We start from the raw sequence: 265,200 nt of genomic DNA on the forward strand, positions 1-265,200 counted from the left end.
TCAAGGAGGTGCGTCAGTTCTTGGGACTAGTAGGATTCTACCGGAGGTTCGTAAAGGACTACACTAAGAAAGCAGCTCCGCTGCAAGACCTCCTGGTAGGGCAGTCCCCCAAAGGCAAAAACCCTCCATTCCACTGGGGTAAAGAACAGGCTGAATCATTTCAGGAGATGAAGGAGATCCTGACAGGTGATGAGATCCTAGCCTACCCTGACTACAACCAACCGTTCCTGCTGTATACAGATGCCAGCAACGAAGGACTGGGAGCTGTCTTGAGTCAGAAGCAGAATGGGCAAGAGAAAGTCATCGCATACACAAGCAGGAAGCTCCGCCCGACTGAGAGGAACCCAGAGAACTATAGTAGCTTCAAGTTGGAGTTCCTGGCCTTGGTCTGGGCCATCACTGAGCAGTTCAAGCACTATCTAGCCTCCAGCAAGTTCACTGCCTTTACTGATAACAACCCCTTGACCCATCTTGAAACAGCTAAGTTGGGGGCTCTGGAACAACGATGGATGGCTCGGCTGTCAAACTACCAATTTACAATCAAATACCGGGCGGGCCGCAAGAACGCCAACGCCGATGCCTTGTCTAGGATGCCTCACCAGTCAGACAAGGAGGAAGAAGTGGATGACTTGGAAGAGATTGAGCTACCTGCCTTTCACCGGAATGGGATGATCCATGAGCAAAGAGCCTCCAGGAAGCAGCGTGGAAAGACGTTAAACCCCCTGCCTCACCACAGCTGGAAAGAGACCCAGGACACTGACCCGGTTGTCAGCCTTATTAAACAGCTGATAACCCAAGAAGTTGCCTCTCTGGAGAAGGAAGCGTCTCTCCAAGCAAAGCAGCTGTGGAACGAGAGGAGCCGGCTGTTTATCTACCGTGAGAAGTTGTGCCGGTGGTACATCAATCCCAAAACGCACGAGATGGTGTGGCAGATAGCAGTCCCCAAGACAGACATCCAAATGGTATTAGAAGCTTACCACGATCAGGCGGGGCACTTTGGCTGGAAAAATCTAGAGACCCTGCTGAAGTGTCGATTAGAGATGAGCGTTGTTCTACTCGAACTGTTCGCCAATCTCAAATTCGAGCTGTTTTGGGCGGTGTTCGAGCCGTTCGGCGAACACGAACAATTTGAGAAAAATTCGGCTGTTCGAGGTTATGTTCGATAACTGTTCGTGCACCAAAATCATAACTGGATTTTTTCTCAGTAATGATGAAAATTAATGTCAATATGCAGTTTGAGTGTACAGCGGGGTGGGGGGAGGGGCAGGGGATGGATCTCTGCAGGAACAATGAAGATCTCCATTTTTTTTTCTCTTTCCCGCATTTGCAGTGGGGAGGTGCAATCTGTCAGCCTATCAGCAGCGCACACACGGAGCGAAGTGCTTTTTTTCACACAAGCAAGGGCATGTGTCATTGGCAGTGTATGTCACATGTCCTTGCCCTATAAGACCAAGCCATTTTCCCCGTCGCCACCATTTTCTCACTGCTGCAGCTGCGTGTTAGACGGCACCGCTGTTGCTGTGTGCGCTATACCTTGTTAATTTCAAGCCAATTTTCGCACAAATATACAGATAGCTTGGGAGTAGGGAATAGTTGTGATTGCAGTCCTTTTAAGGACTAGGTTACAGCATTTCCTACGACTTTTATCAGGGAGGTCTGTGCTCTTAAATAGATAGGTTGTGGGAGTAAAGACTAATTGTAATTGGAGTCCTTTTCAGGACTAGGTTACATGAGTTCCTATCAGTTTTTCCAGGCAGGTCTGTGCCAGTGCTGTGCAAGTTTTTTTCACAGCATTTGGCTGAATCTAGCAAAGCTAATCCTTTTTGGCCTATTGCAGAGTGTGTTAGTCAGTGGAGTAGCCTATCTGTGTTGCAAGATATAACACCTGTGTATAGAATACCAATTTTTTTACTGCACCTAGTGAAGTAAAATCTTTTGGGCATAGCATCATTCTATTAGTCCATCTATACTGACCTCCATCAGGTTGCAAACTGAATATAATTTTTTTCTGCATCTAGCTCTGAAAAAATATTTGGGCTTCTAGCAGTGTGTGGGACTTGGTCTATTAGTCCATCTATACTGACCTCCATCAGGTTGCAAATTAAAAATAATTTTTTTCTTCATTTAGCTCTGAAAAAATATTTGGGCTTCTAGCAGTGTGTGGGACTTGTTCTATTAGTCCTCCTATACTGACCTCCAGCAGGTTGCAAATTGAATATAATTTTTTTCTGCATCTAGCTCTGAAAAAATAGTTGGGCTTCTAGCGGTGTGTGGGACTTGGTCTATTAGTCCATCTATACTGACCTCCATCAGGTTGCAAATTAAAAATAATTTTTTTCTGCATCTAGCTCTGAAAAAATATTTGGGCTTCTAGCAGTGTGTGGGACTTGGTCTATTAGTCCATCTATACTGACCTCCATCAGGTTGCAAATTAAAAATATTTTTTTTCTGCATCTAGCTCTGAAAAAATATTTGGGCTTCTAGCAGTGTGTGGGACTTGGTCTATTAGTCCATCTATACTGACCTCCATCAGGTTGCAAATTAAAAATAATTTTTTTCTGCATCTAGCTCTGAAAAAATATTTGGGCTTCTAGCAGTGTGTGGGACTTGGTCTATTAGTCCATCTATACTGACCTCCATCAGGTTGCAAATTAAAAATAATTTTTTTCTTCATTTAGCTCTGAAAAAATATTTGGGCTTCTTGCAGTGTGTGGGACTTGTTCTATTAGTCCTTCTATACTGACCTCCAGCAGGTTGCAAATTGAATATAATTTTTTTCTGCATCTAGCTCTGAAAAAATAGTTGGGCTTCTAGCGGTGTGTGGGACTTGGTCTATTAGTCCATCTATACTGACCTCCATCAGGTTGCAAATTAAAAATAATTTTTTTCTGCATCTAGCTCTGAAAAAATATTTGGGCTTCTAGCAGTGTGTGGGACTTGGTCTATTAGTCCATCTATACTGACCTCCATCAGGTTGCAAATTAAAAATAATTTTTTTCTGCATCTAGCTCTGAAAAAATATTTGGGCTTCTAGCGGTGTGTGGGACTTGGTCTATTAGTCCATCTATACTGACCTCCATCAGGTTGCAAATTAAAAATAATTTTTATCTGCATCTACAGTACCTCTGAAAAAATATTTGGGCTTCTAGCAGTGTGTGGGACTATTTGTATTAGTCCATCTATACTGACCTCCATCAGGTTGCAAATTCAAAATAATTTTTTTCTGCATCTAACCCAGCCAATAGTTTTGGCCTAATACCACAGTTTGGCCACTCAGCTCTGCTCGGTTACCATCCATTGTTTTTTTGTGCAAACAACTCCAGAGTTGTGAATTAGTTAACCACCAAAATGAGTGGAAAAAGGCCTGCTGCTGGTGGAAAGGGGAATAGGCGTGTTGGGAAGGGGAAAAAAGGTTGTGTCCGTGGGGTAGGTGTTAAAGCAACAGTAACATCTGCAGAAGAAAGACCATCTTCCAGCCAAACTAAAATGTCTACTTCTTTTAGCGGACAATGTGATAAGATCCCTTTCTTACGGCCACGCCAATTGCTACAAATTCCAGATGAGGCACAAAAACAGCAGGTGCTTCAACGGATATCAAGTGCTCCTTTAAGTGGGCTCTCCTCCACATCAACTTCAACATCACAAATACTCCAGTCCTCAAAGGTGTCACCCAAATCACACTTGCTTCCTCACAGCTCCCAAATCTCCAGCTGCCCGTCTGAGTATGAGGTAGAACAAATGGTTGAGTCTGCAGAGCTGTTTACTCATACTATAGCCTGGGAATCAGAGGACGACTCCAGCGCTTCTGTGAATCCAGACGAGGAAATGATCTGCACTGATGCCCAGAATCTTTATGAGTCGGATCCAGGACCAGACGCAGAAGGTTCTGACCATAATGTAGACCCTCATTCCCAAACTGTAACTCCTGTTGGTGGAGACAATGAGGAAGACGATGATAAGACTCAAATACCTGATTGGAGCGACAACTTTAGTTTTTTGTCAGGGCAGGAACAGGTTGGCTCTGAGGACGACGGGTGTGATAACGCACAGGGTGATGATGATGAGGTCGGAGATCCCACTTACTGTCAACCCACAGTCAGCCAAGAGATGAGGTCAGCAGAGGAGGTGGAGGAAGATGCTAGTGACGACGAGGTCAGGTTGCGCCTTCCTGGACAGAGACGTAGTACTGGAAGCACGTCAACAACTGCATCCTCAAACACAACTCTGCCTCTCACCACAAGTCGTGGTGGCTCTTCAGGTCGCATGGGTGCTAAGCCTTGCATAGCCTGGGCATTTTTTCAGATCGATAAAGATGACCCAACTCGTGTTATCTGTAACATTTGTCAGCAAAAGCTAAGTAGAGGCCAAAAAATACATAGTTTGAGTACTTCATGCATGAACCGGCACATGGACATGAAGCATAAGTTGCAGTGGGAAGCTCAGTGTGCTACAATGCGGCCTAGCCGGCCGGGCCAATCACCGTCTGCCATATCTTGTGCATCCGCGGCCTCTTCATCCTCTGTGACTGGGGGGACAGCAGTCACACCTGTTTTGGGGCGCAGACCTGCCACCTCTTTACCCGCAACAGCCAGCGTGATTGGCAGGTCATCATTTTCTTTGGAGGTGGTAACACCAGCTGGTGTTGAGCGCTGTCCGACATCGATAGCACCACCTTTGGATCAAGGCAACCCATCATGTCCGCCTGCATCTTCCTCACAGACCGGCAGTTTGCCGGGGACACCCTTATCAACCCCGTCTAAGCACAATAGCCAGCCCTCGGTCCCTCAGATGTGGACAAGTAAAAGACCATTTCCTCCTAGCCATGAGAAAGCTAAGAGGTTGAATTTCACCATCTGCAAGCTCTTGGCTACAGAAATGCTGCCTTTCCGCCTGGTGGACACAGAGGATTTTCGAGACCTTATGTCCGTCGCAGTGCCCCAGTACCAGATGCCCAGTCGGCACTACTTCTCAAAGAAAGGTGTGCCTGCGCTCCACCAGCATGTCGCACACAACATCACCGCTTCTTTGAGAAACTCTGTGTGTGACAGGGTGCATTTCACCACAGACACTTGGACGAGTAGGCATGGACAGGGGCGTTACATGTCGCTGACTGGGCACTGGGTAACTATGGTGACAGCAGGACAAGGGGCTGCTGTCCAAGTCTTGCCGTCCCCACGAGTTGTGCGTCAATCCTCTTTATGTCAAAGTTCCTCCACTGCTTCTGCCTCCTCAACCTCCTCTCGGTCTTCCACCTGCACCCAAAGCCTGTCTGGTCATGCCACAAGCTTTCTAACTGCGCAGAAGGGATCCTGCACACCTCCTTACTATGCTGGCAGTAGGGCTCAACGTCATCAGGCGGTTTTTACATTGAAATGTCTGGGAAATGTGAGTCACACAGCTGAGGAGTTGTGGTCAGCTCTGGAGAACCAATTTCATGAATGGTTGTCTCCACTGGACCTGAAACCAGGGAAGGCCGTGTGCGACAATGCTGCAAACCTGGGTGCGGCCCTTCGCCGGGGCAATGTCACACACGTGCCTTGTATGGCTCACGTGTTGAACCTGGTTGTCCAGCAATTTTTAGCCCACTATCCCAGACTAGATGGCCTTCTGCAGAGGGCACGGTCGCTGTGTGCTCACTTCCGCCGTTCGCATCCCGCAGCTCAGCGACTTACATCTCTACAGAAGTCGTTGGGCCTGCCACTTCACCGGCTAAAATGCGATGTGCCTACCCGGTGGAATTCAACTCTGCACATGTTGCAGCGACTGTGGCAGCACCGACAAGCCCTGGTGCAATACGTTCTGACGTATAGCCTGGGCCAACGAGATTCAGAGGTGGGGCAAATCACGCTGGAGGAGTGGTCTCAGATCAGGGACCTATGCACCCTTCTGCACAGTTTTGAAATGGTGACGAAGATGTTTAGTGCTGACGATGCCATTATCAGCATGACTATTCCGGTGATTTACATGCTGGAGCACATGTTAAACAGAATTCGGAGTCAGGTGGTGGCACAAGAGGAGGTGGAGGAAGTAGAGGAGGAGGAGTTGTATGCGGAAGGGCTAACATCTGCAAGGTCCAGACGGTCGGCAGCACCAAGGCGGCAGGCATGTGAGGGTGGGGGAGATGGTTTTACCAGGGCGCATGGTAGCAGCCAAACTAGTGAGGAAGGTGCAGGAGCCCAGGAAGAAGTGGAGGACGAACTGATGGAAGACTCATCAGATGAGGGAGACCTTGATCACATTTCTGTTGTGCGAGGTTGGGGGGAGAGGACAGAGGAAGGAAGCATGATTGTTACCTCGCCACCAACACAACAGGGACTTGGTGCTCCTGGATGCGCAACACACATGAGTGCCTTCTTGCTGCACTACCTGCAACATGACCCTCGAATTGTGAGAATTAGAAATAATCCTGACTACTGGGTTGCCACACTGTTAGATCCCCGGTACAAAAGTAAATTTGCAGAAATTATTCCTGCCATAGAAAGGGATGCACGCATGCAGGAGTATCAGCAGAGACTGTTGCAGAATCTTACATGTGCTTTTCCACAAAATACCAGTGGTGCACGTAGTGAATCTCACAGTTCCAACTTGCCAACCGTGGGACCGTCAAGTGTTCAGCACTCAAACCGTAACAGAATCACAGTATCTGCTGGTAACATCAATTTTGCGGAATCATTTCACCACTTTTTTAGCCCATCCTTTGCAAGGCCACAGGAGACAAGAAGTCTGACACATAGTCAACGCCTAGAGACGATGGTACAGGAGTATCTCCAAGTAAACATTGAAGCCACGACTGTGTCACTGGACCCTTGCTCTTTTTGGGCTTCCAATCTGGATAAATGGCCGGAGCTAGCCACTTACGCCTTGGAGATCTTGTCATGCCCCGCAGCCAGCGTTCTGTCTGAACGTGTGTTCAGCGCTGCTGGTGGTGTGCTGACAGATAAGCGAACGCGGCTCTCCACTGATAATGTAGACAGACTCACGTTCATAAAGATGAACAAATCATGGATCCGAAACGACTTTTCTACCCCTGTGTCATCCTGGGGAGAGTAAAAGCTTGATGATTGGTTAAAATCACCCTACCAACCGTTTTAAGCTTTCAAATTACTAATCATGTTTATCTGTATCTTGACTGGAAAATAATTTGGGCTTTGTAGCAGTGTGCAGCACTGATCCTATTAGGCCATCTATACTAAAGCTTCACCAGATTTAAAATTAAAAATAATTTTTAGCTGCATCTAGCCCGGAAAATAATTTTGGGGCTCCGAGATGCGCAAGGCACATAAGTGCCTTCTTGCTGCACTACCTGCAGCATGACCCTCATATTGTCAGAATTCGAAGTAATCATGACTACTGGGTTGCCACACTCTTAGATCCCCCAATCTTTTCGATCAACCTTTTCATTTTAATAAAGACCAAAAAAATGGTCATTTTTGAAATTATAAGCATTAGCAGGTTGTTAGAAACTGAAATCAAACAGTTTTCAACTCAAAACTTTATTCTAGGTGATGTTACATTTTCACATAGGACCCCTTGTTCGAAAGGAGCTTCTGAACTCTCTCGTCCATTGAATTTGTCAGGTTTTGGATGGTTTCTGCTTCAATTGTTTTGCATGAGGACAGAATACCCTCCCAGAGCTGTTGCTTAGATGTGAACTGCCTCCCGCCATCATAGACACTCCTTTTAATGATGCTCCAAAGGTTCAGAATGGGGTAGAGGTCAGGGGAGCATGGGGGTCACACCATAAGTTTGTCCCCTTTTATGCCCATATCAGCCAGAGATGCAGATGTTTTATGTGCAGCATGAGATGGTGCATTATCATGCAGAAAAATGATCTTGCTGTGAAATACACGGTTCTTCTTCTTGAACCATGGCAGGAAGTGCTGTTTGAGAAAATCCACATACATTATGGAGTTCATCTTTAGCGCCTTCAGGGATCCTAAAGGGGCCAACAATCTCTCTCCCCATGATTCCAGCCCAAAACATTACTCCACCTCCTCCTTGTTGGCGCTGTAGCCGTGTTTGCGTGGGGTGTCCATCAACCAGCCATCCTCCACTCCATCCATCTGGACCATCGAGCGCTGCACGGCACTCATCCGTGAACAAAACAGTTTTGAAATCAGTCTTCATGTAATGTTTGGCCCACTGGAGCCGTTTCTGCTTGTGTGAAGTGGATAGAGGAGGTCGACAGGATGGCGCATGCACAGCTGCAAACCTCTGAAGGACCCTGCATCTTGTTGTTCGGGGGACGTTGGAGGCACAAGCAGCTTCAAAAACTTGTCTGCTGCTATGACAAGGCTTTTTTGCCGCTGCTCTTTCAACCTGACGTAATTGCCTGTAGGAAAGAGTCCTCAATTTGCCCTTATCAGCACGCACACGTGTGTACTGTGAATCAGCTACATACTTCTTGATTGCCAAGACACTTCATCCTGATCATCGCACAATGTTGATTGTAGTCATGCCTTGACCTAAACACTCCACAATTTGTTGCTTCTCAGCAGCCGACACATCCTTTTTCTTTCCCATTTTGGCAGAAAATGTAGGCTGCTTAATAATGTGAGAGAGCCTTCTTAAGTAGTCTTGCCTTTCATTGGACACACCTGCCAAACTAATTAGCACAGGTGTCTGCAATTGCTTACAGTGATATAAAGAGCCCTGACACACATCACCATCAATGAGTTTAACTGACAAACAAACAAATTCTTCCCTTATCACTCCTAAACACTTTTTGTATAATAATTTGGAACGCAGTGTACATGTGCTTTTCCACAAAACACCAGTGGTTCACGTAGTGAATCTTACAGTTCTAACTTGCCAACCGTGGTCTGTATGGAGTTGTTCAATAAAGGGCCCAAAATTAAGATAACATAGATGGGAGAGGTCTCTATGAATAGGAATTCCTAAGTATTTGATACCCTGTGAGGGCCAGGCAAAGGGAAAGTTGGACTGGATGGAATCCTATATGGATTTGGGGAGGGAGACATCGAGGGCCTCAGACTTCGCTGCATTGATTTTAAAATTTTACCATGTAACAAAGTGATCTATTTCAGCCATAACAGCATGGATGGATATATGTGATTGAGTGATATATACTAGGACATCATCAGCAAATAGAGAGCACTTGTACTCGGTGCCTCCCACCTCAATCCACCTAATATTGGGGTTATGGCGAATTGATGAGAGCAGGTGCTCCGTCACTAGGATGTATAAGAGAGGGGACAGAGGACATCACTGCCTTGTCCCATTGGTGATTGTGAAAGGTGATGAAAATGTTCTGACGCACCCCCTGGGCCTTGGGACACCCGGAGCCGGACCCTTTTTGGTGGATGCTGGTGGTTGTAGTCTCCGTGGCGGCGACCCAGTTCCGTGGCTCAGGGCGGTCAAACCAGTGGCGGAACTATTTATGTGGTTTTCATGTTTAAATGTCCGACTACGCCACCCGTGGATTGCGGTCAGAGTGAACCGCCGCTACAGGGCAGACCACTGAGGCTGGTGTTGTGGGTGCAGCAGAGCGTAGCATAACTCCCCACGGGAGGAGTATAGCCTCAGGGCAGTGTATGCGGAGGATGGGGGTGATGGTGCAGGGCAGCAGCAGTAACGACACGGAGTCAGTGATGCAGTTCAGGGCCTTTACTCACAGTTCTTATTATCCAGACCACGTCTGCAGGTAACGGCTGCCCACGTCGTACTGTGCTCACCAGGTGAGGGGCTCAGACAACTCCCAGATAACTTTGGAGCACTTCACAGGACCCCCTTTGTGTGTCCTTTGTCTGGCCTTTCTTACCAACACTTCTGTCCGGCTGCCTCGGGCCTCCTCTTGGTAAACTTGGCGCCAGTTTCCCTGACCCTATGTGGTGCCTTCCTAGCGGGTGTAGCGAGGGGCTGCGCCACATAAAATGTCAGAGCCTCCGGTTTCTAGCTGAGGGTCGTTTCCTGCCTCCACTAGTTCGGGGACCGGTCTCCCCCTTTGGCCTGACCCCTCCACGCAGGTGGATTCGGGCGTGCGGTGGCGACTCGCCCGTCCGCACCCCTGGGATCCCTTCATTCCTCGTTCCTGGAGCCTTCTCCGCTCCTCTTCCTTCCTTCTCCCTCTTCCAGGCCTGGGCCTCTGTTACTAGGCCCGCCTCCGGAGCAGAGCTCATGCAGAGCCCCTGCTCCCTGCCACTTCTGCTCAGACTTCTCTGCACTGAACTAAGATGGTGCCCACCTTTTATACTCCCTTCTCAATGAACCCAGGAACTGCTTCCTCCCTGCTCCTGCACTACAGGGTTCCCCTTCCTCAGTGTTCCCTCCCCCCACTCCAGCCAGGGACAGGAACTGTCGTGCCCATCTCAGGGGCATATTGGTCGCCCTGCCCCACGGCAATGTGGTGTAATGCATGCAGCTGTCGGGTCCTGATCCACACTCCATCCTTACCTGAGAGTGAGATATCACACCTCTGGGTGAGGTGCAATACGTCTGTAGCAACCGAGCCCTCAGGGTGCTACAGTTCCATTTATCTTCAGCCTAGGTGACGTATTGCGATACAGGGCCGTGATTTTGGCTATAAAAGGGTCCCCTAGACCCGTACCCCAAGCTTTTTAAGAGAATCATATATGGCGTGCCAGGAGACTCTATGGAATGCTTTCTCAGCATCCAACGAGAGTATCTAATTACAAATTTTTAACTGCATCTAGCCCAGGAAATACTTTGTGCCTAGTAGCAGTGTCTGCTAGTGAGCGGATTATCCCGGCTGTTAAGCAAGCTGCACCACCTGTAGTTTAGACACTTAATTTTTTCAAAGGAAATGCTTCGGGACCATGGGATACTTAGTGAAGAGCATCAGGAGGCACCCCAAGGCATAGGGGCTGGGACTGGCAGTAGGATGCCTTGCGGTGGACAGCCGAGCTCGATCCTTATAAAAGCTTTTTAACTGCAGCAGCTTTAGTGGACGCTACTGGAGCTGGAATTACCGCGGCTGCTGGCATGAGACTTGCCCTCCAATAGATCCTTGTAAATGGATTTAAAGTGTATTCATTCAAATTAGAGAGACAATTTAAATTAAAAAGCTTAGAGCTGCCTCCACCACAGGGGGGCTCGCTCGACCCACCAGCGGACAGGCACCAGTATTGGGAGAGGGGGGCTGGCCGTCAGGGTTCACCGCGGCTCTGGCACAAACCCGGCGACACGGAGGTGGCACGGGCAGGAGCGGACTGGCCGTGTCGGCTTCTCACTTTTTGGATTTTAGAAGGGCATGACATGCCTATATCTGTGTCTCCCCCTCCTTTTACTCCTCCACCTCTTTTATTTTCGCATGACTATATGTACTTGTCACTTTTCCATGTGTTAGTTATGTCTTCTGAGCAGTTTGTCAGCTTTTGGACACCTTTGAAGGTGTTTTCTATGTGTTTCTATGTGTTTTTGTTTGCCTGCCATTGGTTTTAACGGTGTTCGAAGGTGTTCGACGAACAGTTCGACGAACAGTTCGGCGAACACACGGGTGTTCGACGAACCGAACCGAACTCGAACACTACGGGGGTGGCTCAACACTAGTGTCGATTCTACTGGGTAGGAATGCGCAGCTCCATTGAGAGGTGGTGCTGGGACTGTGGGCCCTGCGACCTAAGAAAAAAGGACTTCAGCAGCCAGAAAGCTCCCCTGCAACCCATCAAGACGACTCGACCTCTGGAGATCGTGGCCCTGGACCATGTCAAGCTCTCCCCCAGCAGGTCAGGGTACACCTATGCTCTGACTATGGTGGATCACTACTCCAGGTTCCTGGTGGTCGCCCCTGTCAAAGACCTGACAGCAGAGACAGCAGCGAAAACGTTCCAAGCATACTTTTGCAGACCCCATGGATACCCTGAGCAGGTACTGACTGACCAAGGCCCGGCCTTTGAGGCTGAATTGTTCAAGGAGTTCTGCCATCTGTACAGGTGTAAAAAGATCAGGACTACACCGTACCACCCACAAACTAACGGTCTCTGTGAAAAGATGAACAACATCATCGACCTACTGAAGACCATACCACTTGAAGAGAGAAATCAGTGGCCAGACCTACTACCAGACTTAGTGGATCTGTACAATCATATACCAGTAAGTTCCACCAATTGCACTCCGGCATATCTCATGCGGGCAAGGCCAGGAAAGCTGCCCATGGATCTGGAGCTTGGTGTTGTTGAACCTGAAGCTGATATGACCACTGAGGACTGGGACAAGACCAGACAAGAGCAGTACAGAAGAGTACAGGCTTGTGTCAAGGACAGTCTTACTCGGGTGAGAGAAAAACAGGAAATTCAATACAACAAAAACGCACCCGCAGAACCTTTCACACCTGGTGAAACAGTACTAAAAAGGAAAAGATGCAACCACAAACTCGATGATCTGTGGGAAAAAGACCCCTACACTGTGTTACCGTCAAAGTTTGATAACAAAAAGACCTGCGTAATTAGTCGTGATGGAGGAAGAACATCTGCTACTGTGTCCAGGGACCATCTAAAATTGTGTCCACATCTACTAAAAACTCAGGAAGAAGTGTATTTCACAACCCAGGAAGAACCTAAAGAAGCAGTGATACACACTGACCTAGGAGACTTCCCAGCGGATTGGCCTCAAATAGGAGGTGCAGTAATCATTCCAGTACTCCAATTCTATGAACAGCCAGAAAACCCTCCACAGCAAGTTGCACCTGTAAGTGCTGCAGAAGAGCCAGCTCAAGAAGTATCCCCGGATGAAGGATCCCCGGCAGGAGCAGAGCAAGAGGGCCCAGCCAATGGTAGACTTGCCAGTCAAAGAGAGAGGTTAAGGCAGTTTTACAACATGGTTACACGTAGAATTGGTAGAGTAACTGAGGATATTGACACTGACACCCCACCACCTATTGCACTGCGCAGATCAGTACGCAGCACAAGAGGTAAACCTCCTGCTAGGTACACATAGTAGATGATCAAAATTGCTTAAAGTGTAGATAGTTACCCCTGGGGTGTTGTGTATTAAATTGTAATGTACTGCATAATTGTGTGTTTTCATGCATACGTTTATTAATTTGTGCTTTTTCCTATTAATTCTATATTTGCATAATGAACTGCGTGGCTGAGGACTGTGTGCAGCCCAAAAACTCTCTATTGTATATAATTGCGCTCCCTGGAGTGCCCCTTTCAGGTGACCTCAGAAGAAAAACCTGTCTGGAGTGGCGCGTTTGGAGGTCCAACTCGGGATCTTCATGCCTTGCAGCCACCCCAGGGCCTACGTAGAGGGTTTAGGACAGGTCCCTCAAAAACACCAAGTACTCTACTTTGTGAGATGGACATCCTTTTTGGGAACCTTACCATAGGAGACTTGGATTCTGAGGACGCTTTGTATTTGTTTTGGTTATGTAACGTTTAAGATCCGTGCCTCCCATAAAGGGAAGAATGTTCTAGTATTGCTTATGTTTCCTATTGTTATTGTTTTATAAAAATGCACTTCAGCCCGGGAGTGCTGAGCTTAACTAGGGGGGAATGTGACGCCCAGCTGTGCTTGGTATCACAAGTCCTAGAAGGGTGTATTGAAGGATTCCTCCACAAGAGGCCCCCATAACCATTCACACATCTTCACCTACCACCTCAGACCACCAGAGGGAGCCCGTTAGGGAGATATATAAGGGAAGGTGGAGCCAGGCAGCAGTTAGTCTAGACTGGAGTTCACAGAAAGCAAACCTGTTGAGAGAGTTCCTGCAGTGTAAAAGCCTGAGAGAGGTCATCCTGCAGTGGAGCTTATCCAGATCCAGACTCAGTGTAGCTCAGAGAGGTGAGCTTTAGGTGTGCCGGCGCCATAAGATTGGTGAAGTGCGGCACGCTGCCGTTAGTGTGAGTAGCCTATTGAGGGTCCGAGTAGGCCGAAGGCAAAAAGAGTAGAGAGTTAGCTCATAGGGGGCAGAGGAGCTTAATTAGCTCACCCCGAAGAAGAAGTAGTTACCAGACACCGGGTCCGAAGCTTGCCGGGATCTCCATGACCCAGTAACATAAACCGGAATCCCTGGAGAACTACAGGTCCCAGGATCGCTAAAGTGCTGATACGTACAAGAGCCAGGAGACACATAGGCCCCGTAGGTCGGGAGCGTGCACTCCAAGAGAAGGCCCTACCACAAGGTCAGCCAGCGCAGGACAGAGACAAAGTTAGGCCTAGCTCCAGGCAGGTCAGAAACTTACTACGCAGAAGCAAGAACCAGGAGGCCCAAAACCTGCTCATTGGGGAGGATCCGGACATACACCCTTCACCCTACAGTGCTCCGGGGAGTGCCTGAAATTCCACCAGTAAAAGGTATTGAAGTGACTATTGTGTCCGTCCCTGTTCTTCCTCTGGCCAGGCGGAGTCTCTTTGTCCTGCATCCACGTTCCTATACTGCCCTGAGGCCCAGCTCCACCTGTGGGGAGCTATACCATCCAGCTGCCTTATCACCAGCCTCAGTGGACTGCACAGCGCTGGTGATCCTCACCAGAAGCCACAGGTGGCATCATGAACTCTTTCTTTTATAAACTTTACAAATATCAACCCCCTTTTTAAAGAGCGGCCCAGGGTACGGGCCTTTGAGCCGACCACCGCAACATCCCTAAAGGCCAGGCTAAAGGCCCGGGTACCGAGTCATCCCCATCCCCCTGGGCTAGTCATATATATACCCAGGCCAGAGGCTAATTAGCAAGAGAGAGGTAGCTGCTCGGTCCTAAAGACAGCCTCTTATCCAAGAAGCTGTCTGCAATGCCAAACGTAGAGATCTCCTGTAACCCACTTCAGGGCGACTGTCCATCACCTCCGACACACCTGTGACAAGTACCAGCCATGGAGGGGATCTTATTCCTATGGCTTTACGTGCACCAACGGACTCTGCAACATTGAACTTGGTTGTTTCTATTTCTGCAGCCATTTATAGTTTAAGCAGTATTAGTTAGGAGTGTGCTTGCTGTGATTTAAAGGGGAAGCATCATCCCTAACATTCAGGTTAACTGCAAAGCCCTATATTGTATTTGTATTTATTTTTATTTATTTATTTATACTTTGGTTTTTACTTTGTAGATTGTGCAATGCTATTTGTTTTATTGTTGCTTGCTATTCCCCTTATCATATTCATTAATCCGCTTTATAAATAAATCTGTTAATTGGTCCAGCCTCATCTCTTGTGAGTTTATACGTAGAGTATACAGGGGTTTCCCGAGTCAACCCCTGGCAGAAGAGGAAGACCCTCCTGCATCCCACTACAGCTCCCAGCAACATTCTGGTGGAAACACTGCGCCATATTGAGGTGAGAGCTACCACACACCCTGCCAATGGAAGCAGCTTAAAGGGATTTTACACATAACAGCACATTTTTCAAGACAGAAAACATGGGCTCTTTTATCTCAATGCTAAATTGAGAATCAGAGGATGTATGAAAAAGCAATGCACATAGTGCAGTAAAGACGTTTTGTTCTCCTCTTACAATTTGATTTTTTTTACATAAATTTAACTGTATAATAATGAAGAAATTGACTAAATTAAGTTATTGGTTAAAAAAACAGGTCAAAACAATATGGAGAACAAGACAGTTTGAACTTAGACTTGGTTAGTGTGTAGGTATATAATTCATTTTTTTGGTTTTGCTGCCATCTGCTGAGAATACTTGAATACAGTGACTACCATATAATATTGCAGATTTTAGACCCATACACTTCTATTTTCCCCAAAGTGCCTAGGTTTTCATTAGTAAGTAGCATTTAACCACCATTTCAGAAAATACTCCATAAAATACTCCAAAAGTCTCCAAATATGGCAAATACTTGCCAGAATGCTCCAATTTCACTATGCAAATTGTCTCTTCAGAAAGGAAGAGAATTTCACTAATGATTTTTGTTTAAGCTTAATGTGCTTTTATTCAGTATTTACTTAAAACATTTGAGACCATCTATCTGGAGTCAATATGCACAAGCGCAGAGGTGTAAATTGTAATTCTTGGGCCTACAGTGGCATATGCCCAACCTTGCAGCTGCAATAGTGCTAGTGACCGGGTTTACCCTAGTGACCTCAACCAATTCCAACCTGGCTGATCTGAAGCTCTTTTCTAAGCTTGGGTCTTAAAGGGAATCTGCCAGTAGGATCAACCCTCCTAAGCCATATGCCAAATGCACACATTTTTTTTCTGGTCAGTATTTTCATCAGTATTTGTAAGCCAAAATCAGGAGTGGAACAATCGGAGGACAAGTATAATAGAAACATGTGCACCACATTTTTCACCCCTCCTGATTTTGTCATACATATACTGATGTAAAATACTGACCATATACTGAACATGTGAACGTTGCCTTAGATTAGGCAGGCTGCCCAGCATTATATAAGTGCACCCCAAGGCCAACATTGATGAATTTGGCTGCATTCTGCATAAAAATATATGCAGGTTGTGTATTATATAAGACTGACAGATGGGTGTGTGGATCACAGGGTGTATTATAGAGAGGGGCGCAGGGTGCGCAAGAGAGAGGGCCACAGGGTATATGGGGTAAAGGTGTGCGAGGGGTGCAGGGTGCGTGACACAGGGGGTACAGGGTGCGGGGGTACAGGGTGCGTGAGAGAGAGGGGCGCGAGGAGGGGCAGGGTGTGTGAGAGAGAGGGGGCGCGAGATAGAGGGATGAAGACTGTGAGAGAGTGGTGCATGGGGTACAGGCTATGTGGGATGGAGGAGTGCATATGGGTGCAGGCTGTGTGTGATAGAGCACCACAAAGGAGGTGAAGACTAGAGAGAAGATAAGTGGTCTATAGTGGAGATGAAGATGTGAGGAACTTTACTGTGAACTGTGGGAGGAGGAATAGGGGTGTTCACTCATTTTACAAAATGAAGACAAAGTATGGGAGCCAGTATACAAAAGTAAGGACTGTGTGAGGTCACAGTATAGGGGAAGCAGTATATGAGAGACAGCATTAAGGCACATTATGGAGGCTGTATAATGTGAAAAGTGGGCACAGAATGGAGAGGGGGCAGCATGGGGAGGGGCACTGAAGATGGGGGCAGGGTGGAGGCTATAGTTCATACCGCAGGTACATTGTGCAGTTTGGACAGCAAATAGACCATAGCTGTTAAGGGGAGATGGTTTGACGGATATTGTTCATAAGGAGAGCCAGTGTGGTGACCTTAGTTAATGCGGGAGGGATTGTGATTATAGTACACTAGATGGTGGCCCGATTATAAAGCATCGGGTATTCTAGCATATGTCTCCCGACCCTCCTTTATAATGCCCCATGCAGGAAGTCACATCCCCCGTATATAATACCCCATGCATATAATACCCCATGCAGGATGTCACATCCCCCGTATATAATACCCCATGCAGGATGTCACATCCTCCCTATATGATGCCCCATGCAGGAAGTCACATCCCACTATAGTGCCCCATGCAGGATGTAACATTCCCTCTATATAATACCCCATGTAGGATGTCACCTCTCCCCCCATATAATGCCCCATGAAGAATGCCTCTCCCCCATATAATGCCCCATGTAGGATGTCACCTCTCCCCCCATATAAAGCCCCATGCAGGATGTCACCTCTCCCCCATATAATGCCCCATGTAGGATGTCACTTCTCCCCCCATATAATGGCCCATGTAGGATGTCACCTCTCCCCCCACATAATGCCCCATGTAGGATGTCACTTCTCCCCCCATATAATGTCCCATGCAGGATGTCACCTCTCCCCCCATATAATGCCCCATGCAGGCTGTCACATCCCCCCTATATAATACCCCATGCAGGATGTCACCTCTCCCCCCATATAATGGCCCATGTAGGATGTCACCTCTCCCCCATATAATGCCCCATGTAGGATGTCACCTCTCCCCCCATATAATGGCCCATGTAGGATGTCACCTCTCGCCCATATAATGCCCCATGTAGGATGTCACCTCTCCCCCCATATAATACCCCATGCAGGATGTCCCATCCCCATACAAAAAAAAAAAAAAATCCAATACTCACCTCCCTTCTCAGCTGCTTCTCTGGACTCCAGCGTAGCCGGCATCTTCACGCTGTGTGCTGTGATCAGTCAGGAGAGAGCATGGTGTAAAGACGTCACCGCGCCCTCTGACCTGAGACGTCACAGAGCTGCAGCGGAAGACACAGGAGCTGCTGCGCAGGCATGGGGAGGGGTAAGTATGACGCCGGGGTCCTGATCGAGTGGGGGGAGGGATGGGAGGAGAGGAGAGGGGAGGGGAGAGGAGGGGAAGGGAGGGGAGAGGAGGGGAGGGGTAAGTATGACACCGGATCGAGCGGGGGGAGGGACGGGAGGAGAGGACAGGGGAGGGGAGAGGAGGGGAAAGAAGGGGAGGAAAGGGGAGGGGAGGGGCGTCACACTTGTCCTCGGGAGATAAGCGGCCGTAGCCGCTGATCTCCCGACGATAGCCGCATGTAGGTCAGCGGCGCCTGCGGTCGGGGGACTTATGCTGCAAGCAGCCAGCTGCATCGCCGCTGACCTCCGTGCCTCACATGAGCCGCTAACGGCCGCCATATTTTTCTGAAATGCCGCGTCGCTGATTGGCTGCGGCCGGACCAATCAGCGACCCGGGATTTCCAGGACAGACAGACAGATAGACAGAAAGACAGACAGACAGACAATTATATAGATAGATAAGGGGAAAAGTATGTAGGCCATGTATCATAAGAGGATCAGTGTGGGGGATCACTTTTTGGGCAGAGAGTACAGTGGAGCAAATAGTGGGGCAAATATTTATTCAGGTGCACAGCATAAGGCTTTTTTAGTACACATCATGTTGGGATATTTTTTAATTTAGGTGCAAGTGGAGAGAAGGCGAGAAGCGGGAAGTCTGCAGAGACAAGCTGTGGATGCCATGACATCATGGCCAGATGAAAAAAAATATTGTGAGGAGCTGGCCATGGACTAAAGACTATTGGACTAATGGACGTAGAGCAGAGTCCACAGCTCTAAGGGAAAGATACTTTTTCCAGCACGGAGCACTGCATATTGTTGTGTTGTATTTGAGATTTGGTTGCTTGTCAGTTTAAGGTGCACAAATCTCTCCTGGAAAGTGTTCAGCCTCAGAAATCAATGCTTCCATTTAGTGACAGAAGCAGAGGAAGATGTTTGGGCTTCATTTTGTGTATATATAAGGCCTACATTAACATTTCTGTCCTGCATCTGATGGGGGCATGTGTGTCTTTGTCTCTCTCTGTAGGGGGCATCCATAATACACAACCTTGCAGACAGGCTGGAGACTGGGCTTCTGGAAGATTCTTCAGCCTTTGAGCTACCTTTAGCATATGTTTAAAGGGGTGGAGTGTTGCTATGTCAGCCCAAATAGAGGGTTGATCTCAGGAGAGGTAGAACAATAAGCCACATATTCAGAGAGGGAGTTGGTGCTTTCATCTAGAGAGCAGACTAGACCCTTAAAATTAACTTTTATTTATCTATTTTAAAAGCAAAAGGACTCAACAGCAGCAAATCCCCACATAAATTACAAACACGGAATATAGGAATTATCTATACGCATATACAGTACCCTACTATAAGAGATGGCACCTCACAATGTAACAATGTGATGCCAATAGGTGTCTACACCACTACATGTCTAAATTAACCAACCAATAATTACAATAAAGTGAATAAAGTGCAAAAAAGTGCATATAGAGACTTGGGTTTTAAAATAAAGATATGTCAACCATCAATGGACATGATGCATGGGTATATAATCGGGGGATAGAAGAGTCTTGTACACGGGGGGCAGAGAGCAGGAGGCTAACCTTACCCTTATATGTCCTACTGTCTTACTCTGCCTTGCTGCGGAGGTTGGCACCCTAATGTTAAACGGTATGGTGCACCGCTCAATGTCAGCAATCCTAAGTACCCCATTGTTCACCCTAAATCAGATAAAAAAGTGATAATGTGTCATATATAACAGTCCGAACGAATGTAAGACAGTAAATACAGGAACGAATGTATTATGTGCTTACAGAAAAAGTCCCTATCCCATATATTCCATCAATGACCAGGTACTCAGAATAAACTCTCAAAAATATATATATATTGGTCCCACAATCTGGACTTCACGTATAGTCAATATAGCAAATTAGACCCGAACATCCTGATTGTCTCAGGTTGACATCCCAAACAGCATTAAAAAGCCAACTTAATAATAAACAGCCAATCTTAGTAATGTGCCTCTTAACATGGACATTGAAATAAACAAAAGTTGACACTTATTATTTAAGTTGTCCCTGTTCCATCGTGTTTCCCCCTGTGTTCTCCAGGTTTCATCAGGGGACTGATCGAAGACATCAGTCTCACTCCATTTGGCCAGACAAATGCGTTGAGGGGCAAGGAATCGGATCTGTTGCTGAGACTAGGTCCTGATGCCCGTGTATGGATGGATTATAGAGATAAGAGGTCAGTTGCTGGCTGGTGCTTGATACACCTGCTACAGTTGGGGTATCTGCCGTCTGGATTTGAGGAACTATCCTAAGGATTGTTGTTTGCTGTAGCTGCATACATGTGCTACGGTCATGGTATCTGCCATCTGGATTTGAGCAACTATCCTAAGGACTGTTGTTGTTGGCTGGAGCTGGATACATGCACTACGGTCATGGTATGCATTGTCTGTAGGAGCATAGGCTGTGACTGCAGCCTATACCGGCTGGAAATAAAAAAGCTGTGAGACAGTGGGTATCGCCTGGTATGGGGGCAGTGGAACTACCAGCTACAGATTGAGATTTTGTGAACTGGGGACATTGTATTGTGTCCATATACCCGGAGTTGCAGTAAGACCATGGACTTTAGGAATAAAAAATAGTTGCAACCACAGATTCTCACAAATAGCATGCGAACATTTCCAATCAGAGAAGATATAAACCAATAAGGTAACTGGATCTAAGGGTATATTTATACTGGACAATCGACGCCATTAAACGACCGATGCCCAGTTATAGGAAGCCGATCAGCAGTCGTTTAATACCCTGTGACTGTAGACCTCTGAATCCTCACAACATGTGCACCGCACGATGTCAGAAATCTCAAGTACGGGTGGTGAGAGTAGGCGATCATGTGACCACAAGTATGCTATATGCATTCTTCTGGCCACATTCTGACTAGACATGCGCTGCCTCACTCACTTGTTTGACATGACAAACCTGGAGAACTCCTTTAATATGCTCCTTCTGTGAACATAGTTAATAACTGATATGTTCTCGGCAGCACACGTTTATGCAGGACTGTTAACTGCTGAGAACAATGATATTTAAAGAGGTTGTCCACTGCTTAAACATTGATGACCTATTTTTAGGATAGGTCATCAGTACCTGATAGGCCGTCAGTACATTCTCCTAAATCCTATTTTGGTTCGGACATAAGCCCTGACAGAACCACTGAACATAGGCTCAAACGCTATGTGAAAATAGCCTTAGGCTATGTGCCCATGATGCAGAAATGCTCTGGATTTTTTCCTGAGCGTTTCTGCATCTCCCTGGCAGAAAAAACGCATGTGGATTGTACATGCGGATTGTACATGCGTTTTTCCTGCCAGGGACATGCGGATGTGAAGCGTTCTTCACATGCATTTCCGCATGCGGGTTGATAAGTGCTTTCCAAGCGATTTTTGCATCACTTGGAAAGTGCGTGACAACTTGGTCACACTATATAAATCCATGCAGCCGGCATGGATTTATATAGTGTGACCGTAAAAGAATGGTAAAAAATAAAAAAATTAAATATATACTTACCTTCTGATGGCCCCCGGAGTCTTGCTTCGCTCCGTCCTGGACCTGCCGTCACATGACTAAATGACGTCAGCGCAGGTCCTTCAGTCCACCGCGATCTGCTGGCAAGCGAAGACAAGTACACTACGGGCCATCAGAAGGTAAATATAATATTTATTTTTTATTTTATTCTTTTTTTTGCAGGTTCTATGGTACCCGGGTCCGGAGAAGAGTCTCCTCTTCTCCACACCCGGGTACCATCCGCACATTCAAACGCTTGGATTCCGCATGTACAGATCCAGTGATGCGGATTGCATGCTTTCTGATGCAAGTCAATGGCAGCGAAAACGCAGCGCTTCCGCAAAATAATTGGTAGTGCTGCGTTTCTTTTTGCAATGATAACCCGTAGCGGAAATTTCCACAGCATGTGCACAGCACATGTGGATTATCATTGGGGAACATGGCAGGCCTTCTACCAAGCATTTTCTAAGCATTTCTGCAGTGGAATGGCCGCTGCGGAAACGCTTAAAAAACGAATCGTGGACACACAGCCTTACTAAACTTTTGGAAGATTTTGTTATTTTTTTAGGCCCTTTCATTCTGAGGAGATCGGTGGATATCCAGGTCCTAAGACATATAAAAAGAAAGCGCAGCAGCACTCCATTATGGCCAAGATACATAAAGACAATAAAACCATTTGATTTAAACTGTGTTATTACTCAATGAGCTTTACTTACAAAAAACGGAGGTTCTTAGCGCATAAATTGGCCAATTCATGTGTGCCCATCAACCGCTGCAAGGTGACCTCCCATCTGATGGGTACTACTCTGCCTACATGCCTCTCTTGGGCTACAAGCCTATAACTCTGGACAGAACATGTCACTTCTGGGCTGAAACACCTACAATTTAAATGGGCTGGTAGAATAGAATATACATCACCTGCTGGTTAAATGGGGGGAGTGCAAGGTCAAGCAGGAGGCAGTTACCACCTCCTATAGTAATATGTAAAAAGAACTGACCAGCACATCCTAAATGTGAACAGGTGCAAGCTGCAGAAACTGCATAAGATATATAAAAAGAAAGCACAGCAGCACTCCATTATGTCCTAAGACACCTACCCACCCGCTCAGAATAAAAGATCCTAAAACATATTAAAAAAATCTACCAAAATGTAATTTACAGGTACTCTTCATTTACAAGGTCTCACTGGGGGCTGCAGGATTATATGATACAAGTGGATGTGTTGGGGGTGACCTGCCATTGCAATTTATCACTGTACTAAGCTAACAAATAGATCATTTTAGTGGCCATGTGCTGTCCATGGTACACGAATAACACATATATTAATATATATATATATATATATATGTATAGTACATATATATATATATATATATATATATATATATATATATATATATATATATATATATATATTACATATACAGTACAGACCAGAGGTTTGGGCATACCTTCTCATTTAAAGATTTTTCTGTATTTTCATGACTTTGAAAATTGTACATTCACACTGAAGGCATCAAAACTATGAATTAACACATGTGGAACTATATACTTAACAAAAAAGTGTGAAACAACTGAAAATATGTCTTATATTCTAAGTGCTTCAAAGTAGCCACCTTTTGCTTTGATGACTGCTTTGCACACTCTTGGCATTCTCTTGATGAGCTTCAAGAGGTAGTCACCGGAAATGGTCTTCCAACAATCTTGAAGGAGTTCCCAGAGATGCTTAGCACTTGTTGGCCCTTTTGCCTTCACTCTGCGGTCCAGCTCACCCCAAACCATCTGGCGTAGCACCCCATCACTCTCTTGCTTGGTCAAATAGCCCTTACACAGCCTGGAGGTGTGTTTGGGGTCATTGTCCTGTTGAAAAATAAATGATGGTCCAACTAAACGCAAACCGGATGGAGTAGCATGCCGCTGCAAGATGCTGTGGTAGCCATGCTGGTTCAGTATGCCTTCAATTTTGAATAAATCCCCAACAGTGTCACCAGCAAAGCACCCCCACACCATCACACCTCCTCCTCCATGCTTCACGGTGAGAACCAGGCATGTAGAGTCCATCCGTTCACCTTTTCTGCGTCGCACAAAGACACGGTGGTTGGAACCAAAGACCTCAAATTTGGACTCATCAGAACAAAGCACAGATTTTCACTGGTCTAATGTCCATTCCTTGTGTTCTTTAGCCCAAACAAGTCTCTTCTGCTTGTTGCCTGTCCTTAGCAGTGGCTTCCTAGCAGCTATTTTACCATGAAGGCCTGCTGCACAAAGTCTCCTCTTAACAGTTGTTGTAGAGATGTGTCTGCTGCTAGAACTTTGTGTGGCATTGACCTGGTCTCTAATCTGAGCTGCTGTTAACCTGCGATTTCTGAGGCTGGTGACTCGGATAAACTTATCCTCAGAAGCAGAGGTGACTCTTGGTCTTCCTTTCCTGGGGCAGTCCTCATGTGAGCCAGTTTCTTTGTAGCGCTTGACGGTTTTTGCAACTGCACTTGGGGACACTTTCAAAGTTTGCCCAATTTTTCGGACTGACTGACCTTCATTTCTTAAAGTAATGATGACAACTCATTTTTCTTTACTTAGCTTTTTTCTTGCCATAATACAAATTCTAACAGTCTATTCAGTAGGACTATCAGCTGTGTATCCACCTGACTTCTGCACAACACAACTGATGATCCCAACCCCATTTATAAGGCAAGAAATCCCACTTATTAAACCTGACAGGGCACACCTGTGAAGTGAAAACCATTTCTGGTGACTACCTCTTGAAGCTCATCAAGAGAATGCCAAGAGTGTGCAAAGCAGTCATCAAGGCAAAAGGTGGTTACTTTGAAGAATCTAGAATATAAGACATATTTTCAGTTGTTTCACACTTTTTGTTAAGTATATAATTCCACATGTGTTAATTCATAGTTTTGATGCCTTCAGTGTGAATGTACAATTTTCAAAGTCATGAAAATACAGAAAAATCTTTAAATGAGAAGGTGTGTCCAAACTTTTGGTCTGTACTGTATATATGTACTACTAAAGAAAAAAAAAAGAAAAAAAAATATGTATATATATATATATATATATATATATATATATATATGTACTACTAAAAAAATAAAGGTAACACAAACATCACAATGTAACTCCAAGTCAATAACACTTCTGTGAAATCTACCTGTTGTCAACTTCTCCTGCTGTTGTGCAAATTGAACAGACAACTGGTAGAAATGATAGGCAATTAACGAGACAACCCCTATAAAGGAGTGGTTCTGCAGGTGGTGACCACTGTGCTCTTACACTTTACACATATACCAGCTAATAGTGCAGCCTAGTTTTTTGGTATTGTAACAATTTTTCCGAGTGGCATACTCGTACTTCCATACCTGTCCATTCTGAAACATTGGCCTCATCCTCACTGTAATTTTTACCAGTATAGTTTGGAAACATTTACAGTATAATGACACTGTAATACCAAGATATGGCCACTATACCCTCATACTGTGCAGTCAGTAAAAATAAAATTATCATTTTCTTTACTAGAACAGTTTACTGAGCACAGATCTCTCTAAATTCAGTAGACTATATTGTTATATATTTATTTTTTTATTTCACAAATAGTTTACAATAAACAATTCTTGTCATACTTTTTGCATCTTGTAATTATGAAAATAGCCATTTGGTGGCACTATCCCATTCTATCTGAAACCATTGCTTTAAAATGCTAAGCCTTCCTTAGCTGAATTTTATAAATATGATGTTATGAATAAGATATTCCGTACGAATTTTCTTATTACATCGTAATTGATACATTTCCAATTCTAAAAGAAATTTTACTATATTTTTGTAATGCAATCCACGGTGTCATTTCTCAATAGATTGCTATAATTGAACACTGGATTATTTCTCAGGTTATGTAGACATAGCATTTAATTGTTTAACCATTATCACTTTTATACAGGTAAAGGTGATTTTATGTATATATATACAGTACAGACCAAAAGTTTGGACACACCTTCTCATTTAAAGATTTTTCTGTATTTTCATGACTATGAAAATTGTACATTCACACTGAAGGCATCAAAACTATGAATTAACACATGTGGAATTATATACTTAACAAAAAAGTGTGAAACAACTGAAAATATGTCTTATATTCTAGGTTCTTCAAAGTAGCCACCTTTTGCTTTGATGACGGCTTTGCATACTCTTGGCATTCTCTTGATGAGCTTCAAGAGGTAGTCACCGGAAATGGTCTTCCAACAATCTTGAAGGAGTTCCCAGAGATGCTTAGCACTTGTTGGCCCTTTTGTCTTCACTCTGCGGTCCAGCTAACCCCAAACCATTTCGATTGGGTTCAGGTCTGGTGACTGTGGAGGCCAGGTCATCTGACGTAGCACCCCATCACTCTCCTTCTTGGTCAAATAGCCCTTACACAGCCTGGAGGTGTGTTTGGGGTGATTGTCCTGTTGAAAAATAAATGATGGTCCAACTAAACGCAAACTAGATGGAATAGCATGCTGCTGCAAGATGCTGTGGTAGCCATGCTGGTTCAGTATGCCTTCAACTTTGAATAAATCCCCAACAGTGTCACCAGCAAAGCACCCCCACACCATCACACCTCCTCCTCCATGCTTCACGGTGGGAACCAGGCATGTAGAGTCCATCCGTTCACCTTTTCTGCGTCGCACAAAGACACGGTGGTGGGAACCAAAGATCTCAAATTTGGACTCATCAGACCAAAGCACAGATTTCCACTGGTCTAATGTCCATTCCTTGTGTTCTTTAGCCCGAACAAGTCTCTTCTGCTTGTTGCCTGTCCTTAGCAGTGGTTTTCTAGCGGCTATTTTACCATGAAGGCCTGCTGCACAAAGTCTCCTCTTAACAGTTGTTGAAGAGATGTGTCTGCTGCTAGAACTCTGTGTGGCATTGACCTGGTCTCTAATCTTAGCTGCTGCTAACCTGCGATTTCTGAGGCTGGTGACTCGGATAAACTTATCCTCAGAAGTAGAGGTGACTCTTGGTCTTCCTTTCCTGGGGCAGTCCTCGTGTGGGCCAGTTTCTTTGTAGCGCTTGACGGTTTTTGCAACTGCACTTGGGGACACTTTCAAAGTTTTCCCAATTTTTCGCACTGACTGACCTTCATTTCTTAAAGTAATGATGGCCACTCATTTTTATTTACTTAGCTGCTTTTTTCTTGCCATAATACAAATTCTAACAGTCTATTCAGTAGGACTATCAGCTGTGTATCCACCTGACTTCTGCACAACACAACTGATGGTCCCAACCCCATTTATAAGGCAAGAAATCCCACTTATTAAACCTGACAGGGCACACCTGTAAAGTGAAAACAATTTCCGGTGACTACCTCTTGAAGCTCATCAAGAGAATACCAAGAGTGTGCAAAGCAGTAATCAAAGCAAAAGGTGGCTACTTTGAAGAACCTCGAATATGAGACATATTTTCAGTTGTTTCACACTTTTTTGTTAAGTATATAATTCCACATGTGTTAATTCATAGTTTTGATGCCTTCAGTGTGAATGTACAATTTTCAAAGTCATGAAAATACAGAAAAATCTTTAAATGAGAAGGTGTGTCCAAACTTTTGGTCTGTACTGAATGTGGCGCCCGCCCCAGAAGAACAGGCGCCATTATGTGCATGCTAGAAGACGACAAGAAACCACCTCCCATCGTGGGCCAGGCCCCAGTATGGCGCCAACAGCGGAGCCCGCCCCAAACAGCAATGGTCATGTATGCCAGTGTGTCCATCAAGGTGGGGGGGCTGACCCTGAAGGTGACCGACAGCAGGCTGCCATGGGACTGCAGCAAATTGCCATGGGACCGCCCCCAGCAGGGGAGGGGAGAGAAGAAAATGGGGCGACAGGGTGTGGTCTGGATCAGTCTAGACGGATCACACCCGGTGGGGAGTGATGGAGGATGGCAGCCCCAGAGCCCCAGCCAGCGACATGCTGCAGTCTGAAGCACCCTACACCCTGGAGGAGCTCGTGGCAAAACTTCCCCAGGAGGACTCGGAGTTCCTCCGCTCCAGGATGGAAGACCTGGGCCGGAGGATGGAGAAGGCCTAGCGCGACGCTATCGCCGGATGGAAGCGGGAGATGGAGCAGAGGCTGGCGGACCATCAGCAGAGAACGCTGCCCAGCACCGGCAGTGTCCCAGCCGTCGCGGATCCCGACCAGCGCCAGGAGGCGACAAGAGATGCAGGAGCGGCCGTGGGAGCAGGTAGGAGGAGTCTCCCTGTCCCGGGCGCTGCCAGCGTCGACCTGCTCCTGGGCCCCCTGGTGGAGCCACTGCTCCGGGGCACTGCCACCGCCAGCCCGCTCCTACCCCCGCAGCTGGGCCCATCACCAAGCCCTCCAGCCCCGGGCGCCACCAGCGGCGGCCCGCTCCCGCAGCCAAATCCTCTGACCCCGGGCGCTACTACCACCAGCCCGCGCCCAGGCCCAAGATGAAGCCCTCCAGCCCCGGGTGCTACTACCACCAGCCCGCGCCCAGGCCAAAAGCTGCGCCCTCTGACCCCGGGCGTCATCAGCAGCGGCCCTCTCCCGGTCCCGCCACAAGCCATGCAAAACCCGGGCGCGCCAACCCTGCACGCCCCGCAGACCTCAACACCGCTACCTCTGGGCACCAGTGATGCTGGACAGTTTCTGGGTTCCCTGCAGGAGACGTCTCCCCCGCCTGGTGAGTGGGTGTACCGACGTCGCCGGTGGGACTGGTCCGCAGAGGTGGAGGACCAGCAGCCCTCACTCCTGCCCGCTCCGGAGCCCGCCGCCGTCGCTTCCCAGGTACCGGAGGAGGAGGCCCAATTCGAGTGGGATCACTTGGGGGAGGATCTAATGGGGTTTTCCCAGGAGACCAGGGCAGCCGCGGCCCGCCGTAGGGAGTTCTGTCCCAGCAGCTGGCTCAATTTGAAAAGGAGTGCAGCTCACGGCGCAAGCGGTGGGAAAGGTTAGAGGCCCAAAACCTGCAGGAGAAGACCCGGGCCCGTTAGTCCAATGAGGCCTCTCACGGCCCCAGAGAAGACGTGATCGTTGTCAAATTTGACTTAAAGGCCGGATGGGGGTTCATCCGGGACCCACACACAGACATTGATTTGTTCGTGAATAGAAGGGACGTTGAGTCTCATCTCAGAGCGGGTCACCCTGATCGGGACCTCTACCCCGGAGACATTGTAACCTATACCAGGCACCGAGGAGTCAGGGGCTGGTACGCCCTTAATGTTCACAGAGTGGAGGAGGAGAGTGAGTTCTACCCCTGTGAAACTGAAGACCAGGCTGGGTCAGCTTCTCGAGGACCAGAGCCTCCCCAGAGGGAGCAGTATAATTAGGAACTTTGAACAGCCACCAGTACCCGTGCAGAATGGACACTGCGAGTTAATGTGTGAGAACAGTTAACCCGTTTATTTAGTTACCCGGAACGGGTCCAAAGACAAACCGGCTGTGGACTGGGAGCAGCTACTGCTTGTAAATAGTTGCACCTCTTGAGGTGCCCTATATTGGTTTTATAAGAACCTACAACAAATAATTACCTCAGAACAAAAACCCGTTGGAGGTGGCCGAAGACGAGGTCCAGCACCTGCTTCATTTAAGCCCTGTAGCCACCCCAGGGCCTCCGTTGAGGGTTTGGGACCAGTCCCTCATGTTCGTCGGTTACCAGTTGCAAGTTGCACTTTAAAGAAAATGGACACCTGGTCGCGAATTGTTCTGTAATCAGTTAATCAAAGATTACTTGAAAATGTTTTATATGCCTTATATATGTGAAAAGTTTTATACAAGTGAAAAAGAATTTTATAATGTTTTATATAATGTAACCGTAACGTTAAAAGTAAATATGCCTCCCATAAAGGGAAGAAGAGTTGTTAATAATCTTATATGTGGACGTGTCCTAAAATTTTGTATGTCCTTAAAAATTGTCTTTTACTCTGTTCCAGCCCGCGGACGTGCTGTGTTTTACCAGGGGGGTGTGTGGTGCCCCTGAGGGTTCAGTCACCACAGAGGTATTGCATCTCACCCAGAGGTGTGGTATCTCACTCTCAGGTAAGGAAGGAGTATGGCTCAGGACCCTAACACTACATCCACTACACCACATTTCCGGGGGACAGGGCGAGATTGCTCCTACGGGAGAGCACAGTCCGTGATCCCTGGCTGGAGTTGGGAGGAACCATTTAGAGAGGGGGAACTATGTAGTGGATGGGTGGAGGACGTAGATTCCCCCAACCAGCAGAGACTACAGGGCTCAACTGGGAACCGGAGGCTGCAGCACTTCAAGTACAGCAGGCCGTCCACACCAGCCACCAGGAAAGTAGCCACATAGGGCCAGGGGACGGAACACACGTCGCCCGCCAAGGCCCAAGGACACTGGACAGAGGTGCCGCTAGATGTGAGGTACAAGGAGAGAGGCCAGAGAGGACACACAGAAGGGGGTCCTGTTAAATGCTCCAGAGCTGCCTGGGAGTTGACTGAGCCCCTCACTCGGTAAACACAGGACGACGGGGGAAGTTATAAACCTGCAGTAATAACTTGGAGTGAAAGAACTGTGAGTAAAGACCCTGAGACTGCATTGCAACGACTCCGCGTTGTCACTACTGATTCCCTGCACCATCACCCCCATCATCCACTCACGCTGCCCTGAAGCTACACTCCACCTGTGGGGAGTTACATCACCCTGCTGCGCACACCACCAGCTTCAGCGGACTGCCCCGCAGCGGCGGTTACCAATAACCGCAATCCACAGGTGGCGTAGTTGGACTATCTATAACTGAGATACATAGACTACCCTGGCTTGACCGCCCTGGGTCACGGACCGGGTCGCCGCCATGGTGACTACAACCCCCAGCATCTACAGGGCCCGGCTCCGGGTATCCCCACGGCCCAGGGGGCGCGTCACTACCACTAAGGACTTAATAAGAGATAGATCTCCATCAGTCTCCTCTATGTCCTCTAGTGGGACTAGTACTGATTCTTCTCGGAGAAGGCAGTATGAAGATTTCAGAAGAAATAAATGAAAAGCTGGAAATTACGATATCTCCAAAAATGAAAAAAGAAGGAATCAAGGTGTGGGGCAAGGTGCGAATAAATTACAGGTAATTAACCTTTCTGATATTGTTTTAACTCCTGTACAGGAAGAGGTATTGTCATTGGGCCTGAATTTTTCCCCTGCCCCCTCCTTTGATGTTTTTACGGCTGTCAAAGACTTGAATTTGTTTGCTAGGAAACTAATTTTCCAAAAAATTTTTCACAGTACCGATCGATATAGTGAAACTTGGACAACCCAGGAGGAGGAAGCTATACAGATATTGGAGGAATTAAAGGAATCACAGCCTACTGTGGAGTCTATAAGTAAGGAGATGAATGTTTTTAAAGCTAAATCACAAAAATTTCCTCCATTAAATATGTATCCAGTGATTGAGATATTTGTGAAACTTGTGTCTGAAGAGTTAAAGAAAATTCCAGTGAAACCAAGAAAGGATAATCTTACGTTTGCACAAAGGAAGGCATTGAGAGATCTGAAAAACTTGAAGGGAGTAGTCTTTAAACAGGCTGACAAAGGAGGGAATGTGGTCATGTGGCCAAATAGCCTTTATGAGAAAGAAGCATTTCGCCAATTATGTAATGGTGAGTGCTATAAGCAACTCACATTTAATCCCACCATGGCCTACCAAAATCAACTGATGAGTATTTTGGACACTGCTCGTTCTACTAATGTAATCACTAAAGAACAATATGATTTTATGTGTGTGGACTTTCCAAGAACTCCATGTTTCTATATGCTGCCGAAAGTGCATAAAAACAGCAAGACTCCCCCAGGCTGTCCAATCATATCCGGCAATGGTAATCTCTGTGAACCTTTGTGTAAATTCTTGGATTTCCACTTGAAACCTTTGGTGGAAACGTTACCGTCTTATTTAAAAGACTCAATGGATGTATTGAATAAGGTCAACAACATTCAAATGGAGTTTATTACCAAGGACGTGGAATTGCTCTATACCTCTATAAAACATTCTGACAGTATAGGGGCAGTAGACGTCTTTCTATCTATGTCTTTATATCCACCTAATCTCAGGCAGTTTCTCCTGACTTCTTTAGAATTTACCTTGACCCACAACTTCTTTCTTTTCAAGGAGACTATATTCCTACAGCTCCAGGGAATGGCTATGGGGGCAGCCTTTGCGCCCTCATATGCCAATTTATTCCTGGGGCTGTGGGAAAGAGAAATTTTCTGTCTCAATCCCATTGAAGGGATAGAAAATGTGTTGTTGTGGGCAAGGGATATAGATGACATCTTAGTCACCTGGCAGGGTTGTGAGTATGACCTGAAGATGTTCATCAATAGACTGAACATTAACAATAAAAATATTAAACTGTCCTACAAACATAGCCAGAATTCAATTGAATTCTTGGATCTTTTGTTGTATAGAGATGATGATGGTTGGATACAGACCAAAACGTATCATAAACAAACAGCAGTAAATGCATTGCTGCATGCAAGTTCAGCGCATCCTAAACCAACAAAGGATGGTATACCAGTAGGACAGTTTCTTAAAGTCAGGAGAAATTGTTCTGATGATACGATTTTTCTTCAACAGGCGGATGAATTATCCTTTAAATTTCAAGAAAGAGGATATAATAAGAAGGTCATCCAGAAAGAATTTCAAAGGGCAAGATTAACCAAAAGAGAGGAATTACTCAAATCCAAGAAAAGACAAAAAGAAAATGATCAGGTGAGATTCATCTCCTCATATAATGATCACTAGGGAGAGATGCGGGGGGCCCTGGATAAATACTGGTCTATTTTGACTAGTGATCCAGTATTAGGTAAGTATGTCCCTGCAACACCATCAATTACTTATAGAAGAGCCGAAAACCTAAAAGATATGCTCGTGAAAAGTCAGTATAAGGGTGCGACTGTACATAATGCCTTTGATACAAAAGGACTCAAATGGTTTTTTTTCCGTGTGGCCAATGTTTGGCTTGTCCAAACATGGAAAGATCTCTCACCTTTGATTCTAGCGATGGAACTAGGACATTCAGAATTACACAACACATTATGCGTGACACTGAGGGGGTGGTATATTATGCCTCCTGCCCCTGTGGACTCGTTTACATGGGACTGACCTCTAGAAAACTTAGGGTCAGAATAAGGGAGCATATACTGAATATTGGGAAAGTCAAGGAAATTGATGATGTAACAACACTTAAACCAATCCCCAAACACTTTAAGCTTAAACATGACTGTAATGCTAGATTATTAAAGGTCAAGGGAATAGACCGGGTCCTGTTAAACAATAGAGGGGGCAATTTGAGAAAGTTGTTAGCCCAGAGGCACGATGGATATGGAAGGTAGACACTATGAGCCCCAAAGGTCTAAATTAAATTTTGAGTTTTTCACCATTCTTATGACTTGGGCGCAAGTCATTTATTGATAAGCTTCTCTGTTTTTTTTTAAATATTTTTCTTATTTTTGTTTTTAGGTTTTTAATAGTTCTTATTATCTTTTGCCCTCATCTATCTACTTTATGGCTTTACTTTGAAGATTGGCATATACTGAAAGTCGACTTTGGGATCCTATTTAGAATAAAGTACATACATTATATTTTTCTCCTCGATCGGTGACTATTATGTATTTGGTGGGCAGATAGTCCGCCTGCACGGTCCTTTATAGCATATATTCAGTGTTCTACCCACATTTACATTCATTTATTTTTTATTACATTAATTATTTTTTTTAGGACTCTGCGACTGTACTATCTGTCCACCATTTTTGGTGGGCCGATGGTCCACTTGCATGGCCTTTTTTAGTATATACATACACTTTTTTATATTTTTCATGTTTATTCACGTTCACATTTTCCCTGAATTTTTCAGGGTCTTTACAACTTTACGCCAGTGTTATAGTTTACACTGTCTGATTCATAGGATGTTTCACTTTTCTAATTACACGCATAAATTTTGTTAAAGTATATATATATATTATGCACTTGGATTTTTAGGTTAGGCATACATATGTGTTTATGGAAGTTTGTAAATACATATAAGTGTTATTGTTCTCAATATGGCATATTAATATTATTTTTTATTACACTTTTTACACTATATGCACTTTTTTATATACAGGGTGGTCCAAAAGTAGGTGGACAGAAAATAATAACATTAATTTTGATTTATATATAAAATTATATTTACTAACACAAGCATAACATTGACAATTAAATTTTATTTTGAACAACAATACAAAAGCCCTTACATTTTATCAACGCCGGTGCTCAAACTGTTTTCCATTACAATTTGCACAGCTTTGAATCTGCCTCTTACGCTTCGACAAACCTTTTTGCACAAGTCTCTTTGGGTATTACTTTCTTGAAATACATCTCTTATGTAATTTTTCAAATCACTGACACTTTTTGGTTTTCGACTATAAACTTTGTCCTTGAGTACTCCCCAAAAGAAAAAATCCATTGGGGTCAAGTCTGGTGAACGTGCCAGCCAACCAAGTGGGCCTCTTCGGCCAATCCATTTATTAGGAAATGTTTCATCAAGATACTCGCGCACTACTCTTGAATAATGTGGAGGGGCCCCATCTTGTTGGAAATAAAGGTCATTTGAATTAGGCTGTTGCTGTAACTGGGGAACAACTTGATTCATTAGAATTTCGAGACACTTATCTCCTGTGACTGTTCCATCAAAAAATATTGGTCCTAAAACACCAAAACTTGAAATACCACCCCAAACATTGACACCAGGCTCATTTAGTTGTTGCTCTAATGTTAAATGCATGTTCTCATTATACCAGTAAATACAATTATGTCTGTTATTATGGCCGGATAATTTGGAAGAAGCTTCATCACTCCACATAATGTTATCTAAAATTACTGGATTTTGTTTGATAAATCTCCCCCTTCATAACCTTATTACACTTTCTGTCCACCTACTTTTGGACCACCCTGTATATACAATTATATACTTGGTTTATTTTTATTATAATGGGCAACAAAGGCTTTTTACTATTTATTTGTATTTTTTTTAATAATTATGTATAGTGACTGTTTGATTTATTTATTAAAAGGTGTAATAATGTTGTTGGTGTATTTAATCATCTATATATATATGCTCTTGTTAAATAATTATTTGTAATGGAGTGGGATTCCAAACTATATAGGGCTTTGTGCAATTATTAAGATGCCTATCTTCTTTGTTAGTCTGGATGTTGCTGTGTATTAAAATTGCCTCTAGATGGCAGTGTGGTGCGCACTCGTCCGCTGATGTGCTATGCAGCCATGACAACCACGAGCGTCTTATTGACGTCGGACTCCCTGCCTTAAGCTCTGACGCGTCGAGCAGAGGATTGTGGGAGCCTGACGTCAGACGCCAAGGTTCGGGCCTGCTTTGTCTATGCTCGCGGGACAGCGCGTGATCACATACTGCACATGAGATAGGGTATATATTGTTTGCGTCCCTGTCTGTATTCACCCCTTCTTGAAGAAGCTCGTGCGAAACGCGCGTTAAGGGGGACATTTTCGTATGGCTGACCACCTTCTATTTGGTAATTATGTTTTGAAAAGAATTTATGAGGATTTGTTTCAAAGTGATGGTGCTCCCTGGACATTGATATATTATGTCATGATGTGTTTGGACTATGTTTAGTGTCTAGTGTCCATGCAGCACCATTAGCATGATAGGTAAACAGGATGATAAAAGTACTTAGCAAGTTGTGGTGAAAAATTGATTTCAAATTATTAAAACAAAGATTTGTTGCCTATTTTTTCTAAGATATCTTTATTAGATGGCGACATTATAATATTTTCCTAGCACTAAGCACTTTAAAAAGTTGTATACTATGTATCCTGTTTATGAATAAAGATTTAATGAACTTTTTGGCCATGCCACTAGATGTCCATTACTGCAATATTTTCATGCCTTTTTTAGTTTTTTGTTGTTTTTAATTGTATATGCAATAAAGAGTTGTTCAATTTTTAAGAAACCTCTGTTTGTGTTTATTGGCTTTCTAGGTTTATGGACTAGTTGATGTGTAGCCCCACAACATGTAAATCTATGGCTTTTTGCAACCTTTGTACATTGCCTACAAGTAGTATTCAACCCCCTGCAGATTTAGCTGGTTGACACATGCGGAATTAACTTGGCATTGTGACATTTGTACTGTAGATCAGCCTGGAAGTGGGAAATGCAATGCAGCAAATTTTGTTTTTGTTTTTTTTTTTTGTTTTTTTTTTAAATGTTAAAAGTTAATTCAGAGTGTCATTTATTATTCAACCCCTCAAACCACAAGAATTCTGTTTGGTCCCCCTAAAGTATTAAGAAGTAGTTCAGGCACCAAGAATAATGAGCTTCACGTGTGTGGATTAAAGATCTCTTTTGCCAGCCTTTTCTGACTATTTAAGACCCTCCCCAAACTTGAGAACAGCACACAGACATGGTCAACATGGGAAAGACAAAGGAGCATTCCAAGGCCATCAGAGACAAGATCGTGGAGGGTCACAAGGCTGGCAAGGGGTACAAAACCCTTTCCAAGGAGTTGGGCCTACCTGTCTCCACTGTTGGGAGCATCATCCGTAAGTGGAAGGCTTATGGAACTACTGTTAGCCTTCCACGGCCTAGACAGCCTTTGAAAGTGTGCTCCCGTGCCGAGGCCAGGCTTGTCCGAAGAGTCAAGGCTAACCCAAGGACAACAAGGAAGGAGCTCCGGGAAGATCTCATGGCAGTGGGGACATTGGTTTCAGTCAATACCATAAGTAACGTACTCCACCGCAATGGTCTCCGTTCCAGACGAGCCCGTAAAGTACCTTTACTTTCAAAGCGTCATGTCAAGGCTCGTCTACAGTTTGCTCATGATCACTTGGAGGACTCTGAGACAGACTGGTTCAAGGTTCTATGGTCTGATGAGACCAAGATCGAGATCTTTGGTGCCAACCACACACGTGACGTTTGGAGACTGGATGGCACTGCATACGACCCCAAGAATACCATCCCTACAGTCAAGCATGGTGGTGGCAGCATCATGCTGTGGGGCTGTTTCTCAGCCAAGGGCCCTGGCCATCTGGTCCGCATCCATGGGAAGATGGAAAGCACGGCTTACCTGGAGATTTTGGCCAAGTACCTCCGCTCCTCCATCAAGGATCTTAAGATGGGTCGTAATTTCATCTTCCAACAAGACAACGACCCAAAGCACACAGCCAAGAAAACCAAGGCCTGGTTCAAGAGGGAAAAAGTCAAGGTGTTGGAGTGGCCTAGTCAGTCTCCTGACCTTAACCCAATTGAAAACTTGTGGAAGGAGCTCAAGAATAAAGTCCACATGAGACACCCAAAGAACCTAGATAACTTGGAGAAGATCTGCATGGAGGAGTGGGCCAAGATAACTCCACAGACCTGTGTCGGCCTGATCAGGTCTTATAAAAGACGATTATTAGCTGTAATTGCAAACAAGGGTTATTCCACAAAATATTAAACTTAGGGGTTGTATAATAATTGACCCACACTTTTATGTTTAAAATTTTATTAAATTCAACTGAGCAACATAACTTTTTGGTTTGTAAGATTTATGCTTCTGTTCATAAAACTTACTCTCGTTTGCAGTTTGAAGGCTCTAACTTATTTGCATCTTATCAAACCAGCTAAATCTGCAGGGGGTTGAATACTACTTGTAGGCACTGTATATAAGGACCCTGCCAAGACTGGTCCCATTTCCATACTTCTCCCATTAATGGTCGGTTATAATAGAGGAAACAGAGATGTGGGTCATCCACATCCTCAGTCTACTGAAATTTTTTTAAAAAGAACCTGACACTTTTCATAAATTTGTACGTTTTTTAACTGGTGTAAATGCCGCTGTTCTGAATCTGGAGTTGCTTTTCTTGTGTCCCTGCCCTTGTGTCCCTCTTCCCAGTATGTAAATCATCTATTTTGGCCAAGTGGGCTAAGAACTGCAGGATATATTGACCCATTTGTCTCCTCCTCCACCATCTGTGAGACAGATGCGTGTACATCTCTGATGGAGGCCGGCTCTGCAGGTAATTATTAGACATAAAAGGGTTGTCCAGTGCCGCTCACATCTGCATAGATGGTGAGTGACACTGATGATATTGCATTTGCTATGGGAGATACCAACAGGATATGTACATGATTAAAGGAAATTTGTAAGCAGTTTTTTTTCTATTTAATCTGAGAGCAGCATGATGTAGAGCAAGAAATATTGATTCCAGGGATGTGTCACTTATTAGGCTGTGTTGTAGTTTCAGTACATTCAGTGTTTTTTATCAGCAGGAGATTATCACTGCCTGACTAGGTTTCAGTAACCCCGCTTTCACTATTGATTTGCAGTTAGTACACAGGAAACTACCAATCAGCAGTGTGGGCCGGGTTACACAGGGCTTAACATTCTGAGCACTGCTACATTTACAACAGAGAAAGCAGGGATTCTATCAAAACTACGCCAAACAGTCCAGTAAGTGATACATTGCTGGAATTAGGCTCTCTGCCCCTACATCATGTGACAAATCTTTAGCCATTTTCCTGTGTCTTCTATATTCTGCATTGCAATAGGCTCTCTGCCCCTACACCATGCTGCTCTTAGATTACATAACAAAAACCTGCTGACAGATTCCCTTTAACAGGAATGGTGTATCTGTGTCACCCAGGGGGATACAGGGGACTCGGTAACCCGGGCCTTTTACCTTGTTTAGGAAGTCACGGCAGTCGGCTCCCGGGCCCGTACTCTGGGTCTCTCTTTAAAAAGGGGTTTTAGTGTACAGTTTGTCTCGTGACGCCACCTGTGGTTTCCGGTAATGGTTACTGGCACTGCTGCAGACCTCCGGGGGTGATGGGATGGCAGCTGGGATGTTCCTGCTCCCCACAGGCGGAGCGGGCCCCCGGGGCAGTGTAGGTGCAGATGGTGGTGATGCTGGGGCTTGTAAAGCAGGAGAGATGGCGCAGCAGGAGTAACTGACAGAGACAGGGGATTCACTTCAGTGCCTTTACTGGTGCGGATGTCAGGTACGGTCCAGGGTACTCGGTAGGAAGAGTGCACTTCAGGACTTCTCCCCAGTGAGCGGGTATAAGGCCTCCTGGTCCGTGTCTCTGTCTCTCTAAGCTCCTGGCCAGCCTGCAACTGGGCCTAGCTTCTGTGTCGTGCTGTTCCTTCACCTGTCGCTTGGTAGTAGGACCTTTTTCTGGCAACCACTATCCCTGGACGCCGGGGCCTTCGTGGTTCCTAGTCCTGTCAAGGGTTTAGCTTCAGGTCAACCAGGGACTTGTAGTCCTCCTGGTATGCCAGTGATCCCTACTGGGTATAAAGGACCCTGTAGGCGTGGACCCGGTGTCCGGTTTGTGTCTTGGGGTGAGCCTATGATGCTCCTCTGCCCCCTCAACTCCTCTCTCCTCTCCTCTTTGCCTCCGGCCACACTCGGGGCCCTCAGAACACAGCAGCAGACGTGCTGCTCCTTCACTGGTCTCAGCGCCAGCACGCTCTCCCACTTTCTGACTGCCTAACTCCACCCTCCATATATATCCCTAACAGGGCTCCCTCTGGTGGTATGAGGTGGAAGGGTGGAGGTGTTTGTTTGTAACGAGGGCCTCTTGTAGAGAAGTCCATCCATGCACCCTTTTGGGTCCTGTGGTACCTGTGAAAAGCAGGGTGCCACATTCCCCCCTAGTACAATTCAGTACTCCTGGACTGAAGCATTTTTTTTAAAACAGGTTACAACAATAACAATAATTATAATAACAATAACAATAATAAATTTACAGTATCTTTAATAAAGTTACAGTATGTCCCGTAACCAGATGTCCATTTCACCGAAGAAAGTGCAAAAATGAGTAACACGAGGGACCTGCCTGAAAACCCTCAACGTAGGCCCTGGGCGTGGCTACAGGGCATAAGTGATCCAGGTGTTGGACCACGTCTTCGGCCACGCAACGGGTTTTTGTTCAGTGGTCAAATAAGGGGGGCACTTTTGATGAGTGCAACTATTTACAAGGACAGTTTTTGGCTGCTCACAGTCCTCAGCCTACAAGTCTCTGTACCCTGATCGGTAACTACAGGCACACATTAATTTCGGTTTACACAATAAACAATAGGCAATACCCAACTGGGAAACTATTTATACTTTAGGCATTTTGTATTTTAAACCCTAAACCTGGCAGGAATTTGGCCTTGTGTGCTGCGTGTGGACCTTCGTAGCACTGGGGTGATACTGGTGTCTGTGCATGCACTCTCTGCTAACCTATCAGGTGTACGTGCTGGTAGATTATAAAACTGCCTCAATCTCTCTATGGGACTGGCAAGTGCACTGATTACTGGGCCTTCAGGCTCTGCTTCAACGAGTGATCCTCCTCTGACTGGGGACTCTTCCTGTTCCTGAGCAGGTTCCTCTAGGGCGCTCACAGGTTCTTCTTGTGGTTGATAGAAGTGTATTACTGGTATAATAACTGCTCCATCAAGTTGAGGCCAGTCCGCAGGGAAATCTCCTAGAACTGTGTGAAGCACATTTTCCTTGGGTTCTTCCGGTGCTATAGGAGGTACTTCTTCCTCCGTTGTCTTCAGTAGACCTGGGCACACCTTCAAGTGGTCTCTTGAGACTGTTGTGGTTGTCTTACCTCCATCCTTACTAATCAGGCAGGTTTTACTGTTGTCAAATCTGGAATTTAGCACAGTGTAGGGCTCTCTTTCCCACTGGTCATCAAGCTTGTGCCCTCTTCTTTTCTGCTTTAGCACTATCTCTCCAGGTGCCAAGGGTTCTGCTGGTGCATTTTTGTTACACTGCTCTTCCTGTCTTTCCCTCACCTTGTTTTTGATGGACAGGAGTGGCGTCAGTTCCAACATGGAGCTGTTGACACCAATCCTCCAGCTGAGCTTTGGAGTCATTGTCCTCCATTGTATCTGGTGGGGTCAAGGATTGCACTGTGTGTATGGCATCATTATTCACAGTATACAATCTGGCAACAGTGGCGTATCTTGGCAATTTGACTTCCTCCTCCCCACAATTTAGGAGACGTACAGGTACCCTCCCATTGCGTACATCAACTACCCCTCTAGCAGTTAGGAGTGTAGGTCTGTGCTCTGAGCTAATGGGCTCCACTACCGCCTGGTAGTTCTGTCCCTTGAGACCTATTGCTGCCCTATACCAAATCAGCATTTCACTCATTGGGGGAATCACAATGGGTATCGGGCCTGTCATCCGTACATTGCCAATCTCACCACCTGTTAGATTTACCTGTTGCTGGTACATGAGGGCTCGAATTTCTTTCTGGAGCACCTTCCTCTCCCCTGGCTTGGCAGTGTCAGCCATCTGTTGGAGTAAGAACAACACTTCCCCCAAACAGTTACCAACCACATTTGTACCAAGTATCATATACAAGTCTGTATCACCAGGGTTAGACTCCACAACAATCAGCCCTTGGTCCTTTAGTTCCGCTCTCCCCACCTTCACTGTCACTTCCTTAACCCCTACTAGGTTAAGAGGAAGGCCATTGGATACATACACAGAGAGATTTGGGGCTGGCGGATGGAGTTCATCTAAGGACCAGTACCTTTGGTAGAGGATGTCAGGTATGATGGTTACCTGTGACCCGGTGTCCAGTAATGCTGGTGTTGCTATGCCGTCCAGCACGATGGACAGGAAAGGCCTTCTTCCTACAAACCGGTCATACCAGCTTGATGGGCCTGATCGATCTACTCCTGGGTGTCGGCCCTCGGCCCCATGGTTTGCCCGTTTAAAGGACAGTTCCGCGCGGTGTGGCCTGCCTTGTGGCAACGGTAGCAGATGAAGTCTCCTGGAGGGCGACGTTGGCCGTTGGTCCTCCCACGGGGTGGCATTGTCCTCCTACGGGGTGGCGTTGTCCTCCTTCTTCTCCTCATCCAGGGGACATCCTCAGGGCTGTCGGCGAGTAGGATCCTTCCCTCCGGCTCGGGCTCTGCCTGTAGCTGCAGGGCGCTCAGGACAGTGGTCAGGGTTTTACTTAGCTGACGCACTTCAGAGCGCAGGCTGTCCAGCTCGCTAGGGGGCACTGTTTGCATCTTTGTTTCAGCCGTTAATGAAGGAGCAGTGGGTGCTGCGGGCACTGCGGTGGCCCCACTCTGGTAACGCTGGATAGCAGTATCTGATGGTTCCAGGGGCTGCAGACCCTTAATAGCCATGTCCTTCAGGGTGTCAAATGTGGCATTTGGATGATCTAAGGCCCTCCACCGTATGGTTCTGCTCTCCTCCTGGGACCTCAACCCCCGGATGAACTGTTCTGTCAGCATTTTGTCCTCACCATGTATGCTGGCTGGACTAACCTGTTTCAGGGCCCGCAGGGCTTCCTGTTAGCGCCAGGCATAGTCCCGGATATTGTCCTTAGGTTTCTGGGTACAGTGGTAGAACCTCATCCGAAGATCTGTCTCAGTGCGGTTTTCAAAGACAGTTTGCAGTCTCTTAAAGATAACGGATACTGATTCCTGATCTGCGGCTGGCCAGGTTTCAACTTCCCGCTCTGCGGCACCAGTCAATTGTCCAAGCACAACAGCGGCTCTCTGCTTACCAGTCATTGAATACATGTCCAATACACCGCATATCTTTCTCTTGAATCCAGACAGGGTGTCTGGCTTGCCATCATACTGGGGAAGCTATATTGCTCCAAGGATGTACGGCAGGGCCATGGGCATGACTGGAATCGCAACCCCTGCTGGTGGGGTAGCTGCTCCGGCCTGAGCAGCGCCGGGCGCGAGTTGAGCATCAGGAGTGTTAACAGGTGCTCCGGCGTTTTGCTGGTCGTCGGCCATGGTTGCGCCTCGCTAGTGAACCATAGCCTAACTCCTGTTTATTTTTCGGGTAGGCCGCAGCTCCGCAGACGACGGTCTCCTTCCAGGACCTGACGCTTCCTGGTGCTGCGTCAGAGTGCGAGGTGGGGCTTGAGCTTCGCGCGATTCCAGCAGTCATGCCTCTCCGATTCCGGCGGTTACGCCCCTCTTCTTCCGGCGCGGCGACGTGGTAATGGCGGCGATGTTCACCACAGTAAAAACACAGTTCAAATACGGCACACAGTACCCGGTGGCAACGGGCACAAAATCCTGTTCGTGACGCTAGGAAAGAGAGCTGTGTCACCCAGGGGGATATAGGGGACTCGGTACCCGGGCCTTTTACCTTGTTTAGGAGGTCACGGCACTTGGCTCCCGGGCCCGTACTCTGCGTCTCTCTTTAAAAAGGGGTTTTAGTGTACAGTTTGTCTCGTGACGCCACCTGTGGTTTCTGGTAATGGTTACCGGTGCTGCTGCAGACCTCCGGGGGTGATGGGATGGCAGCTGGGATGTTCCTGCTCCCCACAGGCGGAGCGGGCCCCCGGGGCAGTGTAGGTGCAGATGGTGGTGATGCTGGGGCTTGCAGTGTAGGAAAGATGGCGCAGCAGGAGTAACTGACAGAGACAGGGGATTCACTTCAGTACCTTTACTGGTGCAGATGTCAGGTACGGTCCAGGCTACTCGGTAGGAAGGGTGCACTTCAGGACTTCTCCCCAGTGAGCGGGTATAAGGCCACCTGGTCAGTGTCACCCTCTCTCTAAGCTCCTGGCCAGCCTGCAACTGGGCCTAGCTTCTGTGTCGTGCTGTTCCTTCACCTGTCGCTTGGTAGTAGGACCTTTTTCTGGCAACCACTATCCCTGGATGCCGGGGCCTTCGTGGTTCCTAGTCCTGTCAAAGGTTTAGCTTCAGGTCGACCAGGGACTTGTAGTCCTCCTGGCATGCCGGTGATCCCTACTGGGTATAAAGAACCCTGTAGGCGCGGACCCGGTGTCCGGTTTGTGTCTTGGGGTGAGCCTATGATGCTCCTCTGCCCCCTCAACTCCTCTCTCCTCTCCTCTTTGCCTCCGGCCACACTCGGGGCCCTCAGAACACAGCAGCAAACGTGCTGCTCCTTCACTGGTCTCAGCACCAGCACGCTCTCCCACTTTCTGACTGCCTAACTCCACCCTCCATATATACAGTACAGACCAAAAGTTTGGACACACCTTCTCATTTAAAGATTTTTCTGTATTTTCATGACTATGAAAATTGTACATTCACGCTGAAGGCATCAAAACTATGAATTAACACATGTGGAATTATATAGTTAACAAAAACGTGTGAAACAACTGAAAATATGTCTTATATTCTAAGCTCTTCATAGTAGCCACCTTTTGTTTGATGACTGCTCTGCACACTCTTGGCATTCTCTTGATGAGCTTCAAGAAGTAGTCACCGGAAATGGTCTTCCAACAATCTTGAAGGAGTTCCCAGAGATGCTTAGCACTTGCTGGCCCTTTTGCCTTCACTCTGCGGTCCAGCTCACCCCAAACCATCTCGATTGGGTTCAGGTCTGGTGACTGTGGAGGCCAGGTCATTTGGCGTAGCACCCCATCACTCTCCCTCTTGGTCAAATAGCCCTTACACAGCCTGGAGGTGTGTTTGGGGTCATTGTCCTGTTGAAAAATAAATGATGGTCCAACTAAATGCAAACCGGATGGAATAGCATGCCGCTGCAAGATGCTGTGGTAGCCATGCTGGTTCAGTATGCCTTCAATTTTGAATAAATCCCCAACAGTGTCACCAGCAAAGCACCCCCACACCTTTTCTGCGTCGCACAAAGACACGGTGGTTGGAACCAAAGATTTCAAATTTTGGATTCATCAGACCAAAGCACAGATTTCCACTGGTCTAATGTACATTCCTTGTGTTCTTTAGCCCAAACAAGTCTCTTCTGCTTGTTGCCTGTCCTTAGCAGTGGTTTGCTAGCAGCTATTTTACCATGAAGGCCTGCTGCACAAATCTCCGCTTAACAGTTGTTGAAGAGATATGTCTGCTGCTAGAACTCTGTGTGGCATTGACCTGGTCTCTAATCTGAGCTGCTGTTAACCTGCGATTTCTGAGGCTGGTGACTCGGATAAACTTATCCTCAGAAGCAGAGGTGACTTTTGGTCTTCCTTTCCTGGGGCGGTCCTCATGTGAGCCAGTTTCTTTGCAGCGCTTGACGGTTTTTCAACTGCAATTGGGGACAGTTTCAAAAGTTTCCCAATTTTTCGCACTGACTGACCTTCATTTCTTAAAGTAATGATGGCCACTCGTTTTTCTTTACTTAGCTGCTTTTTTCTTGCCATAATACAAATTCTAACAGTCTATTCAGTAGGACTATCAGCTGTGTATCCACCAGACTTCTGCACAACACAACTGATGGTCCCAACCCCATTTATAAGGCAAGAAATCCCACTTATTAAACCTGACAGGGCAGACCTGTGAAGTGAAAACCATTTCCAGTGACTACCTCTTGAAGCTCATCAAGAGAATGCCAAGAGTGTGCAAAGCAGTCATCAAAGCAAAAGGTGGCTACTTTGAAAAACCTAGAATATAAGACATATTTTCAGCTGTTTCACACTTTTTTGTTAACTATATAATTCCAGATGTGTTAGTTCATAGTTTTGATGCCTTCAGTGTGAATGTACAATTTTCATAGTCATGAAAACACAGAAAAATCATTAAATGAGAAGGTGTGTCCAAACTTTTGGTCTGTACTGTATATATCCCTAACAGGGCTCCCTTTGGTGGTATGAGGTGGAAGGGTGGAGGTGTTTGTAACGAGGGCCTCTTGTGGAGAAGTCCATCCATGCACCATTTTGGGTCCTGTGGTACCTGTGAACAGCAGGGTGCCACATATCTATCCTATTCTAATAAATAGATGCACAATTTAAATTAACACAAAGCCCTCCAAGTATCTGTTTTACTTCCTATAGTTGGTCTTGGTAAATGGGCCATTGTGTTCATTTTTGAGTGAGGCCCTAGTTTTTGTCCCAGGCCCCATGGGTACTTACTGCACCCTGTGACACCGCTTTAGCCATTTTTCGGTGTCTCCTATATTCTGCATTGCTGTGATTTGGTTTTCAGTCTTTCAGGTAGTGTGTTATATAGGACCGATACAATATGAGTGCCCCCATAACTGGGGACTAGAAAACGGACCATGGTCCTAAATAGGGGTAAGAAGATTTTCTACCATTTCACATCCTGTGTCTTCCTTTGCACACATGCACATGGCACTTTAGTCTCCAATGCTGTACACGTATTATAAATTGAAAATTCAGACAAGTGGTAGTGACACAAGGGTTTTTCCCTTAGTCCCCTTAACAAGTGTACAGCTGGCTGCTTTGAGCCTATGGCACTGCTATTTGAGGCAATTTGTTTGCCCTCTTACATTGATGTTTGGTGGTGAAATCTCCTCTTTCAGTCTTCCCATCCCTTCATTTTTGGGTTAACCTTATAATAATAATAATACTACATTTTTTAATTTGAAAATATAACCTTTTTTTACCGTGTACACAATGCCTAAGTGATTGCCTCATGGTTGTATTGTTGCCTGCCTGTCCACCCTATACATTATCATGATTTATTGCTTTTGACACTTGTTTTTATGCCTTCCTAATAAAGTTTTTATTTTCTAATATAAAATGTGATGTGCATGTGATTTATTCTATGATACTTTAGTTGGGTCTTTATGCTCCTTTTGCTCTTGATTGTTGGGTTTGAAGTTATATGTGACCTGCTCATACAGCGTCCCCTATAGTCCTTGGTTCTGCAGCAGCTGACGCCATGCATATAGCAGATGAGACACTTTATTATATACCGCATCAGCAGCCAAGTCTGGTTCTAGTTCTGGAATATTGAGCGTCAGCGATCACTCTCATCATTGTCTCCATGTAGGGTGAAGTGCACACAAATAAAACACACAATGCATTATATTATTTGTAATTTTTTTTATTGGAATAGCAATAAGCAACATTGTAATGAAAATATTGCTGGCCCTTTAATAAATTAAAAGTCACAATGACTCTCAGGTCAGGCACTCGATGGAGACCACAGAATTTGCTGCGGAAATTGTGGACCTGATGAGAGAAACTGGACCTTAGATCTAGAAGAAGGCGAAGAAACCCCCCCCCCCAGGGGGAAAAAAATTCCTTCCTGATCCCAGTTCTGGCGATCGGATATCTACCTGGATCTCTTCTGTCCTGCTGCATATTGCTGTATAGCTGTACATCAGAGGCAGACACAACCAGAAGAGGCTCCCTGTGCCAGAACAGTATACAGTGGGCACGGAAAGTATTCAGACCCCTTTAAATTTTTCACTCTTTGTTTCATTGCAGCCATTTGGTAAATTCTTAAAAGTTCATTTTTTTTTCTCCTTAAAGTACACTCTGCACCACATCTTGTCTGAAAAAAACCCAGAAATGTAGAAATCTTTGCAAATGTATTAAAAAAGAAAAATTGAAATATCACATAGTCATAAGTATTCAGACCCTTTGCGCAGTATTGAGTGGAAGCACCCTTTTCAGCTAGTACAGCCATGAGTCTTCTTGGGAATGATGCAACAAGTTTTCACACCTGGATTTGGGGATCCTCTGCCATTCTTCCTTGCATATCCTCTCCAGTTCCGTCAGGTTGGATGGTGAACATTGGTGGACAGACATTTTCAGGTCTCTCCAGAGATGCTCAATTGGGTTTAGGTCAGGGCTCTGGCTGGGCCAGTCAAGAATGGTCACAGAGTTGTTCTGAAGCCACTCCTTTGTTATTTTAGCTGTGTGCTTATGGTCATTGTCTTGTTGGAAGGTGAACCTTCAGCCAAGTCTGAGGTCCAGAACACTCTGGAAAAGGTTTTCATCCAGGATATCTCTGTATTTGGTCGCATTCATGTTTCCTTCAATTGCAACCAGTCGTCCTGTCCCTGCAGCTGAAAAACACCCCCATAGCATGATGCTGCCACCACTATGTTTCACTGTTGGGATTGTATTGGGCAGGTGATGCGCAGTGCCTGGTTTTCTCCACACATACCACTTAGAATTATCACCTAAAAGTTCTATCTTCGTCTTATCAGACCAGAGAATCGTATTTCTCATAGTCTGGGAGTCCTTCATGTGTTTTTGAGCAAACTCTATGCGGGCTTTCATATGTCTTGCACTGAGGAGAGGCTTCCATCGGGGTACTCCACCATAAAGGCCTGACTGGTGGAGGGCTGCAGTGATAGTTGACTTTGTGGAACTTTCTCCCATCTCTCTATTGCATCTCAGGAGCTCAGCCACCGTGATCTTGGGCTTCTTCTTTACCTCTCTCACCAAGGCTCTTCTCCCACGATTGCTCAGTTTGGCTGAACGGCCAGGTCTAGGAAGACTTCTGGTGGTCCCAAACTTCTTCTATTTAAGGATTATGAAGGTCACTGTGCTCTTAGGAACCTTGAGTAATGCTGAAATTCTTTTATAACCTTGGCCAGATCTGTGCCTTGCCACAATTCTGTCTCTGAGCTCCTTGTGCAGTTCCTTTGAGCTCATTCTCATTTGGTCTGACACGTACTGTGAGCTGTGAGGTCTTACAGTTATATGAAAAAGTTTGGGCACCCCTATTAATCTTAAGCTTAATGTTTTTTAAAAATTGGTGTTTTTGCAACAGCTATTTCAGCTTGATATATGTATCAAGCTGATATATGACTTACTAAAGCACTTTTTTTGGTTTTGCAACCTCATTGAGTGCTTAGAAAGTCAGTAAAAAGTAGGTAGAAGTATTTAAAACAAGAAAATGATAAGGGTGCCCATACTTATGCACCTGTCAAATTTTGTTTGAATGCAGATTGCACATTTTCTGTTAGTACAATAAACTTCATTTCAAGGCAGAAACATTACTGTGTCCAACAGTTATTACATATATCAAACTGAAATAGCTGTTGCAAAAACACCAATTTTTAAAAAACATTAAGCTTAAGATTAATAGGGGTGCCCAAACTTTTTCATATAACTGTATATACAGGTGTGTGCCTTTCCAAATCAATTCCTTTCACTTTCATTAAAAACAGCTGGACTCCAATGAAGGAGTAGAACCATCTCAAGGAGGATCACAAGAAAATGGACAACGTGTGACTTAAATATGAGTGTCTGAGCAAAGAGTCTGAATACTTATGACCATGTGATATTTCAGTTTTATTTTTTAATAAATTTGCAAAAATTTCTACATTTCTGTTTTTTTTCAGGCAAGATGGGGTGCAGAGTGTACTTTAATGAGAAAAAAAGGAACTTTTTAGAATTTACCAAATGGCTGCAATGAAACAAAGAGTGAAAAATCGAAAGGGGTCTGAATACTTTCCGTACCCACTGTATGGGCCTTTTGCAGTCCAATAGCTCATCATAATGCACTATTCACCTGATTTGGAGGTGGTAGTGACCCCTTTACTTATTGGGTTCCTGTGCAACTTCACAGGTTGCATCAATGGTATGTCCACCCCTGCTATACATAATTATAAGTGTGACATGCTGAAGTAGTGCTGTTGCTTTAAAAGCATTCAGCAACTATTAGAAGTAACACAAGCACAGGAGACAGGAAGTGTTGTGCTCCAGAAGCATCCAGCAACTAGAGGGGTTAACACAGTCACAGGAGAAGGGGAGTGTTTTTAGCAGAGCCCCAGGGGGATTGTGGGGAAGTTGTATACTGTCTGGCCAGAGCCAAAGAGAAAGGTGGCTTATGATCTGTATCTCACATAAGGCAAGGGAACAGAATTCAGGTCAGGAGGGAAGCTAAACAAAGGTCAGTTAGACTTCGTGAGCTAACAGTATGGAGTATTATCGGCCAAGGAGATAAGGACTGGAAGGAAGCCTGTCATAGAGATTATCTACCTCATCACACCCTTTCCCCCCTCCATCACCATGTAGGATAAAGAATTCTGTGTATTATTGAGTCCTTGTGAGGGAAAAGCCTGTGGTTGTGTACGCATTAAAACTGTGCTGTACTGTGCTACCGGATAATAGACTGTGTACTTGACGTGCCCCCTGGGCCGTGGGGTACTCGGTAGCCGGGCCGGTCGGTGCTGGGGGATGTCACGGTGGCAGTGACCCGGTCCGTGACCCAGGGCGGTCAATAAAAGGGAAAAGTAAAAGGGGAATAAAGTTTTTATAGTTAATGTTCGTGATGCCACCTGTGGTATGCGGCAATATGGGGCCGCCGCTGCGGTGCACATCCTCTGGAGCTGATGGTGACGCAGCAGAGTTGGTTTAGCTCTCCACAGGCAGAGCTTAGCTCCAGGGCAGTAGATGGTGATTTTATGAGGTAAATGTTTTTGGTGTGGTGTAATGCAGGTGATGGCGCAGATAATGACCAGTCCACTACTTAATGGCGGTTTCCTCTCATCTTTATTTGCGGTTGTTAAGCAGACCGGGGCACGGGTACTAGCTGGTAGTAGAGGTCCGGGCGGCCTGGGAACAAGTTGGGGATCCACCTCGTCAGGTGAAGTTGTAGACCTTCCCTCTGCACTAATCTCTTTTGGCCCTGCTGCTTGTAGCTATGCTGCGGCCCTCGTCCCTGAGTAAAACGTCTGTTCTTCACCCGTATGACAGGCAGCTCGGGCCTTCCTTATGTGACCTGGCAGTGCTGGGCCCTATGGTGCTGCTGTGTCGCCGGGTGTTTGATGGGGCCAGGAGACCTGCAGTCTCCTGCACTCCGTTTTCTTCTGCTGGGCCTTCAGTGTCCCACAACCTCGGACTCCGGTTTCCGGTTCTCTTGCGCTTCTCTCCTCTGGGGTGAGCTGGCTTACAGCTCCACTCCCCAGGTCCTTCCTGGTCGCTCTTACTAACCCCGCCTCCAGATTCCAGTTGCTAAGGGGAGGAGCTCCCCTTGCTGGTCTGGAGCCAGGAAAGTGTTGTATGCTGCAATACCTGATTAGGAGACCCCTCCTTGCTTCCAGGCATGGCATCACCCCTTGTGAGGGAGGCAATGTCACTGTGGCAACCGGACCCGTCAGGTGCCACATACTGCTGTGCTGCAAAGGAGACTGTACTGTTATTACTGGATCCTGTTGCTCAAAGAGACATTTGCTTTGCACTGGCTTTGCCTCATTAAATGTTACTGTTCTACCGTTTATGAAGACTCTTGTCATTCAGCGACCATTATCTCCAACCTTTGGTCCAAACACTGCTCTCTTATGTCAGGGACTCCTCGGACGTCATGAGGAGGATTGATGGCATCACATTGTACTCGGATATGTGGTTGGTGACCGCGGACGTTGAGTCCCTTTATACATGTATTAGACATTACAATGGGCTTAAGGCAGCGCGGTTCTTTCTAGAGATGGGCAGTCTGGGTGGACCTTATAATGGAGAAGTTAGAATTTATTCTTACACATAATTTTTTTACCTTTAAGGATAGATTTTACTTGGAAGAGCGTGGCACTGCCATGGGTGCGGCATGTGCCCTGTCGTACGCTAATCTCTTTCTCAGACTCTGGGAGAGGGAGATTTTCCGTTGTGACGGGGCATATGCCGCAGACCATGTACAGTGCTGGTTCCGATATATTGACGATCTTCTAATAATCTAGCAAGGAACAGAGGTTGAACTCAATGACTTTATGAGTGAATTAAATAAAAATTCATATAACATCAAACTCACTCACAAATGGAATAAAAGTGAAATCAACTTTCTGGATATTGCCTTGTCAGTCGACCATACTGGCCTGATACAGACTGACATCTACCGTAAGGACACTTCGGTTAATTCGGTGCTGCATGCATCCTCGGCCCACATGCATTCTACTATTAGAGCCATACCATTTGGCCAGTTTTTGAGGGCGAAGCGCACTTGCTCTACCGACATTAGTTTTGAATGCCAAGCCAGAGACCTGAAAGACAGGTTTTTGGAGAGGGGATAAAGCAAAAGAGCCTTAAAGAATGGCTATTGCAGAGCCAGATCAGCCCCACCGGAAGAGACTACTCACCTCTGTTAAGAAAAATGAGGAGGTAAACCCAAAAACTAGTTTTATCTCCACATTCAACTGTAAATGGTACACAATAAAAAATATTTTGAATAAACATTGGTTGTTGTTAATAACGGATCCAATCTTGAATAAGGAGATCTCTGCAGTACCATTGATGACAGCTAGGCGCAACAGAAATCTTAAAGATCATTTGGTTAAAAGCCATTACGTGGCCAAGACAAAAAAATTTTTTGGCCACAGTAAACAGAGGTGGGATTGCTTCCCCTGTGGTGGTTGTCTGGTGTGCAAGAAAAACAACATTGTGAGGGCCAATTCCTTCACATCATCCGATGGCACTCGTCGGTTCGCGGTCACAAGCTACATATCCTGCAGCACGTCCTTTGTGGTGTATTATGGGGTATGTCCATGTAACAAGATCTACGACGGGTTAACATCTAGGGAACTACGTGTCAGGACCAGAGAACACGTGAGGGATATTTTGGTGGCAGAGGAGGTGGAGGACTTGACAACATTGAAAACTATACCTAAACATTTTAGGCTCCACCATAACTGTGATCCACAGGGATTCAAAATTAGGGGAATTGACAGAATCCACTGTGGGATCAGGGGTGGAGACATGAAAAAATCCTGAGCGCAACCTAAGTTGAGATGGATTGTGGATTTGGGAACGATGTCCCCAAATGGACTTAATGAGAAGCTGAGCTTCTGAGCTTCGCCATTCTTGTGAGCTCTTCTGTTTTCATATTTTAATTGTATATAGTGTGTTTTTTAATTTCCTGATCTGTTTGGATTACAGTAAGAAAATATTCTTATGACTGTTCCCGTGTTGCGATAAGTGACCTATATAAATACCTGTGTGGATGAATGCGGATTGGAGAAATGTGGTCTGATGTACTTTGCTGGTCTCTGTGCCTGGGAGGAGAAGAGGATCTGGAACAGAAGAATTAATATGATCTATAATGGAATTTTTTCTGAATACATTACAGCCGCAAGAGAGAAGTTATTTTTGTAACACATGTATATCCGTCTTCCCATTTTTGATATTTTTATTTGGAATTTTAGTTTAAAAAAGGTTTCGTGCTTTTTGTTGTTGGAGATTTATTAATGATTCCAATAGATTTGAGACATGGTTATTCTGTCACTAATATACCCTGTGATGAGCAGTTGCTCTTCCTTGAATGATGGGTATTTTTTGGCCCATTAATTGACGAGCATTCTTGGCACAGGAAAGCTATCCTATATGATATCCCCTCTCAGGAGAATGATGATCTTTTATTGTATATCCTGTGACCTGGAATGTGTTTGGCATATTTTACCATGATTCTATAATTATTAAGGGAAGGTTTATGGTGGAGTATGTGAGCCTTTCGATAATTACATATTGCCATATAGGTTGTAAACCCCTTTATATAATATGGCTCTGAATGACGGAATTGGTATCCACTGTAATAGGATTAAATATAATCCCTATTCACGGTAACATAGAAAAATGATAACACTTGCGCTATTCATGCGGGTGATATCTATACGGGCCTTGGATGTCTGTCTGCAAGTATGTGTCATTTTGCTTGATTAGAATAGGTGTGACCTATGTGTGGTTTGATGGGAGACTGCTTGCGAGGTGCACCTCTCTTGTGCGATCGGATTCAGTGCCATGTATTGTGCGGCTGGATGTGATACAATTTGCACTAGGCAAAATGGCGATGTACACTGGACTTCATGGAGATGGTGACAATATGCGCAGGCGCGCCAAACCTGGGATCCTTGCAGTGATGAGGGCCTCTAATACTTCCGTTACGTGTTGATGACGTCTATAGGGGATTTCCCCTGACACGTTCCGGAAATGAGTGCCGGAATCACATGCAGCTGGAGACGGGCGGCAGCCCGCACATGCGCATTTGCTATTGGACCACATGTGACTAAGGGGCATTTATTAGCGGCACGGGCATAGTCTACTAACACACTCCCCTTGAAAAAGCTATATGTGTGCAAAACATGCATCGGGGTGAATGGCGGTGGCCCGCAATAGTTCACGCTGACATGGGTAAGTGCAATTCTAAAGTTGGTGCGTGGTTCTGATTGCAGGACTAGGATGCTGGGGTAGCACTGAGCTATATATATTATTTTAATCACTGGGGCATCCTGAGAACCTGATCCGCATATTGATTCACTGTTACACTTTGATCCTGAATCTGATATATTGCCAGAGGCTAGAGGATATACTAATGTCTCTGACTAGGCTTTATAGATAAGATTGGGATAAGAATACCTTACCCAGCACTGGGCTTACTGCCATGTTTTGCTTGTTAATCCTTTTTGTCATATATCTCTGTGCAGGTTTTTCTCTATTGCTGCATTTTATTGTATTTTTGTCTACATTGTTTAATAAAGATTATTAGTTTTTTTATTGTAATTGTGCCATTTTTTAGATGCTTTGGCATTAAAATATAGGTTTATAACTCTTGTCAGATGTGTCTGTTCAGCAAGTGAATTTATTGTGTGCCTGAGAGAAGCTGCAGCCTATGGTCGCCCTGAGTAACGGTTCCCCCAGGATTCCAATGAATTCATGTAACGGATCTCGCCCCTATCTGAATTTAGGCAGCGTGCGTGTAGTATAAGATCAGGAGAGCCGACCCTGGGAAGAAAGACATGCAACCTGCTCATAGGAGCTCACAATCTAGTACAATGGATACTCTGCTCTTACAATCTTAATGGAGTTGTCTGGTCTAAAATTATAAGTCTGCAGTCACTCTGTGTAACTGAGGACTTATGAATCCCCCCAGCACACGCAGTGTGCGCTGCGAGGATTGCCAATTTTTGAGCCGGGAACGGCAGTGATGTATGCAATATGCATACTCCCGGGCAGAGCCCGACTGGTGGTTTCTGCCTCCCTTCATACATTTATATTGAGTGAGGCCACACCCAATTGACAGCCACGTTCATAGATGGGGCGCGGCCTCTTTCTACATAGGTGTATGGAGCAAGGTCATGCACACTAGTCAGGTTCTGCCCGGGAGTATGCATATTGCATACATCACTGCCGTTCCCGACTCAGAAATGGTAATCCTCGCAGCCCACACTGCGTGTGCTGGGGGGGATTCATAAGTCTGCTGTCACACAGAGTGACTGCAGAGTACCATTTTAGACCAGACAACCCCTTTAAAGACTAATATACAATATACACTCTGCAAGCTAAAGACCCCCTTACATATTAGATAAGTCGGCAGAACCCACTGATTTTGGAGTGAACATCCGACTAATTCATTTGTATGGGGAGCCTCCCGACTTTCTCCCGCTAGATGATGTCAGGGGAGAGATGGATCCGGCGTGTTGAATTTTGACATTTTTGATGCAGAGATAAGCTGCCGTTAACTCTTATTAGGGTCTATTGGCTAATGCCATGGTATCCATTGCATTGCATGTACCGTCATTTTTATTTTTGGCAAATATAATGAAGTCCATAATAGAGGCTCCTAATGGCCTCCAAAGAAGAAGTGAATTTTGTCTGAGGACTTTAAAGAGAGTTGTTCTGTCACTTGATAATGATGAACTCTCCTTTTGAATAGGGCTGATCTGCAGTACCCAGCAGCGGCCACTACACTGTGATTGGAGCTGTGTAATGCAGCTCCTATTACTGTTTACCTCTGACCGCACTAATAACAGGTGATCTGTGGGAATGGCGAGGAGTCTGACCACACACTGATCTTACTTTGATGACTAATCACAAGGACAGGTCATTAATATCTTGTGACCGGACAACCTCTTTAAGACTAAGTGGTAAAGGACAGGATGATTAGTAGGTAATAAATCATTACCCATCTTCCAATGTCTAGCAAGTCCGTACAAGAGACTTTTCCTTTAGTACATATTACCTACTACTTTATGTACTAAAGCTGGGGTGGGAAATCTCCTTTCTGCCATGGGCCATTTTGATATTTATAACATCCTTCGGGGGCTGAACAAATAGCGTTAAGTCCGCCCACAAAGTACATGCTGATGCTGGCATTGGTGTCAGGACGTAATCTTTTATTGCAAGCACCTCAATGTTCAGCAGTCAACACAGCATGCCCGTGCTCACAAAGGAAGAAGAAATGAATGGGCCAGCGGCCAAAAAAGTACAGCTGCCGGCCCAATCACTGCGATCCCTGGGAATCTGCCCGGGGGCCAGAAAAAAGATCATCATGGGCCGTAAACAGCCCGTGAGCCTGAGGTTGCCCACCCCTGTACTAAAGGAAGACACAGTACTCCATACTGGAATTCCTGACCGCACCAAAACTGCTGACAACAGAGAATATTAGCATTTTGCAAATAGATTTGTTACAAAATGTTATGGTTTGTGAACATTAATGGCAAGAATATCCTACAATGGACATTCAAGAATGGAGTTCCAATTGGATCATCCTTGTCTGTATTAAAACATATAAATGTAATAGAGGGTGAGATCTAACTAAGACCTCCCTCTATTAGCCACAGTGATGAGCCAATGCAAACAGCAGCTCAAGTTTTGGCAAACCCAGAACATCTATGTATTACATAGTCACCCATCCTATCACTGGGGGCCATGTAATACTGAATGAGTCCTGGAGAGTCTGCTACTTCCCCCAGCAGAAATAGCTGATTGCTGGGTGTTTTAGCTGCTGATTGCCAGAGAGTCCACATTTAAGAAAGAGGTTGTCCAAATAGTGCAACCCCTGTAAGGCCATGTTCACACATTATTGTCCCGATTCATCAGGACTGGTGTTTTGTATTTCTGTCTCAATGAAGATTGAGCTAGAGTAAGATGCGCCAAATTCTAGTGAATTCCACTACCATGCACCACCACTCAAAAAGTTAGGGCTCGAGCACATTTTTTACATAACTTATGCTACTTTTGTGGCGTAAATTATGGTGAATTTGTCAGTCTCAACACCTTCTCTCAATTAAGCTCTGTCTACTTTTCAAAAAGCTGGAGGAGCTGGTATAGAAAAAAGTCACAATTTTAATGCAATTGTGTGTTGTGAGTACTTTTTTGTGACATTTCAAGCTATTTTTTGACACTTTTTTTTGTGGACACAGTCCGTTCACAAAATAGTAAACAAAGAGATTTTGACTCAATTTGTGGATCAAAATCACCCATATGTTAATGGGCCTGTCAAAAAAAAATTGACAGAGCAGAGGTGTCATTCACGTGTCAACCTAGTGCTGTTCTTTTTTTTCTTTTCTTTTTACTGTTAAATGGTAGGAAAAGCTTGTTTTTTTACACTTTTCCCATGACCGCACCTGAGAGAGTGGGATCTGCCCCTATCATTGAACAGGTAGCAAAGAGCACAAAATAAAAAGCAACTAGCACTCCCTCCTTCAATGTAGTTTCCTGTCCTTTGGACGTAGAAGCCATGAGCACACAAATGGAGCAGACATGGATCACAGAACACCATAGCATGTTCTATAGCAACCTCTAGTAAGAATGGCAGTGAGTACAGGGGTCCAGTTGGGTGCTGAATTTTAAGATTTAATGCTTCAGTATCTACTGCCTCATATTTGATGACATCTGGTTTGGGGCATTGAGCTTCAGTGGGCCTGCAGCTTTGTGAGTCCTGTGGCCCTGTGATTATTGCATGTCCTGTGGACTTCTGATTCTTACATGTCCTACGGCCTGGTGTTTCTCGTTTGGGGCCACCCACCCCATGTCTGGGGCATGTGGCCTTGCATGCCTCTTTTGACCTTGCATGCCTCGTTTGGCCTAGTGTGCTTCATTTGGTCTGACGTGCCTGGTTTGGCCTTGCAGCCTTGTATGCCTCATTTGGTTTGCGCTGGCTTGGTTGAGGCGCCTATCTTGTGAGCGGAGACCCTGAGTTCAGTGTTCATCTTCTCAGTATGAAGCTTAAAGCTTGTGTCTTGGTTGGCCACTAACTTTGTGTCTGGTGTGGCCCATGTGTCCGGTGTGTTGGGCCGCCCGCCTCGGGTCTAGCACATCTGTCCGGTGTGTTGGGCCACCTGCCACAGGTCTGGCAAATCTGTCCTGTGTGTTAGGCTGCTCCCCATTAATCTGGCCCATCTGTCCGATGTGTTATGCCGCCCCCCTCGGGTCTGGCCCATCTGTCCGGTGTGTTGGGCCAACCACCTCGGGTATGGTCCATCAGTCCAGTGTGCTGGGCCGCAAGCCTCGGGTCTGGTGCATATGCCCGGTGTGCTGGGCCGCCTGCCTCGGGTCTGGCCCATCTGTTTGGTGTGTTGGGCCGCCCACCTCGGGTATGGTCCATCAGTCCGGTGTACTGGGCCGCCCGCCTCAGGTCTGGCCCATCAGTCCAGTGTGTTGGGCCACCCGCTCCAGGTCTGGCCCATCTGTCCGGTGTGCTGGGCCGCCCACCTCAGGTGTGGCCCATGTGTCTGGTGTGTTGGGCCTGCCCGCCCCGGGTCTGGCCCATCTGTTCGGTGTGCTGGGCCGCCCGCCTCGGGTCTGGCCCATGTGTCCGGTGTGCTGTACTGCACACCTCGGGTCTGGCCCATGTGTCCGGTGTGTTGAGCCGCCCGCCTTGGGTCAGGCCCATCTGTCTCATGTGTTGGGCCGCCCGCCTTACGTCTGGCATATCTGTCTGGTTTGTTGGGCCGCCTGCCTCAGGTCTGGCCCATGAGTCCGGTGTGCTGGGCAGTTTCCTTGGGTCTGGTCCACCTGTCCAGTGTGTTGGGCCACCTGCCGCGGATCTGGCCGATCTGTCTGGTGTGTTGGGCTGCCCGCCTCGGGTCTGGCCCATCTGTCCGGTGTGTTGGGCCACACACATTGGGTCTGGCCCATCTGTCCGGTGTGTTGTGCCACCTGCCTCGGGTCTGGCCCATCTGTCTGGTGTGTTGGACCGCCTGCCTTGGATCTGCTATATCTGTCCTGTGTGTTGAGCAACCCGTCTTGGGTCTGGCCCATCTGTCCGGTGTGGTGGGCTGTCCGCCTCAGGTCTGGCCCATGTGTCCGGTGTGCTGGGCCGCGTGCTTCGGGTCTGGCACATCTGTTTGGTGTGCCGGAACGCCCGCCTCGGGTCTGGCCCATCTGTTTGGTGTGTTGGGCTGCCCGCCTCGATTATGGCCCATCTGTCCGGTGTGTTGGGCTGCCCGCCTCTGGTCTGGTCCATCTGTCCGGTGTGTTAGGCCGCCAGCCTCGGGTCTGGCCCATCTGACCGGTGTTTCTATAGAACGCCCGCCTCGGGTCTGGCCCATTTGTACGGTGTGCTGGGCAGCCTGCCTTGGGTCTGGCCCATTTGTTTGGTGTGCTGAGTCGCCCACCTCAGGCCTGGCCCATTTGTCCGGTGAGTGAAGCCGCCCACCTCGGGTCTGGCTCATGTATCCATTGTGGTGGGCCGCCCAAATCGAGTCTGGCCCATCTGTCCAGTGTGGTGGGTCACCCACCTCGGGTCTGGCCCATGTATCCAGAGTTCATGGCCACCTGCCTCGTGTCTGGCCCACCTGTTCGATGTGTTGGGCCGCCCGCCTCGGGTCTGGCCCATGTGTCCGGTGTGCTGGGCTACCAGTCTTGGTCTGGCCCATCTGTCCGGTGTTTTTTTAGGACACCCGCTTCAGGTCTGGCCCATCTATCCAGTGTACTGGGAAGCCCACCTTGGGTCTGGCCCATCTGTCCAATGTGCTGGGCCAACCGCCTCGGGTCTGACCCATTTGCCCGGTGTTCTGGGCCGCCGCCTGGGGTCTGCCCCATGTGTCCGGTGTGTTGCGCCACCCATCTTGTGTCTGGCCCATGTGTCCAGTGTGGTGGGCCTCCTGCCTCGGGTCTGACCCATGTGTCCGGTGTTTTTTTAGGATGCCTGCTTCAGGTCTGGCCCATTTGCCTGGTGTGCTGGGACGCCCACCTCGGCTCTGACCCATCTGTCCGGTGTGTTGGGCCGGCCGCCTCGGGTCTGGCCCATGTGTCCAGTGTGCTGTGCCACCAGTCTTGGTCTGGCCATCTGTCCGGTGTTTTTTTAGGACGCCCGCTTCAGGTCTGGCCCATCTGTCCAGTGTACTGGGAAGCCCACCTTGGGTCTGGTCCATCAGTCCGGTGTATTGGGCCGCCTGCCTCAGGTCTGGCCCATGCGTCCCGTGTGCTGGGCAGTCCTCCTTGGGTCTGGTCCACCTGTCCAGTGTGTTGGGCCACCTGCCGCGGGTCTGGCCAATCTGTCCAGTGTGTTGGGTCGCCCGCCTCGGGTCTGGCCCATCTGTCCGGTGTTTTGGGCCACACGCATTGGGTCTGGCCCATCTGTCCGGTGTGTTGTGCCGCCTGCCTCAGGTCGGGCCCATCTGTCTGATGTGTTGGGCCGCCCGCCTCGGATCTGCTCCATCTGTCGTGTGTGTTGTGCAACCGGTCTCGGGTCTGCCCCATCTGTCCGGTGTGGTGGGCTGTCCGCCTCTGGTCTGGCCCATGTGTCCGGAGTGCATGGCCATCCGCCTCAGGTCTGGCCCATGTGTCCGGGGTGCTGGGCCGCCCGCATCGAGTCTGGCACATCTGTTTGGTGTGCCGGACCGCCTGCCTCGGGTCTGGCCCATCTGTCTGGTGTGCTGGGCCAACCGCCTCGGGTCTGACCCATTTGCCCGGTGTGCTGGGCCGCCGGCCTGGGGTCTGCCCCATGTGTCCGGTGTGTTGCGCCACCCACCTTGTGTCTGGCCCATGTGTCCAGTGTGGTGGGCCTCCTGACTCGGGTCTGACACATGCGTCCGGTGTTTTTTTACGATGCCCGCTTCAGGTCTGGCCCATTAGCCTGGTGTGCTTGGCCGCCCACCTCGGCTCTGGCCCATCTGTCTGGTGTGGTGGGCTGTCCGCCTCTGGTCTGGCCCATGTGTCCGGAGTGCATGGCCATCCGCCTCAGGTCTGGCCCATGTGTCTGGTGTGCTGGGCCGCCCGCTTCGGGTCTGGCCCATCTGTCCGGTTTGTTGGGCTGCTCGCCTCGATTATGGCCCATCAGTCCGGTGTGTTGGTCTGCCCGCCTCTGGTCTGGCCCATCTGTCCGGTGTGCTGGGCTGCCCGCCTCGGGTCTGGCCCATGTGTCTAGGGTGCACGGCCACCCGCCTCGAGTCTGGCCCATCTGTACGGTGTGTTAGTCCTACTGCCTCGGGTCTGGCCCATGTGTCCGGTGTGCTGGGCAGTTCCGCCTCAGGTCTGGCCCATCTGTCCGGTGTGTTGGGTCTCCTTCCTCGGGTACGGCCCATCTGTCCAGTGTGTTGGGCCCCCCACCTTGGGCCTGGCCCATGTGTCTGATGTGCTGAGCCGTCTCTACCTCAAGTCTGGCCCATCTGTCCAGTGTGTTGGGCCACCCGCTTCGGGTGTGGCCCATCTGTCCGGTGTGTTGGTCTGCCCGCCTCAGCCTGGCCCATCTGTCCGGTGTGTTGGGCTGCTCGCCTCGATTATGGCCCATCAGTCCGGTGTGTTGGTCTGCCCGCCTCTGGTCTGGCCCATCTGTCCGGTGTGCTGGGCTGCCCGCCTCGGGTCTGGCCCATGTGTCTAGGGTGCACGGCCACCCGCCTCGAGTCTGGCCCATCTGTACGGTGTGTTAGTCCTACTGCCTCGGGTCTGGCCCATGTGTCCGGTGTGCTGGGCAGTTCCGCCTCAGGTCTGGCCCATCTGTCCAGTGTGTTGGGTCTCCTTCCTCGGGTACGGCCCATCTGTCCAGTGTGTTGGGCCCCCCACCTTGGGCCTGGCCCATGTGTCTGATGTGCTGAGCCGTCTCTACCTCAAGTCTGGCCCATCTGTCCAGTGTGTTGGGCCACCCGCTTCGGGTGTGGCCCATCTGTCCGGTGTGTTGGTCTGCCCGCCTCAGCCTGGCCCATCTGTCCGGTGTGTTGGTCTGCCCGCCTCCGCCTGGCCCATCTGTCCGGTGTGATGGGACGCCCGCCTCGGGTCTGGCCCATCTGTCCGGTGTGCTGGGCCGTTCGCCTCATGCCTGGCCCATCTGTCTGGTGTGCACGGCCGCCCGCCTCAAGTCTGGCTCATCTGTAGGGTGTGTTAGGCCGCCTGCCTTGGGTCTGGCCCATGTGTCCAGTGTGCTGGGCAGTTCCGCCTCAGGTCTGGCCCATCTGTCCGGAGTGTTGGGCCGCCCGCCTCGGGTCTGGGTAGCTGTCCGGTGTGTTGGGTCTCCCGCCTCGGGTCTGGCCCATCTGTCCGGTGTGCTGGGCCGCCTGGTCGGGTCTGACCCATCTGTCCGTCGTGCTAGGCCGCCCGCCTTGGGTCTGGTCCATCTGTTCGGTATGATGGGCAGCTCAATTCTCGTCTGGCCCATGTGTCTGGAGTACTAGGCCCTCCCATTCGAGTCTGGCCCATCTGTCTGGTGTGCTGGGCCACCTGTCTTGGGTCTGGCCCATGTGTCCGGTGTGCTGGGTCAACCGCCTCGGGTCTGACCCATTTGTTCAGTGTGCTTGGCCAACCGCCCCGGGTCTGACCCATTTGTTCGGTGTGCTGGGCCACCCTCCTGGAGTCTGGCCCATGTGTCCGGTGAGGTGGGCCACCCGCCTCGGGTCTGGCCCATCTGTCTGGTGTGGTGGGCCGCCCGCCTCGGGTCTCGCCCATGTGTCTGGTGAACATGGATGCCCGCCTGTCTCAGTCTGGTCCATTTGTCCAGTGGTTTTTCAGGAAGCCCGCTTCAGGTTTGGCCCATCTGTCCGGTGTGCTGGGCCAACCGCCTCATGTCTGACCCATTTGTTCGGTGTGCTGGGCCGCCTGCCTGGGGTCTGGCCCATGTTTCTGGTGAGTTGGGCCGCCCACCTTTAGTTTGGCACATCTGTCCAGAGTGTTGGACCGCCCGCCTAGTGTCTGGCACATATGTCTTGTGTGGTGGGCCGCCCGCCTCTGGTCTGACCTATGTGTCTGGTGAACACGGCCATCCACTTCGGGTCTAGCCCATCTGTCCGGTGTGGTGGGCTGTCCGCCTCAGGTCTGGCCCATGTGTCCGGTGTGCTGGGCCGCGCGCTTCGGGTCTGGCACATCTGTTTGGTGTGCCGGAACGCCCGCCTCGGGTCTGGCCCATCTGTTTGGTGTGTTGGGCTGCCCGCCTCGATTATGGCCCATCTGTCCGGTGTGTTGGGCTGCCCGCCTCTGGTCTGGTCCATCTGTCCGGTGTGTTAGGCCGCCAGCCTCGGGTCTGGCCCATCTGACCGGTGTTTCTATAGAACGCCCGCCTCGGGTCTGGCCCATTTGTACGGTGTGCTGTGCAGCCTGCCTTGGGTCTGGCCCATTTGTTTGGTGTGCTGAGTCGACCACCTCAGGCCTGGCCCATTTGTCCGGTGAGTGAAGCCGCCCACCTCGGGTCTGGCTCATGTATCCATTGTGGTGGGCCGCCCAACTCGAGTCTGGCCCATCTGTCCAGTGTGGTGGGTCACCCACCTCGGGTCTGGCCCATGTATCCAGAGTTCATGGCCGCCTGCCTCGGGTCTGGCCCACCTGTTCGATGTGTTGGGCCGCCCACCTCGGGTCTGGCCCATGTGTCCGGTGTGCTGGGCTACCAGTCTTGGTCTGGCCCATCTGTCCGGTGTTTTTTTAGGACACCCGCTTCAGGTCTGGCCCATCTATCCAGTGTACTGGGAAGCCCACCTTGGGTCTGGCCCATCTGTCCAATGTGCTGGGCCAACCGCCTCGGGTCTGACCCATTTGCCCGGTGTTCTGGGCCGCCGCCTGGGGTCTGCCCCATGTGTCCGGTGTGTTGCGCCACCCATCTTGTGTCTGGCCCATGTGTCCAGTGTGGTGGGCCTCCTGCCTCGGGTCTGACCCATGTGTCCGGTGTTTTTTTAGGATGCCCGCTTCAGGTCTGGCCCATTTGCCTGGTGTGCTGGGCCGCCCACCTTGGCTCTGACCCATCTGTCTGGTGTGTTGGTCCGGCCACCTCGGGTCTGGCCCATGTGTCCAGTGTGCTGTGCCACCAGTCTTGGTCTGGCCCATCTGTCCGGTGTTTTTTTAGGATGCCCGCTTCAGGTCTGGCCCATCTGTCCAGTGTACTGGGAAGCCCACCTTGGGTCTGGTCCATCAGTCTGGTGTATTGGGCCGCCTGCCTCAGGTCTGGCCCATGCGTCCGGTGTGCTGGGCAGTCCTCCTTGGGTCTGGTCCACCTGTCCAGTGTGTTGGGCCACCTGCCGCGGGTCTGGCCAATCTGTCCAGTGTGTTGGGTCGCCCGCCTCGGGTCTGGCCCATCTGTCCGGTGTTTTGGGCCGCACGCATTGGGTCTGGCCCATCTGTCCGGTGTGTTGTGCCGCCTGCCTCAGGTCGGGCCCATCTGTCTGATGTGTTGGGCCGCCTGCCTCGGATCTGCTCCATCTGTCGTGTGTGTTGTGCAACCGGTCTCGGGTCTGCCCCATCTGTCCGGTGTGGTGGGCTGTCCGCCTCTGGTCTGGCCCATGTGTCCGGAGTGCATGGCCATCCGCCTCAGGTCTGGCTCATGTGTCCGGGGTGCTGGGCCGTCCGCATCGGGTCTGGCACATCTGTTTGGTGTGCCGGACCGCCTGCCTCGGGTCTGGCCCATCTGTCCGATGTGCTGGGCCAACCGCCTCGGGTCTGACCCATTTGCCCGGTGTGCTGGGCCGCCGGCCTGGGGTCTGCCCCATGTGTCCGGTGTGTTGCGCCACCCACCTTGTGTCTGGCCCATGTGTCCAGTGTGGTGGGCCTCCTGACTCGGGTCTGACACATGCGTCCGGTGTTTTTTTACGATGCCCGCTTCAGGTCTGGCCCATTAGCCTGGTGTGCTTGGCCGCCCACCTCGGCTCTGGCCCATCTGTCTGGTGTGGTAGGCTGTCCGCCTCTGGTCTGGCCCATGTGTCCGGAGTGCATGGCCATCCACCTCAGGTCTGGCCCATGTGTCTGGTGTGCTGGGCCGCCCGCTTCGGGTCTGGCCCATCTGTCCGGTGTGTTGGGCTGCTCGCCTCGATTATGGCCCATCAGTCCGGTGTGTTGGTCTGCCCGCCTCTGGTCTGGCCCATCTGTCCGGTGTGCTGGGCTGCCCACCTCGGGTCTGGCCCATGTGTCTAGGGTGCACGGCCACCCGCCTCGAGTCTGGCCCATCTGTACGGTGTGTTAGTCCTACTGCCTCGGGTCTGGCCCATGTGTCCGGTGTGCTGGGCAGTTCCGCCTCAGGTCTGGCCCATCTGTCCAGTGTGTTGGGTCTCCTTCCTCGGGTACGGCCCATCTGTCCAGTGTGTTGGGCCCCCCACCTTGGGTCTGGCCCATGTGTCTGATGTGCTGAGCCGTCTCTACCTCAAGTCTGGCCCATCTGTCCAGTGTGTTGGGCCACCCGCTTCGGGTGTGGCCCATCTGTCCGGTGTGTTGGTCTGCCCGCCTCAGCCTGGCCCATCTGTCCGGTGTGTTGATCTGCCCGCCTCGGCCTGGCCCATCTGTCCGGTGTGATGGGACGCCCGCCTCGGGTCTGGCCCATCTGTCCGGTGTGCTGGGCCGTTCGCCTCATGCCTGGCCCATCTGTCTGGTGTGCACGGCCGCCCGCCTCAAGTCTGGCTCATCTGTAGGGTGTGTTAGGCCGCCTGCCTTGGGTCTGGCCCATGTGTCCAGTGTGCTGGGCAGTTCCGCCTCAGGTGTGGCCCATCTGTCCGGAGTGTTGGGCCGCCCGCCTCGGGTCTGGGTAGCTGTCCGGTGTGTTGGGTCTCCCGCCTCGGGTCTGGCCCATCTGTCCGGTGTGCTGGGCCGCCTGGTCGGGTCTGACCCATCTGTCCGTCGTGCTAGGCCGCCCGCCTTGGGTCTGGTCCATCTGTTCGGTATGATGGGCAGCTCAATTCTCGTCTGGCCCATGTGTCTGGAGTACTAGGCCCTCCCATTCGAGTCTGGCCCATCTGTCTGGTGTGCTGGGCCACCTGTCTTGGGTCTGGCCCATGTGTCCGGTGTGCTGGGTCAACCGCCTCGGGTCTGACCCATTTGTTCAGTGTGCTTGGCCAACCGCCCCGGGTCTGACCCATTTGTTCGGTGTGCTGGGCCACCCTCCTGGAGTCTGGCCCATGTGTCCGGTGAGGTGGGCCGCCCGCCTCGGGTCTGGCCCATCTGTCTGGTGTGGTGGGCCGCCCGCCTCGGGTCTCGCCCATGTGTCTGGTGAACATGGATGCCCGCCTGTCTCAGTCTGGTCCATTTGTCCAGTGGTTTTTCAGGAAGCCCGCTTCAGGTTTGGCCCATCTGTCCGGTGTGCTGGGCCAACCGCCTCATGTCTGACCCATTTGTTCGGTGTGCTGGGCCGCCCGCCTGGGGTCTGGCCCATGTTTCCGGTGAGTTGGGCCGCCCACCTTTAGTTTGGCACATCTGTCCAGAGTGTTGGACCGCCCGCCTAGGGTCTGGCACATATGTCTTGTGTGGTGGGCCGCCCGCCTCTGGTCTGACCTATGTGTCTGGTGAACACGGCCATCCACTTCGGGTCTAGCCCATCTGTTCGGTGTGTTGGGCCGCCCGCCTCAGATCTGGTACATGTGTCTGGTGTGCTGTGCCACCCCCGCCTCAGGTCTGACCCATCTGTCTGGTGAGGTGGGCCGCCTGCCTCGGATCTGGCCCATCTGTCCGGTGTCGTGGGCCTCCCACCTCTGATCTGGTCCTTGTGTACGGTGAACATGGCGGCCCGCTTTGGGTGTGGCTCATCTGTCTGGTATGTTGGCCGCCCGCCTCGGATCTGGCACATATGTCTGGTGTGCTGAGCTGCCCCCGCCTTGGGTCTGGCCCATCTGTCCGGTGTGTTGGGCCACCGGCCTCGGGTCTGGCCCATCTGTCCGGTGTGCTAGGCCGTCCGTTTCAGCTCTGACCCATCTGTCTGATGTGTTGGGCCGCCCGACTCGGGTCTGGAACATCTGTCCGGTGTGTTGTGTCACCCGTCTCGGTTCTGGCCCATCTGTCCAGTGTGTTGGGCCGCCCGACTCGGGTCTTGTCCATCTGTCCGGTGTGTTGGGCCACCGACCTCGGGTCTTGCCCATCTGTCCGATGTGTTGGGCCGTCTGCCTCGGGTCTTGCCCATCTGTCCGGTGTGCTGGGCCGCCTGCCTCGGTTCTGGTCCATCTGTCTGATGTGTTGGGCCACCCGCCTCGGGTCTGGAACATCTGTCCGGTGTGTTGTGCCACATGTCTCAGTTCTGGCCCATCTGTCGGGTGTGTTGGGCCGCCCGCCTCGGTTCTGGCCCATCTGTCTGGTGTTCTTTTAAGATGCTCGCTTCGGGTCTGGCCCATTTGTCCGATGTGCACGGCCGCCCGCCTCAGGTCTGGCCCATCTGTCAGGTGTCTTGGGCTGCCCGCCTTTGGCCTGGCCCATCTGTCTGGTGTTCTTTTAAGACACCTGCTTCGTATCTGGCCAATCTGTATGGTGTGCTGGGCCGCCTGCCTCGGGTTTGCCCCATCTGTCCGGTGTTTTGGGCCGCCCACCTCGGGACTGACCCATGTATCTGCTGTGCAGGGCCGCCCACCTCGGGTCTGGCTCATCTGTGCGGTGTGTTGGGCCGCCCACCTTGGGTCTGGTACATGTGTCTGGTGTGCTGAGCTGCCCCCGCCTCGGATCTGGCCCATCTGTCCAGTGTCGTGGACCTCCAACCTCTGACCTGGCTCATGTGTCCGGTGAACACGGCCGCCCGCTTCGGGTTTGGCTCATCTGTCTGGTGTGTTGACCGCCCATCTCGGATCTGGCACATATGTCTGGTGTGCTGAGCTGCCCCCGCCTCGGGTCTGGCCCATCTGTCCGGTGTGTTGGGCCACCGGTCTCAGGTCTGGCCCATCTGTCCGGTGTGCTGGACCATCCGCCTCGGTTCTGACCCATCTGTCTGATGTGTTGGGCCGCCCGCCTCGGGTCTGGAACATCTCTCCAGTCTGTTGTGTCACCCGTCTCGGTTCTGGCCCATCTGTCCAGTGTGTTGGGCCACTGGCCTCGGGTCTTGCCCATCTGTCCGGTGTGTTGGGCTGTCCGCCTCGGGTCTGCCCCGTCTGTCCGGTGTGCTGGGCCGCCTGCCTTGTTCTGGTCAATCTGTCTGATGTGTTGGGCCACCCGCCTCGGGTCTGGAACATCTGTCCGGTGTGTTGTGCCACCCGTTTCAGTTCTGGCCCATCTTTCCGGTGTTTTGGGCCACCCGCCTCAGGTCTGGCCCATCTGTCAGGTGTGTTGGGCTGCCCGCCTCGGGTCTGGCCCATCTGTAAAGTTTGTTGGGCCGCCCACCTTGGGCCTGGCCCATCTGTCTGGTGTTCTTTAAAGACGCCTGCTTCGGATCTGCCAATCTGTCCGGTGTGCAGGGCAGCCTGCCTTGGGTCTGCCCCATCTGTCCGGTGTGTTTGGCCGCCCACCTCGGGTCTGACCCATGTGTTCAGTGTGCTGAGATGCCCACCTCGGGTCTGGCCCATGTGTCTGGTGTGCACGGCCGCCCACCTCGGGTCTGGCTCATCTGTCCGGTGTGCTGGGCCAACCGCCTCAGGTCTGACCCATTTGTTCAGTGTGCTGGGCCACCCACCTCGTGTCTGGCCCATGTGTCCAGTGTGGTGGGCCACCCGTCTCGGGTCTGACCCATATGTCTGGTGTGGTGGGTCGCCCGCCTCGGGTTTGGCCCATCTGTCCGGTGAACATGGCCGCCCGCCTCAGGTCTTGCCCATCTGTCTGGTGTGTTGGGCCGCCCGTCTCAGATCTGGCACATATGTCTGGTGTGCTGAGCTGCCCCTGCCTCGGGTCTGGCCCATCTGGCCGGTGTGTTCGGCCACTGGCCTCGGGTCTTGCTCATCTGTCCGGTGTGTTGGGCAGCCCAACTCGGGTCTGGCCTATCTGTCCGTTGTGCTGGGCCGCCCGCCTCGGTTCTGGCCCATCTGTCTGATGTGTTGGGACGCCCACCTCGGTTCTGAAACATCTGTCCAGTGTGTTGTGTGGCCCGCCTTGGTTCTGGAACATCTGTCCGGTGTGTTGTGCCACCCATCTCGGTTCTGGCCCATCTGTCCGGTGTGTTGGGCTGCCCGCCTCGGGTCTGGCCCATCTGTCAAATGTGTTGGGCCGCCCGTCTCGGGCCTGGCTCATCTGTCTGGTATACTTTTAAGACGCTCGCTTCGGGTCTGGCCCATTTGTCCGGTGTGCATGGCCGCCCGACTCGGGTCTGGCCCATCTGTACGGTGTGTTGGGCTGCCCGCCTCGGGTCTGGCCCATCTGTCAAGTTTGTTGGGCCGCCCGCCTCGGGCCTGGCCCATCTATCTGGTGTTCTTTTAAGATGCCTTCTTCGGGTCTGGCCCATCTGTACGGTGTGCTGGGCCGCCCGCCTTGGGTCTGGCCCATCTGTCCGGTGTGTTGGGCCTCCCACCTCGGATCTGACCCATGTGTTCAGTGTGCTGAGATGCCCACCTCGCGTCTGGCCCATGTGTCTGGTGTGCACGGCCACCCACCTCGGGTCTGGCTCATCTGTGTGGTGTGTTGGACCGCCCGCTTCAGGTCTGGCCCATGTGTCCGGTGTGCTGTGCCGCCCACCTCAGACCCGAGGCGGGCGGCACAGCACACCAGACACATGGGCATTATCCCGTTGCATTATCACTGTGGTTGTCCCCAGTGATAATGCAACGGGGAAGTCAACAGCTCCGTTCCTGCGAAGGACCACTCGGGTCACCGTGGGTGTACCTCCGCAACGCTATGCGTAGGACAACTTCATCTGGGAAGGTGGGGTGGCATGTGAGATGGTTGTAAATAGACTTCCAGTATCGGACTCCAGCCACAAGAGGTCACCATTTCCTCTTGGTTAAACTCCTTTGCAGACCTCATTGTGTTTTTCAGTTGTGGGAAAGAGCTGATAGGAGGAGGACGAGTGAGGAAGAGATCCACTGCCATCCTGGGAGCCCGGAGTTTGTTGTATCCCAGAAACTGAGCAGAGTACTGGAGAAATGTTTACCTGTTCCTATGACACCTGTACCGAGTACTAGAGAACCGTTTACCTGTTCCCTTTATGCCTATTAGAGGGAAATAATTACTACGGTTGGAGGCAGGGTCAGATTCTCGCCAAGCCACCTGCTGTGATGTGGAGGGCCTCCTGCTAGCCTATCAGGCTAACATCATGCTTCAAGTGACAAGTCCAGCATCCACTCCTCGGCCTCCCAGCTAACGGACGATCAGCCACCTTCCTCTGCGACCAGGTTACGGTCGGTAAGTTCTGAGCTCGGACCACACATGTATCTAGAGAGAGTTTGGCGCCAAACATAAATTCTCAGGCAGAGACAATGTTTGCAAGCAGAACTCTGAACTGGAGCTTATTGCTTATTGCCTTAGGGAGGCTTATATACATATACTCTTATCAAAACCCTCCCCGCGGAGAATCATCTGTGAGTGGGAAGAAAGGGTGGATTAGAGAATTGTTAAGTTTGTTATCTGCTGTGCTGCACCACTGTTGGGTCGACCCCTTGCATCCATCGAATTGCTCCTTTGTCCGTGGTTAACCTGTCGGCTACCGCATTAGGCAGAGACATAGGTCAGGCAAATTATAGCGCATTTTATAGAACATTCTAGGCCTATAGGTTGTGCAGCACAAGGATCCTAGTTGATTCTAACTAGGTGTGTGTTAACCTTTACTGTCTTTTCCTTTGTGTTGTTTCAGGAACCCAGCTTCCGTTTGCAGTAAAAAATAGTTCCTTCACAAATTATCTGGTTGTGTTCTTTGTCCATGGCCCGCTGTATCCTGGAGAGACCACCCCAGTACACGGTCTACATGCTGGTCCACCCGCCTCGGGTCTGGCCCCATGTCTGGTGTGCTGGGCAGAACGCCTCGGGTCTGGTCCTTTGTCAGGTGTGCTGGGTCGACCGCCTCTGGTCTGGCCTCTTTTCTGGTGTGCTGGGCTGACCACCTCGGTTCTGGCCCCTTGTCTGGTGAGCTGGGCCAAATGCCTTGGGTCTGGATCAGTGTCTTGTGTTTGGCTGGCCTGAGGCTTTTCCAGCTGCCTTGTAATTGTTGATTAGTCTGCCACTTCAGGTCTAAGATTTTGGGGCTGCCTCTGCCTCACAGCATGACTTGATGAGGCCTTCAGTGGAGTATGACTTTCAGTGGCATGTACAACTTTGAGGGTCGTGGCTGGTTAGATGGCTTGTAGGTCTGTTTTCCCTACTGTCTCAAAGCTTCACTACCCTTTACTAGCAATATTGCTGATATTGGTAAGGATGGCTTCCAGATGATACTGGCGGTCTTTGGTGATTCTATCAAACAACAGTGAGTCCAACAAATTTCCAGTCCATTCCTCATTCTCTGATCTTAAATGTGGACCAGTTCAATATGCTATCCTTGTCCCAGTTTGTCCTCTTGGTAGGAGGTGTAAACGGTTGCTCTAATTAGAATGAAACCATTGTAAGTCCAATGTCAGGAGTCTCAGAATGGACTGGTCAACTTTTTACCTAGTAAAATATCTACGTCCCAGTTATCCTTCTAGTTGAAGTTGGTCATGGTTGTGATAAGCCAAGTGAAATCATTGTACGTCCAGTTAATGTTCGGGGTGAAGTCATAAATTGAACTGATTGGCATTAAAGTTGGTGAGATATTTAGTTTCCAGGTTATCCTTTTAGTGGAATTTGTATGTTGGGCATGGCTGAGCTGAAAAAAAACAGTGCAAGTCCAGTTGATCCTCCTGGTCTGCTGTCATAAGTTGGACTGCTCAGCATTTAAGTTCAAAAACAGCTATATTTCAGCTTACCCTCCTAGTTGGAGGTGCAAGATGGATATGGCTGCACTAAGCTGAATAAAACCACCTTAAGTTAAGGCTCCTAATTGGAGTCACAAGATGGCCTTGTGGACTCTAAGTGATTAATCTCTCAATGCGCCAATCCACACTCCAGGTATAGAGTGGTAAGATGAACTTGATTGTGCCAAGTCGGATGTCACTATACCGATTAGCCTTCCTAATGGAGGTGAGAGTTGGACTCACTAGTGTGGGGCTGATAAACCATCAGTATCCCAGTCTATCTTCCTAATTGGAGTTTCATGACAGACATGGTTATACCGGATCTGGTGAAAATATTCCAAGACCAGCGTATCCTGTTGGTTGAAGTCAGAAAACAGACAGATTTGAAATTAAGTCAGTGGAGCCATTATACCCAATAAGTATTTCAGGATTGAAGTCCTAAAACTATTAAATTGAACTAATTGGTGAGTTGGTTAAATAATATCCAGTCAATGCACTTTTGGAGTGGCAAAAAAGCAACTCTGCAATAATGGGTGTGCATGATATTGTGTGGGGGTGCATTATATTGCTTGAGGGACCATGGGGAGTGCATTATATTATATGGAGGACCATAGGGAGTGCATTATATTCTATGGAGGATCATGGTGAGTGCATTATATTATATGGAGGACCATGGGGGTGCATTATATTGTATGGAGGACCATGGGGAGTGCATTTTATTATATGGAGGACCATGGGGAGTGCATTATATTGTATGGAAGACCATGGGGGTGCATTATATTGTATGGAGGATGATGGCAAGTGCATTATATTGTATAGAGGACCATGGCAAGTGCAAGAGGTGCATTATGTTGTATAAAGGACAATGGGAGTGCATTATATTGTATGGAGAACCACGGGGGTGCATTATATTATATGGAGGGCCATAGGGGTACATTATATTGTATGGAGGACCATGGAGGTGCATTATATTGTATGGAGGACCATAGGGGTGCATTATATTGTATGGAGGACCATGGGGGTGCATTATATTATATGGAGGACCATGGGGAGTGCATTATATTATATGTAGGACTATGGGGAGTGAATTATATTGTATGTAGGACCATGGGGATGCATTATATTGTATGGAGGACCATGTCAAGTGCATTATATTGTATGGAGGACCATGTCAAGTGCATTATATTGTATGGAGGACCATGGGGATGCTTTATATTGTATGTAGGACCATGAGGGTGCATTATGTTGTATGCAGGACCATGGAGTGTGCATTAATTTGTATGGAGGACCAGGGAGTGCTTTATATTGTATAAAGGACCATGGAGAATGCATTATATTATATGTAGGACCATGAGGAGTGCATTATATTGTATGGAGGACCATGGGGAGTGCATTATATTATATGGAGGACCATGGGGAGTGCATTATATTGTATGGAGGACCATGGGGAGTGCATTTTATTATATGGAGGACCATGGGGAGTGCATTATATTGTATGGAAGACCATGGGGGTGCATTATATTGTATGGAGGATGATGGCAAGTGCATTATATTGTATAGAGGACCATGGCAAGTGCAAGAGGTGCATTATGTTGTATAAAGGACAATGGGAGTGCATTATATTGTATGGAGAACCACGGGGGTGCATTATATTATATGGAGGGCCATAGGGGTACATTATATTGTATGGAGGACCATGGAGGTGCATTATATTGTATGGAGGACTATAGGGGTGCATTATATTGTATGGAGGACCATGGGGGTGCATTATATTATATGGAGGACCATGGGGAGTGCATTATATTATATGTAGGACTATGGGGAGTGAATTATATTGTATGTAGGACCATGGGGATGCATTATATTGTATGGAGGACCATGTCAAGTGCATTATATTGTATGGAGGACCATGTCAAGTGCATTTTATTGTGGGGATGCTTTATATTGTATGGAGGACCATGAGGGTGCATTATGTTGTATGCAGGACCATGGAGTGTGCATTAATTTGTATGGAGGACCAGGGAGTGCTTTATATTGTATAAAGGACCATGGAGAATGCATTATATTATATGTAGGACCATGAGGAGTGCATTATATTGTATGGAGGACCATGGGGAGTGCATTATATTATATGGAGGACCATGGGGAGTGCATTATATTGTATGGAGAACCATGGGGGTGCATTATACTGTATGGAGGACCATGGCAAGTGCATTATATTGTATAGAGGACCATGGCAAGTGCATTATATTGTATAGAGGACCATGGCAAGTGCATTATATTGTATGGAGGACCATGGGGGTGCATTATATTGTATGGAGGACCATGGGGTATGCATTATATTGTACGGAGGACCAGGGGGGTGCTTTATATTGTGTGGAGGACCATGAAGAATGCATTATATTATATCGAGGACCATGAGGAGTGCATTATATTCTATGGAGGACCATGGGGAGGGCATTATATTCTATGGAGGATCATGGGGAGTGCATTACATTGTATGGAGGACCATGGGGAATGCATTGCATTGTATGGAGGACCATGGGGGTGAATTACCTTGCATGGAGGACCATGGGGGGCGCATTACATTGTATGGAGGCCCATGAAGAGTGCATTATATTATATGGGTGTGCATTATATTGCATGGAGGATCACGCGGGTGCATTATATTGTATGGAGGACCATGGGGGTGCATTATATTATATGAAGACCATGGGGAGTGCATTATATTATATTGAGGACCATGAAGGTGCATTATGGAGGACCATGGGGTTGCATTATATTGTATGGGGTGCATTATATCGTATGGGAGATCATGGGGAGTGCATTATATTGTATGCAGGACCATGAGGGGTGCATTATATTGTATGGAGGACCATGGGGATTACATTGTATGGAGGTCCATGGAGAGTGCATTATATTGTATGGAGGACAATGGGGAGTGCATTATATTGTATGCAAGACCATAGGTGGTGCATTATATTGTATGGAGGACCATGTCAAGTGCATTATATTGTATGGAGGACCATGGGGATGCTTTATATTGTATGGAGGACCATAAGAGGTGCATTATATTGTATAAAGGTCAATGAGGGTGCATTATATTGTATGGAGAATCACGGGGATGCATTATATTGTATGGAGGACCATAAGGGTGCGTTATATTGTATGGAGGACCATGGAGGTGCATATATTGTATGGAGGACCATGGGGGTGCATTATATTGTATGGAGGACCATGGGGGTGCATAATATTTTATGGAGGACCATGAGGAGTGCATTATATTATATAGAGGACTATGGGGAGTGAATTATATTGTATGGAGGACCATGGGGGTGCATTATATTGTATGCAGGACCATGAGGGGTGTATTATATTGTATGGAGGATCATGGGGATTACATTGTATGGAGGTCCATGGAGAGTGCATTATATTGTATGGAGGACCATGGGGAGTGCATTATATTGTATGCAGGACCATAGGGGGTGCATTATATTGTATGAAGGACCATGTCAAGTGCATTATATTGTATGGAGGACCATGGGGATGCTTTATATTGTATGGAGGACCATAAGAGGTGCATTATATTGTATAAAGGACAAATGGGGGTGCATTATATTGTATGGAGAATCACGGGGATGCATTATATTGTATGGAGGACCATGGGGGTGCATTATATTGTATGGAGGACCATGGGGGTGCATTATATTTTATGGAGGACCATGAGGAGTGCATTATATTATATGGAGGACTATGGGGAGTGAATTATATTGTATGGAGGACCATGGGGATGCATTATATTGTATGCAGAACCATAGGGGGTGCATTATATTGTATGGAGGACCATGTCAAGTGCATTATATTGTATGGAGGATGGACCATGGGGATGCTTTATATTGTATGGAGGACCGTGAGGGTGCATTATTTTGTATACAGGACCATGGAGTGTGCATTAATTTGTATGGAGGACCAGGGGGTGCTTTCTATTGTGTAGAAGACCATGGAGAATGCATTATATTATATGTAGGACCATGAAGAGTGAATTACATTGTATGGAGGACCATGGGGAGTGCATTATATTGTATGGAGGACCATGGGGAGTGCATTATCCTATATGGAGGATTATGGGGAGTGCATTATACTATATGCAGGATTATGTAGGGTGCATTATACTAAATGGAGGACTATATGGGGCCCATTATACTATATGGAAGGCTATGTGGGACCATTGTATTATTTGGAGGGCTATGAGGGAGCCATTCTACTGTATGCAAGCAGTAATACAGTGTGAAGATTTGTGTGGGTTCCATCATACTGTGTGGGGGGTTGTGTGGGGGCCATTATACTATTTTTTAGGTCTAGTAGGGGCCATTATATAGTGTGGAGAGGTGTGGGGCCATTATACTGTATGGGGGGCTGTGTGGGGGTCACAGTTGGGGGATCATTCTGTGTTGGGGGTCAACATACTTTGCCTTGAGAGTTGAGGTGGGATGCAGTAGGGTCATTATACTGTGCATGTGGAAGCTAATGTGGAGGAATTTACCATGAGGGTATCATACTGTTTTTGGGGGCCATTTTTGTTGGCATCATACTTTATGGGGGCAATGAAAGAGAAATCTAGGACTTCAGCAGGAGAAAAAATTACTAAAAGCTGCAAAGTTGTGAAATATGCTCCTCTGTGACCCCGATAATTATTTTATTTTTATTTATTTTTTTACTTTATATACTGTTTATTATAATAATGGACAATTCACAAGACCTGCATGTGGAATATATCATTAATAGCCTCTGTTGAATGACTAGATGCCCCTTAGAGAGATAAGATATACTTTAGTAACACAATCTCTATCACTGGAATCACTTAGTTGAGCCTAAGGGTTTGCTCACATCAGGGTATTAAAATCGCTCCTATGTTCAATCCGAAAAGTTGGACTAGTGGAATCCGTATGGTTTACCTTTCGTCATGCGAGTACTATGCGAGTGTGCGATTATTTTCTCACCTAGCATCCGTATGTTATTCGTATGCAATGCGTTTTTAACATAATATTTTATATATTATAATGCTCTATGTAAATTAAAGCTAGTTGGCAAAAATAATAAAGCACTCTTACATAAATATATAGTGTGGCAAGACGACTCGCTCGGCTCTCCCGGAGGCATACTCAGGACACACGTTCTCAGGTTACCTTTCTGCTGGTTTATTATCTGGCATAAACTCATGCAGGGTTCCGCAGGAAAATAAACAAGACCCCCCGGGGTTAAACGGGAAAAAACAAGACAAAGAATAGCTCAGTCCATAGGTGAGCGGGTTCCGCCCGCTCTCGGTAGCATAAACTGCACAAGTAAAGTCCAGGTAACAAGCTCTGCAGCTTCCACAATACTGTCTGGAGACTTCCCTCTCCAGACCACACTCCAGAGAAAAAAAAAAAGGACTGAGCTTTTAGACATTGCTCAGCCACACCCTGAGGGGAGGTAGGGGGAATAGCGTCCCGCCCTCTTTGCCATTCCCATAAAAAAGCACACCCTTTAACAGAGTAAACCTACCAGCATATAGCACGCTGGCAGAAAAATAAAGTAGGTTTTAGTTCACACAGGAGAGCATCCTGAGTGACACATACCTCCCCTCACATATAAAACCAGTTACACTGTCACATATTCCCCCCCTCTGCCCAAAGCCGGGGGTTTGGGCACCTTCTGACACCAGGCAGGGAATCCTAGAGAGGGCATCTGCATTCCCATGTAACTTCCTGGGCCTATGTTCCACGTGTAAGTTAAAATCTTGAAGCTCTAGGAACCATCTAGTTACCCTGGCATTTTTACCTCAACCATCTCAACGGGGCATGGTCTGATACTAATTTAAACTTCCGGCCTAGTAGGTAATATTTCAGTGTATCCACGGCCCATTTTATGGCTAAACACTCTTTCTCTACTATGGCGTAGTTCTTCTCGCAGGAGGACAGCTTTCGGCTTAGATAGAGAATGGGATGTTCTTCCCCATTTATGTCTTGGGAGAGTACAGCCCCTAGACCAACCTCTGAAGCTTCCGTCTGGACCACAAATTCTTTCTTGAAGTCTGGCGCGACCAGGACCGGCTACTTGCACAGTGTTAGCTTCAACTGTTGAAACACGGTCTCCGTTTCTTCCGTCCATTTCACCATGGTTGATTTGGTGCCTTTTAGAAGATCCGTTAGTGGCGCGGCAATCATGGCGAAATTCGGGATAAACCGCTGGTAGTATCCCACCATTCCCAGGAATGCTCTCATCTGCTTCTTCGAGAGCGGTTTGGGCCAGGTTTGAATTGCCTGCACTTGATTTGCGGCTTTATTTCGCCTCTCCCAACAACATAGCCCAGGTACTTGGCCTCCTCTTTTCCGATGGCACACTTTCTCAGGTTTATGGTAAATCCTGCTATCCTTAGCGCCTCCAGAACGGCCTGTAGTTTAGGTAGGTGACTAGCCCAGCCTAGGCTAAAGACCACAATGTCGTCGAGGTAGGCTGCGGCATACTTCTTATGTGGGGCTAGGATCCGAACCATAGCCCTCTGGAACGTGGCTGGGGCCCCCTGTAGTCTGAACGGCATCCGCGTGTATTGAAAACACCCATCAGGTGTTGAGAAAGCTGTCTTCTCCTTATCCATCTGGGACATCAAGAGTGGTGATGTACCTCGCTGGTCCAAGCCTCTTGATGAGTTCGTCGACACGGGGCATCAGGTACGCGTCACACTTGGATGCCTCATTCAGCCGGCGGTAGTCATTACAAAACCTCCACTCTCCATTGGGTTTTGGCACGAGGACGATTGGGCTCGACCACCCACTCTTTGACTCCTCTATTACCCCGAGGTCTAACATCCTCTTTACCTCAGCTGAGATCACCTCCCGGCGTGCTTCCGGAATCTGATACGGCTTCAAATTCACTCGTACGTGCGGCTCTGTCAGCACGTCATGCTTTACCACTTGAGTATGCCCCGGCAACTCTGAGAACAGCTCCCGATTCCGCTGTAGTAATTCTCGACACTGTTGCTTCTGGGCCGGTGATAGAGTCTCTGCAATAGTGACCTCCTCCACCTTGCCTTCTGGTGCGGCTCCCAGGCAAAGAGTTTCCACAGGTTCACGGTCCCGCCACGGCTTGAGCAAATTTACATGATATATTTGATGCGGCTTTCTTCGGCCAGGCTGGTGGACTTTATAATTAACCTCGCTGACTTTCTCCACCACCTCGTATGGACCTTGCCATTTGGCGAGGAACTTGCTCTCAACGGTAGGGATCAGCACCCAAACACGGTCCCCGGGCTGGAGCTGTCTTAGTCTCGCCGACCGGTTATGGACCCTCGCCTGGGCTTCCTGCGCCTGGAGGAGATGTTCCTTCACAATGGGCATCACCTTTGACATTCTCTCCTGTAACTGGGCGACATGTTTGATGATACTCCGGTGTGGCGTGACTTCAGCCTCGCAAGTTTCATTGGCGATGTCTAGGAGACCTCTTGGATGCCGCCCATATAGGAGCTCAAATGGAGAGAAGCCAGTGGAGGCTTGAGGAACTTCTCTGACCGAGAAAAGCAGAAATGGGAGCAGGTAGTCCCAGTCTCGCTCATCCTTTTAAATGACCTTCTTGAGCATCGCCTTTAAGGTCTTGTTGAAGCGTTCCACTAGGCTGTCCGTCTGTGGATGATAAACCGAGGTCCGAAGCTGAGTTATCTGAAGGACTCTGCAAAGCTCCTTCATCACCTTGCTCATGAAGGGGGTTCCTTGGTCTGTCAGAATCTCTTTTGGCAGACCTGTCCGAGCAAAAATATGGACCAGCTCTCGGGCTATACTTTTACTGGACAAGTTCCTTAGGGGAACCGCTTCAGGGTAACGGGTCGCATAGTCCATGATGACCAGGATATATTGGTGGCCCCGAGCTGATTTAACTAAGGGGCCCACGAGGTCCATGACAATCCTCTCAAAGGGAACCTCTATCACAGGTAGTGGGACTAAGGGGCTACGGAAGAGGGAGGAGCGAGCGGTTATTTGGCAGGTGGGGCAGGACCTACAATAGTTTTGAACTTCTCGATAACACCCTGGCCAATAAAACCTTCTCAGTATCCTCTCCTGAGTTTTCTCGACCCCTAGGTGTCCCCCCAGAACTTGTGAATGGGCCATATCTAGCACCCGCAGTCTGTATGGCCCCGGCACTAACAGCTGTTACACTATCTCACCGCCCCTCAGTTTGGCCACCCGATATAGCAACTCCCCCTGCACTGCAAAGTGGGGGAATCTGGTGTCAGCCCTCGGCTCTTGGGCAACCCAATTACATACAGTAACCTGGTCGAACGGCCCTTTTAAGGTCAGGTCTCGAACTTGAGCCGTCCCAAAGTTCTGTCCAGACATATCTAACGCAGGGAGGTCAGCCTCCTTGGTCACCGTCTCACCCTCGTCACCGACAAGGACACACAGTGGGAACTCCTCCATCTGAGACTTCGTCTTGGGTTCTTCTTCAAGGACCTGGCTTTTCCCCATGCTACTTAGTCCAGTTCCCTTCCCCCACAAGTCGCAAAATAAGGAAAAATCATGGCCCAATATGACGGGGTGTATCAGGTCCTTCACTACCCTGACTTAATGGGACTGGGCACCACAGTCTGTCCCCACTGTCACTGGGGCCACGGGATAGTCCTTGACATCACCATGGATGCACTGAACGTCCACGGCGTTGGAAGGGATCAACAGGTGGGGAAGGGTTGCTCTGAACAAGGTCACCAGACTCCCGGAGTCCATCAGCCAAAGCACTTTTACTCCATTTATGGACACTGCACATGCCTGCGGCCCCTCGCCGGGTCGACACTGCACGCTACAGGCTGGATAGGCATAATAGGAGACCCGTCTGCCTAGGCTGTAGTCCATGGGCTCGGGATATTTGACACCTGGCGGCTACATGTCCAGGGTTGTGACACTGCCAACAAGCTATATCTTTACCAACCGTTCTAACGGCACCTTCAGTGGGAGTGGGACGTCCCCCAGTGGTGGCTCTAGACCCCTTCCGTGCTGAACCCGCCCCCTTTTGGGTATCCCAGTAGGGAGAAGTGACTGCATCCGGTTTCCCAAGGGATCTCTCAACTACCTGGTACCTCTCTACCAGGCCGATGAAGTCATCTGCGTTCTGGGGATCACCCTGGGCAACCCAGGTCTGTACTGGCTTGGGAAGGGAATGCATGAATCTGTCAATCACCACCCGCTTAACCATCTGGGCTGGAGTGGAGGACTCCGGTTGTAGCCACTTCTGAACAAGATGCAGGAGGTCAAACATCTGCAAGCGAGGGGGTTTGTCGCTAGCATACGCCCAGTGATGAACTCGTTGGGCTCTCACCACCATATTTACTTCCAGACGTGCTAAGATCTCTGTCTTTAGTTTGGGATACTCCTTAGCATCTTGCAGCGCCAAGTCAAAATACGCCTTTTGGGGTTCACCCGATAAATATGGCGCCAGAACCTCTGCCCACTGTGCTGGTGGAAGTCTCTCCCGATCAGCCACCCTCTCAAAAACAGTCAGAAATGCTTTTACATCATCCCCAGGGGTCATCTTCTGCATGGCCCGCCTTACCGCCTACCTGACGTGAGAATCATCAGTCGGCCCTGGGGGTGGGGCGGCCGCCCTGCTCTGGATGGCATCCGCCAAAATCTGTATCTGCTGTTGCGCCTCCTGCTGGTGCTGCTGCTGCGACTTTTGCTGCAACTGGATTTGCTGAAGCAACAGTTTGGTCGTCTCCTGGTGCTGCTGCTGCATGCTCTGCTGGGCCTGCTGCATACTCTGCTGGCTCTGTAGGTTTTGCTGCTGCATGCTCTGTTGGCTCTGGACCAGGTGCTTAATGAGCTCCTCCATGCTGCTGGACTTCTCTGGCTGGCAGCCTTCACCCAGGACATCCACCGGTCTTTGTGGCAGGTACACGTGTTCCTGGAATCCTGCACGCACTCTCACACCAACTGTGGCAAGACGACTTGCTCGGCTCTCCCGGAGGCAGACTCAGGACACACGTTCTCAGGTCACCTTTCTGCTGGTTTATTATCTGGCATAAACTCGTGCAGGGTTCCGCAGGAAAATAAACAAGACCCCCCTGGGTTAAACGGGAAAAAACAAGACAAAGTATAGCTCAGTCAATAGGTGAGCGGGTTCTGCCCGCTCTCGGTAGCATAAACTGCACAGGTAAAGTCCAGGTAACAAGCTCTGCAGCTTCCACAATACTGTCTGGAGACTTCCCTCTCCAGACCACACTCCAGAGGAAAAAAAAAGGACTGAGCTTTTACACATTGCTCAGCCACACCCTGAGGGGAGGTAGGGGGAATGGCGTCCCGCCCTCTTTGCCATTCCCATAAAACCGCACACCCTTTAACAGAGTAAATCTACCAGCATATAGCACGCTGGCAGAAAAATAAAGTAGGTCTTAGTTCACACAGGAGAGCATCCTGAGTGACACATACCTCCCCTCACATATAAAACCAGTGACACTGTCACAATAGATAGATTATATAAAGATATTAGATATATAATAGATAGATGGATAGATAGGTAGATGATATATAGATAGATATCATGCAAATATATAATTTCTCAACCCCCTGCATATTATATAATTGCACCATTTACTGCCTTTCATGTGGAGTTTATTGTACAGTTTGTTTAACTTAATATATAAATATATCGGAGATATAGCAGTGAGAATGCTCACTATTGTATAGAGATAAAGCTGCCTGGGCAGTACATAGATTGTGCCAGTAGATGGAGCACTAAACCAGCTTCTGCTTTATAAAACCTATAGTCCAATTGCAATTGCTTTGCAAACAGGATTAACCCCTTTACCCCCGAGGGTGGTTTGCACGTTAATGACCGGACCAATTTTTACAATTCTGACCACTGTCACTTTATGAGGTAATTACTCTGGAACACTTCAATGGATCCCCCTGATTCTTTGATTGTTTTTTCGTGACATATTGTACTTCATGATTGTGGTAAAATTTCTTTTAGAACCCTTGCGTTTATTTGTGAAAAAAATGGAAATTTGTCGAAAATGTTGAAAATTTTGCAATTTTCAAAAGTTAAATTTTTATGCCCTTAAATCAGAGAGATATGTCACACAAAATTGTTAAGAAATAATCTTTTTCCCACTTGTCTGCTTTACATCAGCACAATTTTGGAACCAAAATTTTTTTTTGACAGGGAGCTATAAGGGTTAAAAGTTGACCAGTGATTTCTCATTTTTCCAACAAAATTTACAAAACCATTTTTTTAGGGACCACATCACATTTGAAGTGACTTTGAGGGGCTTTTATGACAGAAAATACCCAAAAGTGACACCATTCTAAAAACTGCACCCCTCAAGGTGCTCAAAACCACATTCAAGAACTTTATTAACCCTTCAGGTGCTTCACAGGAATTTTTGGAATGTGGAAGAAAAAATGTTAATCTAGACCCCAATTATTTTATTTTTGCAGGTGTAACAGGAAAAAATGGACCCCAAAATTTGTTGTGCAATTTCTCCTTAGCACGCCAATACCCCATATGTGGGGGCAAACCACTGTTTGGGAGCACGTCCGGGTTCAGAAGGGAAGGAGCGCCATTTGACTTTTTGAATGTAAAATTTTCTTGAATAATTAGCGGACGCTATGTTGCGTTTGGAGAGCTCCTGATGTGCCTAAACAGTGGAAACGCCCCACAAGTGACACCATTTTTAAACTAGACCCCTCAGGGAACTTATCTAGATGTGTGGTGAGCACCTTGAACCCCCAGGTGCTTCACAGAAGTTTATAACATTGAGCCGTAAAAATAATTTGTTCACATTTTTGCAACAAAAATGTTTTTCAGCCTCCAATTTTGCATTTTCATAAGGATGCGCCTAAACAATGGAAACCCCCCACAAGTGACCCCATTTTGGAAACTAACCCCCTCAAGGATTTTATCAAGGGGTATAATGAACATTTTGAACCCGGAGGTACGACACAGAAATTGATAACATTAGGTCATCATATTGAATATGTTGTCATTAGTCTTGAGCGCAAGTGCTCGCTACTTGAGTTTGCATCAGTTACTCAGGTATGCACCATGTATCACGGGTGCTCGAGTGACCTGCTCGAGTCCCCGCCCTGCATGTTTCACAGTTATTAGACACCCAAAAAAAAACAATATGCAAGGATCGCTTGTGCATGGCAGGCAATCCCCGCAAGGTTTTTTTGGCTGTATAACAGCTGCAAAACATATGGGGCAGAGACTCGAGCATGTCACTCCAGCACCCGCGATATTCGGTGCATACCCAAGCACCTGATGCAAACTCAAGTAGCGAGTACTTGCGCTCAACACTAGTCGCCATATCGTCGTCATTTCTTTTCTTTACTTTTGAAAAAATCCCAATCCTAACCCTAGCACAACCCTAATCCTAGAGTTTATTTTTACGTCGTTCCTCGTGCGGTATAAGTGATAAGACGACTTTATTCTTCGAGTTGGTGCGATTACAGAGATACCAGTTTCATATCGGGTTTTTATGATTGACAGCTGTCACACACTAAAAGACGCATTTTTTTTGCAAAGACTACGTTTTCGCATCGCCATATTTTGAGAGCTATAATTTTTCCGTATTTTGGCTGACAGAGTCATGTGATGGCTTGTTTTTTGCGGGATGAGTTGACTTTTTTTTGGTACTATTTTTGGGCACATGACATTTTTTGATCGCTTTCTATTCCAATAGCTATTTTTGATCGCTTTCTATTTTTTGATCGCTTTCTATTCTATTGGGAAGGAGAATAAACAAAAACCAACAATTCCAGAATTGTTTTTTTTTATTTTTTTTATACCATTCCACGTGTGGTAAAATTGATAAGGCAGCGTTATTCTTCAGGTCAGTATGATTACAGCGGTACCACATTTATATATTTTTTATGTTTTGGCGCTTTTACACAATAAAAACTTTTATAGAAAAAATATTTTTTTGCATCGCTTTATTCTGAGAGCTATTACTTTTTTATTTTTCGGCCGATGAAGCTGTATGGTGGCTTGTTTTTTGCGGGACAAGATGACGTTTTCAGCGGTGCCATTTTTATTTGCATTCCTCCATTCCTCTTTTTGATCGTGTTTTATTCCATTTTTTGTTTGGCGATATGATGATAAAGCATGTTTTTTTGCTTTGTTGTTTTCTTGGTTTTTTTACCGTGTTCACTAAAGGGGTTAACTAGTGGGACAGTTTTATAGCACAGTTCGTTCCGGACGTGGCGATACCATATATGGGTACTTTTATTGTTTTTTTCCACAATAATATTTATTTATGGGTACAATATATTTTTATTGTTTTTGATTATTTTTTTTTCATTTTTTTTTATATTTTTATAAATTTTGTTCTATTTTTTTTTTCACATTCTGATTCTTTTTTTACTTTTACACCTTGTCCCACTATGGGACTTTCACATTTTATTTTCAGATCGCCTGTATGGCATAGAGAGCAGCAGCAGCTCCTTGTGCTATACAGGCTGTCACTGCTGCAGAGGGAGAAGATACTTTGGTCATGCACTGTGCATGACCAAAGTATCTTCCTGCTGTCTGGTGACCCAGATGTTGTCATGATGACATCAGGTCGTCATGGCAACATCCGGGAGCCACAGCAGACAGTGTTGGACGCTGGCAGGAGAGGTGAGTATCTGCGATCACCTCCCCTTGCCCCCGCAATGCTGCGATTGTGCAGGCACAATCGCCATATGACCTAATAGTACGTCATTGGTCCAATTGGCCCAGGTCACAATGACGTACTATTAGGTCACACGTCAGAAAGGGGTTAAAGAGATTTCCAGGAATCTTTTTTCTTTTTTTTTTACTATTGCCCTAAGAACTAACAGGTAGGTAGTTGCTAACTACCTGCCTGTTCCACCCAGCGCCACTGACTGACCTGGTAGCAATTCTGCTGATTCACATCAAAAGAGCAGCTCTTCTTCTTCGGGGCTGCTCTGTTTATGGGGCATGACTGCTGACGTCATGCTCATTGACAGCCGGCTCCCCACAGTTAGGCAGTTAGCAACTACCATTTTGATAGTTGTTAAGGCCATAGTAAAAAAAAATAACAATAAAAAGGTCCCTGACAATTTCTATAAAGGAAATATCCGGGCATATAATAGAGCTGTACTGTTCAGCTCTTTTCAGTGTTTATATTTGGCATATATCATTGGGTGTACTGGGTGTCACAGACCCAGCAATCTGATATCGATGACTTATGATAAGGATAGGTCATTAATATTATATCCCCAATATTAGTGAAAACTTTCTAGAATGCATGTAAACAATATGAAGCTAAGAATACTTTTACGCATACAGATATTTGACCAATTTCTGTTCAATCAGAAGAATATTAATCTTAGGCCTCATGACGACGTTCTTTTTTCACTTATGCGTTCTATTCAAACACATACCCATTTTCATTTATGGTGTTATTCACATGCCCATGTTTTTTCATGGACTGTGTATCTGCAGAAACATCACGGAGATATGTCCGATTTTGATACGAGCCTCATCAAAATCATCCTTACAAATCACGAACTGCGCACAGATTTCATGCATGTGTTATCTGTGTCCTGTCCATTTTTTACACTGTTAGGGTTCATTCAGATGTCAGTGATTTTCTAATGCGAGAAAATCGTTCTGAGTTTCATTAGTGTTTTTTTTTATCAAGGTTTCATCAGTTTTCCTTGAGAAATAAAAAATGTTTTTTTTTCATCTTTGGCATCAGAGTGCTGTCTGACTTTTTCACGGACCCATAGACTTTCATTGCCGAATTTGATCTGAGACTCAGTCCCCACAGCTCCCCTCTACTCAGTATGATGTCCCCACATCCCCACAGCTCCCCTATACACAGTACGATGGGCTCCCTTCTATATAGTATATTGTCCCCACAGTTCCCTTTTACAAAGTATGATGCCTCTACAGCTCCCCACTACACAGTAGGATGTCCCCACAGCTTCCCATTATACATTATGATGCCCCTCATCTCCTTTCTACACAGCATGATAGCCTAACAGCTCTCCTATACACAGTATAATGCACCACAAACTGTATGATGGGCCCCAAAAGTAGCTCCGACACTGTATAATGGTTCCCTTAGTAGCCCCCACACTGTGTCATGGCCCACTTAGTAGCCTCCACGATGAATGAGGTCCCCCTTATTAGCTTCTACTCTGTATGAGGACCTCCTTGGTAGCCCCCTAACTATGTATAAGGGCCCATTTAGTAGTCCCCATTATGTATGAGATTCCACTTAGTAGCCCCCACACATAATGGCCCTTACACAATATTAATATTAAAAATAAACATCATATACTCACCTAACCCCCACAAGTCCAGTGGTAGGTTCTGGGCAGATCGATGCAGTGACATCATAGCTCTGGGACTCTGACGTCCTGTGCAATGACATCATCACGTCACTCCTCCCATGACCTGCCGTGCTGCAGGCTGCTGGTCTAAAGAGACCATGTCTCCCTGCTCTACGGCAGAATTTAACTCTGTCAGCATGCTGTGCCCCTTCTGCTCCTCTGGTAACTAAACTACTTTTTATGTATATTAAACTTGTAGCATTTTATTTACAATATAATGAGTTGAAAATACATAAAAATTCATCTTAGTTTAATAGAAGTGTCATAAATTAGCTCAATAGACTTGTACATACGGTTGAGTCCAAAAAATCTTTGAGAGATAAGGCTTGTTCGATAGTTTTCACTTCATATTGATAGGTGAGCTCCTGCATATTAGTAATGGAGTTCATTCATTCTAAGTAAACTTATTGTTCTTCTTCTTCAGACCACCTACTTGACCAAAACGTATTGTTTGGCTTCTGCAGACCACCTACCTGACTAGTATATTACAGCTGCTTATGCTGGTCTAAATAAAGTCAAGTAGCTACTTAATAGTTAAGTAATTGTTGTTGACTAAGTTAGTTGTGAGACAGTTGGCATTGCATTTAAAGAATAACATGTACGTGTGGTAACATGGATATACTCTTTCACACTGAGGTCACAAGGTTGTGCCAGCATGCGGATGCCAAACAGCTCATAAGCTGATCATATTTCAAGCACATATTTTCATCAAATATGCACTACGTGCAGTACTGGAACAATTTTCCAATAAAATTACAATTTTCCTGATGGTGACATTCACTAAGCATTAAAGAAGCACTCCCATTAACTTTTTAAAACAGTAACACTATACAACACTAAATTTTTCACAGGTTTAGGAAAAAAAAGTTAATCAGACTGCTTCTTTAAAGAGGACATTTCATCTGTTTTAGCATGTTAAACTGGCTACTTCATGGAATAGTGGCCGTAGAGCTGAATAAAACATCTTTTTTATTTTTTCATTTCTGTTGCAGAGATATTAGTTTGTAAAGTTTAGGATATAATTTATGATAAGTGCTTGAGAGATTTACCAGAAATTGTTCTCTGGGGGCATGTATTTTTTCCCTGCATGAAACTGACCAATCATAAGCATGAGGCCTCATGCAGGGGAAAAAAAGAACACCACCAAAAGATCATAAGAACATGCCTTTTACTGTGAGACATGTAAAAGATAGCTCTGGTCTTAGCCCTGATTTATACAGCTACTGTGTAGTAAAGAACAGAGTAAAATGTGACTATGAACACCTTCTTCATTAGTCATTGTGGAGGTAGTTGGACTACAGAGCTGAGTGGGATTACAAACACTTCCAGCAGTCAGTGTGGGGGAGGGAGAGTAGAGCAGATCTATGTTGTTACAAACATCTATGTAGCACTCCTCTCACAATGCTGTCAGATCTGCTGTACTCCTCTCCCCCCACACTAACTGCTGTGAAATGTAAGCTGGAGATGTTTATAATATTCCTCCTACCCCCACACTAACTGCCCTGAGATGAAAAAGGTGTCACACTCAACTGTTACATTTTATACAGTAATTAGGGACATGTTCATCTTTCCCCTTTACGAGACCTCATGCTTTTGATTGGTCAAAGTCATGCAGGTGAAACAGTACACACCCCCAGAGAAAAATCTCTGGTCATGTCCCTTTGGGCTTATAAATTATATCCTAAGCTGTATAAGCAAATATCTCTGCAACAAAGAGGCAAAATTAAAATATAAAAACTACATAGGCTTTACTCAGCTTTGTAGCCACTACACCATGATATGGCCAGCTAAAACTAGTGAAAGGTTATCTTTAAATAACCACCAATATGCCTTTTTAGGTTAGTCACAGAGGAACCTTAGGCTATAGCAGGGGTGGACAATCGGTGGCCTGGAGACATCATGTGGCATTAGAAGAAAGAAGAGTAACAAAACTGCTCAGGAGCAAGGATGGGCAAGCATGGACAGAGCATTGATTAAGCTTACCTGGGTCCCCCATACTTCAAGAGACAAAGTTTCCTTGACCTCTGTTTAGCCCTACTCACAAATAGTTACAGTGGTGGCTGCCTATGCAAGCAGCAATGACTATTATATTTTAAGGGATTGTGAATTGTAGCTAGCTACTAAAACACCCATAATCTTCAGTGAAGAGAGTTACATGTGAGAGAGTTAGGAGGAATTCTCCTCTATAGAATACTGATAGGAGGAAAAGAGCATCCCCATTCTCTAAATATGCTGGAGTCCTGGTAGTGTAACCTGCATCTCTTAGACATTTATGACAATCACTTTTGATATACCATAAACCTCTCAAATGGTAATACACCTATAGGTTTTACTACGGCCCTTGGAATTCATTTAAAATGATAATGTGGTCCTCAGACCAGAAAAGGTTGTGTAACCCTGGGCTAAAGAGGTTTATTTCTACGGCACATTGGTTTAAGTGCTGTGTAGGTGTCCTGTACTTCTTAGGGTTATAGGAATTTTCGCCCCCAGCAATTTGCCCCCAGCAGTTCGCCCCCAGGTACATTTCGCCCCAGGTACATTTCGCCCCCGCACATTTCGCCCCTATCATTTCGCCCCCGCACGTTTCGCCCCCGCACGTTTTGCCCCCGGACCGGGGCGAACTGGGGGCGATATGTGCAGGGGTGAAATGTGCGGGGGCAAAACATCCTGGGGGCCAAATGTTGGGGACGAAATGTGCGGGGGCGAAATGTACCCAGGGGCGAATTGCTGGGGGCGAACTGCTGGGGGCGAAACATCCAATCCCCACTTCTTAGAGCAGATTCTCTCCTATCTGATAACAGTTGAACTCCTGCTTCAACTGCTGGGATTAGAACAATTTCCCAACTCAGACATTTAATCCACTAGATGCTGCTGTCACAAAAAAATAGTCATGCTTTAGGAAAGCGATAATTAAAACAGAAAAACAGAGTTGCTTCTTGTAAGGCTCAAAATAACCTGGTCATTAAGGGGTTAACCAGCGTTATTGTCATTGCCTTTGACAGAAACAAATCTATAATGGTGATGATGAGTGCTGCTTTGTAAAGATTTGTGTGCAGGTTCCTACACCTGGCTTTTCGTAGCGCATAGTAAGTGATCCAGAAAGCATATGATGTAAACAAATTATGTCGGAGCCTTGTGTATACAGTATATGAAGGGATACTTACCAAAAGAGGTCATTATGTATCTACAAACAAATGAAAGTAAAAAGTTTTCCGGTATTATGTAAATTAGTCTAAGGCTGGGTTTAGACTAGTGTATTGCACGATTTATATATGGAACACAAAGGCTAGACTGACGGGTCTGCTGACCCAACCTTCCAGCCTCATTTTACAACCAGTTCTATAAAATTATCACATGATGGATTCGATATATAGAAAGAAAAAATTAGAAAGGCAATGCAAGAATAGCTATTTTTTGTTTATCCCAGCAAAGAAGACAAATGATATATCAGGTGAAATAAGTATTGAACACATTATCAATTTTCTGTGTAAATATATTTGTATTTGTGCTATTAACATGAAATTCTCACCAAATGTCAGTAATAACCCATCTAATCCACTCTAAGTTGTGTAAAAGCGAGAAATGACACAGGGGAAAAGTATTGAGGAAAGAGAGGTGCAAAAAGTCATGGAAAGTCATGAGACCAGCTGAAATCTATCAGTAACTAGAAAGCAATCCTGCCACTTACTGAAAAATAATATCAGCTTGTTCAACTGATGGCCTATAAGGCTATGTGCCCATGATGCAGAAATGCTCCGGATTTTTCCTGAGCGTTTCTGCATCTCCCTGGCAGAAAAAACGCATGCGGATTGTACATGCGGATTGTACATGCGGATTGTACATGCATTTTTCCTGCCAGAGACATGCTGAAGTGAAGCATTCTTCACATGCATTTGACAAGCGCTTTCTAAGCGATTTTAGCATCACTTGGAAAGTGCTTGACAACTTGGTCACACTATATAAATCCATGCAACCGGCATGGATTTATATAGTGTGACCGTAAAAGAATGGTAAAAAAATAAAAAATAAATATTATACTTACCTTCTGAAAGCCCCCGGTGTCCTTATCCAATCCGTCCGGTGTCCCCGGTGTCTCGCGGTGGTCTAACTAAATTACGTCATGGCAGGTCCTTTTAGACCATTGCGAGCTGCCGGGAAGCCAGGACGGATCGCTATGAAGACCGCGGGCCATCAGAAGGTAAGTATAATGTATTTTTTTATTTTATTCTTTTTTTTTACAGGTTCTATGGTACCCGGGTCTGGAGGAGAGTCTCCTCTTCTCCAAACCCGAGTACCATCTGCACATTGAACAGCATGATATCCGCATGTGCACATGTAGTCATGCAGATATTAAGCGATTCAATACAAGTCAATTGCGGCGAAAACGCCACGATTCTGCAAAATAATTGGTAGTGCTGCGTATTTTTCCGCAATGATGATCCGCATTAGAAATTTCCACAGCATGTGCACAGCACATGCGGATTATCATTGGGGAACATGGCAGACCTTCTACCAAGCATTTTTTAAGCATTTCTGCAGTGGAATTGCCGCTGCGGAAATGCTTAAAAAACGTATAGTGGGCACACAGCCTAAAAACTTGTCTCATTACCAAGGTGCTACACAAGAAGCCTCTCAGGATAGGTCAAACCAGTGAGCTGTCTCAACTGCTGGGGCCATAATCTGGAAGTGGAAAGAGCATCATTTCACTATAAACCGGCCGTGACCAGGTGCTTCCCGCAAGACTTCAGACAAAGAAGTGAAAAGAATTATCAGAAGAGTTGTCCAAGAGTTAAGGACCACCTGTGGAGAGCTGCAGAAAGACCCAGTCAGCAGTTACAATTGTTTCAAAGAAAACTATAAGTAATGCACTAAACCTCCATGACCTGTATGTACACTCACCAGGCAAGACTCCACTGCTAAACAAAAAGCAGGTTCAAGTGAGTTTAAAGTTTTTTCAACAACATTTAGACAAGCCTGTGAAAAAAGGTGGGAACATCATGGTGTGTATTTGTTTTTCAGCATACAGCACTGGCAAACGTCATGTAATTGAATGATGGATGAATGGACAAATGTACAGGGACATTCTTGATACAAATCTGCTGCCATCTACCAGGATGGTGAAGATGAAACAAGGGTGGATATTTCAGCAAGACAATGTTCCCAAACAAATAGCAAGTAAACTCTCAATTGGTACAGAGAAAGAAAATAAATCTGCGAGAATAACCCCACCATTCATCTGAATGGGAGGAACTAAATTTATGGGAGGAACTAAAGCTCAAATTACATAGAAGGAGCCCACAGAACCTTCAGGATTTGAAGAGTGTTTGTGTGGAAGAATGGGCCAAAATCACACCTGAGAAATGCATGCGATTAGTTTCTCCATACAGGAGGCATCTTGAGGCTGTCATGATCAACAAAGATTTTGTATGAAGAATTAATTAAATTTCAGTAAGCGTGTTCAACACCTCTTACTTGTGTCATTGCTCATTATTTCAGATAATTAAATTTATGGACATTTATGGTTTGTTTCTTTGCCTGTGTGACTTAGAAGGGTTGTAACCGAGAATTTCATATCAATAGCACCTTTAGAAATATATTTACCTAGAGAACTGGTGACGTGTTCAATATCTCCAAAATGAGGGGTAGTATAGTCAAAATAGTGGAAAAGTAAGGATCCTTTATTCACCAATACCAGCTACGTTATCAAACTTGCTGCCTTGCTCTTTTGGATTTTTATATTGTTGATAGGAAGTGTTTCAGGTTTCCTATTCTATCCTGTTATTCTGGAGATATATATATATATATATATATATATATATATATATATATATATACAACCCCTGGTAAAATGGTAAAAATTATGGAATCACCGGGCTCGGAGGATGTTCATTCAGTTGAAAAAAGCAGATCACAGACATGGCACAAAACTAAAGTCATTTCAAACGGCAACTTTAGGGCTTTAAGAAACACTAAAAGAAATCAAGATTAAAAATGTGGTACTCAGCAAGGGTAATTTTTTTCAGACCAAGCAGAGGGAAAAAATTATGGAATCACTCAATTCTGAGGAATCACCCTGTAAATTATCATTTCCAAAACTAACACCTGCATCAAATTAGATTTGTTCGTTAGTCTGTATCTAAAAAGGAGTGAACACACCTTGGAGAGCTGTTGCACCAAGTGGACTGACATGAATCATGGCTCCAACACGAGACGAGAGATGTCAATTGAAACAAAAGAGGATTATCAAACTCTTAAAAGAAGATAAATCATCACGCAATGTTGCAAAAGATGTTGGTTGTTCACAGTCAGCTGTGTCTAAAATCTGGACCAAATACAAACAACATGGGAAGGTTGTTAAAGGCAAACATGCCGGTAGTCCAAGGAAGACATCAAAGCGTCAAGACCAGAAACTTAAAGCAATATGTCTCTGACGCGCCCCCTGGGCCATATTCAGGGGATTCCCGGAGCCGGATCTGGATAGGGGTAGTAGTCCTTGTGGCGGTGACCCGGTCCGTGCCCAGGGTGTCAAACTAAGTGGCAGTCTATGGCAGTAGATGTTAACTTGATCGACTACGCCACCCGTTGAGTGCGGCTTTGAAGCCGCCGCTGCAGAACAGTCCACTGAGGCCAGGTGTATAAGGATGTGCAGCGTGGTGGTATAACCCCCAACGGGAGGGGTATGGCCTCAGGGCAGCAGGGATAGATGATGGGGGTGATGGTGGTACACGAGCGCAACAAAGACAACTCGGAGTCTTGGTGGTACAGTTCAGGGTCTTTACTCACGGTTACTTGGTTACTGCTCCAGGCCACCGCTGCAGAGGTGGCCGCCTGCGTCGCGCTGTGCTCACCAGGTGAGGGGCTCGGTTAACTCCCAGGTCTTTCTGGAGTGCTTTGCAGGACCCCCTTTATGTCCCCTGTTTCTGGTCTTCAACCCCACTAGTGACCACGCTTATGTCCAGCTGCCTCGGACCTTCTTGATGGGCAAACGTTGGCCTGCGTTTCCCAGGTCCTATGTGGTGCCTTTCTAGCGGGTGTGGCGAGGGGCTGCTCCACATGTAATGTCGCAGCCTCCGGTTCTTAGTTGAGGGTAGTTTCTCTCCTCCACTAATTTGGGATCCGGTTCCCATCTTCTTGACCTGACCCCCCTACTCAGGTAGCGGCGGGCGTGTGGTGGCTACCAGCCAGTCCACACCCCTGGGGTCCCCTCTGTCCTTCCTGGAGCCCAGTCTGCTCCTCTTCCTCCTTCTTCCCTCCTCCAGGCTCAAGCCTCCTGACAGGGCCTGCCTGTGGAGCAGAGCCCATAAAGCAGCTCTGCTCCCTGTCTTCTCCTCTCTCAACTCACTCCCTTTCCAAGATGGTGCCTCCCTTTATACTCCTGTACAGAGTGCACCCAGGATCTACTTCCCCCACGCACACACTACCGGGTTCCCTTCTCTAGGTGTTCCCTCCCCCCACTCCAGCCAGGGACATGCTCACTCGTGCCTGCATAACTAATGGGAGCACCGTCGAGCTGTCCCCCGGAAATGTGGTGTAGTGCATGTGGGTGTTAGGGTCCTGAGCCACACTCCATCCTTACCTGGAAGTGAGATATCGCACATCTGGGTGAGATGCAATACCTCTGTAGCAACCGAACCCTCGGGGTGCTACATCTCCAAAACAGGAAATGCACAACAAAACAAATGAGGAACGAATGGGAGGAAACTGGAGTCAATGTCTGTGACCGAACTGTAAGAAACCGCCTAAAGGAAATGGGATTTACATACAGAAAAGCTAAACATAACCCATCATTAACACCTAAACAGGAAAAAACAAGGTTACAATGGGCTAAGGAAAAGCAATCGTGGACTGTGGATGACTGGATGAAAGTCATATTCAGTGATGAATCGTGAATCTGCATTGGGCAAGTTGATAATGCTGGAACTTTTGTTTGGTGCCGTTCCAATGAGATTTATAAAGATGACTGCATGAAGAGAACATGCAAATTTCCATATTGATGATATGGGGCTGCATGTCAGGTAAAGGCACTGGGGAGATGGCTGTCATTACATCTTCAATAAATGCCCAAGTTTACATTGATATTTTGGACAGTTTTCTTATCCCATCAATTGAAAGGATGTTTGGGGATGATGACATCATTTTTCAAGATGATAATGCACCCTGCCATAGAGCAAAAACTGTGAAAACATTCCTTGAAAGAAGACACATAAGGTCAATGTCATGGCCTGCAAATAGTCCGGATCTCAATCCAATTGAAAATCTTTGGTGGAAGTTGAAGAAAATGGTCCATGACAAGGCTCCAATCTGCAAAGCTGATCTGGCAACAGCAATCAGAGAAAGTTGGAGCCAGATTGATGAATAGTACTGTTTGTCACTCATTAAGTCCATGCCTCAGAGACTGCAAGCTGTTATTAAAGCCAGAGGTGGTGCAACAAAATACTAGTGATGTATTGGAGTGTTCTTTTGTGTGTTTGTTTTTCATGATTCCATAATTTTTTCCTCAGAATTGAGTGATTCCATAATTTTTTCCATCTGCTTGGTCTGAAAAAAATTACCCTTACTGAGTACCACATTTTTAATGTTCATTTCTTTTAGTGTTTCTAAAAGCCCTAAAGTTGCCATTTGAACTGGCTTTAGTTTTGTGCCATGTTTGTGATCTGCTTTTTTTCAACAACATTAAACAACTGAATGAACATCCTCCGAGCCCAGTTATTCCTTAATTTTTGGCAGGGGTTGTATATATATAGTGTAGTTTTCTTTTGCTTTTCCAGTTTTGCAGTTTTTAAATATTATTTTGCATAAAATGTGTGTGTGCGTGTGGTAATGCTATGGTCGCATATGTAATTTTGTACAAAATGAAAAAGTAGAAAGAAGAAAAAAAAAGCCTATCAATCTAGAGCTGAGAAAATGATTCTCTGACTCCATAAAGTGTGCCTGTCTTCTTACACAAAACTTGTAGAGAGGAATGGTCTTGCTGCCATCATGTCCCACAAGTGTAAGCGGTTTTAGTGCAGTCTAATATGTCTTCCAACTGCACTATTTATCCTACTCTGTAATTTGCCATCCACTCTTTTTGAGAGGTCATTACATCTTTCTTTCCTTCACTTCTGAGCACGCATTTACTACTGCTCTATGCCTTTCCTGCCACAAACTGGTTTCCCAATGCTCTATTATGCCAGTATGCAGTTTAAAAGACAGGAAAGGTAACTAAAAGGATGTTTAAAGCTTATATTAAGAAGCATGCCTGCGCTTCTCAGTGTCTGCGGCATGGCAAGCTGGATGGCAGCTTTCAGCTGCGATCCAGCCTGTCATGTGAATGTAGCAGAGCTGGAGCCATCGTGGGAACCATGGAAAGGTAAGGATGATGCTGGTTTATTATTTTACTTTTATTGCAGGAGATCGTTGGCTTCAGCTGGAATGGGCGTGATGGTAAGTATGGTTTAATTTAGAACAATAAAGAATTGTGTGTTTATTTCAATTAAAGGACTTTATTCTGGGTGTTTGTGGGTTTTTTTTACTTTGACTATGGGGTTAGTAATGGGGGTGTCTTATAGACGCCTCTCCATTACTAACCTGGGCTTGATGTCAGCTGGCATTATAAGCTGACATCAACCCCAGCCCTATTACCCCACTGCCACCGCTACAGGGCAGTGGGAAGAGCGAGGTTAAGTGCCAGAATTGGCGCATCCTATGGATGCACCATTTCTGGGGCGGCTGACGGCTGGTGTTTCTAGCCTGGGTGGGGGCAAATATTCATGGCACCCTTTCTGGGCTATTAATATCAGCCCCCAGCTGTCTGCCTAGCCTTTGCTAGCTATTAAAATAGGGGGGACCCCACGTCATTTTTTGGGGGGTCCCCATTTTAATAGCTAGTAAAGGCTAGGTATTCAGCTGGGGGCTGATATTAGTAGCCTGGGAAGCTCCGTGGGTATTACCCCCTTCCCAGGCTTCAAACATCTGCCCCAGCCGTCTGCTTAACCTCCGCTAGAGACTAAAATTATGGGGAACCCCACGCCAATTTTTTTTTTTAATAAATCCTTTATTTTATCACTAAATGACAAGTACAGTAATCAACACTATCACTGTACTTCTTATATATGTGACCGACATGTTTCTATGTATCTAATCTATGTGTGATTCTCTATTCTTTCTATTCTAAATTGTCGGGTACCGATGCTGAATTGACGGCCGGCTTTTTTAAAGAGACGGTGCATGAAAACACTTATTTTTTTTAATAAATCCTTTAACACTAAATGACAAGTACAGTAAGCTGAGCGCTGCCATCCAGCTTGTCATCCTTCAGAGACACTGCAGGGCGCAGGCATTATGGCAACTTCCGATTCCGGTATTTGATATTCTAAAAGTATCGGAACTCCGATACCGCGAATATCGGTCGATACCCGATATTTCAGTATCGGAATGCTCAACACTAATAATAACTTGAAATATATTTAAATATAAAAAAGAGTAAGAAAATTACATAAGTAAAGATATTCCATATCTTATTTTAGACAGATATCAACTTTCACTGAAAATGTACCCAACCAAACAAATGTAGTTACAAGTTAATATGTAGTTGTTAAACACCCAGCTTTATATGTGTCATGTAAAAACTTTACAAAGTCAACATTGGAATTTCCTATTCAAATTTCTGAAAACCTACATGTAAAATAATATCTCTTCATTTATTCAGTTCGACAGAAAAAAAAGAGCAAAAATAATTGTCTTTTTGCAATTGCCCAATAACTCGCTTACTATATTATTTATAGTTTTTATGGAAAAAAGTTGCTGACGATAGCTCTCGCTTTTATTCCCCTATCGATGCATTATTTACAATCCAGGTTACCTTAGCAGGTTTTGTTTCATTCATGGACTGAGTGATGCTTTTATTTTATTGGTTGTGCTGGCAGTATGTATATTTTTTGACCCATAATTTATATTTATGTTGTTTTCTCATATGCACTATTAGGATATTATTGGTCTGGTTATTATTACTATTGGGGTTAGGTGATTTTTCCATGTATTCACCTCAAGTGATATTTATGTGCATACTGTACATTATGTCTATCAGATTTAGTTGATTTTTATACACATTCACCTTATGACATATATTGTCCATCTCCACATTATATTAATCTGCTGTATGTACTTTCTTTTTGACTAATCTTTATTGTTAGTTTAATATTATCAATGAACACAGTTTGTTTTTATTCCTATTGTTTTGCATATGCAGCACTAAGCACTTTATTTTATTATTTTATCAATTTTTTGCTCTTGGTTAACCATGTGATTGTTTGATAGAGCAGAATTAAACTCTAATATGGATTTATGTAATCAACAGCAATTTGGGTTTTTAACTGCTTTTAAGGTAGTCTTTGGTTTCATGTACAATAAACATTAATTAGGTAATCCCTAATTAATGTTTATTGGAACTTATGTGGAATTGTCCTTCTGTATTGTGAGCAGTTTTTGTGAGCAGTAGTTTTTCTTGTAACCCTTTTGTTATTTTTTGCAGTCCACTGTTTAGTGTACAGGGTGGCTCCCTTTCTCCAGTATAAAGCAGTGATAGCCTGCAGCAGTGCAGCATATATCATTGCTTCCAGCCTTCACAATACAACAAGAATCAAGCACCTCTTATTTTTTCCAGGCTTTTAACTAGTTAATGAAAACAGTGAAAGAGGCACCAATTTTATGTCACACGGTGCCAACCTACATTGGGGGTGGTAGAGGTGACCGAAAGGATACATTGTGGGTAGTTGAGGATGGAGTGAGAAAGGGGACTGCATAAGATGGAGTTTGGGAGAGACTGACCATTATTTTACAGACAGGAAGGAATAACGAGATACACTGAATCCAGTATCATAACAATAGGAAGAACAGCACACACTGCACAGTTGACAGGGGAGATGCACATATTCCATTGGATTAACATCTGAACTACCCAAAAAAGAAAAAGAAAAGAATCCATGCTTGAAAATAACCTATACCATCTACTGTCAAGCTATTTCCAAATCACAGTGCACATTCAGCATTCAGAAAGACATGGTTAACAGCAGTGTGAGCAGCATCTTCTCACATCAGCAATCCTGAGATCTCCAGTAGATCAGATAAAAGGGTGGACAGCAGTGTGAGCTGCCTCTTTTTTAATTCATGACTCTTGGTTTCCTCAGTATTAGGTCAGAGATGGTGTCAGCAGTGTAAGCAGCCTCTTCTTACCTCAGCACTCTTAGTATCTACAATATTATATCAGATAGACAGGGTGAACAGCAATGTGAGCAGCCTCTTCTTAGTTCAGCACCCCTGGTTTCACTAGTATTAGATCAAATAAACAGTGTAGACAGCAGTGTGAACATATTCTCCTTACCTCAGCACCCCTGAAATCTCCAGTATTAGATCACATAAAAAGAGTAAACAGCAGTGTGAGTAACCTCTTCTTAAATTTGCACCCTTGACATCCCCAATAGTAGATCAGACATGGTGGACAACTGTGTAAGCAACGTCTTCTTACCTCAGCACCCCTGATATCTTCAATATTAGATCTGATAGACAAGTTGGACAGCAGTGTGACCAGCCGCCTTTTACCTCAGCACTCTTGGTATTTCCAGTATTAGATCAGAAAGAAATGGTGTACAGTCATGTGACCAGCCTCTTTTTACCTCAGCACCAGTGGTATCTCCACTATTTGATCAGATACACATGGTGGACAGCAGTGTGAGCAGCCTCTTCTTCCCTCAGCACAACAGTATGAGATCAGAAAGACAGGGGTTAAAGCACTGCAAGTGGCCACTTCTTACCTCAGCACCCCAGGTATGTTTATTTACATCAAAATACAGGGTGGACAGCAGCATCCCTGGAATCTCCATGTCTGGATCAGAATATCCAATGCTAGCACATCTTCTTACACATGAAAGGAGGGCATAAAGTTTCCTTCTGCATATGCTTACAGGCCCCATCCTATTAACATTTTAGAACATGTTTCTGTCAGTGTAACAAAGCGGTGGCTATTTTAATTCTACAGTGATTACCTCTCTAGAGAAAAACAAATGTGATCTGCTAAATAAAGTTATCAACGATTGTATTTATAATGACATTTCCTTTTAGGCTGGTTTTACACATTCGTAAAACACTGACTGTTTTCACAGCGGAAGACCTAGCCCGATCACCGGGTCTCCCCACCCAAGCTAACTGCTTCCTAGGCATATATGAAGCAATCACCTCGGGACAGGAGACCCAGCAGTCGAGTTAAGTTTTCCGATGTGAGCATGGTCCATGTATACCAACTGTAGGAAACTTATTTTTTCTTTTTTTTTTTCTGCAGAAACCCATTGAAGGGATTCTGTCTCCAGGATTTATCTACCACACCTGAGAGACAGAGACCCTGATTCCAGCAATGTATCAATTACTCTATGCTGTTATTTTGATAAAACTACTATTTTACCTGCAGCAGATCAACCAGTTCTCTGAGTACTGAGCTAATAACCCCGATTGATCGCTAACCGTGTATACTGTGCAGGGAAGGACTGGGACTGAAATTCAGCCCTGGCATATAAAAGCACACAGGCCCATGCTGTCCCAGCCCCCGAGCCCCAGATGGAGATATCTATTACTTATATTACCCTCCCTGAAGGAAATCAAGATTTTCAATATGTCTAGTAATACCGCTATATAAAATTGAATAATAACAACAATATTGCAATATAACAGACAAATACCAACAAACCATAACCAAATATTACCTGTATATACAGTACTGATAATACCACCATCCTGTTTGTTAAAGGGGTTGTCCAGGCTTGGTGTTAAAGTCTATATGACTTCAGACTTCTGAATCCTCACAGCACGCACTGTCAGGATTCTCCGGTGCCAGCGTTGGGAGAGGCCGTCATGTGACCACAAGTATGGGATCTCCACACCTCCGGCCACATTCCAACTAAACGTACTCTGCTTTGCTAAATTCACTTGTATTGAGAGAGGCCGTGCACGTCTAGTCAGCACGTGATCGCATGAATTCAAATCATACTTGTGGTCACATGACCGGCCACTCCCGACACCGGAGAATCCGCACAGCACGCGATGCACACACTATGAGGATTCAGAAATCTGCAGTCATACAGAGTCACTGCAGACTTTAACATTAAACCTGGACAACCACTTTAATTAAAACCACTGCACTAGGACTGATATCACGACCATACAGTGACTATATAATGGTAATATTAGGTCTACACCAGTGCTCTACAGACCATATATGTGTGTACTGTGCAGATTCTCACCAGTGCCATTTTCGCTGGTTGTTGTCATTCGTTTTCCCTCTTCTTTTTAATTTGGCCCAGACCGCCATGACCTCTTTTTCCGATCATAATTCGTCCTTGTAAAATATAACAGAGGCATCTTTACTTTACTGCTTTTTCATTCTACCACCTCTACACAGACCACAACTTGTGCTGCCTTATAATAATTCCCCTGTGACCCCTTATAATAGTGACCATGCACCTAGTTATAATAATACAAACAGCCCCTGTGCTTTCTTATAATAATAATAATGCCTCCTTGCTTCCCCATAATGACAACGACCCCACATTGGGCCTCCCAAGGGGAGTACATAGAAATAACAGGTCCCATAGAAAAAGTCCTACCACGTCAAAGAATGGCATATCCCCCAACTTTCTAAGAAACGGAGGCTATGTATTGCAGCACTTACATTTATTTTCCCTCTACTAAAGCCCCTAAGTGGTCTCACCCACTATGATTCCCCTTTCGTGACCCTCATAGAGTATTATGCCCCACATGGTATGATGACCCCACAAACCCTATACAATGGAAGATGCAGCACAGCACCCACATATTAAGATGGTCACCACAGCCCCCCAAACAGTATGGTATGCGGCACAGCCCCTAATATACAGTATGAGGTGCACAACAGACCCCTATATAAAGCGTGATGCCCTCATAACCACCCCATTAAATTTGATGTCCCCCTTAATCACCCCATACAGTATGAAGGTCACCACAGCCCACCACATAGTATAATGTACCCCATAGACCTCCACACAGTATAATGTCCACCACAGCCCCCACACAAGATGAAGATGCCCCACAGACCACTATATAGTATGATGGTTGCTCCAAACAGCCCCCCATATACTATGATGGTCCCCCACAAACTGCCCTCATATAGTATGATGGTCCCCCAGAAACAACCCCCATATAGTATGATGGTCCCCCACAAACAGCCTCCATATAGTATGATGGTCCCCCAAAAACAGCCTCCATATAATATGATGGTCCCCCACAAACAGCCTCCAAATAGTATGATGGTCCCCCACAAACAGTCCTCTATATAGAATGATGGTCCTCCACAAACTGCTCCCATATAATATGATGATCCCCCACAAACAACCCCCATATAGTATGATGGTCCCCCCCCAAACATACCCCATATAGTATTATTGTTCGTCACAAACGGCCCCCATGTAGTATTATGGTCCCCCACAAACAGCTCCCATATAGTATTATGGTCCCCCACAAACAACCCCCATATAGTATTATGGCTCCCCACAAACAGTCCCCATATAGCAGGATGATCCCCCACAAACAGTCCCCATATAGCAGGATGATCCCCCGCAAACAGTCCCCATGTAGTATGATGATCCCCCACAAACATCCCCCATACAGTATGATGGTTCCCCACAAACAGCCCCCATGTAGTATGATGGTCCCTCACAAATAGCACCCCATATAGCAGGATGATCCCCCACAAACAGCCCCCATGTAGTATGATGGTCCCTCACAAATAGCACCCCATATAGCAGGATGATCCCCCACAAACAGCCCCCATGTAGTATGATGGTCCCCCACAAACAGCCCCCCCCATGTAGCATGATGGTCCCCCACAAACAGCTCCCCATATAGCAGGATGATCCCCTACAAACAGCCCCCATAAATCATGATGGTCCCCCACAAACAGCCCCCATATAGCAGGATGATCCCCCACAAACAGCCCCCATATAGTATTATGGTCCCCCACAAACAGCCCCCATATAGCAGGATAATCCCCCACAAACAGCCTCCATATAGCAGGATGATCCCCCACAAACAGCCTCCATATAGCAGGATGATCCCCCACAAACAGCCCCTATATAGCAGAATCATCCCCCACAAACAGCCCCCATATAGCAGAATCATCCCCCACAAACAGCCCCCATATAGCAGAATCATCCCCCACAAACAGCCCCCATATAGCAGAATCATTCCCCACAAACAGCCCCTATATAGTATTATGGTCCCTCACAAACAGCTCCTATATAGCAGAATCATCCCCCACAAACAGTCCCTATATAGTATTATGGTTCCTCACAGCAACCAAAAAATCTTTATACTCACCTAATCCTGTCTCCTCATCCTCCTCAGCGCCCATCACCTCGTCTGTCCCGTCTCTCAGTGGATGCTAGCGATGCGATGCAGTGACGTCATCGACCGCCTACGTCACTTGCATGCAACGGCCTCCAGCAAGTCCTCGGCTGAAGGGATGTCCGCGGCCTGTCTGCGCAAGGAACCTGCGCTGCGTGTGAAGGGATGCCCGCGGCCTGCCTGAGTAAGTGACGGAGCCTTCGGCTCTGTGCTCAGTCACAATTGCTAATAGCAGGTAATGCTTCCCACGGCCGGACTGGCCCATCTAGCATTTGCCAGAACTGCCAGATGGCCAGTCCGGCCCTGATACTGTGCATAGGCAGAAATCTGACAATCAGTGGTGGGGGCGCGATTATGCAGAGCTTATGAATATGCTTGACTACCTGTCAGCAGGTTTACTAGTTCTCTTGTGATAATCTCCTGCTGAGAAAACAATGATTTTATCAAAACTACAGGAAGAAGCTCAGTAAATTACACATTGCTGGAATCAGGGTCTCTGCCCCCACAATATGCTGCTCTCAGATTAGATGGCAAAAACCTGGTGACAGATTCCTTTAAGATATTCAGCCAGTTTTTGTGTCCTCCCAGCTGGGATTGTTCTCTGTTTCTCTGACCTGGCTTTGTTCGCTTCTTTTCTGCATTAACCCCTGCTGTTCTGAGTTAGATTTGACCTTGCTGGACCAGATTTTATTCCCTGCTCATACATTTTCTCTGAGTGACTACTTGCTACTGACCTGTGATTCTCAGCAGCAAAGACCAGATTTCTGTGTATAAGGTTAAAGCGTGAAAACCTTTATTACCTAAGGGTTTGTGCACACAATGGCTTAAGACGCCGACATATCCACTGAGTTTTTTCTGCTAAAGAGGCTCCAGGAAAACCCCTATTTTAATATATACAATTTAAAACAAAATTTAAAAAAAAAACTGGCTTCCAAGCGAAAGCTGATGTAGATTGGTCAGATCACTTCTTATAACCGCTTCATGGCTTTGAAAGCTTGAAGGGGTTGAAAAAAGATCAAAAAGACTGGACGTGTGCACAGTAAGTCGTTTTTACTTTGCTATGCATATGTTCATTATTTTGAGTGTTTTTTAGTGCTTTTTTTAGATAAGTTTCTGGTGGAATCTGGCTGAAAAAGATGTTGTGTGCACATGCCAAAGATGCAGTGTACCCTTAGATTATGCTTACCAGAGTAGCCACAGCCAAGCCTGAATGTGGTGCTACAATTACTAAATGGACAATCACTATTGCACATAGCTGTTATGCCTTAAAGGGTTTGTCCAGTACTTTTACAATGATGACCTATCCTTAGGATACGTCATCAATACCAGATTGTTGGGATGGGAGTCCCAACACCCACACCAGTCAGTTATTCCCATTACCAACGGTGACCGATTGTGCTTAGTTGCAAAATTGAACAACACAGCTCTACTTAGTGGCCTCAGCGGGGTACTGCAGATCAACCTCCATTCATTGACAGCTGATTGGTAGATATGCCAGCTGTCACACCACCACTGATCTTTTATTGATAACCTATTCTAAGGGCAGGTGCAGACAAAACATTGGATCGCACTTGGACCAATGTTAGTCTGTAGGACCGTGCATATGTTTGATTTTTACCTTGTGCAAGGACAAAAATCGCTGCATGCCTGAGTTTAATCTGATATTGAGATTGCACTTAGCCATGCAAGTCAATTAGTTCATGGAAAACATTGGACTACACTCAGATGTCACCTGAATGCAGTCTGATTTCCAAGGACTGATAGAATGCAGAAGATGGAGAAATGTTGCTCTCCATTTTTTGCACATCTGAGAGAATTGGATCACACTATACTCACACTCTGATTAAACTCTGATCAGAGTTTGGTCAAAGTGTCATATGCGTAATGGACCCGATAGCTCAAGAATATTGGGTCTGAGCTTTGCACTGTGCCTCAAAAGTAGTTTTCAGCCACATATGGGGTATTGGTGTACTCAGGAGAAATTGCACAGCAAATTTTAAAGTCCTTTTCCTTCTGCTGTCCTTGTGAAAATGAAAATATATATTTTTTTCATTTTCAAAGGGCAACGTTGTAAAATTATGTGAAGAACCTGTTGGTTCAATGTGCTCACCACATGTCTGGATAAATTCCTAAAGGGGGCTACTTTCCAAAATTTATTATAATTTACTGTATATATATTTATTAATACTCCATCAATTAATATTCCAATATTTTATTGCACCTATCCCCATATCAAAAAGGTGCAAAGTGCAAATGCCAGGTTCTCAGTAATTCTTTTATACCCCTCTTATGGAGTATTAATAAATATATATAAATTATAATAAATTCAGTTTGTGGTTGGTGGTGATTGTAATGAAAGTACCTGGAATTTTAAATATTGATTTAAAATTATTTTGAAATAAAAATATGTAATTTTTAATTATGTTGGTCATTCTGTTCTTGAAATTGGTGCGATAGCACGTTAGTTTCTGATTGTGGTTATTCTATAATACATGTTAGCAAAATACTAAATTATCACGATAACAAGAAATAAGGTAGTCAAAGGGGCCTTTCTGCTTCAGCTTGAAATCAGAATGTGATGGAAGGCAATTTTCTGATTATCTATTTCGCTTGTTGTAAAACGGAACAGACAAACTAGAAAGGTAAGCGAACATGTGAACAGAGACTAAATCAAGTTTCTGTATTGTTCTAGGTACAGTAGCAGAGAAGACAAACATGTTTCCACTTGTCTCTTTTTTTGCATCACAATCAACAAGCTTTGGTACTGACAACCAGTAGCATTCATAATATCAGCTCTGTTTAGATCCACCCTTGTCATATTTACAGAAGAAAACATAATAGAACAGTAGGATTATCTATTATTATAAATCCTTGATTTTTACAGGTCCAGGTACTTCTTAAAGGGAACCTGTCACCAGAAAAAACGCTATTAACCTGCCACCAGAAAAAAACGCTATTAACCTGTACATGGAAATTATGGGACCCCATAGCAGAAGTTCTAGTTGCCCTCCCTAATAAAAAATAATAATATTCGGTCACAAAAGAGCATATCTCATAACTTTGCAGCCTTTACAAAGTAATTTTCCTCCTACTGAAGCCCTAGATTCCCCCTTTCATTGCACCCATAATGTATGATGCCAACAAAAGTGGCCCACAAACACTATGATACCCACACAGTGAATTCCTCCACAGTACCCTCCACATGCACAGTATGATGACCCTACTGTACGCTACCTCAACTCCACCGGCAAAGTAAGGTGACCCCACCATAATATGATCCCCCAACTGTGACCCCCTGCACAATCCTCCATGCAGTATAATAGCCCCCACACCTCACCACACTGTATAATGGCCCCCACTAACCCTCCAAACAGTATAATGCCTCCCACACAGCCCTCAACACAGTATGTTGGACCCCACACAAACCTTCACACGGTATAATTACTTGCATACAGTATAATGGCCCCCATATAGCCATCCATCAAGTCTAAAGGCTCCTCCTTAGCCCTCCAAATATTAGAATGGCCCCCACATAGCCCTCTATATAATACAGTGGGCCCCATCGTCCTATAGTACACTGTACCCCATAATCCTCCATATAGTATACTGCAACCCATAGTCCTCCATATAGTATACTGCACTCCCCATAGTCCTCCATATAGTATAATGCACTCCCCATAGTCCGCCATACAGTATAATGTGCTCCCAATGGTCCTCCATATAGTATAATGCATTCCCCATAGTCCTTCATACAGTATAATGCACTCCTCATAGTCCTCTATACAGTATAATGCACTCCCCACAGTCCATACAGAATAATGCACTCCCCATAGTCCATATAGTACTGTATCCATTCCCCATAGTCCATATGGTATAATGCACTCCCCGTAATCCATATAGTACAATGCACTCCCCATAGTTCATACACTATAATGCACTCCCCATAGTCCATACAGTATAATGCACTCCTCATAGTCCATACAGTCCATACAGTATAATGCATTCCCCATAGTCCTCTATACAGTATTATGGCAACTACAATGTATTCGCTAATTTAAAAAAAAGATACAATGCTCATCTCTCCTCCTCATTCCCCTACTGCTCTGGTCTCTGCAGAGAGCGTTCCAAAGTGCCCGCACATCTCAGCGTTACCATGTAGTGACATCGTTGCTCCCCCTGCACTGAGACGTCAGACGCCGAGGAAGAATGATGGAGGAGGAAGCGTCAGCTGACGCTCCTTCTTTCATCATTGCTTTTAACTGGATCAGCATCCAGGATGCCGATACAGTTTAACTTGTGATAATGGGCGGGGGCGCAAATGCTCATTGCTGGCACTGGCACCAGGCCCCCCCCGGCTCACAGGCCCCATTGCAGCCCTGTGGCCTGCCACCATTGGCAGTGCACCACTGTAATCTGCAGATATGTGGTTAATCATCAAGTTAGTAGCGTTACTAACCAGCCCGGAGCCCACACTTAGCTGAACACTGTGGGGAGAAAATTAACTTGTTCGGGTTTCAGTCACGGGGGTGGCGCTGGCGCTGGTTCAGTCACCACTCGGAGTATACAGAGTGGCGGCTGTAACAGCGACACCGTCACTTACTGACACTTAATCGTCCCTTCTGCTCCAGGTCTCCAACCTCAGCTGCAGTCAAACTTCAATGTTTCAACCAACAACTACATCACTGACTGACTGACTGACCAACTGACAAAACCGTTACTCTACTCTGGCCTAAACTCCTCCCCCCTTTGACTGGACCAATCACCAACTCTTCCTCAGTTGCTGGGCAAAACTTCCCCATTACTACCCTACTGCAGTCACTAAACCTTCCATATCTAAGGTACCCCCAACTAAATGTTTTACCTTTCTAACTTAATCCCTAAGTCCTATGCTATGCCTTATGTCTTACACACTAATAGGCCCACCACTGCCTATTTACCCTAATATTCCTATCACTAACTAAAAACTAAACTATATCCCATTCTTTTCCTATACATTATACATGAATAACATTATGCATTGATCCCAATACATTACATTTTAGTACAAACACTGTTTAAAGAGGGAGAGGCATATGACAGCCCAGTCACACCCTTATACACCCGACATACAGAGTGGTGACAGATCCCGCGCTGGCGCCGCCCCCGTGACTGAAATCAAAATGCTGACTGGGGGAATAAAGTTAATTTTCTCCCCACAGCGTTTGGCTTAGTGCGGGTGCTGGGCAGGTTAATAACCTACAGATTGACCCCATATCTGCAGGTTAAGCACTGGGCAGAGAGATATATACTTTGTGAATTGTATTTATTGAATACAACCAGCCCTCACATTTTTATCTATAATATTATGAAACTAATAGTTTCCATCCTAAATCACATTTTCATGTCATCACATTGAATTGTACAGGTTATGGGAAATATTAAAAGTGGAAAAGTTCTGAAAGTATTCTTCTTGTTATGATTGATATTTTTTACATGACAAAAACCTGGCATTTTAACAGTGTGTAGACTTTGTGTGTATTAATGTCAGCGTTTCTCTGCCAATACTCTTTTATTGGTGAGAATGAAATGTTTTGTGGAAATATTACATCAGAATATCATGGTTAGTAATTCTACTATGATTCATCATTGGCTTCATTCCTGGGTATATTGCAGCATTGGAAACTGTCTGAATGTTTCTTTTGAATTTCCTGTGTAGTATCTGATGCATAAAGGAAAGTCTGTACTTTTTGGAGATAGTGAGAAAGGATGTTTTTAAGTGAATTGAGTTTTGTCATTAATGGAATGATGGCTTTTAAATCACATGTACTGCACCACAGTATACCGTATTTTTCGGACTATAAGATGCACTTTTTCCTCCAAAATTTTGGAGGAAAATGGGGGGTGCGTCTTATAGTCCGAATGTTAGGGGGTATATATATATATATATATATATATATATATATATATATATATATATATATATATATATATATATATATGGTGTGGGGGTAGCGGTGGAGGAGCGGGGCACAGGAGGCAGCACCCGCCCGCTGCAGCCTACACTGTCCCCGCTGCTAAAGAAAATGAATATTCACTACTCCCCACGCCCATGGGGCGTGGGGAGCAGTGAATATTCATGCACCTTAATAGCAGCACACAGTGTAGCCGTGCTGCGGCTCCTGCTGCTGCCGGAATCACCTGTGCCCTCTGTTAAAGGGTATGAATATTCAACCTCTCTCCCCACCCATGGGCGTGGGGAGGGGGTGACTATTCATGCCCTTTAATAAGCGGGCACACGCTATAACCGGCAGCAGCAGGAGCCGCAGTGTGACTACGCTGTGTGCCGGCTATGAAGGAGAGTGAAGTCACTGCTCCCTGCGCACACAGTCCCGGCATGGGGAGCAGTGACTTCCGGCAGCTGATCTCTCCTTGTGAGCCGCGCATGGCAGTGATGTAATTCGTGGCTCACATGAAGAGATCAGTGTAGGCAGACAGGATGCAGTGCTGGAGGAGAGAAGAGAGGTGAGTAGGAGTGTTTATTTTTTTTTTTGTGCAGCATGATGGGGATTAGGGGGACCATGCATACTAGGATAGGGATTAGGGGTGCCATGCATACCAGGATAGGGATTAGGGGTGCCATGCATACCAGGATAGCGATGAGGGGTGTCATGCATACCAGGATAGGGATGAGGGGTGCCATGCATACCAGGACAGGGATGAGGGGTGCCATGCATATCAGGATAGGGAGGAGGGGTGCCATTCATACCAGGATAGGGATTAGGGGTGCCATGCATACCAGGATAGGGATTAGGGGTGCCATGCATACCAGGATAGGGATTAGGGGTGCCATGCATACCAGGATAGGGATGAGGGGTGCCATGCATACCAGGACAGGGATGAGGGGTGCCATGCATACCAGGACAGGGATGAAGGGTGCCATGCATACCAGGACAGGGATAAGGGGTGCCATGCATACCAGGACAGGGATGAGGGGTGCTATGCATACCAGGATAGGGATGAGGGGTGCCATGCATACCAGGATAGGGATGACGGGTGCCATGCATACCAGGATGGAGGGGTGCCATGCATACCAGGATGGAGAGGTTCCATGCATACCAGAATGGAGGGATGCCAGGCATACCAGGATGGGGATGGGGACCACGTATAAAAGGAAGGTAGGGGGCATATATACCAGGATGGGGGATATTGTCAGAATTGGGGGACATTACCCCTTTACCAGTGTCAGCAGAAGACCCCCTCCCCCTTAAAAGTGCATCATGACCACATTTTTTGCTTACATTTTTTTTTATTTTCCTCCTCTAAAACCTAGGTGCCTCTTATGGTCCGGTGCCTCTTATAGTCCGAAAAATACGGTAAATAGTTATTACTGACGACTTTTAGATAGCTGAGATTATAAACATATACAGTATATACATATATACACATGTTCACCACAAAAAGGAGGGCAAATATAGTAACATAGTAAAGGGATTTTTAGCTTTACGCAAATAAAATGTAATCATTGTAAATAATAAAATCGATATATCTTTCTAATATACTTTGTTTCCTCATAAGCCTCAAGATGTTGTTGCTACAATGCATCGATCTGGAATCCAGGCGACTTTGCTGACATTGGTCACTTACTGTACAGTACATTGGATACAGCTGTATACACTTCTAGCTGAGAACAAGGCTAGCTACTGTATGTAAACGGACTTCTGCCCTGACATGCAAACATAACCCTACAGTACTTATTCACAGGCAGCAGACTAATATCTTTAAAATTATGAAAAATAGTAATCTCTTGTTTCTATGATATCAAAGAGTTTTCCTTTTACTGCTATAATTAATGCATAAAAGTTTCAGTATTTTGAAACATTTTTATTTTTGCAAATATAAAGATGCAGAATATTTTGTTTTGTCAATTTTCTGATATTTATTTAGAAGAAACTTAGCAACAATTCAAATAACTAAAATATGCCTAAACACTATTGTGAATTATAAACAGTTACAGAAATTGCACTACAAAATTTGGTCCTCACTCAGTGACAACTCTTTTTCGCTTGTCTCTTGTACTCCTGCATCAGATCATCTCTTACAATTGTCCAACAGTAATTGATGGATTCTATTTTCTTTGATATCTTTTCTTCATAGCCGCAATATCTTGGTGAAATCTCTCACCATGAATGTAAGAAATAAATCTTTATGACATATTAGAGCCAAGATCCATATATGTTTTGAGGAAATTTTCCACCAACTCTTCATGGATGTCTGTTCTTGAGTTTCCCGAAAAAAATTGTCACCACTAATGCGAATGCTACCCATGCAGCCTTTTCTTTACCCTGCAACTCAACCATGGAAATTTATCAATGATAAACTTGAAAACTTGAATGGTTTTGCATTTTTAGCCATTGCTTTGCAAAGTTTTTCATTAGGCCCAACTTGATATGCAATGGTGGTACCAAAATCTTATGTGGGTCAACAAGTTCTGGATGCAGGATATTTTTACTCCCTGGCTGAAGTGAATGTCGAAGAGGCCAGTCTCTTTTATTGTAATGATATTGTCTTGCACGACTATCCCACTCATTCAGGAAGCAGCAGTACTTTGTGTATCCACCCTGTAGACCAAGCAAGAGGGCAATCACCTTTATGACACCACAGAGGGGTCACAAATGTTGGTCACAGTTCAGGCACCTAAACAACTGTTTCATATTGTCATAGATTTCTTGTGGCCTGCATAACCAACTAGAATTGAAGGTAGAGCATTGCCATTATTCAGCAAGACGGCTTTTAGGCTTGTTTTGGACGAATAGATGAAGAGCCTCCATTCCTCTGGATTATGACTTTTCTTCAGAGCTTCCATTAAACTGTTGATGTTTTTTCATGCTACAAGATCACTCTCCATGAAGAAGTATTCGACAAGATCTTTATCATGGTTGCGGAACAAAGAAATCCGAACATCGCCTACTAGTAAATTCCACTGCTGCAGCCTGGAACCTAAGAGCTCAGCCTTACTCTTGGCTTGTCTTCGTTGTGTTCACTTTGTGTTATAAGGTATGGTTCAGTTGAGGTTGCTGACAGAAAGTCTAGGTCGTGAGGGAAAGATGTTTCATTACACTAAGTGCCCTCTTCTTTCTCACTTGACTTGACTGAAAATGTTTCTGGTGCTTTTGGAACTGGCAGTTTTTCTGTAGATGGTGCTGGGCGTATTGCAGATGGAATGTTTGGATACTATAAAGTCCAGTTTTTCTTCCTTGAAACTCCTTTCATAATGAGGGGGTCCAATGCAGACATAGCAATTGGTAGAGTGATTGTTTGGCTCTCTCTAAATCATTTGAACCGCAAAAGGCATAGATTGCCTCTTCCCATGCAACCACTGGGTAAGATGTGACACACATTTATTGCAGCATATGTGTGGAGCCCAGCCAAAATACAGGTTGTAGGCTTTACTTATCATGATAGTCAAGATTCGCCTTTGTGACTCAAAAGTGACTTCTCCGCATACGTAGCAAAAACTATCTGCTTTGTTAATGCAAGAATGAGGCATATCTGAAAAAACATATAGAAACATGTCAATATGCTAAGAAATTAAGCTAAGTAATCCTAAAACTGTTTACCTAACACAGAGAGCATTTATAAAAGTAGGTGATGCAACTGTAATTAGAATTGCGTCATTGGAGCTGAGTTAGCGTTTTTTGATTGGTCACCCTAAGATGATGGCATACTGAAGGCTCAATGACTAAATAGATGATGTAATAGACTAGCTACTAACTATGCAATAATGATGATGAAATAAAGTCACAATTTTTCTATAAGCCTTCATGGAAGGTGTCAAAAGTAATTTCAACCTCCTCTGGATCTTGAAAATCAGAGCCAATCAGTAAATTTAAGCATCATATTCGTTTTCAGCACACAAAAATTAGTTAGGTTCAATTGTTTTAGTCTCTGGAAGAATTTGGCTGTACAACGGTAAAAGTACTGTAGTCAACCACTTTTATATTAGTAAGTCATCAATGTATGCTGTTCTTTAAGTATTGAAAAACTATAACTCCTTTAACCCTAGAACGCATACCTGGGGCCTCGCAGGCCCGCCCTGTTAATTGTTTTCTATTTTCTGCAAGATTACTTTAGTTAGAATTTTGAAACTCTAGGTATTCCTCAGGTATATAGTTGTTTGTCATTTTTGTTTGAGTTATTCCATGTTATTTGCACACGGGCCTAAAAGGCCCCAGGTATGTGAAAAAGTAGATTTTTATGGTCATGCGTTCTAGGGTTAGACATTTTATATATACCATTTAAATACAGATGTTCTTTTTAAACTCATTTTATTGAACTTACAATTCAAGAGTATAATTCAATAAAACTTTGGAAGAACATAGAAGTGTATACGTGTGATTTGTAATGCAAACAAAGTATTAAGTAATTATTTAAAAGAAAATTGTCATGGGGATCAACACTTTTAAGCCGTCTATATGAGAATATAGGTCATAGGAAACTAAACAAGATTATACCTTGATATCTGCAATCTGATGCCTTATTCCAGAGAAATCCACGTTTTTCTTACATGTTAATGAGCTGTTAAGATCTATTGACAGGACACTGTTCTGCATAAAAATCTGTTACTGAGCTTATTTTTATTAAAAGGGGGAGTTACCAGTGTGAGACATGTAACTAACACAGTACAGTAGAACTAAACTTTGTCTCATTACAAGCATACTGTATTTGCCGCAGATCTCACAGCTCTGCTGTATTGCAACAATATTGCAACATTTTTGCAACACTGGCTGCCTGTGAGCAGGAAGCTGAGAGGAACCTGCAGACGTGTCAGGTGTAGTCACACACAGCTCTGCAGTGAGATCAGAAGAGCAGAGAAAAGACATTACACATCGCACTGCTAATACCCCTTTCATGTAAAACAAGCTCTGTAGGCAGATTCAAGAGAACATCTATGTTCTATCCCCATAGATCTGATAAACTCATTTACATATAAGAAAAACATGTATTTCTCTGGAATAAGGCACTGGATCACAGATGTTAAGGTATCATTTTATTCAACTTCCTATGACCTAAATGCCCATATTGAAGGCTTAGGAGGGTTGATCCTAGTGATAGATGCAGTTTAAGCATGCACAAAACCATATAGCAACAATGAAACAAATGATTATGTACCCCATATAGAGACCAACCTGCACCAAAGTGAGTAGCAAAGTGCACAATTGTAATCTCGTCTCGACATCAAGAAAGACCAAAGGACACAAGGAGGGTAACCAGTCAATTGGTGAGGCACACCAAGCCCCTCAAACCTTAGAGGATATCTAAAGTCAACCCCTGTTTTTAAACACAATGGCTCTGATTCATTATTTGCATTTTTGTTTTAATTACTTTTCTTTTTTTCTAGTGGTATTCTCTGACATTTATTCCATCATATAAACTACAGCGATATCGTTTATTCATCAAAATGGCGCAAGCGGTTCATGAGTTTGGTGCAAAGTCGGGAATGGGCCTTTTTCCTGTCGCTTATCATTTTTGTGCCTTTTTGAGAAAAAAATTGCATTATTTTCAAATTGTTGCAAAAAGATGTGACTTTTGATTTAGGTGCATTAAATCACTCCAAAAGTGAACCGGAGTAGAGTTGCACCAAATTTTGAGACTTTTTAAAAATTATCAATTGATGAAGCAGACGAAAACATCTGGAATTACTAGACTCCACCCACAAAATAGAAAAAAATTAAAAAAACAGGCAAGCACATATGAAATAGACTTGAAAAAAGGTGCAAATAGAATAATGAATTGGGTGCAAACAAAAACAATGCAAAAGAGACAAAACTAAGGCTAAGTGCCCACGAAGCAGAAATGCTCCGGATTTTTTCTGCATCTCCCTGGCAGGAAAAACGCATGTGGATTTTACAAGTGTTTTTGCATGCATTTCTGCATGCGGGTTAACAAGCGCTTTTCCAAGAGATTTTAGCATCACTTGGAAAAGTGCTTGACAACTTGGTCACACTATATAAATCCATGCAACCGGCATGGATTAATATATTGTGACCAAGTTAATAGTTAAAAAAGAATAAAAATGGTTAAAAATCAAAAAATAAACATTATACTCACCTTCTGATGGCCCGCGGTCTTCTCTCGGATGCGTCCTGGCTCCCCGGTGGCTCGCGGTGGTGTAAAAGGACCTTCCATGATGCCGACGTCAGCGGTCCCATGACCTGTCACATGACTAAATGACGTCATGGAAGGTCCTTTTACACCATCGCGAGCCACCGGGGAGCCAGGACGCACCGGAAATAATACCGCGGGTGAGTATAATGTTTATTTTTTATTTTAAATTCTTTTTTTTAACAGGTACTATGGTACCCGGGTCTGGAGGAGAGCCTCCTCTTCTCCAGACCCGGGTACCATCCGCACATTGAATCGCTAAATATCTGCATGTGTACATGTAGTCATGTGGATATTATGCGATTCAATGCAAGTGAATGGCGGCAATTACGCCGTGTTTCCGCAAAAATAATGGACATGCTGCAGATTTTTCCACAATGATAATCTGCAGCGGAAATTTCAGCAGCATGTGCACAGCACATACGGAATATCATTGGGGACCATGGGGCACGAATTACCAAGCGTTTTTTAAGCGTTTTCGCTGCGGAAATTCCGCGGCAAAAACGCTTGAAAAATGCATAGTGGCCACGCAGCCTAAAACAAAAAAGAAGGTGCAAAGGGAATGAATAGGGGCCTATATAGTCATATGGTATATCTTTGTTCACTAATTTTTCCACTTGGGTTAGAGACACATGTTTTGCCTCATCCACCTTGTTTTTAAAAAAAAAAAATCTTTATTTAATGAATTTTTAAAAGGTAATACAATCACAAGACACAAACTGTGCCGAGATAGAAAGGCAACAACAAAAAGTAAAATAGTATCAATACAGACTGTCAAGACAATACTTCTTATTCTTTATAACATTGGGATCCTGAAGGCAATCCAAGGCAATATCAAAAGTTGTACATTAAGGAACAGGATATAAAATTTCATAACCATAACCACACAAACTGAGTAAAATAACACAGCCATAAGAGAAATCAAAGAAAAAAAAATGAAAAGAGTAGAGAAGAAGAAGCACAAATGAAAGAGGGAAGGGGGAGGGATGGAGGAAAGGAGGTGGGTAAGGTGTTCGAAGGTGGGATCCTATGATTCCACGAGGCTCATTTAACATTGTTATGTCACACGATCCTTGCGGCCAATCAACCCTGGCTTTACTCTCATCTTCTACAGAGATAATTAACATCTGGAGGAAGTAAAAGGGCAGCCGCAGCTCTCACTTCTTCTGGATGTCTTGATTTGTACGAAGGAGGGAAAAAGGAAGCCACCACTGATTGGCGGCAGGGATCGTGTGACATTACAATGTCAAGTGAACCACGAGAGAGCCAGTGTCATCACCGCTGGAGCGGCGCTGGCATTGGATTTGATTATAGATGTTATGTTTTTTAGTTGGGATGAAACATAGGGATACAGAAAAGGTTGTCTGAATAGTGGACAACTCCTTAAGTGCCATATTTGTGCTTTCCACCTTCATGACACAGCTAATTTTATGGAAGTGATTTTTGCACCCAATAGGTGAATATGATGTGCAGATATAAGACTACACCAGTGATACCTATACATACGAGGGAAAGTAAACTATGCTTTGGTTGTGAATGATTATGGTTGTGCTTGATAATGGTTCATTTTATGCTGAGATCCAAGAAAAACTAATATAGTGCAGGATACATTCTTCAAATGCAGGAAACAGTCAGACGATGAACAACAGCTATTATCAGCTGTTTGTGCTAACTATTACAGAAACAGGCAACTAAGGAGCCAGGAAAAGTCTAATCCAAATCTTTACAATTTACATACAGTATTTTGACAAGTAAGAATTTAACTTAAGCATTTAGAATATTGTTATAATATACTGTATGAATATAGAAAAATGGAATGAGACTATAATAAAAAGTTATAGTGCCATCTGCACATAGGTTGTCTATGAACTTAGAAATACCGCATAAGTCATAGAAGATTTTTAGACACCGCAGCGTGAATGCTAGCTAAAGCAAGTTCTATTATAGTAGACTAACCTTGTTAGACTTCCTGCCAGGGGCATCACTAGTATCAAAGATCCAGGGCTCCGGCCCCAAACTTCTTGGCTGGAACCCTGGATCTCTGAATGTCTATGGTTGCCAGACACCTTCCTCCAGCTGCAGACAGTCAGCGGAGCGACGGCCGGGGCGCAGGCACGGAGGTGAGCAATGTCAGTCACTGACACCACTCACCCCTCTCTCTGTCCTGGGCTCCGGTCGTCGCTCCCTCCCTGCACTCACCGCCTGGACAGGAGCAGAGGAGCACTCACCTGCAAGACCCTGGCCTGTGCACACAGGGAACGCCGGATGGAGTGACGTCATTGCGCCGTCCAGCGTCCACTGCTGCACTTCACAGAAGAGACAGTGGACGGGAGCCTGGATCATGTGAGTATGATCTTTTTTTTAATGGGGGGGGGGGGGGATACGCTGAGGGCCTGTGCTGATGGGGGGGGGGGATATGCTGAGGGCCTGTGCTGATGGGGGGGGGGGGGACACTGATGGGGCTGTGCTGATGGGGGGGATATGCTGAGGGCTTGTGCTGATGAGTAGGGGAATACGCTGAGGGCCTGTGCTGATGGGGGGGTACGCTGATAGGGCTGTGCTGATGGGTGAGATATGCTGATGGGGTTGTGCTGATGGGGGGATACACTGATGGGGCTGTGCTGATTGGGGGCTACGCTGATGGGGGGGATACGCTGATGGGGCTGTGATGATGGGGGGGAATACGCTGATGGGGCTGTGATGATGGGGGGATACGCTGATGGGGCTGTGATGATGGGGGGGAATACGCTGATGGGGCTGTGATGATGGGGGGGAAATACGTTCATGCAGGGGATACGCTGATGGGGCTGTGATGATGGGGGGGAATACGCTGATGGGGCTGTGATGATGGGGGGGAAATACGTTCATGCAGGGGATACGCTGATGGGGCTGTGCTGATGGGGCTATGCTAATGGGTGGGATACACTGATAGGGCTGTGCTGATAGAGGGTTAATAAACTGAGGGACTGCGCAGATTGGAGAAATAAAATGATGGGCTGTGCAGAGTGTAGGGATAAACTGAGGGGCTGTGCAGGGGGGCATGAAATAAGGGGCTCTGTGTTTGGGCCATGAAATGAGGGGCTGTGCAGGGGGACAGTAAAGTATATGAGGAGCTGTGGTGGACATACTATATATGGGGTCTGTGTTGGTGACAATACCATATATTGGCGGCTTGTTGTGAATATGATACCATATGGGCGGCTGTGGTGACCATCATACTGTGTAGGGGGACAGATTGAGGAGTGATTACAGTTTTAAGAGGACAGCGTGGTGGGTAATATGGGGGCATAGTGTGGAGAGGTTGCACAGAATGGATATGGAGAGGAGACAGTGGGAAATGAAGGAACAATATGGAGAGGGGTTAGCATGATGGGGGGACAGTGTGGAGATATAGAAAGTGTAATGGAAAATTAGAGAGGGGACAGCCATGGTATAGGCTGTGCTTCATAAAAGCGGGTGGTTATAGCTGATAATGGTGGACAGTGTGGAGGTCATATACCATAGGAGGATTTTTAGGTCATAATATGAACAGATATTATTATGCAGAGGGAATTTTAATAACACTCCTATTTTTAAGGGTACCGTATGGGGATGTGCTGCAAAAGACCGGAGAAGAGGGAGGTCTGCAGAGACATAATACTGGCTGTAGGGAGATATGGGGGCCATAATACAGCATATAGGGAGCTGTGGGGCCATCATACTATATATTAAGAGCTGTGGGGGGCATCATACAGAATAGAGGGAGCTGTGAGGGTCATTATACATATTTGTAGCTGAGGAGACCATCATACTACATGTAAGGAGCTGTTGGTGTATAATTCAGTGTATAAGGAGCTCTGGGGCCATAATATAGCATATATATGGCTGTGGAGGCTATCATACTATACTACTTTCTATGGGACACTATTATTTTTAGAGGCACTCTGTCTTTGTAGGGTTAATTTATGGATGGGTAATCATAGTAATGACATAATTTTTGAAGTATTGGGGTCACTGTTCCAGGCTTGAAGAGCAGGCAGGATGAGGCATTTGTGCAGGTTGGAAATAGATGGAGACAGTGCCTGAAATATGAGGTCAAATGTGTCTTTGTTGTAATCTCTGCAGACGAGTCCTGGCTGGAGAAGTTGTTATAACGGTCTGGGCCAGATGAAAAAGACAAGAAAAGTAAATGACTCCATCAGAAAGAACGTTATCTGTAAGTCCCTATAATGCATATATCTGTTCTGTAATCTCTAATATGGTTGGTAGGACTGCTATATACCACTATATTGTCAATGTATGGTGGTAATATCAGTCTCTTTAAGAGTTTTTTTTTTTTATTTAGTAACAGTTTAATGCATTTTAGTCATTATGTAATGGTAGGTGTATGGCGGTATTAAGGTGTTTGTATAGTGTGTTTTGTTATGCAGAGGTAATGTTCTTATTATAATACTATGTAGTCACTGTGTAGTGGTAATGGTAAAGGATGTTGTGTTGCAGTATTATTTTGGCCTTGTATAGTAGTAATTTTGATAATATTGTTCTTTGTATAGTGTTTTTAAGGTTAGCAACAGTGGTATACTGTAATTATATATGCATAAATGTTCTTTTAAGTGGCGGGGAGGTTGTATGGGGATACATGTACTTTGGGGCTTGGTCCCCAGATGTTTTAGGACCCTAGCAACACCCCTGCTACCTGCAATTAGTAATACTTTTATATTACCAGTTCATATAGTGTCTTCCAAATGCTCAGTATGGATGTATTGCTTGGCAGCTTTCTCCTTTTTTCTAGCATATCTCTTGAACATTAAAGGGATATTCCCAACATTGGGTGAGGTTCAGAGAGGGGAGTGTGCAGGGCAGGCGTCAGCACCCGAGCAAGCGCCAGGGCCCTGAGCAAGCAGGGGGGCCACTCGCTGTCAGGGACACTGGCACGCTATGGGGCCCGTGAGTCGGCGGGGCCTGGTGCCAGCACTTGGGCTATCACCGCACCCCCCCCCCCCCCCGTGCTTTAAATTGCTCAAAATACTTACCTCTCCTTGTTCCTCTGCAGCTCCGGTGTCTTCTGCGTCTTCTGACTCTGTGATGTCTAAGGATAGAGGGTGCGATGTCATCACTACAGCACACCCTCTGTGCTGAGCAGTCACAGTGCAGAGAGCTGGAAGACGCTGAAGAGACAGCGTCAGCGGCCAGCGAGGAGAGGTGAGTATTTGATGTTTTTTTTATGAATGGAGTATTATATGGGGCCCATTATGTATTGAGCATTATATGTGGCCCATTCAGTATGGAGCATTATATGGGGCCCATTATGTGTGGAGAATTATATGGGGCCCATTATGTATGGAGCAATATATGGGGCCCAAACTGTAAGGAGCAATATATGGGGCCCATTCTGTAGAGAGCATTATATGGGGCCCATATCTATGGGGCCCATTATGTATGGAGCATTATATGGGGCCCATTTTGTATGAAACATCATATGGGGCCCATTATGTATGGAGCATTATATGGGGCCCATTATGTATGGAACAATATATGGAGCCCATTATGTATGGAGCAATACATGGGGCTCATTATGTATGGCGCATTGTATGGGGCCCATACTGTAAGGAACAATATATGGGGCCCATTCTGTAGAGAGCATTATATGGGGCCCATTCTGTTTGGAGCATTATAGTGGGCCCACTATTCTGTATGGAGCAATATGTGGGGATCATTATACTGTATGGAGCAATATATGGGGCTCATTATATTGTATAAAGCATATGTGGTCCATTATTCTGTATGAAGCAATATATGGGGCTCATTATTCTGTATGGAGAACTTTGTGGTGCCCATAATACTGTATGGAAGACAATGTGGTGCCCATAATACTGTATGGAGGACTATACGGTCAGGTCTAAAATGAAAACTTTTGAATCTCCTCAGGGCACGCACTGTGCAGTGCGAGGACTCCCCTGTTTCTAAGCTATTGTAGCATTTACAATAGATATCACTCATGTAATATAAGAAGTAAGTGAAATCTTTGGCCTTGTACTATGCCTATATTTCTTTGTCATATCTGTGCATCATGAATCGTGATATGTGTGAAAGGGGCCTACTGAGACTTTTTCACCCGGGGCCCACAAAAACCTGAAGCCGGCCCTGGCAGTGTGTATTTTAATTTTACTGTTTGCTGTTCATTTCCTAGGTGACTGAATATGCATTGTCCTTACAAGCTTTTTCCAATAGAGCTTGTAAGTGCTGATAAAAGCTGGACAGATCGGTGGAGCACACTGCTAGCTCTTGATCCGGCCAGCCTCAGTGCAACTGCACTCTTCTGATACCGCCAAGGCAAAGCTGTAACCCTTTGTCTATTTCCTGTAAATCTTTGTCTATTTCTATAGCAACATTCACAGAAAAGCATAATGAAAAAAACATGGTGCAAAAGCAAGTAGTAAAAGAAAGAACCACTATAAATTATATTCTAAAATATCTGTAAAGTACTTCATAATATTAAGGAAGAATTGCTTACAATTACATGAAATATTCATAGAGAGACTCCACAAAGTATTTCACAAAAAAAACCCTCACATCAGAAAAACAAACACTAATTTTTAAAAACAAGTCTTCATTAAAAAGGTATTTTCAAGTTATTAAATTACGAAGATAAGTTAGAAAGCATGAAAATAAGCAATTTTGCAATTGACTTGCTTTTTCTATCTGCTGCCATTCTTCTGCAATAAGAGCTTTTATCTTTCATATTGTACAGCTTGTTTCCATGGCGTTCGGACACTAGTGCATGCCCAGACGCTGCTCAAGAGTGCACAATAGTTATATTCCAGGAGGAAGGTTAACTCCTAATATCTTAAAATTACAGCCAACTCTCTCCACCCAATTGATTTCTAAACAATATCTAAACATCTGCTCAGCTCCCTTCCACTCCCTCTCAAATTTTGAAGAGCTGCATCAATAAATCCTTTAAAATCATCAGCCCCCACCAGTCTCCTAATCAGAGATTTCAGCTTTCATTGTCTGGAGCTGTGTGCTTGTTCAAATGCCCTGTTATTTCTTTATGTAAATATGCTGATAGAGTGTATAATCCAAAACAAACCACTGAGAGCTGAATGTGTTACAGCAGAACTTGTGCTGAGCTTTATAGTTCTACTAATGCTACAGTTCTGCTACTCACCAGAACTGTCACTCAGGGTGGAGAGCCTGCCCTCTCAGAAATCAGGAAGTAAGGGGACTGTAAGGAGACCGCAGAGCTCTGAGCTGCTCAAGAGACAACTTCAGAATACACCTTTAATGCTGGTTAAAATTCATATACACAAATACCCCACAGTAAAAACATCTATACTTGATACAGAGAGGCTATTGGGAATCCCTCCATTACTTCTCTAAAGAGAAGGGTCAAAGAAAGGGGAGGAGAAGTACTAATGTGATAACAATATAAACACTAGAAGAAATAGAAGTAAGTTTCTCTCAGTTAAGTTTTTCTTTTAGCAATCCCTACATTCTTATTCTCTACCTAATCACGAAGGTTGGCACCCTAAATCACAGGGTGGCAACTCCATTCCTTCGCAGTTCCTCCTGGGATTTGTGACGCGCCCCCAGGGCAATGGGCTACTCGGCAGCCGGGCCTATGGATGCTGGGGGGGGATATGTCACAGTGGCTGGCCCGGTCCGTGGCCCAGGGCAGTCAACAAAAAGGGGATAGTTTATATGGGATTTGTAGTTTGATCGTGACGCCACCTGTGGTTTCTGGTAATTTGTACCCGCGCTGCTGCAGACCTCTGAGGCAGTTGATAGGGCAGCTAGGATGGAACAGCTCCCTACAGGTGGAGCGGGCCTCAGGGCAGTGTAGAGTTTGATGGTGGGAGGTGATGCTGGGACTTGTGGTGCAGAAGAGATGGCGCAGCTGAAATAACTGACGGAGGCAGTGGAGTGCAGTCATCCGAGTTTCACTCACAGTTCTTATTCAAGGTTCTCAGGTACACTGTACGGGTGTCCGCCTCCGCGTCGCACTGTGTCTACCAGACCTGGGGTTCAGCTCTTCCTCAGATGTGTCAGGAGCGCTTAATGGAACCCCGCTTTCTTTATGTTCCTAACTAGACCAACTTCCCGTGCTGGGTCTTCTCCCTCCTGCCCTGCGCTTCCCACACACAGTCCCGCTCGGGTGCTCTGAAGTCCCTTTGGGCAACCTGGAGTTCCCGGACCTGCTTGACCCTCACGGTGACTAGAATGAGACTGTGGCGACTGCACCATGGAAGTGCAGAAGCCTCCGGTTTTTCCAGCCGAGACCTGGACTAACACGGCTGGTCCAGGGGCCGGTCCCCTTTTTGTGGCCTGATCCCTCTGACACCGTGCAGATTTGGGGCGTACGGGTGCCGTCCTGCACTCACCGTACCCCCTGGGATCCCTTCTATAGAATGGAGCCTTTCTCCTCTGCTCCCCTCCTGGGCCTCTGTCACTAGGCCCCACTTGTGGAGCAGAGCTCCTGATGAGACTCTGCTCCTAGACTGCTCACTGACTGTTCTCCACTGACTGCTCTGCCACCCTAAGATGACTTCCCTTTAAATATATCTCCTGTAAAAGTGCTCCCCTAAACTGCTTCCTCCACCCACACCCACTACTGGTTCCCCCTACCTTTGGTTCCCCCTACCTTTGGTTCCCCCCACTCCAGCCAGGGACAGGGCTCAGCACGAACATAATGCATCTTGCCCTTCTAGCCGGCCTGGAGTAGTGTAGTGTTGAATGCGGGTGTTGGGGTTCCGGGCAGAACTCCCTCCTTACCTGAGAGAAGGAGGCACCACACCTCTGGGTGAGGTGCAGTACCTCTGTGGTGACTGAATCCTCAGGGGCGCCTCATTTGCGGTTTAGCTGTTTTCATAAACAAGAATAATTATATACCAAATAGTCATAGAACAATATCTAAGGCTATACACAAAAGAAACTTGGAAACATAAAACGTATTCATTCAAAGAAATGTCCTTCTGTGTCTTTCAGTTTTCATATTGTTGACATAAAAGTTATTTTTTCCCTTTTTTCAGCTCCTCTAAGGCCATGTGCACACTTTGGGTATTTGAGTTTTTTACCTTAGTATTTGTAAGCCAAAACCAGGAGTGCGTGATAAATACAGAAGTGGTGACGTTTCTATTATACTTTTCTTCTGACTGTTCCACTCCTGGTTTTGGCTTACAAATACAGACCAAATACTGAACTTGTGCGCATGGCCTAAGGGAAGCAGGGCAACATCCTCTAGTTTAATAGTATCTATCCAACTATCTTTCAAGAAGCAATGGAGAAATTGCCTGTGTTTTTCCCATGTTTTAGATTTTTGGCTATTTGTGTATGTGAATTTTATGAGAAATAATAAAGTCTTGATTTTAATCGTTTTGGTTTGGTTTTTTTGGTGTAAGGTTGTAAGGAAGCCATCTACCCACAGATTTATTGAAAAGTATAGTCACCTATCCTTTTTACCGTCCCTCCGCTCTTCAGCACCAGCACTGCCTGCCTGGACAGAATGATGGGAGTGTAAGAGTCTGCTGATGCTCCTTCCTCCATCATGATTGCTCCTGCTGACAACTGGAGGAGTGTACCGGCCGTCAGTGCCCGCCATCATTCTTCCTCGGCGTCTGACATGTGAGAGCAGTGGGCACGATAACATCATAACAGCGCGCTCGCTGTTCTGACATGTGCTTTGCTTCCCACCAAAGGCCCAGGGGGCCGGACAATTGGGTGGAACGAGGAGAGGTGAGTATTGTATTTATTTTTTTAAATCAGTGACTGGTTGCCATAATAGCGTATGTAGCACCATAGGGATGCATTATATTGTATAGAGGACCATGGGGGGTACATTATATTGTATAGAGGACCATGGGGGGTGCATTATATTGTATAGAGCACCATGGGGGTGCATTATATTGTATGGAGTACCATGGGGGGTGCATTATATTGAATAGAGGATGTTGGGGAGTGCATTATATTGTATAGAGGACCATGAGGATTGCATTATATTGTATGGAGGATCATGGGGGGTGCATCATATTGTATGGAGCACCCTGGGGGTGCATTATATTGCATGGAGGACCATGGAGGGTGCATTATATTCTATGGAGGACCATGGTGAGGGCAGTATATTGTATGTGGACCATGCCGAGTGCATTATATTTTATGGAGAACCATGGCAAGTGCATTATATTGTATGGAGGACCATTGCAAGTGCATTATATTGCAAGGAGGAGCATGGCGAATGCATTATATTGTATGGAGGACCATGGCGAGTGCATTATATTGAATGGAGGACCATGGTGAGTGCATTATATCGCATGGAGGACCATGGCGAGTGCATTATATTGTATGGAGGACCATGGCGAGTGCATTATATTGTATGAAGGACCATGGTGAGTGCATTATACCATATGGAGGACCATGGCAAGTGCATTACATTCTACGGATTACCATGGTGAGTGCATTATATTCTATGGTGGACCATGGGGAGTGCAATATATTCTATGGTGGACCATGGGGAGTGTATTATATTATATGGAGGACCATGGGGAGAGCATTTTATTATATGGAGGACCCTGGGGAGAGCATTTTATTATATTGAGGACCATGGGGAGTGCATGATATTGTATGGAGGACAATGGGGAGAGCATTTGATTATATGGAGGACCATGGGGAGTGCATTATAGTACTGTATGGAGGACTATATGGAGGATTATGGGGGAGTATTATACTATGTGGAATGTTATGTTGGGCCATTAAAATATTTGCTATGTTGGGGGTCATTATACTGTATGCAAGCAATTATACAGTGTGAAGATTTGTGTGGAGTCCATCATACTGTGTGGAGAGCTGTGTGGGGGCCATTATATTGTTTACAGGGCTAGAGCGTGCTATTATACAGTACACTGTAGGGCCATTATACTGTATGTAATGAGGAATAAATCACGGCACTCCTGGTTGGTGCACAAGTAGGGTCCAAAACCAATAAAATATATGAAAAAGCTTGGAATTCAAAATGAACGTATTGCTTGATTTTAATTGCATATAACAAGTACAAGAATAGAAGTTTCAGTCTCAAATCGACCTTCCTCAGTGTACCGATTGCATAAGTTTACTGTGTCCTCTCCTCTTTCCCTTCTCTACTTATGCAGTCAGTACACTGAGGAAGGTCGATTTGAGACTGAAACTTCTATTCTTGTACTTGTTATATGGACTACAATTAAAATCAAGAAATACGTTCATTTTGAGTGCCAATTTTTTTCATATATTATACTGTATGTAGGCCTATTATACTGCATGAAGGGCTGTGTGGGGGTCACAGTTGGGGATCATACGGTGTTGGCGTCACCATACTTTGCCTTCGGAGTTGAGGTGGGGTACAGTAGGGCCATTATACTGTGTATGTGGAGGCTAATGTGGAGGAATTCAGCATCGGGGTATCATATGGCATTTGGGGGGCACTTTTGTTGGCATCATACTTTATGGGGGCAATGAAGAGGAATCTAGGAGTTCAGGAGGTGGAAAATTACTATGTAAAGGCTGGAAAGTTATGAGATATGCTCTTCTGCGACCCCTACAATTATTAAATTTTTTAATTATTTTTATTTTTTTGGGGGGGGGCAATTAGGACTTCTGCTATGGGGCCCCATGATTTCTATGTATGCCCCTGTCCCAGGGTACATAACATTGCCAACAGTAATCCAGAAAAGTCCTGTGGACTAGGTGGAATTTTTAAACACAGTCTCTAAGCAGATAGACCAGTTCTGTACAAGTAAAGTAATATAAAAATAAGAAACACAAAAGAAGCAAATAAATGCCTCAGCTAAACTGCTGACAATGTCAAGGGTGTGGTGATAACAATCAACACATACATAGAATTTAGCAATCATTGGTTTTATAGGCGCCTATAGAGATGATTGACAGCCAGCTCACTCTATGGATGAATGGGCAGATATATTAATAACAATCTCATGAAAATGTGACACCAGTGCTAGAAGAACACCCTGTGAACACATAGTCCAGGCTTGAAATTTAAATTTTGCAACCAATGAAAAATGTTGGGCAATTGTAAGGTGACAGTCATAGGTAAGAAATATGTGTGGTAAAATGTCTTCTATTATCTGGCCGAGACAGTCAAAATAATCAACTTTTCTTTAGTCTAGAATTAGATCTGTAATACATTTGGTCAGAAAAAAGCTGATAACATCAACCCTTTCCACCTATTACGGTAGAAGATGGGGGTTGGCCCCTAGTCTACACAATGTTCTTTGATGTTGCAGCATAAACTCTCCTGCTCCTGCAATGTAACAATAGGTTGGGTCCTCTGCTGTCAGAGACAGACAGGGGCCATAAGGAGGAAATAGACTGGTTTCTAACCTCTTCTGTCTTCTCTATTCCAGGCTGCATAGCGTTCAGTGAGAGCTATGGGGTGAATAGAATAGAAGCATCAGAACAGTAGAGTTACCAAGTCCTATCCCACTCGCTCTGCCAGCCACCTATCCCAAGGAACGTGCCCAAATTACAGTGATAATCTGAATTATTAAAAATGGCTGGTCAATAAAGGGTTACAAGGTGACATTTGTTGTGCAACACTTAAATCACAGTGTCACATTGCGACAACGCATCTAATGATTTCCTGTGATGTTGCCCAAGCTTTCTGCCCCCCCCCCGCTGCGAATTGCAGTCCGCAGCCACCCCAGAAAATGGCGCGTTCATAGAAGCGTCATCTTCTGGTGCTGTACCCAACTCATCCAGGGCCCTGGTGCGGTGGCTCACTGGTTAACAAAGGGGTTAGGGCCAGCTTTGTATTATCAGCTGGCTCTAAGCCCGGAATTCATGGGGTCACGCCAATATTAGGCATGACCGCCATGAATTTCTAGTGAAGTATTAAAAAAAAACACAACACAGAAAAAAAAATTTTTTATTCGAAAAAACAAACAAACAACACTTAGAATCTCCATCTTTATTAAAAAAGTAATCTTCTGTCCGACGTAGTCCAATAGAGTCTTCTTCTTTAGCTCAGCTACATCTCTGGTTTTGTGTAATTCCGCTTGTAACCTCTGCCCAATTTTTGTGTGCAGTTGCGTTGCTGTTTGTTAAACACCAAGCATTAGTAGCCTGTAGTGTTATCCTTCCACAAAACAGTAACTGCTACTTGTTCGTCAATATCTGCATCTAAACATCTGCAACCATGTCACAAAAACCACAAAATCCGAAAAAGACTGTTGCGAAGGGACATGGGCGTGGGCTTGTCAGTCGTGCTCAACAAGGCTCTGAGTATGGGAGACAGAGGAAGATTGATGCATCTACTGTATGTTCCTGTCAAAATTTCCTGGTCTGGAACGTAAACGTGTCTTGAAGCCGGAAGAGCAAGACCAGATAATGTCTTGGATGGCTGATAAGACCTCAACGAATTGTTCTAGCAGCACCCAATCTTCATTGAACACACAGTCTCCTGTCGATAGAAAGAACTCTGAGTCATCCAATCTTCATCCTCTTCCTATTTCCTCACCCCGTCAGCAGTCACAGGAAACATTTGACCCCAAGCTTGGCCACTCTGAGGATTTGTTTGGTACATATGATCCTTTGGTTGGTTCTGGCCTCTCAGCCTGCAACATTGACGAGGAAAGTGAGGATGTATTCTCGGCTCATGGCCAAATATTTGAAAAACCACGGCCCGAAGAAAGCCACTTTCAGCCACGTCATATACCACCTGAGGAGGTGGAGACTGATGATGATGAGACACAGTTGTCATCTGGCCAGCCGACTATATCAAACGCACCAAGGGCTACTGGTTTGAGCAGAGTGCTAAGTGTGTCAACTCTTGCCAAGAGCAATCCCTCTGTGCCCCAAATCAAGGCAAGAGTGCGTTCAGCCGCTGTCTGGAAAAATTTTTCGGATACTCCTTCTGAACCAAATGTTGAAATCTGTAGCATCTGCCATACAAAGCCAAGCATAGGCCAGGGCAAAGGCAACCAGAGCACCACGAGTATGCGGAAACACATAGCAGCTAAGCACCCTACTCAGTGGGCAGAACAATAGGGTACAAAATCTGTGCCTTCGGGTCAAAACACTGCCATGTTACCTGTGATGCGTCCTTCCCAATCTGCTGGCCAGGAAGTAGGTGCTGCTCATACTTACTGCTCACAAGCTGCGGTTGTAGAGAGACAGGACACAAGTCCATCCACTTGTTTGTCACAGCCAACCGTCCAGTTCTCCGTGCCCCAGATCTATGAAAGGAAGCGGAAATACCAAGCTTCATACCCACAAGCACAAATACTTAATGCTTACATTGCCAAGTTGCTAGCCGTGGAGATGTTGCCGTTTAGGCTTGTGGGGACACAGTCTTTCCGCGATCTGTTGGCTGTGGCTGCCCCATGATACTCTGTTCCCAGCCGGCACTATTTTTCACGGTGTGCCGTCCCCGCATTACACCAGCACATCTTAAGCAATCTAAAGCGTGCTCTCACCAATGCCATAACCGGGAAAGTCCACCTAACAATGAACACCTGGACAAGTAGCTGTGGACAGGGACGATACATCTCTGTCACGGCACACTGGCTCAACCTGGTGGAGAGTGGGACAACTTCTCAAAGTGGACCATCACATATACTACCCACGCCACGAATAGCGGGCCCAACATCATTCAGGGTGTCCGTCTCATCATATACATCCTGTCCACACTCTTCCTCCTCCGTTTCCTCATCCAATGCTGAAGTTGTGGACATCACGCCCAAGTTGGGAGCTTTGCAGCAGCGCATCAGCCAGGTGACAACACGCTCTGCTCAAGCTGATCTGTTTAGGTCAAACACCGCACACTGAAGCAGAGCTCTGGAAAGGTATAAAGTAACAGACCGATCATTGGCTCTCCCCACTGCAACTCCACCCCGGTTGGTCGTCAGCGATAATGGGCGTAACCTCGTGGCGACTTTAAATCTCAGGAAGCTGGTACACGTGCTATGCATGGCTCACGTGCTGAACCTAGTGGTGCAGAAATTTCTCAAAACCTACCCGGACAATGACGTACCTACTTGACAAGGTGCGCCGGATTTGCGCCCATTTCAGACATTCATCAACAGCTGTTGCCAGTCTTGCAGCGCTTCAAATGCAATTAAATTTGCCCAACCACAGACTCATTTGTGAACTGCCCACATGCTGGAACTCAACATATCATACGTTAGGAAGGATTAGTGAGCAGCAGAGGGCACTTGCAGAATAGCAGCTTAAACATGCCCGTCAGACTGAGACTCAGCCAAGACACATAACAACTGTCGAGTGGGTGTGGATCGCTGACATTTGTGAGGTGCTTGATAACTTTGAGTACTGCACCAAGCTTGTGAGCAGTGATCAGTCTATTATCAGTGTAACGATCCCTATGCTATGTCTGCTGAAAGAATCACTGCAGAATCTAAAAATGGAATCTTTGAGTGCTCAGCAGCTGGGGATGGAGCAAGATTTCACAGTCGCTGATCCTAGCCAGCCCAGCCTATGTCATCAGCCAACATTGGGGGATGAAGATGATGAGGAACACGAGGAGGGAGATGACTTCTTTTTCTGTGGTACCGAAGGAAACCCTCATGCTACCGAGGGTACTCCCAACCCCAGCTTTATGTCTGTCCAGCATGGGTAGGCTGGAGAGGAGGAGGAGGAGAGTCAGTGTGAGGCCACTATGGGTATTGTTCCTCATTCTGGGGACACAGAACATTTGAGTCTTTGCAGCTTGGCACACATTGCAGAATTCATGTGTAACTGTCTGTCCCAAGACCCTCGCGTGATCAACATTTTGAACAGCAACCTGTACTGGTTGGCCACCTTTCTGGACCCATGGTACTAGGACAAATTTCCTTTGCTACTGTTGCAGTCACCAAGGGGCTTTACAATTGAATACTTCAAGAGGGCTGTTGTCGACAATTTGATGACAAGATCACCCTCAGACACTGCTGTTAGCAGAGGTACCAGCTCTTTGCAACAGCAGTCATTCATGGGGAGAGACACGCCCAGCATGTCCAAAAGAGGTGGGGGGAAGATGTCCACAAACTGGGCCATCTTCAATAAACCTTCTCATCAGCAAAGGCTTGGTGGTCCTGTAACCATGTCAAGGAGAGAGAAATTGAACAACATGGTCAACGAGTATGTAAGTGACCATACCTGCTTCCTTACTGACGCTTCTGTTCCGTTTAATTACTGGATATCCAAGCTTCATAGTTGGACAGAGCTCTCCTTATATGCCTTGGAAGTGCTGGCCTACCCTGCTGCTAGTGTGATGTCAGAGCGTGTTTTCAGTGCCGCTGGGGCAATCATCATCGATACACAAACACGGCTGACTACAGAGAATGCAGACAGGCTGACTCTGATAAAATTCAACAAGGGCTGGATTTCACCACAGTTCTTAAGCCCTCCAGAAGACATGATCCAAAGCTAAAGTCACGCAAAATGTTATTTTATGCTACAGTTGTAGACGTCCATCCCAGGGCCGGCTCCAGGTTTTTCTGGGCCCCGGGCGAAAGAGTCTCAGTGGGCCCCTTTAAACATACCACGATTCATGATGCAGAGATACGGCGGAGAAATATATATATATATATATATATATATATATATATATATATATATATATATATATATATATAGTACAATGCAAAGATTTCACTTACATTACATGAGTGATATCTATTGTAAATTCCACAATAGCTCAGAAACCGGTGAATCGCTCCACACAGAATACTGGCCCCCATATAAGGCTCCATACGGAATACTGGCCCCCATATAACGCTTCATACGGAATACTAGCCCCCATATAAGGCTCCATACGGAATACTGGCCCCCATATAAGGCTCCATACGGAATACTGGCCCCCATATAAGGCTCCATACGGAATACTGGCCCCCATATAAGGCTCCATACGGAATACTGGCCCCCATATAAGGCTCCATACGGAATACTGGCCCCATATAAGGCTCCATACGGAATACTGGCCCCCATATAAGGCCCCATACGGAATACTGGCCCCCATATAAGGCTCCATACGGAATACTGGCCCCCATATAAGGCCCCATACGGAATACTGGCCCCCATATAAGGCTCCATACGGAATACTGGCCTCCATATAAGGCTCCATACGGAATACTGGCCCCCATATAAGGCTCCATATGGTATACTGGCCCCCATATAACGCTCCATACAGGATACTGGTCCCCTTATAAAGCTCCATACAGGATACTGGCCCCCATAAAACGCTCCATACAGGATACTGGTCCCCTTATAAAACTCCATACAGGATACTGGCACCCATATAACGCTCCATACAGGATACCGGTCCCCTTATAACGCTCCACACAGGATACCGGTCCCCTTATAACGCTCCATACAGGATACTGGCCCCCATATAATGCTGCATGCAGGCTGTTACCCCCCACATAATGCCCCATACAGGCTGCCCCCCCCCTTATAATGCTCCATGCAGGCTGTTACCCCCCACATAATGCCCCATACAGGCTGCCCCCCCCTTATAATACTCCATGCAGGCTGTTCCCCCCCACATAATGCACTATGCAGGCTGCCTCCCCCCCTTTATAATGCCCCATGCAGGCTGTTCCCCACCTTATAATGCCCCATGCAGGCTGTTCCCCACCTTATAATGCCCCATGCCTCCATACATTAAAAAAAAAAAATCAAATACTCACCTCCCTTCTCCTCACCTGCTACCTGCTGCCCGTTGCTCGGGTCCGAACTCCAGCGTTGTCGGTGTCTTCCCGCTCAGCACTCCCTGTGACGGCTCAGGGGAGGGCGCGGTGTAAAGACGTCACTGCGCCCTCTGACCTGAGACGTCACAGGGAGCGCAGAGCAGGAAGACAGCTGATCTGCGGAGGCACGGGGAGAGGTAAGTATCCGGCTGCCGGGGCCCTGAGCAAGCGGCGGAGAAGGGCGGGCGCTGACACCGCTCTCCTCTGCCCATAGCCCAGCGGGGTGCGCGACCGCCAGTGGGCCCCTCTGCCTGCTCAGGGCCCCGGCATTTGCCCGGGTGCGCCGGGTGCTGACGCCGGCCCTGGTCCATCCCTTTCCATACAAAAACAATTTCCTTAATCTTACACGAGTACCCTACTCCTGCTTCTGCCACATGTTCCTCATGGTCAAAACCCTAGAAACACTGTTCCATTAATTTATATTTCCCATTGGAGGCACTTGTGATGGGACCTCCTTACTTCATCAACCATGATATAGCACCTTGGGCTAATTTTTTGAGGCACCATGCCTATGCCTGCACATTGAGCAGTGGAAGTACTGTGCTAGAAGTCCTAGCTTCATGATTGTCTGGCCCATGAGGCCTGCTTTCTTCATGAACCATCAGACAGCCCCTTGGGCTAATGTTTTGAGGCACCATGCCTATGCCTGCACATTGGGCAGTGGAAGTACTGTACTAGAAGTCCTAGCTTCATGATTGTCTGGCCCATGAGGCCTGCTTCCTTCATCAACCATCAGACAGCCCCTTGGGCTAATGTTTTGAGGCACCATGCCCATGCCTGCACATTGGGCAATGGAAGTACTGTGCTAGAAGTCCTAGCTTCATGATTGTCTGGCCCATGAGGCCTGCTTCCTTCATCAACCATCAGACAGCCCCTTGGGCTAATGTTTTGAGGCACCATGCCTATGCCTGCACATTGGGCAGTGGAAGTACTGTGCTAGAATTCCTAGCTTCATGATTGTCTGGCCAATGAGGCCTGCTTCCTTCATCAAACATCAGACAACCCCTTGGGCTAATTTTTTGAAGCAACATGACTATGCCTGCACATTAGGCTGTTGAAGTACTATGCTAGAAGTCCTAGCTTCATGATTGTCTGGCCCATGAGGCCTGCTTCCTTCATCAACCATCAGACAGCCCTATTTTTTTTACATTTTCACAAACATTTGACGTGGGCTTCGCCATATTTTTGTATGACAGCCAGGTACAGCAGGCAGGTACAGGCTGCCCCCAACTCCCAGCTGCTTAAATGTACATGGCTGATAACAAAAATATTGGGAAGCCCTTTTTTTAATTATGAATTTCATGAAATAATTAAAAAAAATTTGACGTGGGGCTTCGCCCTATTTTTGTATCCAGCCAGGTACAACTAGACAGCTGGGGGCTGGAATCCGCAGGACAGGGTGGCCCAAGCTTTCTGCCCCCCCCGCTGTGAATTGCAGTCCGCAGCCACCCCAGAAAATGGCGTGTTCATAGAAGCGCCATCTTCTGGCACTGTATCCAGCTCATCCAGGGCCCTGGTGCGGTGGCTCACTGGGTAATAAAGGGGTTAGGGCCAGCTTTGTATTATCCGCTGGCCCTAAGCCCGAAATTCATGGGGTCATGCCAATATTAGACATGACCGCCATTAATTTCTAGTAAAGTATTTAAAAAAAACACAATACATAGAAAAAATTTTTTTATTAGAAATAAAACAAAAAAACACTTAGAGACTCCATCTTTATTAAAAAAAATTATCTTCCGTCCGACTTAGTCCAATGGAGTCTTCTTCTTTAGCTCAGCTACATCTCTGGTAGAGATTCTCTACCAGAAATGTAGCTGAGCTGTGCGGCAGTGGGAAAGTTGATGTGAGTTCATGCAGTCAAGCATGAACTCACATGAATCCTCTGAGGGCACCGCGGCTACTTAAAATGAACAGCTGATCAGCATCAGCTGATACCTCAGCTGTTCATTTGAAATAACCGACGGGAAAGCCGGCAGTGAAAAGACTTCACTGCCGGCTTTCCCATTCGGTGCTGCGCTCCCCGCCCCTGATGTATGCTCCCCGCTCCCCCCGCCGCCTCCCATCCCGATCCTAAGTTAGGACCGGGCGGGGAGCGAAGCACCAGGGAGCGGGGAGCGTACATCAGGGAGCGGGGAGCACAGCACCGAACGGGAAAGCCATCGGTGAAGTCTTTTCATTGACGGCTTCCCAGCCCGGGTCCTTCGCACGCCGCTCCCTGGTGCTGCGCTCCCCACCCGGTCCTAACTTAGGATCGGGATGGGAGGCGGCGGGGGAACGGAGAATCGGGATGGGAGGCTGCAGGGAAGCGAGTATGGGGCTGAGTGATTGTTTAAAAGCCGGCGGCTTTTTACCGCCGGCTTTTAAACAATTATGCACCCATTTCAGCCTCTTCCTCAGCCCCAAGACCGCTTTATAGGTTCCAGCAGACAATTACTCGGCTTACTCGCTTTTCCCATTGTCTTACATTGGACTCGCTACTCGTAACGAGTACCCAAGTATTGGGACCTACTCGTTACGAGTATAGCGAGTCTGATTATTTCACTACTCGCTCATCTCTAATGAATAACAATTCACTTCAAATTTACTCAAATAAAAAAATCACAGAAAGCAGGTAATGCTTACCAATAACTGTTCATAATAGGAATGTACTGCCGAATGGACACAATGATAAAAGGTGGAAGCAGCACAGGTGTATAATACTGATGAACAAACACTCACACACACACATGCACACACACACCTATCTATGGGGGTGTTGAGAACTTAGTATTGTAGATGCACATTGATAAGGCTTAAGGTGTCTCTAAAAAAATAGTGCGCAGTGTCTGGCTTACAGCCTATTTGTCATGCCCATGCTATTAGATAAACAGGTTGCCCAGGACTATGTAGGTGCACCCCACAAGTACAGACACCCCAATTGCACCCCCCAAAAAAAAAACTATAGGGTCTGGCTGCATCCTACAAAGATGAGAAAATACTAGAGGAGGTATTACCGGTAGTTTATATTTTGGCCAAAATCGATGTGACTGGCTCCTTGTACAAGTCTTATCCCTGTGCATCTATAATACTAATCAGCCATCCCCCTCATGGATGGTCGGTGTATGAGTGGTTGTTCATCAGTATTTTGCCCCTGTGTTACTTCCCACTTTTCTCTTTTCATCCTGTCGTACTTTAGTATTGCGATCTGGTATTGGTAAGTATAGCGGTTTAGTCTGTGATGGATTTTTTCCCCCATATGATTACCATATGATACATTTATCAGAAATCACATTAAAAAAGGGTCACCGTCTCTTATAATAAAAAAAGAAATTTAGTACTAACAAATGGGATTTCCACAAGCTAAAGGAAGTCTCAGAATTGTTCTAGGAACACGGGATAATACAAACAACACATCTCTCTGATGAGACAGGATGAGATAATTAGGGTGGAGGTCCTTGAACTGCTGACTGAGATAATTAAGAGATGTTGTGAATTCACATTACTTCACTTTTGATATTGGTTTCCTCCATTACTAATTACTAAGGATTTGTGTCTAGAAAAATGCCTTGCATACCATTTTGCTTATCCATGTGATAGGAGTATATTAAGCAGAGTATTTATGATAGTTTTCCAAATATTCCTCTTGTCATAAGTAGCAGCAATAATAATTTCTGGCTCCCACCAATGCACAATAAAACATCTAATAACCAAACTGCATTAGTTGTAAAAAATCTGTCTAAGCTGTTGCTACTGGTGATCACTCATTCACCTCGAATGTAATTGCCACTATGTTGTTAAAAAGGTTGTCTAATGAAAACAAGTTATCACCTATTCACAGGTGAATTGATAACTTGTTGATCAATGAGGTCTGACTTCTGAGACCCGCACAGATTGGGAAAATTTTATCATCGCTAGAATAAATCAGCAGTGTGCACTTTCGACCAGTGCTCCATTATCGGACTGCAGAGAGTGAATGTATGGTGGTTGGGTATCCGACCTGCTGCTCTATTTTGTAATGGGGATATATGTGTTCCATCTGGAACAAAAATTCAATGTTCTGTTGATCGGTACAGGTCAAAGCATACAGTCCCCCACCTCATCAATAAGTTATAACCTATCCTGTGTGTGAACTTGTGTTCAACCACTTTAAGGAGCCTCAGTACAAGTTGTGAGATTAAAAGTTCCTTTTTGCATGTGGGGAAACTGCATCCCTTTCCTTAGACAACAACAATTTACACACCCCCCTTCCTCAGCCATAAAATAAAACTAAAGGCATCAAAAATAAAAGGTGTCGCAGAGTACATCTTCTTACAGTCACCACTGTACTTACGAGAGCTTCAATCAGCAAGATATCTTGAGTAAACAGTATTTACTTCATACTGGTTAAACATGAGATACAATTCAGTGTCACACAGTCCGTGTGCTGCTGACATAACACATTCAGGAAAAAAAGAAAACAAACACAGGAAGTAAAAACAACCAACAATTGAGAGCTTTCCTCCCACCATACAGCAAGCATATAACTTTACACACTATCGTCATCTGCTGTCTGGTTAGTATCAAGTCCTCCTTTCACTTATAATAAGTCCTAATCTGTTGCATATGCCAACACCCTTTCTCAACAGTAAGGACTTATTCAATCAAACCCAACTTTTTTATTAGTCTCTGGTGTTTATCAGCATTCAACGCCTTCGTGAAGATGTCTGCTGTCATTTCTTCAGTAGGACAATACTCTAACTTCAAGACTCCTTGTTCCTGATGATCTCTCAAGAAATGATATTTCACATCAATATGCTTGGTTCTTGGATTGACTCTTTCCATCTGAGCAAGAACAAGACATCCTTGATTGTCCTCTTTCAGTTTTGTTGGTTCCAACTGTGGTTGTCCTAATTCTGTCAACTATTGTCTTAACCACAGTACTTCTTGACTCGCATGTGCTGCGGCAACATATTCTGCTTCTGTTGAAGACAGTGTCACAATTGACTGTTTCTTACTTGTCCAACTTATTGGTCCACCTGAGAGAAAAAAAAATATGTCCACTGGTAGATCTTCTGTCAGTTGGATCTCCAGCCCAATATGCATCAACATATCCTGTTAAAATGCAAATATCACTTGTGGGTAATTTCAGCTTAACATTGCTAGTTCCTTTCAAATAACGCATTACTCTCTTCACGGCATTCCAATCAGCTTTATTTGGTTTTGATACCTTTCTACTCAGGATTCCTACTGCTGCTGCAATGTCTGGTCTTGTAACGGTCGCTAGATACAGTAGTTTTCCTATTGCTATTCTTCATTATTTGGTAGAATATTTTTTTCACTGTTCATCTCTTTGAGATAATTAGTTTCCATTGGAGACTTTACTGTTTTTGCATCCTTTAATCCAAATTTTTCTGTTATGTCTTGAATCATGTGATTTTGATTCAGTAGGAAACTTCCGTCTTCTTCTCTTTCTACCTGTATCCCTAGGTACTGTTTCACATTTCCCAAGTCTTTGATTTTGAAATGTTGCTTCAGGATTTTTATAATGTTTTCTTTATCCCTTTCTTGTTTAAAAAAATCAAAATGTCGTCTACATATATGAGTACATAAATCCATCTATTAATCAGCCTTTTTGTGTACAAGCATGGATCAGCTTTGCTTCTTTGAAATTTTTCATTTGTAAGTACTTCCGTGATTTTGTCATTCCACGCTTTAGCTGCTTGCTTTAAACCATATATGCTTTTCAGTAGTTTGCAAACTTTGTTTGGATTTCTTTCATCTTTGAATCCTGGAGGTTGTTCCATGTAAATGTCTTCTGTTAAATCTCCATTCAGAAAAGCTGTCTTTACATCCAGATCTCTCAGTTCCAGCTGTTTCTTTGCTGCAACTGTAAGTAAAGTTCTTATTGTAGTGTGTTAGACAACTGGAGCAAATGTCTCATCATAGTCTTCTCCATATTTTTGAGAATACCCTTTAGCTACGAGTCTTGCTCGGAATCTTTCAGCTGTGCCATTTGTTTGGTATTTTACTTTAAAAATCCATTTACATCCTATGGCTTTTCTTACTTCTGGCAAATCTGTTAGCGTCCATGTATTTGAATCATGCATGGATTTAATTTCTGTTTCTGTTGCTTCTATCCATTTATTAGCTTCTTCTTCAGGAAGTTTAGATATGTCTTCCCAAGAGGTAGGCTCATAGATTTTTCTTATGCTTGTCTTGTATGAGAGACGTTTTGGTGGTTTTCCTTTGTTCTCTCTCATTGAACGTCTTGGTTCTGTGTCTCTTTGTAGTTGTGATTCTTCACTTTCAGTATTTTGTTCTTCATTGATTTCTACTTCTTTCTCATCAGATATTTCTTCACTTATGTCACTATTGTTTTTCTCATTTTTTGTTTCAACTGAAATCATAATGTCTTCATTTAAATCTTCAATGAATGTCACACTGTTACTCACCGTAACTCTGTCTGTTTTGGGATCTAGGATTCTATATCCTTTGCAATTTTCACTATATCCAACGAATATTCCTTCCATGGATCTGTTTTGAAGTTTGGAACGTTTCTCTGTTGGAATGAATATAAAAACTTTACATCCAAAAACTTTTAAATGATTGACACTTGGTTTCATACCTTGCCACAGTTCATACGGAGTTTTCATCAGTTTTCCAGAAAAAAGTCGGTTCTGTAGATATGTAGCTGTCATTGCTGCCTCACCCCAATATTTCTCTGGTAGTTTGGAATCTGTCAGCATACATCTTATCATTTCTGTTAGAGTTCTGTTTTTCCTTTCTGCTATTCCATTTTGTTCAGGTGTGTATGGAACAGTTTTTTGGTGTTCTATTCCATTTTGTCTTAAGTAGTCTTCTATTCTGTGACCTGTAAATTCACCTCCATTATCACTTCTGATGACAATTGGCTTCCTTTGAAATTTGTTACTTGATCTTGTTACATAGTCTACAGTCATAGCCAAAAGTTTTGAGAATGACACCAAAATTATATTTTCACATGATCTGCTGGCCTCTGGTTTTTATTAGTGTTTGTCTGATGTTTATATCACATACAGAAATATAATTGCAATCATATTATGAGTACCAATAGGTTATATTGACAGTTAGAATGAGTTAATGCAGCAAGTCAATATTTGCAGTGTTGCCCCTTCTTCTTCAAGACCTCTGTAATTCTCCCTGGCATGCTCTCAGTCAACTTTTGGACCAAATCCTGACTGATAGCAGTCCATTCTTGCATAATCAATGCTTGCATTTTGCCAGAATTTGTTGGTTTTTGTTTGTCCACCCGTCTCTTGATGATTGACCACAAGTTCTCAATGGGATTAAGATCTAGGGAGTTTCCAGGCCATGGACCCAAAATCTCTATGTTTTGTTCCATGAGCCATTTAGTTATCACCTTTGCTTTATGGCAAGGTGCTCCATCATGCTGGAAAAGGCATTGTTGGGCGCCAAACTGCTCTTGGACAGTTGGGAGAAGTTGCTCTTGGAGGACATTCTGGTACCATTCTTTATTCATGGCTGTGTTTTTAGGCAAGACAGTGAGTGAGCCGATTCACTTGGCTGAGAAGCAACCCCACACATGAATGGTTTCAGAATGCTTTACAGTTGGCATGAGACAAGACTGGTGGTAGCGCTCACCTCTTCTTCTCCGAATAAGCTGTTTTCCAGATGTCCCAAACAATCGAAAAGGGGATTCATCAGATAAAATGACTTTGCCCCAGTCCTCAGCAGTCCACTCCCTGTACCTTTTGCAGAATATCAGTCGGTCCCTGATGTTTTTTCTGGAGAGAAGTGGCTTCTTTGCTGCCCTCCTTGAAACCAGCCCTTGCTCAAAGAGTCTCTACCTCACAGTGCGTGCAGAAGCACTCACACCAGCCTGCTGCCATTCCTGAGCAAGCTCGGCACTGCTGGTAGTCCGATTGCGCAGCTGAAACAGTTTTAAGATACGGTCCTGGCGCTTGCTTGTCTTTCTTGGGCTCCCTGGAGCCTTTTTGACAACAATGGAAGCTCTCTCCTTGAAGTTCTTGATGATGCGATAGATTGTTGACTAAGGTGCAATGTTTGTAGCTGCGATACTCTTCCCTGTTAGGCCATTTTTGTGCAGTGCAATGATGGCTGCACGTGTTTCTTTAGAGATAACCATGGTTGACTGAAGAGAAACAATGATACCAAGAACCAGCCTCCTTTTAAAGTGTCCAGTGATGTCATTCTTACTTAATCTTGACTGATTGATCGCCAGCCCTGTCCTCATCAACACCCACACCTGTGTTAATGGATCATTCACTAAAACAATGTTAGCTGCTCCTTTTAAGGCAGGACTGCAATGATGTTGAAATGTGTTTTGGGGGTTAAAGTTCATTTTCTGGGCAAATATTGACTTTGCAAGTACAATAATTGCTGTTAAGCTGATCACTCTTTGACATTCAGGAGTATATGCAAATTGCCATTACAAAAAATGAAGCAGTAAACTTTGGAAAAATTACTATTTGTCTCATTCTCAATACTTTTGGCCATGACTGTACAAGTTTATCAAAAACTTCACTTTTGTTCTTAATTAAGTATGTGACTGTGTATCTTGAGTCATCGTATATAGAAGTCAACATGTATCTATTGCCTCCTGATGTAGTCACTTTCATGGGTCTACATACGTTAGTATGCACCAAATCAAGTGGTCTTTCGCTTTTCATTTCACTTTCTTTTGGAATAGATATCCTTGTGGCTTTGGATTTTATACAACATTCACATCTTACAGTAATTGAGCAATCTGATATCTTTAAATCTTGTGTCAATTCTTTTCTCTGTAGTTCCCTTATACTGTCAGGGTGTCTATGTCCTAGATGTCTATGCCACATGTGAATACAGTTTTTGTGATCATGTGTACATACCTTCATCTGTTCCTTTGGTGTGTCAAAATGATATAATTGTTCATCTGCATTGACTTTGGTTATCACCTTGTTTCCTGCAATAATTGCACACTCATTGTCTTTGAATTTTACTGTAAGTCCTTTTGCTGTTAAACGTTTCACAGATAATAATCCGCCTTCCAATTTTGGAACATACAACACATCCTGTACAAGTATCTTTGAATCTTGTCCAAACTTGTTTGAACAATTTAGCATACCTTGTCCGATACCTTCTGCGGTTATTTTGCTTCCATCTGCAATATAAATGGCTTCTTTCTTATCTAAATCAAGATCAGTAAAGAAATTCTTGTCACTTGTCATATGACTCGTTGCTCCTGAATCAATAAACCAACCAAGTGATGATTTCTTGTCTGCTACTTTAAATGTGCCATTCCAATTATTCTCACATGAATCAGAAATTGTGTTTTTTACTTTCTGTGTATGCTTTTCATGTTGTAATTTTTGTTATTCTGCTTTCCATATGGTACAGTCTTTCTTTAAATGACCTTTTTTCTTACATCTGAAGCATTCTCTTGTCTCTTTATTATAGGGTTTTTTAAATTCTGTAGCTTTAAGAGCGTTTTCACTGTCCTTTTCAGTAGAAGAATCATTTCTTTGTTCTTTTCTTCTCTGATATTCATCTATTAGTCTTGTTTTCACAAAATCTAATGTAATGTCAGTTTCTGGTCTCGTCTCAAGGGCATTTATCAAGGCTGTATACGAATCTGGTAAACTGCACAATAATATAGCTGCTACATGACTATCTTTAATGTCTTCACCAATAGATCTTAGCTGTGATATCACTTCCATCATTGAGAATATGTGCTTCTGCATGTCGTCATTTGCACTCAATCTCATACTGTAAAGCTTTCCTATTAAAAAATAACTTGTGATTCAAGCTAGGTCTTTCATACAGTTTTCTTAATTCTTCCCACATTCCTTTAGCTATTTCTTCATTTCTTATATGTATTAATTGAGAATCATCCACTAATAAGCTAATGGTGGCTCTCGCTTGTCTATTCTTCTTATCCCATGTCTGATTATCTTGATCTGGTCTTTCTGTAACAATTACTTCCCATAAATCATCCTTAGATAACAACATCTCTACTTTGAATTTCCATAACTGATAATTTTCACTATGCAGTTTAGCTACTGTGAATTTCAGTTCTATGTTACTCATCATCTTTATATAGTCTTACTTGTTTAGAGAGTTATACTGAAGATATTCTCCTGTTTTTTTCTTCTTGCTGATAGTTCCTGTATGTCCTGCTTGTGTTGAATTCTCTGTAATTATATCCAGCTCCTGGGATCATGAATTTCTCTGTCACTCTGTATCTGGATTTATTTCCTTCTGTTTACAGAGCTTATCTGTGTTCTCCGTTATCTGGGGTTATAAACCAGGATCCTCTTGTAGTGCAGGCCTGTAGTGTCTGGGTTTTAGTGTCTGGGTTCCGGCCTGGGCCCATAACCTGTCGCAGAGTGCATCTTCTTACAGTCACCACTGTACTTACGAGAGCTTCAGTCAGCAAGGTATCTTGAGTAAACAGTATTTACTTCATACTGGTTAAACATGAGATACAATTCAGTGTCACACAGTTCGTGTGCTGCTGACATAACACATTCAGGAAAAAAAAGAAAACAAACACAGGAAGTAAAAACAACCAACAATTGAGAGCTTTCCTCCCACCATACAGCAAGCATATAACTTTACACACTATCGCCATCTGCTGTCTGGTTAGTATAAAGTCCTCCTTTCACTTATAATAAGTCCTGATCTGTTGCATATGCCAACAAAAGGCACATTTTCCTTTCTTCAAATATTGTAGATGTTACATGCAGTCCTATGTAACACTACAGATAACACTCCAGGGGCAGACATATCATTGGTGCAGCCTGTGCAACCGCACAGGGACCCATGAGGTAAGGAGACACATTTCCACCTCTAAAGCAGGTAAAATTTTGTATTATGATGAGCTATTGGACTGCAAAGAGCCTGTACATTGTTCTTTCACAGGGGCCCTTTTCGGTCTGTGTCCACCAGTGTAACACAGTGATAATTCTCTGAGTACAGATGTTATCTGCAGTCCTATGTAACACTACAGATAATAGAGTAATAATTCTGAGTGCAGATGTTGCCTGCAGTCCCATGTAACACCACAGATAACACACAATGATAATTCTCTGAGTAGAGATTTTACCTGCAGTTCTATGTAACACCACAGAGGAGTTTTGAACATTACTACAGGGAATTATCAGAGAATGCATAACGCAAGGAGTTTTGGACATTTCTATAGTGGATCCTCAGGTTGCTACCCCAGGAATAGTCCCACTTATCAATAGCTGGTGTGTAGAATCATAGAATCATAGAATGGTAGAGTTGGAAGGGACCTCCTGGGTCATCTGGTCCAACCCCCTGCTCAAAGCAGGATTCACTAGATCATCTCAGACAGATGTCTGTCCAGCCTCTGTTTGAAGACGTCCATTGAAGGGGAACTCACCACCTCTCGTGGCAGCCTGTTCCACTCATTAATCACCCTAACTGTCAAAAAGTTTTTTCTAATATCTAATCTGTGTCTCCTCCCATTTAGTTTCATCCCATTACTTCTAGTCTTTCCTTGTGCAAATGAGAATAAAGATGATCCTTCTACAATGTGACAGCCCTTGACATATTTGTAGACAGTTATTAAGTCTCCTCTCAGTCTTCTTTTTTGCAAGCTAAACATTCCCAAATCCTGCAACCGTTCCTCATAGGACATGGTTTTCAGACCAGTCACCATTCTGGTCGCTCTTCTCTGAACTTGCTCCAGTTTGTCTATGTCTTTTTTAAAATGTGGTGCCCAAAACTGTACACAGTATTCCAGATGAGGTCTGACCAAAGAGGAGAAAAGACCGATAATGACTTCACGTGATCTAGACTGTATGCTTCTGTTAGATCACGTGAAGTCATTATCGGTCTTGTAGATAAATAGAAAACCCCAATATGCAGTACCAAGCAGTGAGCAAAAATTGTAGTCAGATGGGCATAGGTAGAGTTCAGTCCTGCGGACAAGACGCGCAGAGGTCAAGATAGGCAGCAAACAATATGATATAGTTGATACAATCCAAGTCAAAGCCAATCAATACAAACAGATTACATCTGTAGAGTACAGGAACCAAAATGGCCTTATTTCTTTGGCACTGGGTGAAGAGAGAAGCATCCCGTCAAGCCAATACTACTCCTTTATTGGTGTAGCTGGTGTTACATGCACGCTGCTAGGTTCAGATAGGGGCAAGACAGGTTACATGAATTCTTTGGAATCCTGGGGGAACCGTTACTCAGGGCGACAATAGACTGTTATGATCTGCAACATGTACTAAGGAAAGATAGGGGAATGCTGTCCCTACAATAAGACTAAGCTGAATCCCTACGATGTAGCGGGCTGACTGTTCCTAGTAAACAGACCCGCCTTAGTCCTCGGCTAGTCTGAACGAAGACCTATAGAATTAAGGGAGGGGTCCCTAAAAGAACTAAGGACTGGGACAAAAAATGGGACACCTCCTAAACAGAGAAGTTGTTGCAGAACACAAAAAGACAAACTGACAAAAATGTACTAGAGGTCCCAGAGGACCAAGCGAACTAGACAGAGAAAGGCACCGAAGCACCAGGCTAGAGAAACAGTCAAACACTGAAGTCCAGCACAGCCAGAAGGGCGGAGCTGGAATATAAAGGCAGATGGTCACGTGACCGCAAAACACAAGATAGAAAAAACAAACAGGAGGGTTCTAACAGTACCCACTCTTTTATGAGGATCCTCCGGATCCTCCAGGCCCAGGCCTATCCGGAAACCTCCTGTGGAAAGCTTTAACAAGCCTAGGAGCAGAGACATCATCCGTCCTTACCCAGGAGTTGTCTTCGGGACCGAAACCCTTCCAGGAGACAAGATACTGTAATCTCCCTCAATGCCATCTAGAATTCAAGATACGAGAAATTTCATATTCGCCGTCTTCCACCACAGGAGGAACTGTGACAGTGGCGTCCATATCAGATACATCAGCCTTTTTCAACAAGGAAACATGAAACACAGGATTAATCTTCCAGGAAGTAGGGACATCCAACCTAACAGCAGACGGGTTAACAACCTGAAGCACTTTAAATGGACCCACAAACTTAGGACCCAGTTTTTTAGAGGGAATCCTCAACAGCAGGCTCTTCGAGGACAACCAAACCATGTCACCCACAGTAAACAAAACCTCTTTACGTTTCCTGTCAAAATACTTCTTGGACTTCTTCTTAGCCTCTTGAAGGTTGCAACGTACATTAGTCCAAACTCTCTCCAAATCACCGGAAAAATTCTCCTCCTCCGGCACCGCCGACCCCAATTTGGAGAACGAACCAAAAGACGGATGTCTCCCAGTACAACAAAAAAAAGGAGAACACCCAGCAAAGGAGGATGTATGATTGTTAAGAGCAAATTCTGCGAGAGGCAGAAACTCAGACCACACCTCTTGATTGCCCGCCACAAAACAACGCAAAAACTGTTCAACATCCTGGTTCTTTCTTTAGGTCTGTCCATTAGACTCAGGATGATAACCAGACGAAAATGACAAATGGACTCCCAACCTGTCTCAAAAAGCACGCCAAAAGCGAGCCACAAACTGAGGTCCTCTATCAGAAACAATATCCGTGGGAATGCCATGGAGCAATCTCCTTAACAAATGCCTTAGCGAGTGTCTTGACACAGGGCAACTTAATGAATGGAACCAAATGACACATCTTACTAAAACAGTCCACGACCACCCAGATGACAGTAAAACCCTCGGATACAGGAATATCAGCAATAAAATCCATTGTGAGATGCGTCCAAGGCACACCAGGAACCTCCAGAGGGCAAAGCAACACCGCAGCAGGAGTATGTGAAGCCTTTGACCTAGCATACACAGTACACTGACGCACCCACTTGATGACTTCCTTCTGCCATCCAGGCCACCAAAAACTGCGACTGAAAAGTCTCTTAGTCTCCAAAATTCCTGGATGACCTGCCAACCGAGACTCATGACACTCCACAAACAAATCTCTCCTAAAGGCTCTAGGCACGAACAACCTCCCATGGGGAGTGTTAGATGGAGCATCATCTTGAGCTTTCAGAATCCCATTCTCCAAAACTGAGTTCAAAGCCGCCACCACAACTCCTTTCTGTAAAATGCTCTTCTCCTCCTCGGCACCGACCGTAGGAGAGAAGCTGCGAGATAAAGCATCGGCTTTAACATTCTTAGTACCAGGGATATAGGTAACAGAAAAATGAATCCGAGAAAAAAAAAGTGCCCACCTAGCTTGACGAGCATTCAAGCGCTTGGCAGCATCCAGATAGATCAAATTCTTATGATCTGTGAAAACCTGAATAGGAAATCTAGCACCTTCCAAAAAATGACGCCAATGTTCAAACACAAGTTTAATAGCGAGCAACTCCCGATTTCCAACATTATAATTCAGTTCGGTTTATGGAATTTTTTTTTAAAAGAAGGCACAAGCCTTTTTTGGTCGAGGTCGATGCTTCATTGGTGGGGGTCGGAGCAGTTTTGTCTCAGGAGAATGAGGGTGGAGTACCCTCATTCTCCTGAGACAAAACTGCTCCGACCCCCACCAATGAAGCATCGACCTCGACCAAAAAAGGCTTGGTCTCATCAGGCTGCATAAGGATAGGGGTAGAACTGAACCTCTCTTTGAGATACTCAAACGCTTCAATGGCCTCAGTAGTCCACTGGGCCGTATTCGCACCTTTTCTGGTGAGATCGGTTAGAGGTTTAACAATTACAGAAAAATTCTTAATGAATTTCCTGTAATAATTGGCAAAACCCAAAAATCTCTGTATAGATTTCAAAACAATAGGCCTAGGCCATTCCTGCACAGCCTGAACCTTCACAGGGTCCATCTCAAAGCCCTTGCTGAAAACAATGTAGCCCAAAAAACTAATTTTATGCACAGCGAACTCACATTTCCCTTGCTTAGCAAAGAGTGAATTATCACTCAATAACTGCAAAACTTCACGTACACTCTGCCAGTGGGACTCTAGATCTGGTGAATAAATCAAAATGTCATCCAAATACACAACCACATTCTTACCAATCAAAGGTTTCAGGATGTCATTAATAAGGTTCTGAAAAAATGCAGGTGCATTGGTAAGATCAAAAGGCATCACCAGATTCTCAAAATGACCTACCGGAATGTTAAAAGCTGTTTTCCATTCATCACCCTCTTTCACTCGTAACAAATTGTATGCCCCCCGGAGATCAATTTTGGAGAACCACTTGGCTCCCACTAACTGGTTAAACAAGTCAGGAATTAACGGCAATGGGTAGGAATTGTGTACTGTAATCTTATTTCACGAAAATCCAGACATGGACGTAAACCGCCGTCCTTTTTTTTAACAAAGAAGAATCCAACTGCCACAGGCGACTTAGAAGGTCTAATGTGACCAGCAGCCAGGCTAGTCTCTATGTACTCCTCCAAGGCCTTTCTTTCAGGGATAGTCAGATTAAACAAGCGACTTTTGGGAAGAGTAGCTCCCGGAACAAACTCAATGGCGCAATCATAATCCCTATGAGGAGGTAAAACTTGCGACTCCTCCTCCGAAAAAAACCTCCAAAAATCTTGAATAGGTACCGGTAATTCCCCTTTTTCCACAGCCGCAATGCGACCATTACAACATTTATCATAGCACTTCGGACTCCAAGACTTAATCACATTAGTAGACCAGTCCAATAAAGGATTGTGCAGTTTTAGTCAAGGTAATCCTAGAACAACTGGACAAGGCAAATTATCCAAAACAACCAAGTCCAAAATTTCTTGGTGAACTCCATTGATTGTGAGGGGAAATGCAGCAACCTTGTGAGTAATACATTTCAGTGTTATCAATTGCAACAAGCATGCCTGCGCTCTGCAGTGTCTATGAAGGATGGCATGCTGGATGGCAGCGCTCAGCTGTGATCCAGCCTGTCATCTCAATGCCATCCCAGCGTGGGAGAATTCTCCTGCTCAAGCGCTGAGCGCTGAGAATTTTCCCACCCTGTCAGTGACGTGCATGAGGTGAGCTGAGTTCATTGGACATGAGCTCACCTCAAGCATGTCACTGACAGCGTGGGAAAATTCTCCTGCACTCACCGTATGCGCAGGAGAATTTTCCCACGCTGTCAGTGACGTGCATGAGGTGAGCTGAGTTCATTGGACATGACCTCGGCTCATCTTTATGCCGTCACAGCGAGACACTGAGGAGCAAAAGCATGCCTGCGCTTCTCAGTCTCTGCGGCATGGCAAGCTGGATGGCAGCGTTCTGCTGTGGTCCAGCCTGTCATGTGAATGTAGCAGAGCTGAAGCTGTCGTGGGAACCATGGAAAGGTAAGGATGATGTTGGTTTATTATTTTACGTTTATTGCAGGAGATCGTTGGCTTCAGCTGCAATGGGCGTGATGGTAAGTATGGTTTAATTTAGAACAATAAAGAGTTGTGTCTTTATTTCAATTAAAGGACTTTATTCTTAGTGTTTGTGTTTTTTTTTTTACTTTGACTATGGGGTTAGTAATGGGGGTGTCTTATAGATGCCTCTCCATTACTAACCTGGGCTTGATGTCAGCTGGCATTATAAGCTGACATCAACCCCAGCCCTATTACCCCACTGCCACCGCTACAGGGTAGTGGGAAGAGCAAGGCTAAGTGCCAGAATTGGCGCATCCAATGGATGCGCCATTTCTGGGGTGGCTGACGGCTGGTGTTTCTAGCCTGGGAGGGGGCTAATATTCATGGCACCCTTCCTGGGCTATTAATATCAGCCCCCAGCTGTCTGCCTAGCCTTTGCTAGCTATTGAAATAGGGGGTACCCCACGTCATTTTTTGGGGGGTCCCTCATTTTAATAGCTAGTAAAGGCTAGGTATTCAGCTGGGGGCTGATATTAGTAGCCTGGGAAGCTCCGTGGCTACTACCCCCTTCCCAGGCTTCAAACATCTGCCCCAGTCGTCTGCTTAACCTCCGCTAGAGACTAAAATTACTGGGAACCCCACGCCAATTTTTTTTTTAATAAATCCTTTATTTTAACCCTAAATGACAAGTACAGCAATCAACACTATCACTGTACTTATTATATATGTGGCTGACATGTTTCTATCTATCTATTCTATTTGTGATGCTCTACTCTTTCTGTTATAAATTGTCGGGTACCGATGCTGAATTGCCGGCCGGCTTTTTTAAAGAGATGGTGCATGAAAACACTAATATTTTTTTTAATAAATCCTTTAACACTAAATGACAAGTACAGTAACCAACACTGTCACTGTACTTCTTATATATGTGACTGACATGTTTCTATCTATCTAATCTATGTGTGATACTCTATTCTTTCGGTTCTAAATTGTCGGGTACCGGTGTATGCCGCTGCTGAATTGCCGGCTTTTCATGTTTCACTGTGAGCACTGTTCCCATCAATTTGGGCAACCACTGTAATGCCACAACCACTATGGCTGTGGCATTACAGTGAGTGTCAGACAATCCCTGCATGATTGGTGCTCTAAATAGCGCCAGACATGCAGGACACGCTTTTGGTGCACGAACAGTTATCGAACATAACCTCGAACAGCCGAATTTTTTGCAAATCGTTCGCGTTCGTCGAACGACTCGAACACCGTCCAAAACAGCTCGAATTTGAGATTGGCGAACAGTTCTAGTCGAACACCGCTCATCTCTATTAATGAATACAGCATTCTTTACAGAGATGGAGGAGGGGGGGAGGGTTTGCTGAGGGAGATGATCCCTGTGACACCATTTCTCTGCTCTGCTAAAACACTCCCCTTCTCCTGTGACTGTGATAACCCCTCTAATTAATTAACACAATTAAAACAATCAGCATCTCTTCAGCTGGAGCTTTTTGTATGTCTTCAACCATCTCTCTCTCTCTCTCTCTCTCTCTCTCTCTATGCTTTAACAGTTCTTTGTTTCTACAAAGTCTTTTAAGGAAAATCAAAGCATGAAAACAAGTCTTTCCAGTAGGCAACATCTTCCATACTGAATCTCAGTGGTGAATACCACTTAAGTAGGCTTACCTAGTCCACAGGCAGAGATACCAGTTTCCAGTCGATAGTCCTTGGCACTTGACTCGGTTCACCAAGTGTCTCATACGTCAGCATCACGGGTCTCCTCACTTCTCGAGTCAACATTCTCCTGGTGGGTTGTTCCTCAGAGACCACGGGTTCTTCGGTCACAAAAGTTTCTTCCGCCGCACTCATTTCCCATGCTTCCTCAGATGCTCTTGGAGCTGCCTCTGTTAGTTCCTGTACTTCTCCTGAGTCGCTTGTTTCCGCACGGTCTGCTAATTCCATTCCTTCTGAGTGTCAATCGGTCTCTTCAGAGGCCGGTGTTTCATCATCAGATCTGAATTGGACTTCATCTGTACTCCTTGGTAGAACTCTGGAGCCTCAAGACTTAGTTCATTCTCCTGAGGATGGTACATCCCTTTCCTTGCTGGTCTGAGAAATACAACGGTGTGTTCTTCTCCATAGGAACTTTCAAGGTCACTATCCACCTCCAGAGCTTCAGTCTGTGGTGGTCCCTTAAGTCGATCTCAGACGATGTCGGTCTACTTTTGGGAAGTCTTGTTGTGGTTGGAGATAATCACAGTGTAGCAGTAAATTCCGATGGACTATTCTGGTTTTCTTGTCTCCTGTTTCCAATCGGATTTCATACACTGGGCTGTCATCAGCTTTCCTCCTTATGACCACATACAACTTGTCTTCCCAGTACGAATAAAGTTTTCCTGGACTGCCTTTCTCACATACGTTCTTGACTAGCACCCGGCTTCCTGGTGCCAATTCTGCTCCATAACATTTTCGATCATAATACTCCTTACTCTTGCTCTGTCCTTGCGTAACCACTTTGGACGCTATGTTGTATGCCTCTGCCATCCATTCCTTCCATTTCCTAACGTACTCCGGATACGTTCTGTAAGCCTCTGACACCGGAGTATCGAACATGATGTCAATTGCCAGTCTTAGCGATCGTCCATCAAATAGGAAAAAAGGTGAGTAACCCATTGCATCGCTGTTTGTACAGTTATAGGCATGTACCACTTTTGACAGAGAACTCTTCCAGTCTTTCTTCTCATCAGCTGTAAAGTGCACAACATTGACAATAATGTCCGGTTAAAACGTTCCACTTGTCCATTACCCTCTGGGTGAAAGGGCATTGTGTGGAATCTCTGAATTCTACAGTACTTTCCTAGCTTGGCAAAGAGCTGGTTCTCAAATTCTCTTCCTTGGTCATGGTGTAACCTCGTAGGGAGCCCAAACCTCAAATCAAAATCATTGAAGATCTTTTCTGCTGCTGTTCGATCCAATTTATTGGTGGTGGCATATGCTTGAGCAAATCGAGTGAAATGGTGCATCACCACCAAGATGTATTCATAACCACCCTTGCACATCTCGAGATGTAGAAAGTCTACTGAGACCATCTCAAACGGATACGTAGTTTGGCTGTTGCTCATAGGTGCCAGGGTTGATGTGTTGGGATGTTTATCTTTCAGACACCCACACTCCCTGGTCACATACCTCTCAATATCTCTCTGATTGTCCGGCCAGAAGAAACATTCACGGATCAAATTGGTTGTCCTTTCCACTCCCTAGTGTCCCATGTTTTCGTGGAGATCATTGAAGACCAACCTACGGAATACTCTGGATAGTACCAACTGCCGGTTTTGTCCTCCTTTACAATACAGGATACCGTCTTCACTGAGGTAAAGCCTCGTCCGTTATTTAATTAAAACAGATACTGCTGGTGACTCATTTTCTCTCTCCCATTTACTCAGAAACCGATTTTGGTCCACATAAAGTAGTATTATACCAATTATCTGATCTTCCCATTGTGCTCTACGGATTTTACCTTTTGGTAGTTGTTGAACAGACCAGGGGTGATCTTGTTCTATCACTTTTATGGTGGTTTCCACCGTCAATGGACACCACAAAAGTGTGTCTTCCTCCTGATAAGCTTGTACTGCTTGGGTAGTGCTCTCAATTCCAGGCTGACTTCCTCTGAGCATTCTTGCATGAACTCCTCAGGCTCTAGTGGCATTCTTGACAATCCATCAGCATCCGCATTGTATTTTCTTGGCCTGTACTTGATGCTGAAATTGAAGTCAGCTTGTTCAGCGACCCATCTCTGACCCATTGCAATCAGTTTGGCTGTAGTAAGGACATAGGTCAAAGAGTTGTTGTCAGTGTATACCTCAAACTCTTTGCTGTAGTAGAGATAGTCTTTAAATCATTCACAGATAGCCCATTTCAATGCCAGGAACTCCAATTTTCCGGAATGTAGATGGTAATTCTTCTCAGCGTCTGTCAACGTTCTAGAACTGTAACCGATGACTCTCATTTTTCCATCTTGATGCTGATTCAGGGCAGCTCCCAGTCCAACTTGAGAAGCGTCACAATGAAGAACAAATGGTAAATTGAAATCAGGATATCCCAAGATGAGTGGTTTTACCAGGTAGTCTACTAGTTCTTCCAATACTTCCTGGTGGTCTGCTGTCCAGAAAATGAGCTGTTGGGACGAAACGGTGTTGTTTCTTTTAAGCCCAGTCCTACCCGCGTTCTTTTTTTTCTCCATTGTTGTTGTATTCTCTGTCGTCCCCCCAAGAGGAGCTATAGTGGGGCGGCAATCCTGGAGAAGTTCCAAACGTAAGTTTGATAGTAGAAGAGGAATCCTAATAGCCTCAACTTTCCGACGGTAGAGGACCGCTTGTCTTTTAAGGCCAGTACCGGAGCAATTTCCGCTGGGTCCATGGTATATCCTTCTCCGGACACAATTTTCCATAGAAATCAGACTTGTCTTTTGAACAGTTCACACTTCTTTGGGGTCAACTTAACTCTGTGTTGTTGATACCGTTGTAATACGGTCCTCACGGGTTCAACATGCTCCTGGAAGGTTTTGCTGTGTACCACATTGTCATCCAAGTACGGCTGACAGATATCGTCCCTCAATCCTTCTAAACATGTCTCCATGTTCCTCTGGAATTCTGCTGGAGCTGAACTGAGCCCAAACAGTATACGGATCCACTCATATAATCCCCACGGTGTGATAAATGCTGTCAAAGGTCTGCTGGACTCTTCGGCAAACCCTTGGTGGTATGCCTTACCTGATCGAGGACAGAGAATCAGGTGCTTCCTGATAGGCTAGTCAGCTTATCTTGGATTTGTGGTATCGGGTGTCGATCAGGTACTGACTTTCGGTTTAGTTCCCGGTAATCACAACAGAGTCTCAACGTTCTTCTTCCTAACACAGACAATAGGAGAGGAATAAGACGACAACTCGATTTTTGAACCCAGCCTTTTTTGAAGAGATCTTGTAAATATTCTTTCATTTCACGGTGTGATGGTTTTGGCACACACATGTAACTTCTGGTTACTGGGGTCGTGTCTTTCAAATTGATTTTCAAATGCAACGATGGGATACAGCCTATGTCAGAGTCATATTTGGAGAATGCATGACACTCTTCTCTCAGCATCTGTTTTGCTACCTCTAGATCTTCGGCACTCAAGTGTTCCAGGGCTACTGGGGGATCCCAGGACCCCTAGGCAACTCCTGTTCCTTGGTGGGGAGACTGAATTCACCTTAGACCCCTGGGCTGCTCTCACACTGGCTGGATATACCGTTTTAACTGTTTCGATGTGACCTAACACAGTCTTTGGATCCAGTCTAATTTCGTGCATCGTAGTATTCATCACCGGTACTGTCACTCGAACAAACTCACCAGTAGGAATCGTAAGCACAGTCTCACCTTGAACTAGGCCTTCCGGAAGTTCTGAGGAGTCTTTTGGCATGAACAGTCTTTTCTGGACTTTTTTCCCGGTTCTACCCAGACTCCACACCTCAGCCCCACCATTTGGTTTACAGGGATGATGGTTGGGTGCAGGCCTACCTTGACTTCTTTTAGGCCCATTGTATTCTGTGCTTTATTTACTCTATGAATCATGTTTTCCGCAATGGCGTTGGGTATAGCGAGCGATGTGGTGATTGCATCCACCACCAATGCCCCTGTCTTGTGTTTCGTGATGACCTCACAGATTACATTATAACCCAGGATAGGATCCTCTGCCACGTTCTGATCACTGGTCATGAGAAAAGGTACCAAAAGCTACATGGTGTTGCTGTTCTTCGTGGCCCTGAGTTGGAAAGTCACTTCCACCCAGCCTATGAAAGGCATTTCGGTCTGGTTGACGGCTTTGCCGTGGAGTTCCACTGGTCCCAAGATTTCTTTTAGTGACCGAAGGCAGGTATGTGGCAGGTAGCGCCTTCTCCATTCTTCATTTAAAAGGCTCGCTTGGGCTCCTGTGTCCCACAGTGCTTTTACTAGGAGTCCATCTAGCTGGCACTGTATAAAGCACCTTTCACCGATTAGGCTGATGAGGCTATATTTACTGACTGAGGAATGCTCCTCCCAGGAGTACATTGTTTCACCTCTGCACTGGGCATTAAGTAACTGATGCCCCTGTCTCCCTTGCAGCTGTTGTAGACGGGAACACACTTTTGAGGATAGTACTGATGCAGCCGTTTTACCTCAAGCGCCGTTCTGGTGTCTGGTCAGATTTGGATTTGCTTCTGGGGCCTCCTCCGTGTAGTGGTTACCAGTCGCCCCACACTGATAACCTCCTGTCTTTTAACCCAAACGGCCGTGACCATTGGCATTCCTTGGCATAATGTCCTTACTCACCACATCTTAGACAGTGGACACACACCGTACTATGATTTTATGAACGCCACTCTTCACAAGCCTCTTCTGTTTTGGAACCCACTCCTGGGTCTGAGGGATACCGGTTCTGGCCTGGAATGAACCAACTTTTTCACCTCAATCAAATCAGCTCACAGTTCTCCTATTACTTTCTCCCAGTCAGCGCGGGCAGTTCTCTCTTTTGTTGGTGATTTAAGGTTCCCTCTCGGAGGTGGCACTGTAGGGTCTTTATAGAATCATAGAATCATAGAATGGTAGAGTTGGAGGGGACCTCATGGGTCATCTGGTCCAACCCCCTGCTCAAAGCAGGATTCACTAAATCATCTCAGACAGATTTCTGTCCAGCCTCTGTTTGAAGACGTCCATTGAAGGGGAACTCACCACCTCTCTTGGCAGCCTGTTCCACTCATTAATCACCCTAACTGTCAAAAAGTTTTTTCTAATATCTAATCTGTGTCTCCTCCCATTTAGTTTCATCCCATTGCTTCTAGTCTTTCCTTGTGCAAATGAGAATAAAGATGATCCTTCTACAATGTGACAGCCCTTGACATATTTGTAGACAGCTATTAAGTCTCCTCTCAGTCTTCTTTTTTGCAAGCTAAACATTCCCAAATCCTGCAACCGTTCCTCATAGGACATGGTTTGCAGACCAGTCACCATTCTGGTCGCTCTTCTCTGAACTTGCTCCAGTTTGTCTATGTCTTTTTTAAAATGTGGTGCCCAAAACTGTACACAGTATTCCAGATGAGGTCTGACCAAAGAGGAGTAAAGACCGATAATGACTTCACGTGATCTAGACTGTATGCTTCTGTTAATACATCCCAGAATTGTATTTGCCTTTTTTGCTGCTTCATCACACTGTTGACTCATGTTCAGTCTATGATCTATTAGTATACCTAAGTCTTTTTCACATGTACTGTTGCTTAGCTCTATTCCTCCCATTCTGTATATGCTTTTTTCATTTTTATTGCCCAGATGTAGTACTTTGCATTTTTCCCTGTTAAAAACCATTCTGTTGGTTGCTGCCCACTGCTCCAGTTTATTTAGGTCTTTTTGAATCTTCCCTCTCTCTTCTCTAGTATTAGCTATCCCTCCTAGCTTTGTGTCATCAGCAAATTTAATCAGTTTACCCTCAATTCCTTCATCTAAATCATTGATAAAGATGTTGAACAATACAGGTCCCAGGATGGAGCCCTGTGGTACCCCACTTGAGACATTCATCCAGATGGATGTGAAGCCATTTACAACCACCCTTTGAGTCCGATCACTAAGCCAGTTATGAATCCACCTAACAGTTGCCTGGTCCATTGCATACTTGGTCATTTTTTCAATAAGGATGGTGTGAGATACTTTGTCAAATGCTTTGCTGAAGTCAAGATATACTATATCTACAGCATTTCCCTGATCCACCCAGTCAGTGATTCTGTCATAGAAGGAAATTAAGTTAGTCTGACATGACTTGTTAGTTACAAACCCATGCTGACTCTGGTTAATCACTTCATTCTTATCCAGGTACTTACATACATGTTGTTTAATAATTTGTTCAAAGATCTTTCCTGGTATAGAAGTCAGACTCACCGGCCTATAGTTCCCTGGGTCCACCTTCTTCCCCTTTTTGAAGATAGGAACAACATTTGCTCTTCTCCAGTCTTCTGGGACTTCTCCTGTTCTCCAAGAATTTTCAAAGATTATGGAGAGTGGTTCTAAAATTTCTTCTACGATCTCCTTCAGTACTCTGGGGTGTAATTCATCTGGACCTGGAGACTTGAACTCATTTATGTTAGCTAAATATTCCCTCACAATCTTTCTGTTTAAAGATAACTTGGATTCCTCTATTCCTTTAAAAGGACAGTGAAGATTAGTTGATGTTACATTTTCTTTCTGAGAGAAAACAGATGCAAAATAGGAGTTAAAAAGTTCGGCCTTCTCAACATCCTCTCTTACCATTTCTCCATTTTCATCCTGTAAAAATCCTATAGCATCTTTGAATTTTCTATTACTTTTGACATACCCCCAAAATCCTTTTTTATTGCTTTTGACATCTCTTGCAAGCCTTAATTCATTGTCAGCTTTAGCTAACCTGATACGTGCCCTGCAGGATCTGCAGACTGCATTATAATCTTCTTTAGATATGCCTCCCTCTTTCCATTTAATAAACATTTCTTTCTTTCTTTTTAGCATGTGTTTAAGTTCTGTGTTCATCCATCCTGGTTTCCTTAAATGCTTCCCATTCTTCCTACTTTTCGGGATTGTTAACGATTGTGCTTTGAGAATCTCATTTTTAAAAATTTCCCATCCTTCCTGGACATTTTTGTCCTTAAGGACATCCAGCCATTGGATCCCTCCTATTCTCTTTCTGAGTCTCTTAAAATCTGCCTTTCTAAAATCTAACCTTGAAGTTTGAGTCTTCACATGTCTTCCTCCTCTAGTTATCCAAAATTCTATAATAGCATGATCGCTGCCTCCTAGGGTCCCAGCCACCTTTACCTCCTCAACCATTTCCTCCCTGTTTATAAGGATTAGATCCAAAGTAGCAGATCCCCTTGTTTTCTCCCCTACCTTTTGGAAGATAAAGTTGTCAGCAAGAGAGGATAAGAATTTGCTTGACCTGTTAGTTTTACTTGAGAGAGATTCCCAACAAATGTCTGGATAGTTGAAATCTCCCATGACCACTACGTCATATTTTTTGGAGAACTTGGTCATTTGATACATAAAGAGTTCATCCATATCTTCAGCTTGCCCAGGTGGCCTGTAGTAAATGCCTACAATGGTGTCCTTTCCGTTGTTCTCTCCTTGTATTCTTACCCAAACAGTTTCCACAGAACTCCCAGTCTCTGAAGCTTCAATCTCTGTGCAGATATACGCTTTTCTAACATACAATGCGACACCTCCTCCTCGTTTATCAAGTCTGTTTCTTGCAAATAAGTTGTATCCTTTTAGCCTTGTATTCCAATCATGTGTATCGTCCCACCAAGTTTCAGTGATTCCAATGACATCATATTCCTTTTCCTGCATTAGTAGTTCTAATTCTCCTTGTTTGTTGCCCATGCTTTGTGCATTTGTATAAAAACATTTTAGTTTGTGATTGGTTTCTCTTCCTCCCATATTTTTATTATTTAAATTGTTTTGTCTTTGTTCTTCCTTTCCACTTCCAGTAGCAGAGATCTCAATAGTATTTGTCAGCTGTATGGCTTTTTCTGGCCTTTTGCTTCCCTTCCCACATTGTTCTAGTTTAAAGCTCTCCTGATGAGTGTAGCAAGGCGACTTCCAAATACACGTTTTCCAGTCTTCGTAAGGTGCACCCCATCTCTAGCAAGTAGTCCATCGTATAGGTAATTCATTCCGTGATCCAGAAATCCAAATCCTTGTTGACGGCATCATCGACGTAGCCAGTTGTTCACCTGTAGAATCTTATTCCACCTCATTGTTCCATGGCCATCCACTGGGAGGATGGATGAGAAGACCACCTGCGCTCCCAATTCTTTCACTTTCTTGCCTAAGTCTTATGATGATCTTCGGACTGGCCACCGGGGGTCTCCAACTTCAGCTGACTCATTTTGGTGATTTTAGGAGCAGAGCCTTTCTTTAACTTCTGACTCCAAACTAGTGGCCTCATTCATTTTTTCAATTAGGACTTCGTCCAAAATGCCAGGATCTTCTAGGTACTGTTTCAGCTGCAACTTGATGTCTTTGCTGATTAATCCTGTTCCCAATGATCTCAAGAACAACTTCTGGACTAGTCCAACATCAAACTTCTCTTCCGCTTCTACATCTCTGGATGCAAACAACAGTCTATCATTCAGTTCAATTGCTCTGAACAAGAAATTTTGGGGTGATTCATTATTTTTCTGTGAGAGTCGGTGGAACAATTCTGAAGTACTCTCTTCTTTATAGTGCCCTTTTAAATTCATCTTCACTTCCTGTCTCATGTGCTTATGTTACTTCTAATAGTTGCTGAATGCTTTTAAAGCAACAGCACTACTTCTGCATGTCACACTCTGCAACAACACTACTTCTGCATGTCACACTGGCCAGGACTTTCATGTAAATGCCAAAAGTCCGACTTGCAAAAACATATTGCGACTTAAGGTGTTTACCCCAGATTTACATTAATGTATTGACCCTTAAAGGGGTTTTCCCACAAACAGAAGTTAATTTTAAAAATTGCTTGTGTCTGACCGTGTATGTAACATGATCTGATCATACCACATCTCCTGGGTAGGGGAGGAAGCAAAAGAGTACACAAATATTACAGCAGAGGATTCATTTTGTGATGTAAAATATTGTTTAAAAAGAGGTAGTGAAATATTTTACCTCACAAAATGAATCCTCTGCTGTGGTATGTTCAGTACACTGTCAGACACAGCCAGTTTTTAAAATTAAGTTTTGTTCGTGGGAAAACCCCTTTAAGTGTTTTGGCCTTTAAGAATTCAAGAGTCAGGTTAAGCTTCATCAACTGGTAACTCAGAAGGACAATAGTTTCAAGCAGACATTGCGTAAAGGATACACTGGATGGTGTGTCATTGCTCTTTAAGATCTTATAGGGTCTAACCCTTGCAGTTGGGATTCATTTCTTGGGGTGGCATGGAATCATGACACAACATAGTCCTTTAACCCCTTAATAACATCTGACGTACTAATACGCGTCTGTGCCCTGGGACTTAAGAGCCAGACCCGTATTAGTACGTCATCGCGATCGCGCGCGCACACAGGCTGTGCGGGCGCGATCGCCGCCGGGTGTCAGCTGATTGTCACAGCTGACACCCGGTACTATGTGCAGGGAGCGGTCCTGCACCGCTCCCAGCACATTAACCCCCGCGATGCTGCAATCGAAGTCGATCGCGGCATTGCGGGGGCAAGGGGAGGTGATCGGCGATACTCGCCTCCTCTTCCGGCTTCCAGCGCAGTCTGCAAAGGCTTCCCGGGTGATGCCATGACGACCCGATGTCGTCATGACAACATCCGGGTCACCAGAGAGCAGGAAGATTGCTTGGACATGCGCAGTGCATCTCCAAGCAATCTTCACACTGTGCACTTCTGACAGCCTTCATGGCATAGGGATGGTGCTCCATTCCTGTGCCATGCAGGCGATCAGAAAAAAAAAAGTGAAAGTCCCAGAGTGGGACAAAGTAATAAAGTGTATAAACTGTGTGAAAGTGGAAAAAAAAAAAAAAAAAATGTGCAAAAATATTATAAAAAAATAAAAAAAATAATACACCAAAAATAAAAATATAATGTACCCATCAATAAATATTATTATAAAAAAAATAAAAAAAAAACAATAAAAGTACACATATTTGGTATCGCCGCGTCCGGAAAAACCCCTGACCTATAAAACTGTCCCACTAGTTAACCCCTTCAGTGAACACGGTAAAAAAAAAAAAAAAAAAAACGAAGCAAAAAACAATGCTTTATCACCATACCGCCAAATAAAAAGTGGAATAACACGCGATCTAAAAGACGCATATAAATAAAAATGATACCGCTGAAAACGTCATCTCGTCCCGCAAAAAACAAGCTGCCATACAGCTCCATCAGCCGAAAAATAAAAAAGTTATAGCTCTCATAATAAAGCGATACTAAAAAATATTTTTTTCTATAAAATAGCTTTTATTGTGTATAAGCGCCAAAACATAGAAAAATGATACAAATGTGGTACCGCTGTAAACGTACTGACCCGAAGAATAAAGCTACCTCATCAATTTTACCACACGCGGAACAGAATAAAAAAAAAAAAAAAAACAATTCCTGAATTGTTGGTTTTTGTTTATTCTGCCTCCCAAAAATCGGAATAGAAAGCGATCAAAAAATGTCACGTGCCTGAAAATGGCACCAATAACAACGTCAAGTCATCCCGCAAAAACGAGCCGTCACATGACTGTCTGCCAAAATCTGGAAAAATTATAGCTCTCAAAATATGGCGATGCAAAAACTAGATTTTACAAAAAATGCGTCTTTTAGTGTGTGACAGCTGTCAGTCATAAAAACCCCATATGATTCTGGCATTGCTGTAATCACACCGACCCGAAGAATAAAGTCGTCTAATCACTTATACCGCACAAGGAACGGCGTCAAAAATAAACTCTTGGGTTAGGATTGGGCTAGGGTTAGGGCTGGGTTTGGGGCTAGGGTTGTGCTGGGGCTAGGGTTGTGCTGGAGCTAGGGTTGTGCTGGGGCTAGGGTTGTGCTAGGGTTAGGGCTGGGGTTGGGATTTTTTTCAAAAGTAAGAAAAAAAGATGACGATATGGCGACTAGTGTTGAGAGCAAGTGCTCGCTACTTGAGTTTGCATCGGGTGCTCTGGTATGCATTGAGTATCGTGGGTATTTGAGTGACATGCTCGAGTCTCTGCCCCATATGCTTCGCGGCCAAAAAACTTTACGGGGATTGCCTGCCATGCACGAGCGATCCCCGCATGTTTTTTTTTGGGTGTCTAATAACCGTGAAACATGCGGAGCAGGGACTCGAGCATGTCACTCGAGCACACGCTGTACATGGTGCATACCTGAGTACCCGATGCAAACTCAAGTAGCGAGCACTTACGCTCAAGAATAATGACAACTTATTCAATATGATGACCTAATGTAAACAAATTCTGTGCCGTACCTCTGGGTTCAAAATGTTCACTATACACCTTAATAAAATCCTTGAGGGGTATAGTTTCCAAAATGGGGACACTTGTGGGGGAGCTCCACTGTTTAGGCACATCACGGGCTCTCCAAACGCGACATGGTGTCCGCTAACAAATTGAATGGAAAATCGGCTCAAATTGTTAGCGGACGCCATGTTGCGTTTGGAGAGCCCCTGTGTGCCCAAACATTGGAGCTCCCCCACAAGTGACCCCATTTTGGAAACTAGACCCCCCAAGGCACCTATCTAGATGCATAGTGAGCACTTGGAATCCCCAGGTGCTTCACAAATTGATTCGTAAAATTGAAAAAGTGAAAAAAAAAACACTTTTTCATTTTTATGAATCAATTTGTGAAGCACCTGGGGTTCCAAGTGCTCACTATGAATCTAGATAGGTGCCTTGGGGGGTCTAGTTTCCAAAATGGGGTCACTTGTGGGGGAGCTCCAATGTGGACTCTCTAAATGCAACATGATATCCGCTAACAAATTGAATGGAAAATCGGCTCAAATTGTTAGCGGACACCACATTGCGTTTGGAGAGCCCCTCTGTGCCCAAACTTTGGAGCTCCACACAAGTGACCCCATTTTGGAAACTAGACCCCCCAAGGCACCTTTCTAGATGCATAGTGAGCACTTGGAACCCCCAGGTGCTTCACAAATTGATTCGTAAAAATGAACTTTTAACCCTTATAGCTCCCTAACAAAAAAAAATTTTGGTTCCAAAATTGTGCTGATGTAAAGTAGACATGTGGGAAATGTTATTTATTAACTCTTTTGTGTGACATATCGCTCTGATTTCAGGGCTTAAAAATTCAAATTTTGAAAATTGCAAAATTTTCAAAATTTTCACCAAATTTCCATTTTTTTCACAAATAAATGCAAGTGATATCGAAGAAATTTTTCCACAATCATGAAGTACAATATGTCACGAAAAAACAATCTCAGAATCAGGGGGATCCGTTGAAGCGTTCCAGAGTAATTACCTCATAAAGTGACAGTGGTCAGAATTGTAAAAATTGGCCCGGTCATTAACGTGCAAACCACCCGCGGGGCTTAAGGGGTTAAAGAGTATCAAACATTACTCGCTCTCAAGACAAGAGACAATCACTTGAATGTTGCATAAACCTATTTACACCCTTTTTGCAGGACAGTTTTTTCTTACATGTGTACAAGTCTTGGCTGGCCTAAATCTATGCACAGGAACTCTCCACTCTAGTTCACATTTCAGATGGCCTTTTTTTGTGCTTACTCAGAACTCACATCAATCACACCTCACTTCACCTCATTTCACCTCACACCCTCATTTCCTGCAGTCATACATTCTTCACTCGCAGTACAGTCTCTCCTTGATCTCGATTGGCCTGGCCTTTTAAATCATCAGCATTTCAGGAAGCAGTCCATCATCACCATACTCGGGGGGACAACTCACTCACTCAAAAGTTTGTTTCACCTCACCCTCCCTCATGGCTCAGTCTCTCACTGTAACACTACTGCCGGCCTCTTTTCTTTCCCCTTTCACTTGTGATGGGGATGGCACTTTTAATAGGGTGGTCTTTCTCCTCCACTTATTATAGGATGATCCAGATTCCTCTGTCAGTGATGTAAGCTGGGGTGGCACACCATATCTAACAGATTTGCCTATCAACAACTCACAAGCTACAGGCTCTTCAGGGTACAGAACTGTAACACAGGTGTCAAAATGCAATGCACAGAGACCACGAGGCGGGAACAGTCAGGGATTGATATAACCACTTTATATGTATAACAATTATTTTAAAGGGGTTAGTAACAATAGGAATCAACAATAACTTGGAATAACAATAAGAAGTCTTTTCAGTAAGTAACAGTAAAGTTCATTGAAAAAATGTGATGCACTCAGTCGTGGGAGTCACCACGCAAGTTCTCTTTCTATATATATGGCCCTAGCGGGGGTCACCGGTTCTTCCCGCTAGGCTGCAAGTCTCTTCCGGATATAGTCAATAGAGATGAGCGGTGTTTGGCTAGAACTGTTTGCCAATCTCAAATTCGAGCTGTTTTGGGCGGTGTCCGAGTCGTTCGACGAACGCGAACGATTTGCAAAAAAATTGGCTGTTCGAGGTTATGTTCGATAACTGTTCGTGCACCAAAAGCGTAACTGGATTTTTTTCACATCATGCAGGGATTTTCTGCCACTCACTGTAATGCCACAGCCATGGTGGTTGTGGCATTACAGTGGTTGCCCAAATCGATGGGAACAGTGCTCACAGTGAAACATGAAAAGCCGGCAATTCAGCAGCGGCATACACCGGTACCCGACAATTTAGAACAGAAAGAATAGAGCATCACACATAGATTAGATAGATAGAAACATGTCAGTCACATATATAAGAAGTACAGTGACAGTGTTGGTTACTGTACTTGTCATTTAGTGTTAAAGGATTTATTAAAAAAAATAATAGTGTTTTCATGCACTGTCTCTTAAAAAAAGCAATTCAGCATCGGTACCCGACAATTTAGAACAGAAAGAATAGAGCATCACACATAGATTAGATAGAGAGAAACATGTCAGTCACATATATAATAAGTACAGTGATAGTGTTGATTACTGTACTTGTCATTTAGTGTTAAAATAAAGGATTTATTAAAAAAAAAACTGGCGTTGGGTTCCCCGTAATTTTAGTCTCTAGCGTAGGTTAAGCAGACAGCTGGGGCAGATGTTTGAAGCCTGGGAAAGGGGTAATACCCACGGAGCTTCCCAGGCTATAAATATCAGCCCCCAGCTGAATACCTAGCCTTTACTAGCTATTAAAATGGGGGACCCAAAAAAAAAATGACGTGGGGTCCCCCCTATTTTAATAGCTAGCAAAGGCTAGGCAGACAGCTTGGGGCTGATATTAATAGCCCAGGAAGGGTGCCATGAATATTGGCACCCTCCCAGGCTAGAAACACCACCTGTCAGCTCACGGCAAGCACAGGAGAATTCTCCCACGCGGTCAGTGACGTGCATGAGGTGAGCTGAGTTCATTGGACATGAACTCGGCTCATCTGGATGCCGTCACAGCGAGACACTGAGGAGCGCAAGCATGCCTGTGCTTCTCAGTGTCTGCGGCATGGCAAGCTGGATGGCAGCTTTCTGCTGCGATCCAGCCTGTCATGTCAATGTAGCAGAGGTGAAGCTGTCCTGGGAACCATGGAAAGGTAAGGATGAGGTTGGTTTATTATTTTACTTTTATTGCAGGAGATCATTGGCTTCAGCTGGCATGGGCGTGATGGTAAGTATGGTTTAATTTAGAACATTAAAGAATTGTGTGTTTATTTCAATTAAAGGACTTTATTCTGGGTGTTTGTGTTTTTTTTAACTTTGACTATGGGGTTAGTAATGGGGGTGTCTTATAGACGCCCCTCCATTACTAACCTGGGCTTGATGTCAGCTGGCATTATAAGCTGACATCAACCCCAGCCCTATTACCCCACTGCCACCACTACAGGGCAGTGGGAAGAGCGAGGCTAAGTGCCAGAATTGGCGCATCCTATGGATGCGCCATTTCTGGGGCGACTGATGGCTGGTGTTTCTAGCCTGGGAGGGGGCCAATATTCATGGCACCATTCCTGGGCTATTAATATCAGCCCCCAGCTGTCTGCCTAGCCTTTGCTAGCTATTAAAATAGAGGGGACCCCACATCATTTTTTTTTGGGGTCCCCCATTTTAATAGCTAGTAAAGGCTAAGTATTCAGCTGGGGGCTAATATTAGTAGCCTAGGAAGCTCCGTGGGTATTACCCCTTTCCCAGGCTTCAAACATCTGCCCCAGCCATCTGCTTAACCACCGCTAGAGACTAAAATTACGGGGAACCCCACGCCAATTTTTTTTTAATAAATCCTTTATTTTAACACTAAATGACAAGTACAGTAATCAACACTATCATTGTACTTATTATATATGTGACTGACATGTTTCTATCTATCTAATCTATGTGTGATGCTCTATTCTTTCTGTTCTAAATTGTCCGGTACCGATGCTGAATTGCCGGCCGGCTTTTTTAAAGAGAGTGTCTTCTGAGCAGTTTGTCAGCTTTTGGACACCTTTGAAAGTGTTTTCTGTGTGTTTTTGTTTGCCTGCCATTGGTTTTAACGGTGTTCGACAGTGTTCTAAGGTGTTCGACGAACAGTTCCACGAACATCCCGATGTTCGACGAACTGAACTGAACCCGAACACTACTGGGGTGGCTCAACACTAATAGTCAATCAGATCACGTTTAGCCTCCCATGCACCAACTGGCGTCCTCCCAACCTGAAGTTCTAATCCCAACTGTCCCCGTTACCGTAGGTGAAAGTTGTAATTGACGGCCCTGTTCACTTGCGCTGTTCCTCCACTACTGCTGGCGCGCCTCTTCTGTCGCAGTCTTCTCTTCTTGGCTTAACCGTCAGCAGTAGTCTCTCAGGCTTATGGCAAGGGGTCCGGAACTTGGCTCTTGACAGGTGATGTCCGATCCCAGGAACTTAATCAGTGCAGAGCGTGGGTTCTGGCTCTGGCCAACATGCGCAGAACTCGGGGCACTTCTGTGATGGGTCCGGACCTTATTAGATGGGGTCCAGCACTTGGGTGATGCAAGCCTCTGGCTGAGGCCTGTCACGCTGGGCTCTGCGACACCTCTAGAGCATGTCTGCTCTTCTCTGCAGCTTGACGCTAAATCTGCCTGCCGTTTGGCATGCAGAGTTTTTATATCCAGAAAATCTTTTCTGGAGGTCCTTTGATCAGGTCCGGCATCTGAATTTACTCCCCCTTCAAATCTTCCAGCTCAACTTGGTTCCGCTTGATTTCACCTGGCCAGCAGATGGCAGTCCTTTCTCACTAATGGTACATCCTGCAAGAGTTTCATTGCCTTCTACTACAGAACTACAACCAGCTAGTCATGCTCTCTGCAACAAACCTCAAGTGACAGGAACCTGTCTCCTAATTAACCTATCTCCTCCGACAAACAATCCACAATTAATTTTTACCAACTAAACACCCAATTTTAACCCAATATAGCCCAATAAAGATAGGGCCTGCCACTCCCTTCCTACTTTACTGCTCTCACCAGCCCCCATGCCGCTTGTTGTACCAGACACACAACACACAGTCAATTTCACTGAAAATAACATATTAGATACAACATAGACAATGGCTAACCACCCAATAGATGGTTACATCAAACAAAATAGTATAAGTGCAATAAAGGTAACGGAAGAGAGGCGTCAAATAGGGCAACTGAAAGGGACCTATCCATTTGTAACTGAGAGAAGGTCTAAATAATTTTTCAACCATTTTACAGCATGGCATGAAAGGCCCAAATCAAAGAACAGCAGTGGTGAGTGAGCCAGCAACCACGGGAAACTGGATAGGAGGACAGTGGAGAAAAGTGGGGTACCAGGCAGCGGTATTAACAGGATGATGGGCTATGAGATGAAAAGTCAGTTCTTGAAGTTGTTGTGCTGGAAACAGAAAAAATAGGCACGTGTAAGAATTTGAGTGACGCTGACAAGGGCCATATTGTAATGCCTAGACAGATGAGACAGCTGTTCTTTATCTTTTTCCTAGAACAGTAGATACATGTAAATCAGAACTGGACCATGGAGAAATTGAAGTGGATGGATGGGTCTGCTTAATGACATTTTCTTTTAAATCATGTGAACAGTTGGGTGCTTGTTTTTCATACCTGGGGTATAGATTATGCACTATAGGGAGAAGGCAAACTGATCTGAAGCAGTGCATTGTTCTGGGAAATGTACTGCTAGGCCCTTGTATTCATATGGATGTAATTAAAATAATGGCCCCTGCCACATTGCAAAAATTGATCAGAAATGGTTGAAGAACATGAAAAAGAGTCCAGGTGCTAACTTTGTCTCCAAATTCCCAGATCACAATTTCAATATGCATCTATGGATTCATTTAAGCCTCTCCTGGCTATTTTAAAAACTTACAGAATCTTCTACTAATGTCTTTATAGATGTCATCTTCAGATGTCTTGTTAAATCCATGCCTCCATCGATCAGAGATGTGTGGGGGGTTGGCAATATAGGAACCTATACAAATTAGGCAGGTGGCTGTAATATTATATCTGATTGGTACATGCTTGTCATGAAACAGGTGTCAGTAAAAATTAAACCAATTTCATGTAATGCATATAATGAAATGTTTGGTTTCTGCAGAATTTCATTAAGGGTCCAATACTTCAGAGGATCATTTAACACTGTGAAAACAATATCAGGCATGCAGTGGTAATTACCTGAAGCAACAGCGGATGGCTACTTTGTATGGAATTTGCACATTAGACTTTGACAAACCTGCTGTTCGGGCTAAATGTCATTTGTCTAAGATAGCTGTTGTTTCCAGCCTAAATTCATCACTAGGAAGTGTGTTCTGATGAGTTCACACAGTGCTTGGGAAACAGATTTATTAATCTAACCCATTTGCACATTTGCAAAACACTGAGTTTTGTGCTGTAGTAGATAGTTCTTACTTATGTTTTTGCTGTATTATTAGACTTACCGAGAACAATGTTTACTTTGCCCCAACACACAAATAATTTTAAGAAATCTATTAATTTGGTCTGTCATCCCTTTTAATTGACAACAAAATAAATACAAACTCCAATCCGAGGGTCGGAATGATGTCATGTGCTCCTGCTTTCGGGCAGATTCTTGGTGGGCCACAGTGCTTGGACCGCTGGCTCCATTTTTCCAGTATCCTGTTCTTTAATTCTTCCCTAGATTTCAAGCACACACATGCAGCATTCCCTAATGAAAGCCAGTGCCAGCATCAACACATTATTTGTGAGCGGAGTTAGGGCTCTCTACGCTCATGTCCTGCTCATGGCATTACAATGCACAATAACCTCCTAAAATATCTTACCCTTAATCTAATTTAAGAAATACATGGACACCCCTTCACTTGTTGGAAAATTAATTTGGCCACGGCCTTTATTAACCAATAGTTTAAACATGTAAAACCAAACTTCATGTAATAAAAAATTTAACCACAACCAACTGCAGCTTAGCCAAAGCTCAAGCCCGTTTACCTTTTATATACCTTAGTGTCCGTTCGGTTCCCTGAACGACTAACCCCAAGGCCGTGACTTACCCAACATCCCAAAATAAGTGAAATGGGGAGGAAGGGCAGGGCAGCCCTTATCTTACAGCAGTTCCCAGGACTGACAATCTCCTCCGAGCTGCTATCATACAGTACAGACCAAAAGTTTGGACACACCTTCTCATTTAAACATTTTTCTGTATTTTCATGACTATGAAAATTGTACATTCATACTGAAGGCATCAAAACTATGAATTAACACATGTGGAATTATATACTTAACAAAAAAGTGTGAAACAACTGAAAATATGTCTTAACTTCTAGGTTCTTCAAAGTAGCCACCTTTTGCTTTGATGACTGCTTTGCACACTCTTGGCATTCTCTTGATGAGCTTCAAGAGGTAGTCACCGGAAATGGTTTTCACTTCACAGGTGTGCCCTGTCAGGTTTAATAAGTGGGATTTCTTGCCTTATAAATGGGGCTGGGACCATCAGTTGTGTTGTGCAGAAGTCTGGTGGATACACAGCTGATAGTCCTACTGAATAGACTGTTAGAATTTGTATTATGGCAAGAAAAAAGCAGCTAAGTAAAGAAAAACGAGTGGCCATCATTACTTTAAGAAATGAAGGTCAGTTAGTCTGAAAAATTGGGAAAACTTTGAAAGTGTCCCCAAGTGCAGTTGCAAAAACCATCAAGCGCTACAAAGAAACTGGCTCACATGAGGACTGCCCCTGGAAAGAAAGACCAAGAGTCACCTCTGCTTCTGAGGATAAGTTTATCCGAGTCACCAGTAGAGATGTGCGTTGTTCTACTCTAACTGTTCGCCAATCTCAAATTCGAGCTGTTTTGGGCGGTGTTCGAGCCGTTCGGCGAACACGAACAATTTGAGAAAAATTCGGCTGTTCGAGGTTATGTTCGATAACTGTTCGTGCACCAAAATCATAACTGGATTTTTTCTCAGTAATGATGAAAATTAATGTTAATACGCAGTTTGAGTGTACAGCGGGGTGGGGGGAGGGGCAGGGGATGGATCTCTGCAGGAACAATGAAGATCTCCATTTTTTTTTCTCTTTCCCGCATTTACAGTGGGGAGGTGCAATCTGTCAGCCTATCAGCAGCGCACACACGGAGCGAAGTGCTTTTTTTCACACAAGCAAGGGCATGTGTCATTGGCAGTGTATGTCACATGTCCTTGCCCTATAAGACCAAGCCATTTTCCCCGTCGCCACCATTTTCTCACTGCTGCAGCTGCGTGTTAGACGGCACCGCTGTTGCTGTGTGCGCTATACCTTGTTAATTTCAAGCCAATTTTCGCACAAATATACAGATAGCTTGGGAGTAGGGAATAGTTGTGATTGCAGTCCCTTTAAGGACTAGGTTACAGCATTTCCTACGACTTTTATCAGGCAGGTCTGTGCTCTTAAATAGATAGGTTGTGGGAGTAAAGACTAATTGTAATTGGAGTCCTTTTCAGGACTAGGTTACATCAGTTCCTATCAGTTTTTGCCAGGCAGGTCTGTGCCAGTGCTGTGCAAGTTTTTTTCACAGCATTTGGCTGAATCTAGCAAAGCTAATCCTTTTTGGCCTATTGCAGAGTGTGTTAGTCAGTGGAGTAGCCTATCTGTGTTGCAAGATATACCACCTGTGTATAGAATACCAATTTTTTTACTGCACCTAGTGAAGTAAAATCTTTTGGGCATAGCATCATTCTATTAGTCCATCTATACTGACCTCCATCAGGTTGCAAACTGAATCTAATTTTTTTCTGCATCTAGCTCTGAAAAAATATTTGGCCTTCTAGCAGTGTGTGGGACTTGTTCTATTAGTCCACCTATACTGACCTCCATCAGGTTGCAAACTGAATATATTTTTTTCTGCATCTACCTCTGAAAAAATATTGGGCTTCTAGCTGTGTGTGGGACTTGTTGTATTAGTCCATCTATACTGACCTCCATCAGGTTGCAAACTGAATATATTTTTTTCTGCATCTACCTCTGAAAAAATATTGGGCTTCTAGCTGTGTGTGGGTCTTGTTCTATTAATCCATCTATACAGACCTCCATCAGGTTGCAAACTGAATATAATTTTTTTCTGCATCTAGCTCTGAAAAAATATTTGGCCTTCTAGTAGTGTGTGGGACTTTCTCTGTTAGTCCATCTATACTGACCTCCATCAGGTTGCAAACTGAATATATTTTTTTCTGCATCTACCTCTGAAAAAATATTGGGCTTCTAGCTGTGTGTGGGACTTGTTCTATTAATCCATCTATACAGACCTCCATCAGGTTGCAAACTGAATATATTTTTTTCTGCATCTACCTCTGAAAAAATATTGGGCTTCTAGCTGTGTGTGGGACTTGTTGTATTAGTCCATCTATACTGACCTCCATCAGGTTGCAAACTGAATATATTTTTTTCTGCATCTACCTCTGAAAAAATATTGGTCTTCTAGCTGTGTGTGGGACTTGTTGTATTAGTCCATCTATACTGACCTCCATCAGGTTGCAAATTGAATATAATTTTTTTCTGCATCTAACCCAGCCAATAGTTTTGGCCTAATACCACAGTTTGGCCACTCAGCTCTGCTCGGTTACCATCCATTGTTTTTTTGTGCAAACAACTCCAGAGTTGTGAATTAGTTAACCACCAAAATGAGTGGAAAAAGGCCTGCTGCTGGTGGAAAGGGGAATAGGCGTGTTGGGAAGGGGAAAAAAGGTTGTGTCCGTGGGGTAGGTGTTAAAGCAACAGTAACATCTGCAGAAGAAAGACCATCTTCCAGCCAAACTAAAATGTCTACTTCTTTTAGCGGACAATGTGATAAGATCCCTTTCTTACGGCCACGCCAATCGCTACAAATTCCAGATGAGGCACAAAAACAGCAGGTGCTTCAACGGACATCAAGTGCTCCTTTAAGTGGGCTCTCCTCCACATCAACTTCAACATCACAAATACTCCAGTCCTCAAAGGTGTCACCCAAATCGCACTTGCTTCCTCACAGCTCCCAAATCTCCAGCTGCCCGTCTGAGTATGAGGTAGAACAGATGGTTGAGTCTGCAGAGCTGTTTACTCATACTATAGCCTGGGAATCAGAGGTCGACTCCAGCGCTTCTGTGAATCCAGACGAGGAAATGATCTGCACTGATGCCCAGAATCTTTATGAGTCGGATCCAGGACCAGACGAAGAAGGTTCTGACCATACTGTAGACCCTCATTCCCAAACTGTAACTCCTGTTGGTGGAGACAATGAGGAAGATGATGATAAGACTCAAATACCTGATTTGAGCGACAACTTTAGTTTTTTGTCAGGGCAGGAACAGGTTGGCTCTGAGGACGACGGGTGTGATAACACACAGGGTGATGATGATGAGGTTGGAGATCCCACTTACTGTCAACCCACAGTCAGCCAAGAGATGAGGTCAGCAGAGGAGGTGGAGGAAGATGCTAGTGACGACGAGGTCAGGTTGCGCCTTCCTGGACAGAGACGTAGTACTGGAAGCACGTCAACAACTGCATCCTCAAACACAACTCTGCCTCTCACCACAAGTCATGGTGGCTCTTCAGGTTGCATGGGTGCTAAGCCTTGCATAGCCTGGGCATTTTTTCAGATCAATAAAGATGACCCAACTCGTGTTATCTGTAACATTTGTCAGCAAAAGCTAAGTAGAGGCCAAAAAATACATAGTTTGAGTACTTCATGCATGAACCGGCACATGGACATGAAGCATAAGTTGCAGTGGGAAGCTCAGTGTGCTACAATGCGGCCTAGCCGGCCGGGCCAACCACCGTCTGCCATATCTTGTGCATCCGCGGCCTCTTCATCCTCTGTGACTGGGGGGACAGCAGTCACACCTGTTCTTGGGCGCAGACCTGCCACCTCTTTACCCGCAACAGCCAGCGTGATTGGCAGGTCATCATTTTCTTTGGAGGTGGTAACACCAGCTGGTGTTGAGCGCTGTCCGACATCGATAGCACCACCTTTGGATCAAGGCAACCTAACATGTCCGCCTGCATCTTCCTCACAGACCGGCAGTTTGCCGGGGACACCCTTATCAACCCCGTCTAAGCACAATAGCCAGCCCTCGGTCCCTCAGATGTGGACAAGTAAAAGACCATTTCCTCCTAGCCATGAGAAAGCTAAGAGGTTGAATTTCACCATCTGCAAGCTCTTGGCTACAGAAATGCTGCCTTTCCGCCCGGTGGACACAGAGGATTTTCGAGACCTTATGTCCGTCGCAGTGCCCCAGTACCAGATGCCCAGTCGGCACTACTTCTCAAAGAAAGGTGTGCCTGCGCTCCACCAGCATGTCGCACACAACATCACCGCTTCTTTGAGAAACTCTGTGTGTGACAGGGTGCATTTCACCACAGACACTTGGACGAGTAGGCATGGACAGGGGCGTTACATGTCGCTGACTGGGCACTGGGTAACTATGGTGACAGCAGGACAAGGGGCTGCTGTCCAAGTCTTGCCGTCCCCACGAGTTGTGCGTCAATCCTCTTTATGTCAAAGTTCCTCCACTGCTTCTGCCTCCTCAACCTCCTCTCGGTCTTCCACCTGCACCCAAAGCCTGTCTGGTCATGCCACAAGCTTTCTAACTGCGCAGAAGGGATCCTGCACACCTCCTTACTATGCTGGCAGTAGGGCTCAACGTCATCAGGCGGTTTTTACTTTGAAATGTCTGGAAAATGTGAGTCACACAGCTGAGGAGTTGTGGTCAGCTCTGGAGAACCAATTTCATGAATGGCTGTCTCCACTGGACCTGAAACCAGGGAAGGCCGTGTGCGACAATGCTGCAAACCTGGGTGCGGCCCTTCGCCGGGGCAATGTCACACACGTGCCTTCTATGGCTCACGTGTTGAACCTGGTTGTCCAGCAATTTTTAGCCCACTATCCCAGACTAGATGGCCTTCTGCAGAGGGCACGGTCGCTGTGTGCTCACTTCCGCTGTTCGCATCCCGCAGCTCAGCGACTTACATCTCTACAGAAGTCGTTGGGCCTGCCACTTCACCGGCTAAAATGCGATGTGCCTACCCGGTGGAATTCAACTCTGCACATGTTGCAGCGACTGTGGCAGCACCGACAAGCCCTGGTGCAATACGTTCTGACGTATAGCCTGGGCCAACGAGATCCAGAGGTGGGGCAAATCACGCTGGAGGAGTGGTCTCAGATCAGGGACCTATGCACCCTTCTGCACAGTTTTGAAATGGCGACGAAGATGTTTAGTGCTGATGATGCCATTATCAGCATGACTATTCCGGTGATTTACATGCTGGAGCACATGTTAAACAGAATTCGGAGTCAGGTGGTGGCACAAGAGGAGGTGGAGGAAGTAGAGGAGGAGGAGTTGTATGCGGAAGGGCTAACATCTGCAAGGTCCAGACGGTCGGCAGCACCAAGGCGGCAGGCATGTGAGGGTGGGGGAGATGGTTTTACCAGGGCGCATGGTAGCAGCCAAACTAGTGAGGAAGGTGCAGGAGCCCAGGAAGAAGCGGAGGACGAACTGATGGAAGACTCATCAGATGAGGGAGACCTTGATCACATTTCTGTTGTGCGAGATTGGGGGGAGAGGACAGAGGAAGGAAGCATGATTGTTACCTCGCCACCAACACAACAGGGACTTGGTGCTCCTGGATGCGCAACACACATGAGTGCCTTCTTGCTGCACTACCTGCAACATGACCCTCGAATTGTGAGAATTAGAAATAATCCTGACTACTGGGTTGCCACACTGTTAGATCCCCGGTACAAAAGTAAATTTGCCGAAATTATTCCTGCCATAGAAAGGGATGCACGCATGCAGGAGTATCAGCAGAGACTGTTGCAGAATCTTACATGTGCTTTTCCACAAAACACCAGTGGTGCACGTAGTGAATCTCACAGTTCCAACTTGCCAACCGTGGGACCGTCAAGTGTTCAGCACTCAAACCGTAACAGAACCACAGTATCTGCTGGTAACATCAATTTTGCGGAATCATTTCACCACTTTTTTAGCCCATCCTTTGCAAGGCCACAGGAGACAAGAAGTCTGACACATAGTCAACGCCTAGAGACGATGGTACAGGAGTATCTCCAAGTAAACATTGAAGCCACGACTGTGTCACTGGACCCTTGCTCTTTTTGGGCTTCCAATCTGGATAAATGGCCGGAGCTAGCCACTTACGCCTTGGAGATCTTGTCATGCCCCGCAGCCAGCGTTCTGTCTGAACGTGTGTTCAGCGCTGCTGGTGGTGTGCTGACAGATAAGCGCACGCGGCTCTCCACTGATAATGTAGACAGACTCACGTTCATAAAGATGAACAAATCATGGATCCGAAACGACTTTTCTACCCCTGTGTCATCCTGGGGAGAGTAAAAGCTTGATGATTGGTTAAAATCACCCTACCAACCGTTTTAAGCTTTCAAATTACTAATCATGTTTATCTGTATCTTGACTGGAAAATAATTTGGGCTTTGTAGCAGTGTGCAGCACTGATCCTATTAGGCCATCTATAATAAGCTCCACCAGATTTAAAATTAAAAATAATTTTTAGCTGCATCTAGCCCGGAAAATAATTTTGGGGCTCCGAGATGCGCAAGACACATAAGTGCCTTCTTGCTGCACTACCTGCAGCATGACCCTCATATTGTCAGAATTCGAAGTAATCATGACTACTGGGTTGCCACACTCTTAGATCCCCCAAACTTTTCAATCAACCTTTTCATTTTAATAAAGACCAAAAAAATGGTCATTTTTGAAATTATAAGCATTAGCAGGTTGTTAGAAACTGAAATCAAACAGTTTTCAACTCAAAACTTTATTCTAGGTGATGTTACATTTTCACATAGGACCCTTTGTTCGAAAGGAGCTTCTGAACTCTCTCGTCCATTGAATTTGTCAGGTTTTGGATGGTTTCTGCTTCAATTGTTTTGCATGAGGAAAGAATACCCTCCCAGAGCTGTTGCTTAGATGTGAACTGCCTCCCGCCATCATAGACACTCCTTTTAATGATGCTCCAAAGGTTCTGAATGGGGTAGAGGTCAGGGGAGCATGGGGGTCACACCATAAGTTTGTCCCCTTTTATGCCCATATCAGCTAGAGATGCAGATGTTTTATGTGCAGCATGAGATGGTGCATTATCATGCAGAAAAATGATCTTGCTGTGAAATACACGGTTCTTCTTCTTGAACCATGGCAGGAAGTGCTGTTTGAGAAAATCCACATACATTATGGAGTTCATCTTTAGCGCCTTCAGGGATCCTAAAGGGGCCGACAATCTCTCTCCCCATGATTCCAGCCCAAAACATTACTCCACCTCCTCCTTGTTGGCGCTGTAGCCGTGTTTGCGTGGGGTGTCCATCAACCAGCCATCCTCCACTCCATCCATCTAGACCATCGAGCGCTGCACGGCACTCATCCGTGAACAAAACAGTTTTGAAATCAGTCTTCATGTAATGTTTGGCCCACTGGAGCCGTTTCTGCTTGTGTGAAGTGGATAGATTAGGTCGACAGGATGGCGTATGCACAGCTGCAAACCTCTGAAGGACCCTGCATCTTGTTGTTCGGGGGACGTTGGAGGCGCAAGCAGCTTCAAAAACTTGTCTGCTGCTATGACAAGGCTTTTTTGCCGCTGCTCTTTCAACCTGACGTAATTGCCTGTAGGAAAGAGTCCTCAATTTGCCCTTATCAGCACGCACACGTGTGTACTGTGAATCAGCTACATACTTCTTGATTGCCAAGACACTTCATCCTGATCATCGCACAATGTTGATTGTAGTCATGCCTTGACCTAAACACTCCACAATTTGTTGCTTCTCAGCAGCCGACACATCCTTTTTCTTTCCCATTTTAGCAGAAAATGTAGGCTGCTTAATAATGTGAGACAGCCTTCTTAAGTAGTCTTGCCTTTCATTGGACACACCTGCCAAACTAATTAGCACAGGTGTCTGCAATTGCTTACAGTGATATAAAGAGCCCTGACACACATCACCATCAATGAGTTTAACTGACAAACAAACAAATTCTTCCCTTATCACTCCTAAACACTTTTTGCATAATAATTTGGAACGCAGTGTACATGTGCTTTTCCACAAAACACCAGTGGTTCACGTAGTGAATCTTACAGTTCTAACTTGCCAACCGTGGTCTGTATGGAATTGTTCAATAAAGGGCCCAAAATTAAGATAACATAGATGGGAGAGGTCTCTATGAATAGGAATTCCTAAGTATTTGATACCCTGTGAGGGCCAGGCAAAGGGAAAGTTGGACTGGATGGAATCCTATATGGATTTGGGAAGGGAGACATCGAGGGCCTCAGACTTCGCTGCATTGATTTTAAAATTTTACCATGTAACAAAGTGATCTATTTCAGCCATAACAGCAGGGATGGATATATGTGATTGAGTGATATATACTAGGACATCATCAGCAAATAGAGAGCACTTGTACTCGGTGCCTCCCACCTCAATCCACCTAATATTGGGGTTATGGCGAATTGATGAGAGCAGGTGCTCCGTCACTAGGATGTATAAGAGAGGGGACAGAGGACATCCCTGCCTTGTCCCATTGGTGATTGTGAAAGGTGATGAAAATGTTCTGACGCACCCCCTGGGCCTTGGGACACCCGGAGCCGGACCCTTTTTGGTGGATGCTGGTGGTTGTAGTCTTCGTGGCGGCGACCCGGTTCCGTGGCTCAGGGCGGTCAAACCAGTGGCGGAACTATTTATGTGGTTTTGATGTTTAAATGTCCGACTACGCCACCCGTGGATTGCGGTCAGAGTGAACCGCCGCTGCAGGGCAGACCGCTGAGGCTGGTGTTGTGGGTGCAGCAGAGCGTAGCATAACTCCCCACGGGAGGAGTATAGCCTCAGGGCAGTGTATGCGGAGGATGGGGGTGATGGTGCAGGGCAGCAGCAGTAACGACACGGAGTCAGTGATGCAGTCCAGGGCCTTTACTCACAGTTCTTATTATCCAGACCACGTCTGCAGGTAACGGCTGCCCACGTCGTACTGTGCTCACCAGGTGAGGGGCTCAGACAACTCCCAGATAACTTTGGAGCACTTCACAGGACCCCCTTTGTGTGTCCTTTGTCTGGCCTTTCTTACCAACACTTCTGTCCGGCTGCCTCGGGCCTCCTCTTGGTAAACTTGGCGCCAGTTTCCCTGACCCTATGTGGTGCCTTCCTAGCGGGTGTAGCGAGGGGCTGCGCCACATAAAATGTCAGAGCCTCCGGTTTCTAGCTGAGGGTCGTTTCCTGCCTCCACTAGTTCGGGGACCGGTCTCCCCCTTTGGCCTGACCCCTCCACGCAGGAGGATTCGGGCGTGCGGTGGCGACTCGCCCGTCCGCACCCCTGGGATCCCTTCATTCCTCGTTCCTGGAGCCTTCTCCGCTCCTCTTCCTTCCTTCTCCCTCTTCCAGGCCTGGGCCTCTGTTACTAGGCCCGCCTCCGGAGCAGAGCTCATGCAGAGCCCCTGCTCCCTGCCACTTCTGCTCAGACTTCTCTGCACTGAACTAAGATGGTGCCCACCTTTTATACTCCCTTCTCAATGCACCCAGGAACTGCTTCCTCCCTGCACTACAGGGTTCCCCTTCCTCAGTGTTCCCTCCCCCCACTCCAGCCAGGGACAGGGACTGTCGTTCCCATCTCAGGGGCATATTGGTCGCCCTGCCCCACGGCAATGTGGTGTAATGCATGCAGGTGTCGGGTCCTGATCCACACTCCATCCTTACCTGAGAGTGAGATATCACACCTCTGGGTGAGGTGCAATACGTCTGTAGCAACCGAGCCCTCAGGGTGCTACAGTTCCATTTATCTTCAGCCTAGGTGACGTATTGCGATACAGGGCCGTGATTTTGGCTATAAAAGGGTCCCCTAGACCCCTACCCCAAGCTTTTTAAGAGAATCATATATGGCGTGCCAGGAGACTCTATGGAATGCTTTCTCAGCATCCAACGAGAGTATCTAATTACAAATTTTTAACTGCATCTAGCCCAGGAAATACTTTGTGCCTAGTAGCAGTGTCTGCTAGTCAGCGGATTATCCCGGCTGTTAAGCAAGCTACACCACCTGTAGTTTAGACACTTAATTTTTTCAAAGGAAATGCTTCGGGACCATGGGATACTTAGTGAAGAGCATCAGGAGGCACCCCAAGGCATAGGGGCTGGGACTGGCAGTAGGATGCCTTGCGGTGGACAGCCGAGCTCGATCCTTATAAAAGCTTTTTAACTGCAGCAGCTTTAGTGGACGCTACTGGAGCTGGAATTACCGCGGCTGCTTGCATGAGACTTGCCCTCCAATAGATCCTTGTAAATGGATTTAAAGTGTATTCATTCAAATTAGAGAGACAATTTAAATTAAAAAGCTTAGAGCTGCCTCCACCGCAGGGGGGCTCGCTCGACCCACCAGCGGACAGGCACCAGTATTGGGAGAGGGGGGCTGGCCGTCAGGGTTCACCGCGGCTCTGGCACAAACCCGGCGACACGGAGGTGGCACGGGCAGGAGCGGACTGGCCGTGTCGGCTTCTCACTTTTTGGATTTTAGAAGGGCATGACATGCCTATATCTGTGTCTCCACCTCCTTTTACTCCTCCACCTCTTTTATTTTCGCATGACTATATGTACTTGTCACTTTTCCATCTGTTAGTTATGTCTTCTGAGCAGTTTGTCAGCTTTTGGACACCTTTGAAGGTGTTTTCTATGTGTTTCTATGTGAAGAAGGACCTGGGGAAGGGAACTGTGTACAAGCTAGCGCCACATAGGAAAGAAGCGCAAAGGAACCGGACACCGGAGTCCGTGTTTGTGGGGCACTGAAGGCCCAGCAGCAGAATCTGGAAGGCAGGAGACTGCAGGTCTCCTGGCCCCACCAGACGCCCGGAGGCTCAGCAGCACATAGGACCCAGCACCGCCACGTGGGAGCAACACTCCAGGAAGGCCCAAGCTGCCTGTCATACGGATGAGGAAAAATACGTTTTACTCAGGGACGAGGGCCGCAGCATAGCTTCAAGCAGCAGGGCCAAAGAGATTAGCACAGAGGGAAGGCCTACAACTTGACCTACAACTCGACCTGGCGAGGTGGATCCCCAACTTGCTTCCAGGCCGCCCGGACCTCTACTACCAGCTAGTACCCGTGCCCCGGGCTGCTTAACAAACCGCAAGTAAAGATAAGAGGAAACCGCCATTAAGTCGTGGACTGGTCATTATCTGCGCCATCACCTGCATTACACCGCACCAACAACATCTACCTCATAAAATAACCATCTACTGCCCTGGAGCTAAGCTCTGCCTGTGGAGAGCTGAACCAACTCTGCTGCGTCACCATCAGCTCCAGAGGATCTGCACCGCAGCGGTGGCCCCATATAGCCACATACCATTATTACCCTTTTACTTTCCCCCATAATTGACCGACCTGGGTCACGGACCGGGTCACTGCTACCGTGACATCCCCCAGCATCGACCGGCCCGGCTACTGAGTACCCCACGGCCCAGGGGGCGCGTCATATACAGCAGCCTCAGTACATCCTTTCTGATGTATAGACAGCAGTCTCAGTGTATCCTATGTAATGTATGCAGCAGGCTCATTGTATTTTATGTCATTTATACAGCAAAGCTTCTGTGTATGCTATGTGATGTATAAATCAGTCTGAGTGTATGTTATGTGATGTATATGCCGCACTATCAGTGTGTTGTAGCTCTTTTGCCCTGATTCAAAGTCAGATCATGGGATTACCAATGAGGCCAAATTGAGAGACTGGGCCCTCCAAATAATGAGCGTTCAAAAAAAAAATGAACACTTGTGCGCAAAATAATTCTGTTTATATTTCAGTGAATACTTCTTATATCATTTGCAGATAATGTGATTCCCATTTCGAAATCTTCATCTGCCGCCCCTTCTGTAAACATGCTATGATAACTTTTATTTATCATGTACCCATAAAACAGTTTTCACAGAACCTCAGAACATAGCATATGAGATAAGAAAGTATTAGACCAAGTATGAAACTTTGAATACGAGACTATAAGACTGGTTACTAGTAAACAATGTGTAGCAAACCGATATGAAGAAAGGACCCTTAAACAGCGTATATAATAAAAGTATTAAAACTTTATTAAACAACCATTACATAGAATAAAATTGGGAAATAATCATGATACAAGGACATGAGATAGTCTGACAAGCAATGTGAGAGGCAAATCATTCATGGTAGACAGTATGGTAACACCCCTATAACTATTAACGCAAGTATAATCAAAACAATTGAAAGAATAAATTTAATTTTTTGAAAAAAAATATTTGACAGAATGTGAAAAATCCTCCTCTATGTGCCAAGCTGCATTAGATAAAAATAAGGTTTGTAAACAGTAAATCGTAGATTGAACAGTTGAGTATTGACCAAAATTATAGCAATATGTTCAAAATCACATTACATGAATGTAATCAAAATGTACTATGCATTATCCAACACCCTATGTAAGCAAAAACACATCATAAATCCACCACATGGTAAGTATATTAAATCTCCTTACATGTATTCAGTAAACTAGACTGTGTTATTTTGGGAGGTTAACAAGCACCTATGTCACATTATAGCTGCATGAAAAATCATCACTCTCCATAGGTAAATAAAGTGCCTAGTGCAACAAGAAGTATTCACATGGATGGATAAAAAATAATAATCCCAGTGTGCCTGCACATAATGCAATAGATAGTGGCATAGGTGTAGAGATACGATTATGGAGAAAGAGGGTTTAAAACTAGTGTTGAGCGAGCACTAAAATGCTCGGGTGCTCGAAGCTTGGGTGCTCGAAGCTCGGGCCGAGCTCGCCGTGATACTCGGGTGCTCGACCCGAGCAACAAGCCCAATGTTAGTCTATGGGAGACCCGAGCATTTTTGCGGCGGCATCCCCGGCAGTCTGTAGAAAGCCTAAAAAGTGCCCAAAATGATAGCGACAGTACTCAAATGACATGGGGACAGCATGGGGATCGTCCCATGAAGCATTTGTGACCCCCAGGTCACTGCTGTCAACAATGTGGTCAGAGGTATTAAGCCACTTTTACGGGCTCAAAATAAAACGTTCAAAAACAAAACTGAAACTGCTTTCCTGTGAAATATGTTAAGGAACATCCTTTCCAGGGTAAAGACTTGTGTATAAGGTAAAAAAAATAACCAAAAACAAAAATACTCCTCCACACCTTGGGCTATGTTCACAAGTAGCATTTTTTATGCGTTTTTGCACTTTTGTATTGCTTTCAACCGTGACAAATGCATTCACCGGGAAATGTAATTTTAACATTTTACAATCTTATCTGGCCATGTGCTGTGTGACACATGCATACAGTGCTGAAAACACCTAGGAAGAGCATGGGGAAGACCCCTGGAAGCATCTCTGACACCCAGGTCATTGCCTAAAAGTGTGCCCATCAGAAGTGATCCTTGCCACATCAGAAGATACAGACTTGCAACTATCCCCGTGCAAGTCCTTGTCCCAGGGCAGTGTTCAATTGTACCTCCCCCATTCCATGCAACGCAAGCGCAAGTATGCAGCCTGCCACCCACCCATCCCCAGGCTGCAATACCATACTGCTTGCTTGCTTGCACTTGAAATTTGGCCTTTTAGGCTTGTGGAGGCAGAATCTGGCCACCACGTCATGGCTGCGTCGGCGGCCTGGTATCCATACTCAGCAGTCCCCAGCCAGCAGGGGGCAGCCGGGTGTCCATACTCGGTCCCCAGCAGCCCCTATTTGTCCCGGTAACCTTCCGCACACTTTTGTTAGTCTGGCCTGCTTTAGGGCAGCATTGGCCGAGCCCATCAGACAACCGGACTCCTCCGGTGGGCCCTGACTTCTCCGTCAGGGGAGTTGAGAGTGCCAAGGTGAGGAGCATGATGATGATGATAGAAGTTAGCATCTGCTTTGTTTTCTTGGAATGCAAGCGTAAGTATGCAGCCAGCCACCCACCCACCCCTAGGCTGCAATACCATACTGCTAGCTTGCTTGCACTTGAAATGAGGCCTTTTAGGCTTGTGGAGGCAGACACCGGCCACCATGTAATGGCTGTGTCGGCGGCCTGGTATCCATACTCAGTCCCCAGCCACCCAGCGGCTGGGTGTCCACACTCGGTCCCCAGCCGCCCCTATTTGTCCCGGTGCGCCTTATACACAAACGCGCATACCAAAACATTACCTGTGCCCTCCCCAGAGCATTTAGTGGGAAGGACAACCTAACCACAAACACATGGACAAGTGAATGTGGCCAGGGATGGTCCATCTCACTGACGCCTTCACACTGGGTTAATATTGTGGAAGCCGGGACACAGTTGGACACTGGGATGCAACACGTCCTCCAGACATAGAGGATTGCGGGTCCTGGGTCAATCATGCTTCAACACAAAGTTCAGAAGGTAGACAGCAGCAGTGGTCGGCCTCCTACACAATGAGTAAATTATTCATGATCATGAGGCCATCCATCGCCTTAGCTTTCTGTTCCTTGGAATGCAAGCGCATGTATGTAGTAGTGGCTAGGCCTGAGGTGGTCATCGTTTTGGCGCATATCCTACCTCCTCCGAGGATTGCTGGATGTTTTCCTGCTACTATCCCAGTTCTATGACTCCCGTTAAAACAAAGCTTCAGGTGATGAATGATGGATGAGGTGGTGGCAAAGGAGAAAGAGCAGGAGGAACAGGGACCATTCACATCAATATCAGGCCACTCAACCACACATGCCTTGTAGGATATGTTTCTGTACCAAAAGGAGCGGTTCGGCTACACAATTATAGGGCATACAGTGAGTGCAATGCCTACCAAAAATTTTGAAGCACTCCAATGCCCCTTGGAAGTGACATGGAGGTCAGAGGGCCTTAACTAAACTGTTTTTTTCCATTTATAGCAACTGGGTCTCCTGTACACTGTTGGCCTAAGCAGTGAATGGAAGGCTTTCCAAAAATTATGAGGAACTGCAATGCCCCTTGAAACAGACGTGGATTACAGCATACTAAAAACCTTCTACCCATTATTGGGGAGTGGGTCTCCCTTAGTGTTCGCCTATGCATTGAAAAGAAAAAGCTGACTAAAATTAGGAGGAAATGCAATGCCCGTTGGAAGAGTCGTGGAGTTTAGAGGTAATTAAAAACAACATTTCAATGCCCCTAGGAAGAGCTGTGGAGTTCAGAGTGGTTTAACAAGACGGTTTTAATGCCCCTTGGAAGAGATTGGAGGTCACAGTAGCTTAACAAGACCATTTTAATGCCCCTTGGAAGAGTGGTGGAGGTCGCAGTGGAATAAAAAGACAATATCAATGCCCCTTGGAAGAGTGGTGGAGGTCGCAGTGGAATATAAAGACAATATCAATGCTTCGTGGAAGAGACGAGGAGGTCACAGTAGCTTAACAAGATGGTTTTAATGCCCCTTGGAAGAGTAGTGGAGATCGCAGTGGAATAAAAAGACAATATCAATGCCCTTTGGAAGTGTGGTGGAGGTCGCAGTGGAATAAAAAGACAATATCAATGCCCTGTGGAAGAGACGTGGAGGTCACAGTAGCTTAACAAGATGATTTTAATGCGCCTTACAAGAGCCATGCAGTGCAGCATATTAAAAACATTATTTCCATTATTGGGGAGTAGGTCTCCCATAGTCTTTGCCTATGCCTTCCAAGCAAAAGCTGCCAAAAATTAGGACGGAGGAACTTGCAATTAGTGTTGAGCCACCCCCGTAGTGTTCGAGTTCGGTTCGGTTCGTCGAACACCCGTATGGCAGGCAAACCAATGGCAGGCAAACAAAAACACATAGAAACACATAGAAAACACCTTCAAAGGTGTCCAAAAGCTGACAAACTGCTCAGAAGACACAATTAACACATGGAAAAGTGACAAGTACATATAGTCATGCGAAAAGAAAAGAGGTGGAGGAGTAAAAGGAGGTGGAGACACAGATATAGGCATGTCATGCCCTTCTAAAACCAAAAAAGTGCGAAGCCGACACGGCCAGTCCGTGTCACCGGCTTTGTGCCAGAGCCGCGGTGGACCCTGACGGCCAGCCCCCCTCTCCCAATACTGGTGCCTGTCCGCTGGTGGGTCGAGCGAGCCCCCCTGCGGTGGAGGCAGGTCTAATCTTTTTAATTTAAATTGTCTCTCTAATTTGAATGAGTACACTTTAAATCCTTTTACAAGGATCTATTGGAGGGCAAGTCTCATACCAGCAGCCGCGTAATTCCAGCTCCAGTAGCGTCCACTAAAGCTGCTGCAGTTAAAAAGCTTTTATAAGGATCTAGCTCGGCGGTCCACCGCAAGGCGTCCTACCACCAGTCCCAGCCCCTATGCCTTGGGGTGCCTCCCCGATGCTCTTCACTGAGTGTCCCGGGGGGCCGAACCATTTCCTTTGAAAAAATTAAGTGTCCAAACTACAGGTGGTGTAGCTTGCTTAACAGCTGGGATAATCCGCTGACTAGCAGACACTGCTACTAGGCACAAAGTATTTCCTGGGCTAGATGCAGTTAAAAATTTGTAATTAGATACTCTCGTTGGATGCTGAGAAAGCATTCCATAGAGTCTCCTGGCACGCCATATATTATTCTCTTAAAAAGCTTGGGGTAGGGGTCTAGGGGACCCTTTTATAGCCAAAATCACGGCCCTGTATCGCAATACGTCACCTAGGCTGAAGATAAATGGAACATTTTCATCACCTTTCATAATCACCAATGGGACAAGGCATTGATGTCCTCTGTCCCCTCTCTTATATATCCTAGTGACGGAGCACCTGCTCTCATCAATACGCCATAACCCCAATATTAGGTGGATTGAGGTGGGAGGCATCAAGTACAAGTGCTCTGCATTTGCTGATGATGTCCTAGTATATATCACTCAATCACATATATCCATCCCTGCTGTTATGGCTGAAATAGATCACTTTGTTACATGGTCAAATTTTAAAATCAATGCAGCGAAGTCTGAGGCCCTCGATGTCTCCCTCCCCAAATCCATACAGGATTCCATCCAGTCCAACTTTCCATATGCCTTGCCCTCACAGGGTATCAAATACTTAGGGATTCGTATTCATAGAGACCTCTCCCGTCTATGTTATCTTAATTTTGGGCCCTTTATTGAACAACTCCATACAGACCACGGTTGGCAAGTTAGAACTGTAAGATTCACTACGTGAACCACTGGTGTTTTGTGGAAAAGCACATGTACACTGTGTTTCAAATTATTATGCAAAAAGTGTTTAGGAGTGATAAGGTAAGAATTTTTTTGTTTGTCAGTTAAACTCATTGATGGTGATGTGTGTCAGGGCTCTTTATATCACTGTAAGCAATTGCAGACACCTGTGCTAATTAGTTTGGCAGGTATGTCCAATGAAAGGCAAGACTACTTAAGAAGGCTGTCCCACATTAATAAGCAGCCTACATTTTCTGCCAAAATGGGAAAGAAAAAGGATGTGTCGGCTGCTGAGAAGCAACAAATTGTGGAGTGTTTAGGTCAAGGCATGACTACAATCAACATTGCCAAGACACTTCATCCTGATCATCGCACAATCAAGAAGTATGTAGCTGATTCACAGTACACACGTGTGCGTGCTGATAAGGGCAAACTGAGGACTCTTTCCTACAGGCAATTACGTCAGGTTAAAAGAGCAGCGGCAAAAAAGCCTTGTCATAGCAGCAGACAAGTTTTTGAAGCTGCTGGTGCCTCCAACGTCCCCCGAACAACAAGATGCAGGGTCCTTCAGAGGTTTGCAGCTGTGCATACGCCATCCTGTCGACCTCCTCTATCCACTGCACACAAGCAGAAACGGCTCCAGTGGGCCAAACAATACATGAAGACTGACTTCAAAACTGTTTTGTTCACCGATGAGTGCCGTGCAACGCTCGATGGTCCAGATGGATGGAGTGGAGGATGGCTGGTTGATCGACACCCCATGCAAACACGGCTACGGCGCCAACAAGGAGGAGGTGGAGTCATGTTTTGGGCTGGAATCATGGGGAGAGAGATTGTCGGCCCCTTTAGGATCCCTGAAGGAGTAAAGATGAACTCCATAATGTATGTGGAGTTTCTCAAACAGCAGTTCCTGCCATGGTTCAAGAAGAAGAACCGTGTATTCCTCAGCAAGATCATTTTCATGCATGATAATGCACCGTCTCATGCTGCACATAACACATCTGCATCTCTGGCTGATATGGGCATAAAAGGGGACAAACTTATGGTGTGACCCCCATGCTCCCCTGACCTCAACCCCATTCAGAACCTCTGGAGCATCATCAAAAGGAGTGTCTATTATGGTGGGAGGCAGTTCACATCTAAGCAACAGCTCTGGGAGGGTATTCTGTCCTCATGCAAAACAATTGAAGCAGAAACCATCCAAAACCTGACAAATTCAATGGACGAGAGAGTTCAGAAGCTCCTTTCGAACAAGGGGTCCTATGTGCAAATGTAACATCACCTAGAATAAACTTTTGAGTTGAAAACTGTTTTATTTCAGTTTCTAATAACCTGCTAATGCTTATAATTTCAAAAATGACCATTTTTTTGTTCTTTGTTAAAATGAAAAGGTTGATCGAAGAGTGTGGGGGATCTAAGAGTGTGGCAACCCAGTAGCCAGGATTACTTCGAATTCTGACAATCTGAGGGTCATGTTGCAGGTAGTGCAGCAAGAAGGCACTCATGTGTCTTGCGCATCTAGGAGCCCCAAAATAATTTTCCGGGCTAGATGCAGCTGAAAATTATTATTAATTTGAAAGCTGGTGGAGCTTAGTATAGATGGCCTAATACAATCAGTACTGCAAACTGCTACAAAGCCCAAATTATTTTCCAGCCAAGATACAGATAAACATGATTAGTAATTTTACATCTGGTGGAGTTTAGTATAGATGGCCTAATAGAATCAGTACTGCACACTGCTACAAGGCCCAAATTAATTTCCAGCCAAGATACAGATAAACATGATTAGTAATTTGAAAGCTTAAAATGGTTGGTGAGGTGATTTTAACAAATCATCAAGCTTTTACTCTCCCCAGGATGACACAGGGGTAGAAAAGTCATTTCGGATCCATGATTTGTTCATCTTTATGAACGTGAATCTGTCTACATTATCAGTGGAGAGCCGCGTGTGCTTATCTGTCAGCACACCACCAGCAGCGCTGAACACACGTTCAGACAGAACGCTGGCTGCGGGGCATGACAAGATCTCCAAGGCGTAAGTGTCGAGCTCCGGCCATTTATCCAGATTGGAAGCCCAAAAGGAGCAAGGGTCCAGTGACACAGTCATGGCTTCAATGTTTACTTGGAGATACTCCTGTACCATCGTCTCTAGGCGTTGACTATGTGTCAGACTTCTTGTCTCCTGTGGCCTTGCAAAGGATGGGCTAAAAAAGTGGTGAAATGATTCCGCAAAATTGATGTTACCAGCAGATACTGTGTTTCTGTTACGTTTTGAGTGCTGAACACTCGACGGTCCCACAGTTGGCAAGTTGGAACTGTGAGATTCACTACGTGCACCACTAGTGTTTTGGGGAAAAGCACATGTAAGATTCTGCAACAGTCTCTGCTAATACTCCTGCATGCGTGCATCTCTTTCTATGGCAGGAATAATTTCTGCACATTTACTTTTGTACCGGGGATCTAACAGTGTGGCAACCCAGTAGTCAGGATTATTTCTAATTCTCACAATTCGAGGGTCATGTTGCAGGTAGTACAGCAAGAAGGCACTCATGTGTCTTGCGCATCCAGGAGCACCAAGTCCCTGTTGTGTTGGTAACAATCATGCTTCCTTCCTCTGCCCTCTCCCCCCAACCTCGCACAACAGAAATGTGATCAAGGTCTCCCTCATCTGATGAGTCTTCCATCAGTTCGTCCTCCACTTCTTCCTGGGCTCCTGCACCTTCCTCACTAGTTTGGCTGCTACCATGCGCCCTGGTAAAACCATCTCCCCCACCCTCACATGCCTGCCGCCTTGGTGCTGCCGACCATCTGGACCTTGCAGATGTTAGCCCTTCCGCATACAACTCCTCCTCCTTTACTTCCTCCACCTCCTCTTGTGCCACCACCTGACTCTGAATTCTGTTTAACATGTGCTCCAGCATGTAAATCACCGGAATAGTCATGCTGATAATGGCATCGTCAGCACTAAACATCTGCGTCGCCATTTCAAAACTGTGCAGAAGGGTGCATAGGTCCCTGATCTGAGACCACTCCTCCAGCGTGATTTGCCCCACCTCTGGATCTCGTTGGCCCAGGCTATACGTCAGAACGTATTGCACCAGGGCTTGTCGGTGCTGCCACAGTCGCTGCAAAATGTGCAGAGTTAAATTCCACCGGGTAGGCACATCGCATTTTAGCCGGTGAAGTGGCAGGCCCAACGACTTCTGTAGAGATGTAAGTCGCTGAGCTGCGGGATGCGAACGGCGGAAGTGAGCACACAGCGACCGTGCCCTCTGCAGAAGGCCATCTAGTCCGAGATAGTGGGCTAAAAATTGCTGGACAACCAGGTTCAACACGTGAGCCATACAAGGCACGTGTGTGACATTGCTCCGGCGAAGGGCCGCACCGAGGTTTGCAGCATTGTTGCACACGGCCTTCCCTGGTTTCAGGTCCAGTGGAGACAACCATTCATGAAACTGGTTCTCCAGAGCTGACCACAACTCCTCAGCTGTGTGACTCACATTTCCCAGACATTTCAAAGTAAAAACCACCTGATGACGTTGAGCCCTGCTGCCAGCATAGTAAGGAGGTGTGCAGGATCCCTTCTGCGCAGTTAGAAAGCTTGTGGCATGACCAGACAGGCTATGGGTGCAGGTGGAGGACCGAAAGGAGGTTGAGGAGGCCGAAGCAGTGGAAGAACTTTGAGATAAAGAGGATTGACGCACAACTCGTGGGGACGGCAAGACTTGGACAGCAGCCCCTTGTCCTGCTGTCACCATAGTTACCCAGTGCCCAGTCAGCGACATGTAACGCCCCTGTCCATGCCTACTCGTCCAAGTGTCTGTGGTGAAATGCACCCTGTCACACACAGAGTTTCTCAAAGAAGCGGTGATGTTGTGTGCGACATGCTGGTGGAGCGCAGTCACACCTTTCTTTGAGAAGTAGTGCCGACTGGGCATCTGGTACTGGGGCACTGCGACGGACATAAGGTCTCGAAAATCCTCTGTGTCCACCAGGCGGAAAGGAAGCATTTCTGTAGCCAAGAGCTTGCAGATGGTGAAATTCAACCTCTTAGCTTTCTCATGGCTAGGAGGAAATGGTGTTTTACTTGTCCACATCTGAGGGACCGAGGGCTCGCTGTTGTGCTTAGACGGGGTTGAGAAGGGTGTCCCCAGCAAACTGCCGGTCTGTGAGGAAGATGCAGGCGGACATGTTAGGTTGCCTTGATCCAAAGGTGGTGCTATCGATGTCGGACAGCGCTGAACACCAGCTCGTGTTTCCACCTCCAAAGAAAATGATGACCTGCCAATCACGCTGGCTGTTGCGGGTGAAGAGGTGGCAGGTCTGCATCCCAAAACAGGTGTGACTGCTGTCCCCCCAGTCACAGAGGATGAAGAGGCCGCGGATGCACAAGATGTGGCAGATGGTGGTTGGCCCGGCCTGCTAGGCCGCATTGTAGCACAGTGAGCTTCCCACTGCAATTTATGCTTCATATCCATGTGCCGGTTCATGCATGAAGTACTCAAACTATGTATTTTTTGGCCTCTACTTAGCTTTTGCTGACAAATGTTACAGATAACACGAGTTGGGTCATCTTTATCGATCTGAAAAAATGCCCAGGCTATGCAAGGCTTAGCACCCATGCGACCTGAAGAGCCACCACAACTTGTGGTCAGAGGCAGAGTTGTGTTTGAGGATGCAGTTGTTGACATGCTTCCAGTACTATGTCTCTGTCCAGGAAGGCGCAACCTGACCTCGTCGTCACTAGCATCTTCCTCCACCTCCTCTGCTGACCTCATCTCTTGGCTGACTGTGGGTTGACAGTAAGTGGGATCTCCAACCTCGTCATCATCACCCTGCATGTTATCACACCCGTCGTCCTCAGAGCCAACCTCTTCCTGCCCTGACAAAAAACTAAAGTTGTCGCTCCAATCAGGTATTTGAGTCTCATCATCATCTTCCTCATTGTCTCCACCAACAGGAGTTACAGTTTGGGAACGAGGGTCTACATTATGGTCAGAACCTTCTGCGCCTGGTCCTGGATCCGACTCATAAAGATTCTGGGCATCAGTGCAGATCATTTCCTCGTCTGGATTCACAGAAGCTCTGGAGCCGACCTCTGATTCCCAGGCTATAGTATGAGTAAACAGCTCTGCAGACTCAACCATCTGTTCTACCCCATACTCAGACGGGCAGCTGGAGACTTGGGAGTTGTGAGAAAGCAAGTGCGATTGGGGTGACACCTCTGAGGACTGGAGTATTTGTGATGTTGAGGTGGAGGAGAGCCCACTTAAAGGAGCATTTGATATCAGTTGAAGCACCTGCTGTTTTTGTGCCTCATCTGGAATTTGTAGCGATTGGCGTGGCCATAAGAAAGGTATCTTATCACATTGTCCGCTAAAAGAAGTAGACATCTTAGTTTGGCTGGAAGATGGTCTTTCTTCTGCAGATGTTACTGTTGCTTTAACAACTACCCCACGGACAGAACCTTTTTTTCCCTTTCCACCAGCAGCAGGACTTTTTCCACTCATTTTGCTGGTTAACTAATTCACAACTCTGGAGTTGTTTGCACAAAAAACAATGGATGGGAACCGAGCAGAGCTGAGTGGCCAAACTGTGGTATTAGCCCAAAAGTATTGGCTGGGTTAGATGCAGATAAAAATTATATTGAATTTGCAACCTGGTGGAGGTTAGAATAGATGGACTAATAGAACAAGTCCCACACACTGCTATAAGCCGAAATATTTTTTCAGAGCTAGATGCAGAAAAAAATTATATTGAATTTGCAACCTGGTGGAGGTTAGTATAGATGGACTAATAGAACAAGTCCCACACACTGCTACAAGCCGAAGCCCAAATATTTTTCAGAGCTAGATGCAGATAAAAATTATTTTGAATTTCCAACCTGCTGGAGGTTAGTATAGATGGACTAATAGAACAAGTCCCACACACTGCTACAAGCCGAAATATTTTTTCAGAGCTAGATGCAGAAAAAAATTAGATTGAATTTGCAACCTGGTGGAGGTTAGTATAGATGGACTAATAGATCAAGTCCCACACACTGCTACAAGCCGAAATATTTTTTCAGAGCTAGATGCAGAAAAAAATTATATTGAATTTGCAAGCTGATGGAGGTTAGTATAGATGGACAAATAGAACAAGTCCCACACACTGCTACAAGCCGAAATATTTTTTCAGAGCTAGATGCAGATAAAAATTATTTTGAATTTGCAACCTGCTGAAGGTTAGTATAGATGGACTAATAGAACAAGTCCCACACATTGCTACAAGCCAAAGCCCAAATATTTTTTCAGAGCTAGATGCAGATAAAATTTATATTGAATTTGCAACGTGCTGGAGGTTAGTATAGATGGACTAATAGAACAAGTCCCACACTCTGCTACAAGCCGAAATATTTTTTAAGAGCTAGATGCAGAAAAAAATTATATTGAATTTGCAACCTGGTGGAGGTTAGTATAGATGGACTAATAGAACATGTCCCACACACTGCTACAAGCCGAAATATTTTTTCAGAGCTAGATGCAGAAAAAAATTATATTGAATTTGAAACCTTCCGGAGGTTAGTATAGATGGACTAATAGAACAAGTCCCACACACTGCTACAAGCCAAAGCCCAAATATTTTTTCAGAGCTAGATGCAGATAAAAATTATTTTGAATTTGCAACCTGCTGGAGGTTAGTATAGATGGACTCATAGAACAAGTCCCACACACTGCTACAAGCCGAAATATTTTTCCAGAGCTAGATGCAGAAAAAAATTAGATTGAATTTGCAATCTGGTGGAGGTTAGTATAGATGGACTAATAGAACAAGGCCCACACACTGCTACAAGCCAAAATATTTTTTCAGAGTTAGATGCAGAAAAAAATTATATTGAATTTGCAACCTGATGGAGGTTAGTATAGATGGACTAATAGAACAAGTCCCATACACTGCTACAAGCCAAAGCCCAAATATTTTTTCAGAGCTAGATGCAGATAAAAATTATTTTGAATTTGCAACCTGCTGGAGGTTAGTATAGATGGACTAATAGAACAAGTCCCACACACTGCTACAAGCCGAAATATTTTTTCAGAGTTAGATGCAGAAAAAAAATTATATTGAATTTGCAACCTGATGGAGGTTAGTATAGATGGACTAATAGAACAAGTCCCACACACTGGTACAAGCCGAAGCACAAATATTTTTTCAGAGACAGATGCAGATAAAAATTATTTTGAATTTTCAACCTGCTGGAGGTTAGTATAGATGGACTAATAGAACAAGTCCCACACAATGCTTCAAGTCGTAATATTTTTCAGAGCTAGATGCATAAAAAAATTAGATTGAATTTGCAACCTGCTGGAGGTTAGTATATATAGACTAATAGAACAAGTCCCACACACTGCTACAAGCCAAAATATTTTGTCAGAGCTAGATGCAGAAAAACATTATACTGAATTTGCAACCTGATGGAGGTTAGTAAAGATGGACTAATAGAACAAGTCCCACACACTGCTACAAGCCAAAGCCCAAATATTTTTTCAGAGCTAGATGCAGATAAAAATTATTTTGAATTTGCAACCTGCTGGAGGTTAGTATAGATGGACTAATAGAACAAGTCCCACACACTGCTACAAGCCGAAATATTTTTTCCGAGCTAGATGCTGAAAAAAATTAGATTAAATTTGCAACCTGGTGGAGGTTAGTATAGATGGAATAATAGAACAAGTCCCACACACTGCTACAAGCCAAAATATTTTTTCAGAGCCAGATGCAGAAAAAAATTATATTGAATTTGCAATCTGATGGAGGTTAGTATAGATGGACTAATAGAACAAGTCCCACAAACTGCTACAAGCCGAAGCCCAAATATTTTTTCAGAGCTAGATGCAGATAAAAATTATTTTGAATTTGCAACGTGCTGGAGGTTAGTATAGATGGACTAATAGAACAAGTCCCACACACTGCTACAAGCCAAAATATTTTTTAAGAGCTAGATGCAGAAAAAAATTATGTTGAATTTGCAACCTGCTGGAGGTTAGTATATATGGACTAATAGAACAAGTCCCACACACTGCTACAAGCCAAAGCCCAAATATTTTTTCAGAGCTAGATGCAGATAAAAATTATTTTGAATTTGCAACCTGCTGGAGGTTAGTATAGATGGACTAATAGAACAAGTCCCACACACTGCTACAAGCCGAAATATTTTTTCAGAGTTAGATGCAGAAAAAAAATTATATTGAATTTGCAACCTGATGGAGGTTAGTATAGATGGACTAATAGAACAAGTCCCACACACTGGTACAAGCCGAAGCCCAAATATTTTTTCAGAGCCAGATGTAGATAAAAATTATTTTGAATTTTCAACCTGCTGGAGGTTAGTATAGATGGACTAATAGAACAAGTCCCACACAATGCTTCAAGTCGTAATATTTTTTCAGAGCTAGATGCATAAAAAAATTAGATTGAATGTGCAACCTGCTGGAGGTTAGTATAGATGGACTAATAGAACAAGTCCCACACACTGCTACAAGCCAAAATATTTTGTCAGAGCTAGATGCAGAAAAAAATTATATTGAATTTGCAACCTGATGGAGGTTAGTAAAGATGGACTAATAGAACAAGTCCCACACACTGCTCCTAGCCGAAGCCCAAATATTTTTTCAGTGCTAGATGCAGATAAAAATTATTTTCAATTTGCAACCTGCTGGAGGTTAGTATAGATGGACTAATAGAAAAAGTCACACACACTGCTACAAGCCAAAATATTTTTTCAGAGCAAGATGCAGAAAAAAATTAGATTGAATTTGCAACCTGGTGGAGGTTAGTATAGATGGACTAATAGAACAAGTCCCACACACTGCTACAAGCCGAAATATTTTTTCAGAGTTAGATGCAGAAAAAAATTATATTGAATTTGCAACCTGATGGAGGTTAGTATAGATGGACTAATAGAACAAGTCCCGCACACTGCTACAAGCCAAAGCCCAAATATTTTTTCGGAGCTAGATGCAGAAAAAAATTATATTGAATTTGCAACCTGCTGGAGGTTAGTATAGATGGACTAATAGAACAAGTCCCACACACTGCTACAAGCCAAAGCCCAAATATTTTTTCCGAGCTAGATGCAGATAAAAATTATTTTGAATTTGCAACCTGCTGGAGGTTAGTATAGATGGACTAATAGAACAAGTCCCACACACTGCTACAAGCCGAAATATTTTTTCAGAGCTAGATGCAGAAAAAAATTAGATTGAATTTGCAACCTGGTGGAGGTTAGTATAGAAGGACTAATAGAACAAGTCCCACACACTGCTACAAGCCGAAATATTTTTTCAGAGCTAGATGCAGAAAAAAATTATATTGAATTTGCAACCTGGTGGAGGTTAGTATAGAAGGACTAATAGAACAAGTCCCACACACTGCTACAAGCCGAAATATTTTTTCAGAGCTAGATGCAGAAAAAAATTAGATTGAATTTGCAACCTAATGGAGGTTATTATAGATGGACTAATAGAACAAGTCCCACACACTGGTGCAAGCCGAAGCCCAAATATTTTTTCAGAGCCAGATGCAGATAAAAATTATTTTGAATTTTCAACCTGCTGGAGGTTAGTATAGATGGACTAATAGAACAAGTCCCATACAATGCTTCAAGTCGTAATATTTTTTCAGAGCTAGATGCAGAAAAAATTAGATTGAATTTGCAACCTGCTGGAGGTTAGTATAGATGGACTAATAGAACAAGTCCCACACACTGCTACAAGCCAAAATATTTTGTCAGAGCTAGGTGCAGAAAAAAATTATATTGAATTTGCAACCTGATGGAGGTTAGTAAAGATGGACTAATAGAACAAGTCCCACACACTGCTCCAAGCCGAAGCCCAAATATTTTTTCAGAGCTAGATGCAGATAAAAATTATTTTCAATTTGCAACCTGCTGGAGGTTAGTATAGATGGACTAATAGAACAAGTCCCACACACTGCTGCAAGCCAAAATATTTTTTCAGAGCTAGATGCAGAAAAAAATTATATTGAATTTGCAACCTGCTGGAGGTTAGTATAGATGGACTAATAGAACAAGTCCCACACACTGCTACAAGCCGAATCCCAAATATTTTTTCAGAGCTAGATGCAGATAAAAATTATTTTGAATTTGAAACTTGCTGGAGGTTAGTATAGATGGACTAATAGAACAAGTCCCACACATTGCTACAAGCCAAAGCCCAAATATTTTTTCAGAGCTAGATGCAGATAAAAATTATTTTGAATTTGCAACCTGCTGGAGGTTAGTATAGATGGACTAATAGAAAAAGTCCCACACACTGCTACAAGCCGAAATATTTTTTCAGAGCAAGATGCAGAAAAAAATTAGATTGAGTTTGCAACCTGGTGGAGGTTAGTATAGATGGACTAATAGAACAAGTCCCACACACTGCTACAAGCCGAAATATTTTTTCAGAGTTAGATGCAGAAAAAAATTATATTGAATTTGCAACCTGATGGAGGTTAGTATAGATGGACTAATAGAACAAGTCCCACACACTGCTACAAGCCAAAGCCCAAATATTTTTTCAGAGCTAGATGCAGATAAAAATTATTTTGAATTTGCAACCTGCTGGAGGTTAGTATAGATGGACTAATAGAACAAGTCCCACACACTGCTACAAGCCGAAATATTTTTTCAGAGTTAGATGCAGAAAAAAAATTATATTGAATTTGCAACCTGATGGAGGTTAGTATAGATGGACTAATAGAACAAGTCCCACACACTGGTACAAGCCGAAGCCCAAATATTTTTTCAGAGCCAGATGTAGATAAAAATTATTTTGAATTTTCAACCTGCTGGACGTTAGTATAGATGGACTAATAGAACAAGTCCCACACAATGCTTCAAGTCGTAATATTTTTTCAGAGCTAGATGCATAAAAAAATTAGATTGAATTTGCAACCTGCTGGAGGTTAGTATAGATGGACTAATAGAACAAGTCCCACACACTGCTACAAGCCAAAATATTTTGTCAGAGCTAGATGCAGAAAAAAATTATATTGAATTTGCAACCTGATGGAGGTTAGTAAAGATTGACTAATAGAACAAGTCCCACACACTGCTCCTAGCCGAAGCCCAAATATTTTTTCAGAGCTAGATGCAGATAAAAATTATTTTCAATTTGCAACCTGCTGGAGGTTAGTATAGATGGACTAATAGAACAAGTCCCACACACTGCTGCAAGCCAAAATATTTTTTCAGAGCTAGATGCAGAAAAAAATTATATTGAATTTGCAAACTGCTGGAGGTTAGTATAGATGGACTAATAGAAAAAGTCCCACACACTGCTACAAGCCGAAGCCCAAATATTTTTTCAGAGCTAGATGCAGATAAAAATTATTTTGAATTTGCAACCTGCTGGAGGTTAGTATAGATGGACTAATAGAACAAGTCCCACACACTGCTACAAGCCGAAATATTTTTTCCGAGCTAGATGCTGAAAAAAATTAGATTAAATTTGCAACCTGGTGGAGGTTAGTATAGATGGATTAATAGAACAAGTCCCACACACTGCTACAAGCCAAAATATTTTTTCAGAGCTAGATGAAGAAAAAAATTATATTGAATTTGCAACCTGATGGAGGTTAGTATAGATGGACTAATAGAACAAGTCCCACACACTGCTACAAGCCGAATCCCAAATATTTTTTCAGAGCTAGATGCAGATAAAAATTATTTTGAATTTGAAACCTGCTGGAGGTTAGTATAGATGGACTAATAGAACAAGTTCCACACATTGCTACAAGCCGAAATATTTTTTCAGAGCTAGATGCAGATAAAAATTATTTTGAATTTGCAACCGGCTGGAGGTTAGTATAGATGGACTAATAGAACAAGTCCCACACATTGCTACAAGCCGAAATATTTTTTCAGAGCTAGATGCAGAAAAAAATTAGATTGAATTTGCAACCTGCTGGAGGTTAGTATAGATGAACTAATAGAACAAGTCACACACACTGCTACAAGCCGAAGCGCAAGTATTTTTTCAGAGCTATATGCAGATAAAAATTATTTTGAATTTGCAACCTGGTGGAGGTTAGTATAGATGGACTAATAGAATGATGCTATGCCCAAAAGGTGCTTCACTAGGTGCAGTAAAAAAAATTGTATTCTATACACAGGTGGTGTAGCTTGCAACACAGATAGGCTTCTCCACTGACTAACACACACTGCAAGGGGACCAAAAGGATTTGCTTTGCTAGATTTAGCCAAATGCTGTGAAAAAAACTTGCACAGCACTGGCACAGACCTGCCTGGCAAAAAGTGATAGGAACTGATGTAACCTAGCCCTGAAAAGGACTGCAATTACAATTAGTCTTTACTCCCAGCCTATATATTTAAGAGCACAGACCTTCCTGATAAAAGTGATAGGAACTGATGTAACCTAGCCCTGAAAAGGACTGCAATTACAATTAGTCTTTACTCCCAACCTATCTATTTAAGAGCACAGACCTGCCTGATAAAAGTCGTAGGAAATGATGTAACCTAGTCCTTAAAAGGACTGCAATCACAACTATTCCCTACTTCCAAGCTATCTGTAGATTTGTGCGAAAATTGGCTTCAAATTAACAAAGTGTAACGCACACAGCAACAGCGATGCCGTCTAACATGCAACTGCAGCAGTGAGAAAACGGTGGCGACGGGGAAAATGGCTGGGTCTTATAGGGCAAGGACATGTGACATACACTGCCAATGACACATGCCCTTGCTTGTGTGAAAAAAAGCAGTTCGCTCCGTGTGTGCGCTGCTGATAGGCTGACAGATTGTACCTCCCCACTGTAAATGCGGGAAGGAGAAAAAAAAATGGAGATCTTCATTATTTCTGCAGAGATCCATCCCCTGCCCCTCCCCCCGCCCCGCTGTACATTCAAACTGCGTATTAACATTAATTTTCAGCATTACTGAGAAAAAATCCAGTTATGATTTTGGTGCACGAACAGTTATCGAACATAACCTCGAACAGCCGAATTTTTTTCAAATCGTTCGGGTTTGCCGAACGGCTCGAACACCGCCCAAAACAGCTCGAATTTGAGATTGGAGAACAGTTCGAGTCGAACACCGCTCATCTCTACTTGCAATGCCCCATACAAGAGCCATGCAGTACAGCATATTAAAAACATTATTCCCATTATGGGGGAGTGGGTCTCCCATAGTCTTTGCCTATGCCTTCCAAGCAAAATCTGTCAAAAATTAGGACGGAGGAACTTGCAATGCCCCGTACAAGAGCCATGCAGTACAGCATATTAAAAACATTATTCCCATTATGGGGGAGTGGGTCTCCCATAGTCTTTGCGTATGCCTTCCAAGCAAAAGCTGCAAAAAATTAGGACGGAGGAACTTGCAATGCCCCGTACAAGAGCTATGCAGTACAGCATATTAAAAACATTATTCCCATTATAGGGGAGTGGGTCTCCCATAGACTTTGCCTATGCCTTCCAAGCAAAAGCTGCCAAAAATTAGGACGGAGGAACTTGCAATGCCCCGTACAAGAGCTATGCAGTACAGCATATTAAAAACATTATTCCCATTATAGGGGAGTGGGTCTCCCATAGACTTTGCCTATGCCTTCCAAGCAAAAGCTGCCAAAAATTAGGACGGAGGAACTTGCAATGCTGGCAAAACGGACCACGGTCACCCTGGTGGTATAGTGGTGGTGGAGGCCGAGGATAAAGAAAAGAGCAAAAAACAGCCGAAATGAGGAAACGTATACCCATGTGTGGGTGTGAAGCGGTGCATGTGAATACACCTCCTGAAACAACACAGTGGATTTGACTTTATGTTGCTCTGCTGTCATTTGGTGGTGATGAGAAGTCTGGCCCAATCCAGCCCTTGTTCATTTTGATAAGGGTCAGCTTGTCAGCATTGTCAGTTGACAGGCGAGTGTGCTCCGATAGCACGCTAGCAGGAGGGCAGGCCAGGACCTCCAAGGCGTACAGAGCGAGTTCATTCCAAGTGTCCAGCTTAGATACCCAATAATTAAAAGGCACAGAGAAATCACGGAGGATGCTGGTACGGTCGGCAAGGTACTCCCTCACCATCTTTTGAAACTTTCCACTCCTTGTGAGAGTACCCAGCACCTCAGGGCCTGTAAGCTGGGCGGGTCTCAGAAAACTGTCCGAGAACGTTGATAGTGTTCCCCTCTCTCTGCTGGATTGGAGTTGCGTCTCTCTCACCTGTACGCCTTGGTTGGGCAACAAACTGTGACCTCTGCCGCTAGCGTGTTCAGATTGGAATTTTTTTAACAGTTCTGCAGCAAGGGCCTTCTGTTACTGCCCCATTTTTGTAGACCTATCCACCTTAGGAATAAGAGAGTGAAAGTTCTCCTTGTAGTGGGGGTCTAAAAGTGTCACCAACCAGTAATGACTGTCATCCAACATTTTGACAACGCGAGGGTCACGGTTAAGGCAGCGTAACATAAAAGTCAGCCATGCGTGTCAGACTGGTAACGGGCAAGACTTCCGTGTCCTCACCAACATGACAACTAACCATGCTCTCCTCCTCCTCCTCCCCCCCTGTCCTCAGGCCACCCACGCTGAACCGACAGTATGACAGTTGTACAGGTACTACCGTCTACAGCGCATGATACCAGCTCCTGTTCTTCCTCCTCTTCCTCCTCCTCCTCTCCCTTATTGTCCCCCAATGCACATTGGGATGAGATGAGGCTGGGCTGTGTGTAATCGCCCGCTACGGCTTCTTGATCCATCTCATCATACTCTGGCTGCAATGCCTCCTCTTTAATTCTCTGCAGAGAGCGTTGCAAAAGACAGAAAAGTGGGATGCTGATGCTAATGATGGCATCATTGCCACTCACCATCTTGGTGGACTCCTCAAAGTTTGTCAGGATGGTACATATGTCAGACAGCCAGGTCCACTCCTGAGGTCTTATGTGTGGAGTCTGACCTGAATATCGACGGCCTTGTTGCAGCTGGTACTCCACAACTGCTCTCTTCTGCTCACAAATCCTTTGCAACATGTGGAGGGTAGAGTTCCAACATGTGGGGACATCACACACTAGTCAGTGTACCGGAAGCTGCAAACGCTGCTGCAACACAGCAAGGGCGGCGGAAGCTGTAGCCGACTTCCGAAAATGAGTTGACAGGCGGCGTACTTTGACGAACAGATCTGGCAACTCGGGGTACGATTTAAGAAACCGCTGACCCACGAGGTTAAGCACATGAGCCAGGCATGGTACGTGTGTGATCTCGCTTCGCCTCAGAGCCGCCAACAGGTTACGGCCATTGTCATACACGACCATGCCTGGATGTAGATTCAGCGGTCTCAGCCACAGATCTTCCTGCTCTTTCACAGCTGTCCACAACTCACAAGCAGTGTGAGGTTTATCACCTAAGCTTATGAGTTTCAGCACAGCCTGTTGCCGCTTGACTGCGGCAGTACTGCAGTGCTTCCAGCTTGTAACTGATGTGGTGATATCTGAGATGGAGGCTGAACATGAGGAGGAGGAGGAGGATGATGCGCAGGAGCTGTACACTGTGGGGGCAACTCTGACTGACATAGGGCCCGCAATCCTCGGTGAGGGGAGGATGTGTTCTGTCCAAAGGTCCGACTGGGTCCCGGCTTCCACTATGTTTATCCAGTGTGCCGTCAGGGAGATGTACAGTCCCTGGCCACAAGCACTTGTCCACGTGTCCGTTGTCAGGTGGACTCTCCCAGTAACTGTGTTGTTGAGGGCATGGCAGATGTTTTGGGACACGTGCTTGTGTAGTGCTGGGATGGCACAACGGGCAAAATAGTGTCGGCTGGGGACCGAGTACCAAGGGACGGCCACCGCCATAAGGTTGCGGATTGATTCCTCCTCCACCAGCCTAAAAGGCAGCATTTCCAACGCAAGTAGTCGTGAAATGTGCGAATTTAGGACTGTGGCCTGTGGGGCGTTGGCTGAGAATTTGCGCTTTCGTTCAAAGCTCTGGGATATGGACAATTGAACGATGCGGTGGGACGTGGACGTTGATGCTGTTTCTTGAGAAACTGCCATAGCAAGTGAAGACTGAGCGGAGGGAGCATCTTTGCATGCAGTATGGACAGGGGATTGCCTTGTACGCACAACAGGGGGTTCTCTTACAGGCACAACAGCGGAAGAAGCAGTGGTGACACCCACTGACACTGGTCGTGGACTCTGGGGTTCGCCCCACAAAGTCGGGTGCTTTGCTGACATGTGCCTGATCATGCTGGTGGTGGTCAGGCTGCTAGTTTTGTCACCCCTGCTGATGCTGGCCTGGCAGGTGGTACAAATGGCCTTTTTGGGGTTTTCAGCAGAGTCTTTAAAAAAATTCCAGACTCTGGAAGATCTACCTGTTGTACAGGCAACGTACCTCGTGTTGGTGTTACGGGGAACGGTTGCCCGCCTTCTGTCTGCGGCCACCATACTGCTTCTTCCTGCCTGTTGGGGTACTCTGCCTCCCTCCCCCTGTGTGCTGCTGGCCTCGCTCTGTGTGTCCTCCTGCCACGTTGGGTCAGTTACTAGATCATCCACCACCTCCTCCTCTTCCACTTCCACACCACGATCCTCCTCCTCACTTCGTGGCAATTGTGTCTCGTCATCGTCCACCTCTTGTGACAAATTGTCAGCATCGCCTTCCTGTGGCCGTGGCTGTTCAAATATTTGGCCATCGCTACATGGGATCTCCTCTTGCACCACTTTAAGCGGAGCAGGTGAGGGGCCCAAATATGGAAATGGACCAGTGAACAGCTCTTCAGAGTGTCCAACTGTGGGATCAGTTGCTGTCTGACGACACTCGGCATGGTGGGAAGAAGGAGCATCAGGGTGAGGAGGAGTATGCAGTCGAGATTCACGGCTACTAACACTTGACCGTGTGGAAGATAGACTGGAGGTGGTGGTGCCCAGGTGACTGGAAGTATTATCTGCTATCCAATTAATAACCTGTTCACACTGATCAGTTCGCAATAGTGGTGCTGTTGTGTGCTTCTGATGCGCCCCCTGGGCCCGTGCTGTGCAGGGGGATACCCGGAGCCGGATCGCTGGGGGTTGTAGTCCTCCATGCCAGTGACCCGGTCCGTGCCCAGGGCGGTCAAACCAGTGGCTATTTTAGTATAGTGATAATTTTCCGACTACGCCACCCGTGGATTGCGGTCAGTGGGGACCGCCGCTGCGCTGCAGACCGCTGAAGCTGATGTAGTTTGCGCAGCCAAGTATGGAATAACTCCCCACGGGAGAAGTATTGCCTCAGGGCAGCTAGCGTGGATGATGGGAGTGATGGTGTGAGCGTCCCAGTACTAATGGTGCTGGTGCGGCGATGAAACACAGAGACGTGTGGTGCAGTTCAGGGTCTTTGCTGATGGTATAAAGCAGACCCTCCCGGGAGTACTGGTTAGCAGTAGGGGCCTGGTCAGTCTGTGAGCAAGCAGGATCTCCCCCTGGCCAGGTGGAGTTGTAGGCCTCCCCGTCTATCTGCACTCTTTCCTGGCTACCTTGCTGTATGCGGGTAGAAATAGCCCACGTCCCTGAGTATACCGTGTGGTGCTCACCCGTATGGCCGGTGACTTGGGGCCTTCTGTTAGCCTCCGCTTCACAATGGCGGTGTTGGTCCCTTGCTTGTGACCGCGCCTCTGGGCTTCTATGGCCAGAGGACATGGAATCCCCTGCCGGTTGGATTCTGCTGCTGGACCTGGATGTCCCCACAGCCTCGGACTCCGTGTCCGGTATTAGTGTCTTCAACCAGGGCGAACTCTGCTCAGCTCCAGCCCCTGGTATTCAGCTACTGTTCCTACAGAGCTCCTGGTTCTTACTTTCCCTGTGTCTGCTGTCCTCCAGACCAGACTGCGTCTCTGTCTGGGACTTCACTCTAGGCTCTCACTGCTCTTCTTGTTCTGCAGGCTTTGTCTCTCCTAATCCCACCCCAGACCCAGTTTATAAGGGCAGATTCCTTCCCTCCCAGGTCTGGGTGGGCCGTGTTGCATGCTTAGGGCTCCTGACCAGAAAAACCTCCCACTTGATCTCAGACATAATATTTCTATTACTGTGGCAACCAGACTCCTGGGGTGCCACATTCCCCCCTAGTAAATTTTAGTACTCCGGGACCAAACACATTTTTAAAGAAACATAAATGCAGGGTATAACAATAATACAATAACATATTTACAAGAAGCTTTAGTTCTTTAAAGGTCACGGCGTGTCCGTAACCGGGTGTCCATATCACCCAAGGTGAAGTTTGTGAAACTAGAGGGTGTCCATGTCACCCAAGGTGAAGCTTTAAGCGAAGTAGGGGACCTGTCCAAAGCAAACCCCTTGCTTTGGCCTTGGGCGTGGCTGCAAGGCTGAAGCTAGCTACTTTGGGCCGCAAGGAGGCCACGCCAGACAGGTTTTCTCTTCCGTGGCCGTCTTCGCAAGAGGCACCAAGGTGCAACTATCTACAAGCACTGTTCCGGTTATCCAGTGTCCATAACCTGTTAGTCCATAGAAATCTGCAGGGTAACTGAGAAACATAATTAATAACAGGCAACAAACATAAACCATAAACAGTTAAACAGATAAATTCACAGTGCATTAGTTTAGATTCTCCAGCGAGCGGGCATCTGACCTCTAGTGACTCTAGTGGACCTACGGAGCTCACTAACTAGTCCTGCACTACAGGGTGTAGGAGGTGTTATGGGCAAGCTGGGCAGCTGTCTGCGCACTCTTTGGCTCACTAGGGGCACGGCAGGCTCACTACTAGCAGAGGGTTGATCCTCCTGTGCTGCTGGTGTGGACTCTTCTGCCTCCTGAGCCGGCTGCTCTTCCAGCTCTACCTGGTCTTCTGTAGGCACTTGAGGGGCTGGCTGGAGAAAGGTGAGGACGGGCACCACGATAGCGTTGTTTACTTGTGTCCAGGACCAGGGAAAGTCTCCTAGTACGGTGGTGATCATTTCCTCCTTTTCCTTTACGGGTTGAGGGTCTTCCTGATCTTCATCCGTGCTTTGCAACTTCTCGGGGCACTTTTTCAGGTGGTCTCTGGAGACAATGGCTGTGGTCTCTCCTCCATCCTTGCTAATGACGTACACCTTTGGATTATTGTGGCTTGAGGGCAGTACGGTGTACGGGTCCTTTTCCCACTGGTCGTCCAACTTATGGAGCCACCTTTTTCTTTTCAAGAGCTGCTCTCCAGGTACCAGGGGAACAGCGGGAGCATGTTGGTTATAAGTCCTCTCCTGCCTTTCTCTTGATTGACAGAGACTTCGCTCGACGCTCTCCTGTACTTTCCGGTACTGCTGCTGCCGTTCTGTATCCGAGTCTGTCTCTGGCGAGGTGTCCTCGGGTATCAGGACTCCCATATCCAGGTCAACAGGCAGCTTACCAGGTCTTGCTCGCATTAGGTAAGCCGGGGTACAGTTGGTGGAACCTACCGGGATGTGGTTATACAGGTCCACCAGATCGGACAGTTTCTCAGGCCACAGACTGCGTTCTTCCAGGGGCAATGTTTTTAGCAGATCTATCACCACCTGGTTCATCATCTCGCAGAGTCCATTGGTTTGGGGGTGATAGGGCGTTGTTCTTATCTTCTTGCAGCCATACAGGTTGCAGAACTCCTGGAAGACCTCCGCTTCGAAGGCTGGTCCTTGGTCCGTCAGCACTTGATCCGGGTACCCGTGTGGGCGGCAGAAGTGCAGCTGGAAGGCTCTGGCTGCTGTCTGAGCCGTCAAGTCTTTGACAGGGACCACCACCAGGAACCAGGAGTAGTGATCCACGATGGTTAGGGCGTAGACATACCCGCTTCTGCTTGGAGCCAGTTTAACATGGTCCAGAGTGACCAGTTCCAGCGGCTGCCTGGTGATGATGGGCTGCAGGGGAGTCCTCTGGCTGGCACGGTCCCTTCTTCTTAGATTGCACGGGCCACAGTCTCTACACCACCTCTCAATGGCTCCTCTCATGCCTATCCAGTAGAACCGTTCACGCAGCAGGAACTCCAGCTTCTTCCATCCGAAGTGCCCTGCCCCATTGTGGTAGGCCTCCAGCACCATAGCTGTGTCCCGTCTCGGTACCACAACCTGCCAGATCAGCTCATGTGTCCGGGAATTGACCATTCTGCGGCACAACTTCTCCTTGTAGAGAAACAGTCTGCTCTTTTCCGTCCACAGTTGCTTGGTCTCTTCCGGAGCGTCTGGGTCCAGGCGGGCGTAAGCCTGGGTCAGCATCTCCTTCACCAGACGGACTGCGGGGTCACTGTCTTGTGTCTCCGCCCAGTTGTAGTGGGGTAAGGGGTTGAACGTAGCGGATCGCTGGCCCCTCACACGGTGGGAATACTGGGTGATCCCATGACGGTGGAACGCAGGGAGTTCGACCTCTTCCAGTTCTTCTGGATCTTCCCCTCCGTCTGGTAGGTTTGGCATACTGGACAGGGCGTCCGGTACTTGATCGTGAACTCAAAATTGGACAGGCGGGCCATCCATCTCTGCTCCAGGGCACCCAGTCTTGCAGTGTCCAGGTGTGTCAACGGGTTGTTGTCCGTGTACACGGTGAACCTGGAAGAGGCCAGGTAATGCTTGAAACGTTCGGTTACTGCCCACACCACTGCCAGGAACTCTAGCTTGAACGAGCTGTAATTCTCAGGGTTTCTTTCCGTGGGTCGCAGTTTTCGGCTGGCATAAGCAATAACCCGTTCTCTCCCCTGCTGGATCTGGGACAGCACGGCTCCTAGCCCGATGTTGCTTGCGTCCGTATGGAGGATAAAGGGCTGGCTGTAATCAGGGTACGCCAGGATTTCATCCCCCGTGAGGGCCATCTTCAGCTGGCGGAAGGACTCCTCTTCCAGCTTTCCCCATTTGAAGGGTGGCTTCTGGTTTTTGGCCTTCCTGGACTGGCCTATCAGGAGGTCCTGCATAGGAGCTGCCTTCTTGGTAAAACCGGGAATGAATCTTCGGTAGTAGCCTACCAACCCGAGGAACTGCCGCACTTCCTTTATGCTGGATGGGCTTGGCCAGTCCTTAATCACGGTGATCTTGTCAGGGTCGGGAGCCACTCCGTCAGCACTCACCACGTGTCCAAGGTACTGTACCTTTGGCTTCAGTAGGTGACACTTTGAGGGTTTTACCTTTAGGCCATAGTTTGCCAGGGCTTCAAACACTTCGGCCAGGTGTTCCAGATGGTCCTCATAGGTCTTGGAATAGACGATCACATCGTCCAGGTATAATAGGATAATAGGACCGTCTCGAAGTTCTGGTGTCCCAGACAGCATTCCATCAACCTTTGGAAGGTTCCTGGCGCGTTGCAGAGCCCTAACGGCATACAGTTAAATTCGCTGAGTTCCATCGGGGTGGTGAATGCGGTCTTCTCCCGGTCTGCCTCTGCTACAGGAACCTGCCAGTACCCGCTAGTGAGATCCAAAGTAGAGAAGAAGTTAGCAGATTTTAATGCAGCTAAGGACTCTTCTATCCTTGGTAACGGGTACGCATCTTTGTGTGTGATACGGTTGACCTTCCTGTAGTCTACACACATCCTCATGGTGTTGTCTTTCTTTTTCACTAAGACTAGTGGAGCTGCCCAGGGGCTACAGCTGTCCCTAATTACCCCAGCCTCCTTCATGTCTTTTAGCATCCCCTTGGCGTGTTGATAGTGTGCAGGGGGTACGGGTCGGTATCTCTCCTTTATGGGAGGATGGTCTCCCGTTGGGATGTGATATTCTACCCCCTTTACTCGCCCGAAGTCCAGCGGGTGTTTACTAAACACTCCCTGTTTTTGGTGTGAGGGAGTGGAGTCAGTACCCAAATACAGTTGCTGACACCAGTCCTCCAGTGGTTTCTTCGAGCCGTTACCTTCCTCTGGTTGAGATGGAGGCAAGGGTTCCACGGCCTGTACAGAGTTCTGGTTGATGGTGAACAATTTGGCTAGCGTGGCATACCGGGGCAGGTATACTTCTCTCTCCCCGATATTTATGATGCGGGCGGGCACCCTCCCATGACGTACATCGACCACCCCCCGTGCTGTCAAAATGGTGGGCCTACTGTCTGAGTAGACGGGTTCTACCATTGCTTGGTAGTCTCTACCTCTTAGACCAATAACCGCCCGGCACCAAATCATCATCTCACTTTTTGGGGGCATGGCAATAGGGAACGGGTCACACATTCTCACGCTACCTATCTCACCACCAGATAGTTCCACTTGTTGCCGCTTCATCAGTGCCCGGATCTCTTTTTGGAGCACACGCTGCTGGCTGGAACTGGCATTCTTGGCAACCTGTTGCAAAATAAGAATCACCTCTGCAAGACAGTTTTCAATTACGTTAGTACCTAGGGTTATCTTTGGGTGACTCTCGCGAAGGTCAATGTCCACAATGATCAGTCCTTGTGCTGGCAGTTCAACTCTACCGACCTTGATGGTCACTTCCTTAAATCCTATCTGTGGCACGGGCTGACCATTGCTGGCGATAATGCTCAGGTCGTCATCTGGGTAGCGGGTTATGTCCGAGTCATTCCAGTACCGCTTAAAGAGCACGTACGGGATGGTGGTGACCTGTGACCCGGTGTCCAGTAGGGCACTCATAGGAATGCCGTCCAGTACCACAGGCAAGACCGGACGTCCCCCTACGTATTTGTCACGCCAGTTCGATGGGCCTGATGATCTTATGCCTGGGGGTGGGCCCTCTACCCCAGGTTGTGCCCTTTTAAATGACAGTACCTTGCCATATGTCCGGGTTGATTGCAGCGGCGGCAGATGGGTCATCCGTCCTCGTTGTATCGGTCGCTGGGTCTTCCTCTGGCCGGTGGGGTCCTCTTCAGTCGGCGCCACGGGACATCCTCCGGTCCGGATGCCAGCTGGATCTTTCCTGGAGAAGAGACCTGTAAAGACTGCACAGTTCTGGTTAGCGCGGCAACGCTCTTAGTCAGCTCTTGGACCTGATGGTGCAGGTCTGTAGCCGGGTTATAATTCAAAGCCTGCGCATCAGCTCCCACAGGCCTTGCAGACAAGGGCGCCGCGTCCTGGTGATAAGTGATAGCAGGGCACCTGTGGGTCACTGCGCCACCTGGTGCTGGTTCCCGGAGCACCCGGATGGCTCTGTCCTTGAACTGTGCAAAGTCCAGGTCAGGGTCCTGTAAGGCCATTGCCTGCAACTGGGTTCAGTGGGCATTGCACAGTAGACCCTCAATAAATTGTTCGGTGAACAGCTTGTCTTCATTTCCCACGCTGTCAGGGTCTGCCTGCTTAATGGCTCTCAGGGCCTCTTGTAGGTTTAGAGCATAGTCTCTTATACTTTCATGTGCCCATTGTTTGTACCCGTAAAATCTGAGCTTTATTTCGGCTGAGGTTCGGGTATCAAATGTGTCTTTCAGCCGGGCTAGTATTTCTCTGACAGTCCTCTTCTTCCCAGGTGACCAGGACTTTACCTCCCTTTGGGCTGCCCCGATTAACTGGGCCTCCAGGATGCTCACTTTTTGCTCTTCCGTGAGGGGGTATACCTGGAAGAGGCTGCACTGGCGGTGGCAGTGGAGCTCCCCTCGGTGTCCGACATCCTCCTTCCCCCCTAGTGGACCGTGGCCTACCTTGCGATGCTCTTCTTCCGTAGGCCGCGGCTCCGCTGTCAATCGTCGGGGTCAAGGACCTGGCGTCGCGCTCCTATGACGTCAGCGTCGCTCTTTCTCCCTTCCAGGACCTTGCGCAGCGTCGGTGCGTGGGGCGGAGCTTCGGATCTCGCGCGCTTTCGGCGTCCACGCCCCTCTTCTTCCCGCACGGCGTCCTGAAGATGGCGTCCGATGGCGGGAAGCAGCCGCGGATGGCGGGAAGACGGCAAAAGACGGCGGGAAACGGTCCACGATGGCGTCCGATGGCGGGAAACGACTCCGGACGGCGGGAAACTTCACCTTAGGTAAGTACAAAAGTCTTTTTTCAGGCACGCAGTACCCGGTGGTTGCGGGCACGAAATCCTGCTGACTATGCCAAAGTTGACGTGCCCCCTGGGCCTGTGCTGTGCAGGGGGATACCCGAAGCCGGATCGCTGGGGGTTGTAGTCCTCCGTGGCGGTGACCCGGTCCGTGCCCAGGGCGGTCAAACCAGTGGCTATTTTAGTATAGTGATAATTGTCCGACTACGCCACCCGTGGATTGCGGTCAGTGGGGACCGCCGTTGCGCTGCAGACCGCTGAGGCTGATGTAGTTTGCGCAGCCGAGTATGGAATAACTCCCCACGGGAGAAGTATTGCCTCAGGGCAGCTAGCGTGGATGATGGAAGTGATGGTGTGAGCGTCCCAGTACTAATGGTGCTGGTGCGGCGATGAAACACAGAGACGTGTGGTGCAGTTCAGGGTCTTTACTGATGGTATAAAGCAGACCCTCCCGGGAGTACTGGTTAGCAGTAGGGGCCTGGTCAGTCTGTGAGCAAGCAGGATCTTCCCCTGGCCAGGTGGAGTTGTAGGCCTCCCCGTCTATCTGCACTCTTTCCTGGCTACCTAGCTGTATGCGGGTAGAAGTAGCCCACGTCCCTGAGTATACCGTGTGGTGCTCACCCATATGGCCGGTGACTTGGGGCCTTCTGTTAGCCTCCGCTTCACAATGGCGGTGCTGGTCCCTTGCTTGTGACCATGCCTCCGGGCTTCTATGGCCAGAGGACATGGAATCCCCTGCCGGTTGGATTCTGCTGCTGGACCTGGATGTCCCCACAGCCTCGGACTCCGTGTCCGGTATTAGTGTCTTCAACCAGGGCAAACTCTGCTCAGCTCCAGCCCCTGGTATTCAGCTACTGTTCCTACTGAGCTCCTGGTTCTTACTTTCCCTGTGTCTGCTGTCCTCCAGACCAGACTGCGTCTCTGTCTGGGACTTCACTCTAAGCTCTCACTGCTCTGCTTGTTCTGCAGGCTCTGTCTCTCCTAATCCCGCCCCAGACCCAGTTTATAAGGGCAGATTCCTCCCCTCCCAGGTCTGGGTGGGCCGTGTTGCATGCTTAGGGCTCCTGACCAGAGAAACCTCCCACTTGCTCTCAGACATAATATTTCTATTACTGTGGCAACCAGACCCCTGGGGTGCCACACTTCCCTAGTAATTCGGTCAAGAACTGGGAGCGAGAAGATGTGGCTGTTGGTTGTGGCACATTTTCACCTTGGCCACGGCCCCGTCCTCTGCACGCACCATCACCAGGTCATCCAGTTCCACGTCCCTTGCCACGCACCTTGCCCATTGTAAAGGAAGTAAAATAGCTTACACTCGCACTATCAATGGCAAAAGGGTAATAAAAAGGAGATTAGAACCGTGGAAGAGGAAAACCACAGTTCTATTTCTCCTGCCTACACCAGAATCTTTTAAACAGATATATTGGTGTCTGAACAGTCAGCGAGACACAGAAAATGTTTTTTTTTTATGGAAAAAGATGAAAAAGTGGATAATGCAGAGATTTGAACCGTGGAACTGCAAAACCACAGTTATAATTCCCTGGTGTATACCAGACTTGTTAAAATAGATATATTTGTGTCTGAACAGTCAGCGACACACTCAAACTGTTTTTTTTTTATGGAAAAAAGGCAAGCAGGTTGATAACACCCAGATTTGAACCGTGGAAGAGGAAAACCTCAGTTCTATTTCTCTGGCCTACACCAGAATCTTTTAAACAGATATATTGGTGTCTGAACAGTCAGCGAGACACGGAAAATGTTTTTTTTTTATGGAAAAAAGACAAAAAAGTGGATAATACAGAGATTTGAACCATGGAACTGCAAAACCACAGTTATAATTTCCTGGTGTATACCAGACTTGTTAAAATAGATATACAGTATGTGTGTCTGAACAGTCAGTGACACACTCAAACTGTTTTTTTTAATGGAAAAAAGGCAAGCAGGTTGATAACACCCAGATTTAAACCGTGGAAGAGGAAAACCACAGTTCCAGTTATCTGGCCTACACCAGACTCTTTTAAACATATATTTGTGTCTGAACACTCACAGACACACTCAATTTTTTTTTTGGGGGGGGGAGGGGGATACCAAAAGGTTAATAAGACGCGTATTTGTACAGTCTGACTGAGATAAAAAAAACAAAACAACAGGATTCAGATGAAACAAAAAGGATTTTTCCTGGCCCCTGAAACCTGGGGATAAGTCTAGCAATTTGACCAGCAGGAGAACACAGGACTGTGTTTGTTGGTATAACCACTGCGTCTCCTATACAGCCTGCCTGCCTGATATCTGGGATGGATATTAGTCCTGAGAAGGACTGTTTGTTTGATTTGGCAGGCTTTAGAGACCCTACACTAACTATTTTGCAGTATAAATCTCTCCCTAGCTCAGCAGCACTCTCCCTACACTGTCTGATCCGGAGCGTCTGTGTCCAAGATGGCAGTGCCCGGTTTTAAATACTCGAGGTGACGCTGTGCGGCCAGCCAATCACTGTAATGCCAACAAACAACATGGCTGCTGCATTACAGTGACTGGCTGGCAATCCCTGCATGTTCATTGGCTCTGTAAAGAGCGCCAAACGTGCAGGGCAGAGACCTGAGCTCCCGCCGGAAATGCTCGGTGCTCGCCGAACATCCCTAATAGTGAGATGCTCGGGCGAGCACCGAGCAGTGTCGAGCATGCTCGCTCAACACTATTTAAAACACAAAAATGGTCTGATGCTGCAGAGGTGAGTGCAGACAGGAATCAAATGAGTATTGAATGCTAAGAGCTGAGACTCATGCCTAGTAAACACTCATACCAGTGCAACAGAATGTGTGAATAATAAGTGCAAATACCTATCCAAAAAATGTTACCAATTGCTCAGATGGCATCAGAAGACCCCTTGACACGTGATTAGTCAAGTCTTCCTTAGAAGGGGTGCATGCAAACAAAACTGCATATCAGGAGGTATTTATTGGAGGCCAATGGTTAATCAACCAAGCACCACATTCTATCACACCTATTTATCATCAGAAACGTTGCTCAGTCTCTGAAAGAAGCCATAACTTGATAGCCACCCCCTAATTGCTTCTTCTGTTGGGCGTGTCTATCCATGACAAAACCTCCCCCTCACTAACAAAGTGCCACACTAACAAATCAAAGGATGAGGTGGGTGGATGGTTCAGCGTTAGGTTACTCGTCCCCGATTTGCATCACCTGAGGATCGCGTCTAGACACCAGCAGAGGGATAACCTCCCTGGATACCATACTGCCATATTTGGGATCTGTCACACAGACGAGTAAAGAGGAGGCATCCAGTGACACACAGTCACGCCCCCCCAGGGGGAGAGGAGGCGCATCCGCACGTCACCGCAGGGACTCCACACAATGAAGACATGGGCATTAGTGATGGGCGAGCACTAAGATACTCGGGTGCTCGTTGCTCGGGTCAAGCAAATTGGAATGCTCGGGTGCTCGACCCGAGCAACGAGCCCAATGTAAGTCTATGGGAAACTCGAGCATTTTTCCGGCACCCCCTCCCCCAAGCTGTCTGCAGAGGGCCTAGAAATTGTGGAAATCAATGGTAATAGTGCTCAAATGACATTGGAACAGCATGGGGAAGACCCCTGGAAGCATTTCTGACTCCCAGGTCACTGCTGTGAACAATATTGTCAGAGTTATTATGCCACTTTTACGGACTCCCAATAAAACACGCAAAAACGAAACCAAAATGGATTTTCCTGGGAAATATGTAAAAGAACATCCTGACTAGGGTAATGACTTGTATATAAGGCAAAATAAATAACCAAAAACAAAAATGCTCCTCCACACCTTGGGCTATGTTCACATGTAGCGTTTTTGATGCGTTTTTGCACTTTTGCATTGCTTTCAACCAAAACAAATGCATTCACTGGGAAATGTCATTTTAACATTTTACAACCTTATCTGGCCATGTGGTGTGTGACACATCATCAGACACATGCATACAGTGCTGAAAAGACATGGGAACAGTATGGGGAGGATCTCTGGAAGCATCTCTGACTCCCAGGTCACTGCCTAAAAGTGTGCCCATCATAAGTGATCCTTGGCGCATGCAAAGATGCCTCCCGCCATGCACCTGTTGTTGCAGACTTGCAACAATCACCGTCCACGTCCTTGTCCCACCACAGCGTTCAGTTATCCCTACCCCATTCCTTGGAATGCAAGTGCAAGTATGCAGAGAGCCACCCACCCCCCGCAGGCTGCAATACTGTACTGCCACATTTTTGGACAGCTGCTTACACTTGAAATGTGGCCTTTTAGGCTCGTGGAGGCGGAAGCTGTCCACAGCCTCATGGCGGCGGCGCCCGGGTGTTCATACTCGGTCCCCAGCTCCACTATTTCTCCTAGTGTCGTCTCCGCCTTCCACAAGCACGGGTCCCACAACATTACCCGTGCCCTCCCCAGTGGACTTATTGGGATGGACCGCATAACCACAAACACGTGGTCAAGTGAATGTGGCCAGGGACGGTATGGAGGCAGTCCACAGCTTATTTTGCTGAGAGTTGTATTTCACCACAGCGATATTCTTTAGCTTGGTGAAAGGACTTGGGAAACTGTATCTACTCCAGCTGTCATTTCTCCCAGGAAATCCTCTAAAGCTGCTTACACTTGAAATGTGGCCTTTTAGGCTCGTGGAGGCGGAAGCTGTCCACAACCTCATGGAGGCGGCGGCCCGGTGTCCATACTCGGTCCCCAGCCGCCACTATCTCTCCCGGTGTCATCTCTGCCTTCCACAAGCACGGGTCCCACAGCATTACCCGTGCCCTCCCCAGTGTACTTACTGGGAAGGATTGCCTAACATCAAGCACATGGTCAAGTGAATGTGGCCAGGGACAGTGTGGAGCCAGTCCACAGCTTTCTTTGATGAACATTACTGCTGGTATTTTTCTGTGGGAATCTGCTCACCTCCTACCAGCCTGGAATGTTTCTAGTAAACTATGGTACGGCGCCATGGTATTAGCACTGCCCACAGTATCAGTAGCGAAGCCATCCTCAATTTCCTTCTCAGGAATTTTATTTGGTAAACTGAGTCGCTGCACAAATACATTAGTTTCTCACAAAGGAGCTGAATATAGAGTGGCAGTAGGTGCAAGTTTCTCCAGCCTGTTAGATGTCAGAGGGTAAACGGCAGCACATTGGCTCAGTGGTTAGCACTGAAGCCTTGCAGTGCTGGGATCCTGGGTTCAAATCACAGCAATGACAACATCTGGATTTCTTATGTTCTCCCCGTTTTTACGTGGGTTTCCACCTCAGTAAAAAAGCAGCTATAGAGTGTCCGAGAACCTTCCCACACACTTTTCTTAGCTAGGACTGCTTCTCGGCAGGGTTGGACAGTCCCACCAGAGAATCCTCGGGTGGGCCCTGGCTTCTCCATCAAGAGAGTTCATGATGATAGCGCAAACTTTGCAGCTGCTATGGGGCTCTTGAGCGGGGGAGAAAGGTGGGCCCTCAGAATCAAATCCTCTGGTGGACCCAATGTTTTTCAGTCTGAAACTCCTTCAAGATTGTTGGAAGACCATTTCCGGTGACTACCTCTTGAAGCTCATCAAGAGAATGCCAAGAGTGTGCAAAGCAGTCAAAGCAAAAGGTGGCTACTTTGAGGAACCTAGAATATAAGACATATTTTCAGTTGTTTCACACTTTTTTGTTAAGTATATAATTCCACATGTGTTAACTCATAGTTTTGATGCCTACAGTGTGAATGTACAATTTTCAAAGTAATGAAAATACAGAAAAATCTTTAAATGAGAAGGTGTGTCCAAACTTTTGGTCTGTACTGTATGTTGATATGGTACCTACGGTGGTGATATGGTGATGGAGGATGAGGATGCAGAGAAGGAGGAGGACAAGAGCAAATAGATAAAATCAGGAAGCGCATACCCATGTCTGGGTGTGAAGACATAGGTGCATTGGAATAGACACTGTATTTAAGTTTATGTTACACTACTATCATTCGGTGGTGTTGAGAAGTCTGGCCCAATCCAGCCCTTGTTCATTTTTATAAGAGTCAGCCTGTCCGCATTTTCAGTTGACAGGCGGATGCGCCTATCTATTATAATTCAACCGGTGGCACTAAAAACCCGCTCTGACAAAATGCTAGCAGCTGGGCAGGCCAGGACCTCCAAGGCATAGAGACCCAGTTCATGCCACGTGTCCAGCTTTGATACCCAATAATTATAAAGCACAGAAGAATCACGGAGGATGTTGGTACGGTCGGCAAATTACTCCCTCACCATCTTACGAAACTTTGCACTCATTGTGGGAGTACCCCCCGCCTCAGCACCTGTGCGATGGGAGGGTTTGAGAAAACTGTCCCAGAACTTTGACAGTGTTCCCCTGCCTTTGCTGGATTGCATTTGTGGCTCTCTCTCGCCTGTACTCCTTGGTTGTCCAACGAACTGTGACCTCTGTCCCCAGCGTTTTCAGATAGGAATTTTTTCACTAATTCCACAACAAGAACCTTCTCGTACTGCCCCATTTTATTAGGCCTGTCCTGCAAAGGAATAAGAGACATAAAGTTCTCCCTGTAGCGTGGGTCTAGAAGCGTCACCAACCAGTAATGACTGTCACCCAAAAATTGGACAACGCGAGGGTGACGGGAAAGGTAGTGTAGCATAAACTTAGATATGTGTGCCAGACTGTAAAGAGTGGAGTCTGACCTGAATACCGACGGCCTTTTTGATGCAGGTAGTCAACAACTCCCCTTTTCTGCTCACAAATCCTTCCCAACATCTGCAATGTAGAGTTCCAATGCGTGGGGACATCACACACCAGTCTGTGAGCCGGAAGCTGCAAACACTGCTGAAGCACGGCAAGAGCGGAGGAAGCTGTAGCTGACTTTTTAAAATGGGCACACAGGTGGCGTACTTTGACAATCAGATCCGACAGATCCGGGTAGGTTTTGAGAAACTACTGAACCACGAGGTTAAGCACATGGGCCAGGCATGGTACGTGTGTGAGCTTGCCCCTTCTCAGAGCCGCCACCAGATTCCGGCCATTGTCACACATGACCATGCCTGGCTGTAGGTTCAGCGCTTTCAGCCACAGATCTGCCTGCTCTTTCAGAGCTGTTCACTACTCTTCAGCGTTGTGTGGTTTGTCACCTAAGCATATTAGCTTCAACACAGCCTGCTGCTGCTTGGCTGAGACAGTCCTGCAGTGCTTCCAGCTTGTGACTGATGAGAAACACAAGAGAAAGCTGAGTGTGCAGCATATGGAAAAGAACTTTATTAATAGAAGTATAAATATAGATACATCATATTACATCTATAAAAAGTAGATACAAATAGGGAGACCATACAAGACCAAAAAAATGCAACACGGTTACCCATAGTTAACCATAATGGCAGAACCATGTGAGGAAGGGAAGGGAGGAAGGGAAAGAGCGACCCATGAAAGTGTGTACTAAAACATATCAAATGGCAAAATGGGAGAGGTATATGCACAAGGATACCAATGCTAAGGATAATGATAAAAACACATGGTTCTGCCATTATGGTTAACTATGGGTAACCGTGTTGCATTTTTTTGGTCTTGTATGGTCTCCCTATTTGTATCTACTTTTTATAGATGTAATATGATGTATCTATATTTATACTTCTATTAATAAAGTTCTTTTCTATATGCTGCACACTCAGCTTTCTCTTGTGTTTCTCATATTGATCGTGAGTTAGCAATTTTTTATGTGATTATGGGGTGCGAGCTGTGAGTCTTCCACACTCCATATTCGTTATTCGTATTATGTTGGCCGAAGTGTTTATCACAGCTTGTGACTGATGTAGTCATTTCAGAGATGGAGGCTTAAGTGAAGGAGGAGGATGAGGTGCAGGAGCGATAGAATTTGGGGGCAACCCTGATTGACCCAGGGTCCGCAATCCTCGGCGTCGGGAGGACGTGTTCCGTCCCAAGGTCCAACTGGGTCCCGGCTTCCTCTATGTCAACCCAGTGTGCCGTCAGCGAGATGTACCGTCCCTGCCCACAAGCACTTATCCACATGTCCGTGGTTAGGTGGGCTTTCCCAGTAATTGCACGGCTAATGTTGTGGGACACGTGCTTCTGTAATGCTGGGGCGGCACACCGGGAGAAATAATGGCGGCTGGGGACCGAGTACCAAGGGATGGCCGCCGCCATCAGGTTGTGGAAAGCTTTCGTCTCCACAAGCCTAAAAGGCAACATTTCGAGCGCAAGCATTCGCAAAATGTGTGAATTTGATAGTGTGGCCTGTGGGGCGTTAGCTGCGTATTTGCGCTTGCATTCCAAAGACTGAGGTAGGGACAACTGAGCGCTGCGCTGGGACAAGGACGTGGATGTGCTTGCTGATGGTGCTAGTTGAGAGTGTTCAACGACAGGTGAAGGGCGGGAGGCATCTTGGCATGCGCCATGGACAGGGTATTGGCGTGCATGCACAACAGCGGAACAAGCAGTGGTGTCACCCGCAGACACTGTTGCTGGACTCTGGAGTTCGGCCCACTTAGTCGGGTGCTTTGCTGCCATGTGCCTGATCATGCTGGTGGTGGTCAGGCTGCTAGTTTTGCAACCCCTGCTGATGCTGTCCTGGCAGTTATTGCAAATGGCCTTTTTGGGGTTATCGGCAGAGTCTTTGAAAAACAACCAGACTCAGGAAGACCTAACAGTTGTACTGGCAATTTTCATCTTGTTGGCATTACGAGGAGTGCTTTCCTGCCTTGAGCCTGTGACCACCACACTGCTTCTTCCTGCCTCTTGTGGTGCTACGCCTCCCTCCCCCTGTGTGCTGCTGTCCTCACTCTGTGTGTCCCCCTGCCAGGTTGGGTCAGTTACTATATCATCCACCACCTCGTCTTCCACTTCCGCACCCTGGTCCTCCTCCTGACTTTCTGGCAATTGTGTCTCATCATCATCCATCTCTTGTGACAGTTTTCCACCATCGCCTTCATGTGACCGTGGCTGCTCAAATATTTGGGCATCGCTACATGCAAACTCCTCTTGCCCCACTTCAAGTGGACCGGGTGAGAGGCCCGAATCTATAAATGGAAAAGTGAACAGCTCTTCGGAGTGTCCAAGTGTGGGATGAGTTTTCTCCGGGCACTCGGCATTGTGGGAGGAAGGAGGATCAGGGTGAGGAATATGCAGTCCAGACTCACGGCTACTGAGACTTGACCGTGTGGAAGACAGGGTGGTGGTGGCTAAGTGACTGAAAGCATTATCTGCTATCCAACCAATAACCTTTTCACACTGCTCTGTGTTCAATAGTGGTGTTGTGCGTTCCCCTATCAATTGGGACAGGAAGGTCGAGCGACAAGATGTGGGTGTTTGTTGTGGCACAATTTCAGCTTGCCCACGGCCTTGGTCTCTGCATGCACCATCACCATCACGTCCAGTTCCCCTTCCCTTGCCACGCGCTTTACCCATTTTAAATGGAGGACAATATTTTCCATGTTCACTACAAATGGCTGGATTTGAACCACAGTGATATGTCATATGACTCGCCCCCTGGGCCGCGTGGGGAACCCGGAACCGGGCCTCTTGCGGGATGCTGGGGGTTGTAGTCTCCGTGTGGCGGCGACCCGGTCCGTGGCTAAGGGTGGTCAAACCAGTGGCAGTCTATTTGTGTTGTAATTGTCCGACTACGCCACCCATGGATTGCGGTCAGTGGGGACCGCCGCTGCGCTGCAGACCGCTGAGGCTGATGTTATATGCGCAGCCAAGAATGGGATAACTCCCCACGGGAGAAGTATTGCCTCAGGGCAGCTAGTGTGGAAGATGGTGGGAGTGATGGTGTGAGCGTCCCAGTACTAATGGTGCTGGTGCGGCGATGAAACACAGAGACGTGCGGTTGCAGTTTCCGATGCTTTACTCACAGTTGTTATTCGTGTCAATCCTGCAGGCGATGACTGCCCAAGCCGTGCTGCGTCCACCAGGCAAGGGACTCGACCAACTCCCAGGCAATTCCAGAGCGTGGCACAGGGCTCCCTTCCTTTCCTTTCTCTGGCCGTCCCCACCAGTGACCCACCTTTGTCCAGCTCCCTCGGGCCTTCTATTGGCAAAACCTATCTCCGGTTTCCCTGACCCTATGCGGTATGCTTTCCTGGTGGATTTAGTGAGGGGTCGCACCAAGATGTGGTAACAACCTCCGGTCTTTGGCTGAGGAATTTGTTGCCTCCACCAATTTGGGTTCCGGTACCCTGCTCTGCCAACCCTTCACCCTGTATCTCCTGGGCATATGGGGTTCCTTCTTTACTCGCGTCTCTGGGCCTTTCTCTGTGTTCCTTGCTTCCTTTCTCCTCTGTTCCAGTTCCTTCCTTACTTTCCTTTCTGTTCCTTCTCCTCTCTCTTTCTGCTGTTTCTGGCCTCCACTCCAGGCCTGCCTCTGTAGCTGGGCCCAGACTGAGCCACAGCTCCCTGTCAGCCCTCTCTGGCTGAACTCCTGACTGAACTGAACACTGTCCTAAGATGGTACCCACCTTATATACCTCCCTCTATGTGTGAGCCCAGGTGACTAGCAACCAATGGGCTCCTACCTATGCCCAGAGACCCACCCCTATCTGCTCCTACACCACTGCGTGTACTTTCCCCTCCACACTCCAGCCAGGGACAGATGCTGTCGTGCCTGCACTTCTGTCTAGTGGGAGCACCGTTGAGCTGTCACTCGGAAATGGGGTGTGTGTGGTGCATGCAGCCTACCGAGTCCTGGTCCACACTCCCTCCTTACCCGGGAGTGGAATATCACACCTCTGGTTTGAGGTGCAATACCCCTGTAGCAGCCGAGCCCTCGGGGTGCTACACATACGTGTGACGGAAAACCACAGTTTTAAATAACTGGCCTGTAGGTTACTATTTTTCACAGCGAACTTGTGTCAATAACTTCACTGACACACTGCAACAAAATTTTAATGGAGGCCAGAAATGGCTGAATTTAAAGCAAACTTATATGTGATAGGTGTGACGGAAAACCACAGTTTTAAATAGCTGACCTGTAGGTTACTATTTTTCACAGCGACCTCGTGTCAATAACTTCACTGACACACTGCAACAAAATTTAAATGGAGGCCAGAAACGGCTGAATTTGGAGTGAACTTACATGTGATACATGTGATGGAAAACCACAGTTTTAAATAGCTGGCCTGTAGGTTACTATTTTTCACAGCGACCTGGTGTCAATAATTTTACTGACACACTGCAGCAAAATTTAAATGGAGGCCAGAAATGGCTGAATTTGGAGCAAACTTATATGTGATATGTGTGATGGAAAACCACAGTTTTAAATAGCTGGCCTGTAGGTTACTATTTTTCACAGCGACCTGGTGTCAATAACTTCGCTGACACACTGCAACAAAATTTAAATGGATGCAAATATTTTCCACGTTCACTACAAATTTCTGGATTTTTATCGCTATAATATGGAAAGAATCTGGCTGTATTCTGCTGGGGCAACAACAAATGGAGCAGAAAAACAGTGCTCTCTGGATTGCTTTTTAAGCAAATAATCAGGATTAAGATAAAAAAAATAATTATCCCTGGCCCCTGATACCTTTGACTATTTGAAGAAATATCTGTAACAGCAGCAGCAGACAGAACTGGAATGGAGCTTCTTGTGCTGTATTATACACTGCAGCTGCCTGCCTAACTCCTGCTATCACCTTTCATCACTGAAAATATGCAGCTGGATTAGTCCTCAGAAGGACTGTTAGTTCATTTGAATATATATAGATGTTGTGGTACACCTACACTAACTAATAAACAACCAAATATCTCCCTAGCTCAGCAGCATCTCTCCCTACACTGCCTGTTTCCGGGCTAGACTGTGATGAGCATGGTGGTGCCAGGTCTTATATAGACCCGATGACGCTGTGCGGCCAGCCAATGACTTTAATGCCACAACCAACATAACATGGCATTACAGTGTGTGGCAGGCGATCCCTGCATGTTCATTGGCTCTCTAAGGAGCGCCAAACAGGCAGGGAGGCGAGTACCGAGCATTGGTGAGCACGCTCGCTCATCACTAATGGGCATACCAAGTGCCTCACACCCCTGAATAAAAATCAGAGGGGCACGTCCAGAGGGATGTTTTAATGCTGTGCTGGGGATCTATCAAAAATGCAGGTAAGGCGTCCAGTGATGCACAGTCACACCCTCCCAAGGAAGGAGGGGGCGCACATGCACATCCCCACGGGGACACCACACCATGGAAATGTGGGCATTCCCAGTATATTGCTGCACATTCAAGACGTAGTAGGCTTAGGGACAGCATGTATATGAAGCGTCATCAGATAGCCAATGAGACGTTGCACCACATAATGCAAGCAAAATTGCATGCCATGTTCTCATATCGTCAAAAATAATTACCGCATTTTTCGAACCATAAGACACACTTTTTTCCCCCCAAATTTGGGAGGAAAATGGGGGGATGTGTCTTATGATCCAAAAGTAACTTACCAGTGGTGGTGGAGTGGGATCGCAAGGCCATCAGGAAGGTGGTGGCGGCGGCATCGGCAGCAGCAGGCGGCAGCAGAAGAGGAGGTGAGGTGGTTCGATATCTGCCGGGGGGCCGGGGCCATTTTCCTGTAGATCACAGCTTCAGAAAGATGGGCGCGCGCACCGGAAGCTGCTCACACCCTCCGCTGCACCGCTCACAGCAAAACACTGGTCCCAGTACCAGGTCCCCAGCGCCAGCCACCAGTGCAAGGCACCCAGGCCCCAAGCACCCAGCAACCAGGACCCCAGCCTCAGGTCACCAGTGCCAGGCACTCAGGCCCCCAGCACCAGTTACAAGGTCACCAGGCCCCCAGCCCACCAGTGCCAGGCCGCCAGGCCACCAGTGCCAGGCACCCAGGCCACCAGTGCCAGGCACCCAGGCCCCAAGCCCCCAGTGCCAGCCACCAGCACCAGGCCCACAGCACCAGCCACCAGGCCCCCAGCCCCAGTCTACCAGCGTCAGGGCCGGCTTCCTGAAGGACCCTGTCTCCTGTGATCCCCGCTCCACCACCCTCCAGGTAAGCTACCTATTCAGACTATAAGACGGACCCCCATCTTATAAAAAATATTTTTTTTCCTATTTTCCACCCCAAAATTTGGGATGCAACTTATGGTCCGGTGCGTCTTATAGTCCGAAAAATACGGTAAATGGCTAAAAGAGCTACTGCACCTGGAATGGAAATTAACACAGAAGTCTATGCATAAAAGAACATAAAAAGGCTTTTTCTAACCCTGCGTCCTATCCCTGCACCCCCTTTTGCAGGTCTGGGGTCTCTCTCTATCCGGGTGAGTCTGGTGCAAGATGATTTTTGGGACTTTTGGGAGTATACAACCCACATGGGAGTGATTCCTAATTATTTCAACTACATGTCCCTCTCCCTGTCTTAATTTTAGCACCATGTTCTGACCCTCGGGGTGAACCTTCTGTTTAGACCTATTTATATGCAATATGAGGGATTATATGTCCGCTTGTCCTATCTATATGTCATTGTTACTAAAGTGATGTACTGTCTTTTAATATTTATACAATAAAGTTTTTCTATGCTATTCTACTCAACTGTTCTCCCAATTTCTATGTATTGTTTTGAGTAGGCTATGTGGTAACGGGGTCCAATCTTTTGTGGAGACCCCTTACCCACATGATTTATTATGCGGGTCGCAATCTGTTTAATAATTTTATAAACAGGCTAAATGAAGTGCAATTTCTAAACAAATCTATATAAGATCTAAACAAAATTATGGGGCACTATTCGTGCCAGCAATTACAGTAAAACGGATCCCATCTCAAAGAATAATGTCTGAACACTGCCTCGAAGATAAGTAATACGTATGTACACCTTAATAGATGGAGCATTCACTTGATCAAGTTAATGACTCCTGCATCCAGGTGAAAAATGATGGTGAACATTAGAAGGTAGATATCCATCCAATCCATGGCCTACAATTAAAAATATATAATGATGAATCCAAACAAAAAAACATATATAGCTAAAAAGAAGAATACCTCCTTATCATAAAAAAGGGACAACCCAGGACTTTGTTTAGGCCCTTAGGACTTACCGTATCAAGTTTCCAGATCCATTTCGCCTCTAATTGGGATAAACTTTTCTTCCAGTCTTCCCCTTTTTGATCAGTGATCACTCGATCAATTCCTATCACTTGCAACAGTTTCAGTTTAGAGTTGTGTACTACAGTATCTTAAAGTGTTGTGGGATTGGTTTAAGTTGTGTGATCTCAACTTGTTTTGAAGCATTCTGTATATGAAGAGAATATCATCAATGAATCTCGACCTGCACAACACCTTTTCCACGTTTCACAGGGTATGTCAAAAAACATTCCCTCTCCCACAGCCACAGGAACAGGTTGGCACAGGTTGGCGCGAAAGCTGCCCCTATGGCTGTACCCTGGAACTGTAAGTAGAGGGTCTCCTTAGATAGGAAGAAATTGTTAAGAGTGAAGTTCAGGGCGAAAATCAAAAAATCTCTCAACCACGGTTCAATAGTTGTCATTGATAGAAAATATTTGACAGCCAGTATCCCATCAGAGTGTTTTATGGATATATAAAGGGCTTTTGTCAGTTTGAATTAGCCATGGTGGGACGTGGGCGTGGCTATGCCTGCCCATCAAAATAATCAAAAATGCTGGTGTTTTGTTTACCAGAAATTCTACTCTAGTCCCTTACTGGAATAGCATTTCTGTCATAGCACACGGAGGCACACGCCACTCAGAAGAGGTGCCAAATTCATTAAGTGGTTTGTGCCTCTTAAAGTATTTTGCTTTTTCTAGTACAGCAAGACTGGCGTAGCGCAAACATGTGTTATGCCAGACTTGATTAAATTAGCCCCAATAAGTTCAAACAGGGGTGAACACAGAGGAGGGCTATCTGCAGGAGGGCTTTGTGCAGGTCCTTTGCTGTCCAATAATGTGTCTTTAAGGTGGAAGTGGGCCCCCTTACCTCTTGGGCACCTGTGTGACTACACAGGTAGCACCAATGGTATGTCCGCCCTTTACTTCAATAATTAACATGCAGCTATTTTATTACTATCATTTTGGTTGCAATTTTAGTCAAACTATTGCTTGTGAAATAAGTCAATGATTATTCAATATACAGTCATGGCGAAAAGTTTTGAGACTCACACAGATTTTATTTTTCACAAAGTTTTTCTACTTCAGAGCTTGTAGTGGCAATTTGCATAATCTCTGGATTGTTATGAACAGTGATCAGAAGAATTGCAGATGTAAACCAACCATTTATTGGATTATCATGAGTTACAATTGCTGTGAAGAAGGCTTCTGAGTGGGACTCAAAAAAGTCCAGCAGAAGCCAGGACTGTTTTCTTGAGAAGATTCAGCTACAACAGTATTGGTTTAATACCAGTGCAGAGCTTGCACAGGAAGGCGGGTGTCAGTGTATTTGCACACAAAATTAGGCATAAGGTTTTGGAGGCTGACCTTGTGTCAAAAAGGGCAATAAAATAGCCTCTTTTTTCCAAGCAAAACATCAAAGACAGACTGACATTCTGCAGGTAGTACAAGGATTGGACTGCAGAGGACTGTGCTAAAGTTATTCTCTCTGACATCTGGAAGGATGATTGCCCAGAGAAGAAAAGTTAAGCTCTACCATGAATCCTGTGTCATGCCAATCAATCCTCAAAAAGCAGGTAAACAAACAAATAGTAAAACTGGTGGAGAAAGGTTGAACTTGATGGACCTAACTTGTGATGAGCGAACCCGTGGATGTTCGGGTTCGCTGGATTTGGATGAACTAGAGTTAAAAGTTTGGTTTGAACTTGACATCAAACCCGAACCCAATAGAAGTCAATGGGGAACCGAACTTTGGTGCTTAAAAAAAGGCTGTAAAATGGGGGAAAAAGGGCTACGGGGCTGAAAAAGGAAGCTAAACAGGGGTAAGAGCAGGACAAATGCCCTGTAAACAAATGTGGATAGGGAAATGACTTAAAATAACAGAGACTAATAATGCTCGCCACTCTCTCTCTCTTTATACAGGACTTGTAATACTCTGTAATTTTTGGGGTTGAAAACAATGAGGAGATATGACCATGTTGCTGGTGGTGGTGATGTAGCTGCTGCAGGGAGAGAGAGGGCGTGATCGATTTGTGCCCGCTACACTCACCAAAATGAAACACCTTTGTCACGCTAGATGAGGGGAGGACCAAGTGTACAATGATAGGAAAAGATGGGAAGCACAACAACTAGGGAAATGGAGAGTGGAGACCCTTAGGCAGATCTTACAACACAGTACCGTCTCTAAATAGGTTCCGCACCTATCGCCGAGCAGGATACCTTATCCCTAACTGTCCGTGGAGCTAGGCCCTAGATAGGGAGGGGAAAGGGTGAGCACTAGTCAGCCCCCACTGCAACTAAAGACAAACAATGAAAACAGACAAGGGGAAATACTTAGTTTGAGAAGATACCAGAGAGAAGAAGACAATAATCCACCAAGAAAATCCAAGAAGAAACTAGCCAACTGCTAGTACCCCAGGCTTAAGCAGTGGAAAATAGTACTATCACCAGCAACTCTCTATAGACACTGAGTGTTTTTATATATCAAGAAAGGGTGTGTCAATTAGCAGCAGAAGGTGGATACCACTGCTGGGTCCTAGCGAGAGAAAGATACCACTACACTACAGAGATGAAAGAATCAAGAAGGTGTCTGCAAAGCCAAGCGCAGCGACCTTCTAGGATCTAGGACAGCCAAATCCAGAATGACTGTCAGTCAAACCTGACACACCCGGGACAGTGCCCTCCCTTCTACGAGTGGCCTCCAAACACTCAGGACCAGGTTTCTCTGAATGAGAGACATGGAAAGAACGAACCAGTCTAGGGGCATTCACCTCCGATGCTGAAACACACATCCTTTCCTCTGGACCATAACCCCTGCAGTGCACCAAGTACTGAAGGGAACGTTGCTGAAGATGAGAATTCACAATCCTCGAAATTTGGAACTCCAAATTGCCATCAACCATGATTGGGGGTGCAACAGGGGGAGGACTCATGTGGTACCACATATATCTTGGGCAGAGACCTGTGAAACACATTGTGGATTTTAAGAGCCTGCAGAAACTCAAGACGAAACGATGCTGGGTTAATGACGGCGGTTATTTTATAGGGACCAATAAATCTAGGTCCCAGCTTCCAGGATGGAAACTTCAACTTGATATGCCTGATACACAACCACACAAAGTCATTCACACTTAAGTCCGGAGCTGAAGAGCGTTTCCTGTCAGCCATACGTTTGTACTTGTCTTCCATGATCTTCAAATTATTCTGGACATCCCCCCGCTACACAGAAGAGAGCGACAAAGAAAAACGTTCTTCCTCAGGAACTCCCGAATCCCCTCCCCCACTAAAGGTACCAAACTGTGGATGAAAACAGTATGCACCAAAGAAAGGTGACCTGCCAGTGGACTCTTGGCGATAATTATTAATAGCAAATTCCGCCAACGGTAAATAAGATGCCCAATCTTATCTCATCATCACTGATGATGCTAATAATGAAACACAGATGCAAACTGCTGCAGCTTTCTGCTGTGTGTACACCGGTAAGGAGGGCAGTGGTGAAGACTGGGTGGAACATCATGATTTTTTTTATGATTATTATTATTATTATTATTATTTCTTTTTAGAGCACCATTGATTCCATGGTGTTTTACATGAGGAGGGGTTACATACAAAACACAAATAGAAATTACAATGAATAAGCACCCTGCTCCCTCTTTTGCTGTGCAGCTGGGGCAGCGTGACCACCACCTCTTCCTCTGAATTGCCCACATCACTCATATGGCCTTGGCTCCATGTGGGGTCTAGGAATTTATCGTCCCCCCATCGCATCATCACACCTCTCCAGTCTGTCCGCAAGACTTCTCTAGAGTATCTCTCATCCTGTAGAATTCTGTGGCCCAACAAATCTGATTATCCCCTACATTCAGAACTTTCAATCGGAACTTGAAAACCCATGTCTTCAGAACAGCTAACAGCCTGCAATGACCCCGCTGCCACCTCAACAACACCAGAGCAGCTTCAACCCCTGAACCTACTATCTCCTTCCCCATTATGCTGTAGAATGTAAGCCCGCAAGGGTAGGGTACTCTTTCCTCTTAACCAGTCTATCATTGTTAATTTGTTTACTGTAAATGATATCTGTATTTTGTATGTAACCCCTTCCCATGTACAGCACCATGGAATCAATGGTGGTATATAGTGTTGAACGAGCACTAAAATGCTCGGGTGCTCGCAGTTCGAGCGAACTCACCGTGATACTCGGGTGCTCAACCCAATCAACGAGCCCAATGTTAGTCTATGGGAGACCCGAGCATTTTTGCGGCGGCACCCCCGGCAGTCTGTAGAAAGCCTAAAAACTGCCCAAAACGATAGTGACAGTTCTCAATTGACATGGGGACAGCATGGGGCTCACCCCAGGAAGCATTTATGACCCCCAGGTCACTGCTCTCAACAACGTGGTCAGAGGTATTAAGCCACTTTTACGGGCTCACAATAAAACGTTCAAAAACGAAACTGAAACAGTTTTCCTGTGAAATATGTTAAGGAACATCCTTTCCAGGGTAAAGACTTGTGTATAAGGTAAAATAAATAACCAAAAACAAAAATACTCCTCCACACCTTGGGCTATGTTCACAAGTAGCATTTTTTATGCATTCACCGGGAAATGTCATTTTAATATTTTACAAACTTATCTGGCCATGTGCTGTGTGACACATGCATTCAGTGCTGAAAAGACATGGGAACAGCATGGGGAAGACCCCTGGAAGCATATCTGACACCCAGGTCACTGCCTAAAAGTGTGTCCATCAGAAGTGATCCTTGCCGCATCACAAGATGCAGACTTGCAACTATCCCCGTGCAAGTCCTTGTCCCAGGGCAGTGTTCAATTGTACCTCCCCCATTTCTTGCAATGCAAGCGCAAATATGCAGCCAACCACCCACCCACCCGCAGGCTGCAATACTATACTGCTAGCTTGCACTTGAAATGGAGCCTTTTAGTTTGGAGGAGGCCAAAGCTAGCCACTACCTCATGGCTGCTTCGGCAGCGAGGTCTCCATACTCAGTCCCCAGCTGCCACTATTTGTCCCGGTAACCTTCCCCACACATTTCTTAGCCTGGCCTGCTTTAGGGCAGCATTAGACGAGCCCACCAGACAACCAGACTCCTCTGGTGGGCCCTGGCATCTCCATCAGGGGAGTTGAGAGTGCCAAGGTGAGGACCATGATGATGATGATGATAGAAGTTAGCATCTGCTTTTTTTTCTTGCAATGCAAGCGTAAGTGTGCAGCCTGCCAACCACCCACCCCCAGGCTGCAATACCATACTGCTAGCTTGCTTGCACTTGAAATGAGGCATTTTAGGCTTGTGGAGGCAGACGCCGGCCACCATGTCATGGCTGCGTAGGCGACCTGGTATCCATACTCTGTCCCCAGCTGCCCGGCGGCCGGGTGTCCACACTCGGCACCCTGCCGCCAGGGGGCGGCCAGGTGTCCATACTCGGTCCCCAGCCACCCCTACTTGTCCCGATGTGCCTTATACACAAGCGCGCATACCAAAACATTACCTGTGCCCTCCCCAGTGCATTTAGTGGGAAGGACAGCCTATTCCGCTGTAGTGTGTGCACGCCAACTCCCTGTTCATGGCACATGAGAAGATGCCTCCCGCCCTGCACCTGTTGTTGCAGACTTGCAACTATCCCCGTTCAAGTCCTTGTCCCAGGGCAGTGTTCAATTGTACCTCCCCCATTCCTTGCAATGCAAGCGCAAGTATGCAGCCTGCCACCCACACACCCCCATTCTGCAATACCATACTGCTTGCTTGATTGCACTTGAAATTGGACCTTTTAGGCATGTGGAGGCAGAATCTGGCCACCACGTCATGGCTTCGTCGGCGGCCTGGTATCCATACTCAGTCCCCTGCTGCCCGGCGGCCGGGTGTCCATGCTTGGACCCCAGCCGCCAGGGGGTGTCCATACTCGGTCCCCAGCCGCCCTGCGGCCGGGTGCCCACAAACGATCCCCAGCCGCCTGAGGGCGGCTGGGTGTCTATAAACGGTCCCCAGCCGCCCCTATTTGTCCCGGTCTGCCTTATACACAAATGTGCATACCAAAACATTACCTGTGCCATCCCCAGTGCATTTAGTGGGAAGGACAGCCTAACCACAAACACGTAGACAAGTGAATGTGGCCAGGGATGGTCCATCTCACTGACGATTTCACACTGGGTTAATATTGTGGAAGCCGGGACACAGTTGGACACTGGGATGCAACACGTCCTCCAGACATAGAGGATTGCGGGTCCTAGGTCAATCAGGCTTCAACATAAAGTTCAGAAGGTAGACAGCAGCAGTGGTCGGCCCCCAACACAATGGGTAAATTATTCATGATCATGAGGCCATCCATCTCCTTAGCTTTCTGTTCCTTGGAATGCAAGCGCATGTATGTAGTAGCAGCTAGGCCTGAGGTGGTCAGCGCTTTGGTGCACATCCTACCTACTCCGAGGATTGCTGGATGTTTTCCTGCTCCTAACTATCCCAGTTTTATGACTCCCGTTAAAACAAAGCTTCAGGTGATGAATGATGGATGAGGTGGTGGCAAAGGAGAAAGAGCAGGAGGAACAGGGACCATTCACATCAATATCAGGCCAGTCAACCACACATGTCTTGTAGGATATGTTTTTGTACCAAAAGGAGCGGTTCGGCAACACAGTTATAGGGCATACAGTGAGTGCAATGCCTACCAAAAATTTTGAGGCACTCCAATGCCCCTAGGAAGTGACATGGAGGTCAGAGGGCCTTAAATAAACAGTTTTTTTCCATTTATAGCAACTGGGTCTCCTGTACACTGTTGGCCTAAGCAGTGAATGGAAGGCTTTCCAAAAATTATGAGGAACTGCAATGCCCCTTGAAACAGATGTGGATTACAGCGTACTAAAAACCTTCTACCCATTATTGGGGAGTGGGTCTCCCTTAGTGTTCGCCTATGCATTGAAAAGCAAAAGCTGACTAAAATTAGGAGGAAATGCAATGCCCGTTGGAAGATTCGTGGAGGTTAGAGGTAATTAAAAACAACATTTCAATGCCCCTTGGAAGAGCTGTGGAGTTCAGAGTGGTTTAACAAGACGGTTTTAATGCCCCTTGGAAGAGACGTGGAGGTCACAGTAGCTTAACAAGACAGTTTTAATGCCCCTTGGAAGAGACGTGGAGTTCAGAGTGGTTTAACAAGACGGTTTTAATGCCCCTTGCAAGAGACGTGGAGGTCACAGTAGCTTAACAAGACGGTTTTAATGCCCCTTGGAAGAGACGTGGAGTTCAGAGTGGTTTAACAAGACGGTTTTAATGCCCCTTGGAAGAGACGTGGAGGACACAGTACCTTAACAAGACGGTTTTAATGCCCCTTGGAAGAGACGTGGAGTTCAGAGTGGTTTAACAAGACGGTTTTAATGCCCCTTGGAAGAGACGTGGAGGTCACAGTAGCATAACAAGATGGTTTTAATGCCCCTTGGAAGAGACGTGGAGTTCAGAGTGGTTTAACAAAACGGTTTTAATGCCCCTTGGAAGAGACGTGGAGGTCACAGTAGCTTAACAAGATGGTTTTAATGCCCCTTGGAAGAGACGTGGAGTTCAGAGTGGTTTAACAAGACGGTTTAAATGCCCCTTGGAATAGACGTGGAGGTCCCAGTGGAATAAAAATACAATATCAGATCCCCTTGGAAAAGTGGTGGAGGTCCCAGTGGAATAAAAAGACAATAACAATGCCCCTTGGAAGAGTGGTGGAGGTCGCTGTGGAATAAAAAGACAATACCAATGCCCCTTGGAAGAGTGGTGGAGGTCCCAGTGGAATAAAAAGACAATATCAATGACCCTTGGAAGAGACATGGAGGTCACAGTAGCTTAACAAGACGGTTTAATGCCCCTTGGAAGAGACGTGGAGGTCCCAGTGGAATAAAAAGACAATATCAATGCCCCTTGGAAGAGTGGTGGAGGTCCCAGTGGAATTAAAAGACAATATCAATGACCCTTGGAAGAGACATGGAGGTCACAGTAGCTTAACAAGACGGTTTTAATGCCCCTTGGAAGAGACGGGGAGTTCAGAGTGATTTAACAAGACGGTTTTAATGCCCCTTGGAAAAGACGTGGAGGTCACAGTAGCTTAACAAAACGGTTTTAATACCCCTTGGAAGAGATGTGAAGTTCAGAGTGGTTTAACAAGACGGTTTTAATACCCCTTGGAAGAGACGTGGAGGTCACAGTAGCTTAACAAGACGGTTTTAATGCCCCTTGGAAGAGACGTGGAGTTCAGAGTGGTTTAACAAGACGGTTTTAATGCCCCTTGGAAGAGACGTGGAGGTCACAGTGGAATAAAAAGACAATATTAATGCCCCTTGGATGAGTGGTGGAGGTCCCAGTGGAATAAAAAGACAATATCAATGACCCTTGGAAAAGACGTGGAGGTCACAGTAGCTTAACAAGATGATTTAAATGCCCCTTGCAAGAGCCATGCAGTACAGCATATTAAAAACATTATTCCCATTAGCGGGGAGTGGGTCTCCCATAGTCTTTGCCTATGCCTTCCAAGCAAAAGCTGCCAAAAATTAGGACAGAAGAACTTGCAATGCTGGCAACACGGACCATGGTCACCCTGGTGGTATAGTGGTGGTGGAGGATGAGGATAAGGAGAAGAGCAAAAAACAGCCGAAATGAGGAAGCGTATACCCATGTGTGGGTGTGAAGCGGTGCATGGGAATACACCTCCCGAAATAACACAGTGTATTTGACTTTATGTTACTCTGCTGTCATTTGGTGGTGATGAGAAGTCTGGCCCAATCCAGCCCTTGTTCATTTTGATAAGGGTCTGCTTGTCAGCATTGTCAGTTGACAGGCGAGTGCGCTTATCAGTTATAATTTCCCCAGCGGCACTAAAAGCACGCTCCGATAACACACTAGGGCAGGGCAGGCCAGGACCTCCAAGGCAAACAGAGAGAGTTCTTTCCAAGTGTCCAGCTTGGATACCCAATAATTAAAAGGCTCAGAGTAATCATGGAGGATGCTGGTAAGGTCGGCAAGGTACTCCCTCAACATCTTTTGAAACTTTCCACTCCTTGTGAGAGTACCCCGCGCCTCAGGGCCTGTAAGCTGGGCAGGTCTCAGAAAACTGTCCCAGAACGTTGACAGTGCTCCCCTGCCTCTGCTGGATTGGAGTTGCATCTCTCTCGCTTGTACGCCTTGGTTGGGCAACGAACTGTGACCTCTGCTGCTAGCGTGTTCAGATGGGAATTTTTTTAACAGTTTTGCAGTAAGGGCATTCTGGTACTGCCCCATTTTTGTAGACCTCTCCACCTCAGGAATAAGAGAGTGAAAGTTCTCCTTGTAGCGGGGGTCTAAAAGTATCACCAACCAGTAATGACTGTCACCCAACATTTTGACAACGCGAGGGTCACGGTTAAGGCCATGTAACATAAAGTCAGCCATGCGTGCCAGACTGGTAACGGGCAAGACTTCTGTGTCCTCACCAAGATGACGACTGACCATGCTCTCCTCCTCCCCCCTGTCCTCAGGCCACCCACGCTGAACCGAAGGTATGACAGTCGTACAGGTACTACCGTCTACAGTGCATGATAGCAGCTCCTGTTCTTCCTCCTCCTCTCCCTCATTGTCCCCCAATGCACATTGGGATGGGATGAGGCTGGGCTGTGTGTAATCGCCCGCTACGGCTTCTTGATCCATCTCATCATACTCTGGCTGCAATGCCTCCTCTTTAATTCTCTGCAAAGAGCGTTGCAAAAGACAGACGAGTGGGATGCTGATGGCATCATCGCCACTCACCATCTTGGTGGACTCCTCAAAGTTTGTCAGGATGGTACATATGTCAGACATCCAGGTCCACTCCTGAGGTCTTATGTGTGGAGTCTAACCTGAATATCGACGGCCTTGCTGCAGCTGGTACACAACTGCTCTCTTCTGCTCACAAACCCTTTGCAACACGTGGAGGGTAGAGTTCCAACGTGTGGGGACATCACACACCAGTCATAGAATCATAGAATCATAGAATGGTAGAGTTGGAAGGGACCTCCTGGGTCATCTGGTCCAACCCCCTACTCAAAGCAGGATTCACTAAATCATCTCAGACAGATGTCTGTCCAGCCTCTGTTTGAAGACGTCCATTGAAGGGGAACTCACCACCTCTCGTGGCAGCCTGTTCCACTCATTAATCACCCTAACTGTCAAAAAGTTTTTTCTAATATCTAATCTGTGTCTCCTCCCATTTAGTTTCATCCCATTGCTTCTAGTCTTTCCTTCTGCAAATGAGAATAAAGATGATCCTTCTACAATGTGACAGCCCTTGACATATTTGTAAACAGCTATTAAGTCTCCTCTCGGTCTTCTTTTTTGCAAGCTAAACATTCCCAAATCCTGCAACCGTTCCTCATAGGACATGGTTTGCAGACCAGTCACCATTCTGGTCTCTTTTCTCTGAACTTGCTCCAGTTTGTCTATGTCTTTTTTAAAATGTGGTGCCCAAAACTGTACACAGTATTCCAGATGAGGTCTGACCAAAGAGGAGTAAAGACCGATAATGACTTCACGTGATCTAGACTGTATGCTTCTGTTAATACATCCCAGAATTGTATTTGCCTTTTTTGCTGCTGCATCACACTGTTGACTCATGTTCAGTCTATGATCTATTAGTATACCTAAGTCTTTTTCACATGTACTGTTGCTTAGCTCTATTCCTCCCATTCTGTATATGCTTTTTTCATTTTTATTGCCCAGATGTAGTACTTTGCATTTTTCCCTGTTAAAAACCATTCTGTTGGTTGCTGCCCACTGCTCCAGTTTTTTTAGGTCTTTTTGAATCCTCTCTCTCTCTTCTCTAGTATTAGCTATCCCTCCTAGCTTTGTGTCATCAGCAAATTTAATCAGTTTACCCTCAATTCCTTCATCTAAATCATTGATAAAGATGTTGAACAATACAGGTCCCAGGACGGAGCCCTGTGGTACCCCACTTGAGACATTCATCCAGCTGGATGTGAAGCCATTTACAACCACCCTTTGAGTCCGATCACTAAGCCAGTTATGTATCCACCTAACAGTTGCCTGGTCCATTGCATACTTGGTCATTTTTTCAATAAGGATGGTTTGAGATACTTTGTCAAATGCTTTGCTGAAGTCAAGATATACTATATCTACAGCATTTCCCTGATCCACCCAGTCAGTGATTCTGTCATAGAAGGAAATTAAGTTAGTCTGACATGACTTGTTAGTTACAAACCCATGCTGACTCTGGTTAATCACTTCATTCTTATCCAGGTACTTACATACATGTTGTTTAATAATTTGTTCAAAGATCTTACCTGGTATAGAAGTCAGACTCACCGGCCTATAGTTCCCTGGGTCCACCTTCTTCCCCTTTTTGAAGATAGGAACAACATTTGCTCTTCTCCAGTCTTCTGGGACTTCTCCTGTTCTCCAAGAATTTTCAAAGATTATGGAGAGTGGTTCTAAAATTTCTTCTACGATCTCCTTCAGTACTCTGGGGTGTAATTCATCTGGACCTGGAGACTTGAACTCATTTATGTTAGCTAAATATTCCCTCACAATCTCTCTGTTTACAGATAACTTGGATTCCTCTATTCCTTTAAAAGGACAGTGAAGATCAGTTGATGTTACATTTTCTTTCTGAGAGAAAACAGATGCAAAATAGGAATTAAAAAGTTCGGCCTTCTCAACATCCTCTCTTACCATTTCTCCATTTTCATCCTGTAAAAATCCTATAGCATCTTTGACTTTTCTTTTACTTTTGACATACCCCCAAAATCCTTTTTTATTGCTTTTGACATCTCTTGCAAGCCTTAATTCATTGTCAGCTTTAGCTAACCTGATATGTGCCCTGCAGGATCTGCAGACTGCATTATAATCTTCTTTAGATATGCCTCCCTCTTTCCATTTAATAAACATTTCTTTCTTTCTTTTTAGCATGTGTTTAAGTCGGTGTGCTGGAAGCTGTAAACGCTGCTGCAACACAGCAAGGACAGCAGAAGCTGTACTTCTGAAAATGAGCTGACAGGCGGCGTACTTTGACAAGCAGATCTGTCAACTCGGGGTACGATTTAAGAAACTGCTAAACCACGAGGTTAAGCACATGAGCCAGGCATGGTACGTGTGTGATCTCGCCTCGCCTCAGAGCCGCCACCAGGTTACGGCCATTGTCACACACGACCATGCCTGGATGTAGGTTCAGCGGTCTCAGCCACAGATCTGCCTGCTCTTTTACAGCTGTCCACAACTCACAAGCCGTGTGAGGTTTATCACCTAAGCTTATGAGTTTCAGCACAGCCTGTTGCCGCTTGGCTGCGGCAGTACTGCAGTGCTTCCAGCTTGTAACTGATGTGGTGATATCTGAGATGGATGCTGAACATGAGGAGGATGATGCGCAGGAGCTGTACCCTGTGGGGGCAACTCTGACTGACATAGGGCCCACAATCCTCGGTGTGGGGAGGATGTGTTCCATCCCAAGGTCTGGCTGGGTCTCGGCTTCCATTATGTTTACCCAGTGTGCCGTCAGGGAGATGTACCGTCCCTGGCCACAAGCACTTGTCCATGTGTCCGTTGTCAGTTGGACTCTCCCAGTAACTGCGTAATTGAGGGCACGACAAATGTTTTGGGACACGTGCTTGTGTAGTGCGGGGATGGCACATCGGGCACTGAGGACCGAGTACTGAGGGATGGCCACCGCCATAAGGTTGCGGAAGGATTCTATCTCTACCAGTCTAAAAGGCAGCATTTCCAACGCAAGCAGTCCTGAAATGTGCGAATTTAGGACTGTGGCCTGTGGGGTGGACAATTGAACGCTGCGGTGGGACGTGGACGTGGACGTTGATGCTGTTTCTTGAGAAACTGCCATAACAAGTGAAGACTGAGAGGAGGGGGCATCTTTTCATGCAGTATGGACAGGGGATTGCCTTGCACGCACAACAGGGGGTTCTCTTACACGCACAATAGCGGAACAAGCAGTGGTGACACCCACTGACACTGGTCGTGGACCCTGGGGTTCGCCCCACAAAGTCGGGTGCTTTGCTGACATATGCCTGATCATGCTGGTGGTGGTCAGGCTGGTAGTTTAGTCACCCCTGCTGATGCTGGCCTGGCAGGTGGTACAAATGGCCTTTTTGGCGTTATCAGCAGAGTCTTTAAAAAAATTCCAGACTCTGGAAGACCTACCGGTTGTACTGGCAATGTCCCTCGTGTTGGTGTTACGGGGAACGGTTGCCCGCCTTCTGTCTGCGGCCGGCACACTGCTTCTTCCTGCCTGTTGGGGTACTCTGCATCCCTCCCCCTGTGTGCTGCTGGCCTCACTCTGTGTGTCCTCCTGCCACATTGGGTCAGTTACCAGATCATCCACCACCTCCTCCTCTTCCACTTCTGCACCACGGTCCTCCTCCTCACTTCGTGGCAATTGTGTCTCGTCATCGTCCACCTCTTGTGACAAATTGCCAGCGTCGCCTTCCTGTGACCGTGGCTGTTCAAATATTTGGCCATCGCTACATGGGATCTCCTCTTCCACCACTTCAAGCAGAGCAGGCGAGGGGCCCAAATATGGAAATGGACCAGTGAAGAGCTCTTCAGAGTGTCCAAGTGTGGGATCAGTTGCTGTCTGATGACACTCGGCATGGTGGGAGGAAGGAGCATCAGGGTGAGGAGGAGTATGCGGTCGAGACTCACGGCTACTAAGACTTGACCGTGTGGAAGATAGACCAGAGGTGGTGGTGCCCAGGTGACTGGAAGTATTATCTGCTATCCAATTAATAACCTGTTCACACTGATCAGTTCGCAATAGTGGTGTTGTTGTGTGCTTCCCTAGTAATTCGGTCAAGAACTGGGAGCGAGAAGATGTGGCTGTTGGTTGTGTCACATTTTCACCTTGGCCACGGCCCCGTCCTCTACACGCACCATCACCAGAACGTCCAGTTCCACGTCCCTTGCCACGCGCCTTGACCATTGTAAATGAAGTAAAATAGCTTACACTCCCACTATCAATGACAAAAGGGTAATAAAAAGGGGATTTGAACCGTGGAAGAGGAAAACCACAGTTCTAGTACTCTGGCCTACACCAGAATCTGTTAAACAGATATATTGGTGTCTGAACAGTCAGCGAGACACTCAAACTGTTTTTTTTATGGAAAAAAGGCAAAAAAGTGGATAATACAAAGATTTGAACCGTGGAACTGCAAAACCACAGTTCTAGTTATCTGGCCTACACCAGACTCTTTTAAACAGATATATTTGTGTCTGAAAATTCACAGACACACTCATTTTTTTTTTGGGGGGGGGGGGAGGAATCCCAAAAGGTTAATAAGACGGGTATTTGTACAGTCTGACAGAGGGGAAAAAAAAAAAAAGAGGATTTAGATGAAAAAAAAAAGGATTTTTCCTGGCCACCCTGAAACCTGGGGCTAAGTCTAGCAATTTGAGCAGCAGCGCACAGGACTGTAGTGCAGTGTTTGCTGGTATAACCACTACGTCTCCTATACAGACTGCCTGCCAGCCTGATATCTGGGATGGATATTAGTCCTCAGAAGGACTGTTTGTTTGATTTTGCAGGCTTTAGAGACCCTACACTACCTATTTCGCAGTATAAATCTCTCCCTAGCTCAGCAGCACACTCCCTACACTTTCTGATCTGGAGCGACTGTGTCCAAGATGGCGGCGCCCGTTTTTAAATACTCGAGGTGACGCTCTGCGGCCAGCCAATCACTGTAATGCCCACAACCAACATGGCTGCGGCATTACAGTGACTGGCTGGCAATCCCTGCATGTTCATTGGCTCTGTAAAGAGCGCCAAACATGCAGGGCGGAGACCCGAGCTCCCGCCCGAATAACCCAAAAATGCTCAGTGCTCGCCGAACATCCCGAGTAGTGAGATGCTCGGGCAAGTACCGAGCAGTGTCGAGCATGCTCGCTCAACACTAGTGGTATATAAATAAATAATAATAATAAAAAGTGACATACAGGTACAGGGTTGAAAGGACCCTACCCTTGCGGCTTAAATTGGGGGAATTGAAATGAGTACTGTCCAATCTCTGCAAGACTTATTCTGTAAGTTAAGGCCCCTTCACACATAAAGAGATCGCTAGCGAGATCGCTGCTGAGTCACGGTTTTGGTGACGCAACAGCGACCTCACCAGGGATGTCGCTATGTGTGACACTTTGCAGCGATCAGGCCCCTGCTGTGAGGTCGCTGATCGCTGCAAAGTGTCCTGGACCATTTTTTGGTCGTTGCCCTCCCGCTGGTCAGCACACATCGCTGTGTGTGACCAGCGGGACCAACGATCAGGCTGGTAACCATGATAAACAGCGGGTTACTAGGGGCACACGCGCTCCTAGTAACCCGCTGTTTATCATGGTTACTACTCTGCAACCGTGAGCGGTAACCTCCTGCTCATCGTAGCAGGCCCGTAACCATGATAAACAGCGGGTTACTATGTGCGCGTGTGCCCCTAGTAACCCGATGTTTATCATGGTTACGAGCCTGCTACGATGAGCGGGAGGTTACCGCTCACGGTAGCAGAGTAGTAACCATGATAAACAGCGGGTTACTAGGAGAGCGTGTGCCCCTAGTAACCCGATGTTTATCTTAGTTACCAGCCTGCTCCTGCTTCAGCAGCAGGCTGCTAACCAGGAGCAGGACATCGTGGAACGATCCTTTCCACGATGTCGCTGCTCCCTGATCGCTGGTGAGACTGCCTGTTTGACAGCTCACCAGCGACCACATAGCGACGCAGCAACGATCCCTGACAGGTCGTATCGTTGTCGGGATCATTGTAGCGTCGCTATGTGTGATGGGGCCTTTAGTCTTGCAGAGGATAAATCAGATAAGTCATTTAACTATTTGATAAGGGAGGTAATATCTCTCTAACTACCCACTGGGTAAATGTAGTGGCGGCTGGGCCTGAGGCGGAAAGAGTTTTGGCCATTTCCTACCACCACTGAGGTTTAATGGATATTTCCCTGTTCATGTTGCCTCCTCATCCGCCTCCTCATCCTGTCAACGTAACACCTGCATGACCAACTTCAGCTCAGTCAGGGCGGAACTACAGCAGGCTGTTTTGAAAATTATATATTTGTGGGAAATATCCAACAACGCGCAGTGGCTGTGGATGGGGATCAAATAACAAACAGATGTTTGGTTGGTGCTGATAAACCTCAAGCCCTGCCTGGTGGTGTGCGATAACGTGCAAAATCTCGAAGCAACTCTGGGCCTAACCGATTTAACGCACATCCCTTGCTTGACACATGTGCTGAATTTGGTGGTGCAGAGCCATCCGGTACTCTTTACTCTTCCTTAAAGGCCACCTCTATGGAGTGTACAACTTATTGTAGTCATATGGACAGATACTCCGGTCTCTGCTTGGGAACTCTGCAGCTCCTTCAGGTTTACTTTTGTGCTTCCTCTCTGATTAATGCCCTCCTTGCCAGAGCTGAGAGTTTTGGTGGCTGGCCCTCCATTGGCAGGTTTGTTGTGTTACCACATTCTTTCCATTTGATGATAATGGAATTTGATGATGCTATTTGAGAACATCAGAGATTGGTTTATTTTTTCATAACCCAACCCTGACTTCTCAACAACCGGCTTGTTTGGAGATCTCCTTGGCCTTCATGGTGTTGTTTCGTTAGTGTTGCCTCTTTGCTTAATTGTGTTGCAGTCTCTGTGGCCTTTCAGAAAAGGTGTGTATATACTGACTGACCATGTAACACTTAGATTGCACACAGGTGGACTTCTGTTCACTAAGCATGTGACTTATAAAGGTAATTGTTTGCACCAGAAATTTAGGGGCTTCACCGCAAAATGGGTGAATACATATGCACATGCCAATTTTTATTTATTTTAACCCATAAATTAAATTTTTGTCTATATTTTTCACGCTTCACTTCACCAACTTAGACTAGGCATCACACAAAAATCATATTACAAAAATATTTAAACACAAGTTGTAATGTAAAAAAATAGGTAAAAAGCCAAGGAGGTGAATACTTTCGCAAGACACTGTAGTCACTTGTTTAAATATAGGTGACATGCAACATGTTATAGATATAAGCTAACAAGGAAAGCATTACTGTGACTATACAGAACAATGCACCAAAGAGTAATACAAAAGTAAATACACCATACATACCCTGATGAAGCACGCTGTGTGAAATGCGCATAAGGCTGGCTGAGCACCTTGATTCTCCTACACTTTAATTGGTGCCATTCATTGATAATTACCGCACCATTTTTTATACATATGTTTAACTAATCTTCTACATATCTTATAAATGCTCCTCAGCATTTTACCATTCATTGGGGTTTCTAGCTGCCCTGCCCTTTCTCTCTTCCAGTTTTGCTATATTGAATGGATTCCTCGTATTGCATTTTTAGAATGTTTTATACATTTTTCAATAAAGTCTTTGATTTTTTGCATTAAGGTATGGTCGCATTCATGCTTTCTTTGTTAGGTTAACCCATAAACAATGCACTAATTGCACATACAGGCAGTCACTGACTTCCGAACATTCGTCCTATGTACAACCCCTATGTATGAAGGTCTGATGTTCAAATAAAGCCTGACGCTCACTTCAGCGCTCAGCGTCCCATTCCCTTCTTTTCACCGTGGCATGCCGCCTCTCAGGCCTCTTAACTCATTTCAACATTATGCCTTGCAGTGAGCTCCAGACTGGGCACGGCCAAAATTCCTCACCTATAGTGAAGAGTCCAGAGATGTGGCACCCAGCAGAGGAAAGAAGAGGACTTGACAGCAAGCAGAGGCGAGTAGTGGTTAAAAAATAAATAAATATTATTCACCTCTCCATCGCCGTGCTGCTTGCCATCCGGTACTCTCTACGCCGAAATGCGCCGCATCTACAAGATTTCTGGCAGCTTCCAGGCCCTAGAGGTCAGTGTGCATCATAAGGTTGTGACTTTATCATGAATTTTGCTTTCATAATAGGGAGGCTTTTGGCTGCGCCGTCAGAATTAGGGCGTTGTTTGCATACTGTGACTTTAATAACTGTCATCACTGTCTCCATTGGTGATCACAGCCTAAATTTCCTATCAAGTTTATATTTGGAGTATGAGAAGAAACTGAAGTACTCTGAGGAGACCCACGCAAACACAGGGAGAACATACAAACTCCAGCTGTTTTCTTTCATGGGATTTAAGCACTGCAAATAAAATTTCACTGCTAACCACTGAGCCACCATTCTACCCATAAAACTGTTCTGTTATTAGCATATTAAAACTCTTCTAGAAAAAGTAATTGTTCTAGTTCTAAAGTTACATCTTAGTGATATTTGAGGCTCATTGTACTTTACTATTTTCCATTGTTCACTTAAAACCTATAATAAGCCAATAAAGACATAGCCTTTGTAAAAATATACATTGTTTTCTATTCTTTGATGTGTACATATTCATATTTGTTACTATAAAAAGCCAAAAGTATTTTCTCCGCACAAATCCTGTAATCCTACATTTATATCAGAACCAGTCCTCTTGTGCTTTTATTCTGTGTTCAGACAGAAACCTATTGTTTGTTCACTCCATTCAATAGTTCGGAGCACCTGCAGATTTTGCATCCCATTGTGACTGAGCCATTATTAAAAATATAATATTCTTAAATTAGTGAAGATGAAAGTGGAATAGTTTTCTATAGTAATCAGATTTCTGTATTATAGTGCGGGCTACAAAATAAATAAACCAAGTTACTTTCCCAGGATTGATCTCTTGTTAGAGAACATTGCAATGCAATTTATGAAATAAAGCCAAACAGAATCATTACCAAAAAAGAGAAGAGACAGCAATTTTGGGGAATTTGCCCCTCGTCAACACCATGAAAGTCATGTGACAAGGATCTTTAAAAGGCCAATAATGACTTCCAGGATTGCTGCCTCCAACAGTTGACAATAAAGACCTTGTTCTCTTCCTCTTTTCTCTAGATGTGGTGGATGTCCCCAAGTCATGGTTATAAGTAAGGATGAGCGGATAGTTCCAAGGACTTCTTTGAGTCAAATTTCCTGAAATTTGCAGGGCCCCACAAATTCAAACATTCTGTGATTTGATTTACGAAAATCTCCAAAAATAAAAAATGCATGGTGCAGATGGGTGACCTCATACAATAATCAATGGGAGATTTATATGGCTTACGCAATAAAAATTTGAGTATATTACAAACTGAGCTGAAGTTGGAACATATCACTACCTCCAGACCTTTTCTTACTTTTCTTTCTTACTTTTCTATCTTTTGTGTCTCCCCCATTTCCTCATAGACTATAAGCTTGCGAGCAGGGCCCTCACTCCTTTCGATATGAGATATGCTTATTCTGTATTGTCTGTATAAGTCCCCCATAAAATTTGTAAAGTGCTGCGGAATATGTTGGCGCTATAAAAATAAAAAAAATATTATTATTATTATTATTACTGCTAGGAGGATGAGAAATCTCAAGAACCGTCTTAGCAAGAGTCATTTCATACGTCCATTTGTTCATCTTGGCAGTCGTATCTCTCGAAAGGGTTTGCATGCTTGTGGTGATTGTTCTATCTGCTAATTCATGCCTTCTGCTTATGTATTTTCTAAACCTAAAATGAAATTTTCTTTGGTCATTAAGAAATACATCAATTGTCATTCCAAAATGGTAATCTATGCCCTTACTTGCTCATGTCCCAAGTTATTTGTGAGTCAGAATACACAAGAATTACATAAGAGGATACAACAATACTTTTCTAATATCACTTTGGCCACAAGATACCAAAAACAGGGGAAGCCTTAGTCCTCTGTAACAACTTATTTCCTTGAACACCATCAATGCAAGGTAAGTGGTACGTACAGTCATTACTATTTTAGACCTCATCCACACAAATATTAGAGGTGGAGATACTGCTCACTTTTACGTCTAGAACCATGTTGAATTTACAAATTAAGAGTTTTTAACGAGGATTTGCTATTTACTGGTTATTATTATAAAGAATAAATTTATAATTTATCTTACCACCCTCACTCGTTATATCTTCATTTTTCTTACCACATTTCACAATTCTTATTCATCCACACACTAACAATCACTTTCTTATTGGCACATATTGTTGTATGAGCCCTTTCATATGCAATCCTTATTATCCCATCTGGGATACTTAATTTATTTTTCTTCACTTTACATTATCACCTCCTTCCCATTCCCCTCCCCATTTTTTTTCTCTCTAACCCTTTGGTATTTTTCAGAATATTATTAAACTTGGATTGCAAATCTGGACCATGGGACTGCTGCCTATTGGATCATTCTTGATATGGATTATCGAATTTCTTAAGACAAATGTCTATGCTTACATATCCTTTTTTACGCATTGTACTGAAAAAAATATTTTATTTTTTATTTTATTTTATTAACACCTATGTATTTATTTACTTACTCAGCATGTATATATTTTTATTTTTGCATGTGCACAAGTATCTACTTGATAACATATTGCACTACCACATTTTAATTATATCACCTTATTTCACGTATATTACTTTACACATATACTCATTTATATTCTTTATTCACTTCATCTTTTCTCATTCCTTTTCAGCATACCATTATAGATCCTCTAGACCAGGGATGTCAAACTCAAATACACAGAGAGACAAAATTAAAAGCTTAGACAAAGTCTGGGCCAACCTTGATATTTATTAGAAAAAAGTTTATAAATTGAGGAAGTTTTTCCTTATCATCTTTTTATATGGAAACAAACTTAAAGGGGTTGTCCCACAAACAAAGTAAATTTTAATTAATAGATCTTAGCATAAAATATTGGAATAATATGTTATTCAAGAGCAGTAAAAAGCACATGGCCCAATAGCCTAATTTAAATAAGTAATAACAAAGGATAAAAAACCTTGAATAATGCAGATAATAAAGTATGATGCCAACAAAAGTGCCCCCCAAAACATAGTAAGACGCCCCACAGTGAATTCCTCCATAGTACCCTCCACATGCACAGCATGATGACACTACTATAATCAGGCTCGGACTGGACCACAGGGGAACAGGAGACTTCTCCGGTAGGCCCCTGTGAAGGAGTTCTAATGAGTAGTGCATTACACTTGATTCAAAATTTGTTGAAAAAGGAATAACCTAATCATTGATTAAACAAGTTAGCCAAATTCATATTACATAGAAGCAAAAGTTAATTTGTGTACTAGGGTCAGGTTATTTTTGCTTGTAGCTTGACAGTGGGAACTAAGAATCAATGTTACTGGCAGGCCTTTGCCACCCCAGTCCAACACTGACTGTAATCCTCCCACAGCCCTGCACACAGTATAATCGACTTCACATAGACCTCTATACAGTATAATGGCCCCGCATAGTCCTCCATTCAGTATAATGGTCCCTGCATTGCCTTTCATACTGTATAATGGCCTCACATAGTCCTCCATACAGTATAATGGGCCCTATATTGCCTTCCACATAGTGCTTCATACAGTATAATGGCTCCATATAATGTTCCACACAGTTTAATAGCCCCACATAGCTCTCCATGCAGTATAATGGGCCCTACATTGCGTTAGATACAGTATAATGGCCCCCCATAGTGCTCCATACAGTATAATGGCCCCACATAGTGCTCTATACAGTATAATGGACCCCATATAAAAAATAAATACTCATCTCTCTTCGTTTCCCGCTGCTCTGGTCTCCGTAGCACATCTTCTGATCCTCTGCACTACTTGGCTCAGAGGACGTGTTATAATGATGTCATTATGCAGAGGGAAGCAGACATCAGAAGCAGAGGGAGAATGATGGCATCTCGGGCCCCGCCTGGCATTGCGAGCCAAATATACTCACCCTGCGGGCCAGATTTAGCCCATGGACCAGAGTTTCACATGTGTGCCCTAGATTGTATCTATTTACAGCGGCTTGCGAAAGTATTCACCCCCATTGGATTTTTAACTATTTAGTTACATTACAACCTGTGTTAAATATTTTTGTAATCCGATTTGGGTGTGATGCATCAGCACTAAATAGTCTTAAATTGATGAAGTGAAGTGAGAAAAATATAGGCATAAATTAATCAAATGATTAAATGCATATTTATTCACTCATTTTGCTATGAAGCCCCTAAAAGTTTCTGTTGCAAGCAATTACCTTCATAAGTCCAATGCGTAGTGAAAGGAAGTCTACGTGTGTGCAATCTAAGTGTCATATGGTCTGTCAGTATCTATACACCCTTTCTGAAAGTCCACAGAGGCTGTAACACCATTAAGCAAGAGGCACCACTAACCAAACAACACAATGAAGACCAAGGAGATCTCCAAACAAGACAGGGACAAAATTGTTGAGAAGTACAAGTCAGGGCTGGGTTATAAAAAATATCCCAATCTCTGATGATCTCCCAGTGCCACATCAAATCCATTATCATCAAAAGGAAAGAACATGATACCACAACAAGCCTGCCAAGAGAGGGTCACCCACCAAAACTCTCAGCCCAGGCAAGGTGAGCATTAATCAGAGAGGCAGCACAGAGACCAAAGGTAACCTGAAGGAGCTGCAGAGTTCCCAAGCAGAGACTGGAGTATCTACAGTGCTGGCCAAAAGTATTGGCACCCCTGCAATTCTGTCAGATAATACTCAGTTTCTTCCTGAAAATGATTGCAATCACAAATCATGCCTCTCATCCTGGAGCTCACAATGACGTACACTTGTACAGATAAGTACTACCTATCTATTAGAAAACCAACCTACTTAATTAAACTCTTATATATACTCATCATTGTGAACAACATTTACATTCCTTATGAAGCTATTTCTATTGGCATACCACATGGGGTCCTTTCCTTATCAATTTACATAATAGTTTTATGGGTAGCATGACTCGGTCACATGCCTTGTAGAATCTGGTATTTATACTATTTTGATATTTTGCATTCTTACCTGTTTATACTTATCCTTAAAGGGGTTTTCTCATGAACAAAAGTTGATTTTAATCAATAGATCTTGGAATAATAATAAGTTCCACAATTAAATGTATGTAAATAAAATGTTCCTGTGCTGAGATAATCTTATAAATGTGCCCCTGCTGTGTCCTATGTAACGTCTGTGTCTGACCATGTACGGAACACGGTCTGATCATACCACATCTCCTGGGCAGGAAAGGAAGCAAAAGAGTATACAGACATTACAGCAGGAGATCACAGCTGATTATTTTTGAGAGGTAAAACATTTTACTGCCTGTGTTTAAACAAAGTTTCACTTCAAAAAAAGAATCAGCTGAAATCCCCTGCAGTAATGTCTGTATACTCTTTTGCTTCCTCCCCTGCCCAGGAGCTGTGGTATGATCAGACCATGTTCTGTACACGGTCAGACACAAAGATTACATTGGGGAACATTTATAGAATTATCTCAGCACAGGAACATTTTATTTAAATACATTCAATTGTGGAACTTATTATTATTCAAAGAACTAATTGATTAAAATTAACTTTTGTTTGTGGGAAAACCCCTTTAACACCAGTGTCTGCCTTTGGTGTGTTATAGTCATCACATAGTATATCCTATTGGTTTTTTACTCTGAATGTTATTTCTTGGCTTTTTCCCATTTATTACAATATCTTATTGCTGTTTGATCAGTATTTGATTATATGGATTAAAGTTGGTTTTCTAAGACCAAGATATTCATCATCTTTTAACCCCTTCACGCATCAGCCTGCTCTCACCTTCTTGACCAGGCCAAATTTTACAATTCTGACCAGTGTCACTTTTATGTGGTAATAACTCTGGAACTCTTCAACGTATCCCAGTGATTCTGAGAATGTTTTTTTCTCTACACATTGTACTTTATGTTAGTGGTAAATTTAGGCCAATAATGTTTGGCAAAAATTTGGAAAATATCACAATTTTCAAACTTTACATTTTAATTTTAATAGTTAATAAATAACATTTACCACATTTCTACTTTACATAGCATAATTTTTTAAACACATTTTTTGTTAGGAAGTTAGAAGGCTTCAAAATTGATCAGCAATTTCTCAATTTTCCAACAAAATTTACAAAACCAATTTTTTTACGGAACACATCACATTTGAAATGACGTTGAGGAGCTTATATTACAGAAAATACAGATAGTGACACCATTTTAAAAACTGAATCCCTTGAAATCCTCAAAACCACATTCATTAGGTTTATTAACCCTTCAGGTGCTTCAAAGGAACTAAAGCAATGTGGTAGGAAACTATTTCCCTCAAAAATGTTGCTTCAGCCCCAAATTGTTCTATTTCACAAGGGTAATAGGAGAAAATGGACCATACAATTTGTTGTGCAATTTCTCCTTAGTACGCCAATACCCTATATGTGGTGGAAAACTACTGTTTGGGTGCACGGCAAGGCTTGGAAGGGAAAGAGCACCATTTGTCTTTTTGAGCGCAAATTGGCTGGAATCGATAGCGGATGCCACGTCATTTTTGAAGAGCCCCTGATGTGCCTAAACAGTGAAAAACCCCACAATTGACCCCATTTTGGAAACTACACTCCTCAAGGAACTTATTTAGAGGTGTGGTGAGAACCTTGAACTCACAGGTGCTTTATAAAAAAAATTAACGTTGAACCGTGAAAATGAAAAAAAAAAATTTCCGGCAAAAATGTTGATTTTGTTCAAAATTTTTCATTTTCACAGGGGTAACAGGAGAAAACGGACCATACAATTTGTTGTGTAATGTCTCCTGAGTATCCCAATATCCCACATGAGGTGGAAAACTTCTGTTTGGGTGCACAGCAAGGCTCAGAAGGGAAGAAGCATCATTTGACTTTTGGAGCGCAAAATTGGCTGGAATCGATAGTGGACGCCATTTTGCATTTGGAGAGCCCCTATTGTGTGTGGAAACCCCCAGAAGTGACCATATTTTGAAAACTATACTTGTTGAGGAATTCATCTAAGGGTGTAGTGAGCATTTCTAACCCTCAGGCGATTCACAGAATTGTTTAAAATTGGGCTGAGTCTATGGAAAATTACCATTTTTTCCAATAAATTGTTGCTTTAGTCCCAAGTTTTTAATTTTCAAAAGGAGTAATAGGAGAAAATGAACCTTACGATTTGTTGAATAATTTTTCCTCAGTACGCCAATACTCCATATGTGTTTGAAAACTACTTTTGAGGCACAGTGGAAAGCTCAGAAGGTAAAGAAGCGCCACATTGGAGTTCAGATTTTGCTGGAATGGTTTGAGGGTGCTATGTCACATTGGCAGAGCCCCTGAGGTGCCAGAGCAACAGAACATCCCATAAGTGACCCCATTTTACAAACTACAGTCATGGCCAAAAGTATTGAGAATGAGACAAATAGTAATTTTTCCAAAGTTTACTGCTTCATTTTTTGTAATGGCAATTTGCATATACTCCTGAATGTCAAAGAGTGATCAGCTTAACAGCAATTACTGTACTTGCAAAGTCAATATTTGCCCAGAAAATGAACTTTAACCCCCAAAACACATTTCAACATCATTGCAGTCCTGCCTTAAAAGGAGCACCTAACATCGTTTTAGTGATTGATCCATTAACACAGGTGTGGGTGTTGATGAGGACAGGGCTGGCGATCAATCAGTCATGATTAAGTAAGAATGACATCACTGGACACTTTAAAAGGAGGCTGGTTCTTGGTATCATTGTTTCTCTTCAGTTAACCACGGTTATCTCTAAAGAAACACGTGCAGCCATCATTGCACTGCACAAAAATGGCCTAACAGGGAAGAGTATCGCAGCTACAAAGATTGCACCTCAGTCAACAATCTATCGCATCATCAAGAACTTCAAGGAGAGAGCTTCCATTGTTGTCAAAAAGGCTCCAGGGCGCCCAAGAAAGACCAGCAAGTGTCAGGACCTTATCTTAAAACTGTTTCAGCTGCGGGATCGGACTACCAGCAGTGCCGAGCTTGCTCAGGAATGGCAGCAGGCTGGTGTGAGTGCTTCTGCACGCACTGTGAGGCGGAGACTCTTTGAGCAAGGGCTGGTTTCAAGGAGGGCAGCAAAGAAGCCACTTCTCTCCAGAAAAAACATCAGGGACCGACTGATATTCTGCAAAAGGTACAGGGAGTGGACTGCTGAGGACCGGGGCAAAGTCATTTTCTCTGATGAATCCCCTTTTCGATTGTTTGGGACATCTGGAAAACAGCTTATTCGGAGAAGAAGAGGTGAGCGCTACCACCAGTCTTGTCTCATGCCAACTGTAAAGCATCCTGAAACCATTCATGTGTGGGGCTGCTTCTCAGCCAAGGGAATCGGCTCACTCACAGTCTTGCCTAAAAACACAGCCATGAATAAAGAATGGTACCAGAATGTCCTCCAAGAGCAACTTCTCCCAACCGTCCAAGAGCAGTTTGGCGCCTAAAAATGCCTTTTCCAGCATGATGGAGCACCTTGCCATAAAGCAAAGGTGATAACAAAATGGCTCATGGAACAAAGCATAGAGATTTTGGGTCCATGGCCTGGAAACTCCCCAGATCTTAATCCCATTGAGAACTTGTGGTCAATCATCAAGAGACGGGTGGACAAACAAAAACCAACAAATTCTGGCAAAATGCAAGCATTGATTATGAAAGAATGGACTGCTATCAGTCAGGATTTGGTCCAAAAGTTGATTGAGAGCATGCCAGGGAGAATTACAGAGGTCTTGAAGAAGAAGGGGCAACACTGCAAATATTGACTTGCTGCATTAACTCATTCTAACTGTCAATATAACCTATTGGCACTCATAATATGATTGCAATTATATTTCTGTATGTGATATAAACATCAGACAAACACTAATAAAAACCAGAGGCCAGCAGATCATGTGAAAATATAATTTTGGTGTCATTCTCAAAACTTTTGGCCATGACTGCACACCTCTCATTGAATTTATCTAGGGGTCCTCTGAGCATATTGATACCACATGTGCTTCACAGAATTTTATACCATGGGGCAATTAAGAAAAAATAATTACATTTTTACCACTAAAATGTTTTAGTTCCAAGTTTTACATTTTTATAAGGGCTAATAGGAAAAAATGGACCTCACAGTTTGTTGCGCAATTCCTCCTGAGTGCGCCAATACCCTACATGTAATCAGGAAATACTTTTCAGGCACAGTGGAAAGCTCAGAAGGGAAGGAGCACCACATTGTAGTGCTGATTTTGCTGTTATGGTTTGTGGGTGCCATGATCCACCGGAAAAGCCCTTGAGGTACCAGAACAGCAGACCCCCAATAAGTGACCCCATTTTACAAACTACACCGCTCAATGAACTCATCTAAGGGTGCAGTGATCACATTGACACTGGGGGTGTGTCACAGAATGTTATACCATTGGACTGTGAAGAAAAAATAATAAAGGAGGGAAGGAGCGCTATTTGATTCTTGAAAAACAAATTATCATACAATAGTTTGCGGACTTCATATACAGAGCCCCTAAGTGCCAGAAGGGCACTTTGGAAACTACACAACTCTGGGAATTTATCTACAAGGGGTAGTGATAATTTTGACTCCATGTGTATTTTCCAAACAAGCAGTAGTGGATGTTGATGAGTGAAAATTACATATATGCCATAGTAGTGACCAGTACATTGTATTGCCCATACATTGTGCCCAGCTAGTGCCTCTGGAGACATGGACCCCATAAATTAGGCGTACTCTCATTACTACAGAAATTCTAAACATGCAGATGCTAAATGTGGTTTAGGTACACTGGGGCTCAGAAGGGAGAGGGGCATTTGGATTTGGGAGTGCAGAATTCTCTGGATTTCTTTTGGGGGTGAAGAGCCATAGCGCTTTTCCAGAAGCTCTGTGCTACCAGTAATGTAGAAGCTCTCTTTATTTAGATTAACGAATGATGGAGCTGAGTAGGTACTTTCCTTTTTTGTGGACTGAGTTGAAGCTTTTATTGGGAAAATTTTGCAGAATATTTTTGATCATGTTTAACTTGCACTCTACACTGAGCACTTCCATTAGGGTTTCTATTTAAATCTCTGAATGACGTGATTCAGATGAAACCCTCGAGGGATCCATTCACTATAATGAGGCAGCAGAGTTACTCTGGACTTGTCTGGCCTCTCCTTCTTTTCAGAGGTGCACAAAACTGTGGCCGACCGTACTTTTATGCACGCTTAAAAAGACAAATATCGCTGAATCATAGGGCAGACAGCATCCACAGTGTCTCCAACTGCCTCATTATAGAGAATATTCCGTAGTGGGTTCCGTCAGAATCTTGTATTTCATAGATTTACATGGAAATCCGAGTGTAATTGCTCAGCCAAGAACGGAGGATAGATGTGAGCCAAGCCTTACTGTGATCTTTGAGAGGCAGAATGAACAAATCATCAGCAGGTGAAGAATTGTTTTTATTTATTTTTTACGCCATTTCTCGTGCATTATAATAAGTGATTAGATTACTTTGTTCTTCGGGTCGGTGCGATTCCAGCAATACCAGATTTAGATTGATTTTTTTTGTTTGACCGGAATCACACACTAAAAAAAGCTTTTTACTCCAAAAACAAGTTTTTGCATCGCCATATTTCAAGAGTGATAGTTTTCCTATATATATGCTGATATGGTCACAAAACATTTTTTTGAATGCTTTTTATCCCGATCTTTGGGAGGCAGGATGAACAAAACTCAGAAATTGTTTTTTGGGAGTTTTTTTTATGCCGTTCCGCATGTGGTAAAATTGATAAGGAAGCTTTATTCTTTGGGTCAGTACAATTACAGCAATACCACATTTAGAGCAGTTTTTTATGTTTTGGCGCTTTTATGCAATAAAGACTATTTTATAAAAAAAAATAATTGATTTCTCTGCATCGCTATATTCTGAGAGCTACAACTTTTTATTTCTCTGCTGACTGAGCTGTATGGCGGCTTGTTTTTTGCGAAGAATATGACTTTTTCAACTATACCATCTTTATTTCCATTCAAATTTTTGATAGTGCTTTATTCCATTTGTGACATGCAGAAGTAGTGCTGTTGCAGAATATGACATGCAGAAGTAGTGCTTTTGCTTTAAAAGCATTCAGCACCTATTAGAAGTAACAAAAGCACATGACACAGGAAGTGTTGTGCTCCAGAAGTATCCAGCAACTAGAGGGGTTAACACAGTCACAGGAGAAGGGGAGTGTTTTAGCAGAGCAGAGAAATGGTGTTACAGGGATCATCTCCCTCAGCAAACCCTCCCCCCTCCTCCATCTCAGTGTGCTGTAAAGAATGCTGTGTTCATTAATGTGCCTTTGCATTAGAACTGTGCTGTTCTGTACTACTGAGAAGACTGGGTTTTAGCAGAGCCCCAGAGAGATTGTGGGGAAGTTGTTTACTGTTTGGCTGGAGCCGAAGAGAAAGGTGGTGTGTGTGTTCTGTATCTCACAGAAGCGCCCTTGCAAGTGAAAAGGATTCAAGTCAGGAGTGAAGCTAATCACCGGTCAGGTAGAGTTCCTAAACAGTGCAGAGTATTGTCAGGCAGAAAGATAAAGACTGGAAGAAACGGTGTCACAGGGATCATCTCCCTCAGGAAACCCTCCCCCCTCCTCCATCTCACTGTGCTGTAAAGAATGCTGTGTTCATTAATGTGCCTTTGCATTAGAACTGTGCCGTCCTGTACTACTGGGAAGACTGTGAACTGCTGTGCTGCTAAGGAAACTGTACTGTTTGTCACTGGAGCCTGTTGCTCATAAGACTTAACTTGCACTGGCTGTGCGGCTTCTTATTGAATGCTACTGTTCTATCATTTATGAGGACTCTTGTCAAGTGTGTCTGGTCAGCAAGTGAAACAACCTACGTGTCTGTTCCTGAGGGTCAATACTCCTGTGTGCCTGAGAGAAGCTGCAGCACATGGTCTATGGTCGCCCTGAGTAACGGTTCCCCCAGGATTTCAAAGAATTAATGTAACCTGTCTCGCACCTATCTGAAACTAGTGGCGTGCGTGTAACATTGGTGGCCCATACGGGGAATCCTGAGTGGGAATTAGCGTGTAGAGGGAAAAGAGGAAAAGTGTCTGGAAAAAACACAGCAGCACAGCACCTCAACTCAACTCTGCTACACCAGTTAAAGGGGACCAGCCCAAAAAAAAACCTCACTAGCAGCAATGGATGTGGAAATACAAATGGACAGAATTAGTAAGCTGCTTCTTCAGTTAACCTGTGAAGAATTGAGAACATTAGCAGAACATATAAAGATGTCAGTAGAACAGATTTCCAAAGCACAAAACCGCAAGCAACTGTTGGCTGCCATTAATGCAAAAATGGATGAGCTGGGGAGAAAGAAGCTGAAGACATCATGGGGACATTCCTCCAGGAACTAACACAGTTTCTAACCAGGTTGAAGTTGGAGGATGGAGGTGCGGCATCAATTACCAAAAGCGGGAATCTCCATCCACAGACTGAACTACAGGAATTGAAAGAACAATTCAAAGCCCTAACAACAGCCCTGCAGGAATCGACTAAAACCTCTGAACAGGTGATAGACTCAGACAAGACCTTTAACCTGCTCGGGTTAGATAAATCAGGGAGACAGTCTTCTCTAACATCACAAATAACCATAAGGAAAGAATTCAAGATGCTGGGACAAATTAGAGAGTGTGAACAGAAAGAGAGACTGTCTTATAGGAACTTGTTGCACCAGATTGATGCAGGCTTACAGAAAGGCTACCAGCCAGATGAGATCGTTGAGGGGGTGGTGAAAGCGATCAGCCAAGGACTGAACCTCTGTAGTATGCTAGAAATGAAAAGTCAATTGACCTTGCAACAGCTGAAGATGATTCTAAAAGGGCACTATAAAGTAGAGAGTACTTCAGAATTGTTCCACCGACTCATTAACCTCTCACAGAAAAATAATGAATCACCCCAATATTTCTTGTTCAGAGCAATTGAACTGAAGGATAGACTGTAGTTTGCATCCAGAGATGTAGAAGCGGAAGAGAAGTTTGATGCTGGACTAGTCCAGAAGAACTTCTTGAGATCATTGGGAGGGGATTAATCAGCAAAGATGTCAAGTTGCAGCTGAAACAGTACCTAGAAGATCCTGGCATTTTGGACAAAGTCCTAATTGAAAAAATGAATAAGGCCGCTAGTTTGGAGTCAGAGCGAACAGAAGTTAAAGAAAGGCTCTGCTCCTAAAATCACCAAAATGAGTCAGCTGAAGTTGGAGACCCCCAGTGGCCAGTCCGAAGATCATCATAGAGACCTTCCAGTACCACCTCCGAGACAGAACCTTAAATCACCAACAAAAGAGAGGCCTGCCAGCGCTGACTGGGAGGAAGTAATAGGAGAACTGCGAGCCGAGTTGATTGAGGTGAAAAAGTTGATTCGTTCCAGGCCAGAACCAGTATCCCTCAGACCCAGGAATGGGTTCCAAAACAGAAGATACCCGGCTTGTGAAGTGTGCCGTTCATCAAATCAGAGTACGGTGTGTGTCCATTGTCTAAGATGTGGTGAGGAAGGACATTATGCCAAGGAATGCCAATGGTCATGGTCGTTTAGGTTAAAAGACAGGAGGTTACCAGTGCAGGGCGACTGGTAACCGCGAGGAGGCCCCAGAAGCAAATCCAAATCTCACCAAACCCCAGAACGGAGCATGAGGTAAAATATATGCGTCAGTAATATCCCCAAGCGTGTTCCCGTCTACATCAGCTGCAAGGGAGATAGGGGCATCAGATACTGAATGCCCAGTGCGGAGGTCAAACGATGTACTCCTGGGAGGAGGATTCCTCAGTCAGTAAAGATAGCCTCATCAGCCTAATTGGTGAAAGGTGCTTTATACAGTGCCAATTAGAGAGACTCCTAGTAAAAGCACTGTGGGACGCGGGAGCCCAAGCAAGCCTTTTAAATGAAGAATGGAGAAGGCGCTACCTGCCACACACTTGCCTTCGGTCACTAAAAGAACTCTTGGGACCAGTGGAACTCCACGGCAAAGCCGTTAACCAGATCAAAATCCCGTTCGTAGGCTGGGTGGAAGTGACTTTCCAACTCAGGGCCACGAATAACAGCAACACCATTGAGCTTTTGGTACCTTTTCTCGTGACCAGTGATCAGAACATGGCAGAGTATCCTATCTTGGGTTATAATGTAATCAGTGAGGTCATCACGAAACACAAGATGGTGGTGGATGCAATCGCCACATCGCTTGCCATACTCAACACCATGGCGGAAAACATTATTCATAGTCTAAATAAAGCACAGAATACAATGGACCTAAAAGAAGTCAAGGTAGGCTTGCGCCCAACAATCATTTCTGCAAACCAAATGGTGGGGGTGAGGTGTAGAGTGCAGGTAGAACCGGGAAGAAAAGTCCAGAAAAGACTGTTCATGCCAAAAGACTCTTCAGAACTTACGGAAGGCCTAGTTCAAGGTGAGACTGTGCTTACGATTCCTACCGATGGGTTTGCTCGAGTGATAGTACCGATGATCAATACTACAAAACACGAAATTAGACTGGATCCAAAGACTGTGTTAGGTCACATCGAAACCGTTAAAACTGTATATCCAGCCAGTGTGAGACCAGCCCAGGGGTCTACAGCGAATTCAGTCTCCCCACTAAGGAACAGGCGTTGCCCAGGGGAGGAAATTGCGCAACCCACCTCGGGGTCCTGGTCCTGGTATCCCTCAGTATCCCTGGAACACTTGTGTGCTGAAGATCTTGCAGTAGCAAAACAGATGCTGAGAGAAGATATAGGCTGTATCCCATCGTTGCATTTGAAAATCAATTTGAAAGACATGACCCCAGTGACCAGAAGTTACATGTCTGTGCCAAAACCATTACATCGTGAAATGAAAGAATATTTACAAGATCTCATCAACAGAGGTTGGGTCCAAAAGTCAAAGTCATTTTATTCCTCTCCTATTGTCTGTGTTAGGAAGAAGGACGGTACGTTGAGACTAAACCGAAAGTCACTAACTGATCGATACCCAATATGGGAGACAAGAAAAGTAGAACAGTCCATTGGAATTTACTGCTACCCTGTGATTATCTCCCACCATAACAAGGCTTCCCAGAAGTAGACCGACATCATCCGAGATCGACTAAGGGACCACCACCGACTGAAGCTCCGGAGGTGGACAGTGACCTTGAAAGTTCCGATGGAGAAGAACACACTGTTGTATTTCTCGGACCGGCAAGGAGAGGGATGTACCATCCTCAGGAGAATGAACTAAGTCCTGAGGCTCCAGAGTTCGTACCAAGGAGTACAGATGAAGTCCAATTCAGATCTGATGATCATACCACGGCCCCTGAAGAGACCGATCGACACTCAGGAGGAGCGGAATTACCAGACCTTGCAGAAACAAGCGACTCAGGAGAAGTACAGGAACTTACAGAGGCAGCTCGAAGAGCATCTGAGGAAGCACGGGAACTGAGTGCTGTGGAAGAAACTTCTGTGACCGAAGAACCCGTGGTCTTTGAGGAACAACCCACCAGGAGGATGTCGACTTGAGAAGTGAGGAGGCCCGTAATGCTGACGTATGAGACACTTGGTGAACCAAGTCAAGTGCCAAGGACTGTCGACTCGAGACAGGTATCTCTGCCTGTGGACCAGGTAATAAAGCAGTTGAGCCGAACAATATGATAAACAGTTCTGACCATAGTTGGTCTGTAATCAATAAGGGCACTCCCAAATATATATAATCCTACAAACATGCGGAGTCACATACCCAAAAATGATACTAAATGATAACAATAAAGATGGAGATAAAACTAAAACATGATTTTATTGATATTCATGATAAAAAAGACAAAATGTTAAAATATATAGCAGGTCAAATGGAGGGGAATACACAAGATCAGGATGGTGACCATTAGGGGTAATATGGGGTTATCTATCAAATTGTATGTGTAGCGCCCCGAGGGTTTGGCCGCTACAGGGGTGTTGCACCTCAAACCAGAGGTGTGATATTCCGCTCCCAGGTAAGGATGGAGTGTGGACCAAGACTCAGTAAGCTGCATGCATCACACACACCCCATTTCCGAGGGACAGCTCAACGGTGCTCCCACTAGACAGAAGTGCAGGCACGACAGCATCTGTCCCTGGCTGGAGTGGGGAGGGGGGAGGAAAACCCAGTGATGTAGGAGCAAATAGGGGTTGGGTTTCTGGGCATAGGTAGGAGCCCATTGGTTGCAAGTCACCTGGGCTCATACACAGAGAGGGAGGTATATAAGGTGGGCACCATCTTAGGACAAGGGAGTTCAGACAGAGAGTGGAGAGAGAGAAGGAGTTCAGCCAGAGAGGGCTGACAGGGAGCTGTGGCTCAGTCTGGGCCCAGCTCCACGAGGTGGGCCTGGAGGGAAGGCCAGAAACAGCAGAGAGAACAGAAACGGAAAGGAACAGAGAGGAAAGGAAGAAAGGAACAGAACACCAAGAGAGGCCAAGAGACACGAGGGCAGAAGGAACCCCAAGGCCCAGGAGATTGCGGGTGACGGGTTGGCAGAACAGGGTACCGGATCCCAAGTTGGTGGAGGCGACTAATCCTCAGCCAAGGACCGGCGGTCGTGATCATATCTTGGTGCGACCCCTCACTACACCTACTAGAAAGGCACACCACATAGGGTGAGGGAGGTGAGCACGAAGCCCTCCCAAGAGAAGGCCCGCGGGAGCTGGACAGAAGTAGTGTCACTGGTGGGGCACGGCCAGAGAAAGGAATAGAAGGGAGTCCTGCGCCACACTCTGGAATTACCTGGGGGTTGACCGAGCCCCCTGCCTGGTGGACGCAGCACGGCTTGGGCAGTCATTGCCGGCGGAATGACTAAGAATATAAAGAACTGTGAGTAAAGCATTTGAACTGCAATCCCACGTCTCTGTGCTTCATCGCCGCACCAGCACTACTAGTGCTGGGACTCCCGTGCACTATCACCCTCACCATCAACTACACTGCCCTGGGGCTGCACTCTTCCCGTGGGAGTCACACTACCTGAGCTGCATACACCATCAGCCCCAGCGGTCTGCCTTGCAGAGGCGGTCCGCACTGACCGCAATCCACGGGTGGCGTAGTCGGACAATTAATCTAAAACCCCATAAATAGACTGCCACTGGTTTGACCACCCAGGGCCACGGGACCGGGTCACTGCCACGGAGACTACAAACCCCAGAGACCCGGCTCCGGGTATCCCACACACGTCCACACTTGGCCCAGGGGGTGCGTCATATGTATAGTCAGAAAAATGTAGGGGTACTAGGCACATTCATGTTTCATTCAGAATACATTTTTAGGACTTCCAATTCTCAAACACATATGCCGGAAGTAAAGGGTAAATAAACTGTATAAAGAGAGGGCCTGTCCTCACACATTAAATCTTGAGCCTGAGATAATGAGTATAAATAGATTGGGAGCGGTAAGGGGGAGACAAAGAGACTACCTGTTTCTCAACCCATATAACTCACCCATATTGAAGATAAATACCCGGTACCACGCTGGAGCCCCGACGCGCGTTTCGCGTATGCTTCCTCGGGGGGCTGTGGTTGGTGTGTGTGGGGACATCCTGTGTATAGCTGTCTGGATAGTGGTAATCGGCACGCGCTGGTAACTCAGCGCGCGCTGGTAACTCGGCACGTGCGCGGTGGTGTCTTCCACTTCCGTCGCGTCATTTCCGGCCTATTCCTGATGGGAGTGTTGGTGGGAGCAATTGTTCCAATGACGTCACTGACCCACACTTCCACCATACGGAAGCCTTGTAAGATGCAATTAGACACGTGGACCACCGCGCATGCGCTCCCAGCAGCGGCCATTTGTAAAAAGGGAAAGAGTGAGGGCAAATGACAGAGATCCAGACAAAGTGAACAGTTACGTAAAAGACAAAAAGAAAAATATGAAAAAAGCAATGGGAGAATAAAAGGGCTCCCATATATCAACATACTACAAATAGAGATACATAAAAGAGTACATATTCATGATTTACATCCCATATTGCGATATATCAATAAAATAAACAGTGCTTGTAAAGCAAATCAATGAGCCAGTTCACAATGTCAGATGTATGAGGTGGCAGCTGGTCCCTCAGTCTTCCAAAGATCCTGGAAACACACCAGACATACAGAGAGGAGGCCCCAATGTTAACACTACTATAGAAAAATATAAAAATTAGAACGCACATACTAAAAACATAGAGAAAAGAATTGATCAATTATAGGAATGGGGCAAAACGAAGCTGTTCATTCAGCCCCGCTGGCGTCATTGTATCCAAATTAACTATCCAGCGACACTCAAGCTGCGCCAGAATCCGTTTGTGGTTTCCACCCCTTGTGCCAAAATGCACCTTGTCAATTCCCACAAATTTAAGGTCGGAGGGGTCACAATTATGGCACTGCCTAAAGTGCCGCGGGATAGTTTTTAAAGTAGTAGGATCGAGCACATCTCCTGCAGCCATAATATCCCTAATGTGCTCCTTGACACGAACTCGAAGTTCCCTAGAAGTTAGGCCTACATAGTAGAGATTACAGGGGCACCTGGCCAGGTACACAACATATGTAGAGCTGCAGGAGATGTATTGGGTAATTTTAGAATCCCTGATCCCATCAGCTGACTTAAATGAAGTGGCACGGATAATGTTTCTACAGGCTAGGCATGACCCGCAAGGGTAACATCCCCATCTCTGTTTCCCAGCACCAAACAGGGCGGGAGTAGGAGCGACATAGTGGCTTCTCACCAGGGAGTCTCTGAGACTCCTACCTCTTCTTGCTGTCATCATGGGTCTATCAGGTAAAATTTTATTTAACATGGGTTCTGTTTTAAGAACAGGTCAATGGTTGGTCAGAATTTGCTTGATCTCAGACCAACAGTAATTAAAAGTGGATATAAATCTAATGGGTGGGTACCTCTCCAATTGCTTACAAGAATTAGTAAGTAGTGACTGTCGTGGGGTTCTCCTTGCGCGCCAGTAGCCCTTTTTAATACAACGATTGCTGTAACCCCGTTCATGAAATCTATGGCCATGGTCACGAGCCCGGGCCTCAAAGATTCCATCCGTAGAACAAATGCGTTTCATTCTAAGATATTGTCCAACAGGAATGGCCCGGATCGTTGCCGGTGTATGTGCAGAATTTGCATGCAATAGAGAATTCACTGATGTTTCTGTACAGAAAACATCCTTTTGTATCAGGCCATCCTGTTGGACCATAATCTTGATATCTAGAAAATCGATCTGGTGTTTCTAATATTTGTATGTGAGTTTGATATTACGATCATTATCATTCAATGCGGTAATGAACTCATGAAGTCCAGACTCGGGACCCTGCCAAATGATGAAAACATCATCAATAAATCTATACCAGCACTGCGCATGGGAGGCGGCGCCCGTGCAGTCCGCGAAAATCTCCCTCTCCCAATAGCCAAGAAAGAGATTAACATAGGACGGCGCACACGCCGCTCCCATCGCAGTGCCCCTGTGGACCAGGTAAGCCTACTTGAGTGGTATTCACCACCGAGAGGCATTATGGAAGATGTTGCTTGGTGGAAAGACTTGTTTTCATGCTTTGATTTTCCTTAAAAGACTTTGTAGAAACAAAGAACTGTTAAAGCATAGAGAGAGAGAGCTGGTTGAACACGTACGAAAAGCTCCAGCTGAAGAGATGCTGATTGTTTTAATTGTATTAATTGTTTATTTCTTACAGGCATCCTACAAGAAAAAGGTTGTAAGATTAGGTTGTTATCAATGTTTATGAACATTATACCAATTTCACAATTCCAATTTGTATATAAAGTTATCCATTTTTTACCACTGTCTCAGAATTGGCCAGATTGACAAATTAAAACAAAATGTCGAGAACGACATTCAAAAAGGAGGGAAGAGTATGACATGCAGAAGTAGTGCTTTTGCTTTAAAAGCATTCAGCAACTATTAGAAGTAACACAAGCACATGAGAAAGGAAGTGTTGTGCTCCAGAAGCATCAAGCAACTAGAGGGGTTAAGACAGTCACAGGAGAAGGGGAGTGTTTTTAGCAGAGCCCTATTGAGATTGTGGGGAAGTTGTTTACTGTCTGTTTGGAGCCGAAGAGAAAGGTGGTGTGTGTGTTCTGTGTCTCACAGAAGTGCCCCTGCAAGTGAAAAGGATTCAAGTCAGGAGTGAAGCTAAGCACAAGTCAAGTAGAGTTCCTGAACTAACAGTGCACAGTATTGTCAGGCAGAAGGATGAGGACTGGAAGAAATGGTGTCACAGGGATCATCTCCCTCAGCAAACCCTCCCCCTCTTCCATCTCACTGTGCTGTAAAGAATGCTGTGTTCATTAATGTGCCTTTGCATTAGAACTGTGCTGTCCTTTACTACTGGGAAGACTGTGAACTGCTGCGCTGCTAAGTAAACTGTACTGTTTGTCACTGGAGCCTGTTGCTCATAAGACTTAACTTGCACTGGCTGTGCTTCTATTTAAATGCTACTGTTCTATCGTTTATGAGGACTCTTGTCAAGTGTGTCTAGTCAGCAAGTGAAACAACCTACGTGTCTGTGCCTGAGGGTCAATACCCCTGTGTGCCTGAGAGAAGCTGCAGCACATGGTCTATGGTCGCCCTGAGTAACGGTTCCCCCAGGATTCCAAAGAATTCATGTAACCTGTCTCGCCCCTATCTGAACCTAGCGGCATGCGTGTAACACACTTTTTGTTCAGTGGTATTATGAAAAAGCATTATTTTTGCCGCGTTTCTTATTTAATTTTTTTACAGTGTTCACTGAAGGGCTTAACTAGTGTGACAGTTTTATAGGTAGGGTCGTTCCGGACACGGCGATATCAAATTGGTGTACTTTTTATTTTTTACATAAATATGTATTTATTGGTATAATATTTGTCTTCTTTTTTTATTCTTTATTTTGTGATTTTTTCAAATATATTTTTACATATGGGTACATCATGGCCATTGTGGGGACACAGGAGGTGGGCTCGCATGATCGCTACCAGCTTAAGTTAAAACAAAGACCCAGCTGTCATTGTTAGGAGTGGTGCCTGCACCGCCCAGGTGTTTTAACCAACTAAATGCTGCGAATAATGTCATAGCATTCACCTAAAATCATTTTTTTGAGGAAAATTCCGCAAAGCTGTTGAATTCAAATTTCAAATGATTTGCCCAACTCTACTAGTGGAAAAATCATAAGACATACAGTACTTTGTGCTGTCCATTGGTATATTTGCAAAGACATTTGATAACCGTAAGACTTTTTTTTTCAATCTGAGTAACCTTATAGGAGTATTCACAGGATTAAAGTTTATTCCCTATTCATAAAATAGGAGTTAACTTACTGGATGCTGGGTGTCTGACAGCTGGGACCCCTAGTGATTCCAAGAATGAAACTTGGCTCTGCAAAGCACCATCTTAAATGGAGTGGTGTTGTGCATGCTCAACTTCCAGTCCGTTCATTGTCCATGGAACTGCGGGAGAAAGCTGAGAATATCATTCATCTATTTCCAACAGTGGCCTATTTGTCATGTTGTAGTTGAATAAAGGAAAAGAGGGTATTATCAGAGTGTAAAATCGAGCCAGGCTCTCACAGTGTGCAATATATAATAATAATAATAATAATTTTATTTACAAAGAGCCAACATATTCCGCAGCACTTTATAACTAAGCGGTGACATACAGACAATAAATTCAATACCAGGTAAGAAAGTTTAAACAGTTACATTAGGAGTGAGGGCCCTGCTTGCAAGCCTATAGTCTACAAGGAAATTGGGGGGACACAATAAGTGAAAAGTCCTTTTTATTTCGGGTCCAGCCATTATAATGAATAGGGTTTTCATGTAAAACTGCATGATCCAATCATTAGCCAATATGTTTAAGTTCAATAATCATGTGCAGTTATCGTGTGTATGGAGGGTGTGGAGACAGATGAATAGGTGGAAGCATATTTGAATAACATTTAGAAGGAGTGAGCAGGGGAGAGTTAGGTTAGTGAGTTGAGGTGATAGGCTTGATTAAAGAGATGTGTTTTAAAGCACGCTTAGGCTGCGTGCCCACGAAGCATTTTCCAAGTGTTTATGCTGCAGAATTTCCGCAGCGTAAACGTTTGGGAAACGCTTGGTAATCCGCCCCCCATGGTCCCCAATGACAGGCCGCAATGTCAATGCCCATGCTGCGGATTTTTCCGCAGCATTTATGCTGCGCTCAAAAATCCGCAGCATGTCCATTCATTTTGCGGACACGCAGTGTAATCGCCGCCATTGACTTGCATTGGACCGCGTGTCATCTGCATCACTACATGTGGATAAGCAGATATCACACATTTCAATGTGCGGATGGTACCCAGGCCTGGAGGAGAGGAGACTCTCATCCAGACCTGGGTACCATAGAAACTGTAAAAAAAAAAGAATTTAAAATAAAAAATAAAGCTTATACTCACCTTCCAGTGTCCTCTCGGTGTTTTGTCTGCCCCGTCCGGTCTCTTGCATTGCTCGCGTTGTTGTGAAGGACCTGCCATGACGTCATTGAGTCATGTGACCTGACACATGACTGAATGACGTCACCGCAGGTCCTTCACAACAGCGCGAGCAATTCAAGAGACCGGACGTAGCGGAGATAACACCGGGAGGACACCAGAAGGTGAGTATAAGCTTTATTTTTTTTTACTGTTCTTTATTCTTTTTTTTAACTAACTTGGTCACACTGCTGTAAATCCATGCCGGTTGCATGGATTTATATAGTGTGAACAAGTTGTCAAGCACTTTTCCAAGTGATGCTAAAATCTCTTGGAAAAGCGCTTGATAACCCGCATGCAGGAATGCATGTGACGCGCCCCTGGGCCTGTGTCGCGCTGCGTTGCGCATGCGGGAGCTTACCCGGAGCCGGATCTCTTGAGGGTTGTAGTCTCGTGGCGGTGATCCGGTCCGTGCCCAGGGAGTCAGACTAAGTGGCGCTGTATTAGCGGTAGATGTTGGACGACTACGCCACCCGTTGAGTACAGCTAAGGAGCTGCTGCTGCAGGGCAGACCGCTGAGGCCGGTGGTAGGATTGTGCAGCGTGATAGTATAACCCCCAACGGGAGGGGTATGGCCTCAGGGCAGCCGACGTGGATGATGGGGGTAGCAGGAACCACTCAGAGACGGTACGGTGTAGTTCAGGGTCTTTACTGGTGACAACGATAGACCCTCCCGGAGTACTGGCTAGCGATTGGGGCCTGGTCAGTCCTTGAGCAGATGGGATCTCCCCTGGCCAGGCGGAGTTGTAGGCCTCCCAAACTAACGATACTCTTCTGGCTACCTTGCTAGAAGCGGGTATAAGTAGCCCACGTCCCTGAGTGTACCGTGTGGTGCTCACCCGTATGGCCGGTGACTCGGGGCCTTCTAGTAGC

The 265,200-nt window shown here is 45.6% G+C and overlaps 2 long non-coding RNA genes across 2 annotated transcripts; one reads left to right on the forward strand and one right to left on the reverse strand.

Moving 5' to 3' along the window:
- Positions 1-110,654: 110,654 nt before the first annotated feature.
- Positions 110,655-117,306, reverse strand: LOC141258150 (uncharacterized). The gene is made up of 2 exons (XR_012318211.1): positions 117,177-117,306; positions 110,655-112,335 (listed from the first exon to the last, which is right to left on the reverse strand). It is a non-coding gene; the product is annotated as an uncharacterized lncRNA (long non-coding RNA).
- Positions 116,909-242,160, forward strand: LOC141258151 (uncharacterized). The gene is made up of 3 exons (XR_012318212.1): positions 116,909-117,291; positions 119,053-119,143; positions 241,631-242,160. It is a non-coding gene; the product is annotated as an uncharacterized lncRNA (long non-coding RNA).
- The last annotated feature ends 23,040 nt before the right edge of the window (positions 242,161-265,200 follow it).

Source organism: Phyllobates terribilis, unplaced genomic scaffold, assembly GCF_046119375.1.
Source record: "Phyllobates terribilis strain yellow unplaced genomic scaffold, ASM4611937v1 Scaffold_3__8_contigs__length_932513732, whole genome shotgun sequence".
Classification (NCBI taxonomy): Eukaryota; Metazoa; Chordata; class Amphibia; order Anura; family Dendrobatidae; genus Phyllobates; species Phyllobates terribilis.